Source organism: Pyrus communis, chromosome 4 (assembly GCF_963583255.1).
Source record: "Pyrus communis chromosome 4, drPyrComm1.1, whole genome shotgun sequence".
NCBI lineage: Eukaryota > Viridiplantae > Streptophyta > Magnoliopsida > Rosales > Rosaceae > Pyrus > Pyrus communis.
The window spans coordinates 2,427,462-2,663,177 of record NC_084806.1 but is presented as its reverse complement, the minus strand read 5'-3'; the positions used below and the strand labels follow the sequence as shown (position 1 = coordinate 2,663,177).

At 37.4% G+C, this 235,716-nt stretch overlaps 32 protein-coding genes and 4 pseudogenes across 41 annotated transcripts; 18 read left to right on the top strand and 18 right to left on the bottom strand.

Moving 5' to 3' along the window:
- Window positions 1–877: 877 nt before the first annotated feature.
- LOC137731447 (AP2/ERF and B3 domain-containing transcription factor RAV1-like) lies at window positions 878–2,975 on the top strand. The gene has a single exon (XM_068470554.1). It carries the CDS (start codon window positions 976–978, stop codon window positions 2,197–2,199), a length of 1,224 nt encoding a protein of 407 aa, XP_068326655.1. The 5' UTR covers window positions 878–975; the 3' UTR covers window positions 2,200–2,975.
- Window positions 2,976–9,004: 6,029 nt separating this feature from the next.
- LOC137732145 (methionine aminopeptidase 1B, chloroplastic-like) lies at window positions 9,005–12,116 on the top strand. Its single transcript, XM_068471444.1, has 10 exons — window positions 9,005–9,199; window positions 9,303–9,378; window positions 9,580–9,820; window positions 10,300–10,461; window positions 10,540–10,581; window positions 10,940–11,011; window positions 11,210–11,289; window positions 11,431–11,528; window positions 11,616–11,663; window positions 11,899–12,116. Exons 1-10 carry the CDS (start codon window positions 9,073–9,075, stop codon window positions 12,042–12,044), a joined length of 1,092 nt encoding a protein of 363 aa, XP_068327545.1. The 5' UTR covers window positions 9,005–9,072; the 3' UTR covers window positions 12,045–12,116.
- A 1,518-nt stretch (window positions 12,117–13,634) lies between these two features.
- Window positions 13,635–15,059, top strand: LOC137730975 (allene oxide cyclase, chloroplastic-like). The gene is made up of 2 exons (XM_068470002.1): window positions 13,635–13,967; window positions 14,330–15,059. The coding sequence occupies exons 1-2, from the start codon at window positions 13,730–13,732 to the stop codon at window positions 14,851–14,853; spliced, it is 762 nt and encodes a 253-aa protein (XP_068326103.1). The 5' UTR covers window positions 13,635–13,729; the 3' UTR covers window positions 14,854–15,059.
- A 10,463-nt stretch (window positions 15,060–25,522) lies between these two features.
- On the bottom strand, window positions 25,523–27,111 carry LOC137730670 (zinc finger protein WIP6-like). Its single transcript, XM_068469638.1, has 2 exons — window positions 26,643–27,111; window positions 25,523–26,103 (listed from the first exon to the last, which is right to left on the bottom strand). Exons 1-2 carry the CDS (start codon window positions 27,057–27,059, stop codon window positions 25,645–25,647), a joined length of 876 nt encoding a protein of 291 aa, XP_068325739.1. The 5' UTR covers window positions 27,060–27,111; the 3' UTR covers window positions 25,523–25,644.
- Window positions 27,112–33,581: 6,470 nt separating this feature from the next.
- Window positions 33,582–36,010, top strand: LOC137732026 (transcription factor HHO3-like). The gene is made up of 5 exons (XM_068471311.1): window positions 33,582–34,168; window positions 34,299–34,582; window positions 34,709–34,994; window positions 35,103–35,179; window positions 35,453–36,010. The coding sequence occupies exons 1-5, from the start codon at window positions 34,033–34,035 to the stop codon at window positions 35,801–35,803; spliced, it is 1,134 nt and encodes a 377-aa protein (XP_068327412.1). The 5' UTR covers window positions 33,582–34,032; the 3' UTR covers window positions 35,804–36,010.
- Window positions 36,011–44,314: 8,304 nt separating this feature from the next.
- LOC137731923 (uncharacterized) lies at window positions 44,315–46,843 on the bottom strand. The gene is made up of 8 exons (XM_068471185.1): window positions 46,588–46,843; window positions 46,413–46,506; window positions 46,197–46,322; window positions 45,895–46,053; window positions 45,311–45,429; window positions 44,782–44,973; window positions 44,603–44,693; window positions 44,315–44,508 (listed from the first exon to the last, which is right to left on the bottom strand). Exons 1-8 carry the CDS (start codon window positions 46,743–46,745, stop codon window positions 44,416–44,418), a joined length of 1,032 nt encoding a protein of 343 aa, XP_068327286.1. The 5' UTR covers window positions 46,746–46,843; the 3' UTR covers window positions 44,315–44,415.
- Window positions 46,844–47,556: 713 nt separating this feature from the next.
- On the top strand, window positions 47,557–56,671 carry LOC137731209 (mediator of RNA polymerase II transcription subunit 25). Its single transcript, XM_068470313.1, has 15 exons — window positions 47,557–47,896; window positions 49,634–49,664; window positions 49,968–50,031; window positions 50,730–50,860; window positions 50,960–51,169; window positions 51,265–51,330; window positions 51,742–51,952; window positions 52,337–52,404; window positions 52,531–53,316; window positions 53,468–53,521; window positions 54,208–54,236; window positions 54,616–54,684; window positions 54,794–54,878; window positions 55,388–55,474; window positions 55,857–56,671. The coding sequence occupies exons 1-15, from the start codon at window positions 47,799–47,801 to the stop codon at window positions 56,352–56,354; spliced, it is 2,487 nt and encodes an 828-aa protein (XP_068326414.1). The 5' UTR covers window positions 47,557–47,798; the 3' UTR covers window positions 56,355–56,671.
- Window positions 56,672–58,362: 1,691 nt separating this feature from the next.
- On the top strand, window positions 58,363–61,737 carry LOC137732997 (lysine histidine transporter-like 6). Its single transcript, XM_068472224.1, has 8 exons — window positions 58,363–58,420; window positions 58,516–58,661; window positions 58,759–59,142; window positions 59,903–60,296; window positions 60,792–60,897; window positions 61,060–61,151; window positions 61,255–61,323; window positions 61,422–61,737. Exons 1-8 carry the CDS (start codon window positions 58,394–58,396, stop codon window positions 61,518–61,520), a joined length of 1,317 nt encoding a protein of 438 aa, XP_068328325.1. The 5' UTR covers window positions 58,363–58,393; the 3' UTR covers window positions 61,521–61,737.
- Window positions 61,738–62,061: 324 nt separating this feature from the next.
- Window positions 62,062–63,067, bottom strand: LOC137731288 (small ribosomal subunit protein eS1y-like; annotated as a pseudogene).
- A 738-nt stretch (window positions 63,068–63,805) lies between these two features.
- LOC137730928 (ATP-dependent Clp protease adapter protein CLPS1, chloroplastic-like) lies at window positions 63,806–66,344 on the top strand. Of its 2 annotated transcripts, none has more exons than XM_068469938.1 (3): window positions 63,806–64,045; window positions 65,180–65,333; window positions 65,609–66,344. In XM_068469938.1, the coding sequence occupies exons 1-3, from the start codon at window positions 63,982–63,984 to the stop codon at window positions 65,868–65,870; spliced, it is 480 nt and encodes a 159-aa protein (XP_068326039.1). In that variant the 5' UTR covers window positions 63,806–63,981; the 3' UTR covers window positions 65,871–66,344. The 2 variants fall into 2 exon arrangements, with proteins under 2 accessions (XP_068326039.1, XP_068326040.1); XM_068469939.1 differs by having other exon boundaries at window positions 63,811–64,045; window positions 65,183–65,333.
- A 134-nt stretch (window positions 66,345–66,478) lies between these two features.
- On the bottom strand, window positions 66,479–69,795 carry LOC137730927 (GDT1-like protein 4). The gene is made up of 13 exons (XM_068469937.1): window positions 69,480–69,795; window positions 69,317–69,385; window positions 68,946–69,005; window positions 68,791–68,838; window positions 68,064–68,152; window positions 67,946–67,982; window positions 67,824–67,868; window positions 67,648–67,713; window positions 67,524–67,568; window positions 67,381–67,442; window positions 67,200–67,272; window positions 66,983–67,078; window positions 66,479–66,807 (listed from the first exon to the last, which is right to left on the bottom strand). The coding sequence occupies exons 1-12, from the start codon at window positions 69,495–69,497 to the stop codon at window positions 67,007–67,009; spliced, it is 684 nt and encodes a 227-aa protein (XP_068326038.1). The 5' UTR covers window positions 69,498–69,795; the 3' UTR covers window positions 66,479–66,807; window positions 66,983–67,006.
- A 10,057-nt stretch (window positions 69,796–79,852) lies between these two features.
- Window positions 79,853–81,663, top strand: LOC137730467 (protein ASPARTIC PROTEASE IN GUARD CELL 1-like). The gene has a single exon (XM_068469458.1). It carries the CDS (start codon window positions 80,020–80,022, stop codon window positions 81,493–81,495), a length of 1,476 nt encoding a protein of 491 aa, XP_068325559.1. The 5' UTR covers window positions 79,853–80,019; the 3' UTR covers window positions 81,496–81,663.
- A 1,905-nt stretch (window positions 81,664–83,568) lies between these two features.
- LOC137731899 (uncharacterized) lies at window positions 83,569–88,046 on the top strand. Its single transcript, XM_068471149.1, has 7 exons — window positions 83,569–83,937; window positions 84,372–84,832; window positions 85,550–85,733; window positions 85,849–86,073; window positions 86,189–86,305; window positions 86,757–86,990; window positions 87,072–88,046. The coding sequence occupies exons 1-7, from the start codon at window positions 83,860–83,862 to the stop codon at window positions 87,285–87,287; spliced, it is 1,515 nt and encodes a 504-aa protein (XP_068327250.1). The 5' UTR covers window positions 83,569–83,859; the 3' UTR covers window positions 87,288–88,046.
- A 1,773-nt stretch (window positions 88,047–89,819) lies between these two features.
- On the top strand, window positions 89,820–93,766 carry LOC137731513 (transcription factor TGA2.3-like). Of its 3 annotated transcripts, none has more exons than XM_068470633.1 (10): window positions 89,820–90,184; window positions 90,345–90,448; window positions 90,520–90,821; window positions 91,277–91,339; window positions 91,432–91,491; window positions 92,070–92,147; window positions 92,235–92,292; window positions 92,508–92,779; window positions 92,870–93,115; window positions 93,197–93,766. In XM_068470633.1, the coding sequence occupies exons 1-10, from the start codon at window positions 90,120–90,122 to the stop codon at window positions 93,341–93,343; spliced, it is 1,395 nt and encodes a 464-aa protein (XP_068326734.1). In that variant the 5' UTR covers window positions 89,820–90,119; the 3' UTR covers window positions 93,344–93,766. The 3 variants fall into 3 exon arrangements, with proteins under 3 accessions (XP_068326734.1, XP_068326733.1, XP_068326735.1); XM_068470632.1 differs by having other exon boundaries at window positions 89,822–90,184; window positions 91,262–91,339; XM_068470634.1 differs by having other exon boundaries at window positions 89,825–90,184; window positions 90,287–90,448; window positions 91,262–91,339.
- Window positions 93,767–100,069: 6,303 nt separating this feature from the next.
- On the top strand, window positions 100,070–112,378 carry LOC137731287 (probable phospholipid-transporting ATPase 8; annotated as a pseudogene).
- Window positions 112,379–113,961: 1,583 nt separating this feature from the next.
- On the top strand, window positions 113,962–114,948 carry LOC137731286 (protein PLANT CADMIUM RESISTANCE 11-like). Its single transcript, XM_068470385.1, has 3 exons — window positions 113,962–114,121; window positions 114,437–114,508; window positions 114,644–114,948. The coding sequence occupies exons 1-3, from the start codon at window positions 113,962–113,964 to the stop codon at window positions 114,946–114,948; spliced, it is 537 nt and encodes a 178-aa protein (XP_068326486.1).
- Window positions 114,949–117,001: 2,053 nt separating this feature from the next.
- Window positions 117,002–117,912, top strand: LOC137731285 (eukaryotic peptide chain release factor subunit 1-1-like). The gene is made up of 2 exons (XM_068470384.1): window positions 117,002–117,083; window positions 117,311–117,912. Exons 1-2 carry the CDS (start codon window positions 117,002–117,004, stop codon window positions 117,910–117,912), a joined length of 684 nt encoding a protein of 227 aa, XP_068326485.1.
- Window positions 117,913–120,381: 2,469 nt separating this feature from the next.
- LOC137730445 (probable carboxylesterase 6) lies at window positions 120,382–121,730 on the top strand. Its single transcript, XM_068469434.1, has one exon. It carries the CDS (start codon window positions 120,415–120,417, stop codon window positions 121,588–121,590), a length of 1,176 nt encoding a protein of 391 aa, XP_068325535.1. The 5' UTR covers window positions 120,382–120,414; the 3' UTR covers window positions 121,591–121,730.
- A 4,538-nt stretch (window positions 121,731–126,268) lies between these two features.
- Window positions 126,269–131,701, bottom strand: LOC137731406 (serine/threonine-protein phosphatase 2A 65 kDa regulatory subunit A beta isoform). The gene is made up of 13 exons (XM_068470515.1): window positions 131,602–131,701; window positions 130,716–131,132; window positions 129,978–130,224; window positions 129,749–129,861; window positions 129,442–129,521; window positions 129,083–129,224; window positions 128,889–128,969; window positions 128,175–128,279; window positions 127,782–127,964; window positions 127,485–127,577; window positions 127,033–127,172; window positions 126,870–126,936; window positions 126,269–126,771 (listed from the first exon to the last, which is right to left on the bottom strand). The coding sequence occupies exons 2-13, from the start codon at window positions 131,106–131,108 to the stop codon at window positions 126,652–126,654; spliced, it is 1,764 nt and encodes a 587-aa protein (XP_068326616.1). The 5' UTR covers window positions 131,109–131,132; window positions 131,602–131,701; the 3' UTR covers window positions 126,269–126,651.
- A 1,292-nt stretch (window positions 131,702–132,993) lies between these two features.
- Window positions 132,994–136,351, bottom strand: LOC137731019 (aluminum-activated malate transporter 4-like). 3 transcript variants are annotated; one of them, XM_068470059.1, is made up of 7 exons: window positions 135,699–136,123; window positions 135,460–135,597; window positions 135,071–135,334; window positions 134,842–134,978; window positions 134,595–134,741; window positions 133,378–134,044; window positions 132,994–133,285 (listed from the first exon to the last, which is right to left on the bottom strand). In XM_068470059.1, the coding sequence occupies exons 1-6, from the start codon at window positions 136,066–136,068 to the stop codon at window positions 133,394–133,396; spliced, it is 1,707 nt and encodes a 568-aa protein (XP_068326160.1). In that variant the 5' UTR covers window positions 136,069–136,123; the 3' UTR covers window positions 132,994–133,285; window positions 133,378–133,393. The 3 variants fall into 3 exon arrangements, with proteins under 3 accessions (XP_068326160.1, XP_068326161.1, XP_068326159.1); XM_068470060.1 differs by having other exon boundaries at window positions 132,994–134,044; window positions 135,071–135,184; window positions 135,699–136,351; XM_068470058.1 differs by having other exon boundaries at window positions 132,994–134,044; window positions 135,699–136,122.
- A 3,082-nt stretch (window positions 136,352–139,433) lies between these two features.
- Window positions 139,434–143,721, top strand: LOC137731160 (KRR1 small subunit processome component homolog). The gene is made up of 12 exons (XM_068470269.1): window positions 139,434–139,744; window positions 140,177–140,253; window positions 140,410–140,520; window positions 140,890–140,958; window positions 141,720–141,776; window positions 141,900–141,938; window positions 142,039–142,143; window positions 142,266–142,348; window positions 142,478–142,559; window positions 142,989–143,132; window positions 143,244–143,315; window positions 143,443–143,721. The coding sequence occupies exons 1-12, from the start codon at window positions 139,558–139,560 to the stop codon at window positions 143,554–143,556; spliced, it is 1,140 nt and encodes a 379-aa protein (XP_068326370.1). The 5' UTR covers window positions 139,434–139,557; the 3' UTR covers window positions 143,557–143,721.
- LOC137731159 (aluminum-activated malate transporter 4-like) lies at window positions 143,643–145,941 on the bottom strand (annotated as a pseudogene).
- Window positions 145,942–147,042: 1,101 nt separating this feature from the next.
- Window positions 147,043–153,788, bottom strand: LOC137731284 (uncharacterized; annotated as a pseudogene).
- Window positions 153,789–153,831: 43 nt separating this feature from the next.
- LOC137730585 (homologous-pairing protein 2 homolog) lies at window positions 153,832–155,766 on the top strand. Its single transcript, XM_068469571.1, has 6 exons — window positions 153,832–154,102; window positions 154,214–154,239; window positions 154,550–154,817; window positions 154,924–154,994; window positions 155,100–155,288; window positions 155,374–155,766. The coding sequence occupies exons 1-6, from the start codon at window positions 154,075–154,077 to the stop codon at window positions 155,464–155,466; spliced, it is 675 nt and encodes a 224-aa protein (XP_068325672.1). The 5' UTR covers window positions 153,832–154,074; the 3' UTR covers window positions 155,467–155,766.
- On the bottom strand, window positions 155,673–157,639 carry LOC137731282 (uncharacterized). The gene is made up of 7 exons (XM_068470381.1): window positions 157,451–157,639; window positions 157,222–157,281; window positions 156,999–157,102; window positions 156,725–156,896; window positions 156,524–156,646; window positions 155,781–156,416; window positions 155,673–155,717 (listed from the first exon to the last, which is right to left on the bottom strand). Exons 1-7 carry the CDS (start codon window positions 157,637–157,639, stop codon window positions 155,673–155,675), a joined length of 1,329 nt encoding a protein of 442 aa, XP_068326482.1.
- A 10-nt stretch (window positions 157,640–157,649) lies between these two features.
- LOC137730584 (uncharacterized) lies at window positions 157,650–166,666 on the bottom strand. Of its 5 annotated transcripts, XR_011068191.1 has the most exons (15): window positions 166,206–166,666; window positions 164,442–165,655; window positions 163,943–164,339; window positions 163,691–163,753; window positions 163,074–163,146; window positions 162,546–162,702; window positions 162,165–162,456; window positions 161,971–162,085; window positions 161,661–161,828; window positions 161,448–161,518; window positions 160,937–161,345; window positions 160,518–160,575; window positions 159,935–159,985; window positions 159,812–159,846; window positions 157,650–158,904 (listed from the first exon to the last, which is right to left on the bottom strand). XR_011068191.1 is itself a non-coding variant. In XM_068469570.1 (11 exons), the coding sequence occupies exons 1-11, from the start codon at window positions 166,563–166,565 to the stop codon at window positions 161,160–161,162; spliced, it is 3,096 nt and encodes a 1,031-aa protein (XP_068325671.1). In that variant the 5' UTR covers window positions 166,566–166,666; the 3' UTR covers window positions 160,777–161,159. The 5 variants fall into 5 exon arrangements, 1 of the variants encoding a protein (XP_068325671.1); XR_011068190.1 differs by lacking the exon at window positions 157,650–158,904 and having other exon boundaries at window positions 159,689–159,846; XR_011068192.1 differs by lacking the exon at window positions 157,650–158,904 and having other exon boundaries at window positions 159,689–159,846; window positions 159,935–159,973.
- Window positions 166,667–167,278: 612 nt separating this feature from the next.
- On the bottom strand, window positions 167,279–167,850 carry LOC137732459 (heavy metal-associated isoprenylated plant protein 19-like). The gene is made up of 2 exons (XM_068471770.1): window positions 167,647–167,850; window positions 167,279–167,505 (listed from the first exon to the last, which is right to left on the bottom strand). Exons 1-2 carry the CDS (start codon window positions 167,756–167,758, stop codon window positions 167,297–167,299), a joined length of 321 nt encoding a protein of 106 aa, XP_068327871.1. The 5' UTR covers window positions 167,759–167,850; the 3' UTR covers window positions 167,279–167,296.
- A 3,016-nt stretch (window positions 167,851–170,866) lies between these two features.
- LOC137731712 (uncharacterized) lies at window positions 170,867–175,351 on the bottom strand. Its single transcript, XM_068470900.1, has 6 exons — window positions 174,858–175,351; window positions 173,431–173,516; window positions 173,194–173,316; window positions 172,218–173,057; window positions 171,895–172,111; window positions 170,867–171,755 (listed from the first exon to the last, which is right to left on the bottom strand). The coding sequence occupies exons 1-6, from the start codon at window positions 175,132–175,134 to the stop codon at window positions 171,211–171,213; spliced, it is 2,088 nt and encodes a 695-aa protein (XP_068327001.1). The 5' UTR covers window positions 175,135–175,351; the 3' UTR covers window positions 170,867–171,210.
- A 5,731-nt stretch (window positions 175,352–181,082) lies between these two features.
- On the top strand, window positions 181,083–184,224 carry LOC137732116 (dihydrolipoyllysine-residue acetyltransferase component 4 of pyruvate dehydrogenase complex, chloroplastic-like). Its single transcript, XM_068471411.1, has 6 exons — window positions 181,083–182,121; window positions 182,237–182,428; window positions 182,675–182,762; window positions 182,853–182,923; window positions 183,037–183,120; window positions 183,660–184,224. Exons 1-6 carry the CDS (start codon window positions 181,213–181,215, stop codon window positions 183,762–183,764), a joined length of 1,449 nt encoding a protein of 482 aa, XP_068327512.1. The 5' UTR covers window positions 181,083–181,212; the 3' UTR covers window positions 183,765–184,224.
- Window positions 184,225–184,362: 138 nt separating this feature from the next.
- LOC137732117 (ACD11 homolog protein-like) lies at window positions 184,363–185,694 on the bottom strand. Its single transcript, XM_068471414.1, has 4 exons — window positions 185,314–185,694; window positions 184,856–185,028; window positions 184,596–184,741; window positions 184,363–184,503 (listed from the first exon to the last, which is right to left on the bottom strand). Exons 1-4 carry the CDS (start codon window positions 185,581–185,583, stop codon window positions 184,397–184,399), a joined length of 696 nt encoding a protein of 231 aa, XP_068327515.1. The 5' UTR covers window positions 185,584–185,694; the 3' UTR covers window positions 184,363–184,396.
- A 2,633-nt stretch (window positions 185,695–188,327) lies between these two features.
- On the bottom strand, window positions 188,328–192,263 carry LOC137731281 (protein NRT1/ PTR FAMILY 3.1-like). Its single transcript, XM_068470380.1, has 4 exons — window positions 192,175–192,263; window positions 191,727–191,944; window positions 189,828–190,387; window positions 188,328–189,237 (listed from the first exon to the last, which is right to left on the bottom strand). Exons 1-4 carry the CDS (start codon window positions 192,242–192,244, stop codon window positions 188,328–188,330), a joined length of 1,758 nt encoding a protein of 585 aa, XP_068326481.1. The 5' UTR covers window positions 192,245–192,263.
- Window positions 192,264–198,557: 6,294 nt separating this feature from the next.
- Window positions 198,558–202,640, top strand: LOC137731278 (uncharacterized). The gene is made up of 4 exons (XM_068470377.1): window positions 198,558–198,830; window positions 199,096–199,308; window positions 201,929–202,012; window positions 202,536–202,640. The coding sequence occupies exons 1-4, from the start codon at window positions 198,558–198,560 to the stop codon at window positions 202,638–202,640; spliced, it is 675 nt and encodes a 224-aa protein (XP_068326478.1).
- A 569-nt stretch (window positions 202,641–203,209) lies between these two features.
- Window positions 203,210–204,424, bottom strand: LOC137731277 (ACD11 homolog protein-like). The gene is made up of 4 exons (XM_068470376.1): window positions 204,216–204,424; window positions 203,961–204,106; window positions 203,846–203,873; window positions 203,210–203,724 (listed from the first exon to the last, which is right to left on the bottom strand). Exons 1-4 carry the CDS (start codon window positions 204,422–204,424, stop codon window positions 203,667–203,669), a joined length of 441 nt encoding a protein of 146 aa, XP_068326477.1. The 3' UTR covers window positions 203,210–203,666.
- A 1,797-nt stretch (window positions 204,425–206,221) lies between these two features.
- On the bottom strand, window positions 206,222–209,319 carry LOC137732028 (protein NRT1/ PTR FAMILY 3.1-like). The gene is made up of 4 exons (XM_068471313.1): window positions 209,228–209,319; window positions 208,779–208,996; window positions 207,667–208,226; window positions 206,222–207,280 (listed from the first exon to the last, which is right to left on the bottom strand). The coding sequence occupies exons 1-4, from the start codon at window positions 209,295–209,297 to the stop codon at window positions 206,386–206,388; spliced, it is 1,743 nt and encodes a 580-aa protein (XP_068327414.1). The 5' UTR covers window positions 209,298–209,319; the 3' UTR covers window positions 206,222–206,385.
- A 6,461-nt stretch (window positions 209,320–215,780) lies between these two features.
- Window positions 215,781–220,617, bottom strand: LOC137731873 (ubiquitin receptor RAD23d-like). Its single transcript, XM_068471116.1, has 12 exons — window positions 220,427–220,617; window positions 219,770–219,931; window positions 218,799–218,855; window positions 218,292–218,371; window positions 218,132–218,179; window positions 217,782–217,959; window positions 217,403–217,555; window positions 217,265–217,327; window positions 217,045–217,092; window positions 216,865–216,974; window positions 216,676–216,748; window positions 215,781–216,116 (listed from the first exon to the last, which is right to left on the bottom strand). The coding sequence occupies exons 1-12, from the start codon at window positions 220,490–220,492 to the stop codon at window positions 216,000–216,002; spliced, it is 1,155 nt and encodes a 384-aa protein (XP_068327217.1). The 5' UTR covers window positions 220,493–220,617; the 3' UTR covers window positions 215,781–215,999.
- A 2,883-nt stretch (window positions 220,618–223,500) lies between these two features.
- On the bottom strand, window positions 223,501–224,494 carry LOC137731518 (uncharacterized). The gene has a single exon (XM_068470640.1). The coding sequence runs from the start codon at window positions 224,427–224,429 to the stop codon at window positions 223,809–223,811; it is 621 nt and encodes a 206-aa protein (XP_068326741.1). The 5' UTR covers window positions 224,430–224,494; the 3' UTR covers window positions 223,501–223,808.
- Between the last annotated feature and the right edge of the window lie 11,222 nt (window positions 224,495–235,716).

Sequence of the window (235,716 nt, the reverse complement as noted above, 5' to 3'; positions counted from 1 at the left end):
GATTTTGATTTTACAATACATTGAAATGATATAATTTTCCATTCATTTATGTATTAAATTAAGGTGATGGTAAATAGGGAAGAGGCCATGCTAGAGGGTGAAGGGTGTGCAGAGAGAAAGCATGCAGGAGAAATGTTTTTCAGGGGGGATGAACTTAAACTAAGACACCATCCGCACTCGTACAAAACCCATCAACTTGTTTCCTCGGGACCCACCTCACATACACAGCCCACAACCCACTCATACAGGAGGCAGATTCTCTGTCCTCCAATTTTCCGTGCCTTTCTGTGTCTTTTTGTTTTGTATGGTCACTGTTAAGCTAGGTTAATATTTTATATTATTTTTTTATAAAGATAATAAGACAAAAATGAATAATAATATAAAATATTAACGTGCCTTAACCGTAACCATACAAACATGACGGCACGAGAAGTGGAATGACAGAGAATCTGCCTCCTTCATACTATGAGCCAAAAAGGGATACTCTCTGAATTTTTTCCACCAAGTCCACTTATCTGTACTATTGAAATTTGATCTAATGGCTAAAGTTATTATAACTTTTCAAAGGGTTCTCTGTTTGTAACCGTTTAATCCAATTTCAACGCATGGATGGGGAAACTTGATGGAAGGGACCCGGAGAGAGGATCCCCTTCCCTATGAGCCTACCAAGCTAGCTATCTAGTATCTACCATCCCCAAGCCATGATATATTGAACAAAATAATATTCTCTATTTCTCTCTCTCACTCACACACAATGAACCTTCCTCGCTGTTTACCATCCTAATCCTTCGGGTTGACCCACCACACCCACGTCCCCACATCCCCATATTCCCCCTCCTATATATTTCTAACCTTCAAACAACAACATTTCATCAAATCCTCCCTCTCTCTCTCTAAAGCACCTTCTTATCTGTCTTTCTCTCTCTCCTCTCCTCCTTCGAACACACAACATACATAATCAACGAAACAAGAACAATGGATGGAATAAGCAGCACAGAAGAGAGCACAACCAGCGACTCCATATCCATTTCGCCACCCCATCATATTGTTACACGTGTGGAGCCACTTGCCAAGTCTGCGCCCCAAGTGGACAGCCTCTGCCGCGTCGGCAGCGGGGCCAGCAGCGTGATTCTCGACTCCGACCTCAGCAGCAGCGGCGGCACCGGTGGCGTCGAGGCCGAGTCCCGGAAGCTCCCTTCCTCCAAGTACAAAGGCGTGGTCCCACAGCCCAACGGCCGCTGGGGGGCCCAGATTTACGAGAAGCACCAGCGCGTCTGGCTGGGCACCTTCAACGAAGAGGACGAGGCCGCTAGGGCCTACGACGTTGCTGCACAGCGCTTCCGCGGCCGCGACGCTGTCACCAACTTAAAGCCCTCCTCCGCCGAACCCATTTTCTCTGACGACGAAGAAAACGACGACGTCGAGGCCGTGTTTCTGAGCTCCCACTCCAAGTCTGAAATCGTCGACATGCTGCGAAAGCACACGTACAATGACGAACTGGAACAGAGCAAGCGCAACTACTGCGCTTACGGGAAGCGGGGCCGGTCCAACGGGCCGCTGGGCCTGTTCGGGATGGACAACAGTCGCGTCCAGAAAGCGCGTGAGCAGCTATTCGAGAAAGCCGTGACCCCCAGCGATGTCGGGAAACTGAACCGCCTCGTAATCCCGAAGCAGTATGCCGAAAAGCACTTTCCGTTGCAAAGCGGAAGCACTGCAACCGTAACGGTAAGTGCATCTTCCGCTTGCAAAGGAGTGCTTTTGAATTTTGAGGATGTCGGGGGAAAAGTGTGGAGGTTTCGATACTCCTACTGGAACAGCAGTCAAAGCTACGTGTTGACCAAAGGGTGGAGCCGGTTTGTGAAGGAGAAGAATCTGAAGGCCGGGGACATTGTGAGCTTTCAGAGGTCAACCGGACCGGACAAACAACTGTACATTGATTGGAAGACCAGGATGAGTGTGAATAATAACAGTAATGGGTCGAACCCGGTTCAAGGTCAGGTTGCGCCGGTTCAGATGGTTCGGCTATTTGGGGTCAACATATTCAAAATACCTGGGAGTGTCGGGGCTGGGCCAGTGGATGCTGCAGCTGCCGCTGCTATTGGCGGCGGCTGCAATAATAATATCGGCAAAAGAATGAGAGAGATGGAGTTGTTGAAATTAGAGTTTAGCAAGAAGCCAAGGATCATCGGAGCTTTGTAGCATTTTTTTTTAATTTTTCTTTGTTTTTTTGTTAGCATTTTGTGAAGCTGCAAGAAAGGTGAATTGTATATTAGATGACAAAAAGAAAAAAGCTGAGCTGAAGAAAGCAAAGCTTTGGAAATTAGGTGCAACAAATTAATTTGAAAAAAAAAAAAAAAAAAAGAGAAAAAATTAGTTTGAATCTTCAATGGATAACTGTCAATTTTGTTGTTGTTTCTCTTGTTAGCCAAGTAAGGCAAAGTGCTAGTTGGGTGTTTTTGTGGCTTCTATCTGATTGGTGGATTGCTTCCCTAAAATATCTCTCTAATGTTTGATTTTGTCAAGAGAGCGGGTAGATAAGAGAAATTTTTCTATGCGCTCGAACGTAAAATATACAATTAGGAAAAAATTTGAAAAAAAATCTTCAAATATACAATAACATGTAGTCTTCTGCTCATTTTTAGACGCACACAAAAATTCCGCGTGGCTATGGAACATTTAGTTGGTTCAAAAAGGTGTGAGGATTATTTGGCTTCAATTGGCTAAATAAGAATCAACCATTCATTAGCTTCTTTTCACACTTTTTGTGGCACCTTAAACGATGCACTATATATGTCTCTAATAATTATTATCTTTTTCTAAAGTGAACAAGTGGAAATAAAAATAATGGGTATAACACTATAACTAGCCACACAGAGAGGATGAGAATTATGAGCCATGTGGCTAGTTAATAATTGATTATATGGAATGGATCAAACTAGTAGTGATACAAAGGATGTACTCGAGGATTGAAAAAAAAAAAAGTTAAATGAAAAAAGTTAAAAGATTTTGAGTTTTACCAATAAGAACAAAATAAAAGATAAAATGAAGAGTACCATATTTGATTTTTTAGTGTAAAAATATGATTTTTCATTAAAGTGAACTGTACTGTGAACTTTTCTTTAAAACTCTTTTAAAAAAATTACCTAGAAAAATCGAACTTCATAATCTTGAACTATTAAGTAATCGAAACTAAAATTTATCAAAAGTTTCGGTATTCGGTTTTTATGAAGGATTTGTTGGGTAAAATTGAACCTAACCGAAAATATTGTATTAAATAAATGAATTAACATTAATTGTTGGACCTTCGTTGAGATACAATCTCAACCCTCCGTTTAAAATCAACTCTCTCTCTCTTAGGTCTGCACGATTTTTTTTCCTTCTCGCCCCAGGCACCACAAATTAGCCACCACCACCAAGATTCCTCCTAACACCCCCTTATCGCCGCCACCAGCACTGCATTTCAGGCCTCAGCCACCAACAGTTATTCCTTTCTCCCATCTTAGTATTCAAAAATCTCTTTACAATTCTCATCAAACAACCTACTTGCAGATTGAGTCTCTCTCCAAACAAGCCACCACCACAGCCCCACGACCTCCATCTCCATCTCCATCTCCATCTCCATCTCTCTCTCTCTCTCGCACCATGACCTCCAAGCCACCACAACACTATGATCTGCTCTTCGACATAGACCATGCCACCGATATGTCCCTTACCTTCAACGGCCATCGGTATCAGTATCGGTTTTGAAAACTTAGGTTTGGTAGTCGGCACATGTGTTTCGTTTGCTACAATATAGCCTAAAGGTTGCGAGCTGTAACATAGAGGATATTAAGCTTTGTTACTTGCAAGTTTACTCTCAACACTGCCTTACTAGCATATGAAGCAACTAATCTCTCCATAAGAATCTAAGATTAGAAAATAATTGTGGTCGGATACGTACAAAAACTGGAGATCTTGTACTTCACTTGATCATTCAGCGCTGCATGTGAAGAGACAAAATTGTCGATATTTTCGTCTAAATATCTTGAAAATGAAAGATCGATATGGAAGGGGGGTTTTTTAATGCAAACTTCATCCTATATTGACGAAATATAAAAGGATCAATGAATATCGATGAGATACCTCTTTACTACATAAATTTTGTCATAATTTATTGCAAATTTTGAACTTTTGAATTTTTTTTGAGAAAATTTTCACTAATTTTGACTAAATCTAAATGAGTTGATATACCCAACTTCATTGCAAATTTCCATAAAGGCAACTAATATCAATATCAAAACATCTATTGATATTTCCATTAGTTTACATATTGATATTTTAGATACTGATTAAATTTCTCGTTCCATAATAAGTTCTTGCAATTACATAAATAATGATTAGGTGATATCTCTATAATCTGAACGCCTTATCCAGGCACACCGTACGGCATCATCATCGATCGTCCGTCATGGCAATAAGAAAATATCAATTAGTGGTGCAATCATTATTAAAAAAATGGAAACTAATGAAAGAGGTTTGAAAACTTTGAGTTTTAATTAAAATGATATAAATATGTTGTAAGTGAATAATACTATAAGTGATTTTTTATAATAAAAATATCATTTTCGTTAAAAATGAACAGTACTGACAGTGTTTCGTTAAAACTCTCTATATTATTAAACGTAAAGAAATATTGCATGCACACTTTGAAAGTTAATAGTTATATTACTATACATAGTCAATATATGCATACTCATGAGTATGGGGAGAAATTTTTTAGTCAAGAAGACAATATAGTTATAATATCACATGCGCACCTTGAAAGTTAATAATTATATTACTATACATAGTTATAATAAACAGCGGATAACATTATTGATATGTTTCAATTTTAAGGTGTATTAATTCAATAAATTAGATCTACGTATTATAATTTAAATAGAAAGATAATATCACGTAATAGTATGATTCGTTTTGTAGAATCACATAAGATTATGTTGTCTTCATAATTAATATTTGACGAGTTCAAATGCCAAAGCATTTGTATTTTAGATAGTAATAAGAGAGAATGTTGACTTAAATCTCCATATAACCAATTATTTTAATTCCGCACTTAGATTTTAAGCAATAACTTTACTTCCCTGCTTGCATAGTTACATGTCTTGGACTTTTAGTTAATCCTTTCTGTGGTCCGTCGTAACTTCCATAAAGATGTGATTATGCGAAGGAATATACAATACGATGATTTATATTATCACGATTGAGATCCTTTTGGATTAATTAATTAGTTTTGTTAACTTGGAAAATTCCTCAGAAGAACAGTACGCTTGCTTAAAGAACATTCAATCCAGAAAAGTCTTTAATCCATAAAAATGTAGGTTATCTAGAGAAGACTTTTGGTCCATGAAAATCAATTTACTTCTAATAATATCTGTGATTTTTCCCTTTTTTTTTTTTTTTTTTTTGTGGAAAACATAATATCGATGATAGATCTGAGGATCATCATGGAAGGTTTGGACTCGTATTTGAAAATTCTATTATTGCTCTCCTTCCACAGATGTAAACAGCAACAGCCTGACAAGTCTTCTTTATCGAGTTACAGAGGTGTTTTTTGGAGGAGGCAGATTGGCTGCCCTTCTGTTTGAGTGCTATTCTCGTATCTTCTTATTTGTGCGGTCACGGTTAAGTTACGTCAACATTGTATATTTCTATTATTTTTTATCTTATTATCTCTATAAAAAAAAATCAATATAAAATGTAGATATGACTTAATCGTGACTGCACAAAATAGAAAGAGATGAAAAGAGCACCCAAACAGGAGGGCAGACAATCTTTCTCTGTTTTTCCACGCCATTGAGAAGAAACTCATCCAATGAAATCATGCCAAAGGAAGCCTAAGCGAAATCTCCCCACACTTCCTCTCAAACTACTCCACATTCCACAATCGTAAGGATAATAAAAAAAGGTGAATTTTAATAAAAGTTCTCGATACTGTTTACTTTAATAAAAAATTATATTTTTACATTGAAAAATCAATCATGGTACTATTCACTTTACCTTTTATTATGTCATTATCGTTAAAACTCAAAGTTTTCAAACAATTTTCATTAGTTTTCTTAAAAAAAAAAATGTTCCACTCATTCATTATCTGACAAGCAAAGAACACATCTAACATAAAAAATTGAATATAGGACTGAAGTCTATCTTTAATAGCCATTTGTGACGTTTGATAGCTAACCACAAAATAAAAGTCGGATTTGGATCATCTCCGAGGTAATTCGTCGGCATCCTCCTGATCAGTGTCAGTGGACCATTGAATTTTTATCCAACGGTTACAATTATTATAACTTTTAAAGGACCCCTTATTTGTAGCTATTAGATAAAAATTCAACGGTCCACTAACATTGGTCAGAAGGATTCCGACCAGTTGCATCGGGGAGGATCCAAATCCATAAAAGTCGTCGTAGGAATATTCTAACCATACTAAACAATCTTATGCCAAGAAACAATAGGCTTGGAAACCCGAAATTAATGGTCCAATGTCACAATGTGGCCACATTTTTTATTTTATTTTTGATAATTATGGGTGCAATTCAATATTTTATGATAATATTCTCATTCTAGAAAACGTATCAAATGGTATGCTCCATCACTTTCTAAAAGAAGAGTGATATTTTCATAGTCCAATTTAAACCACGCAGTTTCTCAATCATCTTTAAGACCATGAGACTCAGAGACTACGACTACGAAACTAAGGGGACGAAGGATTCTTACACACACTTGCTTGTATCCGTTAATAGACTATGAATACATGATTCATGTATTGTGTAAGTGTCATATGGGCAATTGTGCGTTTCTACGTACCTATCAAAATTAGGCTCAAAGCGTGTTTAATGTGATCCCAACATAAGATGATAATGAATTCTCACATTCTTAACTTAAATTTTAATACAGCCAATTACTTTAACGCTTTGTTTTGTTTATAAGTAATAACATTACTTCCTAGCATGCATAGACTTGGACACTTAGTTAATATGTACTTTCTGTGGTTCCTCGTAACTTCGATGAAGATGTGATCATGTGAAGAAATATACAATGCCATGATTGATATTATCACGATTGAGATCCTTCTGGATTAATTGATTGGTTTTGTTTATATTAGAATTAATAGCCCAACGTCCAAATCTGCCCACTTTTTTTTTTTTTTTTTTTTTTGATTTTATGGGTGGAATTCAATTTTTGATCATCATATTTTCCTTCTAGAAGACGTAGTAAACGGTATGTTCCATCAATGTCGAAAAGAAGAAGTCCTAGTTTGGTAATGAGGTGATTTTGAAAAAAGTGGTTATCAAAAAAAGTTGGGAGCTTTTTTATGTTTGGTAAACATTCAGCTTCAGTTTTTTTTTTTCACAGTTTTAGGTGAAAAAAAACCAAAAACACAAAGCTGCAAAACCCAGCTTTGAAAAATCAATTTTTTTTCACATTTGTTTTACATAAAAGTTTATCAAACACTATAATACTGTTTTTTTTTTTTTTTTTTTTGTCAAAAACACTTTTTCAAAAAAGTTTACCAAACACTCTGTTGCTTATTCTCACAACACAACAAAAGCAGTTTTTTTCTTCAAAGCATAACAATACCAAACCAGCCCTAAGAGTAATATTTTCATAGTCCAATTTAACCTATGCAGCTTCTACATCATCTTTAGACAGTGAGCCCGAGAGACTATGCACTATGACACTGAGACTACAAGACCGAGTCTGAGGGGACGAAATATTCTTACACACGATTGCCTGTATGTGATATTTTCTCACAAAAATAGGTGCGTTAATAGATTATGAATAGGAAATTCATGTATTGTGTACGTGTCACATGAGCCACGTGATTTGCAGATAGTTCGATTTTCTCAGAATTAATCAATCTATAATGTGCGTTGTACTACTGATATAGGGATCTTGACAAATTCCTCTCCTTTAATACAAGTTATTTTCAAAGTCTCGGTAAAAACGGCTTAACATGAGTAATCTTTGTCAGCATATATTGGCATGACATGCAGATATTAGACGTCTTCCAGATGATTTTTGTGGAGATAATAATTTGAGGTTGTGGGCACGGCCCGTGCGTTTTTTTGACTACGTACAGTTGGTGTCGGCACTCCTTATCCAAAATCCAAAATTTTCTTCTGGCATGTCGGTCCTAAAATTCTTGGTTTTTGGCTGTGTTTCCTTTAAATTTCTCCTCATGTCAATCAACTTTATATGCCAGTCGCCGTTGCCTGGTCTATCCTTCCATATGAACGCGTTTTCTTGCTAGTACATAGATTGGTGAATCGGATCGAACTGAAACAAAACAAAAAAAGAGAAATTTGATTTAACAAAAAACAATACGTAGAATCGACTTTGAAAATTGAACAAAAAAAATGTATTTCACACTAAATGAAGACCACACACTAATATAAAAGATTATAAAGAATATATATATATAGAAAGAGCAGTGTTTGAAATATCGAAATAGGTGAAAATATTGATATCAATATTGATTGATTTTGACGGAAAATATAAAAATTTGCAATGGAATGGGTATATCAATTCGTTCATATGTAGTTGAATTTAAAGAAAAATTTCTCAAGAATAATTCAAAGTTCGAAATCTTCAATGAGTTCCCGGCAAAATTTCTATAATGAATCGGAAAATATCATCAATATTTATGCATAAGAAACACACATAAAGTAAAAGTTGAAATAATCTCAATACTTATGTTTCTAATAAACAAGAAAAATCCAAAAATCAAAATAATTTCGACTTTTATGTAGTGATCTTTGCATTTGCAGCATCAAATTTAAGTTGGACCCCAATTTCACGAAGGCCCAAAAAGCAGTGTTTGGGTGATCTGCAAAAGGAGATCCATAAAGAAAAGCCCAAATTTCAATCAACTTGTTGTAACAACGCCAGCATGGTCAAGGCCCAATAATACTGAAAAAGCCCATTCCTCGTACAAATTTTCAAACCAACCCGAAACGCCCCTAATTCCATTATCCACTCTCCCCCTTTTCCCTCTTCCTCTCTCTGCAGGGGCAAGAGTTACAGAGAGAGAAAATGGCAGTCGCCGGCGGTCTGCAACTCTCAGCTCCCTCTCATGGCGGCCAAGGCCACGTCTTACTAAGTTCAACGAAGTCAACTCTCTTCGCCGGGGCCCCACTCAGCTTCTCATTCTCCACCTCTGGTCTGGTCTCTCTTCTTTTCCTCTGTGAATGTTCCTCGTAATCTTTTGGTTTAGCTACGTTTTTTTTATATGTCCTTATATGTTCTGCGTGTTCCGGAAAAAGAATCGTTTTCTCGGAAAAACCTCGTTGTGTTTGCTCGGAAGCTGTCGGGGTTGGAGGAGGCCATGAGAATCAAAAGGTACGCGCTGCTGCTGTTTGTTCCAACCATGTCTTGCAATATGTTCGAACCTCGGATTCATCAAATTAAACTTTATTTTCTTTCTATTTGGTGTTACAATTTCGGAATTTGGAAAATAATTAGACATATATTTGGTATAGAAAGATATATGAAAATTCCTTTCAATTCACTCAGTTAAGTTGATAATCTAGTAATATGTAGAGAGCGTGAGAGTCGGCAGCTTGCGCCAAAGATCGGAAGAAGGCCGCCATTGAGGCGTGGAAGGGTATCACCGCAACTTCCTGTTCCCGATCACATTCCAAGGCCTCCTTATGTTGGTTCATCTATGTTGCCAGAAATTGCCAGTGAACATCAAGTTCCTGGTTCTGAAGGCATTGCTGATATGCGAGCTGCGTGTGAGCTTGCTGCTCGCGTCTTAGAGTCTGCGGGAAAGTTGGTTAGGGTAAAGCTTGTCACCTTCTACTAGTTGCTGTTAAATTGTGTTTGTTGCTCTCTTTCTGCATAGGATGTTTGAAGCTCATATTATTTGCCTACTAGGTTTGTATATGTATGTTTTGTATTCGCAAAATATATTTGACAGATTGAGAGTTCCACAGATTTTAAGTTTTAATTGACTTCCAAAGTTACTAAGTCCACAACCTTGCATGTCTATGTTTTAGATTTTGGTTTTTAGCAAAGTTATACTGTATTAGTTATCATGTTTCTACTATCTGAATTTGGGTTTGCAGTTTCATTTTCGTTTTGGAAATTTGAAGTTTCGGCCTTTTTTTTCTTATGAAAAATAGCACGTAAATGTGTACTTTCATTCTTTAATGTCTTGTCTTACTCCTTTGGTACAACTTACGTTTGTTGCCATTGCCGTTTTAATATTATGTATTCAGAGTTTTTGGTATTCTCTAACATCTTTTTACTTCATTCCAGCCGTCAATAACAACTAATGAAATTGACAAAGCAGTGCACCAGATGATTATTGATGCTGGTGCCTATCCCTCACCACTTGGATATGGAGGATTTCCAAAGAGTGTATGCACATCTGTTAACGAATGCATGTGCCATGGAATTCCTGATTCTCGACAGTTACAGGTTTGGAAGGTTACATTGCACATTGCTCCTTGCATAAATGTGTTCATGTGATACCTCACTAACAGTAATCTATTGCAGAGTGGAGACATTATCAACATAGATGTGACGGTCTACCTAAATGTATGCTCCTGGTTTTATTACTTTCGTCTTATAATCTCATTTGTTTCCTTTCCCTAACGACATCGGCACCTGGAAATGTTTTATGTCATTCATTTAACTTTGCTTTTATTACAACTTCCTGATTATTTATCTTTTTCGAGTTCTCTATTTACAAATACTAGTTGCCTACCAGCTATCTGTAGTTTAATGTGTGAATTCCGTAAAATGGTTGGTATCGAAGCTTCATTTCCTTTATTAGATAATGAATGGTATGCTGCAATTGGTGGGGTATTTTCATTCATCGAGTGTTTGTTCCATTTCCTAATATTCAATAATGAATGGTCTGATTCATTATATTTCATGCTGTCTTTCATGACAGGGATATCATGGAGACACATCAAAGACCTTTCTTTGTGGGGATGTCAGTGAACGAATCCAACGACTAGTGAAGGTAAACTTTTTCTGCTTGATAGTGTTGCATTCTAATAGTTATTCAGGATTGTTTTGAACATGTAAGAAGCATATTTTTATTATTCACCTCCGTCTGAGGTTCGTTTCTGTTTTGGAATATACTATATATATTCCGTATTAAGCTTTGATTCTGTTCCAGATCTCCAATTCTTGCATTATCAATCTATCTTGGTGGCAGGTAACCGAAGAGTGCTTGGAAAAAGGCATAGCAGTTTGTAAGGACGGTGCTAGCTTCAAGAAAATTGGAAAGAGAATTAGGTTAGCTCCGCCTCGCCTCCTTGTGATATATTTGATAAGAACTTATTCTAGAAATCGTTTAGATGTTTAAGTGTCAATTATAAACCAAAAAGAATTGCGTATTCTCTTGTTCCCAAAAGATTTTATTTGGTTCATTTTCAGTGAGCATGCTGAAAAATATGGTTATGGTGTGGTGGAGCGCTTTGTCGGGCATGGTGTAGGGACTGTATTTCACTCTGAACCATTGATATTACATCACCGTAAGTGACTACTCGATTTTAAACCTTCACTACTCTCTTTACCTCAGAGACATGAATTGCTTATAACTGTTATGTATTTTTTGCCAGGTAATGACCAGTCTGGTTCCATGGTTGAAGGTCAAACATTTACCATTGGTGAGTGCAGTACTTTCCATACTCAGAAATCAATATACCTGCAACTTTATCTTCTTCAAGTTTATAAATTTGATGGGGAAACACACACAAATTTTGCTGAAACGATGCGGTTTATATAGGATAGGATGATGCCGGTGTCTCGTGCCCATAAAAATTTAGATCCTAAGCTTGAGCATGGGACAGTAGAATTCTGATCTATGATCCTTGTCACAAATTTATTTCTCTTTTGGTGCAGAACCCATCCTTACAATGGGAAGCCTCGAGTGCAAAACATGGCCGGACAATTGGACGACTCTGACCGCCGACGGTAGCCCGGCTGCTCAGTTTGAACATACCATTCTGATTACTAGAACCGGTGCTGAAATTTTGACAACATGTTAACATGGTATCATTCCTGTTCTTTCTCAAATGCTTAATAATTAATATATATCAGAAGGAGAAAGCAGCTTTCATCCGTTCTTTTTTTTTTTTTATGTTAAAATTGTATATAATTATAAGAAAATGAAAATATTATGACAGCTTGGAAAGTCTCATAAAAATAGTTAGCATAATTTATTCTGCGTTTACAAGCCTCGTGGTAGTCATGAAATAAAAAGCAATTTTTCAAGACAACTCTTCAAGTAGCATTATTCTATGAGTTGAGATTTTATATTTCTGTGTTCGGAATCTAAGAATCAAAGACTCGAATTGTTAAAGAGAGAGATCTAAACCCTTTATTTATGTGAGGTAAACACAAAATTGAGTAGTCTGGATCTTTAGATCTGTCGGCTCTGGACAAATCCGGAGAGGAACTTTATTCTTATTCTATTAAGTGTGAGACATATAAGAAGCTCTTGAGTTTTTGACCCACTTTCTGAATAATTCCATTTTTTTAAAGCACGAAGCAACTTACAGATAAGATTCTTCACGGATTTTTAAATCATAAATAATAAAATGTAACCAAGAAATCACATCATTCGAAAAATAAGCCAACTGTACATAAAAATGACGTAAATTTGTAATAATGTCTCAATTATTTGTTTTTTGTGTAAATACGATGAAATGCGATAAATGAAACGGAAAATGATCATATCCGGATCTCTTTCACTAAATCCATTAAAGTTATCAATCCGGACTTTTGAAATTTGATCCAACAGTTAAAATTATTATAACTTTTAAATGACTCTGTTTTTAGCCGTTAGATTAAATTTTAAACATCCGGAATGATAAATTTGATGGAAGAGATTTAGAATCCCTTTCCAACGTTCTCATGAATTCTAATTGATTTGGTAAATGTCGCTTTTTCTCCTTTACCATATTATTCAATGCAGGGAAAAGTTAGTGGTCCGGCTGGTGGATAGAAAACAGAAACATTGTACCGGAATACGGAAACACCGCCCAAAAATTACCAACCCTTGTCAACACGTGTTTTCAGGACAAAAGAATTTTCCCATCCGAGGTCAGGCGGCCGGTCAAACCCTGGAAAGTCTTATGTTTGACCAGCCGGAAATGCAAAATATGCAACTGGTTATGGAACCGTAAAATGCAAAGTTTAGAAATGGTTTTGCTTACACTACATTAATTGTCATCATAAACGAAGGCAAATATCTGTATGACTAGGGTATCTTCAAATAACAAAATCATAAAATAAAAAAAATACAATATCCCTAAACGCTATTCTTCATAACTTTTATGGTAAAAAATGTTCTTTCAATGTTAGCAGTAACTAGAATAGTTCATGCTAATGTCACAAGCAAGTAAACTAACGATACACCTTAGTAATACCACAAGCAAGTACTTTTTTTTCCGCCAAAAAAAAAAAAATCTGTATCTCCGACAAAAAAATGCATGTGGGAAACGCTTCTGTAAAATAACCTGCCGGCCACTTTGCACCGTCGTCCGCTTTTCACACAAAAAGGACGCCCACGTGTTCAACGCCATATATAAATTTATACAAATAAAGCCTTCATATTATATATATTCCCCCCACCATCTCCCTATTTATCTCCCACTACCACTACTTTCCCAATTACTTTCCGATCCACCTTCCTCCTTCTGAGACTGAGATTTCATCTCCTCTGTCATCCATGGCGTCCGCAAGTTCTCTCAGAGCGATCTCGTCCCTCCATTTCTCCAACTCCATCAGGTCTCCTCCTTCATCTTCTCGAGCTCAGAGACTGTTGGGCTTCAATCTCTCTCACTCCTTCCCAACCCTTAAATCTTCATCAACCAATCAAGTCCTCTCAACCTCCAGCAACTTCACCACCTCAGCTTTCTTCTGCAAGAACAAGAAGGAACCAGCTGATTCTGATTCTCCACGACCCAGTAAGCTCTTTTTCTATCAGCCGTTTTCTGATCATGCCCTTTTTACATAATTTGTCATGTGTTTATGTGTAATTAGCTTTGGTCAACTCTAATTTAGTCACCGTTTGAGACTGCTTTTTGGTTAAAAGCGTTTTATGACAACCAGAAGCGATTCGGGCTGGCTTGTTCGGAGTTTTTGTGGAAAAAATCATACGTGCTTTTTGGTTAAATGCTTCCTCGGAAAGCATTTTCAAATCTTTTTATAAGAAATACTTGGATTTTTAATAAAAAAAATTCAACCGGTTCATAATAAAAGCACTTCTAGCAGAAGTGATTTTCAAACAGGTTACAGAAAAACTTGACAGTGTTTTTCATTTTTTCAGCAAAAGTTCAAGAACTGCATGTGTACGAGATCAACGAGAGAGACAGAGGCAGCCCAGCATACCTAAGACTGAGCCAGAAACAAGTCAACTCCCTCGGCGATCTCGTCCCCTTCAGCAACAAGATCTACTCCGGGGACTTGGAAAAACGTCTTGGGATCACAGCAGGCCTGTGCGTTTTGATCCAAAACTTCCCCGAGAAAAAAGGAGACAGGTACGAGGCAATATACAGCTTCTACTTCGGAGACTACGGCCACATTTCAGTTCAGGGAGCTTATCTGACCTACGAAGACACGTATCTGGCCGTGACCGGTGGATCCGGAATCTTCGAGGGAGTGTACGGACAGGTCAAGCTGAAGCAGATAGTGTTTCCCTTCAAGCTGTTTTACACGTTTTACCTCAAGGGGATCAAGGACTTGCCGGTTGAGCTTACCGGTAAGCCTGTCGCTCCGACGCCGAGCGTTGAGCCTTCGGCGGCTGCCAAGGCCACCGAGCCCAGTGCCACCGTCAAAAACTTTACCAACTGATCAATCATGGTGGTAGTGGAATCTTCCAGAAAGGAAGCAGAGGAAGAGTTAGTGGTGGTGGACTTTATGGTGTATCTCACGTTTTCTTACCACTTACCAAACTTTTTGTACCTTTTTTTAACCCTACGGATTGTGTTTATGATTTGTGATTTTATATTAGTTTAAAGCACATTCTGATTATGTATTCAAATAATAATCTTCAGATACTTTTTTTTTTTTTTTTTTTAAGTACATCGTTATTTTTATATTAGGATAATGAGGAGTTCGGCTAAGTCACATAATGGGTAACTTAATTTGGTATTGAATGCGCTGTCAAAGAGATTCGAATTTAAAACCTTTTATTTTCAAATGAAAAAGAATATCATCAGATTGTAGTACCGAGTGAACATTGACACCCTTATTTATGTCCTTTTAATTATCTTCAATTGCTAAAATTCGAACGTAAAATTTTACAATTTTTTCTAGTCTCGCAAAATAAGTGAGAAAACGAGAATCATCAAGGGATTTGGGAACAAAGAGTTGAACAAATTGATCATCCACAAATCCTCCCATAACTGAGCCAAGTAAGGCTAAGGATCAGGTCCTGGGTTGGCCCAGTGGGCCTGAATCCTAGCCCAATCCATCTTCTCTTCTTTTTTTCATCTAAAAGGTGAAAAACTATTGAGTTTAATAAATGTTGCAATTGTAGTATGCACAAATAGGAATTGTTCTATCCAAGGATTAGAATGAATGCTAATCAACACAATTTTGACGTAAAAATCCTAAAATCTGACTAACACACACTAAAACAATGATATGGGGATTTTTGGAAAAATTTTAAGAAACTAAAGTAAATTGTGAATGAAAATTGGGTGAAATGCTAGCTAGAGGATGCTTCTCCACACATAAACCATATGCATACAAATCAATTTCTAGTTATTATTCCTATAAACCATGAATGAAAAGGCCCCAAATTAATCTTGAACAACACTAATTAACTCTCAGATTTTCCTAATTTCATTGAATTGGACTCAGCGACGCAATTAAATTATTATTATCAAGTTTCCTATATGAACAACATGATAGAGATTCATATCAAAGATCATTAAGTTCTATGAAAATCATAAGCATTGACAAGACATTCATAACTATGAAAAACATGATACTCCTACCAGGAATTTACTTAACGCAATCATGACTAGTGACTTTTACTACTTGTGAATATAAGTTCATAACGATTAGGCGAAATTCTCTTGTACTCTAGCATCAAATCCCTGAATGCATACTAAGTAGGCCTCCTTAATAAACATACAAGAATAAGTTCTCTACAAAACAAATAAGTAAATCGCACTCATGCTTTACGAAACAATAACTGGAGGAAATCAATTCATATAAAACAAGTCCATGGCTTCGAATTCACCTATAACTAAAACGAAACTTAGCCACTCATGTTCATTGTATTTGAAAAGCAATATAAAATAAACATTGAAACTAAGAAATGATAGAAAGAACTCTGGAATTCTCCAAGGCTTGATTGTAATTTGCGGCACAAGATTTGGGTGTATCTCTGCACGGCACAAGCTCTTCTTTTCCTAATTGTAGGTCACAACACACTTGATTTCTTCTTTAAATGCTCCTAAAACCTGCGGCCCCACTGAATGTTGCGGCACAATACAATTTACAAGGCAAGGGTGCGGTTGAAACCAAGGAGGAAAAGGATTGATGTGTTTAGATGGATTAGGACTCCTAAATTCATATGGGAAAGATTTAGAATAGGATAAGGACTCATTTTGCAGCTGGAGATAGGTTTAGATAATATTGGATTAAATAGGATAATGTTTGGATAATATGGGATAAGATAAGATAAGATTGGATAAGATATGATAAGATTGGATAAGATTGGATAAGATTGGATAAGGTTAGATAAGGTTGGATAAGATAATGTTTTTCCTTGTCTTCCAAGCTTCAATTTTGATTTCTCCAAATCTTTAGCACATGTTTAACACATGTTAAACACTTTTTAAATCTCAAAAAAGTCCATCCTACTTGTTCTCCACGCATGCTGTCCATTCCAAATCCAAAACTGCTCCAAATTGCTCATTTTGGCCATTTATTGTCATCTTCACCAATTGATTCTACAATAATATGAAAATAAACTAAATCACTATAATAAATAGAAATTAACTAAGTAAATGCAAAGAAATAAGATAACAAAGTCGCATAAATATGCTCCTATCAAATTCCCCCACACTTAGCTTTTGTTAGTCCCCGAGCAAAATAAAGAAAACAAAACAAAATATAAACCTTCCAACAATTGCCTCAGGGATTTTCAATGGAACATGAAATGTTAAAAATCACTACTCACATAGATTTTAATCATCCTTTCTCTTGAGTATACACTTAACTGCAATCACCATTCACTAGCTCGTATTTAATCAATTAAAACAATATTTGAAAGTAGTAAATGCCTTAGAGAATTCACTCAATTCCTCATCGGATATACTCTCCATTTTCACACAGATTTTCTGACTACACTTCCTATACTAAGTATATGTGAGAAGATTGATGTAAAGATGTAGACTAGCACTCACATATGTTATAACAAAGAAGGCACTTTCTGGAATTATTAATACAAACATTTATATGATCTCATGAATGGAATGCCACTACTTAGAAACGAGAACCAGGGATTCCATATGCTCGTACCAATTTCAAACTCCACATTTTGAATAACATAACAACCAAGATAAAAGTCTAAGGGTTGTAATGAGGCTAAGGTATTGGCTAACAAAGAAAGGTTAAGGATAAACAAAGGTTCTTAAAGTGATAGTAAGCAAAGTAATGAAATCAACACTTAGAATTCAACTTTTGATTGCAGCATCCAACTTGAAACACAAATGGGAGATTGTGCAACTTTAGGGTCAAATTCACATTTTTGGACCATTATTCAGCAACCAACACTTATGAACTTATTCTCACTTCTTTTCAACCTCTTTGTTTTTTCTTTTCTCAACTTTTTTTTTCCCCTATTTCTTTGAAACATACTCACTACTTCATTGGATTCAAAAGAACAAATCCTGCCCCCACACTTGTTTTTTTGCAATTCGTAGATCAAAAGGAATTCCTAATATGGCATGATTCACTATTCTTTAAGAACAAGGGTATGGGTATTCCTATGCTAGGCTAGGTAGGGATAATGTAGTTAACAAAAAAAATAGGCTAAATAAGGCTCAAAGGGGTTAAACCTACAATACATATGCAAGGGATAAGGCTTTTTGGCTCTGGTGGTAACTAAACAACTTCATCTTGTTATTTGTTATGCAATCAATTTTATGCTTTGAATGAAACAGACATGAGTTCTAGTATTTGGAACTAAAATGATGAAAAAAGCATTCTAAGTAGCAACCAAGCAAAGAAATAATGAGATCATGCAACGATAGAAAACAACAATATCACAGATTAATAACTCTCCAAACAAAGAATAGGCTCAAGTCTCACAGGGTTGTAGCGTTATTTTAAGTTTCTTCCTTCAAGCATGTTACAAAAAATGATTTTTTCTTTGTGATTACATGTGAATTCATAAATGACAACTGCAACTAAGTATTAACCAAAGAGCATATCAAACTTCCACCCATGTTTGTAACTTTCTTTAATAATCATGCAATTAAAAACTAAATCTTCATCATTGTGTTGGAATGTACCCTAAGACACAAACAATCAACAAAAAACGACTATTTCTGGTATTTTTTCAAACTTTTTCGAATTTTTTTTCTTTCTTTTTGTTTTATGACACGAAAACATTTTTAAAACAGTGAATAACAACATTAGTAGTGATAGGTGGTGAATTTCGAAAATACGTCATGAAAATCATCTATTTACTCCCCCACACTTAAACTAAACATTGCCCTCAATGTTTCAAAACTAAATTGAAACAAGAAAGCAATAAAAAAAAACAAATAGCAAACAAGACAATCATGGCAAAGTAAAAGCAATAAAGAGAAGGGTAAAAGAGAGCAAATCTGATTGAAGGAGTCGGAGAGTTCGTCGTTTTTCTATTGGAACACATGGGTTGCCTCCCAAGAAGCGCTTGCTTTAACGTCTTCCGGCCGGACGATACCTTCAATTAAGCTTCACTAGGGCCAACGGCATGGAGGGGTATGTCCTCCACGACATGCTCCTCAAAACACTCCTAGTAAGGCTTCAAAGGGTATCCATTCCCTTTGAATTTATATCCTGTCTTCAAACTTTGAATTTGGAATGCACCATAGGGAAAAACATTAGTAACAACAAAAGGACCAATCCATTTAGAATGCAACTTACCTGGAAACAAACAAAGGCGAGAGTTGAAAAGTAACACTTTCTGCCCCACAGAAAACGTTTTACTTCGAATCATTTTGTCATGGACAACCTTCGTTTTCTCCTTGTAAATGTGAGCGTTCTCATAACCTCATTCCGAATTTCCTCAAGCTCGTTCAATTGTAACTTCCTATGGATTCCAGTGGCATCAATGTTCATGTTGAAAGTCTTGACTGTCCAATGTGCAAGATGCTCTAACTCAACTAGAAGATGACATGGTTTCCCATAAATGAGCCGAAAATGAGACATTCCAATTGGTGTTTTGTAGGCAGTACGATATGCCCACAATGCATCATTCAAACGTAAGCTTCAATCCTTTCGAGTTGGTCCAACCGTTTTCTTCAAGATTTGCTTGATTTCCCAATTGGAGACTTCGACTTGCCCACTTGTTTGAGGATGATAAGGTGTCGAAACCTTATGTGTGATATTATACTTCTTGAGCAGCGCCTCTATGGTCCAATTACAAAAGTGAGAACCCCTGTCACTTATAATTACTCGCGGCATTCCAAACCTTGCAAATATGTTAATTTTAACAAAATCTGCAACCACTTTGGAATCATTAGTACGGGTAACTCTTGCTTCCACCCATTTCGACACATAATCCACAACCAGTAGAATATAATTGAAACCATGTGAAGAAGGAAAATGACCCATGAAATCAATACCCCAAACATAAAAAATCTCAACAGAAAAGATAGGCGTTTGTGGCATTTGATCTTTTGCACCTATATTGCCCGTTCTTTGACAACGATTACAAGTCATACAAAAAGTTCTAGCATCCTTAAAGATAGTAGGCCAATAAAATCCACATTCTAAAACCTTAAGTGTTGTGCGTTGTGTACCTAAGTGACATCCACATGCATAAGTGTGACATAAAGTTAAGATTGAATTAAACTCAGAATCATGCACACATCTACGAATAATTTGATCAAGATTGCTAAGTTTCATTTTAGCTAAAGGTGAATTCGAAGTCATGGACATATGTTTTATATGAATTGATTTCCTCCAGTTATTGTTTCGTACAATAATTTAATTTCGTCAATCCCCTTCTATGTATTAAATGACATTTTTTAAATAAAATAAAATAAAAATTAATTAACTAATTCCTCATTTCCTTATTATTAGTATTTAAAAACAAAATTCTCTTTCTATTAAAAATGTCTCAATAAAAATTCTTCAATACATATTTTTTTCACGTATAGATATATAAAAAATATACTTAAAACTTATGGTACATTTGAAAACAAAAGTATCAACTTTTGGTACGTTTAGATTTTAAATATACCGAGAAACCAAATGTACCAAAAATTCAAATGTACCCATTATTATGTAACTAGTTTGGTACGTTTAGATTTCAAATCTACAGAGAAACCAAATGTACCAAAATTTCAAATGTACCATAAATCCAAATGTGTCCATTGTCAGCTAACCCTTTTGGTACGTTTAGATTCCAAATGTACCAAAAGACCAAATGAACAAAAAATCCCAAATGTACCACAAAACCACATGTCTGTATCAGATAACCCTTTTGGTACATTTACATTTCAAATGTACCGAGAAATACAAAAGATCAAATCCACTATAAAACTAAATGTGTCCATATTATAGGTAACTAGACGTAGCTATATAATCAAACAAATCTTTATTATGTGTTAGATTTTCTAAATAATAAAATCTGACAATTTTTTTTATAAATATTCTACTATATTCACACAAAAAAAAAAGAAAAGAAAAAAGTTAAAATTATAACAAACAAACAAAAAATGCATAGAGATGGATAATAAATGTATAAATATAGGGATAATAGGAAAAGAGAAAACAAAAAAAAACAAAATGCCCAAGAGAAGTCGTGAACAACTAAAATTCTAAACAAAATTGAACTTATGTGAAAAAGCTGAAATTAATAACCAAAATTTTAGGAAAATGTTTGATCAAATTTTCAAAATGAGTATATGTTTAGTCTAAAAAATTAAAAAACGAGGCGCCTATATCAAAACGCCCCTTTAAGAAATCGCATTTTGTGTTCATTTTCTTGATGGGACAATCACATGTTTCTCACATGGTGGGATATTTTAGTCCATATAAGGTGGGTTAGTCTCAACTCTTCTCCGCTCAATGTGCTATTAATCCGTGCTCATGTGATTTCTCTGTACATAAAATAACTAAAAGTGGGGCTTATCCTTGAATTGCAACATTTATTAAACTACGGTGATCATGATGAACTGTCAATTTGTTTATTACTTAAGATTGATGATTAAGAAATTATAGCCATAGATGAGATATTTATTTACAGTAAAAATTTGTGATCACAAATAGGTGAATAGGAAGGTGCACATAATGTCTACCTACTTATTATTTTTGAGTAATGCAAATGTTATACTTGCCACATATATGTACGATCATTTGTACCATCTCTAATAAAGGTAGCGCTCACAAAACATATGTGAGTTATGCCAACAATCTCTTCAAATGATGGTACAAATTGTGGTAAGAGTAGCATTTTTCATTGGTTATGCTAAAGATACCAAATTTTTAGAGTATCTTTTGTAGACCACATGATGTGGTGGTTGATAGTTGGAGTCATTCTTTAAATCATCACAAATGAAACCAACTAGCCACATCATGTGGTCTGCAAACAATGGTAAATTTGTTCTCCTTAGCATTACTCTTTCCTTAGTTACTAGGACCATTGAAACTACACGCCGATGATACCTTGTCAGAGGGGGCGTTGGGGTGTGCAAAAGGTGCTGAAGCAAAATTAGGGGCCCCAAAATTTTTTTATCCTCCTATATATTACATATGGATAGAAAATTTCTAATAACAAAAATTGACTGAAAAAAAAAATCATCATTTATTTATATTACAATTGATTAAGTGGAGCTTATACTAAATATATTAATTTTCCACTTTTCTTTAGCAATAAAAGAACTTGTGTATTACTTTCTTCCACTTTTCTTTAGCAATTAAAAACTAACTTGTTTATTACTTGCTTTTACAAATAGAAGTGTATTTCCATACCTCTTTTTCAATCATGCACCATTTTTTCATGGATGAGCCATAAATTATAATTTCATGGCAACTGGAAATTATTCAATTCATAAGAGTGACATGCAAATTGTGACATCCCACATCGTCCAGGGGTGTGATCCTTATATGCATATTCCCATCTCTACCTAGCACGAGGCCTTTTGGGAGCTCACTGGCTTCGGGTTCCGTAGGAACTTCGAAGTTAAGCGAGAAGGGGGCTAGAGCAATCCCATGATGGGTGACCCACTGGGAAGTTGCTCGTGAGTTCCCAAAAACAAAACCGTGAGGGAATGGTAAGCCCAAAGCGGACAATATCGTGCTACGACGGTGGAGCGGGCCCAGGAAGTGATCCGCCCCGGGCTGGGATGTGACAATTAAACGGTTTTGTTTTTGGGAACTCACGAGCAACTTCCCAGTGGGTCATCCATCATGGGATTGCTCTAGCCCCCTTCTCGCTTAACTTCGAAGTTTCTACGGAACCCGAAGCCAGTGAGCTCCCAAAAGGCCTCGTGCTAGGTAGGGATGGGAATATGCATTTAAGGATCACTCCCCTGGGTGATGTGGGATGTCACAAACCACCCCCCTTAGGGGCCCGACGTCCTCGTCGGCATACACGCGACCAAGGTTAGGCTCTGATACCAATTGTCACATCCCCGCTCGGGGCGGATCACTTCCCGGACCCGCTCCACCACCGTAGCATGATATTGTCCGCTTTGGGCTTACCATTCCCTCACGGTTTTGTTTTTGGGAACTCACGAGCAACTTCCCAGTGGGTTACCCATCATGGGATTGCTCTAGCCCTTTTCTCGCTTAGCTTCGAAGTTCCTACGGAACCCGAAGCCAGTGAGCTCCCAAAAGGTCTCGTGCTAGGTAGAGATGAGAATATATATTTAAGGATCACTCCCTCGGGTGATGTGGGATGTCACACAAATCAATTAAGTTTGAATAATGAATATATTGTCTGAAAAAATTATTATTTTTAAATAAGGAAGACTTTTTATTAAATTCTCACATAACCTCTAAAATATCAGAGACGACCCTATAGCTTGTAAACTATTGATCTTTTGAGTACATTCGACCAGTGACTTGCAATGAGTCTGTACAAATCACATGGATCTAGTACATTGGGTTTAATGTCCAGTCGCCTTGGCAGATATAATTCAAGTATTCAACTAACAAAAATCAATGAAATTTTAACCTGAAATGGTTTTTATTGCTCAGCATCCGGACGCTCCTATGCTTCTTCTTATTCATGTTTGCATGCGCATCTAATTACATCTGATATATCACAAGCTAGCAAGCTCAGTTCCTCAGCCTGTAATACACACACAGATATATATATATATATATATCAACTATCACTTTTTGTACTTGGCCATATGAGAATCCCCATTATTTGCTCGAAAGTACTCAACCAAACCAGTCTTTTTTTGCTTGCCCAGAAAATCTTTTTGAACCAGAACCTGCTGTTTAATTATTACATAAAACAACTGTAACCAGCTGGGAAAATGAACTTTTTTCTTTCCATTGAACAATGCTTGGCTACTCAAAGATAAATAGGAACTCATATTCAAAACTCATCGTGTTCAAATTAAAGAGCATTGTGCTTATGATCGATCAGAAACGCTTCATATTATGAACCACATTGTAAATATCATCTTTGCAAAAAATAAATAAAAACTAAGGTTATTTAATCTATTCTAGCAAACACATAGAATGTTTGGAATGTTTTTATCAATTTCGTTTAGATGATTTTATACAGCTCGATGACTAAATGATCTTAATTTTAATTGATTTTTTTGTAGAAGCGATCTTTGAGTAGAAATCCTACTCATCTGTTGAATAGCAGAAGTTTACTTTTAACTTTCAGGCAAGGTAATATCCAGTATTAATTTACATTTTATATACATAACAATACATGTACATCAATATATAACCACTAGAAAATTGCCTGAACTGCTGTACAAGTCGTTCGAGTCTTTTAGCTAATAGCAGTATTATGAATATGATGGGAGGCTGCGTTTTCGAAGATCGATATTTGCAGACACAAAACAGACATAAAAAGGTTTAAGAAGAAGTAAATAGAGTAATGCTAGACTAAATTTTGTAACCTAATTCTATGGAAGTTGATAATTAGATTATTACTTAATTGTTGATAAACGTGCTCATTTTCTATTGGTGACACCTCATTTTGTTTGCTAATTTAATCTACAAATTTAATCTCTCAGCATTACTCAATTAAATATTACGTGCAAGCAATATTAAAAGCAACGAGCAACCGATTGGCTCACACATGGAAAGAAACTGACTGAGATTTTAAGTTTAAATTACTGTATCAATTGCCTTGGATCTAAAACTCATATCTTATTAACATACATTACAAAAGATGTTAATGAAGATCCAGACCAAGTCCCTTAATTTACGTAGAAGAAAATTCAAGAACCAATGGTCAACTGGTCCTTATGTTTTTAACTTTTGTAACCCTAGCATCATGCATACAAGCTGCACACGGACACAAATTATAATTAATTAGCGATCATAACCTGATTAAATTAACAGTCGCGTGATCCACATGCGGGCTTTGAGTTGCATGGCAGCCGCGCATATATATATATATATATATATATATATTACAGTGTATATATATATATATATATATATTAAATATAAAGACGAAAAAGGAGAGGAAAAAAAATTAAGAAAGCATGAAAAGACAAAAGAAAAAAGGGTGATAATTATGAGAGAGTGGTAAGAAAGGAGGGAAAAGGTCCCATTTTATGCATGCAGAAAATTTGATAGATAGGGTTAAAGGGCAACGCTCACAGCCACAGGAGTCTGAAAATGTTTCGTAGTATCTGTTTGTAGTTGTTCTGAAAAGGAAAAAGGAGAACCCTTGAGTGAAACCCCAAATACTGCAATTTTTTCAGTGGTCCCAAAAACTTACCCCTCACTGACAACATATCGACGGACTCATTGATCGTTCGATCCAAAGTGTTGGCGTATTTTTTTAGTATTTCTTTTTTCACTAGATGTCTCTCCAAATGTAAAAGCTATGAACAGTAGAATCTGTGACTCCACTGCACTGCACTGCCCTCCTCTCTGTGTTCTGTAGTCACTGAATTTACTTGACCACCTTCGCTCTCCCTCTCTCTCTCTCTCAACAAGTATTTTATTTTTTCAAAAAATAATTAAAAGGTGCGTACTTTAATTAAAGGATTGAACTGGCACTTCCAACATTAAATGCATAGAACCTTGGCTTTTCACTGTATTGTTTGTTGTCTTCATCTTCTCACTCCCTCACTCTCTCACAAACAAGCTAGAGACGGTCACAGTCCCATCACTCACTATTAACTAAAACCCTAATTACTTAATTATACTTAGCTAGCTAACTAATTCAAAAGTTAAACACCAAGTAAGTGTATTAATTAACTAATTAATAACCAAATCATCGTCATTGTTATCGTCCTCCTCGTCATCCACGTGATCTTCTTCTTCAGGCTCAGTACACAGCTCCACACCATAAGGTGCATGTCCATCACCAAACGCACTAACGTGGTCTTTGAGCGATCTCTTGTGCTTGAAATCTGACCCACAAATGCAAAACCAGAGCTTCCCGCAGTTCTTCTCGTGAGTCCTCCAATCGCCTCTCACTGCAAACGGCTTCCCGCACTTGCGGCACCCGAACGGCTTTGTCCCGTGCTTTCTCTTGTAATGTGTCTGCAGTGTCCGGAAGTCCTTGAGCGGCCTTGACCTCGGGTGTTCTATGTTGTTCTTGCACCCCTCTGCGCAGCAATAGCATGGAAGTCTCAGCACTGATGATGCTGGTTTTGTCCCTCTCAAAGACTCTGGTCCCTTCCTGTATTGTGATCCATGACCCCACATATGCATCTACATACAAATAATTAGAGGGTAAACACAAATTAAACAAAAAACATATATTAGGGTGAAAATGTTTGATTGATGATTCCACTTTTTTTTTTTTTTTTTTTTTTTTTTTTTTTTTTGTGATTTTGAAATGCAAGATGACAATTTGTGAGCGGAAATATATAAACGGCAACAAAATTTCGGGAAAGAAAAAAAAAGTGAAATAAACAAATTGTAACACAAGTATTTGATTTAAAAAAAAAAAATCTGTAAATCAGGTCAATATAGCTATATGATTCCACTCATAATTCGTGATTTTTGGAGTGCTTGATGATGACATTTATGGGTGGAAATGAAGCAAAAAAATTTTGAAAAAAAAGGGAGATCTAATCAAATTATAGTGCAAGTGTTTGACAAAATTGTGTTCCAAGAACGCAGAAAATCCTGAGGAATGCAGTAGAGAAACCAAAATACTGAAAATATATAAGAGGCAGTATAAGTATTGAACTACTAGTAGTGGCATAGATTTGTGTGTTATTAATTATGATGATGATGAGTACTACCTGCATGTTGTTGTATCTGTTGAATGTTTTGCTGCAGACAGGGCAAGAGAACTGGGTGGGGCCTACGAGGATTTGTGCAGGGGAGGGAATCCAGTACTGGCCTTCCACAGGACCACCAATGTGGTTGTGGTTAGGGTTGCTGAAGGATGATGAGCTCGGTCTACCGCCTCCACCACTCGGTGGTCCAATGTTAAGAGCCACTGTGACAGTGCCGTCCTCAGGATCAGGATTAGGGTTTGGATAATCATGATAAAAAGTTCGATGGTGATCAGGTTGAGTTGAGGAAGAAGACTGGTTGTTGTAGATGAGGTGGTACTGTTTGGGGACATCCTGTCCAGGAGGGCCAAGAGAAAGAAAAATGGAGTCCTCATCCTGAAAATCTTCGTCTATAGTAGTAGTAGTGAAGGGAGTTTGCATGGTGGTGGTGATTTTGTTTATTTGTTTATATGAGAGAGAGAAAGAAAGAGGGGTGAGATTTTGGGCTTTTGGTGGAGAAGGGAAGTGGGGGCTAGAAAGAGGCAATAAATAAAGAAACCATGTTTATTATGTATATACACTGCCAGAAAATCCAGCTCTGCCGACGAATTTTGAGCCAACAAAATTATTTTGTCGGCAAAATAGCTTTCACCGGACAAATTTTTTGCTTGCTCGGCTAAAAGCGCGCCAAGGCTAAAGTTTTGGCGCGGACTTTTTCCGACGATTTAATGTTATAGTCGATGAAATATTTTGTCAGCAAAGAAGTTCTTAGCCGACAAACTTGTTTTCATTGGTTATGAATTTGATGGGGATTTTCCCCTTCATAAAATTTACTTTTTTTTGGTCGCACATTATTTTAAAATTTAATACTTGATACTAAATCTATTTAAAAGTACTTTTTATCGGCTAGCACTTTTCAAATTCCTAAACCTAAACGATGGAATTCACTACTTCAGGCTCAGGATAATATCAATTTCAAATTAATCAAATTAGTGACATTGCGAGAGGAAGTTAGAGAGAAAAAGGTTAAATTTTTGTATGTAGCTGTAACATTTATCACTGACGTGATGTAGTTTTCCACGTACTATTGGATGAGTGACATAAATTATATGTCAACTTTCAAAGTATTACAATTTGAGTCCAAGTGTAGCATTACGCAACGGTGTTACTCGTACATTGAAAAATTGCTAGAGAGAGAGGAGAGTTTGCAAGTTGCACGTGGACTGCACTGGGTTGGATTGGAAAGCAGCAGGTAGGAAATAATATGAGATGAGATGTTTGGGTTTTGGCGTATTTGGGAATGGAGGAGACAAAAACCGGCAAAGGAGGAGAGCAGTGGTAGTTGCAAAGAACACAAAAACAATACCATTCCATACTTTTTCCCCCCATCACTTTTCTCCAAAACCCTAATGGTCGATTCCCGATACCTTAGCTTGGCTCTGTAATTTTCTTGTGCCTTTCTCTCTCCCTCTCTCTCCATTTATTTATGCATTATTCATCTTCTGCCCTTATGTAATCTCTCTCTTTCTCTCTCAGTCCAAAAGTAGAGAGCGTTAAAAAGATAAATATATGGAAATGCACACATATATTGGCATACAGTATGCAGACATGTAGAATTGTAGACTGTGAAGGCGTGAGTTTATCTCCCCAACTTTTGTTATTAAAAGAGATGATGATAGTGATAGTGATGGTGCCAAATAATACGAATATTATTAATTTTGGTGGAAAATGGAAAGGGATACATAAAGTAAAATTTGGAAAATGAAATGCACAAAATCTGTCATGGGTGGTATTGTTTTTCTTTAAGGGCAAGTCACCTGCACTGTAAGAAAGTAAAAAGAGCTCACTTCACACCCTACCCAGCTTCTTAAAGGTAACATTGCATTCAACTATAGTACTACTGGTTACTATGTTTATATACTTTTTTCAATTAGAATCTCAGACAATATCCATGCACAAGTGCCATCGTGGTACATATATGTGCAAAATCTCAATGTTCAACAGAAAGTGAAGATATATGATACAATTCTTTTGTCTTGGCATCTCCAAACTCAGTGTGTCAACAGTTTGTTTCTCATTCCAACATGCTAGCTACTTTAAAAAAAGCTATGTTCACTTTTGCCAAGACCCCATTTATTTTCAGTCCAAATTATTTAAGGCACACGGATTTAATAAGCATTTCGTTCTTAGTTTGTAGTGTTTTATTTTTGTGCTGTAGGATTTTATTTTTATTTATAAAAAAACATGTGGAAAGAATGAGGAATAAAATGGTGTACGACATGAAAATAAAAATAAAAAACTAAAAAACAATTTTAAGTTATTTTCAATTTCAGCATATATATATTTATATAGTTTCTACATTTGTCCCTTTCTTTCCCACCATCTCCCATTATTCTTTCCCATCACTCTATTTTCTCATATACTTTCCTTTTATCTCGTAGAACAAAAATTCAAAACTAAAAACACAGTAATTACGAACTGACCTTATATGTTAATGTAACATAGACGTATCAATTTTTTATACAAACAATGAAGGGGCCAACCAGAGCAATATTGGTGCAGCGGCAGTAACATAGTTTGATTGGATACCGCCCAAAACAGGAAGTTTAGATGGATAGTAATTCAAACCATCCCATCAATCTTCAGACATGATAGAAATTGACAAGAAAAGGGATAAAAACACAGAACGGATAGTAAAAAACAAATATCGTCGTGCTACTTCCCGAAGCTCCATGATCGATCCTTCCCGTTCACATAACCCCACGGCAAAGGACTGGCAAAAAAGGACCGGTAAAAGAAGTACTAGGTTTCCCTATAGCTCACCTTTAATTTCTTATCAGGATTAAGAAACCCACTAGCACTGGATCCATGATCCTGAGATGACTAATCAATTGACAAAAGTAATGTGCTCGAAAACATGCATGCATGCATGGCTAGGCAAGCACAGAGAGAGAGAGAAGCGTAACTTGCTAAGCGTAGGAATCCAAGCTAAATATATAGATCACTTTTATTATATGCATGGTGCTACTTTTCAACATGAACTTTGTTTTGGTGATTAATTGATGGCTCATCAGATACTTCTCTGAGACAAAGGTAAGTGCCTGCATGTGGGTTCGATTCGAATTACAGAAACTTCCTGTACCACCTTTAATCTTTGCCGTTTTGCCTTGTGATTTAACAAGATTAGTACAAAATAGATTTTGACTACCTATTAAGCCTATAATATGCTATTGCAAGTACATTCTTATAGATACCCATTTTCCTTTCAATAATACAAATGGAATCGTAGTTTTAAATACACCACTTCAGGTTCAGAGTTAAATGCTCTTAACCATTTTAGTTATAAGTCTCTTACAATTTCTTAGTTTAGAAAGATAGTTATTATGGTGAATTAGCACCATAATATATCATTCGATTGCCTATTAAGATGAACCAAATATTCAAATAAATATAAGGCAAAACAACATTTTCCTCCAATTAATATATAAGTCATGAATGATCTATATATCCTAATTCAGGGGAGAGATTCTCTCATGTAAACAGTAATGTTAGAGGCATCATTGTCTCTAGTCCATGTAGTATTAAATCTTATAGTAGTGGATGCAGTCCCTAGGAACGATGGTTGTTGAATGACATATGCCAAGGAGTTAAAAAGACAAAGTTGTTGGTCACGCATCGCATTGCTTTGCAAAATATGTGTATGCGAGACTAGGAACGCAGGAAAGACAAAGTATAAATTTCCAAAACCTTCGTCTTGTCCGAAAAAGGAAACTGGGAAAAGCCAACAGTGCCTATCTCATCAGACTTCATAGCCGCCCCCATTGATTTGTCACAGGTCCCAGCTGATTGATGAGCTCCCACCCTCCCCTCTTTCTCTCCCTCCCTCTATTAGTAACTACTGTTCAAGTCCAGTCCAAGCTCCATCCTTTCAGTAGTCAAGATTTGATTTTTGACTCACCGCGCACGTGGATCTCTATGCGTTACTATGTATGTTTAAATTTGAAATTTCTGATTAGTAAATTCTTATTTTGAGTGTGTGAAAACATATAAGAGCATCTCCAAAGCACTACCCACATGAGTAAAACGTGACTTCAAGGGACTAGGCAAACGCCTAGGCAAAACTACCTAGGGGAGTTTCATGAGTCAAAATAGATTAAGAATTGTCTTATCTATTTTGCGTTTTCTTTTTAAGAGGTAGACATTTTAGGCAAATGAACTGGGCAAAATGTCACAGCAGCCAACAAGGTTCAATTATACCTCAAACAATTGTTTACTCCCTTGGAGATGCTCTTAATACAAGCGATATAGGGCAGTGGAAATTGAATACGAGATGGATACATTTAATGACATGAGCTACAAGTCAGTTGCAAGTTTATATCAAACTTAATTTCAATGTTTTTAACTTTATAATAAAACTTTCACAACTAAGGTCATTTCAAAAGCTAAGACCCAAGTTATTGATTTAAACCAATAGACAAACTTGACCTTTAACCCAAACTCAAATTTGAATCAATGTTTATAAATTTGGAGATGTTTACGACACATGTTATGTTAATTTTGGGTTGATGAGATTCTTTTGTATTTGGGCAGCCCTTTTTTGGGGTTCCACTTGTAAACGTGTTACCCACAATAAAAGCTTAAGCCCGATGTTTTCCAACAAAGTGATGGAAATAAAAAGTAGTCACCTTTTTATCTTTTGCTGATTTTATTTAAGATTTTATGCATCACTTCTTGCAACTTTAATGTTATGGCAAGTTTAGTTAAAGATTGGATATTGCATTATATTAGTTCTTGACTTCATGTGTTAATTAAAAAATGGGAATTGAATTTATTTGAGTTACTAACATTGCCTGCGTGAAATATGACATACCAATTAAACAAAGTGAGGGTTCTCTAGAAAAATCCGTAATCCCATACCTGAAATACTAGGAAATATAGATCATACCCATTACTTCTTTTCCTTCCTTAGTTTAGGGTTCCTCCTGTTTTAGGTAAGTAAACATTTTAAGAATCAAAGTTTAGAGAGAAAATTACTCACTCAAGTGTCTATGTCAGGACTAGAGAACCGTGTCAATTGGGCTAAGCCGCTAAGCAATTTTTATTCAAGGTTTTTCATTTTTCGTTATTTTGACAAAAAAAATTTGACGAAGTTGAGGAGCAGTAATATTCGATTTTAGTTTCTGATAACCATAGTAGTAATCCTGCCTAATTCGTCTCTAAACAATTATAAAAAATTAAAACAAAGTGACAAAAAGTACACCTCAAGCAGTAACGAAGGAACTATTGCTACATTTATTTATTCATTGGTCCAAGTGTATTGGGCCTATTTGTGAGGAGCTATTTTTATCCCAGCCCAAGCAATATTAAGCCGTCTGTAGAATCTGAACGCAGCCCTGGAATCCCCGCCGCCCATCCAGAATCTCGATCCGTCTGAACAGAATCCGAACGTGTCAAAATCCCATTGGTCCCACAACTAGCACGCCCTGACAGAAGCGCGTGAAGGCAGTATCGATGAAACCTAGCGTAAACAGAGGGCGGTGTGGATGAGGATGGGAAGCAGTTGGCCCTCAGAGGACGTGAAAGGCCACAACCATTGACGCCTAATCACACGCGTCGTGGGAACGCTTGTGAAAGCACGCTCTCCCTCTCCCTCACGTCACGAATTTGAAGATTCCCTTTGGTATCGCAAAAGCCCGGGGTATATTCGGAAGAGCGAGAAAATATACTCCCAATTACAAAATGGGACTTACCTGTTGAAAAATCAGCAGCAGTTACTGCTGATGACCAATCACAGCTGAACAAATATTCAAGTTGTTGATCTTTAAATCATAATTTGAACACATATTCAACTGTGATTGATCAACGCTAATTTTTTTAGCAGCCAAACTTTATACCCAAATAAATATGTAGAATATTCATCAATTACCGAGCGGATAAAGCAGTACAATGCCAATAGTCCAAAAATAAAATTAGATATAGACAAAATTAAAATAAATTGCTTGAATCTTCTTTTGTTCTTATCTAAAAAGGATATTGACGAATATACTTCTACAGTAAATTGTTAATGCAGCCACAACAAGGACATCGAGGAATATTACGTTCGAATTTGATGGTTTGTATGTGTGAATTGGAAACTCAACACTCAAAACTCAAATTTAATTTTATTGTTGGAATGACGTAAGTTCCTCAGTAGTCTCAAATTCTTTGTCATTTAAGTTTTGAACTTTATAGTTTATTGGAGAGGAAAATATTATACTTTCTCGACATTTTGGTATGAACTTTGGTCGTAGTGAGATGATCCCTAAACCAATTCATCGTCACAAGCGTGTAAGTTGATAACAATATTTTTTCAGATCAAACTGCGAGTGTTGGTCTCGCTAGACAAATAGTCATGTATTTCTTAATTTGAAAACTTAAATGAGACAAAATAAAAAAGGCTTGATTGGATTAATAGTTTTTGTAGTAATAAAGTAGTAAGAAGATAGCCCATGTAGAGTGCTAAAGTCTGTTAGGATTTATGTTCAAAATTAAATATTTTGTAACTATTCATTAGTTATTAGCACATGTGCCTCACATGTGAGGCTAAAAAGATAACGTTAGCCTCACATATAAACTTCACTTGCTAACAATTAACGGAGAGTTCTGTTTTAGCTTTATATTTATGACTCACGAGCTAACAATTAATAGAGTAGACGGAAATTTTCAATTTTGAACTTAAATCTTAACTCTCTTCAAGGGCTTAAATTCTAATTTTTTAACTATATGAGCTATCTTCCAACTATCTTATCACCACCGGCAACAATAATCTTTTAGGCCCGTGTGAGAGGTGGAGACATCATCGCCTACCTATAGGATAAAGAAAAGAGAATCAGAACACATATACCATGGAATATTCAACCCCCGACTTTCCTTCCAAACAAAACTATTTAGGAAATAAAAATCCCCGAAACCACAGATTCTTGTTTGTACGCGACGCCACGACCTCGACCGCTCTCTTTCTTTCTCTGAAAACCCTTAAAAATTCAATCTTTTTTCTTCTTTTTTTGGGTTTTTAATTCTAATTTTATCTCTCCAGAAAGAAACTCGATTTTGTTGTTTTCTTTTAAATAAATTATTTGTTTTTGTTGGGTTTTGGTGTGCAAGGATTATTCCGTTTTCTGATTCTGCTTAGGTACCATATGCGTCTTTGAGAAGAAGCTTTCAACTCGCCCCATTCTCCTCGTTCGTTTCTATCTATGCTCTGGACACCCACAGCACACCCACCTGCTCCCTTATAATCCCACCCATCCTACATTCTCACCCCCCATTTCTGATTCCACCCAAAAACCAAGATAAGGACAGAGGATCTGGAAAACCCAGAACCCCAAAAGATAAAAGGAAAAAGAAATAGGAAAAAGCCAAAAGCTTTCCAGCTATGGAGTGCACAAAGGAAATGCAGGCTTCTGCAAAGTTGGGTTTCCGTGAGTATGTCAAGGCTTTGGAGGAGGAGAGGCATAAGATTCAAGTTTTTCAGAGGGAGCTCCCTCTCTGCTTGGAGCTTGTCACCCAAGGTACTACGGAGAACACAGACCCTTTTCAAATTTCAGCTTAATTTTTGTGTTCTGAGTGGGAAATTTCGTTTTTTTTGCTTGAATTGTTCTGGTTTTTGTTTTCTGAATTGGGGTTTTTTTGTTGTTGTAGCTATTGAGAGGTGCAAGCAGCAGATTTCAGATACAACCGCAGATTACCTGCATGGACAATCTGAGTGTTCTGAGCAGACTTCAAGTGAGGGGCATGTTTTTGAGGAATTCATTCCATTAAAACGGATTTCATCTTCAGATAGTGATGAGGATGAAGTTCGAGAGTCTCAGGAGGCTAAGGACAATGAGAAGGATGATAAGATTGCCGGAGATGATAGGAAAAAACCAGACTGGCTTAGATCTGTACAGCTTTGGAATACAACCCCAGATGCACCACTCAAAGAGGTATAAAAAAAGACTCCACCTTCATCAATTTTAGTAAATTTTGTGACTGCCCTTTTGTTTGGTTGCTTATAAAATTTGAGGTGAAGAAGTGGAAAGTATTGATTTCTGGGTGTTGGGTACTTGCAGGAATTGCCTAGAAAGGCTTTAGTGATGGAGGTGAAGAGAAATGGGGGTGCTTTTCAGCCTTTCCAAAGGGAAAAAAGCATTGGAAAGACAAATGGACCGGTGGCTAAAGAACCTTATTCGGCTCCGGCTACTAGTTCCACCACGGACACCGCGAGTGGAGGCAGTGGTGGGAGCAACAAGAAAGAAGAGAAAGATGGACAGGGTCAGAGGAAACAAAGGCGAAACTGGTCCCCGGAGTTGCACCGTCGGTTCTTGCATGCTCTTCAACAGCTTGGTGGTTCACATGGTATGCAGTTGAGATTAATTTAGTGGGATATGTTATTTTATATGATTGGATTGGGATGTATTGGATGTGTGTTTAATGCGTTATGTGATTGGTTTTTTTTTCTTGCAGCTGCTACACCAAAACAAATTAGAGAGTTAATGAAGGTTGATGGGCTTACTAATGATGAAGTCAAAAGCCATTTGCAGGTTTGTATATGTGATCATCCATCTGTTTTTAATCATAATTTGGTTGATGTGAATAAAATTTTATACATACATGACAGAAATTGGAAGCCATTTTGCATGCTATTAGTGATGAATATTAATTAGGTGCCTTTCTATGTGCAAGCAGGCGTGGATGTCCTTAAAAAATAGTGACATAAGAAGCATGCATTGTCTTGAAGAATCATTAACAAATTGTGAATTTTCATTTAGCCGATTCGTCAGAGTCTAATTTCGATCATCTATTGTTGTTTGCAGAAATATCGTTTACATACTCGAAGACCAACTCCAACAATGCACGGCAACAGTAACAGCAGCGCGCCAGCACCGCAATTTGTGGTTGTGGGAGGCATTTGGGTGCCACCCCAGGAGTACGCAGCAATGGCAGCAACCACTGCTTCCGGGGAGGCAGCCAATGGAATATATGCACCTTTGGCTTCAACTCCTCCTGCTGTCACACAGGTCTCACCACCAATCCAAAGACCACGGCCAAAGCAACCCAAACCCTTTCATTCAGACGAAGGGGTCAGCCACAGCGAAGGCCGCGGTCACTCCAATTCGACTGCTACGTCATCCTCCACTCACACCCCTGCTTCCCCTGTGGTTTAGATTTTGTTAGAATGTGAGAATGGTGTAAAATTTTTGTAACCAGCCTTGTAGAGTCGTTTCTGATTTACCACACCAATTATTCTGACTTTTTTTTTTACCCTTTTGTTTTTCCCTCCTGTTGTTTAACTTGTTTCATGAAGTTTGAAGATGTAGAGGTGTTGGACGTGGGTCAGTGACAGTGAAAGTTCTTGAAGTTGAATAAATCTATATATACAGAAGTTGGAAGCAAACCAAGTAAAAAAATTCAGAGGCTCGATCACGCCAATCACAACATAATGTTATATTGTTTGTTATATGTGTATGTAGATTGCCGACCCCACTTACTGGGAAAAAGATTTTGTTGTTGTTGTTATTGTATATGCGCATGCAAATATGTGGAGCCTGGCTTTTGAATGGTAGGTTTCTTAGCTGACAGTGAATATGGAAGTCTAACGAATACGTACGACTTTGGCCGGTTTGAGTTATCTGGATGCGAGGACAATATATACACACACACACATGTATTGGTGACATACATAGTTTATTTTGACATGATTTAAAAACTCTTGGGCATCATTTTCTTTACCGGCAAATTTTGTTTACATGGGCTCTTAAAAATTGATGCCACAGTTAGATTTCATCACGTAATAATAATGCATTTTGCAAGCCAAACAGATCATTAACGTGATAATTACTTCATCATATAAGTGACTAGTATTCCTCATCTGAATTTGTCCAACTGGCCAGACACTAAACAAGGTTTGGTGAAAAGGATTGGTCTATTCATAGGTATATACTTGAGGAAGGAGTTATAGCTTTATTGACAACTTTACTTCAAAGAGGAAGCGGAATAATATTCTTCTTTACTTCAAAGTCTTCCAAAAAAATATAAAAATGGGTACCAAATATTAATTTGACCCATGAGAAATCTTAATACCCAATAAAATAAGCAAATTCAAAGATGTGGTTGCGTGGAGACTAAACCTCATGCGAGTATTCCTTGTTCTTTCGCACCAAAGAAGAAAGATAATGAAAAAATATAATAGTTTGATGGATGGAATTTCATATCCGTATTCCACATGGTACATTTTGTTTTCGATTTCTATCACTGGTAAATCATACGATGGTGGTTAGAGAAGGCTGAAATATCTCTATCAGTCTTTTTGACCCGTCGAAAGGGTAGATTGTCGTGGCGAAACCACCCGCTAGTTTTTTTATTTTTTTATTTTTAAAGTAGTTTGGTGGATGTACATCAAAAACATGTGTGTACATATGTATAGTGTTTTCCAATAAATCCACCACGTATCAAGTTGAGTTTATGGATTAGGGTTTGGGTAACTTTTTTGGACGGAAAAATTATTGTGAAATACTGGCATATCAACACGTCGTGTATATATATATATACACACACTGATCATTTGAAGCGAAATTGTAACGTGTGTTTTAAGAAGATTTTTTGTTTTTGGGCAAATACTTAAGAAGATGAACAATAATGCAAATCTCTAAAATCAAGCCCTTAGTATTTGTCCTGTACTTTGTACAGGTTTGTAGAGATCACCAAACCTTTAAACAAAACTACAAATTGAGCGTGATAATCATGACACGAAAATCAACTTTGACCGGTCATTATTCGGCACTAAATACCAATTTAGAATAGCTTAATGACAAAATAATTACTCACGATGTTCACATCCACGATATATGAGACATAAGACTTTCAAAATCATGATTGTTTTTTTTATATAAAAGTGAGATCAGTTGGTGATGAAACCACGACAGTCCACCGTTGACTTTCAACATCTTGAGCAACCTCTAAGATTTTATGTATAGAAAACAAAGAGAGATTATCGTAAACAAGATTGGAATTATTAAATGCCTGCATGGCAAATTGGCATTGGCGGTGATTATTTTCTAATTAATACGGGGTGGCTTTAGGAATGCATGTACCACTAGGTCAACACAAAAAACCCGACAAGTTGTGGTTGGAGCTAATTTTTTTAACATATCACAGTGCCATTCGTTTTTTTTTTTTTTTGGCCTCTGAGATTTGTATGATCAATAGAAATGGTTCATAGATTGAAAATAAATAGAAATGGTCCTAGAGATTGTCCACCATCCATGATTTTGGTCATTCAGTTAAAAACGATTTTGGGCAATTTTCAAAGTTTTGTAACTCAATCGTTTCTTAACTAAATTCGATCCATAATATATCAAAATGAAGATATGAAAACGTAGAATAAGATTATACCTATTTAGAAATCCAATGGTTGCTGAATATGGCCGGAAAATAGCCTAAAAGGTAACTGGTCTGCAGGAAAATTGGAAAACTCGCCAGAAACTGGGTAAACTTTAAACATTCATAACTTCTTCAATACTCAACCAAATTGAGTGATTAAAAAACGAAATTAATACTTCTTGACGAGAAGAAGAGAATGGTATCTTTTAGGAAGGCTAACTCGTCATGGTTTGGTTGGACAACGGCTCGAAAGTGGCTAACTATTTTCGAGTTAGCCACTTTCGAGCAGTTTTCCGGCCAATATACGGTGATTTAGCAGTAAAGAAAGATAACATTCTCTTTGTCTCGTCGAGAAGTATGATTTTCATTTTTGAATCACTCGATTTCGGTGAGTATTGAAGAAGTTATGAACGTTTAAAGTTTACCCAGTTTCCGGCGAGTTTTCCAGTTTTCCCGTGGACCAGTCACATTTCAGACTATTTTCCGGCCATCTCCAGTAATCATTGTGCTTCCAAATAGGTATAATCTTGTTCTACACTTTCTTATTTTCATTTTGATATATTATAGGTCGAATTTGGTTAAGAATCGATTGAATTACGAAGCTTTGAAAATTTCCCAAAGAGTTTTTAACAGAAGGACCAAAATCATGGATGGTGGACAATCTAAGGGACAATTTCTATTGATTGCCAATCTCAAGGACCATTTCTATTGATCATGCAAATCTCAGGGACCATTTGTTATAATAACCCTTTTTTTTTGTATATAAGAAAACAAAATAAATATGTAACACCACTATGGTTGTCCACTTCCGGATATTCCATCGTATTCCGGACAATTAGGCACAATAATTTTAACTTAATTAGTTTTAAATATTTATAGAATATGATATGTGCTAGTATATTCCCCACTTTCTTAACTTATCCTTCTGGAGAAGGGCCAATCAGGAGGGTATTCTGATCCTCATAATCTTGCCTTGTCGAAGATTCCATCACATGAATTAGGAAATAGATTAGATCGGATTAGATTAGGTTAGATTAGGTTAGGTTAGATTAGATTAAGAGGCTAGTTGGTTCATGCGGGGCCTTGTATATTTTTAATAACATAACTAGCATAACAATAATTCATAGCTCACAGTTGGGAAGTATATGCAGTTTGATGCGGGACAGAATATTATAATGAAGGCGACATCTGTGTAAATGTCTGGGGTTTCTGATCAGAATTTATGAAGCTTCAACATGATCTGCATTATTTTTTTCTTTTTTGCTCAAGGTTGCATATTATTTTTGGATTCAAAGTAGTTCCACAAGATGGGCATGGAATATATATGCTTGGAAGTGGAAGGTGAAGTTGTGATAAGTCAAAGGAAAAGTTCAGAGAGAGTAGAGATTTTTTAATGTTTCGGAAACACAAAATGGGACATCACATGTTAATATAATAAGTGGAAAACTTCTTTTTATCAAGCGTATCTCCAGTTGTATACCTACATTCGATGTACCACTCTGTGTTCTAGACACACACTTGAGAAAGAGTTAGATTCAAGAGAAGTGTCCCTTGAGGGGAATCTAAGGCCAAGTGCCTCTTGCTGTATATTAAATTAAATGGTAAGAGTCAAGGAATCAAGGCTAAAGTCATTTTTTGGTTCATTTGATGATATATGTAATGAGGACATTGAGCATATTCTGCTTACCTTATAAAATATGATCCGTAACCCTACTTTTGTCCATTCCCATGGCGTGCATGAATCATGCAGAAAACTCTCTTTCTCTCTCTCTCTCTCTCTCTCTCTATCTCTCTCTCTCTCTCTCTCTCTCTCTCTCACAGTTGGACGGTGGATGCTGGAGAGTGAGAGATCAAATATTAATCCTACATTATCAATGCAAACTTTGTTTTTTTCTTTCGAAGTTGTCCTGCTTGAATAGATTGGTGAATTCCATCTTCCAAACACATATTTCAAATGGAAACAGAAAGAATTGTTATATGCTAGGCGTCCAAATTTGATATAGTCGCATGAATATTACATGGCATGCATGCATACATTTTCCATTTGATATCGACTCCAGTAAACTACGTTATTATTCAACTCCCCATCTCTCTAATGTGAAAAACTTTACGACACGAATATCCTGTTACTTTGATGTGCCTCTTGCCAATATTATGGAGTCATATGTAAATTTTGCAGTGTACATATGCTATGTAAATTGTCCTCTCTCAATAGGTAAGTATACACATACATTTCCCATTTTGATATCGACTCCGTAAAGTATTATCCAGCTCGACACAATATGCTGCTAGTTTGATGTGCATTTTGCCAATATTATAGTCATATGTAAGTTTTGCAGTGTACATATGCCATGTAAATTATCCTCTCAATATGTAGGTATACGCATCAGTCTTTTGTTTCTGCACTAGATTTCAATTATATATTTTTATATAAAAGGTATAATAATAACTTATGTTTCTGGTAAGTCTGTCCCTTGTGTTAAGCCCATTTTTCTATTAGCTGCCGCAGCCCCACAAACCCACCATGGCTTTTTAATTTTGCAATGTTCAGACATTCTTATTTTGCTTTTTCGACTCTCATTCTTATCATACAATAATGCACAATGATTTAACCACCAAATTTTTATGTTATCATCAAAAGATCATCTTTGCAAAAGATGAACTAAATCTGAGATCGGTTGTTTAACATTCATTCAATAAACAAACGAATGTTGTTTTTCTCTTAAACACTTAAATCTTAACAATGCTAATTGAACTGTTAAACATTTTATAGCAGAATTGATCTTTAAAAGGTGGCCAAAAAATTAAACAACTCTAATCATCAAACAACATTGCAGAATGAAAATGAAAACCGAAAAGATAAAACAAGAAAAATTGAGTGTGAAGGTTACTGACACTCCTCTTAAATAGTGGAGTGCAAGCAACCATAACACTCAAATTTTACCATTGCACACTTTCAACTAGGTTGCATACTGTTGCTAACCCTCCTCAATTGGTTGGATATCATCTCTCTTGGTTGCATACGGTGCAATATATCATCAGTTTACCATTGCACACCTTCAACTAAAATGAATGGTTGCCTAATTCTCTATAAATATCCAACTTTTGCCGTCAGTTTGTATAATTAGAAATTGTTCACAAAACAGTTCTTTTACTCTCTCTTTCTCTCCATCTCAATCATAATTTCTTTCTAAGTAGTTCTAAGAGAATACTTCAAATTTTGCTATTTGTAGATTCCAAACTTTCTTGTATCCTAAAAGTAGTTTGCCAAGAATTCTTTAGCAAACTCATTTGAGTGGAGACAAATAATATCTTCAAAAAAAGACACAAATTGTACCTCTAAGTCATATTTCATATTATTATTTTCCATATTTCTACAATTACTGCAACAGTTTTCGTATATAGAATTTGAACAGCTTAATTTGTCCTTTATTTGTTTAATTATAACATTAAGTTGACCCAAATAATATTCCGATCGAAGTGAATCTTACAAATGAGGTGGCTGTCGAACCGTGTCGATCGGGGCACAAGTCCACATTGATGTGCTGGCTCGTTGGCTGATGTGGTTGCCAGCAACACCATGAAGGAATCAGAGACCTCTTTGGACTTTGGATTATCGGGAGGTATAAAATGCTTTAATCATATTATACAGTATGTACACTAGGGTTGGTGCCACCCCATCCCATGCATTACATGAAGTTCTTTGACAAATGCTTGGGGCTTCGCCCATGCGCGTGGGTGTGACTCGTAATGAGAGTCGAACTTATAATGCATCAACGGTTGATACTCACTCACACGTATAGACGACTGTATGTTAACGTTTTTCAATTTATTTATATGATGCAGATATTATATGTGAACTTGTAGGTCTTGTAAAAATGTGGATCTAACTTAAGTAGTAGCTACGATTGGAATCATCGACTTGCCGCGATTGAGATGTTCATATATATATTGTAGTCCCCTTGTGGACACAAACAAGACCAAATGCATTTACGAAAACTTAATTATATATACAACAAATACAGCAAGCAACTACTAATAAGCCTAAAAGCTTAAATATAATTGGCCCTTCGATCGATCAATGCCTGATTAATTTGCATGATAATACGAGATGGGTTTAATTAGGGATCCCTTGTCCTTGTTGACGAACCAATGTTGCCACTTTTACTTTATATATATACATATACATGTGTGTGTGTGTGTGTGTGTGTATACACATATATGTATAGCTTAAGTCAATTTCATAGAACGACTCAGTCTCTCCCGATCAAGGACGCCAACTCGTCCAAATGCATTCAGTCTCTCCCGATCAAGGACGCCAACTCGTCCAAATGCACTCAGTCTCTCGTGATGAAGGACGCCAACTCGTCCAAATGCATTCTCTGTGTATTATTTCTTGATAATTTTTTGGCTCAAAAGATCGAATATTGCAGTTGCTGTCTTAGTTCCTTGGGGTTTTCAAAGCTTTAAAAAAAAATGGGGAAACAAAGATGAAAAAGAAAAGTGAAAAGCGACCAAACAAAACCGGCCAATCTATTTGGTAATTAAATTAATTAGGTGAATAAACAAGAGCAAACTACAAATAGAAAACAAACAGATTAGGTTTGCATACACTAATCTGTGTTGATATGTCGATTAGGTAGATGACCACCTGCTTATTGGCGGATCACCATAGTTTGAACATTTATAGGAAATTTAGTCCAAATAAACTATTATTTATATAAGTGTAAAATTCATGGAAACTGGGTCTGAGTAATGGAATTTGACAAAGAGGTTTCAAGCGCGTCACACGGCGGCATCTACGGTGTGTAATTTACTACTGAAATTCAACAATTTATGTCATTTTCATCAAAGAAGACGGCGGCTCGAGCTCGTGACTTCTTTTGGAGGTGGCAATGGGTTATGATCGGGTTTACTTATTTTTATGTTTGGGTTGTGTTTAGAGCAATTTCACCCATTGTCAAAAAGGGCAAGGGCTTTGAATTGCCTTTTAATCTCAAAAAGGGCCTCCAGCGACCCAAAAATCAGAGGGCAAGTGGTAGGCCGAGCTAAAGTCCAACTCAATGTCCATGCAAGATATGCCCGACCTTCCGCCTACTGGCATGGTTGACATCAACCACAATTTATTTTTTTTGTGCAAAGCCACTTGGTGCAGTCCAAGCCGTTTGATCTCCAACATTCAGGAGATCAAACAATCTAAAACTTTTAATTTGAAAAATTTAAATGAAAAGGAAAAAATAACTAAAAAATTTTTAAAAATTAAAAAAAAAAAAATTATATATGAAAAATACAAAAAAAATTAACCTGTCTGCTAAATATTTAAGTTTTTAATTTGAAAAATTAAAATGAAAAAGTAAAAAATAACTAAAAAAGTTTTAAAATTAATATATATATATATGAAAAATACAAAAAAAAGAAAGGGAAATTTAATAAAAAAAAAACTTATAGTATTGTTTACTTTAATGAAAAACCACATTTTTACACTAAAAAGTCAATCATGGTATTATTTACTTTACCCTTTATTTTGTCTTTATCGTTAAAACTCAAGGTTTTCAAACATTTTTAATTAGTTTTCCTAAAAAATAAGCCGTCTGCTAAATATTAAATAACTTAATCATGCGTTAAAAATTTTAAAAAAAATATATTTGCCAATGGTAACCATCCTGACAATAGTAAAACTAGTGGGGTTGCACAAAAGAAATGACTATTTATAGTGAATAGTACCTTTAAAATTGGGCTGCCCTTGCCCAACGGGTGAAATTGCTCTCATGTCACAAACTTACCGACACAAAATAATATAAGAATGCAATAATCACCAACTCATATTACTTATCAAAACATGAAAAAAAAAAAAAAAGTATAATTTTTTAATTGTGTATATGAGATCCTGTATTCGTGTGAATTTTGCGTTGTGTAACATATAGTATCCGTTTGGCACACTTTTCAATAAATTTTCTCCGGTGCATATCAAATGTACACATTTAAGTTACAAATCTGAATAAAAGTTGTTGAATCCCATTAGATTAAGTAATTTAACGACTTTTATTCAGATGTGTAACTTAAATTTATACTTGTAATGTGAACCAAAGAAACCCTCCTTTCAATATTGAAAAAAACATTTACTAAGCAGAATAGCTAATTGGCAAGCATGTCTGTCATTTTATTAAGTGGCATCGCTCTACTACTAGCTAAGTGGGCCTTACAAATATTTGTGCCTCCAATGTCCCAATAACTATTCCGCAATGGAATTTTGCTCACGTGAGCCAGCTTCTCATATGTAACTCAGAGGGAACCGATGGTACCAATAAAATAAACTGACATTTACAAATTACGAGTTTGATGAGATGTGTACATATTTTCAGTGAGCTACAGTGTCTGTATATCCGCAGAAAACATATTACGGAAGATTTGGAGGTAGCGGGATTTCTAGCGGTACACCAGGAGTAGGCTGCAGTACCTGTGCATCTGGTAATTCCTTGGACAAAAGATCCTGCATTTAACAACCACAACTTCAATTGTGATAATATTGCAGAAAGAAATCTAAAACTTCACCATAGAAAAAACCGTGAGAAGAAGAAAACAACCTTGAATGATTCGATTGTTCCTTCAGCCGAAACTAAACTCGCAAGAAGCCCTTTGGCATCCAAGTCCCCATTTGTCATCGGGACAATGAACCTACAAAATGTAAAACAAAGACGTTGATATGTGTCTGCTAAAACCACCTTTATGTATATGTTAGTATTAAGGTATAAAGAATCTGTACTTGGCATTCAGCAGCTTTGCAAGTCGAACTGCATCTTCTTGTCCAGAGACCAAGGTAAATTTAGGCAGAAGCTGCTTTATGACCGGTGTGATAATAATATCAGCTCTTTCCTTCTCGAGTGAACTTGTATTGTATACACAATGGGGTTCATAGTAAAGTGTAGATTTCCCTTCTGGATAAATGACAAGATATCTGGTCCACATATTATAACATCTCGTTAATATCCGTTTAACCAAAGACTAAAGAACATATTACAAGGAACTGTTTCATAAAAGGAAAATCTACAAGCCAAGCCATCCAATACAGTCAACAATTTAAGTTCAGTCATTAAGCAGTTTGTTTACACTTGTAATTGTAATTAGTAAAGATGGTTAGGGACTTCATTGTAATTAGCATATTCTTTCTCTGTTGTAATTATTAATTCAATCAATCAAGAAGAATTTTCCATTAACTTCATTCCTTTTTATTTCATTCCTTGCCAATGGAATTCACTGGTGTTACAATCGCAATAAGAAAAATGAAACCTTACCCATTTTCGGGGCGCTGCCAAGGAGGACCTAGAACTGGCCCTGCTGTGGCCTGAACTTTGACTGTAGAACCATTTCCTGCTTCAATAATGGAGCTCTGGCCAGGCTCTAGATATGTGACCTAAACAAAATTCGTGTTAATCTCAAATCGAAACACAGAATGCGACTTCATCTACGGCTTTGGGATCATCTTGCATGCCAGCATTGCAAGTTTCAGGAACAATTGAGCCAAGTTGAAGCGATGACAGTAAGGTTCAGTAACTTCAGTTGTTGCGAAAGGTATAATTTTGGAATGGAATTTGTGTAGTAATGTCCACCATCTTAGTAGCACATGTATTAACCAAAAATTAAGAGGGAACAGATGCACAATAAACCCAACACCACAGCCGGATTATATACCCCAATTATAAAAACTACACTAGTTTTTAAGAAACAAGGCATTGCTTAAAGTGCATTGTTGTTTCTTTGGTGGTGACTGTAAAGATTGTTCACGCGTCACATGAATAAACAGCGTATATTAAAAAGAAAAACAAAATTAACATTCAACAAGCTGCAGCCTAAAACAAAACAGTAGTTTCAAACTCACATTGCTGAAAAGGGAATCCAACAAGGCCTTAGCATTTGGTGTAGCTATTACTCTAAGATTCGGGTACTTTTTGGAGAGCGGCTTTAATGTCTTCAAATGGCAGTGATCATCAAGACTTTGTGTAATAAGCAAGCAATCAACTTCTGGAATATCACTTAACTGCACTAAAGTTGCAAACCCAATCAAAACAGGCCTATCAACTTCACAACATTCTACAAAATAATGGCAACATATGCGTAATTAAAAAGGAAAATCGAAGGCAAATTCGCTTCAAAAAATTGAATTCGAAACTAAAGGAGTACCTGGAAATTCTTCAAAAACTTCTTGGCAGCATCATAAAGCCAGGGGATTCCAAAATCCAAATTACCCACCAAGATTGGATCCACCAGTATTTTCACCCCACCCACATCCCACAACCAACTATTCCCCTAAAAGTAAACATTTATTTACATACGTAAATAAAAATTCCCAAAAGTAATCAAATTTAAGAAGTACCAATAAGAAAATTGAAAACCCACCTCCAAATAAGTGAGCTTGAACCCATCGGTGCCAGAGAAACTTGATTGAATTGCGTTTTCCTCAGAAACCACAGCAGAAACAACCCTACCAGTCCTGAAAATATGTAAATTAATTGACAATTCATTTCTCAAATTCACCTAGAAACCCTATATAGAGAGAGAGGAGAAAGAGAACCTGGAATTCGAAAGCTTCAATTGTTTCGAGCTTGCGCGAATAGGGGTGAGAGGAGAGAGAAAGGGATAGGGAGCGAAAGGGGATAGGGTTGTTCTGGTTGTGCATGGTCTACTGCGGCAGGAGCAGAGAAGAGAGCTGCCCTGAGCGGCGGCTGCCATGGTGTTCCCGCGAATTTGGAGAGATATTGAAGTGCAAAGTTGATTACTTTATTATTAATCAAATTCAAATGGATTTTATGCTGCCACTTGCCACGGGTTCACCCACATGAACAAGAAATTTGATTAATAATTACTATTTTTTTTTTCTAATTTCGGGAATAAATGCATTTTTTTGTATTATGATTCTAATTTTGGGTCTTTGCATTACCCAAAAGAACGAAACCAAAATTACTTCTTTTTTTAGACCAGTAGTAGTTGCATTGGCCGAAGCGAATATATTTTTTAGTTTAAATATTCATATCGTAATCTAAATTAGTTTAAAATAGAATATCAAATTTTAGTTTTTTATCAAATTAAAATTCGGATCCTCTCATACTCTTGAGATTTTCTCATCATAGCTAAAACTTACTTTCTTTTCCTGATACTTTCCCGGTATAGTAGAAAATTCTCTTTGTCATTCTTGAGATTTTTTCGATATTATTCTTCTGAGCACAATGCTTGATTTTTCTACTCTTATTATTGATTCAAAATAAAAGGAAATAAAAGAAAGATCAAGCAAAAATGACACAACCAACCCAAATAAGTGTGTTGCAATCCATGATTATATCAAAATCTAAATTAACAATTTTCACTCAGTCATTTGCTTTTGTTTTAGAAATTAAAAAGAAAGCAACAAGAAAAAAAAAAAAAAATGGACAGAAATTCAAAATCTTAAAGGTAGGGTGCAAATCGGTCAATTCAAAATAGTTCAGGGGTTACCCTATTAATATTGACTGTTTATTGAGGTTTTACCACCGTTCCAACTAGAAAAACTAAAAAAAGGCGGTGGGCTCCGCCTTTAATTTTGCGCCACCGGAAGAACCCCCAAACCAGTAGCGGCAGCAGCAGTAGCAGCGGGGTATTGACTCGCATTTAAAATACTCGTCTTCGTCACCCAGAACGCTGCGTTTCGTGCACTTACCACCGTTTCCAAGCTTTGGACTTTCACACATTTTCCGCCGCACAGCCAGCAAAAGCAGTTGAAATTTCTCTACGGTTCTTTCGAGCCGTACGATGGCGGAGAAGCAGCTGATCGTGACCGTTGAAGGCACCGCCGCCATGGGGCCCTACTGGGCAACCGTCGTCTCCGATTACCTTGATAAGATCATCAGGTAGGGAGTTTCTTGGCTGAATTTATTCTTTTGTTGTTTATTTTTTAGATTTTTTTTTGTGATTTTAGGGTTTTGGTGTTTGTTATTGGACGAGAATTTTATGAAGCTCGTATATGTGATTAATTAGCTTGTTTGGGCTGCGTTTGGTGGCTCGGAATCGAAATTTGATTGCAATTTCACTTTTCACTTTGAAATTGGTTATGTGGAGTAGTTGTTTGTTAACTGGAAAAACTATACTGTTTTGGTTCAATTTTGAATCTTTCGTCAGCTACGAAAGAATCTGATAAAACTAGTTTAGCGAGTTATAAAAATGTCCGATTTTTCTGTACCCTCGAACCGTGAAATCGTAGGCAGCCTTGCTGTATTTCTACTATGTACAAAGTTTTATTTCATATAATCCTGATGGAAACAGGATTTTGATTGATTTGTAAATAATTAGTTAGTTCTCATCAGTTTTGTTAGAAGCTATCCGCGGTGATGAGCTCCATGCGTTGATTTGTTGCTTGTTGGCATGTGATGGAAAGTAAGTCCTATAATTGGTCAGATAGATATATTCCATGTATCAAGATTAACTTCCTTCCAAATTATGCACACAATACAAGCGATTTTAATGAGGTAACTTTTAGTTATTATCCCGTGTTTGCTATGAACTTATTACAGAGCCTTCTGCTTTAGGAACAAATACAGTACTTATAGGCTAAATCTGTCATATTTACGTTTTGGGTTTGACATTGAATAATTGGTTTTCCTCCGGTATTCAAGCAAAGGAGAGAGTGGATAACTCCTTAGACATCTTGAAGCAGGGTATCATGCTCCAGCTTATTGGAGTGAGCATTCTCTATACTACGATGTCTGAAGTGTATTTTTACACATTATTATTAATTATTTAAATTCTTAATATTATTTTTGTTATTGTAATACTATAATCAGTAACGTATAGGTTACGTGGTCGATGGTGGATGGTTAGTTTTTACTTTACAGAGTTTCGTGCAGACGTGTCAATAACTAGAGAAAAATGTACATACGTGCTTGTCAATGAGACTATTAGATATGCCCGAGGTGGTCAATGTGATCTTTAAAAGAGGATCCCCAATTCCATCACAGAGAAAACCCTAATGGCTGAGAAACAACTGATCATCGCTGTTGAAGGGACTGCAGCCATGGGTCCCTTCTGGGAACTCATTTTTAAAGATTATTTAGAGAAGATCGTAAGGTCCGCGGTTAAGTTCTTAGTAATTTTTCTATCTTTCTTCCTTTGTGCTGTGTCGTAGCTTCTGTTCTTTCTCCCTCCTTGTCTATGACCAACTTTGATTTCACACGTTACTTTTTGGTTTCTACTTATGATGTAGGTTACAAGGTAAGTTCTCATGAATTTGTCCTGTTGAATCATATATTTCTCCTGGGGTTTAATTAATTTTATTAGGAGTGCCCATTTATAGAACAATTCCCTAAAGTATAGTATAAAAGTTGAGGTTTATCATGATTTCCCATTTACAGTTTCATTTCATTGCACATGAAAACTTTATACAGCTGTCCTTGAGAATTCTAAAAGTTAATAAGTGCCTAGGTATAACAACTTCAGTGAAGGTTCATACTTGGAATTTAACAATCTTCGTCAAATACATTCCTGTACATAGAACCAAATATGAAGTTTGTCATTGATTTTTCATTAACATGCATGGGATTTTATGCACTGCTCTATAAATAAGTCACTTCTGATTTATCTTTTTCCTGTAGGAGTTTCTGTGGAAACGAGCCAAGTGGGCAGGTTTGTCCCTTTTCCATTACTTTAGGTTTATCATTATCTATCAGAAGTAATTTGTCCGAACTGTTAATTGTTCATTACATATTTAAACATGTTTTCGTGTACATGGTTGTGCCTTCTTTGACTAGATGTTAATAGCATGCATGTAATAATTTGAGTACCATTTTTGTACGCTACATCAACTATTTATCAAACCACAGACAACCATTCTTACATTTCACTGGCAACAGCATTATTAGTTCCCTCTGTAAGACTTCTAGCTTGGTAGTCTTTTTCTTATTATGTAATTTGGCTTTTGAGATGCAGAAGCTCTCGACTTCTACTGTTGAGCTCTCCCTGGTCACATTCAATACTCATGGATCTTATTGTGGTATGTAATTTTGTTCTTCTTATTCCTAGTTTTCCAATGTATGACTTGTGTTGTTAATTTATTATTGCAGTACGAGGTTGACTATAAATTCTTCAGGAATTTTACTTTATGTAGGGTAAGACTTGCTAGTCCTCCATCCTCCTACTAACAGGATTCAATCTTACACTAAGTCAAATAGTTCTTTGTAAACAGGGTTCAATCTTATACTAAGTCAAATAATTGTTTGAAAGTTAAGCTGGATGTTGTTCAAGGTTTGCAAATTATTTCTTGGTGATTTTAACATGCTTTGTGGATTTATTCCCTTTGAAGTGGTGGATTTTTACTAGCTTTAAGTTAAATTCTAAAATTAGTAGACTTTATTGTAACGTAGTGGCTCTTTGTACATAACACCACCTGGAAGTCTGAAAAACTTGTTTGAGTTCAGTCCCTTGTCTACTTTTGTGAACTTTATGTGGAAATACAGTGAGCTACATTAAGTTATACGTTTCCAGTTCCCCTCAGTAGGACAACTTATGGTTGGAAATGGAAGTTTTTTTTTTTTTCCCCCGGTAAACTACCACTTAACTAGTATCACACCTTGTTTCTTATGAACCCAATTCACCAAGATGATATGCGGGCATTTCATGTCGTTACTGTAACTGGCATTTGCTCAATATATATATGAATATTTTGAAATAATTGTACAACCTTTCATCAAGGTTGCCTGGTACAACGGAGTGGCTGGACAAGGGATGTGGATCTCTTCTTACATTGGCTTTCAGCTATACCCTTTTCTGGGGGTGGGTTTAGTGATGCTGCAATTGCGGAAGGGCTTTCGGAAGCTCTAATGGTATGCTGTTCAAAGCCGTCCAAGTACTTTTGAGTTCAAATGCATTTCTTAGTCACATTTTAAACTTAACATTTACAATTCTTCTGATGTAAAACACAGATGTTCCCTACAGTTCAAAATGGAAGCCAAAATCAACAAAATGTGGATTTTCAGAAGCATTGTGTTCTTATTGCTGCGAGTAACCCTCACCCTCTGCCCACACCAGTGTATCGGCCACAAATTCAAAATTTGGAGCAAAATGAAAATATTGATGCACAAACTGAAAATCGTCTTTATGATGCTGAGGCTGTTGCTAAATCATTTCCACAGGTAGTTTTTTTGTTTATTCCTAGTTTAACGGTGTCTGTTCCTTTCCTCATGAGGGTTGAAAGTCATCAGTAATGAGCCCTTACTTTTTCATCCAGAGCTCTGTTTCTCTGTCAGTCATTTGTCCAAAACAGCTACCTAAGCTCAGAGCAATATACAATGCAGTATGTTCCATCTCTTATCTCTTATCCTTATATGTTTTATATATATATATATATATATATGTATGTATGTATGTATGTATATATTAAGCTTTTGACTTTTTGTATATCTTGCTAAATCAACATTAAAGTAACTTCCTTTATTTTTCTTGGTGCTTTGTTGAGCTTTAACCCTTTATGTTGTTGAATTCTAAAATCAACCACTTAGACTATCATGAACAAAAAATATAGTTTTTTTTTTTCTGGTATTCATATGCATGGAACCACTGTCTAATTATATTAATAAAGCTGCAAAGAATGTTCGACAATACAAAAGGGAGGCGACGGTATTGTTGCCAGACTGAATATTTTATTTCCTATGGCTTAAGATCACTAGAAGAAGTTGGTGTGATAGTGACCACTTTGCCAATGCAGGGAAAGCGCAACCCTAGAGCGGCAGATCCACCAATTGATAATGCGAAAAATCCCCACTTTATTGTTTTAATCTCAGAGAATTTTATGGAGGCCCGTGCTACTTTAAGTCGTCCGGGAATTACAACTTTGCCCTCAAATCAGAGTCCTGTAAAAATGGACATAGCTCCTGTTGCTTCAGTTACTGGGCCGCCTCCAACTTCTATGCCCTCAGGTTTGCAGTCAATATGCTGTCCCTTTTTCCAATGCAAAATATTTGGTTCATTTTTTGCTTCTGTTAATGAAAGTACTTAATGATTTGGTTTCACTTATCTATTTGACTTTTTTTTGTTGAAATTATCAATGTTTCAGTATCAATAAGGTGTAGTCGCAATTTCTATTTTATCTTTTATAAGAGTAATTGTCTCTGTCATACCTCTCAAATGAACATAGTAAGATTAAATGAATTACAAATCTTAGTATAATAGGCTGTCTTGTTTGAATTAATCACTTAAGTTTGTTATGGCTAGGCTGTTCATATTTTTTCATGGTTAATTCTTGCTTATCCTGCTTGTTTGCAGACTTATCCTTTCTTTTTCTTTCCTCTTTTTCAAATTAGTGAATGGACCTGTTATGAATCGGCAACCAATTTCTGTTGGAAATGTGCCTCCTGCTACTGTAAAAGTTGTAAGATTTCTTATGCACTCTTGAACTTTTATGCTTTGTGCAAAGGAAAAAGATGTTTTTTTTGGTCTGGTATACTGCTTTAAATTGCACACGTATAGTCATAAAGTTTTGATATGATTTGTTTAGGAGCCAAGTACCATAAGTTCCATGGGACCTTCTTTTGCACACATTCCATCTGTCCGTCCTCCTTCCCAAGGAGTCCCAAGCTTGCAGACTTCGTCACCATCTTCTGCTTCGCAAGAGATGGCCACAAATAATGATAATGTGCCAGATTTGAAACCTGTAGTGAGTGGTGTGACACATCCCTCGCGTCCTGTGGGTAGCATCCTCAATAACATCTCTCAAGCACGTGTGATGAACGCAGCAGCCTTAACTGGAGGAACTTCTATGGGACTCCCAACTATGGGTCAAAATCCTATGGCCATGCATGTATCAAACATGATATCTAGTGGAATGGCATCTTCAGTTGGTGCTGCTCAAAATGTATTTTCATCTTCAGGGTCCGGCAATCTTACACAGGTTGCGCAGAACCCAGGTCTTAATTCATTCACTTCAGGTACCTCTAATGTCTCTGGCAACAATAACCTTGGGATGTCACAACCAATGAGTAACCTCCAAGGTGGTGTTAGTATGGGTCAAGCTGTTCCTGGTATGAGCCAAGGAAATCTCTCGGGACCGCAAATGGTTCAAAGTGGAATTGGCATGAACCCAAACATGATGAGTGCCCTTGGTTCAACAGGTGCCTCTTCTGGAACTGGTACAATGATTCCTACTCCAGGAATGGCTCAACAGGTGCAATCTGGGATGCAGTCACTTGGTGCAAACAATAATTCAGCATCTAATGTGCCGTTTTCACAACAGACATCAAGTGCTCTGGCATCTGCACAATCCAAATATGTGAAAGTCTGGGAGGTAGGTCTTTTAAAAAAATACGGTTGGATTTTCAAACTTCTGGTGGTAACTTTTTTAAGCCAGAATGTCAGGAAAGTTTTAAAGATGGTTGGCTCTGTTTTACTGTGGTATTCCGCAATAACTTATACTTGAATGATGAAAATACATGCAGGGAAATTTATCTGGGCAGAGACAAGGGCAGCCTGTGTTTATCACTAGATTGGAGGTTCGTTCTCAGTTACCTCGTTGGATGACATGGAAACTGTGGTTTATTTTGTGATACTCTTACGTCTGGTTTCTTGCATTGCACAAAATTATTATTTTTGAGAGAAAAGTGGAGCATGTGTGTGACTCTGGCACATGAGGATTTTCAGTATGTTTCCGTATAAATTGGTTGTGAAACCGTCTGACCATCATTTCTTTGATTTCCACAAACTACTCTTCACCCAAAACACCACTGATAAACTATCACAAGAGAAGGGAAATTCCAAATTGCCATTGAATCAAGCCAATGTGCTGTCATGGATAACCATAGTTATTTATGTTGAACTTAAATTTTTCTGAAAAAAGTTCTCTATGTTTCCTTGTGATTGTGCTTCAGAGTGATTTGAATTCAAAAGTATTATGCATTTGGTTTCAGTTTTAATACATTTGTCGGAGGAGGAGAGAGAACAAAAATTGCCGAAAACACTGAACAATCGATAAATAGTTATTTCAAGTGTGCCATCAATGACATCTATTTTTATAGACAATTTGATAACCATAAGGGTCTGAGCGTCCTGAATTAAACCACAGCATGAGGCATGTTTAGGGCCTAACCACATGGGATTATTTATATTTCTCTTAGTTATCTTTTACAATTTTAGCAGTTAATTGTTTGTTAACTCCACAATTGCTTTCTAATTTTGTCAGGGTTACAGGAGTGCTTCAGCTTCTGAGACGTAAGTCGGGAGTGTACTCTTTCTTCTTTTTGTTTCAAATAGATGTTAATGGAATGTAATCAATGGTTTAAAGTTTCTATTTTAACTTTAATTCTTTTATGTAGAAAAAGAGGTCTATGACTATTAATATTTCTACCTTATCAAAGCAGACGTCTTTTTCTTTGGTTAAAATAAAAATTTAGTTACCTTCATTCTTAGAATCCTAATGGCTTGACGTGCTGTAAGAATTTTGGCGTGATGTTGAATGTATTTTGATCAGAACTCTTTAGTTGGGCTTAATTGGTTGGTGCTTTAGTGCACAATAAAATCTTAATCTCATGACTATGGTAAAATGTGTCATTGGCGTATATTTATTGACGTGCATTGTTTCACTCCTCAGGCTTGCAGCAAACTGGCCACCAACAATGCAAATAGTGAGGCTCATATCTCAGGACCACATGAATAACAAGTAATTACAATTTAGTGAAAACATTCTCTCCTTTATTTTTCTGTGTAATATTTTCCTCCTGACGTTATATTCCTCAGTTTTCTTGACCTCATCAATATTTATAATTCAGGCAATATGTTGGAAAGGCAGACTTTTTAGTTTTTCGGGCAATGAATCAGCATGGGTTTCTTGGGCAATTGCAAGAGAAGAAACTTGTAAGCTGTCTACTCTCTTTATCTCACCTTACCACTCTTTCCCTCGAGATTCAAAAATTGTCCTCATTGCTAATTTGCTATCCAATTTCTTGCCACTTCCACTTTATCCCTCAAAAGTCCTTACCCACTTGCCTAATCATCGTCTTCTCTTATATATATTAATCTAAGCATCTTGGATTACCACTTGATTATCTGTAAATTCTAATCTGGCAGAGTACTTCCTTAGATTCTGTGTGACATTCTGATATGAACTTAGTTAAGTATCTGTTTAAACTCAATAACCTCTAAATGCTGTGATAACTAAATTTATGCATTTAATTGGCTCTCTTGGCTTGAAGTGGGGTAATTCTTGATTGTGGTATCATCCATTTGAGACTTCAGCATCAAAAGCTAGTTCTTCTATTTTATTTGACCACCTGCAATAGTTTTCCTTTGAATGTAATCATGAAACCAAGGACTATTCTTATATGTTTTTTTCTTCTCAAAAAGCTGATTTCCCACTTTTTCAGTGTGCAGTGATCCAATTGCCCTCTCAGACACTACTGCTCTCTGTTTCAGACAAAGCATGCCGCTTGATTGGAATGCTGTTTCCAGGGGTGAGCTTGTTATTACTTAGACCATTCTTATTACCGCAGATTGTAATTCAGTGATATTAGTTTTTGCCAATATAAAGTATTCATAGCCACCAACTCTGAGCTCGTAAATCCACAACAAATATGTGAGGTACCTTCAGTACTAAAAGAAACCAGCAAAATGGACCTTGTGTTTTGCGAAAATTTTGTGGGGATCGTCAAGGACCTTTCTAGCCTGTATAAGGTGCTTTTAGTTCTGAAGGTTCCCTGCATATCCTGCAACTTCTGTTTTAACTTCTTTCTGAAATGGAGGCCTGTGGTGGTACTCCAAAATGAGTTTGTGGCTCGGCATTGTAACCTTCTTACAACCTGGTTTTTGTTAAAGCTAAATCTACCATCGGTTCAGGATATGGTTGTGTTTAAGCCACAAGTAGGCGGTCAGCAACAGCAGCAGCAAATGCAACAGCTACAACAGCAACAAATTCAAGTAGGTGGTCAGCAACAACACATGCAAGTTCCCGGTCAGCAACAGCAGCAACAAATGCAAGTACCCGGTCAGCAACAACAGCAACAAATGCAAGTACCCGGTCAGCAACAGCAGCAACAAATGCAAGTACCCGGTCAGCAACAACAGCATCCTCAGATTCAACAACAACATCCACAGATTCAACAGCAGCACCCTCAGATTCAACAACAGCAGCAACTCTCGCAGCAGCAGCTCTCACAACTTCAATCACAACAGCAACTGCCGCAGCTTCAGCAATTGCAGCAACAGCATCAACAACAACAGTTGGTTGGGACAGGGATGACTCAAGCTTATGTTCAAGGCCGGTCGCAATTAGTCTCACAGGGACAGGTTTCGTCACAAGGGCCTAATATGCCTGGAGGGGGCTTTATGGGTTAAATAAGAGCTTCAACTTGTTATAAACACTCGGGGACTCGCATATAAATAACTTTACTATCAGCCAGTGTAATCCCTAATGATCGGACTTTTATTTATCAGTTTCAGAGGCCTATCTTTTTAGATGAAAATTATGAAACTGTGGCTAGTTACTTGACCTGCGTTGGATAGAAATTTGTGATGCTTTTGCATGTTCTTCATGCCGATGTCGTACGGCGGACTATTAGTAACTCTACTGATGTTAAAGGGATTATGCCTGATGAGTGATCCCTGCATTTGGGTTCTTCTTCTAATGGATGCCTTACTGTTAAATATGCTTATGAATTAAGTGCTGGTTTTGTTCAAGATGAGGATTCTGCTTGGAGTTTCATCTAGTCTTTGAGTACCCCTCGAGCGTTTAAGATTTTTGTTTCGCTTTTTACTTAGAAAACGAGCCTAACTAACGCGCAGCAGGTCTGGAGGTAGTCAATCTGTGGACTCATATTTCCCTGTGTCACTACTATAACGAGTCTTTGCAACATCTGTTATATACTCCCCTCGTTTGTTTGCTATCTGGAGGACGTTATGGGTTTAATGGGTGTCTAACTCGCAGTTTTTAATGGGTTTTACAAATTTCTACAAAAATCCTACGAGTGTCGTATGATATAAACATGATGTTGATTTAGCGTAAGATTAATTAAACAAGATATAATACTTGTTAAGCTTTAATTTTGTGGTAAGAAGTGGGTAGCAGTCAATCACCATTGGCTTTTGGGGATGCAAATAGCAAAGCCATTGGGGACACTCGAAAGAAGAAAGAAAAAAGAGTCGCACCAACGACTCCCATACACGAAGAGCATTCCTTCACTTGCCCTTTAATCATGAACCCCTCAAACTATTCCCTCTTTATAATCCCAATGCATTCAATTTAAGGTGGCTCCATTCACCACCAACTAAGCTCTTTAATCATTGGTTCAATACTTGGGATAAGATATAAATAATTGCACATAAGAACTTTTTGTGTAAAGAAAAATTGACATGGGAGCTTAATGAAATGATGCCTGTCAAAATGGGGTCCTTGGATTCCTTTGTATATAGCATCAAAGTGGGTGGAGTATATCATCAAATCACAGTCCAAGTTATCTTGAGTAATTTTGGAGAAAAAATTGTTTGTGCCCATTTTAAGAAACATATATTTCATATATAAGCTCACGCATTACTAATCTTTAGAGTCATCTGACATATAATGTTGTATTAGGTCTCATGATCTGATATCATACTGGTCTCATCAATATAAGAAACTAACTTAATAAGAAAGTCCAATCGAGACCTCTCTCCAACCACATAATCTAAATTATCTATTAACAAAACTCTCTTTGTCAACTAAAAGAGATTGAAAAGACCAAATTAGCTCTACCAACAAAATAAAGAAAAATAACCAACATAAAAGTTACTGACAATACAGTAAAATTAAATGCAAAATAAGTTTACTATTTATTTTTTTTCAAATATTCATAACCAGATAATCATATTAGTTGCTCTCATTTTTTCTTCCATGTTTTTCTCCTAAACAAAATAAACTCCTAAGCAATCGCTAAAGATATAAAAAGCCTCTTCAGCAACAAAAAATATTTTGATGATCGTGACCAAAAAGTTTTAGCCACCATAAATGTGTATAATTGCTAGTATGACAAATGTGAATTCTCGTAAAACCTTGTTTGCAATATTAGCTTGCGTGACTTTAGATAATTTTAAGTGGAGGGTTTAAAACTTTAACATCTTAAGCCAAGTACATGCAAGGGGTTTGTTATATCAACTTAATTTATTAAATTATTTGTTTTCCTGTATGATTCGCGTTTGCTCAACTGGATAAAGCACAAGTCCCTGTGTAAAAAAAAAGCTAAAAATAAATACATGAGTGGGGCTGAGGAATGTACATATCCTACATTTCTGCCTATATTCCGGGCCAGGAAACCACTATATACATACAACATGATGACGATCAATCAACTCCCACATTGAAAGTGTTTCCCTGTCTTCATCGCAAAAGAAGAGAAAAAAAAATGGTTAAAACTTCCCCTCCTCCAGAGGTGAGCATCACCACTCTTTATTCACACGACGTTTTCCAAATTCCACTCTGATTTTTCTGTTTGTTTGTTCATGTCCATGGTTGAAACTATGGCAGGAAGTTGTTTCAGACGACAAATGGAAGGAGGAGCCGGTGGACAACGCCCGCCGTGCAAAATGGTGGTACTCCACCTTTCACACAGTCACCGCCATGATCGGTGCCGGTGTACTCAGCCTGCCTTATGCCATGGCCTACTTAGGATGGTACAAAACACCCCAACTCATGATAATAATATATATACCAGTTGTACTTGTATTAATATACTAATAAACCCTACTTTTTTCTACCTTTAATTTTCAGGGGTCCAGGGACAATGGTGCTGGTAATATCATGGTGCATGACCTTGAACACAATGTGGCAGATGATTCAGCTCCATGAATGTGTTCCGGGAACTCGGTTTGACCGATATATCGACCTTGGCCGACACGCCTTCGGACCAAAGTTCGGGCCATGGATTGTGCTTCCGCAACAAATGATTGTGCAGGTTGGTTGTGACATAGTGTACATGGTCACCGGAGGAAAGTGTCTAAAGAAGTTTGTGGAGATGGCATGTGCCAATTGCACACCAGTCAAGCAATCGTACTGGATTGTCATCTTTGGTTCCCTTCATTTCTTTCTTTCCCAGCTCCCCAATTTCAACTCTGTTGCTGGTGTTTCTCTAGCAGCAGCTATCATGTCGCTAAGGTAGTAATTTTAATTTTCACCAAGTTTTCACTTTCCATGAGAAGGAAATTCTGATTTAGAAGACTTGCTTTAGGCCAAACAAAATCTGTTAAAAGCCACAAAAAAGAAAAGAAAAAAGAAAAAAAGGGGAGTGCAGAAATTAATTCCTTTTTAACTTCACACACAAACTCTAGTTAAGGAGAAATTTTTCTTTGTGACGGAAACTTGAGGTACACTACGTGTTATTATATAAGTGGTAGAAAGTTTAATTTTTAAAATTTTTTAACACACATATTCCACTATTTGTATAATAACACGTGGTGCACCATCCCGTATAAAATCACATTGAAAAATTTCTCCGAGTCAAGTGTGGTCTAGTTTTGTTCAACAGCATCAATTAGAGAAATGTGCATAAATTAGAGAAGTACGTACCATTTTTTTAATACATACTACTGTTGGGTGGGAGTGGGTTAAGCCTAAGTTAGCCATACTGATTTGGTTTGAATTTGTTTCCGTGAAAATCAAGCTTAAGACCTTTCATTCCCAAATAAAGAGGAACACCACTAAACTGTAATATACTAAGTGAGATTAAAAGTAAAACTAGAAGGTTACTAAATAAATAATACACTGGTACGTTGCACAATATTTTATGTTATCGTTTTAGTGTCTTCTAATAGTAGGACAACCCTACGGAAGATTTACTCGTAAACCTAACAAGAGAACTTTAGAAGGCAAATAATATATAATTTTTCCTAAACTTGAATTTGTTGTTAATTTGCAGTTATTCAACTATAGCGTGGGCAGGTTGCTTAAGCAAAGGTCGGGTTGAAAACGTGAGCTATGCATACAAGAAAACAAGCCCTGCAGATTACATGTTTAGGGTTTTCAATGCATTAGGTCAAATCTCGTTTGCATTTGCTGGGCATGCAGTGGTGCTTGAAATCCAGGCCACAATTCCATCGACGCCCGAGAAGCCGTCGAGAATTCCCATGTGGAAAGGTGCTCTAGGAGCCTACTTTATCAACGCAATTTGCTATTTCCCGGTGGCCCTCATCGGGTACTGGGCTTTGGGTCAAGATGTCGATGATAACGTGCTCATAGATCTTAAAAAACCTGCATGGCTCATTGCTGCTGCTAACCTAATGGTTGTCGTCCATGTCATTGGCAGCTACCAGGTATAAATCTGCACTCAGTAACAAAAGCACTCCTGACAACTAGAAGTGGTTCCTAACAACTTAAAAAACTTTTGATTACGTTAGGCAGATTTAAAAGCTTTTTTGAGTGTTTTTCTAGAAAGTACTTCCAAATATATCTTATAAAAGTTTTGGAAACAACTTGGAATCATATATTTTTTTTTTAAATTTATAGCAAAAGCACTTCTAATATAAATGCTAAAGATTAGAAGTGTTTTCTATCGTAAAAACACACTTTAAACATTATTTTGAAAATAAATAATTGGAACTGATCCGACCATTAGTGACTTTGACTTTAACAGTTGATAGGAGATGGCTTCCAAAACTTTTCAGAATAAAAATATTATTTTCATTAAAAGTGAACAATACCATGAATGTTTCGTTAAAACTCCCTTTAATCTATGCTTTGATTCTTTGAATGTTTCTCATTAATATTAGAACCACACTAAATTAAGGATGTGACTAAAAAGTGTGCAGGTTTATGCTATGCCTGTTTTTGACATGCTTGAGAGGATGATGGTGAAAAAGGTGAACTTCCCACCTGGAATTGCACTTAGACTAATCACGAGATCAGCTTATGTTGGTGAGATTCCCATTTCCCATACGTCTCCGTATCTCTGTCATTTCTGCTTGATTAAAACCTAATTAAGTTCCTAATCACTATATATATATTTAATAAAAAATTCATCGCATTTTCTCACTGATTTTCCCGAGAAACAAACTATATATATATTTAATGTTGCAGCATTTACATTATTTGTTGGAGTCACCTTCCCTTTCTTTGGAGACCTTCTTGGTTTCTTTGGTGGATTTGGTTTTGCCCCCACTTCATACTTTGTAAGCCCATCTCACTCTATTTGATTTCTTAATTTGTTCTTGCACAAATTACAGATCTGCATCATCAGAAAGAAATTAACTAAGTGAGCATTTTTTTCAACAGCTTCCGTGTATAATGTGGCTGAGAATTAAGAAACCAAAGAGATACAGCATTCAATGGCTCGTCAACTGGGTAAGCCAAAGATATCTAATATTCCTTATTGTCGATATCGCAAATTGATACATCATGCTACAAAAAAGTTTATTTATTAGGACTCTGTGTGTTTACAGGTTTGCATATTCATCGGAGTGTTCATCATGTTGGCTTCCACAGTTGGAGGTTTTCGTAATATCATTGCTGATGCATCAACATATCGTTTTTACACGTAATTAACGATATATAAGCGGATTATTATGCCACTAATCAGACGAAAATTATGTATCATCCAAGTTGCGGAGTAACAGGACTAATGCTCTGTCATCCTCTTCCTTCAAGAATTAATCAAGCATGCAGTCTTTTAATTAGAGTGGATCATATTTAACGCCAAGCTACGTACGAAGCAACTCGTGCATCATTTTCATTTGTTTCTACTTTTTAATGTTAGGTTCTGGCTGTGCATTTGCTTTACCATAAGCAATTTCAAGTCAATATACTCTTTTGGATTAGTGTTATCTAATATATTGTCATGAAAAATTCATATCCATATACCGCATAAATGGCGGGAAAAGAAAAAGTAGTTCTTTGCCTCAGAGAAAATTCACAAAACATAATTCGAGCAACTCTAAAGTAGAAGAAAATAAAAAAAATGCTTGGCAACAATTAACCTCCGATGATATCTATAAACTTGGGCATAGCTGCATTGGCTAGACTAGTTATGCTCTAGAGCTCCAATCCTCCTCCCCGCAGTTTGGATTAGTTTAAAGCAAAACATCACGGTCCTACGTTTTTTTCCAGGGCAGTTTCTTCTTGATCAGGCCTCTCAACCTGGACACCAAGGTCTTCATAACCATGAATATACATCAGCTTGTCAAGATCAAACTTGGGTGCTTTCAACATCTTGACTTTATGGATAAACACATTTTGTAAAGGAAAGATGCTCAGCGTTTCCTTCTCAATATCTCTACCTATACTTTCAGCCATCAACCTTTTGACAAAGTCATTCAGATCACTTGTTGTCGCCCACGCGACCATGATCTCCCTCATCTTGCAGCGGATCCGCCTAATCTGGCTGGTGCGTAGCAGGTCCTCTTAACCTATTTAGTAAATTAGAAGAAAGAAAGAAAAAAAGATCCCGAACAATTATAAGTTTCATACTGAAACACTTTAATCGTGCTAAAAGTTGTATGCAGATTAAGTAAGGTAATTTAGTTTTTTCTTCTAAACTATTGAACTTGAAGTGTAATGTTATCAAGCGCTTACCGACCCAATTTTGACGTCGCTTCGAGAAGCCAATGCAGAACATCCTTAAAGTATAATTGTCTGTCGTCTTCACATCTACGTGAGCTTCCATCAAAGTCTGCCATTTCCTTACCAAGGGCCTCAGCTTGTCCGGCGTGAAATTCATCGCCCAAAAGTTTGTGAGACCTCCAAAAGTCGATGTTTGAGTGCTCCGGAGGCAATCTTGGTGCCCTGAGTACGGGAGACCAGAGTTTTACCCATGTTGTTGTTATAGAACCACAGACGAGGGGCATTGATGTCGTACCAATCTTTCTTCATATTTCGTAAACGGATCGGCAGCTTTCTTCTTTCCTCCTTTCTTTAAGGAAATCCTCTTCTTTTTTTTTCCTGACGGCCATGGTTGAATAACTGGAATTTGAATACCTAATCGAGAAGAGTTCAAAGGGTGAGACCTGCAGACACAGATGAAGTGAGAGACGAATATGGCTGTGAGAGCAAAACCTTTATTAGGACAGTTATGACTTTTTGCTCTATGCATTTTCACCTAGTGTCAAAATTGCGAAAATTCTAATATGTTCCCTTGTACATGCAACTAATAATAAATTGAGGGTTGAATGTACCATCAAAGATTCACTAGTCAAAGTTACAATGAATTTTAGGGCTTGATATTTTTTTAGTTAAATTAGACTTTAATATCTTAAAATAAGTCAGTGTAAAACTTTTTGTCAACTTTTAGAATTTCATAAAATAAATAAAATCTTAACAAGTCGACGGAATGCTCACATTAACTTATTTTTATAAGTACTAGCATATGGGCACACATAAAGCGTGTGAGAAATTTTTTTATTGTTGTTTTTGAAATAGAACGAGAGAGGAAGATAGTGATAGAGAATGTGGGAGTTGAAAGTTTATTTATTTATTTATTTATTTTATAATTAGAGGTATGTTAGAATTACATGTAGGTGATGTTTTGAAATAAAAAATAAAAAATTTTGTTGTATGAAATTACATTTCTGCATCATATTTCTTATTCATGTTCTGTTTTAATTAGAGGATTAAATTGGTAATTTCATCAGATTTTGGTTGATAATGAATATTTTATTAATTAGTAAATATAAAGTATAAATTGACTGAAAATAAAAATTCAAGACCCAAAGTACATTAACTATAAATTGCATTAATGAAACTGAATTATATATTTATATAACATAATTGTTCATAAAACAATAAAATTAAATTACTTGGTAGGGTCAAGACGACGCCAGTCTTATGGATTGCGAAAACCAGCAGTCCCACCAAACACCGCACAGGAGTCCAGCAGTTGTTCGATCATTTTCTTGTTATTTCGGTTGTTCAAACCAAAACAGAAAATTCCAGTAACTGAATAAATAAAATCGCACTACGCATTGCAGCAGCAGCAGAAGCAGCACAAGAAAAAAGAAAGATCGATTGATGGAGACTGCGATTTGCGGGAGAATCCCTCTCTCCCCCAACCACGTCTTCAACCCCAAACCAGGTTCTCTCCATTTTTCTCATTTCTTTCCCTCTGTTCGGATTTTGGGTTTCCCTCAAAATCTTTGATTTCTTCAGCAGTTGTAGGGTTACGAGTAGATTTTCTTAGCTCCTCTAACTCAAGGCTTGAATTTTTTTTTTTTTTAAATTTAGGATTTTTGTTTTTTTTATTTTTTATTGAAATTTATGAATTTTAAATGTATAATACGCCTAGAAAATTGATTATCTCTAATGGGTTTCTCTTTTCTGTTTAAAATGGAAGTGTTCAGTACCGCTTTTACAGAACATGAACTGCTAAGGAAAAACCCCATATTGTTATATAGCTGTATGTAGTTCCTTGTTAAGTTCTGTCGATGCTGCCAAAGGATTATATACTTGCTTGAATCGTATGTGTAAGCGTGCATTTGTATTCTTTGATGATTTGAAAGTTTTGATTACAATAAACTTCTCCGAAAATTGAAAGCTTTTTCGGTTGGTACTATGTTCATGTCAAATTTTCCAGTATCTTGGAAGAGGTAGGTAGGGCAGATTGGGGAGTGTAATGCAAGTTAGTTCGTTGTGTACTTGTGAATAAACTTTGGCGGGCTTCGTATGTGCTCTGTTTTGGGAGTGGTGGAGTTTCCATTTTTGCTAATGTAAGATCGAGCAATGGGAGCGGCACTAAAGATCCATCATGTTGATTTCCTTAAAAGGGTTACAAGGATTTGTGCAGTCCTAAAGATCCAGCATCTCTAGGGTCTGATTTCAGTGTAATTTGTATTACGACTTTGTTTCAGTTTATTTTTTTAATATACTATAACTCACGATTCCCCTTGTGCCAGGGCTAAAAGTGCCTTTGCCACAATTTAGCTGCATTTCATCTTTCCGAGCAATCGGAGAGCCAATACTAAAGATTTGGGTTTCAAAATCCATAGATTCTGTAGACATATATCTGCAGGCTTGTAAATACACATGTTGTGGAGGTTCTAGTATATGCTGTCTTCTTAATTCGTGACTCCGTTGCTAAATGTTTTTTTTTTTTTTTCAATCAAAGATTGGTTAGTAAGAATAGTGCTTACTGTAGTGTTTCTTTATCCTTAAACATATATATGCCCGAGTGATTCCAAATGGTGAAGCTTTTTTTATAAAACGTATTTAGCAGGAGACAGACACCCTCTTTGTAAAGGAACATGCACCAATCTTAGCATTCCTGTGGCTGTATCAGCAGCAGTACCTGGTAAAGGAGGAGGGTTATTGGAAAGGCCAGTTAGAGAGAAAACAACTCCTGCCCGTGATTCTGAGTTTGATTTGAGGTATGGAAATACAGTTATATTTGTACACCATACGAGTGCTTTGTTTAACATTTTACAGCTGCAAAATGGGTTTGCATCACTCCTATCAAATGCCTTACCCGTGCGTATCCTGTTGCACCAAACTTGATCATTAAGACAAACTATTAAAACTTATGATCCTTCCATTTTCACCTGGTTCCGGTTCAATTTGGTACTAGTGCTTTTTCTTTGAGTTCATGGTTTCTCCTTTGTAAAATTAGAAGAGAGTTAATGTTAGACTGTCCAAAATTGTTCAGGAAATCAAGGAAGACAGCTCCTCCATATCGTGTAATACTGCACAACGACAACTTCAACAAACGGGAATATGTTGTGCAAGTACTGATGAAGGTTATCCCGGGGATGACCCTTGACAATGCTGTTAATATTATGCAAGAAGCACACCACAATGGCTTGTCGGTAGTGATCATATGTGCTCAGGCTGATGCTGAAGAACACTGCACGCAACTGAGACACAATGGACTTCTGAGTTCAATTGAACCTGCAGGTGACGGATGTTAACAACTTGCATGGTGGAAATCCAATTGCTGTGAAGAATAACCCTGAGCATCAGATGCACATAATCCCAATGCCCCGATTGATATGAAATCTCGGTCATCCTGTGATCAAATTAAGACAAGAGGGTGGTAGTTTAATGAAAAGGCTTACTTTTAGTGTTTGAGATTGCACTGTGTTCCTTCTGAGTGGCAGTGGCCTGCTGAACTCTCTGTCTTAGCTTATATAGATGGTGCTTTTCTAATTTGCCCATTTACATTTAATCAACTTAGGGTTCGCTTGGACTTGCTTATGGGAAGATCAAAAGCGCTTTTAGACAACCAAAAGTGATGTCTTTCAGCGACATTTGTCCTTGATTATCCGCTGCTACTATTGTTGGACTAATAGCTCCCTTTTATTGGCATTAGTCCTGCATTAAAATTTGATACCAAATTTTCTTTTCGTGTTGATTCGACTTGTTATCTGTTCAGATTGATCAGTTCCATCATCTTGAGTACTCCTGTTCGATTGCGATTCATCGAAATGAGTTAAAACCAGGAGTCTTATGTTGTCTCAAACCCGAAAGCAACGATTACACTCTGTAGCTCAACTTAATCCTTGCTTTGGGTCGACGGTGAACAAACAAAGTAATACCCTAATTCCAATTGATAAGATAAATGACCTTTGTTACAGTAAGGTTACAACATAATCCGAGAGATCAACGTAAACTTCGATTTTATAAGAATGGAATGCAACAACAGAGTAGAGCAGAACTGTTCTCATCAGTGATTCCAAAGTTGCCAGAGTGCAATATTGGTATTGATCTTGTAGACAATCCAACTCTTTGAATCAGTTCTTTTTCTGATACGCTTGTCGTTTTGATAAACAATGAAGCTGAAATGCTTGTAAATTACTCGCACGGTGTAGATGTAAGTTCTTTAGTCAACAAATCATCCTTCAATCCCTGAAACGCACATTAGGACACAGAAGAGTCGTCATCAAAAACATATTCTAGAACAGTTATCGCATTCTTCTCTTTGTGAAATTTTTACAACGAGCATGCATTTTCCGGTCACTCACACCTCTAAAATGTATACTTTGCTATGAATATATGGTGTAAATGTAGTCAGCATACTTACTAATCATTAATCAGACTATAGGTATCAAGCCTCCACTGTCGAAAGGAAGGATTGGATTCCGAAAACAATGAAAAGAACTCCACCCGATAAACCAACCTGAACAAAACAGTTATAACTTACAACTTTGATGCCACATATTTGCCTACAGCCAACAGGCATGATATAAAAAAACAAGAACTATAATATGTTAAAGCACAAAGGCAGGGCATATAATTACTATTTTCTCAGATATCTGAGATGCCAAGCTCTTTCCACCAAGGACAGCGGCAGTCGTACACAACGCTTGTCCCCTGAGAAAAAGATGGCAAGCACAATCAGTAAATAGTGCAGAAATAACAATAAATGGAATAACTGCAAGATTTCAGAAGCCGTTCAGTTTATAAAGGATGGAAACTTACAAGATTCCACCAAGAACCACACCTAATGGGTTCTCATCTGCAGCCAGACCGATGGTAGCTAGCTGAAAGAATAGCAGGTCAAAACCAAACCGTCTTGAAGCAATAATGAATAAAATTACATATTCAACGGGAAAAATTCTCACCTGGCTCTTGTCACCCCATTCACCGAAAAAAGTAATGGAAAAGGCCTGCAGCATGAGCATGATAGATGCGGTTAAGTTATAGTCATGCAAAAATTTGAATTTCATAATCCACAGATGATAAAACCTTCAAAAAGATTGGTGAGAAGAACTGCAAGAGAAATGAACGTCTCTGCTTCTTGTCATCATCATCCTGAAAAGTAATCAACGTTCATAACTTAAAAACAAAAACTAGCACGATGTATCTCATAAAGGTGTAGCTCAAAATTGCACATAGTAGAGAGAGAGAGTGTCTGGGGGCACCTTACTACGTTTGCTGCCACCTGCGTTAGCCTTTAGATCAGCATCCTAATGGCACCAAAAGGGTGAAGTCAGAAAGGATTTGAATTGAATGCAAGCTATGAATAAAAATATGAGAAACCAACCAACTCTGCTTCAACTTCTGCAAGCTCATCTTCACCCCTGCAGGGCAACCATAATTAAATTCCACCACAAAAAGAAAACAGTAAAATAAATACAAAAAAATAATAATAATTCCATTACCCATCTTCTTTAAAAGCATCCCATAAGGACCATAGTCCAAAACCAAAGAACAACACCGTCGTTATGTGATGGGACCATTTCCTTGAGAGCTGTAATTCAAGATCAGTGTTCAGTATATTCATATTAGAACAGAAAACAAATAGAAATATGGCTATTCTTGGTTATATCAGTCAGGCAACTTTAGGTAGATGCCCTCAACTACATGCTGAGAGATTCGTCAATGTATTATTCACCCATGTTGACTGAATATAATGTTCCAGTTAATTCTGGCACCACTAGTGTTGATGACAGAAGCATATGACAACACGAATTTTTCAGTCTTCTAGAGTTTTAAACAACAGGTTACGCTTATGATGAACAAATTTTTTGTTTATAGCTTGTATCCATATTACTAAGCCCAAACAATCAATACAAACTGCAATCGTCCTTGGAATTGCAGGCCGAATGAAATGGGATCTCATACTAAAGTTCAATACCAGTAGATTCTTACCATTTCAAGTAAACTTCAGTCACCTATAAGTCTATAACCTTAAAATAGAATTTACTGTAGATCAAAGTCGGTCTTAAATCCTTTTTCCTTAAAATGTTTCCACTCTAATGATCACCACTAAGAGATGCTCTAAGTGGGACAATCATTAACCATCATATCACGAAAGTAAATTCCCTTGGATCTTAAAACAAATCCCCTGGATGAGCAATTCCATGGTGGCAGAATCAGAGTGCTTACCAGATTTGGAGCAGCCAAGCCGACGAGAACAGAAAGAATAGTCATCACCTAAAATTCAACAAAAATTTGAGATACATGTGAGGCCTCAAAAAATAAACATCCCAGATCACAGACATAACTGACTAAACGTTCATAAAGTGGGAGAAAATGCTTACAATCAGAGCTCCTAGGCAACCTGCCAAAACAAGTCTTCTAGGATGGCGCATCGCAAGAATCTTAAAGCAAAAAAATCACACCATTAGATTACCATGCACAAAATAGTATAAGATGGAAGAATATTAATTCGGGATGTGGTTCTCGCCCTTATGGAATTCGCTTCGTACCCCATTAAATGCTCAACAGGTACCGAAAGCATTCAAATTTTACTCTGTCCTCTCAAAATTCATACATAAACTAAACAATTCAGCAAAAACTCGATTTTCTCAGTAGTATTGAATTCATAAACTTTTCAACATGCCCAAATTCTTTTCCACAATTCAAAAACAAGCAAAAGGTAAAAAGAAACAAAATTGCAATCGCCACTAACCGCAGCAGCGAAGAAGGTCTTGTCGCCGATCTCCGAGAGCACAGTCATGGCAAGTGACTTGGTGAAACCCTAATCAACGGAAGCAGCAACTCAATTAAGCTAAAACAAATCGAAATTAAGACAAACCCGAACGCGGTTCGATTAATCAGAGAGAATGAATTACCTGCACGACTGTACTCATTTTTTCACTGAGTAGCGTACAACAAGAACTGAATGCTTTTTCGCAGAGAAGTGAGTCAGAGTTTGGGAATCGCTCTGACTCGCTCTGCCAATTTGGTGAGTGAGCGAGCGAGTTGGTTCGGCGATTTGTGACTGACTCGGCTGGGTCGTTGGAGTTTCTGAACCCGGTATAAGTAGTAGGACTGCAGGAGTAGCAGAGTACAACAGCAGCAAAAGCGTGTGGGGAAATTTAAAGCGTGCGGTTTAATGTATTAAAAGAGGCTGCGAATCACCATGGATGCTTTTTTATTGGACCACGGAAAAGGACTGTTGGGAGAGGATTGGATGCTCCGGCAGCTCTATCGGACGAGAAATCTCTATTAATTAACGAAATTCTTTTTCTCAACTAAAAAATGATAAAAAATACAACTTAATCTTTTATCGCATATAAAAAATAATGAATAATAATGTAATTTCACATGTCCAAATTTTACTGTTTTTTATTGAAGCATATCTCTAATTTTAAAATTTTAAAATAAAAAATAAAATAACCAAAAACAAAAATCTTCCACTCTCTCCGCGTTCTATCTCTCCCCCTCTCTTTCTCATTTTCTAAAAAAATATGTTCATACACACAAAGTATATAGGCAAATGCTAGTTTTTTATTGTGACGGGAACATAAGTGGTACACCACTTGTTTTTATGTAAGTTGTGGGAAATTTTATTTTTTAAGTTATTAACTTTTTAACACACATATTCCACCATTTGTATAGTGACACGTGATGTATCACCTCGTGTGCCAATCACATTGAAAAATCTCTCCTATCAAACAATCCGAGCGTTGGAGAAATTTTTTGTTCCCCACTAATAAGCATCTAACACCTATCCTTCTACTTCTTAAGTGACACAAAAATACCCATTTTACCCTTATATTCATAGGAAAACTAATGAAAAATGACTTAAAAACTTTAAGTTTTACCGATAAGAACAAAATAAAGGGTAAACTGAATAGTGCCATGATTGATTTTTTAGTGTAAAAATGTGATTTTTCGTTAAAGTGAACAGTATTGGAAGCTTTTCGTTAAAGTTTCCTATATTCATTTCACAAAATTATTAAATAATTAAAAAAAAATTGAAGTTGTGGGGTGAGCTCCAACGCTTTGCTGCAAATCGAAAATACCCATTTCTCCATCGCCCATCCCCATCCCCATGTAATACCCCATATTTAAAAAAAAAGATTATATATATATATATGTGTGTGTGTGTGTGTGTGTGTGAGGGGTAATTATTTTTACGTAATGATTTTATTAGATTTATTTTATGCAAGGACCTACTTTCAATATGTAAAATATTTCAATGTAAAATCATTTTTGCTACAAATCATTTTATGCAAAAACTAGCTATTTCATGTTCATATGTAATTAGAGATATTTTTAGTTTGAATTGGAGAAGAGAGATTTAAATGAGTTTGGTTTGATTTTCCTCACAAAGGGCCGAGAGTTTGATGTTAGACTAAGTGAGTAATTTTGTCTTGATATTTTTCTCTCAAAGATAAGGTGGAGAGTTTGTAACATTAGGAGTTAATGATTTGGTGATTACTCACCACTCTAAATGTGAAGGTGAAGTCTACTTAAGGGTGAGTTGGCAAGTTTGTATTCATTAGGAATCTAGGAGTTAAATGTTTGGTGATAATTCATCCCTCCAAATTTTGAAGAGGTGGGATTCATATCCCGTTGACTTTGAACGTGGCTTTTGAGCTTTTGTCCACTTTGCATGATTTTCACCACTCTAAACAGAGGAAGATGACAACTTATTGTGGTTAGAACATTTCACGTGGCCTTTGATGCAAGGAACATCTTGCATATTATTCATTAGTTTATGATTAGCTTCACATTTGTTGTTTTTCTATTGGACCACATATCATGGCTGATAATTGGTGAGAATTCATCCCCCAAATTGTTTGGACGTGGCCTTTGGGTGCAAGGAACACCTTGCATGATATTCATTAATTCATGATTAATCTAACATTTGTTGTTTTTCCATTAGAACACATTTCATTGCTATTGATTAGGACAACAATTGTTGTTTTGTGATTGGAACACATTTCATGGTAATGATTAGCACAACACTTACTTTCTTTCCATTAGCACACCTGTGGAGATTCTTTGGAGAAGAAGATGTCATGCAATCTACATAAAGGAAGGAGAAAATAAACAACGAAAGGACATAGAGGAAAACAGGAAGAAGAAAAGAGAGAGGAAGAAGAAAAAAAACGAAAGAAAAAGAACAACTCCAACAAAAAGTCATTCTCCCTTTCATATTACCTTCCTATTTTTCTTTTACATGTTCTTAGGGCTTAAAGCCATCTTTCATTGTATTTGTAACTCTACCACATATAGTGAAATAAAATGAAAGCAAACCCTAGTGGATGTAGTTGATTTGGCGAACCACTTAAATCTTGTGTTGTTTACATTTTGAGATCATTGTTATGAGAGCACTCCCACTAAACCATCAAAAATATCCATTTACTTCCCTTGAGAATGTTGTAAAATAAGGGGGGAACAAATTCCAGAAAATGCATGAGACATTACTCAACAAATCTTTCCACCAATACCGTCATTTTCATCTATCAACATAAAGATATCCAAAAACTAGAAATTCATCCAGCCTATTTAACAGACCAAAACACTATCATCCATAGATTATATCATAATACTTTCTTCATGAGAGTTGTTCTTCTGTCTCTCTACCATGATATATCCAAATTTCAGGAAAATCCAACGGTGCGATCGTCTGATATGTTTGAAATACCAACTCATTCTCTAATTCCGCAGAAAACTGGACAGCCATGTTTTGAGCACCAAAACCCTATTCTTTAGAGTTCCGATCAAAACACTTCCTTCACAAAAGTTATTCCTTACCATCTCATCTATAACATATCCAAAAATCACGACAATCCAATCTATTTGCTGACTTGTACCCCAGTTCGAACAAATGATGTTCGGTTGAGCTAGCCTTCTCTGCCAACCTCTTTGCATGGTCAACATCTCTAGTTTCTTTCTCTCCCTTCATGGAAGTTTTTCGGCAATCCGACCCCTACTACATATGTAGAATTTCAGCTATATTAAAGAAGAGGAAAGGCAAGTGGTGAAGAGAACAAGAGGGAGGAAATGGTAACATATTGCTTATCATTTACATTAAAGATTATTATTTTGTCAATATTATGATTATATTACTCTTGTTACTAATCAATTTGATTTATGTTGAAGCTTACAGGCTTGTTAAAGAAAATGTGAGTATTGATATCTATGTGAACATGACATATACATATGCATTGCAAAGCAAGAAAAAAGAGTTGTGTTGAGTCTTGTAAAGTGTTTGAGTTGTGAGGATATTCAAGGGTTGAAGTTTTCCTTGAATATAAAATAATGAACCTTGTATATGTCAGGTGTAGGGTGCAGGGTGCAGGGCTTGAGTATACAAATTGGTTGATTATAAAAACAATGAAATCTTATATATGTCGGACGTCAGGAGAAAGGGTTTGAATATACAATTGGGCGTCGGGGGAAGTGCCTATTTAATAAAGTGGAAATTGAGAGTTTAATTACAAAAAAAAATTGGGTTTAAGGGATGAACGGGAGTTAATTCATATTCTTACGTACTCGGAGCCAAATGGTATAAGCATGGTATGGGACATGCAGGCTTGCATGCCTTAGGCATGTGTTAGCGAGATTAGAAGGGAATGAATACATTCATGCATCTCTTTTGCATATATTTCATGCATTTGAAAGAATTGTTACAATTTAATTATTATTTTGTTAGTAGTTTTTGTTGTGAATTAATTTGTGCACTATAATTATTCTGTTGCGTATTTTAAAATTTTGTATGTAAGATTTTGTTGATGTATGGTGTAATCATTATAATTGAATTGTAATTTTTCCACCATACCTTAGTTGTAGAATTTATTTCTATAGCTAAGATATGGCTCACACCCTAACTCGTGAATAGTCTTTATTCATCGGTCTGGGCGTGACACTTCATCCCTCCACGGCTCCAGCAGTCTACCCATCCTGCCCTTCCGAATCATCTTTCTCCATATCTCTTTCTTTCTCTCTTTCTTCCCCTTTTCATTTCTTCTCTTTCCTGCTCCAGAGTAAGAACAAAAAAGATGTTGGCAAACTCCGGTTGATAAATCGAGATTGACGACAGCAAATCTGAGTTGGAGTCGCCGTCGGCAATTTCTGGGTTCCATGTAGAGGTAAGAGCGGAAGAGAAAGGGGAAAGGAAAGAAAGAGAAAGTCAAACAGAGAGAAGGATGATGATCCCAGAAAAATCACCTACTGGTGATGGAAGTGAGTTTGGGTGGTTCGGCGTCATCATGCTCGGGAGCCTCTGATGTCATTTTGAGTTTATTTTAAAAAAATTGTCAATTTTTAAATTTAAAAGAATAAAATATACATATGTCAAATGTTCGTTAGTGGAATTCCAGGTCAACATATGTGACAGGTACCTGGAAAAAGTTCTCGAAGCATTGACCATGTGCGAGTTGAATTCGCTCTCTCATTTTGGTTTTTTCTTTCGGTAAATTACGGTTTCATAATATGTTTTTCAATTTTCTTAAAATTTCATAAAACGACTCACGATTTTCTATGCAATTGCACGAGTTTGTTCTTCTTCTTCTTCTTCTGTCGTCGAAGCCTCATTGGTATGAAATCGTGAGTCATTGTATGAGAATTTTAAAGGTGGTGCTATTTGTTAACATTAGGCCCTTTTAGGCCCAGCCAATGGCATAAGCCCAAGGAAAGACTAAAGAGCCTAAGGTCGAAGGGGTTCAAAGAGGGTTGACCTGAACACTCAAGTTAACCGAGACAAAAGAAATATCTCCCAACCTCGTGGAACACGTGAACGAACTGACGACTTTATTGCACAAGTTTCATGGGGCAGAACTACTCAAGTGCTATTCAAACCATAGAACGACTTGCAATCCATAACAAAGGCCTAGGATAGGACGTAAAGGCAGTCGGAACAGTGCTCGAGAATGAGGGGTAGAGTAACCAAAGTCTAAGTGAGATACTATGCTCGCCTGAACCTAAAAGGCACATCATCTTGACTACTAACACTAACAAGAGCATGGCTAAATAGGTGGAAATGTGTCAGTAAGCTAGTGCAAGTTGTTGGCACACTAAATGTCAGTTTGAGAGCCCACAAAAGAGAGAATAGAGTGAATGTATGAACCGAGTGCTCTTTAGCCTTGAAATCAATATATTGATGAACAACATAGTGGATGTAGCCTTTTTTAAGGGGTGAACAACTTACATCTTTGAGTCCCTTTAATACCAGCATGTTTCTTAAGCCCGTCTAAAGTGAATTTAATTAAGTTTCTTAACCTTACAATTTTGATGTTAACATTATCCACACATCCATTTTACTCATCGCATCCCTCTTAATTTCTGGTCATCAAATCAAATAAATTGAAGAAGATCAATGAACAAAAATTAATAAAGATGTGCAGGAGGTAACAAAATGGTGAGTGGATAGCACTCCTCATTTGAAATTGGACGAAAATCTGAGGGAGCGAAATATAATTTACCATTTTTTCCTTTTCTTGTTTTTTGATCTATGGAATTTTTGAAACCCATTCTAAAATGGCTGAAAGCATCGCGAAAAAATAATTGTATTTAATTATGTCGATATAAAAACAAAAGTGTTTGCGAACTTAAATTTAACCTTTGTTAGAACAATACTTAAGTTTGAAATATTACCAGCATTGTACGCTGGTACATTCCATTTGTGGGCTCCAGATCAATATAATAAATCAAGGGTGGTGCAATCATCCAGGGTTGTATAAATTAGAATCGTTGGGAAGTGAAGCAGCCAACAAGATAAGTACAATTAGATCAGCGCCTTCGAGCTTGACGTTTCTGTATCATAAGAACCAGACTTCGCTGCTGAAAAGCAGCTGGTGGTGAAAGCAAAACAACAAGTGCTGTTGTAACCTAACCACAAATTAACGGTTTTGAATTTTAATTATTCAGATATGCGTACGAACAAATGACTATTCAACAACATTTGTTATTCCTTTATCAGCAGCGAAACATGATTTATATAAGAGAAATTTTATTTAGACCTATTTATCCTTTTTTTATACCTAATTTATAGTTTTTAATCTTGAAAATCCGAATCTACCCAACAATTTTCTTTCTAAACCCATAATGAAAAAGAACAAAAAAAAAAAAAATATAAAATTCCAACACTAGAAAGCATGGGCCATGCCATTACTCCAAACCCTAACCACGCCCAATTTCTACCCCTCCCCAACCCCCAACCGCCATCTTCTTATCACCCACAATGAAACCCCCAAAGATCTCAACCATCAATGCCCCTTTCCCGACCTTTTACCGGCCACACAATAGCTCTCTCTTCCATGCAGTCCTTCTAACATGTCTGAATTATGCTAAAATTGTCGACGTGTCGAATCTAATTGTGTTAGACCATATGTTAATAATACCATTAATTTTTCCAAATAAAAAATAAAAAATATTGACATGTTTCTTTTGGGTTTTTTAATCGTGGGTTGTTGGAAATAATGTTCTAATTTCCAAATGGTTGTGGGTGGTAAGGGAGGTGGCGGTGGGGAGTTGGAGAGGTTAGAAACTGGGTGGTTGAGGCTTGAAGAGATAGGATGGCTGAAGTTGCCTATTGCTAAATTATTATTATTTTCTTTTTGTGATTGTTAAGTATAAAAAGAGAATTATTGGGCACATTTAAAATTTTAAAATAAAAAATAATACAGTAGGTGTAGAAAAATGATAAATAGGTCTAAATAAAATTTACCTTATATAATAATAACAATACAAGATTTATAGCAATAATATAATTCCATAACGCATCAAAGACGAGATTGTCTCTATCATTCTCAATCTCACGAAAGAATCAAAGATGTTTGGCTAGAAATGCTTCATGAGTCATTACATTAAATAATTCAGGGGCTTGTAGGCCCCACATGTCAATTTGGTATTTTCAATATAATCCTTATCTGCTATTCTCGCTCAATTGTCCTATATTAATTTTAAAATAATATATTCATTTATCAAGTTATTCTTTTGCAAAATAACTTGAAAAGGACCTGTAAAATAAAAATGGGTGAAATAACAGCAGCCGGCCTTCGGCCACTCCATCTATCTCCCCTTTCGTCGTCCAAACACTCATCACTGCTTCATAAGACCCAATCTCTCCTCCAACCCCTTCTCTCTCATTTCCCATCTTTCTAAAACATGGAAATACATAACCTACTCATTGAATTCCATAACATCCTTGAAATCCAAAGGAAAACTCAAACGCCCAAACGCAATTGAGTTTAGATCAAGGTGATTCGGTAATTTATTAAAACGACCATAATAAAATAGTTCGTGCAACGTTAATTTATTCGATTGTAGATTTTTGGTTTACATGGTTATGTTGAAATTATATCATTTGTGAGAGATGAGCGAGGCTATGCAGGAAACTAGAAGTTAAGTGGAGGTGAGGCGGTTTTTTATGCTGGGTGAAAAAGAAAAGTGAACGAGAAAACAAGACAATAAATTGGGCTTAGGAGCACCCAAAAAAGAAGGGCTCGGCCGAATACTTACATTGGCACTTCATTCACTTGCGGGCTTTGACTGCAAACCCAAATAAGATGAGATGTCCACTAAGAAAAGAAGTAGAGAAACACAAAGGATATGAACCATATAATATTATATCATACAATGTGCATTTACACATGTAATGTGTGTCTTTTGTGTATATTAAGAGAATAAAAGCCGCTTAATACTATGATCTAATGACATTTATTTTTATTTGTAAGTAAGAGGGTTTAGGTTCGATTCTTGCCAAAAGCGAATTTGAACCACATTATTACTAGCTTATTGTGAGGCTTGGCCCACCCCTCTTCCCTTAATGTAGATAATACCGTTCGTTCAAAAAAAAAAAAAAAAGATTTACATATATAACTATTTAGTAATTTGGTTTCTTTTAGTTTCATAAATTTATATGTTACTTAAAACTCACAACATCAAACTAGTTGATTTTTCAATCTTTGAACATGGGTTACGTTTGTTCATAGTTTTTTTTAATTTTTTTTAATGAGATGTTGGAGGAAATTAAGAATGAATGATGCTTTGACTCCTTAAATTTTTGTATAGGTAATGCTAGCAGAACTCGTCCAAAAAGCGAGTTCAGAAAGCCTCTCCTTGTTAACTAGACATGTGTTGTTGAGAGTTCCAACATGAAACTGAAAGTACTCCAAATCTCCCTCTCTCACACCAACATCAAATAAAAAAACATTTCTCTCACAAAACCATGAGATGACTCATGGTGTCGGAAAAGTAAAACGAAGATCATGACAGATGAACTTTGGTGGCCAACGATGACCCTTTGGCGAACGAACAGGATGACAGCATTTTTAGAGAAGATGACTGCGACATAGGAAGATAGACTCTGACGGACGAAGCCGAAAACCACTATTGCCGAATAAGACGACAGAGATGGTTTAGCAAAGAAAGAAGGGAAGATCAACTGAGAAACAAAATTTGGATTAAGAGGTTTGGCCAATCGCAAACTCAGAGGTTAATGATGGACTATGAAGACGGTTCACTCAGGTTCCCAAAGAAATAAATGGGTGTTATTTGAAATTTTTTTGGTTTTTTTTGTCACTTTGTTGGGTTTTTTTTATTAATATATTTAAATAATAAAAAATATACACCACGGATCAAAGCAGAGGATGAGCATGACTAATTTATGAATATTGTTATTGTGGAAATACAATTCTCTATATATATATATATATATTAACTTATTTTTGTTTGCTTTTTACTACTATATTTATCAAATTAAAGTTGGTTATATGAAACTTAAGAAGAAGGAAATAGAAAAGATGGGGCACGTACTGAGAAAACCATCTCAAACGCTTGTTGCATTAAAGTTTTCTCCTACACCATACAAGAAGTCCCGCATAAAAAAGGAAAAAAAAAATTGCTCGGACCAAATGGTTAAATTTTTTTTCATGTGGTCTAATATTTTAGTAGACAAAATATTGAGTTTCCATCTATGAAGCTGAATTCGGAACTTTCTCCTATCCTAAATTATTGTTACAGTTTTGAACTCTCATCATCTCCTTAATAATAGTAATTAAAAAAAAAAAAAAAATCAAAATCACTATATCCCACATCAAAAAATAACCATGGTCACGGGATGCATGAGAATATGATACTTTGGTTGTTATGTAATTAGATTATGGGTCCTGCTTCATTAATGGTAATCATGTACATGAATTCAAGCTCTTCCTTTTGATTTAGATAATGACATGAAAACAAAATTTGTAAACAAAATTTTATAAACTAAATGATATAAAAGTTGATAATAAGATTATGACTTAACTGTTGATAAACGTGCTTATTCTATCTATGACACATCATTTAATTTACAGATTTTATCTACAAATTTAATTTTTCTTGCATTACCCTTTGGATTTTGACCTACACACTATTCCCCTGCAGGTCCCTCTCAATTTGCTTTTGGGCAAACCCTCCGCAAACCAATCCTTTTAAATTAGTTTAGTCCTCAATTTGGTACAAGAAAAAAGTAAGATAAGGAAAGCATTATATTTCCACAATCACGCTTATCCCCATAATCTCAATATAAACACCCATCTAATCCTTTGAGTGCCCTTTAAACATATAACGTTGATGGTTAGGATCTCTTTACATTTTTAGCAAATCACAAATAATACTACATATGCACAAAATATAATAAAACCCAAACTAAACTCTTTAGCAAAAAGGAAAAGGAAAAAGCAAAAGTAACATAATAAAAGTCACAAAACTAGTTAATGTTTAACTAGGTCTGATATCATTTTATTATAATTTGTTTAATTTAAATGTTAATAAACACAAGTGTGCATGAGAGAAAATGAGTATGCAAAGAACCAATGGAAAATTTTGATGAGGATGAACTACTCGAGTATAGAGTAAATGTGTGAGTGCATTTCTGAATGATGAATCTAATTGATCGTAGACATAATTACTAGCGTACAATCATAACTATGTACCTAATATCTGATAAATTTAGATTACACACAGTCATGTCTAGTTATGATAATGTACTTGTCTACTTGTTTTAGCTCAAATCGAATCAAATCGCACCATTTAACGGTTGATTGATAACTAGCCGCACTCTTACTAGAATGGTGCCAATGTACATACAATTGGTGCCAATATATACACTACTATTCTTCTAATAGCTTACATGCAAAGATAGTGAAACCCTAGAAAACGAAAGAGAAAACACCAAAATTAACATTTATATAATACATGACAAAAACCAACTAACGTTAACCACACTCTGATACATGAAACTCAATCTATAAACTCTCCTCCTCCTCTCTCCACCCCATAAACCTGCCTTTGTTTTCTTCCAATGTCCTTTACGTGAATCCGTGTAATTTATCCACCTTTTCTCCCCTCTTAAATAACAGCATTGGATTCCCACTCTCTCCCCAAAACACCTCAATGCTCGGAATGGGTTTCCTCTCCTACATTCTCTTTGCCTTCTTCTCATTTTGCTGTAATTCCCAAGTTGCCCATTCCCGGAGCTCGCCGTCGAGCTCCAAAACGACAGTGCTCGACGTCGCAGCTTCCATTCAGACGACGCTAAGAGCTCTGTCGTCGGAGGGTACAGCTGCAAGTAGAACCGCACAGGCATTGTCCCAGCAAGACCGGAGCTCGCTTTCCGTACCATTACACTCTCGAATTTCACTTCACGCGCCTTCTCACAGCGACTACAGGTCCCTCACTTTGGCTCGACTGGAGCGCGACTCGGCCCGGGTCAGATCTCTCACCACGAGGTTGGATCTGGCCGTTAGAGGTGTTGCCACGTCGGACCTTAAACCCGTAGTAACCGGGAACGAGTTCCAGCTCGAAGCGAAGGGTTTTGAGGGCCCCATCATTTCCGGGACGAGTCAGGGTAGCGGCGAGTACTTCTCCCGAGTCGGAATCGGAAAACCGCCCAGTCAGGCCTACGTGGTGCTCGACACGGGGAGTGACGTCAGCTGGGTGCAGTGCGCACCATGCGCCGATTGCTACCAGCAAGCCGACCCCATTTTCGAGCCGGCTTCCTCGACTTCCTTCTCGCCTCTCTCGTGCGAATCCCAACAGTGCAAGTCTCTTGACGTGTTTGACTGTCGGAACGAAACGTGTCTCTACGAGGTGGCGTACGGCGACGGCTCGTACACTGTCGGTGACTTCGTGACGGAGACAATCAGCTTTGGCGGGGTGTCGGCGAAGGAGATTGCCATCGGCTGCGGCCACACCAACGAGGGCTTGTTCGTCGGCGCGGCTGGACTTCTCGGACTCGGAGGCGGTTCACTCTCGTTTCCTTCCCAGCTCAATGGCACGTCATTTTCGTACTGCCTCGTGGACCGCGACTCCGACTCTGCGTCGACTCTCGATTTCAACTCGCCGCTCAGTCCCAACGCCGTTACGGCTCCGTTACGCCGCAACCCTCAGCTCGACACGTTTCACTATGTTGGTCTGACCGGACTCAGCGTCGGTGGCGAGTTACTCCCGATTCCCGAGTCAACGTTCCAGATAGACGAGAGCGGAAACGGCGGAATCATCATCGACTCTGGCACGGCAGTGACTCGGCTGCAGACGGACACATACAGCGTGCTCCGCGACGCGTTCATGAAGGGCACCAAGGATTTGCCGTTTACGAAGGGGGCAGCGTTATTCGACGCGTGCTACGACTTGTCGTCGAGGAGGACCGTGGAGGTGCCAACAGTGTCCTTTCACTTCGCGGACGGAAAAGTGTTACCGTTACCGGCTAAAAATTTCCTGATACCGGTTGACTCGGACGGGACGTTTTGCTTTGCATTCGCGCCCACGCCGTCGGCGCTGTCAATCATTGGGAATGTCCAACAGCAAGGGACACGTGTCGGCTTCGACCTCGTGAATTCCGTTGTCGGGTTCTCCCGCAACCAATGTTAGGAAGGAAATCAGAGGTTTATGCTTTGACCATGTTCAGTTGCATCTTTTTCTCTTGTCTTTAATTTATTTTTTCTTCAAGGATCCGCGAGGTTGTTTTTTTTTTTTTTAAATTCTTTTTTGTTTGTTTGTGATGATATAAAATATTGTTAGGTTGTGGTAAATCAAACAGTGAAGATTAATGTTAAAAAAGTTTCAGAAAATGGTTTGGGCAGCTGGGCTTGGACCTTGACATAAAAGAAATTAGGGAAATGGGCCAAGCCATGTATAAGTCCAAGGCCCAAAACAATGCTAGGTCAATGATGCCCGTCAAGTTTTTATTATTGACTAGTGTTTTTATTTGGATTTTAGGATAAGCTCGTAACGTCGTTGCCATTGAATTGAAGCGTTCAAAGTTGTGAATTGCATATAAAATTTGAAATAAATATGAAATGTGGAATCCATGTATCCTTCAATAGTCATATATTTGTTAATTTTAAATTTGAAAAAAGTTTGTCATTTGGTGGTTACGGGGTCCTTTTCCTCAAATTTTGCATTGAGCCGGCTTTTAAGAAGACGAACAAGGTTGATGTGGAAAACAATAACTAAACCAAAATACAGGAGGGGAAACTGGCTCACTATTTATTTCGTTTGTAGTTATCATAAAAATTGAAATAGAAAATACTTGACTCTCGACATTGAATGACACGTTCTTCATCGTATACAAAATTAATTAACAGTTTGATAAATGTGTATAATTTTTTATTTGTGATTTAATTGAGTTAGTTGTGCAAACATGCTAAACTATAATGTTCTAAAACGCGGTCTAGGTGGCCACTTAGGCGCTGGACGGTGGTTCGCCGCCGCGATTAAACCAAAATCGTCCAAGAAATTAGAAATGATATTAGGCAGAACCTAGACGGGCGCTGGGCGGGCTAGGCGGTTTTGATGGTAAGTCGATTACAACATAGTTCTTCTGCTATGGTAATGAGGTTGGACGATTGGGCGACCGTCCTAAAGGGTTTCGATCTGCAATTGCAGAGAAAACAAAGTGAGATGATTTGGCCGGGATGAGAGCGATAATCTACAATTGCAAGGTAAAGAAGAAAGAAGAGGGACGACTTGGCTGTGGGGGGGAGGGGGGGGAGAGAGAGGTAGAGGTATCTGCAATTGCAGAGAAATGGGGCAGCTGTGCTTTAGATAATTAGAGTTAGGGTTTGGTAAAAAAGAAAGAAGAGGGACGGCTTGGCTGGGGGGTGGGGGAAAGAGAGAGAGGTAGAGGTATCTGCATAGAAATGGGGCGGCCATGCTTTAGATAATTAGAGTTACGGTTTTTTTGGTTAGGAATGGGCTGAATGGCATTTCTTTAAAACAAGGCCGAATTTATTAATGAAAAAACAAAGGCCTGGGCTGACTAAATGTTACAAAATCAACGTAACAAGTTCTAAAATTTACACATATACTTAAATCCGCCTTGGTCGTCTAGATGCCCGCCTAGGACTAGCGCCTAGCGTTTTTTAGAATCTTACTAAACTTAATTTGCCACTAAAAAAGAATGACTCCTTACATAAAAAATAAAGTCACAAAGTATTCAATTGAAACAATTGTTCGACGTAAACTCTAACATTTCGTGCATTGTTAAGGGATAAGATTGAATAAACTAATGGTTGGTCAAATTTAAGCCAGTTGTTAGGAAGGCAACTAAAAACAGAAACCCTAAAAAGGGTTGAGATCTCTTGCCAATTATGATTTGCATAAGCTATTTGGCTAGTGGCGCAACCAAAACTTGCAGTTCCCCACTTATTTCTTCCATATTGTGGATAATATATTCTCAAAGAGGATATCAGAATTCATTGTTTGCCACTATCCCACCAATGAATCACGGGAAAGTTTTTAATGTATCGGAACAATTAAATTTGTTTTTTTGTTTCTCAAATATCAAACCACTTATTATGATATTTGATGTACTGGACCATGTTTTACCCACTCACTAATCTCTTATGAACCACGTGTGAAAGCTTCTAGATAGGATGTGGATGTTACAAAAAACACCCCAAAGACACAAAATTGCAAATCAGAACGCTGGCTTCTTTCTCTTGGTCAAACCTCAACCCAAAAGCCAAAGATTCAGTCTTTTCTACTGATTTAGCCGTTGAGTTTCAGTTTCTTCCCCTCCATTTCCCTGCGTTTTCCCCAATTTTTCATTTCTTTAATATTATATTATTCCTCCTTTGATTTAATTAAACAATTACCAAACCCTAAAAATGATTAAACCTCTCCAATGACCTCGCTCTACTTCTTCGCCTTGTTCCTCACGCTCTCTCTGTGAACAAAAACCCTCAAAATTCTCTTTCTTTCCAGCAATGCGCGTTGTTTTGTTCTCTCAACATGAACAACATCTCTCACAGCTCCTCCTCATCAGCCTCCTCCTCCGTCAATTCCGCCTCCATCACCACCGCTGATCCGGTAAGTGCATCACTCGCTTGAAGCTTTTAAGTTTTGAAGTTTTCGATCACTTTGAATTCATTAGGCCCTGCAAAGACTAAACCTTTTTGATCAATTTTTCGGTTTGCTTGGACAATTTCTGTACAATTTTCGTGTGTAAACTGCAATTGTTTAGCTTTTTGAAGCTTAATTAAGTTAAATTCAGTTCCGTCGATTACGTTATGCTCGAAAAGTTATGAACTTTTTTATTGGTTTGATTGAATTCGGTGGCTTGGCTCGAATTGATGTCGAAAGCTTCTGAATTTGATTTCTGTTGTTTGATTGTAGAATACAATGTTATGCCTGAAAAGTTAATTAACTTTTTGTTTGGTTTGATTGAATTCGATGGCTTAGCTCGAATTGATGTCAAAAGCTTCTGAATTTGATTGCTGTTGTTTTATTTCTTTTGGTTATAGAATGCAATCTCGAGTCGGAGGAGCATGGATGGTAGTCAAGCCCTGGCTGCTGAGCCATCGCGTCGATGGCGTGACATTTTCTGGTTGGGAGTGTTTCTAATTCATTTGGTTTTGGTGGGATGTGCACTTACAGTTCTGGGAATCAATAGGTTTAAGAAAACAGATAGGCTAAACATAGATAGGTACACCCAGAGGTTTTTGGAAAATCAAAGGGGGTTGACGGAGAACTATTGGCTGCTTTATGCTCTTGCTGGTGGAGTTGGGACACTTCTTGGTTGGACATGGTTGTTCTTCCTCCGTTCTCAAGCAAATCACATGATGAAGTTTGCGGTTCACATCTTGACTACTTATCTTGCTGTGATTAGTGTTCTATTGTTTTGGATGGAACAGTTTTTCTGGGGCGTTGCATTTGCAATTGGTGCTGCATTGCAGTTCATGTATGTTCTTTCAATTGTGGACAGGTATGACTTCGAAATTTCATTTTTAGTTTGTATCCTACAATTCTAAATAATTGTCCAGGATTAAGTAAACTTAATAGTTTATTATAATTTTGTTTGAACTTATATGTGGCCTATAGATCTTACATGTTGGTTCTTCTGTTAGACCGTTATAGTGGGATTTTGGCTAAAAAATTAAAAATAAACAATTGAAAAGGATTTCTTTTGAACTAATAAGTGAATAAAGTGGAAAAAGATGCAATATCTAGGTTTATGTTCACAAACTGGAACCTGCATACTAAATTTTCTTTTGGGCTGCTATTCCTTTAGCTGCATATTGTGAAACTCTGTTGGCTGAACTGAAAATTTGTATTCTTCATATATGGATGTAATTATACACATTTTGGTATTTATACTGTGAGGCTGGCTTGCCTATGTTTTAGAATTAGGGCACGTGATCGGGGTTATTCTGCTGTGAAAATTATATCTTATACATTGCGAGTGGTCCCAAGTAGTCGAGTGTTGAAGAAGTTTTACCCAGTTGTATATGCTGTTTTTAGGTTGCAGAGGTTCAACCTTTGGCTTTCCTATTACTTGATTGTCAAGATAGGCCACTGGACCATTCTTGAGCTGCAAGAGGAACAATTCTTTGCACTTAGAGAATGTCTTAATGTATATTAAATTAGGAATGGAATGATCATATCCCTTTGCAGTCTTTCTGACTCTATTGTTAATAAATAGACTTCCCTTTACCATGCTGGTGCTACAAGCCGCTGTCAAGATGGTATGGAGTCTACGAGAAGTTATGAGAGTAGCATATGCTTTCATGCTTATTATGCTTGTTTGGATGGTATTATGGTCGTTTGGGGCAGCTGGTGTTGTAGCTTCAAGCATTGGTGATGGTGGACGCTGGTGGCTTCTTGTGGTGAGCTGGCAAGTTTTGCTCTTCTTTCATCTATTGTTATTGGGATATGAATGCAATATAACAATTACAATGCCTCAGCTAATGACATTAATAATGCTGTCACATATGTACTTAGGTTCTCTCTATAAGCTTATTTTGGACGGGGGCAGTACTCTGTAATACTGTGCATGTTATAGTGTCTGGGATGGTGTTTCTTGTTCTTATCCATGGTGGTAGGGAGGCACCATCAATGCCTCCAAACTCACTGATGAAGTCTCTTCGGTATGCAGTCACAACTTCTTTTGGCAGTATCTGCTATGGTTCACTTTTCACAGCTTTCATTCGGACACTGCGGTGGAAGGTACACATTCATGTGTTTGCTTTTCTGAACGATGATTTTTCCTAATATTTCTGTTTTAAGTTTGAGAGTGAGTATCTTAGTATCTTAGTTCTTACAATTCCGATACATATTTCAGATCAGGGGAGTTCGGTCCAAGATAGGCAACAATGAGTGTCTACTTTGCTGTGTTGATTTTCTCTTTAATCTAGTGGAGACACTTGTCCGTTTCTTTAACAAGTATGCCTATGTCCAGGTAGCTTTCCGTTGACAAACGCTGTCATTTCAATTTTCAATTGAGATTGAATCAACATATTTTTGTCCAAAAAGAACTGGTGCACTGCAAGTAATGTTGCATAGAAACCTCACAACCTTTGTATGTAATTGGAAAAAGTCAACAGCAATTACCAATCCTTGCATTTTTTTAAAAGTAACACCAAAATTGTTACCCTTAATACCAACAACAGTAATATTTATTTTAGTGAAAAACAAAGGCAGGCTGCTGATTATATTTTAAGTTAACATGTTGATTTTCCCTGCACGTTGTGCTCTACTTGTATCTAATCACAACATTTTTTTTTGCCTAAAACTGATCATCCTCGTTTTCAAGTTGTGCTATCTCATCCCCAAGTGACCTTCACTTAGTTCTTGCCATTTTCTTTAAGTTGTGTAGTAGTAGTTATTTCTGAGCGACCTTTTGCCTACAGATAGCTGTTTCTGGCAAAGGCTTCAATCATTCAGCGAGGGATGCCTGGGAGTTATTTCAGTCTACTGGAGTGGAGGCTCTTGTTGCCTATGATTGTTCAGGTGCTGTTTTATTGATGGGAACTGTTTTGGGTGGGCTTATTACAGGAACATCCGCGGGGATCTGGACATGGATTAAGTATAGGGACAGAGTGGTTATGGTGGGGTCCACTGCAATGTTGATGGGAATGGTCTTGGTAAGTTTCTTGAATCAGGATCTTTAATTTTGTTCATATTCTTGAGAGTATAATACCTTAGCAAGGATCATGTATTTGCAGGTGGGGATAGCAATGGTGGTAGTGGAAAGTGCCGTTACATCTATTTATATCTGTTACGCAGAAGACCCCTTGTTGATTCACAGGTGGGATGCTGAGTTCTTCAACCAGATGTCAGAGATGCTACACCAGCGTCTTCAACATAGGAGCTCACGAGCGAGGGAAGTGTTAACCCACCATCGCTTTGATAACCACACACAAGAAACACTCCCTGCCTGAAAAGTTACCAGCGGTATAAAATGTACACTGTTATAGGATCTTTGTCACTCACAGAAGAGGGAAAATGTGATAGGTAGAAACATGTTTTTGAAGTTATTGGTTAGGCATAGCTATGTCCATATACCTTCACGGAATTGGATTCGAGTTGAGGAGTGAAGAATGAGACAGGCAAGCAACTTCGTTGTTCTCTCGAGCATTCAATTATTAATCAATATCATATCCAGGTGGAGGTGCTTTGCCAAGGTTTTTTCCGGTGATGCATTCGTTACTTCCACTCCATTAGCCGGATATAGCCATGGAGGTATCACTTGTTTTTGTTGTCCATAACTTTATTTTTTTGTTTCGGGGCCTCGATTATGTAACTTGTGAATTATCAATTCATGGAAAGAGTACACTTTGATTTGTGTCTGTTATATGTAGTCAAAGATTGCATGCCTTTATCAAATATATATCTCTGTGTCTGAAAAATCAAAACATCCAAGTCCAATTTTGGAAACCAGTTGCGGGCTTACGGCAACATTTTTCTATATTTAGCTCAAGGAAAAAGGAGTCACAAAGGGAGAGACTTTGTGTTCGTCATCAATGCAACATTACAAAAGCAGTAAACTCCAGAAGCTCAGAAATTGCAGGAAGCATCATTTCAGGAAATAAGCTAGAGAGGGAAAAGCTTCTTTTCCTTCTAATGAGGCTGTACTGAAGACCTTCTCCTACTGGTGGCCCGCAATGTGGAGGGAATTACCTACACTAAAACGCCAAACGTGTGATTGCAGTGGTGTCAAATTTGAAATATCTACTTCCATATGATTTCTGAGGAAGTGTTTGAAAGTGATTTTCTGACGAGTTTATAGTACTCGCTAAATAAACATTTACGACCATAAGTATTTTATGTAAGAAGCGAGAACCAAAAGGTCACGTGAGGGGCACACACATTGCATCACCAACAAGTACTGTAGAAGGGGGTGGGGGGATTGAGCATCAAGAGGTAACACAGAAAAGACCAAAAACCAGCAGCAGAGGTGTGAAAGTGACACGCCATCAAAGTGTACGATTGCCGTATGAAACGCGTCATATTCTTTCGGCTTTGGCACGCACAATAAATGTATTGCAAATCCAAATACACAATATTTATTTATTTACCCCCACCCCCCAATATATTGACAACAACAGATGCAGGACAGGGTTCTGCGGTGGTTTTTGTTCTGGTGGCTCTGCCACAAACACAGAGGCCTAAGCGCGGCTGAAACTGGAACTGCCTTGCCATTACCAAGAGGTTCCTTTCAAGCAACGCCTTATTTATTAAAATCCCATTAAATCCAAATATTAAAATGCAGGAGGGAAATGCCAAATCTACAAAATATATTTTACTTTTATTGCTTTTTGGCCTCATCTGCAAAATAATCTGATTTACACATCCCATCATTTTTCGCGCGCTCACACGCTTCCCCATGATTCGTATATTGCAGCTGCAGGACTTGGAGTCCTACAAGTAAAATAATAATTCTATAGTCTACGGAGATCGATGGATTACATAGTGAGAGAGAGAGAGAGAGAGAGAGAGAGAAGAGAGCGAAGCTTGTCTTACACAAATGAATGATATTGAGTTGGTATTTCAAGTGAATCTCGTATTGTCGTGCGTTTTAATACAATTTTACATAGTAAGTGAGTGGTTAACTTGATACAGTAATTTGAGTTTTGTTGAAGTTTTTTTGCAAGAAAAAAAAGTGCGCGTCATTGTAAAAAGATGTCGACATTATTCTTCTTTTCTTCTACCTATAATGGGAAATGCCTTGCCTACGTTTTAGTACCGCTGTGACAACTAATACCTATGATACAATGACATATATGTTAACTTCTTAACTTGACATTTTATTATTCGTTAAGAATTTCAAAATGACATGACGGAGTTGTACAAAAATCAGTCTCATGCAATCGGATGACAAGATTCATGCTCACAATGCGTAATTGGGGAGAAATTTTTAGGAGTGCCGGGAACACCATGACACATGGTGTTCCCTCACTCATAAAAATTTGATTTTATTTATTTATTTATTCAAATTTTTATGAATGAGGGAACTATGTGTCCATGGTGTTCCCTGCACTCCTAAAAATTTCTCGTAATTGGGCTGATTTACCGGCACATATCAATTTCATGAAAGTTGTTTTAGAGAAAGAAGAGAGCATCAATGCAAAGAACTGTCAGCACTACTAGTCTATACATTTGAATAAAGGAACTGGGAAGAGACCCTAGAGCTAAAGAATCAACAAAATAGGGTCTTATTTTTGTCTTGGGCTGAATGGACAAGTTGTCCGACGCTCCTCCTTAATTTTTAGATCATTTTCTCGATTGGGTTTTTCAAAAACAATGAATTTTGCTTTGATTGACAGCAAAAGCAGAGCAGAGAATCGGAGATTGTAGGGCTTGTAGCGGAGTGAAAAGGCCAAGACTGGAGAGAGTGACAGAAACGCTCCAAAGCGAGAGACTCGGGATATGTAAGGAGCTCTCTCTCTCTCTTGCTCTCTCTGTGGCTCTGGCGTATTGGGAAGCTAAAATCCCAAGTCAGAAAGCAATAATAAAAAGCCTGCTGTTTTAAAATTTATTAAGAAGGAAGTCCTGATACGCTATCCTCCTCTTAAAGCACATCAAGATTTTCTTCACTTCACTCACCCTTCTGCGATCTCTCTCTCTCTCTCTCTCTCTCTCTCTCTCTCTCTCCACCCCCCTTCTTCTTCTCCAACTGTAAAAAGTCGTATGAGATCATCTTGTTTTACCTTTTCTTTGTTCTAATAAAGTGATAACAGGCAGAAGGAATCACGACCCAATCAGAAAAAAAGATGCAGAGCTTCAAAGCAGCTTCAACCAACCCAGAGTTCTACTCCCACTCGTCCTTCTATTTCAGGTTTCTCTCTCTCCTCTGCTTACTGTTTTTGTTTTAATGGCATATGAGAACTGGGTTGTGGGTAAAAAACATAAAAGTCTTCAAATTTATGGAAGTATGCAGATTTTCAGCAGTAAAAATAACCCAGTTGCTCTGTTTTTTCCGCGGTGTGAAAAAACAGGGGAGACGACAGTGACCGGAACCAAACGCGTTTTGCGGATCTTGGAGAGCTTGAACAGTCCGCTACCGCCTTCCCTCACGATGATGCTGTTGTTTTATGCCCAAGTATCCTCTCTCCCCCTCTCTCCTCCTTTCTCCCTCTCCCTCTCTCTCTCTAATATGTGGGTTTTAATCAGGCGCAGGCTCCATGTTCAGCTTAAAAGCAAACAATGTTAGTGTTGTACCTGATGGCCTGCACTACGGTGCGTTGAACGTTGGGGGATGTTTGGACATAGGCTCCACCATAACCGGAACAGGAGGAGGAGGGGGAGGGTGTGTGGACACAGGACAGCAGCAACCATACATGTACCAGCAGCAGAAAGGAACGACGTCGTCTGGAAATGGACACTTTGAGAATTGGGGTGATAATTCAGCCATGGCTGACAACAGCCAGCAGACTGACACTTCAACGGATGTTGACACCGATGACAAAAACCAAGTATCTCCTTCTCTCTCCCTCTCCCTCTCCCTCTCTCTCTCTCTCTCTCTCTCTCTGGTCTTTGTTTCATAAGCATATATCTGCTACTATACTTTTTCATGGGAATCTTTCTATAGGCTAATGGAATTGAGAATCTTTTGACATTTGGAATTTTGGACTACCATCCATGTTGTCTCGACTATCGAGCTGTGTGCTCGCCCGCTTCCACCTTAGTTCGAATCTCCCTCTCGTATATTAGAGCAGTTTGGATTATCGCTTTGTCGGTTAAAAAAGAGCTTCCAAAAGGCTTTCAATTCAATTAGTACCTTAAATTATGTAACAAGGACCATCTCTAAATTGATTTGCTTTGAATCTGCCTAATTTTGCCCCGTAAACTTCATTTAGCTTTCTAATTTTTTTAGTTCAATGTGGATTAATGTGAGATTATGATATTGTTTTAGCTTCATGGAGTGCAGCATGGAGCACTAGTGGTAGTGGATTCCATGGAGCAGGCAAAGGAAAGAACTGGTGATCAAAAGGTTAGAATATTTGGATTAATAACCAAAGTTATTTCATTAAAAAGTAATTTTCTATCTTAAATGCTAATCCGATTAAGCTAACTTATCTGCAGACGCTACGTAGGCTGGCCCAGAACAGAGAAGCTGCAAGGAAGAGTCGACTAAGGAAGAAAGTATGCATCTTTACTTTCCATTAGCACATATTTGAGTGTCCTTTTCTTTAAAATTTCATCGTCTCTAACTCTGATAGTCCGTGACATCTTAACAAGAATAATGTATAGTCACGTGAAAAAGTTAAAACGCATGGGATCACGTTATTCGTTTGACGTGCCACAGTGGCATACCGGGTGTAGGTCAGGAACCTAGTGTATCAATCTATTAGCTCTGTATGTTGAGACATAAAATCTTGGTGTAGACTTGCCCTGAAGATTCACTGCCAGGCCTATAAAATTTAGGTTTGCCTTAAATGCTTCTCAGCCTTCTCATTCTGTTTGATAGCAAAGGCTTATTTTCTTAACCTACCTCCCCTTTTTCACTTCTCATTTGGTTGGTTTTACGCTTTTAACCATATACTTTCTGCTCCCTTCCTTTAATTTTCTTACCTTTGGTACCCTCCCAGTTATTTGATGTTCTCCCAACAATTTAATGAGCCTCTGCAACCTTGAACTGATGAATGAAAAGGTTGCATTGTCTTAAGTTGATGAATGAAACATACTTGGATCATTTATAGGTTTTGGTTTTGGATACATAGGCATATGTCCAGCAGCTGGAAAATAGTCGACTTAGGCTTTCGCAGCTGGAGCAAGAGCTTCAGCGAGCCCGCCAGCAGGTGAACAACTTTGTAGTTTTCATCAGTAATATGTGCGTGTGTGTGTGGGTATAATTATTCATCCCTTTTGTTGGTGTTTCAACGCAGGGTATATTTATTGCAAATGGACTTCCAGGGGATTATGGTCATTCAGTGGCAGGAAATGGTATATGTTATGTCAGTTAGATCCATAAAACTTGTAATTAGTAATGGTAATCAAGGAAATTGATTCGTAAAATGCAGTGAAGGTTTTACAATTTCTTGTGTCTTGAATTCAATGAGCAATCGTTTGTAATTTGGAGTAACTTGTACATGTACGGTATGATATTGGATGTGCATGCCCTGATCCAGTGGTTTCTGATAACTGATTGTACATGTCAGGGGCCTTAACATTTGACTTGGAGTATGCACACTGGCTTGAGGAACATCAGCGGCTAATACACGATATGCGATCAGCTGTGAATTGCCATATGGGAGATAATGAATTGCGGATTCTCGTTGATAGTGTAATGACACATTATGATGAGATATTCAGGTTGAAGAGCATCGCTGCCAAGACTGATGTGTTTCACATGCTCTCTGGCATGTGGCAGACGCCCACTGAAAGGTGTTTTATGTGGTTGGGTGGATTCCGCTCCTCTGAACTTCTCAAGGTAATCTTCTATAGATTTCGTTTTCTAAGTTGTGTATACACCTTCACTGTTGGCCTATCTGTAATCGTGTTTTTATCGTTGGATATTCAGATACTTGGGAACCACCTCGAGCCTTTAACAGATCAACAGTTAATGGGAATATGCAATCTGCAGCAATCCTCCCAACAGGCTGAAGATGCCTTGTCACAAGGAATGGAAGCTCTACAACAATCTCTTGTGGAGACACTTTCCTCGGCAAATCATTGCCCCACGGGTTCTGGTAATGTAGCCGACTACATGGGCCAAATGGCAATTGCTATGGGAAAGCTGGCCACACTTGAGAATTTCCTTTACCAGGTAACGGTGCACGCTTATGATATCTTATGCACATACTTTGGATATATACAAAACTAACTCGCACACTTTCTTACTTGTTAGGCCGACCTTTTGAGACAGCAGACTCTGCAACAATTGCATAGGATTCTGACCACTCGCCAAGCAGCTCGTGCCCTTCTTGTCATCAGTGACTACTTCTCTCGTCTCCGAGCACTCAGTTCTTTGTGGCAAGCGCGTCCTAGGGACTAATGTTTGTCACTCCCAGCTCGACCGCCCTGCTCTAGGAATTACGAAAAATTAAATCAGCTATTTCCTCACTATTAGTAAACCAGCTCCAGTGCTGAGACCATGAAGATGGTTGAACGATCAAAAAAAGTAAATCAGGCACTCGAGACCCCGTTTCCCCCCTTGCATATGATGCTTTTCCAAATGTCGACTATTAGGAAGGGTTCGGATGGTAGTTGTCTAACATGTAATTAAGTAAAAGAATGTCTTCTTTGGCATGGGTGAGTGGATGTATACTAATTTAACATTATGCTTACACTAATCGCATCAGATTGTCAGTGGGGACTGACGACTGAGCATTTTTGGAGATGTTGACGAACTGGCAAGTTGTTCCCTTGGCTTTTACGCCGGTCTCGCCTAATATTTAAAGGGTAATGATTTGCATTATCTCGTTCTCTCCTCTGACATTTTTTTCTTGTTATAATTTATCCGATTCAAAAGCTAGAAAAACTAAGAGAATTGCATGAGAAGAAAAAGCGAGTATGAAGATTACTATTCTGTTTAGAACGGCATAGATACTTGAGCATCCAGGTGTTATCCTGCAATTCGAACTTGATACAACTGAATAATGTGGCATTCCTTGTGTTTTGTCATTTGACACAACTAAAATAATAAGTTGGGTCACAATTGCTAGTACTTGGCATGAAATATAACACTTCGAAAATGGAATAATTAAATCTTCCCTAATTTCCTTATGGCACATGATGCTTGCAGTGTTTTTACTGCAAAATGTTTGCCCTTAGGTAATCTGTTCTGTTTTGAAAGGGGCCGTGACATTATTTGAGGTTGGCATAGTTGTACTCATGAGTGCTTTTTCAAGTTCTCCACTCGCTTGTAAGTTTTTCTCCTGTCGTTCATCCTTCTTGTCGGACACCAGCCAAAAATTAGTCATTGACGAATTAAAATTGAATAAAATCTTTTTTTTTCTTTCTGGGAAAAGGCTAAACTAATTAAGAAAGGATTAGGGTGCTTACTGGGCCTGCAATCTCTTCTGGATTTTACAGCTTGTGGTATAAAAACTCCAGTCCCAGTCACATTGCTATTTTCCCATGACTTCGCAAGAGAAGCTGGCACTGCATAATTAGTACTGTTCTTATTTCCCAACCAACTTATATATCCAAGTGATGATGACATACTGTGACCTGCAGGACGTTTGGTGACATTACTGTGAAATGAGTTATATTTCGTGCTTTTCGCGTCCGGAAAATCTTCATTGTCTGCAGTCAAGGCCAAAATCTGCCTTATAATATCGGCTAAAAAGATATCATCATCGTCGACAGAATCACTTTCATCCTCGAATGCAAGATTAGCGTTTGTGTGAATTTCCATGTCGAGTTATTGATAAAGAGTTCTGAAATCAAAAGTGCTTTTTTGTTTTCGGATTCCTGATCAGGAAATGGTGAGTTGGGTTGCTGAAGGGAAGAGTTTGGGATTTAAATAATTAGTTTGAGAGAGATCGAAGAACACAAAATACTTTGTTTGCGGTCAAAAATGGATATAGATGCAGAAATGCTGATTTGCATATTATCTTTCTGCAAATGAATCCAAGTTCAAGAATATGTCATGCACCTACGTTAAGAACATGTCTATTCGTTATGCTTATTAAATTCGTCTGCACTGTTCATGAGTAGATAATGAGGATGACTAATGACAATTAACTATCTTTAATTAGCAAGTTTAGGGGCTTGAATTGGTGTAGAAGTTTTCTTTTAATTAATTACTTAATTAATTATTCTAATTCAAATTTCACCTTTCATAGTTTAGATTAATTTAAAGCAGACCATCACTTGTATTTTAAAAATAAATCTTCATAAAATTTACGTATCAAAAGATATCCATATAATATTAAACGTAAACGAAGGTAAAGGTCAATTATGAGTATCGGTTTGCTATGGTATGTGCGCACAATTGGATGGTCAATTTTTGTTCAAGTTTAGCAACATTTTGCCACAAATTGGACAGAAGCGCAAAGGGACAAAAATTGGTAGCTTGATTAGATACACACGAGCCCTAATTCGAAATCTACTCCCCTCCCAAGGGTTTTCTCTTGATTATGGGCATGGTTTGTTGAGGTTTGTGGTTGGTTTATTAGTTGTTGGTGGGTCGGAGCCGTTCATCTTAAGGGTGTTGTTTTTCTTGATTGATTCACGGCGGCGCCACCCTTACGTGGCCAGGTTCATATGGCAGCTTCGCTTTGCTTGGTTTATAGGAGTAGCGGATCTTGCAGTTGTTGTATCACTTAGGTAGAGAGGACTTGGCCAACGGTGGACACCGTTATCGGATTAATGTATGTTTCGTATGTACAGCGTCTAACGGGTAATGTCTTGCCTAGCGAGTGATGTGGCCTCGCTTGTCAATGATGATTTTTGTGGCCTCGCTTGACGACGATGACATTATATGTGTGACTAAGATGTGAGGATTCTTACTATTTGAATTTGTATGAGATCCATATCAGGAATGGAGACCTATCGTAATTGCACATGGCACAGTTCGTGTGTTCCATTTTTACCTTTAGAATTTGTTCGTCCTAACACCTAAGCATGTGACTCTTTTTGTCAACCGAACGAGGACTCACTAGGGTCGACTGCACCAAGGTGACTCCTGAACCGCCATTATTGCTTCAAGAAACTTGAAATTTAAGTTTAGAATTTATTTATTACATATGTAACGTTAGTGATTTAGATAAATAGTTGAATTTTAATTAACCATCAAATGCATTTTATATTTCATCATTATAAAAAGACAAGAGTTTACAGCTAGTCACATACTCAAACTGACCAAATTTTTAACCAGTAATTTTGTAGCATTAGTATAACACTTGTATCTGAATTGAGTATGTTATGGAACATTGCCAATTAGTTTTTAGGGTATACCTGGTAGAGTTGCTCACATTCTAACGTTGAAGAGTAATATTATCAAAACTGCTAATAACAACGTTGGCAAAAATATAAAAGCATCTCCAATGGGAACCCTAAATGGAGTTCCTACAACAATATAGTCCTTACATCTAGAGACAAAAGACTACCAATGGGTCATAATAGAAGTCTTCAAAGTATCTCAATATATGAACTCGACGGATACCTTAAAGAAATCCTCAAATGTGAAGACTGTACGTATAGACTCAAAGAGTAGTCCCACTGTTGATTTCAAGTGGGAAACAACCCCACCCACATGAGAATGCCTTATCTTTTCAAAAATTTTCTCTTTTTGAGAATGCTATACAATAGCTTATCTTTTTAGTTTTTTAGTTTTTTGTTTTTTTGTAGTTTTTCTCTTCCAAACATAGATATAACTTTTTAGTTTTTATCAACGACCACAATACTCCAACGGAATATTTCATCAAAGTTATCTAGAAGCTAGAAGACAAAGGTGATGACTATGCACGGTTCTAACTTTATAAAAGGACTTAAGAAAGCAGAATCACAGTTAGCCACGTGTGCGGGCAAAGATTGTGTTTAGTGCGGGCAAAGATGGGGCGCACGAAAATTTGGCGCATAAGATGAGGCAAGCGCAACGCATGAAAAACGAGACGTGTTTCGTGCACGCAAAATGAGGTGAGATCAACGCACGAAAATTTCGCATGTAAAACGAGGTGGCCTAACGCATTCAAAACAATGTGATCCCAGGTGCATAGGTCAACCATTGTTGCTCGCATGAAGCATTGGTGTCAGAGGTGAAGCGCATATAAGTCATTATCAATATAGGGTAGGGTTTAGTTTTAATCTCACAGGTCAACCATTGTTTCCCGTACGAACCAATTATGAGATCAACGCACGGAAAATAAGACTTGCTTTGTGCACACCAAGCGAGGTGAGATCAACGCACGAAAATACTTGGCACACAAAACAAGGTAGCCTAACGTATGCAAAACAATGCGATCCCAAGTGCATAGGTCAACCATTGTTGCTCGCACGAAGCATTGGTGTTAGAGGTGGAGCATATATAAGTCGCTATCAATATAGGGTAGAGTTTATTTTTAATCTCACAGGTCAACCATTGTTTCCCGTACAAACCAATTGTGTTGGGGGTAGGGCATTTATAGGGGTAATGAGGTAAGATTTAGTTTTAATCCGTCAAGTAAGCCATAGTTTGTCGTACGAACCATAGGTGTCGGGGTAGAGCATTTATAGGGGATAGGTTTAGTTTTAATCCCATGGCTCAACCGTTGTTACCTGCATGAAGCATTGGTGTCGAGGGTGGGTATTTATAGGTCGTTATTAATAGGGAGTAGGGTTTAGTTTTAATCTCAAGGGTCAACCATGGTTGGCGGGATGAAGTATGATTGCCGGGGTTGGGGCATTTATAAGCTGCTATCAACCATGATAGAATTCACACTAAAGTCGTAACTTTTAATTCAGTAACCCCTTCTTTAAAAAAAAACATTTCTCCGCCACGTTGCTGTGTGGGAAAAGAATTCAAGTGTGCTGGGCACTAAAACATGTTGTGAACTCAGGGTGTTATTATTCACACACCCCTAAACAATTGAACTCAAGGTGTTACTATTCACACGCCGATAAACCCCAGACCTCATGGGCCTCCACTACTTTTGCTGCGCCTTAGGCCTTCCCAAGGGCATGAGTTTGGGTTGCGTCTCCCTGCGCCTAAACCAGTAATTTTATTTTATTTTTTTAAGTTTTGCTTTTCCCATACCACAACACCAAACTATCATCTTCATGTTCTACAAAATGTGTTTTCGATGAAAATTTTCTTATAATCCATGTCAAAAAATCTGAAAACAAGATATAAATCTTAATCTAAAGGAATTTCAATCTAAGTAAAGTAATGTAGGAAGAAAAAAATATTCAATGGAAAAAGAAAAAAGGAGAAAAAAAATAGAAAATGATACGATCGGTACTTTTGTACCGATCATATCGGCCATCAGTTGCTAATAATTTAGCGACTTTATTTTAAAAAAGTCGCTATCTTCATACCGATCCACCCATTTTCAATTTTTTTTTCTTTTTCAGTTTTTTTTTTTGCTTTTTTAATTTTTTTTTATTTCTCTAACCATAATAACAAACTATAATTTTCAAGTTCTTCAAAATATATTTTCCGTACAAAACCTATTATAATTCATATTTAAACACTTGAAATCAACGATTTAAAACTTAAATTTAAAGATATTTTTGTAATTTTCCACTTTAAGAATCAATAAAAAATAGTTTTGAGACCTAATAAGCGGTATGATCATGTCCAAAGATCTTGCAATATTTTCCTTAACTCCAAGACAAAATATTTGCTAAAGCTAAAAATTTCAATTTTTTCCTTAATAGTTTTCCAATCGATTTTGAGAACTTTTACAACATTCGTTGTAAGCCAAAGTTAGAGTTATCAACTCGCACCACATATTTCCTACAATTAATTTAGGACATTCCAACGGAATATTTCCTCAAAGTTATTTAGCAGCTACAAGACAAAGGTGATGCCTATGCACGGTTCTAACTTTCTAACTTTTGTTTGACCAAGGGAAGAAGGGACTCAAGAAAGCAGAATCATAGTTAGCCACGTGTGCGGGCAAAGATTGTGACTGATCTTCATGTAACCTTACGTTGCCTTCATTCCCTACAGGCTCAGACCACATTGAAAACAAACCCAGTAATGACATCAATTTATATCGTATTGGTACACCGTTATTCTAGTTTATCCGAATTAAACGGAATCTTCTTCGAATTCCTTCTACCAAATTCACAAAGACCACAAATACCGTCATGTTTCGTTACAGTTCTATTTCAATTTTTAACATAGTTATATATTTTACAATTTACTAATGAATTTTAAATTTGAGACATAATTAATTTGTATCAAATTGTAGGAGTTGATTCCGTGGTTCGAGTCCCATTTTATCTACTTCTTTCTCTCTCTCTCTCTCTGTCCCATTGCTTATTAAAGTGGCAAAGCTAACAACTACTGCTCATACAAAGTTCACTTATTTTTTTTTTCTCACTCACTCTCTCTCTCTCTCTCTCTCTCTCTCTCTCTCTCTCCACTCCCTTTCGGAGGAGGATTCTCTACCCTCCTATTCACATCCCCTTCCATCTCCTCTTCTCATACATTACTTTTTGTCTTATTATCTCTATAAAAAAAAATCAATATAAGATATTGACGTGGCTTAACAGTGACCGTTCAAATAAGAGAGCATGGAAGGGTAGAGAGATTAGGATGGTAGAGAATCCTCCTCCCTCTCTTTCTCTCTCTAGATTTTGAGCTGGAAACCAAACAAGCAGCTGCAAGCAGGAGATCTCCGCAGAGCCTGCAATGGAAGTAAGGAATTCTCTGAAACACAACTTCTACGGTTTCCTGAAATTCCACCCACCTGGTTTGCTTAGCCGTGTACAAAGTTTGCCATCTTTGCTCCAATTTATATCAACCTTTTTCTTGTTTTATTTTCACTTTTATTATATATATATATATATATATATATATAAAGGCAAAATTCAATATATATTTTAAAAAAAGCAATAATATTTGAAATAAATAAACTTTTAAAAAACAAAAATTAATAGTAAAACAGTGAAAAAAGCCAATTGCCACACTCAAGAGGCTAGCTTTATGAAACAAATAATCAGTGAGATAAATATGGAGCTTACAGATGCAAACTTTGTGCACCCACTTTGTTGCTCTGGGTAAGCAAGGCACTCAATCAATGTTCTCATGTGTTGCTCAAGTTTTGATCTTTGAGCTCCTCCTCCAATGGGGTTTTGTCAATTTCGGGTAGATTTGTGTTAATTGTCTTGACACTTTGTTGGCGTAGAAATTGGTGCAAAATTTCGCTTTCATAGGTGATATCTGGAGGCACTTGAGTTGAGATACAAGGCAAATTATGTTTTGACTACCAAGTACACGGAGGCAAACTTCATTCCAAAGTCATTGTTTGAGCAGTTTAGGAGGTTTGCAAATATATACTTTCTCGTTGTAGCTTGTGTTTTGTAACTTCATTCAGTCCGTTGGCCCCCTTTAGAGCTGTTAGTGTAGCTCTGCTGTTGATAGTGGTGATCGGAGCTACTATGGCTAAGGAAGCCGTTGAAGATTGGAGGCGAAGAAAGCAGATAACCATTTTTGTGGTATTGGTATTATTAGTTATTTGAAGTTGTATAGTCATATTTGAATTAGGGCTCGTTTAGGAATTGCTTTTAAATGACTGAAAGCGCTTTTACAGATTTGTAGACATCGAAATTTCGGTGAAATAAATATTGACCAATAATTAAAATTTCAACGCTCACGTGTCACATAAATTTTACATGTAGCGTGTGACTCAACGAAAAATCGAAATAAATTGGAAAAGTCATCAAATAGAACACGTGTCATTACCTGGCAGAAATGATTTATTTCATCTGATTATTTAAATCCAAAAATCAAGTTTTGGAATTCTATAAATAGGAAGCCAAGGCATTCATTTTGAAGAGAGGAAGAAAAGAAAGGAGGGAAGAAAGGAAAAAAGAGGAGAAAGAAAGGAAGAAAGAAAGAAAGAAGGGAATTTACATCACACCAAAACCTTGAAGCCTTGAAACTCTAAAGCTCTCAAGCAAATCCCGAAGGATCAAGAAAACACTCTTCGTTCTTCGTCAAATCCTCCTTCAAGGCCAAGCCCCAACGGCCCTTGAAGAACTTCCATTGACTCAAGATCAAGCCCCGACGGCCCCTTGAAGAAAGTGTTCATCATCCGTTCGTCCTAAGATCAAGCCCCAACGGCCCCTTGGATCAACAACCTCAACAAATCCACACATCCAATTGTTCTTCAAGATTAAGCCCAAAAGCCCTTGAAGATCCGCTCATCCATCAACCTTCAAGATCAAGCCCAAAAGCCCTTGAAGAAATCCATACACCCAGTCTTCAAGATCAAGCCCAACGCCCCTTGAAGATCCATTCATCAACTGTTCATCCCTAGATCAAGCCCCGACGACCCTTTGGATCAACAACTCATCCACAAACCTACACCCTACGAAGATAGAATCAGAGGATCAAATTACAAAGAGATTGTAACCCCAAAATCATTAAACATAAAAATATATTTTGTACACGTATTCTTGTTTCTTGTTTCAGGAATTTTCCGTGTTTACAAATTTGGCACGCCCAGTGGGACAATCTCTACCTCTCATCTCTATCTCCGTTCAAGAAGATATTCAAGCACAGTCCATGGCTTCAAACAAAGAACAAGTCATGACTATCGGCACTACCTCCATTGAAAGACAGCTAGTTCAGATGAAGGAAACAATTGCAAGGCTGATAAAGACTGCAGAGGAGAAAAACTTGCAAACCGCCGGACTCATCAACCGTCTGGAGGCACATCATGGCGTCAAAGTGAAACCAAGCTCTCTTCCAACTAAGAAGACCGAAGAAGGCTTCAACCCAAATGCCTACGAACTCATGTCAGAGGCTAGGCATGACTTTGCTTCCTCTTCAAATCTTGGAAAGAAGGTTTCAAACACCGTCAACGACAAAGATCGTGACCTCACCAAAACTCAAAAGAAGTTGAAGGAGCATGGTTACGGAGTTGACAACAACCAAAGCACACCTCCAAAATCAATGGCATCAAGCAAGGGACAAGCCGTTCTTGCAACCACCAAGGGAAGAAGCATAAGCACTTCCGCCACAAATGTAGCATCCATTGGTGCCACAACCACTCCTCAACATGCTGCTGCAAAGTTGGTACTGCTAAGTAAGAAAGAGCAGCATCAAAGGCGCGAGTCGGTCATCCACCTGACCTTGCTGGGGGCACCAAAGCATGCTATTGAGGCACACAAGATGACACCCCAAAATGGCCAATGGGGTTCTTCATCAGCACTATGGATGTCTGAAGGAAAGTCATGTCTATTGGTTGCACAAGTCATGACCATCGGCGTCACCTCTGTTGAAGAACAATTGGCTCAAATGAGCGAAGCAATTGCAAAGCTTACACGGACTGTGGAAGAGAAGGATTTGCAGATCGCCGCACTCATCAACCAACTAGATGCGCTGCCCGACGTGAAAGTCGACCCAAATATTGGCCTATTAAAGAAAGAAGACGACGAAGAAGAGGAGCCATCAGCGGAGAAAGTTGAAGAGAAGCCGAAGCTAGACCAAGCAACGGCATCCATGGGATATCTCTCTATCCAGCAGCTACAGGAGATGATCGCAAGCACTATCAAGACACAGTACGAAGGAAGCTCGCATGACTCCGTACTGTACTCAAAGCCTTACTCCAAAAAGATTGATGCTTTGAAGATGCCAAGGGGTTATCAGCCCCCAAAATTCATGCAGTTCGATGGAAAAGGCAACCCGAAGCAACATGTCGCCCATTTCGTTGAAACTTGCAACAATGCTGGGACAGAGGGAGACTACCTCGTCAAACAGTTCGTGCTTTCGCTGAAAAGTAACGCTTTTGACTGGTACATTGACCTCGAACCCGAGTCTATCAACAGTTGGGACCAGCTAGAAAGGGAATTCCTCAACCGTTTCTACAGCACTCGTCGTACTGTAAGCATGCTAGAGCTGACCAGTACGAAACAGTGGAGAGATGAACCTGTCGTCGACTACATAAATAGATGGCGTTCATTAAGCCTGGATTGCAAAGATCGGCTTTCTGAAACCTCCGCCATTGAGATGTGCGTTCAAGGCATGCAGTGGGGACTACACTACATCCTTCAAGGCATCAAACCACGAACATTTGAGGAGTTAGCCACCCGCGCCCATGATATGGAGTTAAGCATCACCCGTCATGGGAAGAAAGAACAGATCGCCGACTACAAGAATGACAAAGTTTTGGGGTCAAAGGTGGATAACGCTACGTGGAAACCCACCAAGGAAGCAATGACGGTCAACACAACTCCAGTCAAAATCCATACACGAAGCAAGGCGATTCAAACCGAAGCTTTTCGTGATCAAGAGATACGTAGACGCACTTTGAAGGAGCTTGAGGAGAAGACTTATCCATTCCCCGACTCTGACGTGGTTGCCATGTTGAAAGACTTGCTTGACAAAAAGGTGATCGACCTACCTGAGTGCAAACGGCCAGAAGATATGAACCGTACTGACAGTCCAAGGTACTGTAAATTCCACCGCTTCATTAGTCATCCGACGGAAAAGTGCTTTGTGCTAAAAGATCTCATCATGAAGTTGGCTCAGAAAGGGATCATCGAGCTAGATCTTAATGATGTGGTGAAGTCAAACTATACCACCGTCACTTCTGGCTCTTTGAACTCAAAATCTTCACCTCAACCGCTGGGGGCATGCTCCAAAACCATGTCAGTCAAGTCAAGTGAAGTTGAAGGATGGACTTATGTCACTCCAAAGAAAATGCACAAGAAACATAGGTCTCCTCCACAAGTTCACCAATCGGAAAGGGGGCAAAGCAGCTACCGTCAACCTTCAAAGCTACATGAAAGTGTTGAGGATGATGAAGTTATGACACAAAGATCGTCCGTTGCCATCACGATGCGCGATTTCTTCCCCAAAGACTTCTTCAATCACTCAGTCAAGACTCCTTGCTATAAAGATTGCAAGGAATGCCTCTTTAAGATCGTTTGACAAATTCAAACACGCTACTGGTCTGCACGAGCATAAAAGGTGACACCAAAAGCTCCTTGCCTGCATGAGCTGAAACTGCAAACGGCACCAAAAGCTCCTTATCTGCATGAGCTGAAACTGCAAACGGCACCAAAAGCTCCTCGTCTGCATGAGCTGAAACTGCAAACGACACCACAAACTCCTCGTTCGCACGAGCCTAAAAGGCGACAATCAAAAGCTCCTCGTTCGCACGAGCCTAAAAGGTGACAACAAACGCTCCTGGTCTGCACGAGCATAAAAGGCGACACCAAAAGCTCCTTGCCTGCATGAGCTGAAACTGCAAACGGCACCAAAAGCTCCTTGCCTGCATGAGCTGAAACTGCAAACGGCACCAAAAGCTCCTCGTCTGCATGAGCTGAAACTGCAAACGGCACCACAAGCTCCTCGTTCGCACGAGCCTAAAAGGCGACAATCAAAAGCTCCTCGTTCGCACGAGCCTAAAAGGTAACAACAAACGCTCCTCGTTCGCACGAGCCTAAAAGGCGACAACCAAAGCTCCTTGTCCGCACGAGCATAAAAGGCGACAACAAACGCTCCTTGCCTGCATGAGCTGAAAATGCAAACGGCACCAAGATGCTCCTTGCTTACATGAGCTAAAACTGCAAATGGCACCAAAAGCTCACTGTCCGCACGAGCGTAAAAGGTGACAACAAAATGCTCTTGGCCCGCAAGAGCATAAATTGTGTATGGCAAAATCATCACAAAAATCATCACCAAAATCATCATCAAAACCATCACTCATTTGAACTACGTTATGACTTGATCTCTTCGTTAGAAGAGTACGTAGGCAACTTGAAACTTCAAAACTTCAAGTACAGTCACATCAAAATAAATAAATAAATGTTTCATTAAAAAAAGTCAATTTTATTACAAAAGAAAACAAAAAAAAAATATACATATGTTACTATGTATTAGAAAAATATATATATATTGTCCACTTCAAAAAAAAAAAAAAAAAAAAAAAAAAAAAGGAAATATATACAATATATATACAAATCCAGGCCCTCATCAAAGTCCAAAGGCAGATTCTCTCTCTCTCTCTCTCTCGGTCTCTGCTCGTAAAAGAGCCCCAAAGATTCGCTCTTTCTCTTTTCAAGTCCTCGTTCTTTTTCCTTTTCTGAAAATCGAGGTCTCTTTTTCTTCTCTTTTCACAAAAACACCGTCTCTCTCTTGCTAGCAGATAAGCAGCAGCTATGCAGAGTGGTGGAATGGGGATGGAGATGGAATGGTTGTTCTGAAAATGGCCTAGCAAGGCATCCCCAACAGCAATGCCACAACTCTCAGCAGCCAACAGCAAAAGCAGCAGCCGCGGAAGCAGAAGCTAGATGAGCAGCAGCAGGGGAAGCACACCATTTTCCATGATTTTCTGGGCATGAAGCCTGGAGATTCCCCTGTGGTTTTAGCCCTAAAATCCTCCACCGATTGTAGGCTCTCTGAGCCTTCTCCCTCCGCCTCCTAATTTCGATCCTTTAATGGGCGGTGCCGTCGCTGGGATGCAGCCTAATCAGCAGCAAGTGCAGCTCGTCGACGACCCGTTTTTAGCTAGGGGGAGTCGTCCATCACCACCGTCGATTTCCCAGATAAAGAATTCCAGGATCGAAATCGATGACTTTCCGGGAAGCCCTGATGGGTTCGAGTTAGTTTCTCGATTCTGTTATGACAACGGCAGAATCAAACTCACGGTTTCAAACGTGTGCCTACTCCACTGCTCTGCAATCTTCCTTGGCATGACCGAAAAGCTTTCGCCCCGCAATTTGTTGCAGAAAACAAGTCATTTTCTTGAGGGACTTTTCGAGTGGTCGTTCAAAGACGTACTAGTCTGCCTCAAAAGCTGCCTCTCGTTCTTCGACCACGCAGACTCGTCCGGTCTTTTAGACAAACTCATTACTGCACTGCTTGCAAAGATCGCTCAGAATTCTGACGTGAGCAACCTCATTGACACGTCGCCTTCGTCTTCGTCTTCACCGGAAACTGCATCTGGGTTCAGACTCTCTTCCACCCCGGAATCCATTAGGCTGAGCTCGTCCAGCAGAGCGTGGTGGTTCGATGACGTGGCCCTTCTGTCACCAAATATCATTGAGAAACTCCTCCAGATTTTAGGTGCTTACGGACCTGAAAACAATAGCTTGATCCTCACCTTCAGCTCCCGAAAGCCGTCCCTTTACCCATATTTTTCTTCACCTCCGCCGGCTCTGCTGTTGCGGCATCGTCCGATTCATCATCATCATCACTTGCGAGACCCGGGGAGTTGGGTGTCTTGAGAAATTCTTTTCGATTTTATCCTTGTTGTCTTTGCCGCAAAGGCCTCGCTCAGCGCCGGAGTTAAGAAGTCGTCCGCAGTGTAGAAGAAGCTGCTGAGGAGCTGGAACGTGTCTGAGGCCATCTTGTCGCTCAAGAACTCGCTGAATCTTGACTCGACGAGTGACTCAGCTACGGCGTCATTGGATGGGCATTCTACAACGTTGATTCAAGAGGTGTCTGAACAAGAGCCTTAAGGTCACTAAGTCTGGTGCGAAGAAAAGGGAATATCTGGTCGGAGGGAGGAACTTCCCGATAAAGTAGCAGCACATCGCCTCTTTCTTCAACCTCAATAGTATGGACTTTGCTGCTTGCCTTGCACGGCGACGCTTCATCAAGACCCTGCCACGCGCACTCTCCTTTTTCCTCATCCTTCACTCCGGCCACCGTGGTCAAAATCGGCGAAGAACTTCATTGACCGCTGTCAAACGACTAGCCGATCGTGAAGCTCGACGCCTTACACTCTAGCTCAAGCTCTGGCTGCTTCTGCACTTCCGCCATGGTCTAAACCACCCTGTGAATTTCCAATCAAATCCAAGAGCTATGCTCCCCTTTTTCTGCAACAAAAGAACATGAAGTCAGTAAGAGAGGTTAAGAGAAAGTGGCGGAAGACATGGCCTCTATCTCCATCCATGCAGCTCCTCGCCTGCAAGTCCCTCAGCTTTACTTTGGCCACCATGATCGAAGTCGGCAAAGAACTTCAGCACCGCACCTCAGCTGCAACTCCGTCTCTTGCCTTACGCTGCTCTAAGCTCTTCTGCATTCCTCCCTGCACCATGTGGGGAATATATATATAAAAAAAATTATTATTAAAAAAAAAAGGATCTATCTTGGTGGATCAACACCACCGAAAGCAAAGAAAAAAATAAAATAAAAAAAAAAGGGATCTATCTTGGTGGATCAGCACCACCGAAAGCAAAGAAAAGAAAAAAAAATAATAAAAAAAAGGGATCTTGGTGCACCGGCACCATGTGAAAAAAAAAAAATATATATATATATATATATATGCGCTCTACTTAGCACATTATGCTAAATAAAATAAAGTTTATTTATTGATATCTCGAATAAATTATAGATAAGTGCGTACAAAAAAAAAAAATGGAGCTTTCACAAAGGATGTTCACGTGAAGTCCCATTACTTGGCAAAACGCTCGGAGCGGAAGGCATCGGAGCAGGAGGCATCGGAGCTAGAGCATTCCAGGCCTCAATACTGGGTGGAACGCTAGATGACCCAGGAAAAATGTGCCTCTGGAGATAAGCCGCAAGCTTTTGACGGTCACTTTGAATTCGACCTTCAGATTCTTGCAGCTCATCAAGCTTCCTCTTCATGCCCGACGAATAGTTATTTGCAAGCACGTGCAAACTTCTATTCTCGTACTTAAGCTGTTTGATCTCCTGCTTAAGATTTTCCACCTCTGCCATCAATGATTCCACCTGACGGGACCGAGCAAGCAAGCATTGGCCCATGTTGGACACAGAGCTCGCACACTGAACACTAAGAGCGAGGGACTCTTGAACGGCCAACTCATCGGATCGTCCTGACAGCAGCCTACTATCTTTTGGAGTGAGGAGGTTCCTAGCTACTATTGTAGCTGTTGTGGCGTCCTGCATCACGGACTCTTCACCTGTAAGAGGACCGTTAGAAGATAAGAAAGAAGGGCGCCATACGTTACCTTGACGCGGCGCGCCCGTATCACTGCTGAGACTCAAGTCTAAGCTAAGGTTCGATGGGTTTGCCATTTTTCAAAAGTGTTCAAAGAGAAGGGGTGGATGGAGTTAAATTTCAAAGGGCCGGAGACGATTTTCACAAATGGGCAGTCTTCAAAGTGTGCATGTTGGAGGTGATCAATACCTCTATTAAAAGGAAAGGCGACACGACCACCGATTCAAAAAACCGGATTTTCCTGCGTGAAGTTCGGCGACGCTTTCGCGGCTTTTCAGATAACGCGTTCAACTTTGTCAAAAGATCTCTGACAAAGTTGAAAACACGTGAAGGTTATCATCCCAACTACGCGCCTTTGCCAACAAGCGTGGTGACAGAGCCGCACCCGTGGCAACTTTGTCAAAAGTGGCGCTCGTTCAGAAATCGAAGAGGCGTCGTTTAGAAATCGAAGAGGCGTCGTTCAGAAATCAAAGAGGCGTCGTTCAGATATCGAAGAGACGTTTGTCGACAAGGGTAAAAGAACAGTACCACCACTTGCTATTGAGAAATCCCTATATATGTCGACCTTCATCTTTTATGGCAAGGCAGACCTGCAAAAAAAAAAAAAAATGCCCAATTCTTCCTCACCTATGAGGGTGCACTCCCAGCAAAGCCTCTTGAAATATTCAATTTTTTCTTCTTCCCCAAAGAAGATACCAGATGCCTGGAGTACAGATGAGGCAGGAGGAGATGGTAGATCGAAGCATGTGGAGACAAGCACAACAAATACATGTGCTGATTCATTCGCCGCTTCTTCCAAAGCAAAGGTATCTCATATCATCAAGGGCGAAAGCAAAGGTATCTCATATCATGCTTTTTCCCTGTCTTTTCCTTTGCCCTTGTTCTCACCTGCCAGGATAAGGACAGAGAAAGCAATATGCCGGAACCTCCACTCAAACTTGCGCTGCCACCAAGAAGTGATGGTCCATTCAAATGCAAGGTTTGCATTCAACTCTTGCATCAGAGGACAAATACTACAAGAGAAGATGCCAAACCTGCATAAGGAAATACCACTTCTGCAAATGGAGCAAGTAAGGCAAGTGAAAATGATACATCGAAGCATGTGGAGACAAGCACAACAAATATATGTGCTGATTCATTCGCTGCTTCTTTGAAAGCAAAGGTATCTCATATCATGCTTTTTCCCTGTCTTTTCCTTTGTCCTTGTTCTTACTCGCATGGCAAAGTGAAAGAAGCAATCAACCGGCACTTGGAGTCAGTCTTCCGATCTGGAACCGACTGCCTGGAATCTATTCCCTGGTTGCTTACCTATCATTGCTCTCGAGTAGTCATCTTCAACGGTTGATACACTTCCAGAGAAGGGACCACTTCTGCAAAGGGGAGCAAGTAAGGCAAGTGAAAATGATACATTGAGGCATGTGGAGACAAGCAACAACTGCATATGCTGAGCTATCCTCTAACCCTCTTCAATACGAATTGGAGAGATTGAACAAAGAAACAGATAAAATGGGTAAGCTCAGACCTTCGGGGGAGACCAAAAGAATCCTGCTGCCCAGTTCAAGAGTAGCACAAAGGAAAATCAACGATTGGAGGAAACCAGAAAATCTTCCAGTCGAACTCAAGATCAAGCCTCGATGGCCCTTGAAGAAATTTCCAGCCCAATTCAAGATCAAGCCCCGACGGTCCTTGGGTTGACATCTACATTAAGGGACTTCAAACGCATCTTCTACACGTGACAAGCACATATCTACGACGCGCCTTGAAGTGGGGGCATTTGTAGACATCGAAATTTCGGTGAAATAAATATTGACCAATAATTAAAATTTCAACGCTCACGTGTCACATAAATTTTACATGTAGCGTGTGACTCAACGAAAGATCGAAATAAATTGGAAAAGTCATCAAATAGGACACGTGTCATTACCTGGCAGAAATGATTTATTTCATCTGATTATTTAAATCCAAAAATCAAGTTTTGGAATTCTATAAATAGGAAGCCAAGGCATTCATTTTGAAGAGATGAAGAAAATAAAGGAGGGAAGAAAGGAAAAAAGAGGAGAAAGAAAGGAAGAAAGAAAGAAAGAAGGGAATTTACATCACACCAAAACCTTGAAGCCTTGAAACTCTAAAGCTCTCAAGCAAATCCCGAAGGATCAAGAAAACACTCTTCGTTCTTCGTCAAATCCTCCTTCAAGGCCAAGCCCCAACGACCCTTGAAGAACTTCCACTGACTCAAGATCAAGCCCCGACGGCCCCTTGAAGAAAGTGTTCATCATCCGTTCGTCCTAAGATCAAGCCCCAACGGCCCTTTGGATCAACAACCTCAACAAATCCACACATCCAATCGTTCTTCAAGATTAAGCCCAAAAGCCCTTGAAGATCCGCTCATCCATCAACCTTCAAGATCAAGCCCAAAAGCCCTTGAAGAAATCCATACACCCAGTCTTCAAGATCAAGCCCAACGCCCCTTGAAGATCCATTCATCAACTGTTCATCCCTAGATCAAGCCCCGACGGCCCTTTGGATCAACAGCTCATCCACAAAACTACACCCTACGAAGATAGAATCAGAGGATCAAATTACAAAGAGATTGTAACCCCAAAATCATTAAACATAAAAATATATTTTGTACACGTATTCTTGTTTCTTGTTTCAGGAATTTTCCGTGTTTACAAGATTATCTGTAAAGAATATAGAGTGTAGTTGCATTTGAATTCTGCTATATGCAGGGAAGGTTTAGAATATGTAGTCATTTTGGTTGTTGTAGGATCAATGCTATTAGGAAGTAGCTCGAAATTAATATTTTGGTTGTTTTTTATATTTGTTTCTCCTAATTGAATTGGTTATAAATTCGAAACTGTTTCAAGATATTGAGGCAAACAGTCGAAGGGTTAGAGTTTATGGTGGAATTGTACATTCTAGAAGACCAGATGGAAGAAACTCCGGGATGGAGATGCTGTGAAGGTGCACAAGGATGAGTACTTTCCTGCGGATCTGCTTTTGCTTTCGTCAAGCTATGAGGATGGGATTTGCTATGTTGACACTATGAACCTTGATGGAGAAACTAACTTAAAATTGAAGCATGCATTGGAGGTGACATCCCATCTTTAAGATGAAGATTCCTTGGAAAAATTTAAAGCGGTGATCAAGTGTGAGGACCCAAATGAAAATCTGTATTCATTTGTTGGGACATTGTTCTATGATGGAAAGCTTTACTCGCTTTCCTTACAACAGATGCTCTTAAGAGATTCTAAGATGAAAGATACTGAATATGTCTATGGTGTCGTCGTCTTTACTGGACACGACACAAAAGTGATGCAGAATGCAACAGATCCTCCTTCAAAGGGAAGTAAAATCGAGAGGAAAATGGATAAGATAATCTACATTCTTTTCAGTTCTCTGGTCGTGATAGCCTTTACTGGATCTCTCTTTTTTGGAATCAACACTAGACGGGATATAAGTGGTGCAAATATAAGAAGGTGGTATCCTGGTCCAGATCATTCAACCGTGTTTTATGACCCCAAAAGACCAGCACTTGCAGCTTTTTTCCATTTCTTGACAGCGCTTATGTTGTATGGATATTTAGTACCAATATCTTTGGAGAGGGCGCTGGCAAACAGAAAGGACGGAGTCAATGGACTGCCTGAAACTGGTGATGTATTAGCTCATGCTAGTTATAATGTTGACTCTGGAAAGTCAATAACGGGTTTCAACTTTAGAGACGAACGCATCATGAATGGGCAGTGGGTCAATGAACCTCATTCGGATATCATACAGAAATTCCTTCAGGTTTTAGCAATTTGTCATACGGCCATTCCAGTTGTGGATAAAGCATCAGGAGAAATAACCTACGAATCTGAGTCACCGGGTTTTAGCAATCTGTCATACAGCCTTTCCTTCGAGTTTTTCCTTGCTTTTTTCTTTTTCTGTGATGTAATTTCTGAAACCTTGATTTTTTTAAGGCTTCTCTTGCAAGCATAAGGAAGCAAATTGGAGAAGGTATTTTGCAAATTAATGAAGCTAAGGAAAGTTCGAACCAAGCCAAATCGTTTGGCTTGATAATTGATGGGAAGTCCTTGGAATTTTGTCTCAAGAAGGATGTCGAAAAATCGTTCTTGGAGCTTCCAATTACTTGTGCTTCTGTTATATGCTGCCGCTCTACGCCCAAACAGAAAGCTCTTGTAAGTATCTCGATCATGCTCATGAGCATATCCATTCAAATAATCTAAAGGCTTTTCATAAGGCCAGTTGCTGACATCAAGTAATCTGATAGAACTACGTAAAATAACACTTTCTGTTGGTGACGGTGCAAATGACGTTGGCATGCTTCAAGAAGCTGATATTGGAGTTGGCATTAGTGGTGTTGAAGGGATGCAGGTAACTTTATTTTCTTTTTGTGATGATTTTACTATTACGGGGTTTTTACGAATTTAAAGATACAAATTCAGAATTATCGCCCTTCTGAAAGTGAGATTTTTCAATTTATGGGCTGTTGAGATTTTTTTTTCTCTTCTTATATATAATATATACAAGATATATATATATATATATATATAATGTGAACCTTATTTCTAGTCGGGTCTACCAATGCAAAAAAAACTGAACCGAAAAAACCGAAAGAACATCGAACCGTTCGGTTTAGTTTTGGTTTTGGCAAAAAATCGAACCAAATGAAACCGAACCCACCCCTAGGCATGTTTAAGAAATACTATGCCATAACTTTACGTGGAACTCACAAAGTCTCAACCACTCTTATCTTTATCTTTAATCTCTAATCTCTAATATTAGGAAGCTATAAATCAATTTTGGTGTACCAATCTTCACTAAAAATTAGTTGGACGGCAATGCCCCTAAAACAAAAAATATCTACACCTAACTAAAAATAATAGAAACAAAATAGTAGGGATACTTTTGTCACAAAAAATTGGGAAAAAAAAACCATAATTAATCCAATTTATTGAAAAAGCTAAAAAAAAAAAAATTAAAAAGAAGAATTTTAGTTAAAAGAAAAAAAAAATTAAAAAAAAATTATTGGGAAAGCTAAAAATAGAAAAAATAAAATGAGAGGAGAGGAGAATCTAAACTACTTATAAAGAGGCACCCAAAAGGCACGAACTGGTTTCATTGCAATTCTCTTTTTTTATCGGTCTCTTCACATGACATATCACACTATAGTTAAAGAGGTAAGTAATAAAAAAGGAAGCATCGCAGCCTAACGATCCATGCCTGGTTCAATAATCGGAGGCTTCACTCCTCCTCGGTTCCACTTCTCGACGTTGGCTTGCCACCCTTCAAAATCAGCCATGCAGGGTTGGTTCAATTCATTAGAACATGATTCACAGTAAGATAGAGCAATCTTCTTTAACGGAGCAGTGCAGTAATTAAAGTGGGTTGATTACCTATGGAGGGATCGATTCCACGATTGTGGAGTTCTCTGTACTCCTGGCAGAGAGAACACACAGCAGCAGCCATGAAGCAAAAAATCAGAGCATGGCTCTTCTGGTAGTGAAAAGTGTCCTCGCAGTATTAGCTACCAGAGTGTTGCCACCCGCAACCCATTAAGTATTTGCCAGAATATACTATAAAATATGTTGCATTAATAATTATTATTTGTTAAGTTAATTACATGTAGTCCACCTATCAACAATCTCCGCAATCCGCCCAAAGGTTATGCATGAAAGAATAAAAAGTTCAGACCATCAAACCGTATCTTGCAATTTGGGCAACTCCTGTGGGCATTCTTGACCTTTAGTGGCCCATACATTTATTGCTTTTATAAGTTCGGCTTCGGCCCGAATTGTAAAAATAACTAAAAGAAGAAGAAAAAAAATACTGGAACCAGAGTCGTCCACAATTTTCAGGGGTCCCTTCAAGCTTGAGTAATTCACACCAAAAATATAAAACACACCCGTTGGCTGCTAAGTGTAATCCGTTCATACGAAGAGGGATGTACGTTGAATAAGACAATATGTCTGTTGATGAAAACTGATATATACACACATACACACACACACACACACACATACATACATACATATATATACATGCATCGCTCGATTTTGAAGAGTACCATATGGGCATGGCTAAGTTAGAAAGAGAGTCAATGCGACCGCCATCCCCATCAGCGCCGCCTCTAACAACCACTGGCATTCCGGTTAATCTAATTAGCAGCAGTACTTCTGCTTCCCCAATGGCTTGGTCCACGGGGCTCTGCAATTGTTGTGGTGATGTTAGCAGTTGTAAGTGCATCTTATACATTATTTTTAATTATTTCAATCATAACTTATGCCAGATAATTGTATTAAGGGTAAACCTATTTTATCATTTTATTTCTCTTTACTTGTATTAAGGGTAAACCTATTTACTGCAAAAGTAAGATTTTTGAACTTTTGGGGTTTTATGATAAGGAAAACCTACCTATATATAGAGTTTTTTTTTCCTATATTAATCCTAATATTCTATTCAATAATTCTATCAATTTTTTAATACTCAGTTATACATGGCACAAGTTTTGTTTATACTTTTAGACAATCAAATATTTCGTAATTCTCTAGGTTGCTTGACGTGTTGGTGTCCATGTGTAACATTTGGACGCATTGCAGAAATTGTGGATAGGGGATCAACTCGTAAGTTTGTTAAGTATATTTTGTATTTTTACCATGACGATCTCTCTTAATTTTGTTACTACTACTACGAACTTGCTTACGCAAAAGAATTAATGAAATGAGCATATATTTATGCGCACGAACGCACGCATGCAGCTTGTGGAGTGAGTGGAACTCTTTACAGTTTGATGATGTGCTTGATGGGTTGCTCGTGTTTGTACTCGTGCTTCTATAGAACCAAATTGAGAGGACAATATTTCTTGGAGGAGAAGCCCTGCACGGATTGCTGCGTCCATTTTTGCTGCGAGGCATGTGCTTTGTGCCAAGAGTATAGACATCTTCAGAACCAGGGCTTTGACATGTCCATCGGCTGGCACGGCAACGTTGAAAGGCAGAGACGACTGGCTCCAACATCAATGCCACTGCATCCACAACTTTATGCAGCAGGCATGACGCGCTAGCTAATTTCATGTACTCCTTGCTGTGAGTTTGAGGTAGACTGAGTACGAGGAAGAACAATTGGAAATGCTTGTTCTAGAGTTGGAAAATAATTCCATGTACTCCTTGCTGTCGCAAATAGTAGTCTATTATATTTGAATGACTTTTTGTTATTATTAATTGTCTCGGCTCCTCTCTTATTATCTCTTATTAATTAAAAGAAGATTTGATAAATCAGTTACTTATTCTAATCGGATTTAGTTCAGATTTAGTCCTGATTTGGTTATTTTATTACGCGCCGGTGAAGTTTAGTTTGTGTTCATTGCTCTACAATTTTCTTCTTCTCTTTTCTGTTCTTCCACCAAATTTGGAGAGATTTCCATCGTAGCATCATCATCATTCATATGGTATTCATTGTCTCTCTTTTTTTGTCGCTGGATATGTGTGTCGTTTTTTATGTTTGAAGTTGTATATATGTGATAAGTACGAACAGGGATTCAAGGGTACAGCACTGAGCAGTGTATATATGCGTGCCCTCATTTTGGTGATCATTAAGTGGGATGGAGGTGTAAGAAGTAATTTGGAAATCAACAAGTTACTAGGATGATAGATATAACAAATATAATTACAATAAATTAATCAAACAATTAAAGGGAAATAAACTTATCTTCCAAAGCAAAGGAAGAAGAAGCCATGATGCTAGGGTTTCAAGGAGGAACTTCTATACTCTGGCAACTGAGAGTCCTTGTGCACAGAAAAAGGGTTTTGCATTAGAACAGGATCATTATTGTGAGTGCAAGGACCTCCTAATATATAGATGTTCATCCCCTTAATCCGGCCTATTAGCTGATTAAAGGGATATTCCAAATCAATTAGGATTTCATTATAGTCCTATATATGGTAACAAATTATTTTTCAACTAAGTAATGTTTTCATGATTAATTGCACTAAATAAGGACTCCTAAACCTAAACAAATAAGGCTCCACAATTTTCTAAACCATTAACTCGGATTGACCAAGTTACCTGTATGTTAAGAAACAATGAGCACATGTTGTTTGACACTCATAATTTATAGGAGGTGTTATCATATGACCTCATTCCGGTCACCAATTCATTAACTTTGATTTTTCTTTTTTATGTTTTTTAATCAGAACAAACCCTCGTTAATCTACCTACTCTAGTCAGATTTAGTCTTCATTATTTGATTGCTTTCCAGTTTAGTTTAGTGTGAACCTTATTTATTTGACCTAAATTCTTTTCTTCCATCTCGCCCTTCTATTCAAACTTATTTTTCTTTTTTCTATCAACTCGCTTGGTTTGGGAGAGGATCCATTGTCTTTAATCCGGGCACCGTCATCAGGTACTTGTTCGTTGCATCTTCAATACAAATACTCGTATTTTCAAATTCTATTTTGTTTTAGTTTTCCTGTTTGGATAGGATCATCATGGATCGATCGATCAATAAGTCCGTGCTCGTTAGGGGATAGGGAGGTCACGGGCGAGTGCTGTTGTCTCTTGTGGTTGGAAGCCCTCCTCAATTAGTTAATCAGCGTTGGGTTTATGATATTTTAAATATTTACGAATGCGTTTTGATATCTGACCTTGCAGGCTAGTTTTTAAATAGACCTGCAGCTTGGGCTGGTTGTGGCTGGACCTTGATCTGAATTTAGAGCTGTGGTTTCCTGCGGATAACGTAAGAATTGAAGCCGAGTATTGTCTTTTCTTTTCTGATGTGGGAATTTTCAATTTTCATTCATATTATTCTTGGTGGAATCGTTTTGCATTCTTTAGTTGTGATTATGAACTCGTGTCATTATAACTTTTAGTCACGATTCTGGAGTTGCTGTGAATAGTCGATGAATATTTGTTATCGCGTCTTGCAGGCCATCGTTACTAATTGTTGTTTAAGTTGTTGGATTGCTGAATAACTACTGATCAGGATGAAAAAGCTTCAAAATGATCTTGCGACTTCGAAGAGCAATATCGAGAGATGGAGGATCAGAAAACTGATCAAGGAATTTGAACCCGCATATGGTTTTGGCTTGATTTCTATCATCATTCCTCCCACGAAAACAATGTCCAGTGTTACTGAGTGGCTGGCGAACCATAAAATTCGAATGCTTTCAGACCTTGAAAGTGGTTCTGAATTGTTTAAAGGTATACGTATGGCTAGGTTGGATGCATATACGTAAGCTCAGGAAGTCCTCGAGCGTTGCAAGCAGGTTCCTCGCAACGGGCTTGTTCTGCACACAGGAATAGTTATAACTTGTACTAAAAGTTGTGAAATTGAAAGTTTAAAAAGGGTAAGAATTCTTTTGAGCCTTTCATGCCCATTGACAAAAAGGGCTTTTGTTTCGTTGTTGACGTTAGCTTTCATATTCAAGTTCTTAATGACCCCGATGACAAATATGGTTTCATTATCATGGATGATGAGTGGACACTTTTTGGGAAGCTAAAGGGTAACAGAAGCCATGTGATTCGTAAAATTAGTGTTGAAGGTAGTGGGTACTACCATGTTAAGAAGGCAGAAAAACTTGCCAAAGAGTTTTTTAAGGGCCCACAAGTTAAAGGAGTAGTGTTGAATGATTTATCAGACTTAAGGTTGAGACGTTGGCTACGCAAGAAAAAGCTGATGGAAGTGGAGATTGATCATGCAAATGAGGAGGGTTTGGAGCAGGCTATTAAGTTGTCTGAACTTAAATTTTGTAGGGAGAAGAAATTGTTAGACAAATATCTTAAGGAGATTGTTGATGGACCTGAAAAGGGTACATATGGTGCAGAAGACACAATAACAGCGTTGGAGGAGCGTGCTGCTGAGACACTCATTGTATGTGATAGTTTGGACATCATTAGGTATGTGTTCAAAGACATCAATACTGATGACACTGTTGTAAAGTATTCAAAAGAGGGGGAGTTGTTCTGCCGAGTTTATGGGGGCATTGGAGCAATTATTCGAGGCCCCGACCCGCTTTGGTTGAACCTGTAAGCTTTTAACCTTGCTAAAAGATTGAGAACCAGCGCTTTGACATGTCCAAAAGCTGGCCCGGATGACCTGCGCAATCATTTTTTGGTTAAGTTGGTGTTGCGATCTCCCAGTAGTAGTGTTTTTATCTGGCTAGCTCCAATTAAGTTGGTGTTACTTTGAACTTTACCTCTATTATTAATTTTACATTTTCTAAGTTGAAGTCAAATTTGACTTTTACATTTTGCTCTAAAGTCAAATTTGACTTCGACATGAACATGCCTGTTTATACATAGTATATTTTTATTGTGATGATAATGATTCATGCCTTGAAGTTTTAAGACCATAATGTTGATTGCGTCTCGTTACTTCAATTAATTTGGAACATTTATCTTTTTTATTTTTTGGATTAGAATTTGTTAAATTTCCTCCGTCGTGTGGACTTGAATATTAAAAAGCAATTTGTATTTTTTTTTAGTACATCGATATTTTTACACTAGGAGAAGAGAGAGTTCGGTTAAGTCACACAATGAGTAGCGGCGGGTAGCCTAATTTGGTATCGAATTCGTCATCCACAACATTCAAACCTAAGATTATTAAAAAGCAATTTGTATTTTGAATGTACTATTATGATTATTTTGATAGGCATTAATTTTTTAATTACTCTATATCTTTAATTTTAAATATTTTGTAATGGGGCGAGGCCGGAATATGGTTCCTGTGGTGGGGGAGACCCCAATTTAAAATTATGGAACTTTAACGAAAAGCTTCTGGTACTATTCATTTTAACGAAAAATCACATTTTTACACTAAAAAGTCAATCCCGATACTATTCACTTTACCCTTTATTTTGTCCTTACCGTTAAAACTCAAAGTTTTCAAGCCTTTTTCTTTAGTTTTCCTTTAAAATTACAGGTATAAATGCGGGACATTGATCTAATTTGTAATTAAGGGACCAAAGTGAGTAGTTTGTTCAAGAACCTCTGCAATCTATCAGCTAATTGGTGGGACTGCGTGTATTTAAATTTACTTATTTCTGGTGGAAATGCTTGCCGTGAGTATCATTGAAAGCATCCAGTTGCTCTGTGTTGTTAATGTTAATGGGGAAGAAGAAGCACTGCTTAGAACCTGTATAATATGCAGTAAAAATAGTTAGTTTCTTTACAAATTTATGACTTGAAACCATATTAATCCATATCCATTTCAAAGTGAGTGGCTAACCCCAAAAAAATCAAGTGAACTTTGTCCAACACATAGATATAGGGTGCATGAATGTCAATCAATTATGTAACACTGTCAAGTCAAAAGCCATCTTTGCCAAACCCATAGATAAAGCGTGCATGAATGTCAATCAACTATGTAACACTGTCAAGTCAAATGAATTTATATGTGTCCTCTACTAATAATCGAGAGAAGCACATTCCATGGACGTCCTGAAAAAGAGGGGGAGGGCCAGAGGGGCTTCTGCAAGCAGCTTCTGGTTGTGGATGATCTGCTTTTGCTTTGGTGGATGCATTATATATAATGTCCTAAACAGTTCCCTTGATGAATAGATTGTATTGGGAGACAATAACAAAAGTTAGTGCTTTTGACTCCCACTATAGTCCCCAGTGTTTAATAAGCAGTGTCTATGAAAATGTCAACAATGTCATGCACACATTCTAAAAGCAAAGCTGTTTCGAAGATCATGCATCTGTATAATATATAGATAAGATATTGATTTTTATACTCATTTTTATCTTACATGCCATTTCGCTTATTAGTATCTATTTTTTCATTTACTCTATTCAAGGAGCGAAAAAAAAATTAAGATGGAAAGGAGGAGTACGATAAAATTACTTCCATAAAAATGGTGTGCAACTTTATGATTGATGGTATGTACAAGCATGATTCCTCTAATTGCGTTTTAACTTTAATCCTATGTTAGTAATAGTAACTAATATGTAGTGATTAATGGGTAGGTCACATTCCACGAACACTTGAGCACTATTGGGAAGGGTACATTAAAATAAAATGTGCTTAATTAATTAATCAACAATTATATATGCTACCCAACAAAATCGAGACCTCTCTACATTTGTAGTCTAGAGCCGACGAACTAAGAAATTCGGACCACTCATTTTAAATCTTTCAACACCCATTAGCCTATCTCACACAGACCAAGAGTTCACATCTCAGTCCCTCTCTTAAACAGCTCGAATTTCTTAATTTGTCTGCTCCAGATTGCGAGATTCAAAGACGATCTGAATTCTACCCACTCCCATCCCAGGGCCCTATGTTACAGTAGATTCCCGTTTAGACACGTGGAACTGGTCCCAATTCCCCACTTGGGATGACAAGATAGATTAATCGATCTCCCTTCTGAATACCTAAATTTAGCTTTGGCCTTCACTTTCATATTCTATTTAAGGAACTGCATAGTCACAAACTTTTGTACTGAACCCTAAAATTTATTCCCAAGTTTTCACTTCTCACTAGGCACCTACCTCTCCACGTACGTTTTTCATATATATTCACGTTCTTCATATGAGAGCAAGGAGATCACCAATGGCTGCTATCACCTTAGACACAACTTTCAAGCCAACAACCAATGAAGTACTCGACTCCCCTCATGACCAACAATATGAGACTGTGATCGAGGAAATTGAAGGGCTTATAAAAGTGTACAAGGATGGACACGTGGAGAGACCTCAGATCGTGCCATGTGTCACAGGCGCAATAGCTCCGGAGCTTGGCGTGACATCGAAGGACGTGGTCATCGACAAGTTCACAAACATCTGGTCACGTTTCTACGTGCCCAAATGCCAAGAAAATAACAAGATGAAGCTCCCTTTGCTAGTATACTTTCATGGAGGTGGGTTTTGTGTTGGCTCAGCCGCTTGGAGTTGTTACCATGATTTTTTAGCAAAGCTAGCCTCCAAACTCGGTTGCTTAATCATGTCGGTAAATTACCGATTGGTCCCTGAACACCCTCTCCCAGCTGCATATGAAGATGGATTCAACTCCATCATGTGGCTGAAACAACAAGCTCTAAGTCAACGTGGAGCTAATAATAATAATACATGGTGGTCAACGCAATGTGACTTTTCCAGAATCTTCCTGGTGGGTGATAGTGCGGGTGCCAATATAGCCCATAATGTGGCCACAAGACTTTACACGCGAGCAGGTTCGGTGTTTGAATCACCTTCTACTGATCAGTATCGCTTGCATCAGTCAAATTCTGACCGTCCATGTGACGAAGAGATTATAAGCTCAACTAAGCCTTTGATTGTTAAAGGTACAATTTTGCTGCAACCCTTTTTTGGGGGAGAGGCTAGGACAAGTTCTGAGAAATACAATAAGCAGCCTCGGTCTGTGCTGAGCGTGGCAGCCTCTGATGCTTATTGGCGATTGGCGCTGCCACATGGCGCTAATCGTGACCATCCATTTTGCAATCCTATGAAGAGTAGTAGTGGTGGTGGTGGTACTCTAAAGGCTGGTTGGCCAACTATGGTTTGCATTTCAGAGATGGATATACTGAAAGATAGGAACTTGGAGTTTTGTGAAGCATTGAGAAAAAGAGGAGATGGTAAGATGAAGGTGGAATACGTGGTGTATAAAGGCGTTGGGCATGCATTTCAGGTGCTGGATAAGTCTGAGCTCTCGAAAACTCGATCGCATGAGATGATAAATCATATTAAGGCCTTTGTTAATTGTAATTGATTAGTTCCCTTGTGAGCTGTGACTATATATGATTAGCAAACCCTAGCTTGTATAGCCATGTAAAATGCATATATTTATAATCAAAAGAATAGTAGTTGTGTATGTATAAAAGTTGAAAAATGAAAATTAAATCAGGTATGTTTCATGATCTTTTCTTTCTTCTGGCTCTTGTCCATGTCATGATGTCACTGTGTGTATGAGAGAGATGTAAACTATGAAGTAAGATTTATTTTAGGGTAAAGTTAGGAACACTTAATTTATGAAGTAATTTTTCGTTGACGTGACGTTATTTTACTCAAATTCTAACACGTGATTTTGTTTAATATAGCCTGAAAATGGGACATATCCACATCGTTCATCTTTTTTATAACACGTGAAATGATGCATAACTTATCTTATGTTCTAGGTACTTATAGAAGTTTGTCCATCGCCAAATTTGAATCCCAATGGAAAATGGAATCATCGACTTTCATTAGGCCTTTTAGCACCCAAAAAAAAAACATGAAACTTTTCAGGAAAATGGAAAGAAAAAATAAAAAACAACCCGGAAACTTATCATTCTATCAAACCACAACAACCGTAAAACTGATTATTCAATATTCATAAAAAGGTACCCGTAATATAATCACTCAACCATATGATGATTAAATCTGTTTCCGCTTTGGATGAAGCATGGACATTAACAATGGCGCCCATCACCAGATTAATGTCATAGGACTTTCTCTCAATCTTCTTGATATGCATATTCTTTTAAATCCTTAATTATTATTTTGTACCAGTTGATCGAGGAAATAACAAATCACTGAGTAGAGCAAGAGAGAGTTTAAGGACTATATGCATCGTGTGGTTGTTGTGGCGGTGGTGTGAAAAAGTATTCATGAGATCGGTTTGAGATTTTTTTTAATTGGTTTCTCTAACATTAGTGGAGCAAGAACGGAGGCAGCTAAGGCCTCCTGGGGGCAGATGGCCCTACTGAAGTTTTGTGTAGTGGAAAAAAACCATGATGCTTACAAGATTTGAATTTATCGTATTTAAGTACTTTAATTGATTAGTTGAAATTTTCAAATAATATGTATAATAAGCTATCATCGTGAAAACATTTCCACAAGTTGGCTTAATGACATTTGAAAAAAAAAAAAAAAAAACAACTAGCAGTACTTGTTAGTTAGAAAATTTATAAGGGAAAACTAATGAAAAGGGTTAGAAAACTTTGAGTTTTAACGATAAGGACAAAATAAAGGGTAAGGTAAATAATACCAGGTTTGACTTTTTAGTGTAAAAATGTGGTTTTTCATTAAAGTGAACAGTACCACGGGCTTTTTGTTAAAACTCCCAATTTATAATCCCTCATAATTTTTGTCATTTTTTTTGCTTGTTACAAATGAGGAGGTCGAAGGGAAAGGAACATGAAGCTGAAGGCAATTCGAAGTCTGGGCTTATAATATTAATTGTTGGAAAACACGTACAGTATGATTCTCATAATATTTGAGTATGAACTGTCTATTATAATTATTTTAGATCATAGAAATATGTCTATTCAATTGGTACACATTCTTAATAACGTGAGTTTATGATGGCCATCAAAACAAATTCATACACACATATATCCTCCTCTTAGTCACAGGCCCACACCTAGTATATTATTTGGTGAAGCCAAACATACATCTCCTGGCCCCTCGTGAAGGTTCGTGGTTGAGGTTTCTTCACGGGGCAGCAAATGACGACCTCCGCTTATTAAACTTAGTTGTGTATTCTTGCTCAAATGAGTGTTCCAGATGAATTTACTGTCGATTTCTTTGCTGCAAAAGCAAATGTTAATGATGAGTTGAATAATGCTGAAAACTGAAAAGGAATAAACGCAGATAATAGTGCACTATGTCACACTATGCAGCTCCAACCTGCGTAAATTTTAATTAACTGGATATAGTAGATCCATTATCAAATTCTTTAATCTTAAGATTACCAAAACTACAATATTTCATGTGGTAAGAGTATTATCCCAAACCAAGATATACTGGAAATGGCGATTTTACAGACCATCGTGTGTAATTAAAGGTCCGTTTAATTTTTAAAAAAAATGAAAAGAAAAATGAAATAGTTATCAAATGACCCTTAATATATATATGTAGGAGTTTATGAACTACCTGAGTTTGAGACGGCATACCTTTTTTTTTCTTCTGCAACTTCCAGGTCGTGAAGATCATGCATGGAATGCATTATTATCTAACGCTACTGAGCTAGACTTGATTGTTTGAAATAATGCTAATTCTGGTTAAATGTGACATCCTTCTATGCCTCTATTTATAGGCCATGTCATATGCATAACTCACCAGACCAAACTAATAGCAATGCAGTAAAGCCAAGATTTCTAATACTATTTGGTGGTTGGAGAGGCACCAGGTGCGAACCATCGGTCGTAGGTTTACAGTGAGTGCCTCAACCCCCACGGTAAAGTCTGTCTTACCGCACGTCCCTCGTCTATATTTAGAGTAGTGCTATCCGCCCAATTTTACTTTTTATACACATTTCTTAATTGTGGGATGTTGAATCGAATTAATTGAAGAAGATCAATAATCAAAATTAACAATTGTTTATGTGAAGTAAAAATGAGTGTAAACTTCTAAATAATGTATGTGAATTTAGGTTTACTGAATTGAATTAAATGTCTCAAACGTTTCTTTTTTGATAATATTTTACAAAGATGATTTATAAAATGCAATTTGAAAAATAAACAGTTTAGATTATTGAAGTTCGATATAGAGTAGGACCCACAACTAGTTTTTATTTAATACTAATAATAATTGGATTTATAGCTGCATCATGGGGAGAACTTGGAGCGGAGAATATGACAACACGACTCGAATCCAACATCCGCCGACAATACCCCTCGAACAGTCGAATACAATTCGTTCCACATTCTGTTTAGAGATGACAATTCTAACCGTTAAATCCGTTAACCGTGGATAATCGCCTGAATAGATTGGATTTGGATATGAAAATTCGGGTATGGTTAGGATATGAAAATTCGGGTATGGTTAGGATATGAGGAAAAACCGTTAACTTTATTCAGTTATAGTTTTGGATATGGTTATAGAGGTACCCAATCCATATCCGTACCCGAATCCGATCCAAATATTATATATATATATATATATATATATTTATTTATATATTTATATATTTATATTTGATATATATATATATATTATTTTTTATTCAATTATGCCTTTTGAAGTCTTGGAATCATGCCCACAACGTATTCAATTATTCTTATCCTTATAGTACTAATTCATTATGCATGCATCAAACCCTATACTATCTTTATTATGCACCAAACATCATACATGGGGCATACCAACAACCTCATCAATTCAATACTCTTATTGTTATACTCAACCAAATTAATTCATTGAATCATTTTATATATCAATTATCAAATGTTCCAAGTTTATCAGATTCATCTCTCTTCAAGAGTCTCACTATCAAGAAATTTGTGCATGTTGTAAGCTCAATAGGTAATCTTTCATTATTTTTCATGTTATTTGATTCATGCAAATTATCAATTAGCGTCAGTTTTTCAGTTTATTACATATGTTATGAGCCTATGGAATTATGCAAAATTAAATCAATAATTGTCTTCTTGTTTGTTGTCATATATTTAGTTTACATGTTTTATCTTCCCTTTGTATTTGTTTTTGTCCTCTTTTTCTTTTTTATTCGACCAATTTATCATATTGGCTTATCATGAACAACTTCAAATATATATTGTTATGTTTTTTGTAATTGGATGTGGCTATTTAATAGCAAAATTAGTATCTACTAAAATTTATATTGCGTCAATTGGATGAATATAATTTTTTTTTTTTTTTTACGAAAATGGATATAACCGATAACCGATTGAAAATCCATTACCCGGTGGATATGGTTATGGATAATCCCCGATGGTTATTTTGCGGTTATGGGTATGGTTAATTTTCATGGTTATGAGGATGAATATAGTATTTCCGTCCCCAAACCAAACCGTTGCCATCTCTATTTCTGCTGAAACCCACCAAACTAAATGTTCACGTGGGTTGGCAGCTTAATTACTCTTTGAAAGATGCATCAACGTCGGCAACTTCAACCTCCTCCAATCAAACATGAATCAGTCCATTTATTCGTCTGGGTCCTGTTCGTTTTGTAATTTTCGCATCAGTAGAGGAGAGAGCTTCTCCCCTCTAACTTTAGGGTATATCGACGTTGGAGATTCTACCATACAATTGGAGTTAATCGTCAAGAGTTGCAACCAATTCCCTCTCAATGACATCGACCGAGGGATCGATGTTTGCTACATGTTTAAAAGTGAACCACTCGTTCAATAAAAACTTGATCACGTGATGAATTAATGACAAAACAAGGGAAAATTTTTCAATATACCCGAAACATAAACAAGTACACCACCTGTAATAATATAAGGAACTTAAAAAACTCCTCTCTACTTATATCATAACATGTAGTGTATCCACTCGTATTCCAGACACGTCGTGGACCGGGTCCTCTCCACAATTTCAACCAAGATTTAGCCTCATAATAGGTGGTATATTGAAACTCAAATCGAACATAATTTTAATTCCCAAATTTAATTTGCTTATCAATCAGAAGCTCCATATTAAGTGATGAATAAAGGAGATCTCTAGTGTTCTTGCAACCAACAAAATATTAAATATTAAAAAAAATATATGGATAATATTCACCAACAAATAAAGAGGTTCTTCAATTCTAAGACAATATTTTCCTACTGACGACGACCCATCATAACAAAACAAGAAACAAATATTGCAGAACAGAACACAAAATCTCAATGCTAACATTACACATTCTTCCCATATACCACAGGATAACGTAAAATCGCAGAAAGCCGAAAACAGTCCCGCATGTTAGACACAAATTACTAGCACAGACTTACTCTCAGACGCTCCCGGCAACGAAGGAACATATTAACTACGTACTCTGATATGCAGAAATGATGCCTTCATCTTCAACATGAGCAATGAACACCTAGAGTGAAAGTAATCCTGGCTACTAGCTTGACATCATGATATGATCAATTGCCTGAAGTGCCTGGTTAGCGAAAAATCGAACGTCAACATCTGGGTCCTCGCTGAGCTCAACCAAAGAGGGACGAATTGTTTTCTCCACCACCTGTTAACATCAAAGAAAATTTAAGCCCAGGGAAGAAAGACGACAAAGAAAGTGAAACATTAAATAATAAATTACACCAGACTCGAGTAGGTACTTACAGACTGATCAACTATGGAGATAAGGGACTGCAGCACCTTTGCAACATTGAATTTGATGTTCGGTACTCTGAAGAAATAACAAAGCATTTAGGCAAGTGAATGGAATAACTCCACTAGCATCATATCTTTCCTATTTGGGACACAGTTCATGGTGTGTATATACCTGTCCTTTGCCGCATTGACAACCACTGGCAGCAGTTTTGAACATGTGATATCTGAACCCATAACCGGGGCAAGGAGACAGATTGCACGCAGAATTGTCATTCGATACAAATAGTGTGGATTGTTTATCATCTCAAGGACCTGCCCAAATGACATAAATTCCTTAAAGAATAAAATAATGATGAAAGCTACAAAGTCGACAATGTGGTCCGCAACTTCAGTGATTTTTAACTAGTACATTCAAACATCCACAAGAAATCAAGAATAATGTGATGAGAAAAGTAGTTGTAGGCAATTCTTCCTACATAAAACCATTCTAAGCCCATAATTCTAATTGCCAGGAAGATATAAGCCGTAAAATCAAGACAAAAGAATGACTGTTTTTTAAACATATCTGGAATCTCCCATGGCAGAACTTGTGGCAACTGAATTAGTCAAAGCCATCAAACCAACCTGTGGAACAATATGTTGCATTGCCCATTCTGGACCAAACTCTTCTGCTAGACGCTTTAAATTGTTAGCAGCAGCATCACGAATTGAGTAGACCTGCAACAGATTCCAGGTATGATAAGCACACATCACTAATGACTAGACACCCCGTCTTTCTTTCTTTGTGAGGAAAGGAGAGGGGGGAAAGAGAGAGAGAGAGAGAGAGAGAGAGAGACGGGAAGACAAAAAAAAGTTAAAACATTTCTTCCCTACAGGCTTATCATGAAGTGCCTTTTAATCAAAATTAAGGAATACATTAACCTTGTCCTGTAACCACTGCATGCAAAGGGCACCAAGTTTATCATCAAAGAACCCTACGCCCAGCTGACTAGCCAATAAAGGTATGTACTCTATTATTGCAAGTCGAACCCTCCAATGTCTATCCTCCGCAAGCTCAACTATGGCTGGTAATAAGGATTGAGATAGCAAATCGATCCCAATAACCTGTAATAATGACAAGCTTCAGCCTTCGCTTGAAAAGGTCTAAGTTCTAGCCATTGATCTTTTGATAGGGAAAGACCAAAGAGTCCTAAATACTAAGGTCTAAAAATTGTGTTTAAAATCATGTATAGAATGATAGAAAGCAGAAATGGGGCGAAATTGAGAACATAATGCAAAAGGCACTGACATTTACTTTCTCAGTTTTAAACTGACCTGATTCACTTGATCCAGCTTGCTAATGATATTAAGGCGCACATCTGGAAATTCATCCTTCAGGAGTGAAAGAAAAATGGGAAGGAGCTGCTCAATTGTAGCATCCTGCATTAACCCTAAGAATGAGATGTATGCAAGTAATGTAATTAAAAGATCACAGACAGCACATCATAAGACTGACACCATTTGCGGGATAGAAACTACAGTACAACCATCCAGCTATCTCATCTATGTTATGGGGCAATTTGCAGGCCAAATCTATGAGTCACATAACAAAAACCAAGACAAATGGTTTACATGCAAGCACAAGCATCCCACATTGGCATGCAGACTTCAGAGTCAATTTGCAATTCTTATCACAAGAAAAGTCAATTTACAACAATGTAAATTAGCAGAATTTTTACTGCAATCCTAAAACCTTCTGGGCACAAAATACGTGATCGAGTGAGCACATTAATTTTTTTTTTTTTTTCCAAATTCCCAGATGTATGGAATATCCAACAGATATTCAGCTCCACAAGCCCTCCAACCACAAATATTCATTTAATGTAGCAGTCATCTATACCTCATATCAGCAACTTTATTGATTTGTCAAATTATTTTTAAATTTATAAATAAATAAAACTCAATTCCCTATTCCTCCAAAATTCCATGACAAATTATGATCTTCCCTAGATAAAAATAACTGCACTAACCACTATACGACATTCTCACCTTTCCTAATACAAGGGCCATGCCCATTATAACTGAAGCCAAAGCAGACCGGACGTGTTGGGAAGAATCTGATGACAGCTCCTGCAAAGGTCATTGAGAAGCATTGAAACAGCAAAACAACAGTACAAAAGAATAAGTTGAAGTTAACAAAACACCACCAAGAAAGGGAAAACTTTGCACTAAAGCATGCATACCTTCACACAGGGAAGAATATGCTGAATTGCAAGTTCTGGACTTAAAATCCGGCAAAACTTGGTAACTTTGCCAGCAGCTGCTATGCGTACTTCAGCCTCATTATCTCGAAGCAATCGCACATATGCCGGAACCAGGTCCGTCCTTAAAGTACAACCACCATAAATAAAATATTTCAAAAGATATAAAACTATAATCACACCAGTGTACATATGAGGGTATGGCTTAGCAAAACAAAATCTGCCTGACAAATTGTGCAGTCAAACAGAATTTTATTTAAAAATAACTAGTTCAGAGAAAAGAAAAAGCCAATTCCTACTATCTTCCTTTTAGCATATGGCTGTAGTATGACAATAAATACCTCGTATGCTCAGGCCCCACAGCTTCACAAAGCTCATATAGTTGATTTGCAACCATGTAACGCACACGCCAAGACTTATCCTATTCAGAAGAATAAAAAGATGTCAATGTGCAAAAAACTGTTAGTGACAGTCCAAAATGTCATGTCCAACAGCTTCCATACATCCAGTCAGCCTTCATGTAAAACTGGAATGAATATAACCTTGAAAACAATGCTTGTGGATGTAAGAAAGCAAATGATAAACAATACCGCACACAAATATTAAGAAACCAAATGTAGAATTCAACATTACAAATAATACGTTTACCTGAGAGAAGTTAACAATAACGGGGAGGATATGTGCAACACAATCTTGGGGCTCCAACAACTTGCCCAGAGCAGCACAGCCCTCAACGGCCAAGAGTCGAACAGAATCTTGATCTAAAATGAAACTACTCATAAGAATTTTCACTTAAACAGAATCTTCATCTAAATGAAACTAATAATGATAAGTTTATATCCGAAAATTTGAGAATGTGAAGACAACATTCAATTACCATCTTGAGTAAGATCCTCAAATATAGACATGACATCAGCTTTCAGATGAGCAGGTTCAACAGTTGCTGCAAATTTTCCCAGGTTTGTAGCAGCAGACCTCCTAACCATAGGCATGTCATCTTGACACAACTGACTGTAAATTGATCGCAGTTCTGTCTTCAATGTATCTGGTGCACTAGGGTAGGCAATATGAAAAAGCCCACATGCAGAGACTCGAGCTGTAAACCATTCACCAGCTGCCAACCTCTGAGGAGAAACTGAATATAATGAGTACTCGAACAAAAGATTCGCTGAGAGTGAAAGGATGGAAGACTCGAGCACATTGTAACACATAGACATCCGCATGACCATGATGAACTGATGTTGTGATATAAAGGCCAGTGCTGATACTTTTAAGATTATAAATGTAAAATTCCTTCACAGAACATGCAAAATCAAATGACCCAAATCTATTCAACACCTTTCATATGTGATCCTTGAACTATATAGCAAATATATTTAGTAAAAGATCCATATAAGTGCGAAAGACTGATAATTTAATTATTTAGAAGTATCAACATGGCAGAGATGTAAAGATACACAAGGACTGCCCAGCGATAATTTGAATGCTAGCTCGGCAGTGAGGCAAATGGAAATAAAGCTTAGGACTAGAATAAAGTCATCATTCAGTCCCATCCAATCCTAAAACAAAATAAGTATTAAAAATTTTGAACACAGAAGAAAATGAGTTATGTAACCTTCACAAGAGGAATAAACCAGTTAACCAAATCACCCTCCCTCATCTGAGATCCAATCCTACATAAGGACTCCACAGCCTTGTCCCTCACGCAGGTTTCCTCAACAGTGCAAAGGGTCTCCAGGGGCGGGAGCAACACATGTGCATGCTCCACACCCCCAACATATGGAATGAAGACCCCCAACTCCTCCGCCATTGCAAGAAGCACCTCATCATCATCGTCATTGTTTTCACTCAGAAAAGGGATTAACTCCTTACGGGTTCGCTCTTCCCCAAGCGCACGTGCAATTGTAGATAGCCTGCGGATTGAGTTCAACCGCAGCTGGATATCGTCATTTTTAAGCTCGTCTATGAGAACGGCTATTGGGTATAGCGGTTCATCAACCACAGACATTGTAATTCAAGCCCTTTCCAGAACCTTCAAACACCAAAACAAGCTATCATAAGCAAATTTGCAGAAATAATAACATTAAGCCCATTATATTTTCATTTCGGTTAATAATTATAACTTCGATTCCAACGATTTACGAGCTACTAATGGAGCGCAATTAGGAAAAACGTCAGATCAGCACTGTGAGATCTAAATCAAACCCTAAAATTCAAATCAATAATTCGAAAAATGCTCAAAAGAAAATGAAGATAACGACGATGAAATCTTGGATTCTGAAACCTACTCATTGGTTCAGCTGAATTACTCTAAATTCCAGGAAAAGAAAACAAAAAATTGGAATTTAGAATTTGATTTCTCCTTTTTCTCACTTAGTTTTCTCAGCAATCAAACAGATGCCAAAAAGCAAGTTAGAGAAATTGATGAAGAAAAAAAATTCAGAAAATTTTGAATTTACAAAGACGAAATCGATGAAACTTAGATGCGGCAACGGTCTTACCGATTTCAGTGCCCTTCCCGCCGGCTGCCTCTGATTCGACAATCTGTTAGAGCGGAGAGGCGGAGAGAGAGAGAGAGAGAGAGAGAGAGGAGACGACCACGAGAGTATCGTTATATGGTTCATTTTTGTTTCTTAGGCCCTTCATTACAGAAAGCATTAGTGGGCCATAAAGTAGAAGAACGTAAACTAGCCCATCTTTATTGGGCTTCACATGCCTTGGCCCAATCATGTGAAATTTTCCATAGCACATTTTTCTTTATGAGTGGACGATTGAGATTTAGTTTAACACGTCAAAAAAATGTGCAGATAGGCAAAGCTCTCATGCTTACTGCCTGTTTGAGACCCATTTGATAAGAAGTGCTTTTGCTAGAAGTGATTTTGTTAAAAAAGAATCTCACATTGATGAGAGCATGAATCTTGCATGAGCTTATAAAAGTAAAATGCCAACTCTTTATATTGCCAATTAGTTTTAGGGGTTTTTAAACTTTAATCCTTCAAGAAGATTGAAATTTAAAATAAATCTGGTGTTAGATTACATATTGATTATAATCCCTTGATATGTCCTTAATTGCAAATAATTTATGTGCATTTTATTTAATGTCTCCCATTAAATATTTAAATTTATTAACATACAAATTTTAATTTATTTTTTTACCAAAAAAGAGTTTTTTTTATTTATTAATTTTATTTAACATTCTTCAAACTTACTCAATTAATGTACTTAAATATTAGTACCGAAATGTATTATATTGAACTAATGTATTTAAATGTTAATACCTAAATATATGTACTGAAATACATGCACCGAAATGTATTATATTGAATTAATGTACCTAAATGTGTGTGCCGAAATATATGCGTCGAAATGTTAGTACCGAAATATATTATATTGAATTAATGTACCTAAATTTTTGTATCGAAATGTGTGTATTTAAATGTATGCACCAAAATGTATTATAATGAATTTAATGTACCCAAAATAAGAAGACAAATTACATCGAAATATATTGTATTATAAAAATTAGTCTATCTAAATGTTTACAACAGAATATATTACGATAAATGAAATAAAAATGAAAATTATAATGAAATAAAATTAATACATTAAAAATTAGGAAGAAAAAGAGAAATAATTAAAAAAATAAAAATAATAAATAATAAATAAGGTTATTAATGTATCAAGGGACTAAAATTAGATTTTGATCTTACTCATGGTTTTAATCTAAAAATCATCTTTCCCAAGAATTAAAATAAAGTTTTGTATTAGTTTTTATAGTTATCCTCAGCTTCCTTAAATATATAACGGGCGTAACAACAAAAAATTTCATTGGTAACGGTACGTACTAAAGATTCGAAAAATCGAGAAAATGTGCCAGAGAGAACAAACACATGAACTGGTAACAATTTATAACAAACGAGATCCAACCTTGGCCAAATATAAACAAATGATACACTGGTGCATCTGTTGGGATACGATTTTACGCATTTGCAGTTTCCTGCTTCACCGGAGTTTTCTCTTCCAATTTACTTTCTTCTCCATCATTTGGTCTCATACGATTTTCTGTGATCAACCGGACTTTTCTCAAAACGGGGATTTCCCAGTTGGGTTCGTATCAAAATGTATGGAAGAGTTCAACACACAGAAAACCTCACACTGCCTTTCTACACCAGTTTTCAATACAATCTGTAAAGGTAATCAGTTACCCACACAGAAATCAATTTGTGAGTAGTGATTACCTCCAAATCCTTGGATCAAAATAAAAATTATGTACCAACCTTAGAAAACCACTCTCTAGTTCTTCAACCGCAAACTCTGAAATAGTTTGGTCCAGAACCCGACAACCTCCTCCTTGGCTTCAGCAGGATCCTTAAAATTTGCCTTCTCACTCAGCTCTTTGAATTCATCCACCAGATTTTGAAGCCGAGCCACAAACTCAATCAGAAGCGATGCAAATGTTGCCAAAGATAAGGAGCTGGCGCTCTCGTAAACTTTTGATTCTTCAGGTTCCTGTTGCACAGCGTGTGCGTTGAATGAGAGGCGTGGCCATGATATTGGTTGTTTTAAAAGACTTTCTGTAGATATCCATTGTTGATTGGAAGGATCAGCAGTCGTGCTTGGATTCTGAGAATCCCAATATTCACTGAGAGAATCGATCACCACCTGTTTATTTTCGTTGTCTTTATCGACAAAATGCACATGATCTTCGTATTCCTTGGGACGTACTGCAGGTCCCCAGCTCTCTGAATTGACAAGAAGGTATGAATATTTGTCTATTTTCATCTGCAACTCTTCTGCTGCTTCATGCACATCGAAAAGTATGTCTTTGGGACTTAATTTTTCCATCTTTTCTACTTTGCTTCCTAGCTCACGTAATATTTTAGCACATTCGACACCAACTCTCTGGAGCTCCACGGCAAAAACCTGTCTCTTTTCGGCTGGTGCCTACAGAAACACATTCACAAAACCTGATGATGAAACTGAAAACTAAATTCATAATAAACCAATCAGGAAATTAAAAACACAGGATTAAGAAGAAATCTGTGTTCTTAATCAACAACAGGGTTTGACATGTTGCATGGTTCGGAAAATTTCTTATCTTCGACAGCAGGGAAATGGGATGCAAGGGTATTCTTCTAAGCAAAGCCAAAACAAAAACTGTCAAATCCCTTCTTCAAGTTATTTTCAGGTAACAGTGAAAATTTCTCATCAGCACTTCTGCATGCTGCTGATGCTAGATATCTTGGAGATTGAACATAAGCCTAAATTAATAGTACAAAATGTGTTTCAAGTAAAACCGAACTACGGGGTTAGAATTTAAGGTACAATACTCATAAGCTCATTTTTATCTTCAACCAACAGCATGAACTGCGAGATCCTTCTCCTAGGCTCTATAAATGGATATTCTGAATTTAATGCTGCTACCTACTGTTCCTTTTTCTTCTGCTATGTACATTCTGCAAAGTCACAGAGAAGAGGAAAAATATATATTTACCTGGATTTCTGAAAGTATGCATCCGTGCATCGCCATGACCATGAATGCACAATGCCTCAGTGAACCGCCAACTTTGACATAGTGTACCCAGGGATAATTGAATGACTTATATGGGCCATGGGGTGGCTCCCATACAGCAAAGCCTAACTGCAAAAACAATATCAATTTGATTTAGTTGAATTAAAAGTTCCTGCGTTTCTCAGTTCAAATTCAGAGGACAAGAAGTGGAATTGTTATATCAGCACACCAGAGTTTCCTCTTCGCTTGAAGATTGTACAGCTGATCTATAGCCACTATACAACGGGTCATCAGAAGCTTGGTATGTGAGAATTTTTGAAGGAATTCTCTCGTATTCAACACATTGCAGATACTGATTAACAACACCTATAACAGAACAAAAGATCAACCATCAAAATCAATGCTGCAATTCAATGTGAACAAAGATGGACACAACATTATGTCGTAAACGAACCAACCTTCCAAAGAAGAAGCAACACCCCTGAAATTTTTTACCACCAGCTTATGGAGATCTTCCCCTGACCAGATAGGGTATATAAATATATTTACAAGCAAACAAGTGGCGGCACCGACTGCAATAAGCAGCAATCGATAAATTGCTGTCTGAAAGAATAATGATGTTCCAGACACCAAGACGATACAATATGTCAACAAGAATACCCGAAATCCGTATTCATATGGCTTCATTGACGGATAAAGCTTGGCATAACTAGCACAAAATCCTAATTACCACAAAACCCAACATTCAAAATTCAGGAGATAAATGATGTATCATAAACAAAGTATCAAACTTTCTCAACTGATACAGATTAATGATCAAATTATCAAGGGTTTTGAACTAGATTACCTGCTATAAACACACTAATTACAATTATAACTTCCTGCAGATCTCCTGTCAATACAGATAACTCTGCAATCCCAAGAGAAAGCCCGCCCGCTGATAACGTCCCCAAAGCACGATTAAAACCCTTGTTCAAGGTTGCACCTTTAGCATCAAAACGACATTCTCCACATTAATCACACAAACTAGAACAGAACTCCACCAAAACGCAAAAACAAAAGAAGGGGTGATCTTTGAAGTAATACCTACGCTGAATTCAAAGACGACGACGACAGTGAGAATTGCCCAGATAGAATACTGGCTGACATCTTTGAGCGGCACTTTGAAAAATATTAGCAGCGACACGAGCGCCAACGACAACCCCATCTTGATAGCAAAGATGGCTTTTCGAGGATCCGAATGACCCATTTGATATAACTTGATGAAAGTGCCCTGGAAATTGTTGCAGAAGTTGTTGAACCCATCGGAGATTCTTCGGAAGCAGCCGCATTTGACGTGCTCGTCGCCTGTCTCGCAGCTGTTGAAGCCCAAGTCGGAGTACCCTTTTCGCGACAGCAGCCGTTCCTTGCTTCTCTCGGCGAAGCTGTGGCGGAAGGACCCGATTTTGGCCGCCATTTTTCGTCGGAGAAGAAGGATTTGAAAAGTCGAGAAAAAAAAAGCTCAGAATTTCAGATAAGGAAGAAGAAATGGCGAGCGGAACAGCGTACAAGAGACATTAGGCAAAACCATGACAGGGGATGTAAATGTAATGATCATTATGCATATAAAGGCATTGGGATTTATACAGGGTACGGCGTCGTTTGCTGGTTTGGACAGTTGAATAGTTTGAGCTTGGAAGGTGGTTGAGTTGAATGGACGGTGGCATGACGTGCAGAGAGACGTGGAGAAACAAGAAAATCATGGAAAACGGATTAAACTGTGGACTGGTAGAGGAGACGAGGTTTTTTGTTATTCATCAGCTCAATCAACAAACAATAGAAAGAAAACAAAAATGTTTAAAGACCACTTTGTCCCTTAGTTTGTTCTGAATAATATTTCTTTTTAAATAAATCATATATTTAAACTTGCAATTTACGAAAATCAAATCTAATACTTTCATCACTAGATTATAGTACGTTTGAATAAATGAAAAAGTTTATGATCTTAATTTTTATTGTCTTTTACTATAAATAGAAGAAAAATATTCAAGACAAAAAATGAGATGGACTATATGAATAACAAAATCACGAAAGTGAATTGTTATTGGATTTTTGTTTTTAGTTTTTTATTCCGAGTCTCATCTCCTCACCTTTTCTTTTTGTTCCATCACGCTTCATTACTCATTTCTCCCGCATATTTTACCTAGTTTTTGTATTTTAAATTGAATTACTAAAAATAGAATGGTTATGAAAGGCGACCTAATTTTTGTATTTCAAATTGGATCAATTTGGTGGTTCTGTCTATTTTGTTAACAATGTTAGTCCCTTTTGCTTAATTAACAAGAGAATATTGTGTTTAGAAGGTTCAATTACTACATTGGGCACCCAGTAGGAAGCACCACAATAAGGGAAATTAATACCTAAAAGTTTTTTGAATGAAATGTTAATCGACTTTTTTTAATATAACAACTAAATTCTAGAGTTAAACCACACAATGAGTTAGTTATAATAATTTTGTATCAATTCTTCATCTATAAAAAAAATCGAACTTAATACTTTGTCACTTGCAAATTTAGTTTAACTTTACAACCTTATAACAAAATTATTAACATAGGAAAAAAAGCTAATCGAAAATGAGAGCCATACACAGGGGTGAGAAAGGTATTTTAACTCAAGAAGGAAGTAAGGCATTATTGGTCCAGGACTCCAGGTTGATGCTTATCTCCACGTGTTGCGACCCAGTGGGCCTAAACCATTGACATTTTATTTTTGGGGCTGGCGCGACCATGAGGAGACTTCACGTGGGAAGAATATTCTCTTCCATTCAAAATTTTCTTCATTTTTTTGAAGTTATATTTGAATGATCACGATCAAACAACATCAGCATTTTGTATTAATTTTTTAGAGAAAGAGAGAGACAAAGAGAAAAGTGAGAGATAAGGGAAGAGAAGAAAAAAATATTGGAAATAATCTATTAATTGTTCTAAGAGTTTATCTTGTATGTGATATTATTGACACTGTTCTATATTTTGATGTTAGATTGAAAACGAAAGATTTGAACAAAAAATAAAAATAAAAACCCTTGATACAAGTTCAATTTTTTGAGCCAATAGTAGGAATAGTCCAATTTATTATAGTAATGCCAATTCCTTAATTTTAATTATTTAATTATCAATATTTATCTCTTCAATGATAAGATTTATTATAACAATCAAATTTCTTTCTAATTATCTTTTTGATTATTTCTTTCTATTTATTTTTTTGTTATTTCGTGTTCTTACTCCTACTTTAAACCCCATTTATAGATTTTATTTTTATTTTTTATAATCAACTTATATCACATGTTAATTATATTATCCACCTACATGACAAATTTTTTTTTATAATCAACATGTCACATATTAATGTGTCTTGCTTGTTGGTATATTATGTCACATCCCGGCCCGGGGCGGATCACTTCCCCGGCCCGCTCCACCACCGTAGCACGATATTGTATATTATGTCACATCCCGGCCCGGGGCGGATCACTTCCCCGGCCCGCTCCACCACCGTAGCACGATATTGTCCGCTTTGGGCTTACCATTCCCTCACGGTTTTGTTTTTGGGAACTCACGAGCAACTTCCCAGTGGGTCACCCATCATGGGATTGCTCTAGCCTTCTTCTCGCTTAACTTCGGAGTTCCTACGAAACCTGAAGCCAGTGAGCTCCCAAAAGGCCTCGTGCTAGGTAGGGATGTGAATATACATTTAAGGATCGCTCCCGATGTGGGATGTCACATATTATGTTTTTTTTCTACCTTTTAGTTAGGTTTTATATCTCATGTATATGTATAATATACATTCATATATTTATTACTTGAGTTAGGGTAGAATGTTTGCAGATAGATTTATTGGTAGAATGTTTGCAAATAGATTTATGTTAGTATATTAGTTTTTTGTTATAAGATATTAATTAATTTATTTGGAATTGGAAAATGCATAATATTAGAATATTTTAATTGATTTTTAATATATTTAGAAAATACAAAATGAGTCTAAAAGATATAAAAAGATATAACTAGATAAATAGACTCACTTCTAAAAATACATTATGTTTTTGAACCTCGATCTAAAAGTCCCAACAAAAAAATTACTAAGAAACATAGGTAAAAACAAGTGATATACAATGCATAAATTTGTGGATAAATGTTGAATATGACATTGACTGATAGTTTAAGTTGAGTATATTTTGTTGATCAAAAAATAAATTTAGTATAATTTCATAAGACGTAAAAATAACACAACACGACACATTCTTTTATAGATACAACACGAACAAAAACACTTGTTGTAAAGTATAATAATTAGTCTTCTTTTCAAAAGGGGATAATTGGTGGCAACGGTTATTCACTATTTTTGGGCCCGGAAAGGTTAGAGAGAATGAAATATAGTTTGTATACACATACTTCTTTATTTTGATACTTCTATCAAATAAATATTTAATTGTTTCCGTTATTGAGTCGAATATAAAACCTCTTACTTACAAATAAATAAAAATACTGCTAAATTGTGATGGAATAAAGAACATGTACCTGTACCCAAAAGAATTAGGAGTGCAAAGCATTAATAATAATTTTTGTTTTAATTGAAGAATACTAATAAAAATTAGCAATTTCCATATTTCTTCTAGAAAAAAATATTTTACAGACAAATATATTGTAGCTCAAATAATTAAGATATTAAAAAAACTTGTAAACAAAATATCCATGGCGCTTTTATTTTTCTTTTGTTTTGGTTTCCCAGCAAAACAACGCCCATTTTTTCCCTCGCTACTTGAATAGCTAGATAAACGGGCCGACCCAAACCCATGGATTTTTGAATCTTTCAACACTCCTCTCTCTCTCTCTCTCTCTCTCTCTCTCTCTCTCTCTCCCTCTCCCTGTACGTCTAGGGTTTCAAACGCCGAAGCAAAAACAACAGAGCGACGATGGAGACCAGCGAAAACGCTGGCGTTCAGGAGCCGCAGAGGCGCAAGGACAAGCACCGTAAACCGAAGCCTTGGGACGACGACCCTAACATTGACCGCTGGACGATTGAGAAGTTCGACCCTTCTTGGAACGAAGGCGGCATGCTCGAAGTCACCTCCTTCTCTACGCTGTTCCCTCAATACAGAGGTGCCTCCTCTCTTCTTCTTCTTCTTGTTGTTACTCTTTATTTTTTATCTGTTTGGCTGCCGAGAAAGTGTGGGAAAAGAAAAGAAAAGAAAATTTCAAAAGTTTTAGTCATGAAATAAGTGTTTGAGATTTTGGGTAAAGTAAAAACTATTGGGTTAGAATCTGTTTTATTGACCTAATTCTCTTTATGCTGTTTTGTGCCGGTAAGCATTTTATGATGCTAAATTTGGTTACTATTGTTGTTTGGCTGCTAAGAAAATGTATTTGAAATTTGTGTGAAAAGTGAATTTGGGAACTCAGGTGAGGCAAAAGGATAAAACCTAGTTTGAAATATGGCTGTTGCACAGTCGGGATCTTGTTTTTCAGTGAGCATTATAGGAAATTATGCTATTGTATTTTCTCACTCACGAGACTTTGCACTCTGTTGTGCAGAAAAGTACTTGCAAGAATGCTGGCCAGTGGTGAAATCTGCTTTGAAAGAGTATGGCATTACGTGCGAACTGAATCTGGTATGTTGCACTAACTTTTGTTTGTGCAAACTCTTGTATTTGTTAATTTGGTTGGTTGACCTTCATGAAATTTATTCGTGACCGATGGGTGGCTTATGAAAAATTCTGTTTGATTTGGTTTATGTAGCTTAACTGTTGCTTTCGTAATGTGGGTAGGTTGAGGGTTCCATGACAGTCTCAACAACCAGGAAGACTAAAGACCCATATATTGTTGTCAAAGCTAGGGATCTGATCAAACTTTTGTCAAGAAGTGTTCCTGCTCCTCAGGTACAAATGTCAGGTTCTTGTTATTATCTTCTTATGTTTGAATCGGCTTTCCTATGGCTTCAAACAGTTTGAAGTAGTTTTTAAGGTATTTCTGTTTGTTCTTTCGATCTAATTCCTTTTCTCTTTCGATGCTATAATATTCTTTTTCAGAATCAATAGAAATGATATACTTTTAGTTTTACGTCAGATTATTTGAATCCTAGTGAAGAGCTCAGGATCAATTTTATAAACCTGTAATATATAATTATATGATACTATTTCTCATTACTTACAAACCCCACTATATATAGTCTCATTCATGGAATTGAGTTTTGGGTTGGGCAATTTTTTTGTGAATTTTCTGATTCAAGTGCTCAACCTTTGTTTCAGGCAATAAAAATACTGAATGATGAAATGCAATGTGACATCATCAAGATTAGCAGCTTCGTGAGAAGTAAGGTGTGTTGCTTCAAATTTCTTTCTTTTACTTTTAGTAGTGGATTGTCAGTTTTCTTATGAACAGATCCAAGCTATTAACTTCCCATCAATTTTTTTTTTCTTCTTTTCAGAAGCCTTCTATGTAGTTTTGATGCAGGACCTTTTTGTGTCAGCACTAAGATGATATGAGCATTTGTTTGATGCTTTAGGTTTGAGTTTCTTAGGTTTAGTGAAACAGGAATACAAGGATAAGTTTACTGGTTTATAAACAATTGATCCGCAAGAGGAATGTTATTTTACTAAAATTCACATTTGAAGGGTAAAATTATTTTAGGTTTATTTTTAAACTACCTCTAGTACAATATATTAGGACTTAATTTTGCCTATTGTGCTAAGAACAAGTGGTTGGTAACTCTCATTCTGCAAAAGCAGCGTATTTTGATAATTTTAAATTGCTGAGTACTGTGGCGTTGACAATCCAAATATTTTCGAGTGATTGTTGAATCAATTTCCCCTTTCCTTTGGTCTTAGAACTGGGTACAAGATAGGTGGTACCGTGGTAGCCCTCCTCAAACTCCTACCTAGCCTTTGGGTTCAACTGCCTACTCCGTGTGAGTTGGACCCAAGAGCTACCCTTAGCAATGGAGGAACGGTAGGGATTGGCTAGAAGAAATAAGTACTGACTGTTGACATTTGTAATAATACCAACTGTTGAACTGTTTCAGTTGGACGATTTCCAAGAATAATTTACATTAAGCATTCCAATCTCTTATTGAGTGCAGGAACGATTTGTAAAACGGCGGGACCGCCTGATTGGCCCCAATTCGTCTACTTTGAAGGTGCATGGAGTAAACCAGATATCATGTTTTATAATTCAAGTATATGTGATTTCACATTTCATTAGGTATATCCTTATATCTTATTCTGTTTCTCTAATCTTTCACAATATACTTTGAACACAGGCACTTGAAATACTTACAGGCTGTTATATTCTGGTCCAAGTAAGTGTGCTATTCCTTGTGATTGTGATTGCTATATTGTACATTTTTATTTGAAGTGAAACTATGGCAAAAGAATTTTAATTCGCTTGTAAATGAATAGGGAAACACCGTTTCTGTAATGGGTTCATTTAAAGCATTGAAGCAAGTCAGGAGGATTGTGGAAGACTGCATGACGAATGCAATGCATCCCATATTTCATATCAAGGTGATTGTAGTTGTACTATGTGATTTCATCAAGATTGTCTCTCACCTTACAAAGTTAGACCTGAAGGTCTGTGAATGAATCCTCTGTGCTTAACTTTTTATCTCTTCCTTCCTGGTAAGCAGACTCTCATGGTGAGGAAAGAACTTGAAAAGGATCCGGCGCTAGCAAATGAGAACTGGGATAGATTTCTTCCAAAGTTCAAGAAGTATGACTTCTACTTCTTTTTTCTTTAACTCTCTGCATGCTGACAACTGTTATTACCTGCCTATGTTTTGTAGGTGTCTTGGGCGCTATTATTTCAGTTTTGAACTATTCTCTCTCTTTCTCTCCCCAGGAAAAATATTAATCAAAACAAGGTCAAGAGTAAAGAGAAGAGACCATATACACCATTCCCGCCTCCTCAGCAACCTAGCAAGGTGAGTAATTTGCTACCAGACTCTTGTATGGTCCATCTTCCTGCAAGGATTCCTTGTGAATGAGGCATAATAAGGTTGCTGTTCTCCTGAATACGCATAACAAAAGTAGCTACTTTTGGTAGCTGTTATGTCTATAGATAAAGTACCTTCTCTACCTAAAATTATTAAAATGTCAGTGATCTCTGTCGTAGTTAATTGTAGATGCTTAACTTTTAGATGTTACTGAACACGTTTGCCTTCTTTCTTCCCCACTTTTTTTATACCATTTTAGTTCTTGATTGATGTCTGATTCTATCCGTTTAAATATCCCTTGTTTTTAGTTCCCAATGTTCTTCCTTTTCCAAGTAAAAATAAATTTTTGGAAGTTATTTTATATCAACTTGCATTTTAGTTGTCATATAAATTTTCATTTTTCTGTTGCTTTCTCAGATTGACATACAATTGGAAACTGGGGAATACTTTTTGAACGACAAAGTGAAATCAGCAAAGAAGTGGCAAGAGAAGCAGGAGAAACAGTCTGAAAAAACTGCGGAAAATAAGCGAAAAAGAGAAGCTGCTTTCATTCCTCCAAAGGTAGTACATAGATGTTTTCTGTTTTGTTTGGTGTTAGGGTGCTTTGATTCTTTAAGTTACTTATACATCTTCCTACGAGCTGTTGTTAATTTTCCGTTTTTCCTGATTCAGGAGCCTGTAGTTCAGGATACCAAATCTGATGATGGTAGCAAAGATCTGGCTGCCGTGGCCACATCTCTGAAGGTAAACTATAATGATAGAAATAAGGCATGCTAGAAGCTTACATTTTGATCGCTCTCTAGTCTCTAGAAACATGGTTGTCTTGTTGGTTTCGTTTTACCTTACCTCCTTTTTGCTGGTTGTTTTGCAGAAAAAGGCAAAAGAGTATGGAATACAAAAAATGGCTGAGAACGTAAATCCAGAAGCATATCTTGCGGAGTCTGGAGAACCATCGAAAAAGAAATCCAAGCGCAAGCATTCTTAGATATAATTTTGAGTTGTGATTTGTGATAGATAGGCTCATAGATGAGTGTTGGACATGTATCATCTGATCAAACTCTGGATGGTTTGAAATGTAAGGAATTGTTGTCCACACCCTCTCATGACATTATTAAGTCGATAATCGACTCATTTTTTCGTCCGTGCGCCATCAACAGTGTAACGAGCAATCGAAACGTCCCCTTTTTAAATTTCTTCTCAGGTTTAGAGTTCAAACGGAACTAATTCCCACAAGATTTCCAGTAGCTTGAAATTTTCGTGGGTGTTACAGACTAGCAGAGCAATTTCGGCACATCTTTTAGTGGAGGGATTCGAACGCTGGACCTATCATAATCTTAACCTACACCTCACCCTCCCTGCAATTGCTTTTGTTAGCAAATCCTGTTTCATTCGTTACGCTTTTATACCCGAATTTCTTTGCAGGCAGTGTATCCGGAACAAACGCCTGAAAGTCTGCTTTCTCGCCGAGCTCTTGGAATGTGTCAACCACATTTTGAAGCCGGGCAACAAACTCAATCAGTAGCGAAGCAAATGTAGCCAGGGACAAGACGCTCGCGCTTTCATATGTTCCACAGTTACATTCCTTGATAATGCCACTGCCGCCACCGAATGAAAGGGGCAAGGGCCAAGATGCTTGGTCCCCAAGCATGTCCTCTGATGAAGCATTTTGTGGTTCGTTAGGCCGTCTTCCGATTTCCCAACTCTCTGAATTGACCAGAAGATATGATCTCTGGTCTATCTTCTTCTGCAGTTCCTCTGCTGCCTGATGCACGTCTTTGAGCATGTCTCCAGGGGCTAATGTTTCCATCTTCTCCACTTTCTTGGCGAGTTCCAGCAAAACTTTGGCAGCTTCAGCTCCAACCCGCTGGAGTTCATCACGAGAAACCTGCCTTTTTTCTGCTGGTGCCTACATGTAGTACAAAATTATTAACCAACAGTGTCTGTGGGAAGGAAACTGTACAAGTAATACGTCCGAATCACAATTTGTAATGTAATCGATTTCTTTCTTGTCACGCACGGTTACCTGTATTTCGGAAAGAATGCATCCATGTAGAGTAGAGCCATGACCATAAACGCACAATGCCTCAATGCACCACTTAATTTCACAAAATTTGTCCAAGGATAATTGAACATTCGGTAACGCCCATGAGGTGGTTCCCAGACTGCAAATCCCAACTGCACTCATAAAAAAACAAGTCAAATGGAAATCAAAACTCCCAAGAACTTCCGGGTTGTATGAGTGCTTCTTCTTGGAGTAAATCATACCAGAGTTTCTTCTTGGCTTGTAGATTCGACCACGGATCGATAGCCCTTGTACAGTGGATCATCTGCAGCTTGGTATGTAAGAATTCGTGAGGAGATCCTCTCATATTCGACACATTTTAGGTACCCGTTAACGCAGCCTAAGCAATAAAGTCGAGCAGATTAATAGAGCAGAAAGCTGACTAGAAAGTAAAGAAAAAATTCGCACATTGTAATTGTACCTTCTAATGAAGTAGCAACTCCCTTGAAATTCTTCACTACCAAGTTATGCAGATCCTCTCCCGACCATATCGGATATATGCATATGTTAACAGCTAAACAAACAGCAGCTCCCACTGCAATAAGAACCAGTCGAGTCACAACTGCCACATTGTACTCCCTTGTTCTGTTCCCAGCAACCATTAGGATGCAGTATGTCAACACGAAAACTCGAAACCCGTACTCGTAGGGCTTCATTGTTGGGCACAGCTTCAAGTAAGACGCAAAAAATCCTAAAGGGTGTCGAGAAGAAGCAGAGTTAGAAAAAAGGTTGAATTTAACTATGATTTTAATTTGCAATTAGTACTTATACGAACCAATGATAAATATGCTTATGACAATCACAACTTCCTCCAGTTTTGCAGCCAGCAATGATAACTCGGAAAAGCAGAATGCAAGCATTCCGGCAAACAAGGTTCCGAAACCGCGGTTAAATCCTTTGATGAAAGTCCCACCTGCATGAAAACGGAAAACTGAAAACTGAAACAATGGTTATCGAACAGACCTAAATTGATACTTTACGTTCTGAAATCAAACAAAGCGTACCGATGCTGAATTCGAACATCACAATTACAGTGAGGATAGCCCAGATTGAGTACTGACTAACGTCGTGATATGATTTTTTCCAAAATATTAGCAAAGAAACTGTGGACAAAGCCAGTCCCATTTTTATTGCAAAGATGATTTTCCTGGGATCAGAACGGCCCATTTGCCATGCTTTTGTAGCAAAATGTAGTAAATCTTTCCAAGAATTCATCATCTTTTTACCCATCGAATTGAAACGCATGCATCTGCTTTCTGCATTTTCGTACTCAGCTTCTTTGAAGCTGCCCAGAAGTGGCTTTTCCATGCTGTTCGCAGACGAATTAGCCCAAGTGAGTCTCTCTTCCTTTTAACCTGCTGCGGCACTTCTCTCAGTAATAGAGAAGAATGCACGTCTTTGGACTTACCCAAAAAGCAATATGCATCTCTTTCTGGTTGAAAATAGATCCGTACTTAATTGCAGTCCTCTGGTCACTTTCACGTGCATACGCATGGAAGAGAGAAAAAGTTAAAAATGTTAAGAAAAATTAGAGTACATAACTCTAATACAAGTGTTGGAGAGACAAAATAAGTAAACAAATTAGAGTACATAACGGATCTTTTGCTTTAAACTTCGACTCCTCATATGGTAGTTCATGTGCTTTACCATACTGGCATCCTACACAAACTGTATATGTTCTTACATCAAGCTGAGATAGCCCTTTAAGCATTGACTTCTTCATCATTACATTTAGCTTGTGATCGCTAACATGACCCAATCTCATGTGCCATAGATTTGATGTTCGTTCTTCCTTGTCTTGTCTACATATGCAGTTTCTGCTAACATTACATAGACTGTCTGTAGTCGTTGTCCCTCCAGGTATACGTATCTCGTTTTACATTTTAGCTATAGTAAAACGAGATACATGTCCCCTTTTTTTATAGCAAAATAAAAATGAAGTCGTAGTGCTAATTGTATTACTATTTTCATACTCTTTAATACAATTTATGTTGGGTATTGTTATTCAAACTTTTTTTTACCTCTCACACACCCTTGTTGATTTTTATCTATTGATATTTTTCAATTCTTCCGATTCGAAGGCCGGAAATTAAGATTGAGAGATAAAAATGAGTTTATAAATAGCACCACCCTTTATTTTATCTGGGTCACTTTAACATATGAGCCTCCAATAAAAAGAAAATACAAATGAAACATAAATACTGGTGTAGAAGGAAGAAAAAAACGTGCGCAAAAGCCCTTTTTAATAATTATTGGTCCTGTGGCTTTACCCAATGGGGGGAAACTTCACGCCCTTGTCTTTGTGTTGTTGTCTTTGGGAAGAATAAAGGAAGCTTCATGTTCATATTGCAGTACAATGTTTTGTCTTTGATACAGTTATTACAATCAGATATTTACTTGCTGTTAAAGCTACAGTTCCTCGTCAAGATTCAGACAAACAAGGTAAGCAACTTAGCCAACAACTGGTACAAATCTAAGATAATTTACGATACCAATCTTGCTGCTCTCAACATCTTGAAGATTGTCACCTATTGATGAAGCTAAAGCTGCTGTACAACCTGGACAACAGAAGGAATCTGTACAACCTGCACAACAGAAGGAATACAGAAGGAATAATCCCATGGCAGTGGTCCACTAATAATCCCACTAGCTGCTGAAGCATCTGTACAACCTGGACAATCACATGGCAACAACCTGGACAAGCACATGGCAGCTGCGACCTTTATTGTTGTTTTTCTTTCATGCGTGTATATGTAAACTATATATAAACCATGCTGCCATTGCAGCATTGGGCAGTGAAATATAAATCATTAAAAGACAATATTCTTCATGGTATCCAGAGCCTTTTGTCTAACGACAAAACCTCCTGCATCTGTTTCCTCCTTCCTCTAACCCATCAAGCTCGCAACTGTATTTTTTTTTCTGCCTTCTCTTCTTCTCAAATTTTCTTCCGCTTCCATGGCTGCTTCTTCTTCTCTTCTTACCAGCTCCCTTCCTAATATTTCCTATCTGGTTTCCATCAAACTTGATCGAACCAATTATATGTTGTGGCTTGCCCAGTTTAATCCCTTACTTAAAAGTAATGATCTTGTTGCCTATGTTGATGGTACAAAAACATGTCCACCCAAGTTTCTTGAGAATACTACTGCTCTCAACTCCGAGTACGTAACTTGGCAGCGACAGGACCAACAATTGTTGAGTTGGATTAACTCAACTTTGACACCCAATGTGCTTTCCATCGTCGCCACCTGTGACACATCCCGAGCTGCTTGGGATACTCTGAAAACACGTTTTGCTTCTCAATCTCGCACCCGTGTTCTTCAACTTAAGCACCAGATGCAGTCCACTAAAAGAGGTAACATGTCCATCACAGACTATGTTGATAAATTAACAAACTTTGCTGATCAATTGGCTCTTGCGGGAAAACCTATTGATGACGATGATCTTATGGAGCTGATTTTGAATGGTGTTGGTCCTGCTTTCGAAAGTATAGTTACTTCGATTCAAGCAAGAGAAAATCCTATGAGTCTTGACGATATGGTTGCTTTGCTCTTAAGCGCTGAAAGCCGTATGGACGACTATAGCCCTACTTTCAGTCCTGATCACACCACTACAGCTCTCTTTGCCCCTTCTGGCTCCACTCCCAATCCTGGTCGTGGAACCACACTTCACCGAGGAAATGGTCGTACATCCTCATTCCGTCGTGGTGGTTTTCAAGGTCGTGGCTTTTTTCAAGGTCGCGGTGCTAGTAATCCTTTTGTTGGCCGTCGTGGTGGTTCAAACAGTGGTTTGTTTCATGGTGGATCCGGTCGTGGCTCGTTTCAGAATCGAGGACTTCTTCCTACACCCAATGCTGGTCTTCGTCGCTCTTCCTATCTTCCCCACCATGTTGCGGATGCTCCCTCTTCTTCTAATATTTGTAACTATTGTGGTGATCATCGTCATTCTACCGCAAATTGTTTCAAGTCGCCTTTTTCCGAAGGCCGCTATCCACAATCTCATGCTATGATGGCTGCCTCTCCTGTGGTTAATGCACGATCCCCTACATGGTATACCGACAGTGGCGCATCGTCACACATCACCAATGATCTAGCTAATTTGAGCCTCTCCACAGAATATATTGGCCAAGACCAAGTCGCGGTTGGTAATGGTGCAGGTTTGTCTATAAAGCATATTGGTTCCGGTTTCGTGTCTCAATTTCCTTTAAATTCTGTGTTGCATTGTCCTTCTGCTTCTGCTAATCTACTGAGCGTTCATCGCTTTTGTTGTGATAATCATTGCTACTTCATTTTCACTCCTACTGATTTCTTTGTGAAGGATCTATCCACGGGGAAGACGCTTTTCCACGGCAAGAGTGAGAATGGATTGTATCCGTTTCGTGTGGGTTTGTCGAAATTTCCTTTCAAGAACGTGGCATTATTTGGACAACGAACCTCTTCATTTATGTGGCATCAGCGTTTCGGTCATCCATCTCCTGCAATTTTAAAAAAAATTATGTCCTCTATTCCTATTAAGGATTCTAAGTTCCCTAGTTTTTGCCCTACTTGCCCATTGGGCAAAAGCACTAAACTACCATTTGCTTTGTCTCCATCAGTTTCAGTTTGTCCTCTTCAATTGATTCATTGTGATGTTTGGACTTCACCAATTGTCTCTGTTAAGGGTTCCAAGTATTTTATAATATTTCTTGATGATTACTCTCGTTATACTTGGATATTTCCTATGAGATTTAAACATGAAGCTTTTTCTCATTTTCAAAAATTTAAATTGCTTGTTGAAAATCTTCTATCTATCCATACTGTTTATAAGATAAAATCTTTCCAAACTGATGGCGGGGGTGAATTTATGAGTAAGGAATTTCAACAATTTTTAATTAATAATGGTATTGAGCACCGGATAACATGCCCTCATACTCCTGAACAAAATGGTGCTGCTGAACGGAAACAACGCCATATTGTTGACATGGGTCTTACTTTACTTGCCACTGCTAAAATGTCTTCTTCTTTTTGGGTGGATGCTTTCAACACCTCAGTTTATTTAATTAACCGTCTTCCAGCACGCCAATTGAATTATATTTCGCCTTATGAAAAATTGTATAGTCGCAAGCCCTCTTATTTATGTCTTCGTGTTTTCGGTTGTGCTTGCTTTCCCTATTTACGCCCTTATAATAAAAATAAATTGGAATTTCGTTCAAAAAAATGTGTTTTCATTGGTTACTCACTTCATCATCAGGGCTATCGCTGTTATGATATGTCAAATGGACGAGTTTATTTGTCACGTCATGTGGTTTTTGATGAGGAAACTTTTCCATTCGACAACCCTACACAATTCTCCTCAGTCTTGCCGTCAGAAGCTTACTCTCCCGTGGTTATCACTCATTCTCCCTTACCACCTCTCCCTCAGGTACCTTCATCATCTCATATTTCTATTCCTCATACTCTAACATCCTCTTCTAGTGCAGCACCTCTCTTCCCCTTGCAACCTTCCTCAAGTTCACCATTGTCTACACCTTCACTTTCCTCGCCACCTCATTCTCAACCTGCTCCTGATAGCTCTGACAGTTTGATTTCCATTAATGAGGCTCCTCCACCTTCCTCCGCTTCTGCTCACCATCCCATGCTCACTCGGTCTAAATCTGGCATTCGAAAACCAAACCCCAAATATGCTTTATTGACATCATTACAAGCTCCTGATTCTGAACCAACCTCGTTTCGCGAGGCAAATCAATTATCTCATTGGCGTGATGCAATGACATTGGAGTTTAAGGCCTTGAAAGATGCTGGTACATGGGAGTTGGTACCTTCTTCAACTGCTACTCATGTTCTTCCTTGCAAGTGGGTCTATCGCACAAAGCGGAAATCTGACGGTACAGTGGAGCGATATAAAGCTCGTCTTGTTGCCAATGGATTTCATCAAACGATGGGTGTTGATTACACGGAGACGTTTAGTCCGGTGGTTAAGCATGTCACCATTCGACTGGTTCTTGCCCTTGCAGTTTCTTATAATTGGCCTATACGCCAACTTGATGTCCAAAATGCGTTTTTGCACGGGAATCTCTCTGAAGAAGTTTTCATGAAACAACCACGTGGTTTTGAAGACCCCGAGTATCCTCATCATGTTTGTCGTTTACGCAAGTCCTTATATGGCTTGAAACAAGCCCCAAGAGCATGGTTTCATCGCTTTTCTGAATATCTTCTTGATTTGGGTTTTGTGGCATCACAAGCAGATCATTCTCTCTTCATTTTTAATGATCATGGCGTATATTTGATTCTTCTAATCTATGTTGACGACATCCTTATCACAGGCAATCAATGCTCTCATGTTGACTCCCTTATCCATGCACTTGGTCAGAGTTTTTCTACGAAAGATTTGGGACCCCTCCATTTTTTCTTGGGTCTTGAAGCAACTCGTGGAGCTGATGGGTTACATCTAAAGCAGACAAAATATGTTCTCGATTTGTTGCAGCGTGTAGATATGTTGGACGCCAAGCCTTGTGCTACTCCAGCTCAATCTAGCTCTCCACTTCATTCTCTTGATGGTGTTCCCTTGCCTAATCCTACCAGCTACCGCAGTGTGGTCGGCGCTCTGCAATACTTAACCATCACCAGACCTGACATCACGTATGCAGTAAATCAGGTATGTCAGCATATGCACCAGCCCACCTCAGTTCATTGGATTGCAGTAAAACGCATCCTTCGTTACTTAAAAGGCACACCTGAGGACGGGCTTCAGTTTAGTCGCGGTGGTACTGATTTGGTCGGATTTTCTGACTCGGACTATGCCGGGGATCCAGACACTAGACGCTCCACTGGTGGTTTTTGCATATATTTTGGTCCAAATTTAATATCTTGGAGCTCCAAAAAGCAACGCACAGTTGCTCGTTCAAGTACCGAATCCGAATATCGGCAGTTGGCCATCACGGCAACTGAACTTGTTTGGATCCAACAACTGCTGCAGGAGCTTTGCATCCGTATTTCGACTCCTTTAATTTGGTGTGATAACACAAGCTCCATTGCATTGGCATCTAATCCCGTGTTCCATGCTCGAACAAAACATGTTGCTGTGGATTATCATTTTGTGCGTGAGCTTGTAGTGGCAAAGTCATTAAATGTCTATCATGTGTCTACTACTTTTCAGACTGCAGACATATTCACCAAGGGCTTATCTGCTGATCGTTTTCATTTCTTAAAGTCCAAGCTCGTTCGTCGTCCGCTCATGAGCTTGCGGGGGGATGATGAAGCTAAAGCTGCTGTACAACCTGGACAACAGAAGGAATCTGTACAACCTGCACAACAGAAGGAATACAGAAGGAATAATCCCATGGCAGTGGTCCACTAATAATCCCACTAGCTGCTGAAGCATCTGTACAACCTGGACAATCACATGGCAACAACCTGGACAAGCACATGGCAGCTGCGACCTTTATTGTTGTTTTTCTTTCATGCGTGTATATGTAAACTATATATAAACCATGCTGCCATTGCAGCATTGGGCAGTGAAATATAAATCATTAAAAGACAATATTCTTCACCTATTAACCAGGGCTGGAAGACGGCGTAAGAACAGATATCCCAAATGAATGCATAAGCCAGCCTCTCCGATCCTAGGTAACCGATCAAGAACTCCCATCTTTCTGAAATGCTCCCAAAGTTTCCGTCCATTCGGCCAAAAAGTGCCCACAATGCAGATATCAGACATATTGCTCCGCCAGCAAGTCCAACGATGGGAGCACCATTGGTCATCACAGACCCGAGCTGTGAGCCCTTGCTTGGAGTGTAGTCTGACTCAGCCTCATTCAGCCGGGTAGCCATGTAAGGTATTAGAAAAGCTGTTCATATCACATGCACAACAACATTGATCAAATTGATGGAAAACGTAACTGGTCTCCGAAAACATGCCCATTACAAAGCATATATAAAATCATAGACCGATAACAACTAGCTCTTGACCTAGTGATATCTGTTTCTCAATCGCGAAAGAGGTCCTGCATTTGAATCCGCCCTCCCAATTATCAAAATTCATAGATTAATGCTCACATATCGACAACAATAAGTTTTGGACAAAAGCATATTAATAGTGAGAAACATCTGAAAACCCCATAAGGCGTCGAGAAACCACTTGTATCTGTCCCTCTTTCGATCCGTGAACAGCAGAGGAGCAAAACATGAATGTCCACCCAATCACAAAGTTGAATAATCCTTCAGACATCTAAAAAACAAATTGTCCAATGTCCATGTCAGAAAAGATGCTTAAATAGTAAAACTTGGTAGTAAAAACCAAATTCACTTGATATGACAAATTCTGACCGGGTGCAGAACCGGGGCATCAATCAAACCAACACCAACTACTCTTCCAACAAGTTAATTGCAGATATCATAAAAAAAAAAATTAATTAAAGTTTACCACTACTAGATATGACTAATATGAGCTGGGATTCCACCGTACTGGTATCTCGAGCCAATCATGCACTGTCACCTGTTTTTATGTTCCGCACTCTAGTGCCTTGTTAACTTGTGATATCGCCACCGTGACGGGGCAACATGGAAATTGAACTCAGAAAATGAATACCAGATTGATTCAGCATACCGGAGTAGATAAAAGGCAAAATGAAGAAGGAATTCAGAGAGAAACAAGAGAGTTCACTGTATCTGAACTAATTGCCCACACTGGGTCTCCCTGAACTCCCAACAAGGCAACATCTTTGAGCAGCTAATTATAATTATTTATATATATATATAAATGTATGTATGTATGTACGTGTGTGTGTGCGTATTACTACATATATATAAGAATTACTCAAAGTACATTAATTTACGCAGAGGAGCGTAAGGAAGGAGAAAAGGCCACAAAATGTAGACTCCCTCAGCAAGCCATACGGCAATCTGAAGCAGCCGTTCTGAGCCGTCGTTCTCCTGCTGGACGGGGGTGGTGTATTTCGGGCGACCCGCGCGGCACATGTGCGGCTTCAATTTGGAGTTCCTTTCGTGGGTTGCGGACGGTTGTGAAGGCCGCGTTTGGGAGTCCAATGCCCCAGACAACGGCTTTTGCGTGCAAAATTGGGTCTTGGGTCGAGAGCTGAGGGAGGGTTTGTTTGAAAAACCGGCGATGCGGTTTTTGCAGCAGAGCAGAGGCGGAGATGTCGCGCTGACGGTGGCCATCGTTTCTGAGAAACGAAAAGTCGCTGCGTGGCCTGCCTCTCAGCGCCAAATTAACGATTTTGTTTGCTTTACGTAAAATTCGAGTATGAAACAGGGATAAAGTTGTCCATTAGAAAACCACTTTTAAATTGGAGATACGGCGTCGTATACAGAAAGGGCGCACATTATTGTCGTTTTCATTTCAAACCGAGAGCCAAAAGTTTTCGAGTCTCTGAGAAGCTTCTTCTTCCCGCCATTTTCCGTACAGTTTCCGATTCTCCGGACGGAGCCGTGGAGTTTCCGATCAATGGCTCCCAAATCCGAAAACCCAGAAGGTAATCCTAGTTCTAGCATTCTCCTGTAATTTACTCGATTTGATTTTCGATCTGCGTTTTACTGAATCGCTAAACCTCTTTGTTGCCTTTGGTTTTGTGGAAACGTTACAGCAATCGTCCTCAACTACTTGAACGAGGTAAAAATAATCTTTCGTTTCTCCTATTGCAATCTAATTTTACTGTAAAGTCGAATAAATTGGTAATGTGTGAATTTCCCTTCCGATTTTTGGCCTGTTTGGTAGGTGAGAAAATCGAATTGTGATTAATTTTCTCTTTTCAGTAGCTGCTGCTGCTGCTGTTGTTGTTGTTTTCCTCTTTTTGATTCGCTGTAATTCTACTAATTAGCGTATAATTGAAGGAATTATTAAGCCTAAAACAAACAGATTATTGCTAAGTAGAGTTTGTGCTCGTCCTAATGCTGACGGTAATTTGCACATCTTTGTCCAGCAAAATAGGCCGCTGAATTCTCAAAATGTGGCGGATGCGTTGCAGAAGTTCAACCTCAAGAAGGCGGCCATACAAAAGGCGCTGGACACTCTTGCGGATAATGGCAAGATTTCGTTCAAGGAGTATGGCAAGCAGAAGATCTACCTGGCTCGGCAGGACCAGTTCGCCATTCCAAACAGCGAGGAGCTTACCCGAATGAAGCAAGAGAATGAGAAACTGCAGGAACAGCTGGGCGAACAAAAGAGAGCAATTAGCGAGGTTGAGGGAGGTACCCGTTTACTGTTCCTTACTACATGTCATGGTTTCGAGAATTGCCTCTGGTATTCGACATTTTAATTCTCGGTTTGAAATTTCGCGATGCACTTTCGTTGCAGAAATAAAAACTTTGCAGTCACATTTGACTCTGGAGCAAATAAGGGAGAAGGAAGCAAAACTGAGAAAGGAGGTAAGTTAATTCGATAGGTTTGTGCTTGATTAGGTCAAAGTATGTGACTGGGAAAAAAAGGGTACGGAACATGGATGAAGTCCGGTGTTTTGAATTCTGTATTAGGTCAATGAAATGGAGGACCGACTGGAAAAATTGCGCGGAGGAGTTACGTTGGTCAAGCCAGAAGACCGCAAGGCGGTTGAGCAAATGGTCTCTGAGAAAGCCAGTCAGTGGAGAAAGCGTCGAAGGATGTTCAGAGATCTGTGGGATGCTATTACTGAGAACTCACCGAAAGATGTTAAGGAATTTAAGGTATGCTTACATTGGGATGTTTCGTCTTACGCGCTTATGGATTATGCTATGGTGTGGTTGTGAATAGGCTGTTGTGCCACTGCAGGAGGAGCTCGGGATCGAATATGATGAAGATGTTGGTGTGAGCTTGCAGTCATTTAGTGATCTGCGCAGTAACAAGAGGCCTAGACTCCGCTGAGTTTTCCAGATGATGTCGGGCATTAGTCAAATGTTCCGAAATTAGTTTCAAACGTATGTATATTCTGCACGCTCCGGAGATTAAAACTTAGGCTTATGTATCCGTTGATTAGTTTATAGCTCCATGGCATTTCGACACAATTTATGTATGTGTATTCTGCATACCCTGGAAATTCTACTACGAGGCCTCGGTGTATCAAACAAATTTCAATAGATAGAACTGGAAGTACTCACAATCGAAAAATAATCAACCTGAAAACCAAAAAAGAGATAAAGAAACAATCAAAATTGCAATCAAACTCAGAAGCCACGCACCCGTCTAGTCCGCAGAGAGAATGGTCCCTTCTCTACGTTTAATCGTGGCGGGCTTTGCCTTCCAGACCCTCCAGCGATGTGTGCTGCAGGATATTCAAGCCTCGACTCCGCCTTCAAGCCGGATTGAAACCTCGAAGGAATTTGCTTATGAGACGAGGGCATTGTATTTGGTTCGCTGTCGCTTTCACTCTCATCAAAAACTGTATCCGTCCCAAAAAGATTGGCCTGCCCTACGGCATCTGAGGACATTGGAATCACCTCATCACCATCTGAATCTAAACTCAAAGAAGTTGTTGACCTCTTTAATTCACCTTGATTTTGCTCACTCGGCGATTCTGATTCAGTTTTAAAGGACTCATATTTGTCAGATAGCTTTCCTCGTTTACTTCCCGGACTATTTTGATCATCGGGATCTTGAGATTCAGACCTAGAGAGTCGCACTGCTGCTTTTGCAGCATCTGCTGCATAAGCTGCAGACTCGAAGGCTGCTTGCGCAGCATCAGCTACATCCTTGTATTTCCTTGGCTTAATCGAACCAGAGAACCTATCATCTCTTCCGGTCTCTTGTGCAGAAGCCTGCACATTATCCGCTGGTCCTGTGCCACTTGAACTGGCCTTGTTCGCATCCGATTTATCCTGCATTATTGATCACGCACAGCAAACCTCAGATACCATGAATAATTTTCAAAGTAACCTCAGTTCTAATCCTCTCGTAATTCTCGTAGTTCTTCGAAATTCCATACCTCAATGGAAACAGAAGACGTCTCTTCCAGCGTCAGAACAATGTTATTCTCTGCAGCTATTTCTTTGAGCACCTTCATTCTGACCTCCAAAACTGGCATCCTAGTTGACAGTTTTTGCATCATCTTCAAAAACCGAAAAACACACAAATCATTAACATGCCGAAATTAATTGGAAAACTTCAGTCTGTTCCGGATCATTACCGTGAGGTTGACTCCACAATTGTTGCGCACTTGGATGGCACGAGCAGCAAATTCCTTGCCAAAACGAGCAGTGAGAACCGCGCGAATCTCTTGAAGCTCCGGAAAATCCCCGCATCTTGAAGCCGCATAGAGCAAACTCGATGTTGCCTCCTTCAGTTCATCAGGACATTCCCTAAGTGAACAAAGACACCGCAAAAGTCATTAAATTAGATTGATGCCAGCTAAACAAAAGTACTTAAGTTAGATTAATACTAATTAGTCTAAAAAACCAAACCTTTCTTGTTCAATGAGATGAACCCTTTCGATCACGAGGTTGCAAAAACCCTCGATCATGACAAACACGTCCAACATATTCTGCTCCTTAATCACATGCTCCACCTGCCAACAACAAAACAAAACAAAGTCTCTCAGCCTCGAATTCCAGTAGAAAAATAAGAGCCGTGGAAAAATTTGATCGTTAAGCTATAAGGATTGTTTGGGATGCTTTTGTAGGAAACGCTTATATGCGCTTTTGCTATAATTGCTTTTATTATAAGCATGTAAGCGTCCTTTGTTATCTGAAAGCATTTTAAAACACATAAAAAATATTATTAAAAATCCAAGGTGCTTTTCGAGAAAGTAGTTTTACGAGCATTCTTAAATTTTTGGTAATTAGATTAGTAGCGGTTTGGACACTCCTTTTTAGTCATATGAACTCCGAATTGAACGTTTTAAAACGGAACTTACGCGAAGAAGAGCTCGATCTTGGTGACCCTGCTGGAGGAGCTGGACGACGTCGGATCGAGCCTGAGAGCACTTGACCTGGCGCTGTTTTTTGAGAACGGCGAGGCGGGAGAGAGCGAGGTTCAAAACTGGTTTGAACTTGGCGGAGGTCTTGTGACTCCTTCCAAGCAAAGCATCGAGCTTTCTTCCCATTCTTCACCTTCTTCTCTCTCTCTCTCTGACTCTGGATAATTCCAATGGATGAGGTAGAAAGAGCAAGGCAACAAACGAGTCCTGGATCGTTTGCTGCTTTAAGGGGTGACGACGATGGGGAAAAACTCGGTGACGGTACGACTTTTATATGACTAGTTCGGACTTTGGAGGAGGAGGAGGTGTTGCCGACGTGGTATTTTGTTTTGTTTATTAGGGTTTATATTAGGCTTAGGGGCTAAGTTTCCACAATCATGCACAGGTGGAGGAAACGTGGCTTTTGATAAAACGCGGCTTGTTATGAGCTGGACTATTTCTGCCAAGAGGAGCAAAAAGCATCCACTTGTTCTTACGATCTTCGGACACGTAAGTCAAAACGACTCAGCCGGCCGAGGTATACTATCTATTTGAACCATCATTTGTAACATTTCTCTAACAGAGATGCAACCCACATAAGTTAACGGACCCTATTAGAGAGATGGTAGCAATATTCATTTGTATCAACTATTTGATAAAGGTAAAACCCACCAATACATATGAATCTCATCTCTACTAAGAAGATGATACAAATAGATTGTAAGAATAACATTTTTGTTCAGTTTGTGTTTGTTTCTTGAGTAATGCTATATTTATCACATATTTGTACAATCTCTCTAACAAAGTTGGGAGCCGCCAATATACACAAGTCCCGCATCTACTAGAGAAATGGTACAAACTGATACTTCCAGTCGACATTTGGAGAATGGGGTGTCCCAATCGAAATTTCCAACCAACCAACCAGATAGAAACAACATTTCCCCATCTAGGAATAGGGGTGGTCGTGAGCACTCTTCAGTGTGGACTAGGTGACTTATTTGGAGAATTGGGTGTGGAGTCGAAGATTCTTGAAGACGAAGCTTCTCATATGACCCAAAAATTGGAAGAAAGCAAGAGAACTGGTCCCCCAACCCCCCAAAGAACCCGGTGGCTAGTCTACAAGTGTAAACTTATCAAAATCACTAACCCACGCAATTGACATTCACCACCACCGCTGGAAAATAAAAAAGGGGGCTTAGGTAACATGTTACCATCGATTTACAAAAGTATTGAAGGATCTCGAAAACAAGCTGTAGAAATTTAAATGCAAACCGATAAGTCTCACATAACTTTCGTCGGCATCTAACATTTGAGAACGAATCCATCTTTGCAAGAGACCATCAACCCCGATTGCCATACCACACGCGTTAACATAAGTAATACAAAATGTCTGGAACCGAAAGATTACAACTCTTGCATCGTCAATGTAAATTACGTAGCACACCAAAGAAAGTTGATCCCGGTTATAGTTCAGTAGGATGAAAATAAACAATAAAACTAGAGGAAAAACATGCAGAATACATACGACTATAACACTTTCATCTCAAATTACAAATCAACCCGGCTGAATGAGTAGCTAGCATAGCATCTCGAGTTAACTAAAAGAGTATATCTGTCATTAGATCAGCATAACTTGTATACCAATAACTTGCTGGCGGTGAACATCAAACGAAAAACCAAGAGCAGAACCCCAACTAATTACATGAAAAAAGCTACAAAACAATAATAGAAGCAATCCCAAGGCAATACATTTCTTTCTTTTAAGGCTTTCTATCACTATATTCTATTGAAACTGATTATAAACAAAACAGCTTATTTGACGTATCAACTCCTTTCAAGATCATCAATAATGAACAACAACGAAAGAATTGTCAAGTCGTAAGAAAATGGTAAAGAGAAACTAAAGTCAGGCGCACAAGGGTACAAGTAATAATTTTTGAGTAGCCGACAAATAACAAGAATCAACCTCTGAAGGTGCAGACCGACAATGTGGCTTAACCTTGTTTGATTTCATGTCATTGTATTCATTCCAGGTGTGTTCGAAAGTGTAGTTCAACGTCGTGAAATCAAATAAGGTTAAGCAACATCCATAAGTACATCAGTTTCAAGGGAGACCAATTATGCTAGTTAATGTTTTAATTTTTCAATAGGAATTAAATTGTGTTTTCTTTAGGTTCCTAAAGTCTAACAAAACTGTTTAGCCAGTATCCACGTTATAGCCATATTTCTAAAGTATTTTCCATAGGAATACAAGTAAAATTTTGCTTCACAAAAACTGCACACCAAAATAAATAAAAACTATGATTTGAATATACGTACAGATGCCGCAGGAGCAGGAGCATGGGGGCCATACCCTAAAAACATAAACAACAATGTCAAGACCATAGATCGTAATGAAATACATTGCACACAAGAAGCAAATTCATAACCTAAATTACTTACTCTGAATTTGTTCTAGATCAAACAGCAGCCTCATGCCTCCTGTGCAAGTGCCTCCAGAACGACCATGAATCAGATGCAATGCAATCTCATTAGGATATGCATATATTTAAAGGGTAGAACAAACAAAAATAAGTAATATATATAATGCTCTCGAGCACAAACAAAGACGGACAGGAAAACAGATGTCTGAATACAATTTCATGCATTTAGTATGATGTCAAATAAAACAAACATGACATGGTAAAACACGTCAACTGAACCCTGTTTTAGAAGAACCAATGCACATTTCAGAGTGCATGTACATGCATTAAGACATTCAGATAACAAATACAGTAGTAATTAAGAAACCATCCTCACAATTTCAAACGCAGAACAAATAGCAGACACCGAAAAGAAAAGAAGAGAAAGAAGCTACAAGAAGTCGTCAAATGAATCTAGAGCAGTGACACTAAGACTCAAATTAAATAGATTTCCAAGTCAACCCAGTAGCTTCATCTAGGAACAGAAAAACAAAGCATGCAACATAAAGACATCTATTTCCAAGTCCCTCACAATATTCTCCTAATAAGCAAAACCAAGGTACCTTCTCCTGGGTTCCTTTTAAGCATCTAAGCACTGGAGGGTTGCTGGTATCACATATCCTGAATGAAAAGTTAAATTAGAATCTCCAGAACCCAAATAATTAAGATACAGTGGGTGTAAAGTTACAGCTGACATAAAGGACATGAAAATGAAGGATGTTTAACAAACCTACCAATCATAAACTAAAGAATGAACTTCAATACAAGCAACCAAGAAAATAAATACATAGAAGTACAAAGTAAGAAAAAAACTCTTGAAGATAAATATATCTTCTGTTGTACCACAGATTGAATTGCAGAAACCAAGTTCAGAATACACATAAAATCATGATGGAAAATTATAACGGAAGTAATTAATTTTCACATTTGCCAACCATAAATGATTACAGGGGGAAAAGACATCTTTGGCTAGTTGTCTTACGATAGAAACAGTACAAGTGAAAGAACCCCCGCCAGTGATGAGTACTCCTGACCAAAACATCACCCCTTCTGACTTCAACCATGCCAAAACTGTGCCAAAAGCTCTCAGGCCATCACAGAGAAGAGAGACAATGCCCAATTATTAGAAACTGTATGAATTAGATCAAAATGTACAAATATCTAGCGCAACAGGAATTCTGGAGTCAGAAAATCAGCAACAGGGTTCACTTGCCAGTGATGAAAGGATGGTTCAAAGCTTGTGATACTGTCAACCTCTTATCCGGATCCAATACAAACATTTTATCTAAAAGATCTTTAAAGTCAGCTAGCATCTTTGCATTCTCACCAGAACCCGTAATAAGTGATCCAATATCTTTTGACTTTATATTAAAAATCACCCGATTGATTGCCTGCACAAGCAGAATTTAAACCTCGTAAACTTGACAGGAAACCACAAAACTCTGATACTTGACAAGAAATAGACAGAAATAAACCAGACCACAGATGCTTACCTTCTTTGTAACAGGATCATCTTCTGTAGCATGGAAGTTCAGATCCTGATCAAAATGTTGATGTGTAAAAGCTCCCTATAAGTACAAAAACCAAGACAAGAAAAACTTTAGCAAAATGAATACCTTATTGATATAGAACGGGCAAAACAGTTGGGATATATTAGAAAATATTAATACATAAACAGAAATTTTGGTGAATGTCAAACCCAATACTTGCCTTCCGAAGCATCTTCTTTGGGAAAGGGCCTTTCAGTTCCATGTGTAGACGTAGCATATCATTGTTTGTAGCACCGGGAAAAAGAACTTTTCCCGTATAAAGTTCGTACAAACAGCAACCAACTGACCAGATATCCAGTGGATGATCATAAGGCAAGCCAAGAACTGCAACCAAGACATATCAAATACCAGATCAATATTTCAGGTGGAACATATTAATCAAGCAATATATTTAAAATACTAATTAATGCCTCCCATGACTTGAATCAACTAACATTAGCTTAATTAAAAAGAAAAGAAAACTTACTTATTTCAGGAGCACGATAAAAGCGGCTGACGAGGTATGGTGTAACCTCATTCTTTCCAGCGAACATGGCATTACCAAAATCACACAACTTCAACACATTATTTGACTCATTTACCTGAAGCATAAATTATTAATGAGAAACATAAATGGTTTGAGATAAAATCCAATCATCAAAAAGAGTAGTAGACACCTACCAGCATGTTATCTGGCTTTATATCACAATGAAGGACACCGCAGTTCTTTAAATGCTTCAGTGCAATAAAAAGCTGCTTAGCATATTCTCTGACGCCAGTTAGGTTAAGACCAATATTGCGCCCAAACTTCTTTAAGACCTCACGAAGATTCATATGAAGGGATTCAAACACTAAACAAAGATGATTTCGATACTTGAAATTCGACAGAAAACGAACACAGTGGCGCTTATTATCTGGATCGTGACCTGCTAATTTCTTCAATATGGTCAACTCAGTCATTCCAGCCTTTAACCTATTCACATAAAAGAAGCAATAAAATGGGTAAAAGAGTGATAGAAAACCAAAGCCAATAGCAATGCAAGTGGTCTCATAATCACTTACATGGTGTCATTGCTCCGTATCATCTTAATTGCCACTTCTTCAGGTTCACCATTACCAACTGTAAGGTTCTTTGCACGGACTACTGTCGAAAAGACACCCTTCCCATGAGCAGCAGTGATTTCATATCGAGCATCAAGTAATTCTCCAAACCGGTAGCCTTCACAGGATCATCGTAATAAATTAGAAAAGTAAAAAGACAGTAGGAAGAAAATAAAACATATCTTGGATGAAATATCAACCTAGGTAATCAAGTAACGCAGCATTGTATTTTGTATAACTTCAAAATGCAACCGAGAACTGTAAACAAGGAGGAATAGGGTAGAAACTAATTCGGGCAACAAGAGAGAACATGAGTGGCTATATGGAGATGCGAGATTTTATTAAAGCACCGCATGAAGAAGGGAGGGAGGCATGGTAATGCAACTGTTAATTGAAAGGGACCATTAAAAGCCTATCACAGGTGGAGAAAATTCCCAGCAAGAAATAGCAATAATTTGAAAGACATATAAGAACTGGTCATATACTTACTGTAGTACCCTTCTGCATCATCCCAGTTATCATGAAGACCACTCCTTTCAATCCGTACACGATCTCCTTTTCCCTGCACACAAAATAGAGCATAAGATTTAAGTCTAGCCGTACACTATATGACTGATAATCATTCTAGTGTTCCCACACACCAAAACTACCAAAACGTTGATGTAATTTGAGTATGAAACATACAAGAAAAAGAAAAAAAAAAATTAAGGCACTCCAGAGTCCAGATAATCTTTCAAATGAGACAATGAAAAAAAGTCATTCAGATATTGCCCGTGTAAAACTATGAAATTAAAGAAACTGCCATGAATACAAAGTCACAACAAAAATGACAAAATCAATCACAAATAGATAAACATGTAAACTAAAGCGCAGAGTAACAAGCAACATGAAAAAAGGCCAATGCTTTCTCATTGTTGTCCATGCATAACAAAAACATGAGCACATTAAAGCAAACTAATACCAGCTCAACTACATGAACGTTATTCAGGATACAAGATTAGACTTATATTTAATGAACCTTTTATCAATTTCTAATCCACACCATAATTGCAAGAATAAAGTTGCACTGCATGGGAAACTAACATATGCATGACATTGAAACTCACCAATTTTTGAACTCCAACTGGGGTCTCACCAAAAATATCATCAACGGCAACAGTTCCTTCACTCTGCACAAGTTGAAAATAAAAATAAAATTTACATAAATCAGTTAAATTCTAAACCCTGCAAGCCAGGTTTGGTCGTAAAATGTCAAAACTTTGGGTTTCGACAACAAATGAATCTACGTTTAATAATTAAAAAAAAGATATTATCATAAAAAGTCTGGATAATATGAATTTCAGAAAGAGTGGACTGACCTCTGGAGTACCCTCTCCAAGCCCCGTGGCACCAGAAGGCATTCTAGAAGTATCAGCACCATTCTGCTGAGGTAAAACAGAAAATGCAGCAACAGACACATCCCCATCACTCCTTCCATCATCAGTTTCTAGACCAGGTTTGACAGAAGCTGCTGATTGCTCCAGATGATCTGCAGGACCTTTATCCGCTGATTGCTCCAGAGGCTGAGGCTCAAAATGCTTCTGCAATTGTGACTCAGTTTGTTCTTGTAGACGCAACTCTTTTGTTTGCTGTGACTGCTGACTTTTATATTTTTCTAAGATGGCTTGTTTTATTCTCCGAGACTCTTCCTTGATTCTATCCACATCATCCTCTTCCTGGCCAGCAACTTGAATGCTTTCGTCTTCATCTTCATCTCTACAAAAAAGGGAATATATACATCAAATGGTAAAAAAAATGGGAAGGGGAGCGGCAAGGAGGGGGGCGGGGCAGGGGTTGGTGTTTAAAACAAGCAACTACCTTTCTAACATGTCTTCATCCCCTTCGACAGAATAATTCTTTGGACTCTGTACCTTTGCTGGATCAGTTTTACTTCTTCTGTCCTGGTCGTATTCTTTTCCATCGCGCCTTGATCGAGCAGATTTATGCCTATCTCGGTTTCCATAGCCATCCTCATGATGTTCATATTTCTCCCTCTCCATATCTCGACCCCTATCCCTGTCTCTATCATCTTGCCTCTCCCATTTTCGGTCTATATCTCTGTCCCTATCTCGGCCCCTGTCCATGTTTCTGTCCCTATCATCCTTGACCCTGTCCCTGCTCCTATTACTATCATCCCTATTCCTATCCCTATTCTCAATGTCCCTGCTCCTATGTCGCTCTTCCCTTCTCCTTTCCATATAAACCACTCTTTCCCTGCTATGCTCTCGTCCTATTCCCCTTTTCCCATCCCTACTCCTTTCTCTTTCTTTCTCCCTTCTCCGTTCGCTGTCCCTGATTCTTTCTTGATCTTTCTCCCTTCTCTGCTCCTGATCCACCTCCCTCCCCCTACTTCTCTCTCTTTCTCGACTATGGCCTAATCCGGAGTATCTGCCATAACTAATATTGTGTTCCCTTTCATCATCCCTCCTCAGATCGACACTGTCAATACCCGGAGCCAATCTTTCATCATCAGAGCCGTGCACAGCCTTGCTTTTCTCAACATACGCAGAGGTGTCCCGTTCATGATAACGTCTCCTCTTCGAAAGAGGCTCTTCTTCTATTATACTGCGGGAACGAGATCTCTCCCTCAAACGATCATATGACCTTGATCTGCCCCTACCATGTAGCTCGTCACCGCGCCTATCACAAGATGGTGAACGCACCAAGGTATTGTACTTGTCCCCACTACTTCCAGAGGATAACTTTTTCCAATCAGCTGATTTACTTCCATCTTCATACAGTTTTTCATCATCATAGTAATTCTTTCTCTTATCACTTCCTCTAGAAGGAGACCCAGACTCCCTGTGTCGCCTCTTCTCCTCTCTGTGAGATTGGTAGTCCAAATCCCCATTTGCATGATCCTTTACACTACCACTGGAAACTAATTCATCTTGAGGCTCAACAATAGAATCTCTAGGCAAACCAGCCTCATTCCGAGACTTGCCACCAACACAACCGCGGGCATCATCATCATCATCATCATCATGCAGGTGTCCCACGGTCTTTGTATTTTTATTTATGTCATTGTCTCTCTGCCAAAAAGCACCAAGAAAAAAAAGTTAAGTGCATGAATTGCAGTAATTAACACTTATCTGAGGAAAACAAAATAAAAAAGTTCGTTAATAACTTAATATGAATTGTAACCAACTCTTACAAATTAAAGTAAGCCGTCAGCCTTCATTGATTGAAACGCCTAGGAAACTTCATTTGGAATTGATTCATGTTCGACTAGTGCAAGAGCGGGTTCTTACATATGTATGAAACAATGGCTATGACTCAGCCGCTTGAACAAGCTCTCACCAAACAAATTTCATCACAGTTGAAAAAGAACTATAAAAATCATTTGGCCACTGAAACAACGGTTAAAATACCAAAATTTCCGAGATTTTCAACTAACAGAATTTTGGAAATGAAAAGAAAAGAAACCCCATTTAAATTTGAACCCCGATCAATTATAAATTTCATGAAAACAAGCAAGCAGCAGGGAAATTATCCAATTTTCCAAAACAAAAAAAAACTTTCAGCAACCAAAGGCACAATCAATGAGAAATCAGAAGAGAATGGGGGGAAATCAGAACACACCAGATTCCGCTTATTAGAATGATCGCCAACTCCAGAAGCCTCAATTTCACCAGACTCCGCATTGGAAACGCCATCATCTCGACCACCGACACCCTCCTCGTCGAGAATTTCGCCTTCCTCCACGTCTTCAACCGGCATAGAACCATTGACACCGGAATCATATAACTCAACAGGCCGCGGTGAAGGAGCTTCGACATCGTCAACGACGGCCTTGGTCTCCTCTTCGCGCTTTTTGCTGCCGTGACGGTGACGATGGTGGTGGCGGTGCCTGTGGCGCTTGGACGACTTCTCGACGGCCTCTTCGTCATCGGAAGAGGCACCACGGTGCTTGCGATGCGAGTCCTGGGCGTCGCTGGTCATCGGGAAATCTAGGGTTAGGGGTTGAGTTTTTTGTCGTTTTCGAATTTTGGGGGTTTTGCGAGAGTCGGAATTACGTGGGCGAGCGAGAGATTTGGTTTTTATTTATGAGATTTTTTTAACGAAATTACAAATACTTTTGAGATTTGAGATTTTAAATGTGGCATATATTGGGCCGATATTTGAGATTTGCGTTTGATGGTCTTCTATTGCTTTTTTATCCATTTATTGGGCCGATATTTTAGATTTTTGGGCCTATGTTAAGCAGCCCAAATACATTTTTCCTTTATTTACCCAAAAAAAAAATTTTCCCGTTTTGCATTGTGTACTGCTAGGAAGATTAAATTTATAGACAAAATTTAAAACTAAAGGATATAGAAATTGATGATTAGTTTATTACTTAAGATTTGATAAATGTGTTCATTTCTATTGGTGACACATTATTTAGTTTGCAAATTTTGTATCCAAATTTAGTCTCCCTATCATTGCCCTTTTGCATTTGCATAAATTTTTCAGTTTGCCTAGATACTATGCGATAAATCAAGTTCTATCATAAGGCTTTTTCCAATGTTTGACAAAAAAAAATTTCAACCAATTGTATTATAATACTTTGTGTATTGTTTTCAACACAATGAACAATTTCCCTCACAAGAGGTTTTATTGTAGCATTGACATTCTAATGTACATATACCAACAAGTAATGAAAAAAAGGACATTTGAATTGTTGCTAATTACTAGTAGCAATATAATTGATGTGGTCTAATGGTAGTAATCATAGCCCTTTGCTCCATTTGTTCATCGCTGTCATCTAACTCTTGGATTTCTAGAATTTCAACTCTGCGGTTCATCTTTTTCCTCAACTTTATGGCAACATCTGCCGGAACAAACCTCCCACACACACTCACCCTGCATTGCTGCTTCTCAACCAAATGTGTCTCTATTTCTTCAACACCAAATCAAAAAATCGGATTATTAGTTTTCAAACATATTAGAACGTTTAAACGTATATTTTTTTTTTAACAAGACGATGTTTGAAACTACTCTAATTTAAGGACGTTCATGCCTACTTCTACGGATATCTTACCTTTCATATTTAGGAGGATCCTTCTTACTTTTCTGCAGCATGCATTGCAGTCAATATTGAGCCTCATCACCAAGCAACAATACTGCAATTCATGCACAAAATAAAGGCGCATAGCCTCGTCAGAATCTCCGATTTTTTTTGGAAAATTGAAATTTTAAACTGTTTAGAAAGAGAAACACAAGAACTTGCCTTTCCTACCATGAAGTTGGAATTGTCAGAACCTGAGATAAAATTTTGTTGTTTTGATTATTTGGGGGAGAAAAAGTTGATGGAAAAAAAAGTGCTTGTGGAATATTTGAAAAATGTGGATTGTGAGCCAACTGATATTCTCTACTTTTGGGATCTGATTATGTTCCAAGTTAAGAAAGAGGCATTTTTGTTCCTTAAACTTCACCCTAAAGCTTTGCCTGTTTCCTGACATTATGGCAAGGTCAAGCATCTCACTTTTCTTCAACTCAAAGGTTTATGTTACAGAAAATCGAGTCCCAAAACACCGTGGAATCAAACAACGGACTTAATTATGTACATATCACCGGTTAATCTGCGAGAAAAAACTAAAATACATGTCGAATTTTGTTCAAGGAATGAGGAACATTTGTGTTGGACTTATTTGGCTTGGAATATTCAATCAACTTGAGGAAGTACGAAGCATCCTTCGAATCAATGAAATTTTTTTCAGAGGGTTTTTGTTTACTGCAGCGACTAGCCGAGTGGATGGAACTTTGGCTGCACCGGGATATCTGCATACGAGCGTCACCCTCTTCTCCGACACATTCACCACAACAGATTCTATCTCTGCTAATGAAAGAAATTAGTGTCATGGTTTAAGAGATTGTAATTTGGATTATGGGAATTAATCAAAGACCCCAAGTTGCAAAAGTAGATGAAATAATCAGAAACGTCCATGGAAGCACATGCAGTTGCAGAGGTGGTCCAATTAGGTTGCCCTAAAACATGACTAGCAGACAACATATACAACTGGTATGGATTATGCTAATAGCATAAACAACTGGCCAAAAGGACATTCTGTCACTCGGAATTAAAGTTACCCACTCGCTACTGCAGCTAAAGTTCATAGCTTTCATGTTTCACAACAAGTGGGGGTTGGTGTACGTCCATATGTTTCTGTGGCATAAACATTCAACTCCGTATATACTACCTTACTTGTAGTTGTATTTTTCGCAATCTTACCAAAATTGGTAAAGTTATATCAAGTTGCACAGTTTATGCAACGAATATTTTACTTGCAAGACGTTCATTTTGTTGCGTAAACAGTGCAGGTAAAAATCCTGAAGGCGCTTTATTTTATTACCAACAAAGTAAAAGAAAATTAAACAAATTCATATTCCAATTTGCCATGACTGTTCCAAATCATCTTAATGAAAGAGGATGAGGAAACTTACCACCCATTTTTGACATCATCTCAGAAAGTCTCTTTTGGCAATCGCTACAACTTATGTCAGCTGAGAGAACGACTTCCTGCAACTGTTTTCAACCATAAATACGCAAATAAATAATCAAAACAAGACCAAAATGTAAGTGAATAAATCAATGAGATAGAGAGGGAGAGAGAGGGAACAAACCAGAGGCATGGACAAGGATTCAGCAGAGGCAAGACTGGTTCCGGGAGAAAGCGATCGAGACTTCATGACGAGTATTCCGAATCCTGCAGGGAGCTCCTGGTTAAGCCATGATGAAGGTCAGCACCACCGCAGGCCATGATCTCACTACTTAAACACAGCAATTAGATATTCGTTGTCGAAACTAGAAGGTGAAAAGGAGAAAATGATCGAGCAGCGGCTCCCCTGCACGGCTGAATACCGACTGACAGAGCCTTGCTACTTTTCTGAGGCAATCGAGTTCTTCATACCAGTTGGTAGAATTAGAAAGAAAGGGAAACGCAGATAAATTAAAACTTGTTAAAGCAGCAACAGCAACAACACAAAAGTACCTTTTTATCTACTTCACTTTTGCCCCCACAAGAGCACTAGTTTTTCCTTCTCCATACTTATACGACATCATTCCTACACAGGACATTGATGTCGTAGGGCAATACTGATTGCGATACAGCTGTATTTTAGAGCCGTTTATGTATTAAACTATGCAGGTTAGTCGTCGTTTTGGTGGGCTCTGCCTAAGCCTATCGCTCTGTTCTTTCATAGGATCCCTTCACATCCATTGCATACAATCAAGCTTCAAAACTTCTGGAAAGAAAGTAAAAAAAGGTTGATTGGATAGGGATCTGCAACGGTACATGGAACCTAGGATCCCTACATCTGTATGATTGTATATAGCTGTTTGTGTATAATTGTATATAGCTGTTGCGTTTAAGCGCGACCAAGTCAAATAAAGCAACTCAACCAACAGAGTCAAAAGTAAGAGATGGAATTTGATCAATCACAATGACAAACGGCCAACGGTACTGACAAAAGGAAAGACAACATATTCCCTTTTTTTTTCCCTCAATTCACAACGCATGACTTGAAATTGTTATGTTTTTTTTTAAAATTGTTTTTATTGTGTTTTAAAAATAATCAGCTGCAAAATAAATTAGTTGGACATTTGATAAATTGTAATTTTTTTTTAAGTATTGTGGGTATGAAAGAAGTGTTTGTTAAATTTATAAAAGTTATATAATTACAAAAACATAGTAATGAGGGTGTCGATGGCAACAGTGGTAGCACGAGAGAGTGGCGGTGGCAGCAGCCACAATGGTGCTTGTGGTAGCAATGGTGGTAGTGCCAATAGTGGTTGAGGTGGTTGGGTGCAATGGTGAAAGGGACGGTTGTGGCATCAACAGTAGTGGCAATTGTAGTTGTGGGGATACAAATGGGCGCACACCAACCTTTCGTGTTACAAATTTTCTACTCCGACACAATGTCATGTGTAATACTATTCCTTCCGAACACAACAATGGTGTCCAAGAGGATGCAGAGAAGTCTCCCTCATTAAAAAACAAAGTATAAACTACAAAATGGGGGAAAACGATCCTCTCTAGATCGCTTCCACCAAATCCTTCCCATCAACTATTCTTGACTCTTGGAATTTGATTCAACGGCTAAAACAAGAGCTCACTTTAAAAGTTATAATCACTTTAACCGTTAGATCAAATTTCATGAGTCCAAATTAATTGATGGATAGGATTTAGTGAAAAGGATCCGGAAATGATCCCTTTCCCAAAATGGGTTCCAAGAGGAACCACCTCAAACATTTATGCAAGTGATGGGTCAAAATTTTATTAAACCAAAAATACGTTATACAAAATGCGAGCAGGTGAAAAGCTCTTAAAAAAAAAAAAAAAAAAAAAAGGTTATCCTACACCTCTACCCTGCGCCCAAAATTTCTGCTGACATTTTTTTGCAGGGGCATATGGCCCCGTCAGGCTATTTGCTGCATTTGAACAGATAGTTAAATACGTACACGGAGAGAGAGACTCGGATGCAATGGCTTCTCAAACGAAACATTGACATTCTACCGACTCAGCTAAGAGGGGCCTATAAAAAGCGGCATCAAAAAGATGCACCGCGATATAATATATACTTTGTGGATGAAGAAAGAAAAAACCTACATCACTAAACTTGTTAGCGGAGGCGCAACTGAGGAACTGAAAAGTGAATCCCCTAAATATTTGCAGTTCTCACGGTCAACTTTCAGAGAAGACGAAATCTTAAAACTTTCGCAAGCACCGGACCCCACAAGGCGACGGGCGCTTTTACCATCAGAAACAATGCAGTGGAGCTTCTGGACAGAGCTTCCGTTACCACGTCTTCTCTTCCTTGAGGACTTCCACTTCAGCTGGGCAAGTAGACCATCCTTCAAAAGATCTGGAACCTTGCCCGGTTCTTTAACCTTTTCATCTTTATCACTTTCATCGAGCGAAACAGAATTATTACATCCGGTTTCTTCTTTCTTCAAGGGTTCGCTGTCACACACTGCAGATTGCGTTGGCCCGCAATCTGAACTCTTTCCGACAACTTGCTTTGTTTCTAAATTACATGATATTGAGCTCACAAGTTCTGGCCTGTCCTTAATCTGAGCCCATCCTATTCCTAACCACTCTTGAGAATGTCTTAATTCACCATGACCAACAATCAACACCCGCTTTTCTCCTGCACGCAGAGCTAGTAAATTCAGATATTGAAGCAAATAAACAGCAACACAAACGAGAAAAGGAAAACTATTATCAGTTGGATTCTCTTAAACTTCGTTGTTGCTATTAGATTTCAAAAACGAGAAAAATGGACAAACCTGGGAAATACACATGCAGTCTTTCATCAGGTTCCTTCTGAACTACAATCCCTTCCCACCATCCATCGTTCCACCAGACATCCACAACAGTCCCAACATCAACAGCCCATGAAACTCTGACTTTGCTAGATGGTGGAGATGGCCGAACAATTGGCCTACCGAAAGTACGAAGACCAAATTGATCAGAAGCTGCAAGCCTAGATGCCAAAATCCATTCCTACAACATGGAAACCACAAAGTTCAAGTAATCTATAGGTTAAAAACAGGTGTGCACAAAAAATAATGAACAAAAAAAAAAAGATACAGATGACAGCAAAGCATACCTCAAGTTTTTTAGCTTCATCTGCTGCATCCTGAATATCTTGATATTGCACCTTCACTTTATCTCTGTACCTTTTGATAATCAAAGCTTTGAACCAACACCCTCTAATGCCACTGTCCTGTGAGAGGACTTCAACCTGGGAACCAACTACTAAATGCTGTTGCGGGTTTTTCTTCACCTCTTTATGAGGTAAAACAGAAGAACCTCCTCTTCCAAGGCAGAAGGATTTGCTTTTACTTCTGCAATCAGTCTCATGTTGACTTAGATTCTCCGCATTATCACATACAGCATCCGGAGACTCTTTCCAGTCACGGAATTCCAAGCGCTTGTCATCATTTTGTGAAGAACGATGCCTCTTTTTAGGTCTGATACCATTGGCACCATCATTTTCTTCCGCTTCCAACCCTTCATCTGGCTGTTGAGAACTTCCATGAGCCTTCGAAGGAGCAAGTGTGTGCATGTATCTAAGTATCTCCTGTTTCCAATAACCTTGAACTTGAGTAATGTCAAAAGGCTGGACATCATCATTTTCAAATTGCTTCTGGCATACGAAGGGTTTCAAAAGAGTTTGTGTTGCCTCTCTCTTGAATTTCTCAAAATGCTGGGGGCTGAGTACAGTAGCTAATCCATCTATGCATTCAATACTGAGATCTTGAAGACAAAGAGAAAAGAAAATCTCCCTGTCATTAAAATTGTGAGGCAAAACTATACCAACCTCATCAACTTTGTGAAACCACCGTACCACAACCATCTTGTTGCCCCTAGAATCCTCGTACATATCTTCTAAGTATGCAACAAGACGTTTATCTTCCTCTGCTAAAACAAATACAAAATCATGAACCTGAAAGCATTTGGAAAGAGGGGAACAGAACAATGAGTAAAACGAAAATATTTTCAAACAGGAAACACATTACTGACGGTAAGATGTCCATGAAACAAGAAGTAAATGAAAAATAAAAAAAACCAATAGAACTTACCGAAACTACAACTCCATTCCGGCTAAATGATTGATAATGCCTCCGTTTTTTCCTGCATGTCCAATGAGAGCCTAACCACAGAAATTCAGTGGTATGCTTGCCTAACTTCCGCAATACAGTATCCTAAGAGAAAGATAAAGAATGAATATAAGCGATGACTGAAATGAAAATGTATGAAGCATAAAACAGGCAGGGGTAAGTACATAAAGTGTCACCAGTCAACATAATCCTTCTTACCTTAAAGATTTCAGTCCCCAACTTGTAAGCATCTTTACCATCTGACACGCTTCCACCCAAATCAGGTGATTTGAGAAATGCTGTATCTGACAGAATCACAAAACAAACAAATTAACATATGACATTTACCATGGGACAACTGTACAAATTATATGATAATTCAGACAGACAAGAAAACCAAAAGAAAAAAAGCAAACGACTATTAACAGAAATAATTGTGTACATGAAACAAGCAGATAGAATGGACAAGTATCCATAGCAGACAGGTGGATTAAACATAGAGACAAAAAAAATATGAAGATATAAACCATCAAAGATAGCAAAAGATCATTAGGGAACAAAAAATATTGTAGATTCGGCCATGAAGAGTCTTGACCTAGAGTTTTTTAGGGCATAAGGATCTGATGCTCTCGACCAGCTCCTTACAATTTAATTAAAAATCCTGCAGCCCAAATCATAGTCAGTTCATAAAAACAAGAAGACCAACAATACCATGAAGAACAGAACATGGTCAAGGTTGAAAGAACAGAGTAAGACACCAATGTTCAAAACAAGAACACACGCATAAAACCGGCCAGGCCACCTATAAGATCCTTCATTAGTGAATAACAAAAATCCCTATGCAGCTTGATAACAAGTGCTGCAAAGAACAAGACAAAAGTCTCTAAGGTGTTCCAAGTTTTAAACACAGCAGAGAGGAAAGGAGGATCCCAAAAGGAAAAAGAATGACGAGACAAAAGTACGAGAAGGTTCTCTTCATGCCGAAGGGATCAACAAGAATTATACCGAGTTAGAGAAAAGAACTACAATCCAACTTGAAGAACAAGAGCTCTAGCAATTACGAGAGAAAGGAATGAAGACAAATGCAAAACCTCTCAATACAAAGGTTTAAACTTTATCAAAAGGAAAAGCTTTGTATAGGCCTGTCGTTGAAGCCGAGATTATTCCAAAATCCTCGTCTCATTAGTAGTGAAAGCTTTGTATAGGCTGGTAGGTGAACCTTAGAACAGTCCGCCCTATCAACCAGAGAAACTTCGGTTTCAACAAAACTTCGATTGCGATAAACGTTGCAAAACCGGTGAGGAAGATAAAATACACTGAGCAAAAATAAACACATCACAAGAAACACAAAGCCCGCAAGAGAACGGTTTTTTAAATTGGGAAAGAACCCTACTTAATGAATAAATCGACAACAGAAGTACAGGAAACCCAGAAAATCTATGCCCACCTCCAACAAAACCATCGAAAACCAACCAGATCTTAAACAAAGGCACACGAACCCATTGAATAAAAATACCAAAAAGATTTCAATTTTCCCAACAAGGAAAACTGAAAACCTCCAAATCTCCGAAAACAAACAAGAACAAAAAAGAAAGAGAGAGGTAACGAAATTCATTGAGAATTTGAACGAATGGTATGAAATTTACCTGCAACGACGGAATCGAGCCAATCAATGACCTCTCTGCGAGACTTGAGCTTAACAAGCGAAGACATGGAGAACAACGAACGGATTCGGTGCGCATAGTGATAGGACATGTGCCGCAAGCTCTTCTCTTTGCCCACCACCGCCAGATCTGAGCTGCCGTCGCTCCGTTTCAGATAGTAATGGACCTCCCTCCGCCCTTTGTCGCTCGACACAAACACCTCATTCCATCTCAGGAAACGAAACGGTGCCTCTGCCGCTGCCGCCACCAATACCCCCATCCGCTCAAAGCTCGACAATTTAAACCCCTAATTGATTGAAAAGGACGGAGCTCTGGCTCTGAATTGATTATTGCACACAAAACCCTAACCGAGGAGGACGAGCAAGATATCCAATTCCAAACCCACGAACCAGAGGCGCTCTCTCTCTCTCTCTCTCTGTTTCTCTCTCTATAAGTAGAATGGAAGAAGGGTTTGAAGAACAAATGTGAAATTTATTATTCAAGAGGGGAGGGGAAGCTAGGGTTTCGAGATTGCGGTATTTTGGATTGGGATGGACGGCTGAGATTTCGTCCACGAGCATGACCCGCAGGAAAGTTGCAGGATGCTGCGAGCCTGCGAGGATATCTAAGGGTGTTACGGAATTCCGTAAATACCCCCGGAAAAGTTTGGAAACTGCTTTGTGCTGTTATCGATCACATGTTGGAATTGGACATTTGACAACAGGACAAGGAACAAGTTGAGGAGAGGGAGAGAGAGTGTGGCGCCCGCAATTCGCGGTGTGGAAAAGCAAGACTCGCTCAGTTTGGTTGCCAGCTGTCGACGGGATGAAAATCGAACGTGATATGTATTTCTATTTATTGATCGAGTAAATTATAATAATTCTCCTTTAACTTTAATCAAATTAGAGCAATAATCCCTCAACTTATCAAAATGTGTAATTATGATCATTTTAGTCAACTTCATTATAATTTTGTTAAAATAAGTTATGTTGAAATGACCATTACTATAATTAGATCCTCAACTCATCAAAACACGTAGTTATGGTCTTATTCGTCAATTTGGTCAGAATTTTGTCAAAAATGAGTTATGTTGGAATGACCATTGCTACAATTGGATTAAGGTTGAGAGACAATTGCTCCAATTGGAATAAAGTTGAGAGACCATTTCTCTTATTGGAACAAAGTTTAGGAACCATAACTGCACATTTTGATGAGTTAAGGAACCAATAGTAATGAATTTTTAGTTGATTGACCATTACTCCAATTGAATTAAAATTAATGAACTATTACTATAATTTACTTTTATTGATTAGCAAGTAATGACACACTTATCAAATTGTTAGATTTAATCTTTGAAATTTCGCTAATTAATTGAGTTTTGATATGATTAAACCAGAGATTATTAAGTTGAATAAAATAATCATACTCTATTAGCTATATCGAATTCAAAGTATACACTCTTACTACATTTATGTATACGCATCGAAATATCTAAGGCGAAAAATCGAACTTTATATTTATTTTTTATTTGTAATGACACACTTACAAGTTATTAGGTTTAATCTTTTTAATTTCACTTATCAATTGAGTTTTGATCTAAGTAAACATTTTTCTTTTTTTTTCTATTTCTTTATTTAAAAAGAAGAACAATATGCGGAGAACAAAGATTATCCATATCTTTCAAGCTCGAAAGATGCTAGTTAAAAATTACACCTTATTTATGATCATGATCAAATAAATCCACAACTTATAAAATTTTGAACTTAAAATATCTTTTTTAAATAATAAAAATAAAAAATAAAAAAAAATTGTTCGCACTTTATTCTGAACCACTTGTCGTGGGTCATATAAAAAATTATTAAGTTGAATGAAATAATCGTACTCTGTTAACTACATCAAATTCAAATTCAAAGTATACACAATTATGTGAACGCGTTAAATCTATAGCCCATAATGCAGTTGCGAAGCACTCTATCGTGCACCCTCTTTAAAGAAAATAATATAAAGTCAACAAATCAAATAAATATTAAAAAATTCAGATAAGGTCGAGCATAAAAGCAAATGGGCGAGGTAGGGCCATCGGAAATGGCTCCAAAATACAGCTAAGCCGGCCCTTAAAAATTTGGTCTGCATCCATAAGGCGGGAGAAGTATGCGGGATATTTTACTTTCTATTCAAGCAAGAGCGAATCTCAGCCGTTGCCTCCTTAAGATGCAAACCTTCTATTCTCATGATTAGATTGGTAGGGCCATGAATTGGCGCCAAATTCCGCGGAATATATGGAGGGCCAAGAGAAAAGTTAAAAAATGATCTCCAACTAAAAAGGTTAATTGTGGGGGTGGGCATGGTCCGGTTCAACTCAGTTTCACCTTTAAAATGGAATCGGAATTAGAAAATTTTAACGGTTCAGTTTGGTGTGATTTCACTTAAATTTATTATTAAAACTGTACGATTCGGTTCATGCTGGTTTACGGTTCTAACCAAAATTATATATATATTTTTTTCTAATTTTCTACTTCTAATATCAAACACATAATTCAACCACAAATTCAAGTAAATTTGAGTTTTCACAACTAGATCTACAAGATTTGTGACCAGAAGATAGAAAGTGTGCATATAAATATAAATCAAAATATAGAAAGGCTCATATCAAGACCAAAATGTAGATCTTAAACTAAAACTAAAACGTACATAATGCATAATATACTGTAAAATAATGAAGAAAAATAATGTAGGGGGTGAAAAGTGATAAAACAACAAAGGAGAGGGAGAGAAATGAAGAAAAATATTGGGCTTATACACATGGTTTTTCTGGAAAAATATCTTATTTATATAAAAATAATAATAAAACAATAATTTATATTAAAAGTGGTTCTGCCCTGTTCCTCCATTTCTTAATATTTCCAAATCAAAATCAGAACCGTTTGAAACGGTTCGGTTCGATTTTTGTTTCGGTTTTGACTTTTTTGGTCAACTCTGTTTTTCTTATCACGGTTCGATTTGGTTTTCCGATTTGGTGGTTTTTATACCCAACCCTAGTTCATCCGTTTAGAATATAGTCTTACAAGATTAAGACTCTTCAAAAATTCTATATCACCTGATATTTTGTTATGATATTTATACGAAAATTGACTTTACTGTGAGATGATAAATAATTTATAAAAAAATATTAATTTTGAGAGAATCTTCTTTTAAGTAAAAAATATCGAGCCTGACCTACAACCCGGCCCCACTCATAAACATGTCTGTTACTCGGTCGTGCTTCTTTATTTTATTTTATTTCTTTATTTATTTTAGCGCATGATTGAGTGTTACATTTTCTTGGAAAATACAATGGAAAACTTTCCACAATGAAATGATAATAATGTTTATTAATAACAGTGATGGGGTTAACCAGCTCTACGTCACGATGATTTGGGACGGGGTTGAATTATTTTGGTGGGGATTATGAAGATCCGTAAATTTTATTTGTTTATTATAGTTAATTTTTGCCATGTTTGTGTTTAATTTTAAATAAAATAATTTAAAATAATTTATGGCCGCACGATATACAATGAATAGACACAATTCACGAATCCTGAAATTATTGTAAAAAGGAATCCGGCGAGAATTCGGATTCATCTATTAGTGCACCTCATGAGAATATCTTGTCATCTCGTGTTGGTATTCGTTAGGATCTCCCAAATACGGGCCCACTTCTAGAAGCTGTTATGGGCTTCATATGAACCCGCATGGCCCAATATTGAAGGCACGTAAAGTTGGGTCGTATTAAAGCTTCAAGTTTCAAGATCGTGGGCTTTGTAAAATAAAACCCGCACTCAATTCGAGTTCCCATCAATCCCTGCCTGTCTTCGGTTCAAAGTTATTAAAAACCAGCAATCTTTGGCCCAAAGTCGGTTTACTGTTGATATTCTTCACATTTTCATAATTTTTCGTAAAAGCGTGGAATGTACCTCCACTCTGTGCTAAATGGAAATATTTTTACCCACTAACTTCAAATAAAGATGATATTCATCACTTCATTTATTATCATGGGATAAATTTAAATTTTAAGAACTGTGTAGTGGACAAATACAAAATTTAAAATTAAATTTATCTAATGGTGATAAACATGGTAATGAGCGTTACAATCAATTGAGACAGCTAAGCAAAAATGCACCCATGCTAAACAGAGAAGTACTGGTTAAAACCGGATGTGCTCCTTCACTTGCATTCGAGTTCAAGTACTCATAAATTGGAGTAGTTATTTGTTAAAAAACAAAAGGGTTAAAATGTGATAATTAAAACTATTAAGAAGAGAAGTTTAGACCAAATCATACTCTTTAGTGGTCAAAATGTGTAAATATAAATAAATGCTAAGGAGATTCTCTCAAAGTATGACTCTTCGCCACTTCATCTTTTTTGACATAATGTTTCATAATATTGGCACAGGGATTATGCTGAAAACATGAGGTGGCAGATTATTTATTTTTGAGAGAACCTCTGTAACATTTCTCGTATATATCAACAACAATTTATGTCCACGAATGACTATTTAAACATGCACGTATTACTAACGCTGTGGTATAGTATTATTCATGTTTAATTATAATTGTTTGGTATCAACTTCGCTTCACCCCAATGACAAAACCTATACGTAATGGTTCACCATTGATTTAACTCATAAACCATCTCCAATATTATTGTATAAATAAAACATGAACATAATTATGTAGCTAGGATTTTAGGATGCATTTGTTACATCGAACTATCTTTGACTAGACTAGTTGCAGGGACTAAGCTGGACTGGCTTAGACTAGACTAAACTTGACTAACTTAGTAAAGCATTTGATGCAGTATCAGACTAAAAAATTAGATAAAATAACAAATTATATTATTATATTATTTAATATATATCTAATAATATTTTATTATTCATTCAACTTTTTTTTCCCCAAAAATTCGAACACACACTTCTACCTCTCTCTAGAGAGTTCTTTACTTTTGTTCCTCTTTGGTTCCATCCCCAATACTTCCTTTCATCCCATCTTTTTCCTGCAAAAAGCTTCAAAACCAAGTTTCCTGCAAAATCATCCCCAAAGCTACCTTCTCTCTCCCTCTATGTCTCTTAATCTCTCTTCGTCCCCAACTCTCTCCCCTTTTCTATCCGTTTATTTTCGGAATTTTATGGAGAAAAGGGAACCTTTATGGGAATTTTCAAAAATAAGGCAGAATTTTTCTATTGAGATTGTTTGCCTTTTATTTTTTATTTTTTATTTTTTTGGGGGATTTTGGTGGTTGGATTTTGAGATTTAGGTTGCGAATGGGTTTGGGTTTTAGATCAGGGCATGGGAGGGCAAATGGAGTTGCCCAGAAGCATGCTTGTAGACTTGTAGCTTTCATACAACATGCAGACAGTTTTGAAAATGGGACTAGCAATCCCATAGTTTTTTAGGGGTTTCGCTAAGACCAGCTAATCCCATGGTTAGTCAAGGCGAGTGAAGGTTAGTGCCATTAAAGTTAGTCCCAACGGGTACCAAACACGGGACTGGACTAACCTTTAGTCCAGTCCAATCAAGTGAGAGTTAGCGAGGGCAAAAAACGCCCCTAAGTGTGGAAATTGATTGAAATAATCATTTTACAAATACTAGTGGCATAGCAGCCGACTATCAATAACATATCGATCAAATGTTGATCGTATATATCTTATACATTATACTAATTATTGACAATGTGTTCATCAAACATAGAAAACATCAAATGTTGACTACATATCAATAAAAAAAACCGTAAAGATCAATCAATCATAGACAACATATAAATCAAATATTAACCAAATACCAACCAAATATCAAACAAACCCTAAAAATTTCAACAATTGAAATTTATAAATTGATATTTCAGCCATTTTCCAAACAGAAATGAATAAAGTAAAATCCTAAATAAGAAGAAATTTTTAGTTGTAACATGAACGTAAGTGGTAATAAGGGAGAAATTTTTAAATGTGACGGGAATACGAGTGGTATACCATGTGTTTTTATGTAAGTGGTGAAAAATTTTATTTTTTAAGTTATTAAATTTTTGACACACAAATCTTACAATCTGTATAATGACACATGATGTATTACTTCGTGTGCCGATAACATTGAAAAATGACTCGTAACAAGGAGGAGTGGGAGTGGCCAAGTGGCAGACGAATGGCGATGTAAACAATTTAAATCTCCCCAGTTTGATGCGGGTAGTTCAAAGCCTCCAGCCAACTCTCCCTCGTCTTCTCCGCCCCCCTCTGTTTCTATCAACTTTTTCATCTCTCCCCACTCCATTCCATTTCTCTCCCAATTCAACTCACTCTCTCTCGCCTTTCTCCCAGTCCATTCCAATGGCGTCGTCTCCTTTCCTCTCCAAGACCCCCATTTCCTTCTCCTCCTCCATCTCCACCTCCCTCCCATGGCGCCCCTCCCCCTTCTCCTCATCCTCCTCCACCGCATTTCGCTCTAATCCCCGCCGCCGCACCCTCACCGTCCAATCCAAGATCAGGGAGATCTTCATGCCCGCCCTCAGCTCCACCATGACCGAGGGCAAGATCGTCTCCTGGGTCAAATCCGAGGGCGACGTCCTCTCCAAAGGCGAGAGCGTCGTTGTCGTCGAGTCTGACAAAGCCGACATGGACGTCGAGACCTTCTACGACGGCATTCTCGCCGCAATCGTCGTTGGGGAAGGCGAGACCGCCCCCGTCGGCGCCGCCATCGGGCTTCTCGCTGAGACCGAAGAGGAAGTCGCCGAGGCCAGGGAAAAAGCCAAATCCTCCTCGTCTGCTTCCGCCGCTTCTTCCTCCCCAGCTGAAGCTGCTGTTACGCCCACTCCTCCTCCTGCTACTGCCACTCCCGCCCCTGCCATTGCCCAGCCTGCTCCATCTGCAACTGCTACTTACACTCCCAAAAAGGGCGTGGCCACTCCTTTCGCGAAAAAGCTAGCCAAGCAGCACAAGGTCGACATTGCCTCCGTGGTGGGCACCGGCCCATTTGGCCGAATTACCCCTGCTGACGTGGAGGCGGCTGCCGGAATTGTCATGCCCACGAAACCCGTCGCCGCCGAGCCCACTTCGGTGGCCGCTGCTCCACCCAAGCCTTCTGCTGCACCCCCGCCACTGCTTCCCGGGTCAACCGTGGTGCCATTTACCACGATGCAGGCCGCCGTCTCGAAGAACATGGTGGAAAGCCTCTCCGTGCCGACTTTCCGGGTCGGGTACCCGATTAACAGCGATGCCATCGACGCCCTCTATGAAAAGGTACATTGTGGATACTGCTTGATTAATTAAAATGTTCGTTCGGAATTTCAATTGGGTTTGATTGGTGTTTGCATTTCTGGGATTTTGATTTGAATTCATTGAAATTGTTTAACAGGTGAAACCAAAGGGTGTGACAATGACTGCATTGTTGGCCAAGGCTGTTGCTATGGCACTTGCTCAGCACCCAGTTGTGAATGCGAGCTGCAAAGACGGAAAGAGCTTTTTGTATAACAGCAGCATAAACATTGCTGTTGCTGTGGCAATCAATGGAGGACTCATGACCCCTGTTCTTCAGGATGCCGACAAGGTCTTACTTTCAAAGAATATGTAATTACTAAGTAATGCAGTGTTAGATTTCAGAAGCGGTCAGTGGACCATTACTAACCAACACCAATACTGTCCCCAACTAAACCACTTGTTTAGTTCGTGTGGGGTTTTATCGAAAGGCCTTGGTGCAATTAGCAGAGGAACCTTTATCTTCGACATTTAGTAATTCTGTTTTTAGTTGTTTGGGTTCTGATTAGTGATCGGTGATTTGTATTTGTTTGCACAGTTGGATTTGTATTTGCTGTCCCAGAAATGGAAGGAGTTAGTGGAGAAGGCCCGTTCCAAGCAACTTCAGCCCCATGAGTACAGTACAGGTCTTTGTTTACAAACTCTCTGTCAGTCCATGTTCTCTTATCTGCTTGCTTTCGGTTTATACTCATTAAGTTGTCTTGGACTCTGTGTAGGAACTTTCACCTTGTCCAATTTGGGCATGTTTGGAGTGGACAAGTTTGATGCTATTCTTCCACCAGGCCAGGTGAGTTTTAACCCTTAAAGACGAGAATTTTTCGCTTTCATGAATCAACAACAGGATTGTTCTGTTTTTTATGATTTTTTAGCTGCTTGCTGAAGTTTTGAATTGATAATCAGGGGGCTATCATGGCTGTTGGAGCTTCACAGCCAACTGTTGTGGCCGATGCAGATGGATTCTTCAGTGTAAAAAGTAAAATGCTCGTGAGTATCTTCGCGATTTCTCCATAATGTATACTAGTTTGTTAATGTCGTTGCTCGTATATGCTGGAAAACTTTACAAGGATATAAATTAAATTTCACACTTATACAATGAATGAATATGTTAAACAAACTTATACACAATGCAAAAGAGCATATGAAATGTTCCTTAAGGAACCTTTTTTAGTTTTTTTTTTTTTTACTTGTTATCAGTTCTTTATGCATGTCGATTCATATTGTCGGAGGAGGAAGGAAACAACTTTGTGTATCAGCCTCTGTGTGGAAGGAAAGAAACAACTTTACGTGTATCAACTTTCTGCAGTTGGTCTATTTCCAGAAACATCAATATGTTATATAATTGATTGGATTTAACATCTAGGTTCCACTGCAATGTGAATCTTTTTCTTTTTGTGCTTTTATCAATTTGTTACTGGAACACAATTGCAGCGTACCTGAAAATGGGGAAATTATAGCTCCTCTTGTGGCTAGAAACTTGTAGAAAAGGTAACTTAATTGTGTTGGAATGTGGCTGTTTTCTACAGGTGAACGTAACAGCTGATCACCGGATTGTTTATGGTGCTGATTTGGCTGCCTTCCTTAAGACATTTGCCAAGATTGTTGAGAACCCAGAGAGCCTCACATTGTAGTTGGTGTTTCAGGACTCCCAAGGATTGAATGTTTTTGACCAAAAGCCTCTATTTTTCGTCAGTGACAAAGCGCAGGTGTGTCTTTTGAACGGCGTGCCCAATTAAGGAACATGCTCTCGCATAATTTTAAGCATTTTCTGCATGTGTTGCACTTCATTTTGTTTTGAACTTTGAAGAAGGAAATTGTTATTAGCACTCCAAAAATCTCATTCTACACTCCAAAACTTTCTATAATAGGAAAGAAAAATACACTAGTGAGGAGTGTAGAATGGGATTTTTGGAGTGCCAATAACATTTCCCTTTAAGAATTTGCATTGCTTTGCCAATCACGGTTGAGAAAATTTTGAAACAGGGAAATAGTAGGGATTGCTTGGGTGGAAAGTAAAAACCCACGGCTGTGTTATTATATTCAACATCTCTAGCAGTAAATTGATGTAACTAATAAATTTCTGGTATTGCAGTCTAAATAATAGCCTCCTATAAACATAATTCTCTTGTAGCACGGTAAATAACGTTTATGTACAGACCGATTTTAGTGAAGAAGTAACCGTAACGAACTACCACTGCACAGGTCTTTCTGTAAGACCTTTGCTGTTAACGGAGACATCTACTGTGATAGATGAAGACTCAAGTCACCAGTCCAAGGAGATGTTCCTAGAAAGGTATAGCCTGTCGATGTACTCGATAACCGGACGTGAGGCTTGGATGTACCTTTTCATCTTCTTCTCTGCTGACTGATCTGTAATGAAATTGATTGCATTTTAGAAATAAATAGCATGCAAAACTGAAAGGGATCAGTGTTTCTGGACGGAGAAAAGCTTTTAGACTTACGGGTCTCTTCGAGATTCACCAGAAGTTGATCCCTTGACGGAAGAGCATACATTCCGGCGGCAACCGCTGTCCTGATTGTCCAACTGTGGTATGGCGCACAAACATTGGCATAAGCTGTGGAAGCTGCTTCCCTTAAAGAGTAATCACTGGAAGGCAAAAGGAAGAAGAAATGTCGAAAACGAGAACTAAAAATCTGTAGAATGATACATAGCTGCAGTTTGCAAACATATGAAATTAGACATAAAGGGGTTTGAACATACTCGGTAGACAAGAATTGTTCGAACAGAGCTCTGACGAGGTCGAGACCCTGCCGGACACGGCGCAGATTACGGGAATGGCTTCCCGGGGATTTTACCGTGTCATTAGCAACATCAAAATCCAGAAGACTTTCTAATGTGTCGTAAGTCTTTGACGCCTCCACAAGATCTTCAACCTGAATAGACGATGAACAACAAACAAAATAATACATTTCATAAAAATTAACAATCAAAATCCCAAAAAAAAAAAAAAAAAAAATCAAATAAATACAAGAAAAACTACAATGCATGGACACGGACCCGGGAACCAGGTACATCCAATTAACTAAAGAATTCTTGTATGACGGAGATAAGAAACAACATGGAGATATGTGAGATACCACCATGTCCTTGCATCGGAGAAGAAAAATAAAGAAAATGAGAATTAGGGTTTGAGTTTGGGGTGGGAAGGAAGAAAGAACCTTGGAGACGTACTCCATCTCGGCGAACTTGAAAGCGAGGCCAAGGCAGCTGAAGAGGATGGAGACGAGAGTGGAAGCCTGGCAGAAGGTATCCAAACGCAGCGTTTGCTGTTGTTTTTGTTGGGAGTTATGGGAATGGGATTGGAGGAACTTGCCCAACTCCTCAAACGCCTCAACGATTGCCGTCAGAGGAGGCATCGACGTCGACTCTGCCATTTCCATACCGTCCATGGCTCTTCTTCCGCCGCAGTGCTTTGCCGTCAAAATCATCCACAAACAAACACCCTCCTCCGATCCTCCGACTCTCCCGTCAAACTAAAATAATTAATTTCTTTTATTCTACGACAAACGAGATAAAACCTTGCTTTGTTAAACAATTGTTTCTTCGTAATTTTGTTTGCTTTTGTTGTTGGTTGTGTTATTTGTGTTTGAAAACGAACGTAAGGCTGTGGGGTTTGAAGCTTCGCTAGGGATGCGGCCTGCCCTACCTTAAGGTAGAAGCAACCACTTTTGTAAATAATAATAATTTGTTAAAAAAAAATCACTTTTGCATGTCAAAGGTCAAAGTCCAAATAGTGAAAAGTCGTCACGTAGTACTATATCATAGTAGTATTTTTCTCTATTTATAAAGTGAGATAGCTTAGCTCGATTCTCATTAAAATCAAATTTGAATTACATTATTGATAGTTTATTGTAAGACCAAGACCATTCTTTCTCTCCTTTACGTAGATACTATTGTTGGTCAAGAAAAAAGAAAGAAAAAAAGGTTAATCTCAATTTACTATTCTCAAATTTCGTGGTTTTCATCATTTAGTACATGAAGTTTTTTTCGTCCTAGAGTCATACTTGGGACAGTCTTATATATCTGTTAGTCTGACCGTTAACTGATGACATAACGCTCACGTGGACAATGATTGGGTGCCATGTGTCAATAAAGATCCCACGTGGATATTAAAAATAAAAAATAAATAAACATTAAACATTAACAAATTTAAAAAATTACAAAATTTCCAAAAAAAAGAAAAAAGTGTCTTCTTCCTCAACCCCCGACCCTCCCTCCTCGACCTCCACCTATATGTGCAAATCCAAAATGTCAGCGCCGCCCATTCAGTCTTCACCCCTCGCCGCACCCCACGCACCCAGCAATCCGCTCAATTCACCCACCCAACTTCCGCCGCCTCCTCCTCCTTCGAACAGCCTTCCACCTCCACCCCCTCCTGGCGCTGCAAACTCCGCGAAAAAGACGCCGTCATTTTCCAGCACAAGTTCCGCGTCAAGCTCTCCGCCGCCGAACTCAAAACCCGCCTCTCCACCCTCTGCCGCAGCCACCACACCTCCATCATCAAGCTCCTCGGCGCGTCCATCTCAACCGACCATACATTCCTCGTCTACGAATTCGTCCACAGCGCCAGCCTGCGGAACCCCAACAACCCGAATTTCACGGTCCTGTCCACGTGGACCTCCCTTTCCACTCCTACACCCGCAAAACCCAAATCAAAAGACGTCAACTTTGCAAGAAAATCAGCACCAAACAATAAACAGACTTACAACCAAACAATTTTACAATTGAAATCCACTTTAAATTCTAAGTTTTACATACAATTACAACAGCAAGAAGAACAAACCCAATTAAAATTTCAGTGTTAAATTTGAAAAATGGGTAGTGAACTTCTGGTTGCGATTAGCGAGAGGCTGAAGGGTCGAGGAAGCAGGGCGGGAGTGAAGGCCGCCGTGGGCAATTGGTGAATTGACGGTGAAGCCGCCTTCTACTCCTCTGTCGTCGTCCTTGGAGTCCAAAAAGTCCAACGCATCTCCGACATCGGAGTCCGACGTCCAAAGCTCCTCCTCCTCTTCGTCTGCTTCCACTTCCTCTTCTTCCACCTCTGCTTCTGGTTTTGCTTCGGGAGCTGCTCTCCCTCTCTGCGGGTTGCAGAGGGAAATTGAGGTGCAGATGGTTTTTTTTTTTTTCGTATTTTTTTTTAATATTGAATTGGGCCCATATTGATATGTAACACTCAGTTATTGTCCACGTAAGCACTACATCATCAATTAACAGAAAACTTAACGTAAAACTTAACGGATGTATAAAATTGTTCCAAACTTAAAATATGACTCTGAAATTAAAAAAACTTTATGTATTAAATATTAAAAATTACGAAACTTCAAAGTAGGAAGCTTAGATTAACCCCAAAAAAAAAAAAAAAAAAGAGAAAAGCCAATCTCTTCTTCCTATTGTTTATGCCTTCCAGACGGTGATTGCACTAGGGCCTTGATGGTTGCTTTAAATCTTCAAGCCAGGTCCAATTTTAAAACGGGCTTGGTTCAAGGCCCTTTTAAGATCAACCAAAATTGAATCCAGCCCATATGTTACTTCCCACGTTTTTAATTGTTGGTTAAACTAAATTGAAGATACATTGACCACAAAGAACTAAATGAAAATACAGTAAAATAATTTAATTCGAAAAAGTAAATCAGCAATGCAAAAGTAAATCAATTTGTTTATCAAATGATGTGTCAATGCTTTATTTGTTAATTAAAAAATAATGTTGTCTTAGTATTTGGTAAACAGGATTTAATATTTTTAATAGAACTGATAAATATATGTGATTTCACTTTCACCTATTTTATGATATATGGTGAAGATGGCAACAGGCTATAACATCCTCATTATAATGATTTTTTAAAGTTTTTGTGTTTTATATATATATATATATATATATATATATATTATATAGTTGATATTTTTTTATTAGAAAATTTTAGAGGTCTTGGTTGAGGTTTGACTGTATGTTTCCCTTGTTTGTATTTTTATTTTAATAAAATTAAGGGGTGATGGGTGAACATTTTCACCACATCTTTTGGGGAACAAAAAAGAACCAAAAAAAAAAAAAAAAAAAAAAAAGGGTAAGAAGCAAATTGGTCAAATTCATCTTCGTCCAAGATTTTTATGTAAAGATCATACAAACTGGATGTAATAAATATGACTCATGACTACCTGCCTCCGCACTAATTAATTAATTAACAGATGCTAATTGAGCCAATTGTGCCTTGGCAAGCTCCACTTCATTTTCTCCAGATTCAGCACCTTCTTTCTTTACGATCTGAATCGGCTTGAACGTATACATTTTTGCACAAAATATGTAGTAAATAAAATTAACAACTTGTAATGCCGTGATTAACCAATAGAAGTTCTCCAACTTCCCTTTGTTCAAATTATTATCCGGCAGCCAGTTCGATCCATTAGGGCCAGCACTAAATTTGTGCACCAGTGAAACCAAAATGGTGCTCACGTAGTTCCCGACAGAGATAGAGGTCGAAAACAGCGCAGCAGCGGTGCTTCTCATGCTCTCCGGCGACTGGTCATAGAAAAACTCGAGGTGCCCGATTGACATGAATGCTTCAGCTATCCCATGAAGGGCATACTGAGGAACTAACCAAAACACTGAAATGGGGATCATATCATTAGGATGATCGACCAACCCGTGTGCGAAAGCCGCCTCTTTTCGTTTTATTTCGACAAATCCGCCGACCAATGTGGCGAATATCGAAATGAAAAACCCTATTCCCATTCTCTGGAGGTATGTTATTCCCCGCTCCAGCCCGGTGAACTTTCTAGCCACCGGAATGAAGAGGCGGTCGTACAATGCGAGGGTGGAGAGCATGGTGACTATGTTAAAGACTGACATGGAGGCTGCAGGGATTTCAAAGGATTTTGTGAGGTGCCTGTCCATGGTTTTGGCTTGTTGGATTACGAATGTGCCTTGTTGGGCATAGGCTGTGGTGAGGAGTATTCCTGTTCCCCATATAGGTCCCATTCTGATCACGGATTTCAGTTCTTCGATGCGATGAACGGTGTTGATCCTCCATAAGTTTGGTGACTTGAGATTGTCCTTCTCCATCGCGATCGCTGCCTTGTCAAGAAATCTGCATTATTTGATCACCATACGTAAACAGTCTAGATATCAAGATAAGAAGCCTTATGATACAAATAATCAATTTAATTAACTGTTCCGATTCACAGTCTTATGCAATTATCGTAATATGAATTGTATTAATCTAAACTGTCTGTATCAGTTAACTAATGATTTAGATTCACACACATGTGAAGCTAAGTTGAGCCACGGTGTGGAAATTTCAAAGGTGACTTAGGAGGTGGGGATGAATCTGAGTCTCTGCTAATGGAGTAGAAGACGCGAGACTTCTGTTACGTAGCATAAGAACAGCAATGACAGAAACACAAGTATGCGGTGCTGCTGCTCAAGGAAGATCAAAGGATTGTGGTCCCTACATAGAAAACATATATGAATTATGCATGGTCAAAATGATCTAGTCCTTATCTGCAACATGATTCCACCTAATAACAACCATGATAATTTGGTGATGATGGTGGCAGTCCTATCATCCCTTCTCGGTAAAAGAAGGGGGACAAGCCAATTTCGCCAAGTAATTAAAAAAGCAGGTAAAAAGTACCACAACACTTTGAGAGAGAGAGAGAGAGAGAGAGAGAGAGTTACTTCAAATGCTTGGTGTGAAGAAGCTTTCCACCAATAGAAATAGGACCGTCAAGTTCATCGTTCTGATACAACATTCTAGGATCAGATACCATAGACAGCTTTCTCTTCTTGTAGGCAGCCACCGACACTTGTATCAACCGGGTGAACGGACTCCCGGCCGGATCCAATTTCCGGTAAAGCGGGTACCCGATCACAAACGCAATAACTGAGAGAAACATGACTATAGTTGTAATTCCAAGTCCCCAACCCCATCCAATGTTGTCTTGAACATACACAAGCACCGTGACAGCCACTAATGTTGATACACCCATCACAAAATAGTACCAGTTGAAGTAGTTCCAAGTCTTGGTGGTTTGTTTTTCGTCATTCTCGTCAAACTGATCCGCCCCGAATGCCACGACGCAGGGTCGGATTCCGCCCGACCCGAGTGCTCCTAGTAAGAGGGAGACATACAGAATTGCTAGCTGCCCTCCGTCGGCTTCTTCGCAAACTTGGTCGTGGGTGCATGGAGGAGGTCTCAGTTGTGGAAGTACTGCTGATACTGTTAAGCAAATCATTCCCTGGTTCATTGATTGCGACAATGAGTTAAAAAACGGAGAAATTAGATTCTCATCCTTTTTTTTTACTATTTCATTTATTAAAATCCTATTCTTTTTTAATTTTTGATCAAGGTTCTTGGCATTAATAGCATCATTAATTATTTCAATAATAAAATATTTTTTTATTTCTAAATATATTCATTAAAAATGTTACAATTAGTATATTTATATTTATGACTAAAATTTTTATCGTATATTTTTAGTTTTAGTTTGTACCCATTTTTAATTTGTAATTCTTTTTTAATTTGTACCAATTTTTTTTTCAGTTTTAATTTGTACCCATATAATAAATTCTTTTTGTGCCCATATTTTTTAAAGTTTATTTGTATTTGTACCCATATATATTTTTTATTTGTACTTTTTATTTTTGCTAAATGTACCCATGCTAATTATATGTACCTATTCATGTAAAACTTTTTATTTTGTTATATGTAGAATGTACGATTTTTTTTATATAAAATCTATTCAATTTTTTTTAATCCATTTTTAAACTTTTATGGGTACATTCTTTTTTCTTTGATTTTAAAATGTAACCATGTGAAGTTTAATCGAAGAAATTTACTAATGTTATTAAGCCTAATATCTTCTTCTTCTTTTTTTTTGGTGATTTTGAAGAATGTACCCATGCTTTGATACAATAATTTTTTTGGTTAATTTTGATGAATGTACCCATGTTTATATATATAAACACACACAATAGTATATTTATATTTTAATATTTTTAATCCCACAAATTATGGTTTTTTTTATTTAAAATATCATTTATATAAACAGCTAAATTTTCTAATTTTTAATTTAAAATATATAGTAACGTACATAGAAATAAATTATCACATTGATTTCAGAGGCCTCGATCAAAAATTAAAAACCAACAAGGTTTCAATCAAAGAATATTCATAGCTAATGACCTCATCCAAAGTCTCCCGTTAAAAAATTCAACTCAATCATATTGGATATACTTTTTAGTAATTTTAACTATTTAACTTTGTGACAAATTATAGATCTTTGTTCTTTTTTTTATACTTGAGTCACGAAAAAGACTCCATAGTGTTGATAAGAACTTTTGAGAAATTACTTCAAGCACATGCACGAGTAATCAATGAATTATAAGTCTTTATGGTGTTTGATAACTATGAAATAAAACTTAAATATTATCTTAACCAACTAAATTACATGAGTAAATACGATATTAATTAATCAACTGAGTTACTCGTAATGCATGATGTATAGCTATATATATATATATATATAGAGAGAGAGAGAGAGAGAGAGAGAGAGAGAGAGAGAGAGAGAGAATTACAATCTGGTATATAATGGAAGAAATAGTGATAGTCCAGAAGCGGCCAATGTAGGCATCAGAAATAAAGGCGCCAAACAAGGGGGTCAAGCTTGCAGTGCCAGCAATACTGGTAAGGGTGTTGGCTGCTTTTGTTAACGGCATATGAAGCTGCGTTGTCAAGTAGCTTATCATGTTTGCATGGAATCCCACCACAGCCAACTTCTCACAAACCTCATTAGCTACACACGCACAAATCCAACAATAACAATCCACTGATTAATAGCATAGTTAATTAAAATCGAAATAAATAAAGAGAGAGAGAATAAGAAGTTGACAACGGCAAGATAATTTACGCTAAATTCATCTAAATATAGAAAAATATTCAAACTACGGTGCAAAGAAAAGAGCACACTGCTGTAAACTAAACTCCAACGGAAATTTGAAAACAGTAAATATTATTAGCTCTTACCAAAGATGAAGGGCATTGTGACCAAGCCTCCCTTCTTCCTTGCAGCATGGCTGCTGCCTTGCTCCTCCATCTTCTAGTTTTGGTCTTTCTCCTATACTGCTTTAAAGTGACCAACGAAGCTCCATTATTTATAGGCAATGATATGAAGGAAAGGATAGAGTTAGCAATTAGCAGAGTAACTTGTCTGAGTTACGCTTACGCCTACTACTCTTTCATGTATACGTGGCCACAAATGTGTTCCATAATATTGATGGTATTATTTTAATTATTGTATATTTATTTTTCTTTCTTCGTTCTTTTTGTTTTGTTTTGCAAGTGTGGGTGGGGTAGGCAAATTGTGGCCTATAAAAAAAATGAGGAAAACTAATAAAAATGGTTTGAAAACTTTGAGTTTTAACGATAAAGACAAAATAAAGGGTAAAGTGAAAATTACCATGATTGACTTTTTAGTGTAAAAATATGGTTTTTCGTTAAAGTGAACAGTATCAGGAGATTTTCGTTAAAGTTCCCGGTCAAAAAAATATGGAGTGCAGCAGAGATTTTGATTTTTGACAACTTTTGAAACTAAGAGAAGAGAAGGTAGCATGTATATGGACAGACGAGTATTCCAATTTACAGTTTTCATAACTTGTCTCTTGTAATGCCGAGGGAATGGCGCACGGCTTTAATTTCCTCACGATTATTGGCAAGCTGAAAGGCTTGTACCAAAAAACTAAAACAATAGTCGACGATAGCTAGCCATACATGCATTTGAAAGCTTCACTTCTATATTTGTTTTTCTATTATTACAAGTTAGATTAGAGGGGTAGAAGAGATGAGTTTGAATCCGGCACACAAGGTTAAAAGATAAAAGTTATCAATCGAGTTAATCCACCACTTAAATGCCTTATTTCTTATTCTTTTACCCTATATCGACTGTTGACTGTTTTCAAAAGTAGGGATTCACATTCTGAGCTTTTTAAGGTTTTTTATATTTCTTCTTATGGTTTTCCCCAGTTATAGCTGCGCTTAAAGTACCTAAACCCTAATTGTGTCGATATATGTGCATGTGTCAATTCTTGGCTACTTCCCTAGTTAGGCGACTTCCCTAGTTAAGGTACCTGAAAATTCTTTTTTATCTCATCTTATTAGAATCCGGTTACTCGTCGGATTCTCTTTATGAGAATCGTAAGAATTTATAAATCGTGTTTATTCATTGTACATTGTAGGGTTATAAATTATTTTAAATATTTTTATTTAAAATTAAACACAAACAATACCTAACAAAAATTAATCGCACGATGCACAATGATCGAATCCTCAAAATCCTCACCAAAAAAATCCTAAAAGGATCTGCTGGATCTGATTAAGTGTGTTATATATTATTGCAGGTCCTGGCGGCGTTCACTGTTTATAAATATATAGAATGATTTGTTGCATTATTTCTTTTGTTCGGTTACCTTCCCTCTCTTCCTCCACTTAAAGAATTTTGTGCTATAGTCTAAAGTTATTTTAGACGAGACACTTAATGTAATAGTCTAGTAGTATTTTTATTCTCTTGTAAGTGAGAGATCTTAAGTGTAAATCTTGTTGACGATGATTAATTAATAATCAATTTCAACTCTTAGTGTAAATATATTGTTGTATAAGAAAGTTATTCTCGACAAAACATGTATAGGGTAACGCTATATTAGTATATATGAATATATGATGTAATTAATATAAATATGCATTTTTGGTGTTATATAATCAAGAACAATGCTTGGCTATTCAAAGATGAGTAGGAACTCCTACTTAAAACTCTTCGTGTTCGAATCACAGAGCTTTGTAGTTATGATCAGAACCGTTCATATTGTAAATCACACTGTAAAGATCATTTATGTAAAAAATGAATTAAAATAAATTCATTTTGTTAATCTATTTTAGTGAATACGTAGACTGTTCGTGATGCTTTTATCAATTTCGTTAATTTGTTTTTATATAGTTCGATGACTAAACAATCTTAGTTTTAATTGATTTTTTACATAGGGGATCTTTATAGAATGATTTATAATATGAACAGTTTTGATTATAAAAATGGAGTTCTATAAATCGATAATGAATAATTTTAAGTAGGAACTCCTACAGACAAGTATTGTTCTATGATCAATTTGTTTACTATGCACTTAAATATCAATCAAGCATTCCTTTCGCTTTTCGGCCAATTTGGGAACTGACATTAATTTTTAGAATTTAGATATCTTGGCCATGGTGCAAATCAAAATGGTCATGAATCATGATCTTTTGTAAAACAAATTAAGTGAAAAATGCTTTAGGTTAACCAATGAAATCATTTTTGTAACTAAATATGCCTGCAATATATAACATGAAGTTATGAACACAGGTCTACAAATAAAGATAAAAGTATATATAACTAAAATTTCTGCACTCGTTTTTTGGGAGCAAGAAGCTTTTTCTAAGCAAAGATGAGTTCAAAATATATGACCATTTGTCAAGCAATTATTGAACAACTTCAACTTCAATCGCATCATGATTCACATGGATCGCTTAATAATCATCCAAATTAGGCTTCTACGTTGCAGATTCTTGCCATCCTCATCAATATCTTGAACATCATTATTAACTAACTATTGATGTTCATTTTATATAATATTAGTTCACGGGGGACCTGCACGCATTTTAATTTCCATATATAGATCAAATAAGTTAAGTCAATAAGTCAATTGTTCACACTGTGACACTGGGTGATTCGATTTACCAAATGCAGCCAAGCGTTCCACGATGGGGCAGGAGAGGAACAAACAAATATTGAAACAGAAAACTATAAAGAAAACCGTAGCTAAATGATAGAGGGCGTGCAATGCATAGTGCGCTTGACGTGAGCCATGACGCTAGCAAGAGATGGTGAACTGGTGAAAACTGATAAAGTCACCAAAACCAATCATTTATAACAAATAGAATGCTTTTTATTTAGGTAGGGTGTGTTAACTCAGTCGTTTATACCTGTATGAGTAATTTTTTTTACAGTTAATCTAAACATAACTACATTCAATCAATGGTCGAAAATATCGCTAGCGTGAAATACATAACATGGAGACGGTAATCACTAATCAGTAGAAATAATTAATCTTAAGATAAATCATATGTAGATGAACTTGTTCATCTACATATGCATGGGTAGCATTGTAAGTAACAAAGAGGGTGGTCGATCACCCATTACCCAACCACGTGTCCTACTATACCTTTCCAAGTGTAATTCCATGAAATGACTCAGATCAACGTGACCGTACGCGACTCTTTCTAAATCACTCGGATTTTGATTGTGATTCAAAGAGACCAGTGGGGTGGGCTAGAAGGGGTCCTGGAAACCAGTGTGGCCCTTGCTCTGATAAAACTCTGTGGCTCAGCGGTTTTGCTTTGTTGGATTCATGAGGTTTTGGGTTGGGATGATTTTTGTTCTTAGGGTTAGGATGATTTCGATGTTTTTCTTTTCTTTAATACGAAGTTAAGTAACATTATCAGTCTGTCATAATAATTTCTTATATCGAATTTTCATTCACAAGAGTGAAAATTAATATTTGTCACCTATAAGGAAAAAGACATTTTGCATTGTAGTTAATGTGATTGTTTAGTCTACAACAATTTTCTCTAGGTCCTCAATTCCACCGATGTGAATAGCGAGTTGTGTTATAGTCTATAAGAATAAGACATTTTGCATTGTAGTTAATGTGATTGTTATGTGATGAATATATATATATTCAGTGCATCACCTAACAAAACATGATTGCCTAAAGAGGGTTAAGAAAGGGGTGTGATATCCACATACCATATTTTACTTCTCACATACCTTTTTAATTTTCGGCCGTCGGATGAGATGAATTGAAGAAGATCAACGTACAGAAACTATCAAGAGGTGTGTGAGAAGTAAAATGGGGTGTGTGGATAGCACACCCCGTTAAGAAAAGGTGATATAGGGTTAGTTTGAAAAGTGTTTTTAAATGATTGAAAGTACTTTTAGAGAATATGATCAGTAAAAATGCAAGAGCTTGTTCGGAAGTGTTTTTAAAATGACTCAAAATGCTTTTGGGTTGCAAAAGCACTTTAAGTGTTTTTTTTTTTGGAAGAAGCACCAAATATGTGCTTCTTACTTTAAGTTCTTTTTTTTTTTTTTTTAAATTTTTTTTATTAAAGGATCCACTTGTATTTTTACTAATTATTGGTTTCAAAAACATTTTAACCAAAAACTTTTTCGGTCATTTTAAATGCACTTCTGAACCAACCCTAAGTTAATTCTGGAAAAATATTTCAAGTGCTTTCGATCATTTTAAAAGCACTTCTTAAAGAATCCTAAGTTAATTATGGAAAAGCATGTCAAGTGCTTTTAAACCCTAAAAATATTTTTTCTACAAGCATATTCAGTCATTTATAAATATTTTTCAAACGAGTTCATAGTCAAAGATGTGAAAGTATAATTATTGCAACTTGCAAGGGTGGTGGATGCATATGATGTTGACGGCTAAGGAGCTTTCAATCTTTTAATACTAGTATATGGGCACACACAAAATGTGTAAGAAAATGTTTTATTTTTGTTTTTGAAATAGAAGGAGAGAGGAAGAAAGTGATAGAGAATGTGGGAGTGAGAAGTTTTTTTTGTTTTCGAGATAATGTTAGGATTACATGTAGGTGAGATTTTGAAAAAAAAACAAAAAACAAAATTTGGTTATGTGAAATTACATTTCTGCCCCATATTTTTTATTCATGTTCTGTTTTAATTAGAGGATTAAATTGGTAACTTAGAATTTTGGTTGACAATGAGTGTTTTATTAATTAGTAGAAATAGTATTGCAATCATACACATGGATAGGTGGTATGATTTTCACCCGAAAAGAATTTGGGAAAAAGTAAAAAGATAACCACACTAAAGTTTAATTGTTTCCTATCTTCAAAAACCTGATGAAGTTTGTTATCTGTAAACCCTTGTGATGCAAAAGTGTGAATGTTACGGATGTAGATTACATCGTTTGGTTATAACAATGTGTTAGTCTATTTACATTCAAATATAAACTTTACCAAAATAAAATAAAAAAAGAGAAGAAAACTGAGCAAAAAGAGGTAGGTTTGTTATGGACGGTATATGTTGTTGAACTCTCATCACCAATCCACCTAAAGATAGAGATACGTACGATGATCCGAATTTAGAAGTGCTCGAGTGAATCAGGTCCCCCAATGTCTGTCTGTAGACTCCAAAGCCAAAACTGTAAAACCTATACCTATCCACTCTCTTATTTTCCATTGACGACGCTGCTCTAGGAGAAGGCTAAAACACCACAACTCCATCGAGAGAGGAATTTTTTTGGCTCTGGACTATTTCTTTCTATACACCAATCAAGAAAAAGAGTCAATGAGTCAAAGAAACACATGGTATGTTCACTTCTCATGTTGCGGGAGAGGACGTGAGAAAGGATAATGTAGGGTGTTGTTATTTACAAACTTATCTTTATCTTTAACATAACCTGTTAATTTCTGTTCTTTAATTATCTTCAATTTATTCAATCCAATGGTTAAAAAAAAGTGTGTGGAAGATAAAAGAGAGTGCATGGATAGCATCATCCTAATTTATTTATATTACGTATAAAGGATATAATCTCTCTCTTTTTTTTTAGTTTTTATTTTTTATTTTTATTTTTTTTGTCAAGTATAGAGGACAGACTCAAGCAATATTTAAAACTATTTATAGTATACTAAATGTTGGACTAACTTTGATCAGGCAGTAAATTATTTATAGAATCAAGCAATATTTTCTAGTTTCTTTCATTTCAGTTTCAGGCACTTGCCGGTTGCTATATTTAAAACTATTTATAGTATACTAAGATCATCTCCAACCCTTGGGTTAAAAGTCAAATTTTTTAGCTCAGAAACAGTTTTTTCTGCTCCAACCCTTCTTGCCTAAAAATTTAGCCTGAGATTATTAAAGAATGAATTTAGGCTAATTTTTTCCTTAAATTAGCTTTAAAAAAAATTATAGATATATATATATATATATATATATATGTATATGTAGACTATCGTAAATTAATTTTATTAACATTTTAATTTAAAAATATTTAATTTCAAAAATATTGAAAAATCACTAAATTTTCCACAACCTTTCAACCAAACTTTCAAGTTTCACCAACCGTTCGACTTTGATCAATCATCCTCTATATAAACACAGGTCCAATATCAGTTGATCACACAATCTTTCAACCTCCAATCATCCTCTATATTCACCAATCTTTCAACTTTCAAAGTGTTTTTGTTTCCTAAAAATCCTCAATATCTCATCAATGGGTGATAGAATAAGGCATAACAGGGCAATGTAGATGACACAATATCAAGCAAGGCTTGACATTGGGGATGCATAAATGATCAACGCCGAAGCTGAAATTGCAAACTCGCTTATGCAATATGAGCACCATGCTGAATCTAGCCATCGTGGTTCTGTCACAGGGCGTTCATTTGTGCAGCGTGATAGAGAAAAGTGTCATGACCGAATGATGAAAGATTATTTCATCGAGCGTCCGAGATTTCTTGCTCTTGATTTCCGGAGGCGGTTTCGGATGAGGAGAGAGCTTTTTGAAAACATCTTGAACGCATTTGTCAATCATGACCACTACTTTGCAAGGAAGATAGATCATGTAAGCTGACAAAGTCTATCACCTCATCAGAAGCTCACATCTGCATTTCGGTAATGGGTGCTCTGCAGACTCAACTGACGAGTATTGTCGAATTGCGGAAAGTACTGTTATTGAGAACCTAAAGCGCTTTTGTCAGACAATTCAAGCCATATATGGAGCCACATACCTCTGCAAGCCAAAATGTGAAGACTTGAAGAGGCTATTACGTGAGGCAGACAAAATAGGCTTCCATGGCATGATAAGAAGTCTCGATTGTATGCATTAGGAGTGGAAGAATTGTCCTACTGGTTGGGCTGGTCGATTCAAGAGCCATCATAACAAGCCAACCATCGTGCTCAAGGTTGTGGCATCTTACGACACATGTATTTGGCATGCATTCTTCGGCGCTCCTAGATCAAACAACGATATCAACGTTCTTTGGTCTTCTCATCTATTCGAAAATATTGTCAATGGATGGGCATCAGAATTTCGGTACAAGGTAAATGGTAATAAGTATGAGCTAGGTTACTACCTAACTGATGGTGTTAGATCTTTTTTTTTTTTTTTACCATTAGATTTGATTATATTCGATCTCAGCCGTTAGATTCAATAATATGTAAATATAAAAACAAAAAATAAATTAATTTGAATCTAGGTAATCCAACGGCCTGTGATCGCGACCGTTAGATGGAAGTAGCCGTTGAGGCGTTTGGGGAACGTGGCCGACAAGCCCACGTGGGCGGGACCCTCACTATCTGAGACATTGCGCATCTCGCGCGTTGGGCACTTGGGTGGGCAGTGTTTGGCGCACAAACGCCACTTTTCACTAGGTTCGGTGGGGCCTACGCTGAATTCTAGGCTAAATTTTGGGTGGAATCTGGCCTGGGTTTAACATTTAGCCCAAATATTTCCCTTGGATTGGGTTAGGTTTAGGGGGAAATTTGGCAAATAGCTCAGGGTTGGAGGAAGCCTAAATGTTGGACTAACTTCGATCAGGCAGTAAATTTTTTAATGTTGTGGAGAGTATTCATCATGCATCGAAAGAAAAAAAAAAGGATTCTCTATGTGCTTATAAGTAATCGAGTTACTCTTTATATTACTAATATATTGCTAATTAATTTTGTGGTGGAAGACTTTTTTCGAATGCACAAAAACACAATGATGTATATTGTGCTTCATTCGAAGTTGAGTTACGTCCAAATAAATTATCTTTTCCACATGCAACGATAATGCGAGTTATGTTGAGAAGGAATCTCACATTAATAGAAGAAGGGACCTTAGGCCATCTTCAGCCGACCTGGCCAAATGATCATAGGGCTAAAAATAGCTAAGAATGACACGAAAACTGTCTCAAACCGAGGGTTAAGCCAAAAGGCTTGTGGGCCTTATCGGGTCCAAACCTCCAAATCAGGCCAGCGAGCTGGCCACTTCTAGCTAGACCTCCAATGCCAGAATGTCAAGCTTGACATTTTGCCAGCCCTCCACCTTAGCCTATTTGAATGCCAACGATGCTAACGCCAGCTAGTAACGGCTAGCTAATGTCATGTTGTCATCAGGTTATCGTTGGTATTTGGGTTTTTTTTATTGGGACGAATTTAAAAAAAAATTCTAATTTTTTCCCCTATAAATACCTACACCATTCCTACAACATTGAAAGCTGAAGAAGATAAGAAATGTCACGTAGATAAAAATCTTATCTAAAATTTGCACAACCAATTACATCTCGACACGTGGCACTCGAAATCTTATCCGAAAAATTATTAAGATTACATAAAGATAAGAAATCTGGAGATGTACTTACTTTAGCGACACGTGTTACTCGAAATCCTATTCGAAAAATTATTAAGATTACATAAAGATAAAAAATTTGGAGTTACTTACGTTAGCAACACGTGTCACTCGAAATCCTATTCAAAAAATGATTGAAGCTCAAAATATGTCCGAAAACCTTATTTTAATATAGTAGTTTAATTTAATTAAAATAATAAATTATGTTTGGCTTATGGCCCCCTCGGTTGGAGATGATTTTTTGTCAAAGGGCTATGTTTGGTCTATGGCCCTTTGGCCCCCTCGGTTGGAAATGGTATAAAAAATGACCTAGCACAATTCATTAAAATATAATTTATTGCAGGGCTAAAGGGAGCCCTTTGGCCCTCGTTCGGTTGGAGATGGCCTTACAAAACCTTTTAAGTAGTTGGGCTACTTCCTATATTGCCAAATAGTATTATACTGTAACCTTAACTTTTCCAATGGTATTAGAGCATTGCCCCAATGTGAAGCCAAACGGGCACACTTGCTTCATGCCATTCCTTGCAAGGCTTATAAGTAGTTAAACTACTTTTCATATTGACAATTAGTTTTACGATGAATTTTTAATTTTCTCTCAGTTACATGATTAAGTTGCCATCGTTCATGATAATTCAAACCCAATATTTAAGTCATGCCCTTCCTTTGCGATTTACGGTGGGATGCATTTATTATTATTATACAATACAGTGAGTCATCGTTGAATATTCAGCACCTTGATATCGACTTCGAATATGCAAGATTGGATTTGATTCCAGACACGTATACCAAAATACAAAAAGAGCACTCCACCTCTTTCTATTATTTGCTGTACAGCTGCTACTTAAACGACGAACCAAACATAAAAAAATGGAAGAACAAACGACATACCACCTCCCCCCGCGCGTTTTCTGTGTTTGCTTAATTGACAGATCGAAGAACGAAAAGAAGTAGGTCAACTATCTTTTTAGGGAGAAAGTAGCCCAAGTAGGCAACTCCTAGTCTTAGAAAGATTATATATAATGTGTATATAATTAACTCGCATGCTAATCAGGATTGACTGGGAGTGCGCCTGAAAAATCTTATATACCGACAAGTAGCAAAATTTGAAAAGGATGTTCATCTGTGAAGCGCTTATACAAAAGCACGAGATTTTTAATTTTGATCTAACTAGTTGATTTCACGATTAGTTCAAACTCCTACCAAAGTTTATCTCCTTCGCAAGAGGAGTAAAACCTACCGACTTTTTTACATTGAGAAGGAGCAGAACTTGAGTGACGGTCCTCGCACGAGATTTTTTTAGCTGCTTGCTGAAGTTTTGAATTGATAATCAGGGGGCTATCATGGCTGTTGGAGCTTCTAAGCCAACTGTTGTGGCCGACGCAGATGGATTCTTCAGTGTAAAAAGTAAAATGCTGGTGAGTATCTTCGTGTTTTCTCCATAATGTATACTAGTTTGTTAATGTCGTTTCTCGTATATGCTGGAAAACTTTACAAGGATATAAATTAAAGTTCACACTTATACAAGGAATGAATATGTTAAACGAACTTATACACAATGCAAAAGACTATACGGAATTTTCCTCAAGGAACCTTTTTCTTAGTACTTGTTATCAGTTCTTTATGCATGTCAATTCATCTTGTCGGAGGAGGAAGGAAACAAATTTATGTGTATGAACCTCTGTGTGAAAGGAAAGAAACAACTTTATGTGTGTCAACTCTCCGCAGTTGATCTATTTCCAAAAACATCAATATGGTACATTATTGATTGGATTTAACGTCTATGTTTCTCTGCAATGTGAATATTTTTGTGCTTTATCAATTTGTTACTGGAACACAATTGCAGCGTACCTGAATATGTGGAAATTATAGCTCCTCTTCTAGCTAGAAACTTGTAGAAAAGTTAACTTAATTGTGTTGGAATGTGGCTGTTTTCTACAGGTGAACGTAACAGCTGATCACCGGATTGTTTATGGTGCTGATTTGGCTGCCTTTCCCGAGACATTTGCCAAGATTGTTGAGAACCCAGAGAGCCTCACATTGTAGTCGGTGTTTCAGGACTCCCAAGGATTGAATGTTTTTGACCCAAAGCCTCTATTTTTCGTCAGTGACAAAGCACAGGTGTGTCTTTCGAAGGGGTTCCCAATTAAGGAACACGCTCTCGCATAATTTTTAGCATTTTCTGCTTGTGTTGTACTTCATTTTGTTTTGAACTTTTAAGTATTCGCATTTCTTTGTCAATCACTGTTGAGAAAATTTTGAAACAGGGAAACAGTAGGGTATTGCTTGGGAAGGAAGTAAAAACCCATGGCTGTGTAATAATATTCACCATCTCTAGCAGTAAATTGATGTAACTAATAAATTTCTGGTATTGCAGTCTAAATAATAGCCTCCTATAAACAAATAATTCTCTTGTAGCACGGTAAATAACGTTGATGTACAGACCGATTTTAGTGAAGTAATCGTAATGAACTAGCGCTGCACAGGTCTTTCTGTAAGACCTTTGCTGTTAACGGAGACATCTACTGTGATGGATGAAGACTCAAGTCACCAGTCCAAGGAGATGTTCCTAGTGTTGGTATTCACAAGAGTTTGCTAACTGAATACCAAAATATGTGGGTGATAAGTTTACAAACTCTATCACACCTCTCACTTTCACTCTCAATAAAATTGGACAAAGAAATAGAGAAAGGAGGGAAGCAACAAGCTTTGGTAAAACACTTGGACTTTGATATATGAAAGAAGTAGCAAGCTTGGTGATAACAAACACTTTGAAATATTAGAAGAGTTTACAACTCTTAAAGCTTACAAGCTGAAAATGAGAATGGAAATGGGATTTGGATGGGATGATTTAAGCTTAGCAAGATGGCCTATTTATACAAAACAGAAATTAATAGACAATGCAACAACACTTGCAATGAATGATGGTGTTCCACATCTTTACACCCTTTCAAACACATGCAGCAACTTTGGATAGTTGGCACACACATGTCTTGCATCATTCCAGGTTGTAATCACAACCTTTCGGCTTGCACACAGCAGCTCACATCTCTGCTGTCTTTCAACACACTTTCAGCTAGCACATGGAGGAAACTTTAGTCTTTGTAGTTGTAGCATGAGTGGATACAACCTGTAAAGAAACTAACAGCCATTAGCAACCTTTTACAGCCTGTTTTGAGTTGAATTTCCAACACCTAGAAAGGTATAGCCTGTCGATGCACTCGATAACCGGAAGCGAGGCTTGGATGTACCTTTTCATCTTCTTCTCTGCTGACTGATCTGTAATGAAATCGATTGCATTTTATAAATAGCATGCAAACTGAAGGAGATCAGTGTTTCTGGACGGAGAAAAGCTTTTAGACGTACGGGTCTCTTCGAGATTCACCAGAAGTTGATCCCTCGACGGAAGAGCATACATTCCGGCAGCAACTGCTGTCCTGATTGTCCAACTGTGGTTTGGCGCACAAACATTGTCATAAGCTGTCGAAGCTGCTTCCCTCAAAGGGTAGTCACTGAAAGGCAAAAGAAAGAAGAAATGTCTAAAACCAAAAATCTGTAGAACGACACACAACTGCAGTTTGCAAAACATATGAAATTACACATAAAGAGGTTTGAACGTACTCGGTTGACAAGAATTGTTCGAACAGAGCTCTGACGAGATCGAGACCCTGCCGGACACAGCGCAGATTACGGGAATGGCTTCCCGGGGATTTTACCGTGTCATTAGCAACATCAAAATCCAGAAGACTTTCTAATGTGTCGTAAGTCTTTGACGCCTCCACAAGATCTGCAACCTGAATATACGATGAACAACGAACAAAATAATACATTTCATAAGAAATTAACAATCAAAATCCCAAAAATAAAAAATTCAAAAATCAAATAAATACAAAAAAAACTAACACGGACACGGTGTACGTCCAATTAACAAAAATAATTCTTGTATGACTACAAGGGAATACGATACGATACAGAGATACAAAATAACATGGAAATACGTGGAGATACCACCTTGTCCATGCATCGTAGAAGAAAAATAAAGAAAATGAGAATTAGGGTTTGAGTTTGGGGTGGGAAGGAAGAAAGGAACCTTGGAGACGTACTCCATCTCGGCGAACTTGAAAGCGAGGCCAAGGCAGCTGAAGAGGATGGAGACGAGAATGAAAGCCTGGCAGAAGGTATCCAAACGCAGCGTTTGCTGTTGTTTTTGTTGGGAGTTATGGGAATGGGATTGGAGGAACTTGCCCAACTCCTCAAACGCCTCAAAGATTGCCGTCAGAGGAGGCATCGACGTCCACTCCGCCATTTCCATACCCTCCATGGCTCTTCTTCCGCAGCCGTGCTTTGCCGTCAAAATCATCCACAGACAAAAACCCTCCTCCGATCCTCCCGTCACACCAAAATAATTAATGTCTTTAATTCTACGACAAACGAGATAAAACCTTGTTTTGTTAAACAATTGTTTCTCTTTTAATTTTGTTTGCTTTTGTTGTTGGTTGTGCAATTTGTGTTCGAAATGGAACGTAAGGCTGTGGGGTCTGAAGCTTCGCGTGGGATACGGCCTGCCCTACCTTAAGGTAGAAGCAACCACTTTTGTAAATAATCATAAATATTATTAAAAAATATATAATTTTAACGAAAAGCCTACGGTACTGTTCACTTTAACGAAAAACCACATTTTTACACTAAAAAGTCAATCCGGGTACTATTCACTTTACCTTTTATTTTATCTTTATCATTAAAACTCAAAATCTTCAAACCCTTTTCATTAGTTTTCCTTAAAAAAAACCACTTTTGCATGTCAAAGGTCAAAGTCCAAATGGAGAAAAGTCGTTACGTAGTATTACGGTATAGTGATATTCCTTATTATTAATAAGAGGTTTTAAGTTCGATTCTCGCCAAAGACAAATTGAAATTACATTATTGTCAACTCATTTTGAGGCTAAGTCCAGTAAAAAAAAAAAAAAAGAGTCAATCTCTTCTTTATCTTTCTTATTGTTTATGCGTCTAGACGGTGATTGAATTAGGGCCTAGGTGGTTGTTTTAAATCTTCAAGCCAGGTCTAATTTTAAAACGGGCTGGGTTCAAGGCCCTTTTAAGATCAACCAAAATTGAATCCACAGCCCATATGTTACTTCCTACGTGTTTTTTGTTGTTTAAACTAAATTGAAGATACATTGACCAAAAATAACTAATTGAAAATACAGTAAACTAATTAATTCTAGAAAAGAAAATCAGCAATGCAAAAAGTAAATTTATGCAGCAAATTTGTTTATCAAATGATGTATCAATGCTTTATTTTTTTAATAGAATTGACCAATATACATTATTTCACTTTCGTCCATTTTATGATATACGGCGAAGATGGCAACATGCCATATAACATCCTCATTATAATAATTTTTTAAATTTTTATGTGACAGTTGTACCATGTGCACGTGTTATATGTATAAATATGTAGTCGATATTGTGTGATGAGAAAATTTTAGAGGTCTTGATATAGTCGATATTGTGTGATGAGAAAATTTTAGGGGACAAAAAAGAACAAAAAAAGGGAAAAAGAAAACAAGAGTAAGAATTGGTGAAATTTGTCTGCTTCCAAGATTTTAATATACATAATATAAAGATCATACAAACTGGATGTTTCATTTATAATTTTATTAATCCAAAGTAGGTATTCTTCTCATTTCTATACACTAAAAATAAAATGCGAGCATCTAGTTACTAGTTATATTAACTATGACAAATGACTACCTGCCTCCGCACTAATTATTTAATTAACAGATACTAATTAAGCCAATTGCGCCTTATTGGCAAGCTCCACTTGATTTTCTCCAGATTCAGCACCTTCTTTATTTACGACCTGAATCGACTTAAACGTATACGTTTTGGCACAAATTATGTAGTAAATAAGATTAACAACTTGTAATATCGTGATTAACCAATAGAAGTTCTCCAACTTCCCTTTGTTCAAATTATTATCCGGCAGCCAGTTCGATCCATTAGGGCCAGCACTAAATTTGTGCACCAGTGACACCAAAATGGTGCTCACGTAGTTCCCGACAGAGATAGAGGTCGAAAACAGCGCAGCAGCGGTGCTTCTCATGCTCTCCGGCGACTGGTCATAGAAAAACTCGAGGTGCCCGATTGACATGAATGCTTCAGCTATCCCATGAAGGGCATACTGAGGAACTAACCAAAACACTGAAATGGGGATTATATCATGAGGATGATCGACCAACCCGTGTGCAAAAGCCGCCTCTTTTCGCTTTATTTCGACAAATCCGCCGACCAATGTAGCGAATATCGAAATGAAAAACCCTATTCCCATTCTCTGGAGGTATGTTATTCCCCGCTCTAGCCCGGTGAACTTTCTAGCCACCGGAATGAAGAGGCGGTCGTACAATGCGAGGGTGGAGAGCATGGTGACTATAGTAAAGACTGACATGGAGGCTGCAGGGATTTCAAAGGACTTTGTGAGGTGCCTGTCCATGGTTTTGGCTTGTTGGAGTACGAATGTGCCTTGTTGGGCATAGGCTGTGGTGAGGAGTATTCCTGTTCCCCATATAGGTCCCATTCTGATCACGGATTTCAGTTCTTCGATGCGATGAACGGTGTTGATCCTCCATAAGTTTGGGGACTTGAGATTGTCCTCCTCCGTCGCTATCGCTGCCTTGTCAAGAAATCTGCATTATTTGATCACCATACGTAATGTTATGGTTTAGGGTAATGTTATATTGCCAAACAGTCTAGATATCAAGATAAGTGGCCTTATATCATACAAATAATCAATTTAATTAACTGTTTAGATTCAGTCTTATGCAATTATCGTAATATGAATTCTATTAAATCTAAACTGTCTATCAGTTAACTAATGGTTTATATTAACACACATGTGAAGCTAAGTTGAGCCACGGTGTGGAAATTTCAAAGGTGACTTAGGAGGTGGGGATGATGGTGGTAGCATCCCTTCTCGGTAAAAGAAGGGGACAAGCCAATTTCGCCAAGTAATTAAAAAAGCAGGTAAAAAGTACCACAGCACTTTGAGAGAGAGAGAGAGAGAGAGAGTTACTTCAAATGCTTGGTGTGAAGAAGCTTTCCACCAATAGAAATAGGACCGTCAAGTTCATCGTTCTGGTACAACATTCTAGGATCAGACACCATAGACAGCTTTCTCTTCTTGTAGGCAGCCACCGACACTTGTATCAACCGGGTAAACGGACTCCCGGCCGGAGCCAAGTGCCGGTAAAGCGGGTACCCGATCACAAACGCAATAACTGAGAGAAACATGGCTATTGTTGGAATTCCAAGTCCCCAGCCCCATCCAATGTTATCTTGAATATACACAAGCACCGTGACAGACACTAATATCGATACCCCCATCACAAAATAGTACCAGTTGAAGTAGTTCCACGTCTTGGTGGTTTGTTTTTCGTCATTCTCGTCGAACTGATCTGCCCCGAATGCCACGACGCAGGGTCGGATTCCGCCCGACCCGAGTGCTCCTAGTAAGAGGGAGACATACAGAATTGCTAGCTGCCCTCCGTCGGCTTCTTCGCAAACTTGGTCGTGGGTGCATGGGGGAGGTCTCAGTTGTGGAAGTACTGCTGATACTGTTAAGCAAATCATTCCCTGGTTCATTGATTAATTGTACAAATCGTTAATAGGAATTAGTATTTAATTAATAAATAAATAAAATTGACAAGGTAATTTATCAATATTCTAAGAGCCTGATTGTAACAATGAGTTAAAAAATTCAACTCAATCATATTGGATATACTTTTTAGTAATTTTAACTATTTAACTTTGTGACAAATTCTAGATCTTTGTTCATTTTCTTATACTCTTTTTTTTTTTTTTTTTTTTTTTTTTTTTTGAGAGAATTCTTTTTCTTATACTCGAGTCACGAAAAAGACTCCATGGTGTTGATAAGAACTTTTGTGAAAGTACTTCAAGCACATGCATGAGTAATCAATGAATTATAAGCCCTTATGGTGTTTGATAACTAAGAAATAAAACTTAAATATTATCTTAACCAACTAAATTGCACAAGTAAATACAATATTAATTAATCAATTGAGTTACAAACTCGTAATACTCGTAGTGCTTGATATATAGCTATAGCCATATATATATATATATATATATGTAGAGAGAGAGAGAGAGAGAGAGAGAGAGAATTACAATCTGGTATATAATGGAAGAAATAGTGATAGTCCAGAAGCGGCCAATGTAGGCATCAGAAATAAAGGCGCCAAGCAAGGGGGTCAAGCTTGCAGTGCCACCAATACTGGTAAGGGTGTTGGCTGCTTTTGTTAACGGCATATGAAGCTGCGTTGTCAAGTAGCTTATCATGTTTGCATGGAATCCCACCACAGCCAACTTCTCACAAACCTCATTAGCTACACACGCACAAAATCCAACAATAACAATCCACTGATTAATAACATAGTTAATTAAAATCAAACTAAATAAAGAGAGAAAGAATAAGAAGTTGACAACGGCAAGATAATCTACACTAAATTCATCTAAATATATAAAAATATTCAAATTACAGTGCAAAGAAAAGAGCACACTATCGTAAACTAAACTCCAACGGAAATTTGAAAACGGTAAATATTATTAGCTCTTACCAAAGATGAAGGGCATTGTGACCAAGCCTCCCTTCTTCCTTGCAGCATGGCTGCTGCCTTGCTCCTCCATCTTCTAGTTTTGGTCTTTCTCCTATACTGCTTTAAAGTGACCAACGAAGCTCCATTATTTATAGGCAATGATATGAAGGAAAGGATAGAGTTAGCACTTAGCAGAGTAACTTGTTTGAGTTACGCTTACGCCTATTACTCTTTCATGTATACGTGGCCACAAATGTGTTCCATAATATTGATGGTATTATTGCTAATTATTGTATATTTATTTTTATTTCTTTGTTCTTTTTGTTTTGTTTTGCGAGTATGGGTGGGGTAGGCAAATTGTGGCCTATAAAAAATGGTAAAAAAAAAAATGGAATGCAGCAGAGATTTTGATTTTTGACAATTTTTTAAACCAAGACAAGAGAAGGTAGCATGTATATGGACAGACGAGTATACCAATTTACAGTTTTCATAACTTGTCTCTTGTAATGCCGAGGGACTGGCGCATGGCTTTAATTTCCTCACGATTATTGGCAAGCTGAAAGGCTTGTACCAAAAAAACTAAACAATAGTCGACTATAGCTAGCCATACGTGCATTTGAAAGCTTCACTTCTATATTTGTTTTTCTATTATTACAAGTTAGATTAGAGGAGGAGAAGAGATGAGTTTGAATCCGACACACAAAGTTAAAAGATAAAAGTTATCAATAGAGTTGATCCACCACTAAAGAATTTTTTGCATTATTTCTTTTGTTCGGTTACCTTCCCTCTGTTCCTCCACTTAAAGAATTTTTTGCTATAGTCTAAAGTTATTATAGACGAGTCATTTAATGCAACGGTCTAATAGTATTTTTATTCTTTTGTAAGTGAGAAATCTTAAGTTTAAATCTCGTTGATGATGATGAATTAATAATCAGTCACCTTTCAGACTATTTTCTGGCCATCTCCGGCAATCATTGGGCTTCCAAATAAGAATAATATTGTTCTACACTTTCTTATATTCATTTTGATATATTATGGGTCGAATTTGGTTAAGAACCGATTGAGTTACGAAACTTTGAAAATTGCCCAAAGAGTTTTTAACAGAATGACCAAAATCATGGATGGTAGACAATCTCATGGACCATTTCTATTGATTTTTAATCTCATGGACCATATATCAATCAAGCATTCCTTTCGCTTTTCGGACAATTTGGGAACTAACATTAATTTTTAGAATTTAGATATCTTGGCTATGGTGCAAATCAAAATGGTCATGAATCATGGTCTTTTGTAAAACAAATTAAGTGAAAATGCTTTAGGTTAACCAATGAAATCATATTTGTTAACTAAATATGCCTGCAATATATAACATGAAGTTATGAACACAGGTCTACAAATAAAGATAAAAGTATATATAACTAAAATTTCTGCACTCACTTTTTGCGAGCGAGAAGTTTTTTCTAAGTAAAGATGAGTTCAAAATATATGACCATTTGTCAAGCAATTACTGAACAACTTCAAATTCAATCGCATCATGATTCACATGATCATCCAAATTAGGCTTTTACGTTGCAGATTCTTGCCATCCTCATCAATATCTTGAACGTCATTATTAACTAACTATTGATGTTCGTTTTATATAATATTAGTTCACGGAGGACCTGCACGCATTTTAATTTCCATGTATAGATCAAATAAGTTAAGCCAATAAGTCAATTGTTCACACTGTGACACTGGGGGATTCGATTTACCAAATGCAGCCAAGCATTCCACGATGGGGCAGGAGAGGAACAAACAAATATTGAAACACAAAACTACAAAGAAAACCGTAGCTAAATGATAGAGGGCGTGCAATGCATAGTGCGCTTGACGTGAGGCATGACGCTAGCAAGAGGTTGTGAACTGGTGAAAACTGAAAAAGTCACCAAAACCAATCATTTACAACAAATAGAATGCTTGAAAATATCACTAGCGTGAAAGACATATCATGGAGATGGTAATCACTAATCAGTGGAAATAATTAATCTTAAGATAAATCATATTTAGATAAACTTGTTCATCTACATATGCATGGGTAATGGGTATTAATTGGCCCTTCAAATATTCCGGCAGTATTGTAAGTAACAGAGAGGGTGGTCGATCACCCATTACCCAACCACGTGTCCTACTAGACCTTTCCAAGTGTAATTCCATGAAATGACTCAGATCAACGTGACTGTACACGATTCTTTCTAAATCACTCGGATTTTGATTGTGATTCAAAGAGATCAGTGGGGTGGGCTAGAAGGGGTCCTGGAAACCAGTGTGGTCCTTACTCTGATAAAACTCTGGCTCACGGGTTTTGCTGAGTTGGATTCATGAGGTTTTGGGTTGGGATGATTTTTGTTCTTGGGGTTTAGGATGATTTCGATGTTTTTCTTTTCTTTAATACAAATTTAAGCAACATTATCAGTCTGTCATAATAGTTTCTTATATCGAATTTTCATTCACAAGAGTTATAATTAATATTTCTTATCGGTAAGGAAAAAGACATTTTGCATTGTAGTTAATGTGATTGTTCAGTCTACAACAATTTTCTCTAGGTTCTCAATTCCACCTATGTGAATAGTGAGTTGTGTTTTAGTCTATTAGAGTAAGACATTTTGCATTGTAGTTAATGAACATGACATGGCTGCTGAATTTTCAGCAGCCAATCCTGCTTACAGCCAATCCTGGATGGACATGTATCTAAGTTTTGATTTTTTAATTAAAACTTGGACACGTGTCCATCCGGGATTGGATGTAAGCAGGAATGGCCACTGAAATGTTCAGCAGCCAAGTTAATTCCAGTTAAGAAAATGTGAACATAGGGTTAGTTTGGAAAGTGCTTCGAAATGATTGAAAATACTTTTAGAAAATATGATTAGTAAAATTGTAAGGACTTTTTTGGAAGTATTTTTAAAATGACTCAAAACGCTTTTGAGGAATTGCTTTTGGGTTGCAAAAACACTTTAAGTGTTTTTTTTTTATTTTAAGAAGCACCAAATATGTGTTTCTTACTTTTAAGTCTTTTTTTTTTTTTTTTTTTTTTAGGATCCACTTGGATTTTTACTAACTATTTGTTTCAAAAACATTATGACTAAAAACGCTTTCGGTCATTTTAAATGCACTTCCGAACGAACCCTAAGTCAATTCTGAAAAAGTATTTCAAGTGCTTTCGATCATTTTAAAAACACTTCCGAACGAACCCTAAGTTAATTCTGAAAATTAGACCCCAAAAATATTTTTTCTAAAAGCATATTCAGTCATTTAAAAATATTTTTCAAACGAGCTCATAGCCTAAGATGTGAAAGTATAATTATTGCAAAAACATATTCATTCATTTAAAAATACTTTTCAAATGAGCTCATAATCTAAGATGTGAAATTATAATTATTGCAACTTGCAAGGGTGGTGGATGCAGATGACGTTGACGGGTAAGGAGCTTTCAATCTTTTAATATGGTATTGCAATCATACACATGGATAGGTGGTATGATTTTCACCCGAAAAGAATTTGGGAACAAGAAAAAAGATAACCATAATAAAGTTTAATTGTTTCCTATCTACAAAAACCTAATGAAGTTTGTTAATTGTAAACCCTTGTGATGCAAAAGTGTGAATGTTACGTATGTAGATTAGATCGTTTGGTTATAACAATGTGTTAGTCTATTTACATTCAAATATAAACTTTACCTAAATAAAATAATAAAAAAAGAGAATAAAACTGAGGAAAAAGATGTAGGTTTGTTATGGACGGTATATGTTGTCGAACTCTCGTCACCAATCCACTGAAAGATAGAGATTACGTACAATTATCTGAATTTACAAGTGCTCGAGTGAATCAGGTCCTCCGATGTTTGTCTATAGACTCCAAAGCCAAAATTGTAAAACCTATATATATCCACTCTCTTATTCTTCATCGACGACGACGCTCTAGGAGAAGACTAAAACTCCACAACTCCATCGAGGGAGGAATTTGTTTGGCTCCGGACTACTTCTTTCTATACGCCTATCAAGAAAAGAGTCAATGAGTCAAAGAACCACACAGTATGTTCACTTCTCATGTTGCGGGAGAGGACGTGAGAAAAAATAATGTAGGGTATTGTTATTCATACACTCATTTTTATCTTTAATATAATCTATTAATTAATGTTCTTTAATTATTTTCAATTCATTCGATCAGACGGCTGAAGAAGCGTGTGTGGAAAGTAAAAGAAAAGTATGTGGATAGCTTCATCTTAATTTATTTATCTACGTATAGAGGACATAACCTTTGTTTCTTGTCAAGTATAGAGGCAGAATCAAGCAATCCCTAGAGATTTTCTTGTTTCCTTCATTTCGGGCACTTGCCGGTTGCTATATCTAAAAATATTTATAGATACTAAATGTTGGACTAACTTAAATCAGGCAGTAAATTATTTAATGTTGTTGAGAATATTAATCCTACATTGAGAAAAAAGAAAGGTTTTGTATGTGCTTATAAGTAATTGGGTTACTTAGTTTTGTGGTGAAATATCAACTTTCTTTGAATGCACAAAAACACATCAATGTATATTGTGCTTCATTCGAAGTTGAGTTACGTCCAAATAAATTATTGTTTCCACGTACAAAGATAATGCAACTTATGTTGAGAATGAATCTCATATTAATAGAATGAAGGACCTTCTAAGTAGTTGAGCTATTCTCTTATTGCCAAATAGTATTATACTGTAACCTCAACTTTTCCAATGATATCAGAGCATTGCCCCAGCCAAACAACAACACTGCTTCACGTTATCCCTTGCAAGGCTTATAAGTAGTTAGACTACTTTTCATGTTGGCAATTAGTTTTACGAACCCTCAACTTTCTCCCAATTACATGATTAAGTTGCCATCGTTCATGATAATTCAAACCCAATATATAAGTCATGCCCTTCCTTTCCGATTTACGGTGGGATGCATTATATTATACAATACAGTGAGTCATCGTTGAATATTCAGCACCTTGATATCGACTTCGAATATGCAAGATTGGATTTGATTCCAGACACGTATTACCAAAATACAAAAAGAGCACTCCACCTCTTTCTATTATTTGCTGTACAGCTGCTACTTAAACGACGAACCAAACATAAAAAAATGGAAGAACAAACGACATACCACCTCCCCCCGCGAGTTTTCTGTGTTTGCTTCATTGACAGATCGAAGAACAAAAAGAAGTAGGTCAAACATCTTTTTAGAGAGAAAGTAGCCAAGTAGGCAACTCCTAGTCTTCGAAAGATCATATATAATGTGTATATAATTAACTCGTATGCTAAGCAGGATTGATTGGGAGTGCGCCTGAAAAATCTTATATATCTACAAGTAGCAAAATTTGAAAAGGATGTTCATCTGTAAAGCGCTTAATTATACAAAAGCACGAGATTTTGAATTTTGATCTAACTAGTTGATTTCACGATTAGTTCAAACTCCTACCAAAGTTTATCTCCTTCACAAGAGGAGTAAAACCTACCGACTTTTTTACATTGAGAAGGAGCAGAACTTGAGTGACGGTCCTCGGCGTCATTCCTAAAACACCTCTCACAAAAATATATTCTCGGTTTTCTTCGACTGTATGGTAAATCCTTGTGAAGGTAAAGGCTATATAGGCACTGCCGACCATCACATTTTCTCGTCGATTATTATTACTACTATTTTTGTGTGGCTTTGTGGTCTTTGCTTATCTTTGTATTCATTATGGCTAATTTGGAAGATATTGCGACGGCGACTGCAAATAAGATTCAAAACCATGCGTTCACACTGAATACTGCGACGGCGACCGTAAATTACTTGTCCTGCATCCATTATTTATGTGCCATAGAATGTGTGGCCTTCCAGATGTTTTGTGACGATATTGGACCAAGACGGACCTCGACGGAAATTTATCTTGTTTTTCTTTCAGGATCAACGCCATAGATGCCATGTCATGGTCCATTTTTAATCGGCTATTTAGCAACCATTTTTACGGGGAGAAATACGTTGTGCGGTAAAAAAACAAAAAATTAAAAGTAAAAACGCCTTACCATGTGACTAGTCAAGCCACTCTTACAACGTTTGATCCCACAAAACTACAATTCAAAATACCGGATCCCACTCTTTGTGAGCAAGGACGAATCCACCTTGGCACCCCTCAACCTCAGAAGTTCTTTATGGAAGAGATGGGTGTTACCAATTGAAAATTTGAGATGCTAATTGCCCTTAAAATCTGCCCTCCAACTGCTGGACGAATTGCTATGAGCATGTGTCAAAAAGCTCACTCAATACGTGTTGACATCTGTCAACGTGCTCACTCGAAAGCTGTTGGCATTTGTCGACAAGCGTGCAATAAGACTTTGACAAATGACTCAAGCCTATCAAGGCTCGATGAAATGCCATTTGCATGCTATTACGTCCAAAAACATTTGTGCTCTGGGCGCTTTATTCTTACTGACCCTCCCCCTAATATTTCATGTATCCGCCACTGCTTGTGAGAGTGCCTAACCAATCACATGATCAGACTATCCTACTAAAAAATTTCTTGTCTTGCGTAGATGGGAAAAAAGAAGAGACGAAGAGAGCAGATTTGCGAAGAAGTTATATTCTTGTGCATTACAGACAGACAACCCAAATGATCCAAACTCCAAACTACGAAGGGTGAAATGTGAAGGGGAAAAAAAAGCAATAGATCTAGAAATGGAGGCCAGATGAGGGGTTCTTCAAATCTTTTTCATTTTTCAGATGACGGGTTGGACCGGACCGGTGATCTTCCATAGATTTTAGTCCTCAAATTCATGCATGTGGTCTAAGAGGTAGTTGGCGGCCAATTCTTCGTTCTTGTTGCAGGCAAAGAACACCTGCAATACAATTGCTCGAGCGAACCCCATTGCTTCAAGCTGGGCGAGAAAAGAAATTGTCAATGAGAACGAAAATTGTCTTCTTCTCAAAGAAGAGTAGGAAACAAATCATAAATTGTTAAATGAATATGACAACTCTTAAAACCGGAGAAATCATGAGTTCCTAACATCATTCAAAAGAGTGGATACAGTAGCCACAAGAAGAAAATTAAAACTTTTGAAACCATCAAGCCGATCAGGTAATGAATGTAGAAATGTTTCCAACAAAGCGCCACATGTTTCTAGGAAGATAGAACAAGACTGAAACACTTTCAAACCCTTGAGGTTAACGATTGGACATTCATCAAGTTCTGTAAGATCCCTACTTTCCTCGGTACGTGTATTTGCTTAAATGAAAATCAGCAACACACTTTACAATTGATGAATTTCAGTTAAGTTTGTTCAAATAGAGGTGACTACAAGGCTGTATGTTCTGTTTTCATTTTAGATATGTTCTATTGAAACACGTTCCAACTTGTTATTTAACATAATTATAGCTACATTCCTATGCACTGCATCTATTTAATTAATAGAGTAACAAAGAAAAGAAAGAACTTACACGTTCTATAGCTTCACGCTCCTCACGAGTGATAGTTATTGCCTGTGGCACTGCTGCATCCCCCAGTACATTCCTGAAACAAATTGAGCAATGTGCACCATAAACGTGCGTAAATGTTAACAGACATGTAACCAACAAGACGCCTCTAAAGACTAAAATACTACATAGAAGCTAAGATAAGCTCCTTACCCTTCTCCACCTTCAGCAGGTTCGTTAATCAGGCGAAGGAAGTCAGCCTGATGCGCGCCAATTAGCCTCACTAGATTAGGGTTTTGTTTCCCCAACTCTTGAAGCATAGGCTGTGACCAGAATAATATAATGAGTGCCAAAAGAAGATGGTAAATACATCACATTTGGGTGGGAAAGAACCTGCAATATTTGTGGATTAGCCTGCACCATAGATCGCAAGGCTTGGAACTGAAACAAAAATCACCAAGTACAAAGTTATAAAACAGGTTTTTTAATAAAAAAAATTTAGAAAGGAAACCACAATGTTTAAGCATGGCTGCGTGCACAGATGTGCACACACGCACAAGCAACATATAGATAGAGAGAAAGAGAGAGAGAGAGAGAGAGAGAGAGAGATGACCTGTTGGTTGTCACGAAGAAAATCAAGATTGCCTGCACCACCAGCACCCATGTTTGGAAGGCCCTGCTTCAACAAAATTCAAGTTACCTAAAGAAAATTCCCTACCATAATTTGTTAAGAGTTCTGCATAATAAGTACCTGTGGAAACAGGTTTAAAGGATCGGCATTAGGTCTGCTTGGAGGAGCGGATGCTGGTTGTGCTGACTGTGGAGGTTGTGCTGGAGGGTTTGCGACTTGCTCACTCACAGGAATAGGGACTGCAGGTGGAGCTTCAGGTTGCTCAGGGATACCCTTCAAGAAATACGAAATTGACATCAAAAGGAAAAGACATCAATAATCCAAGAGCAGGGATAACTGCTGTTCTTTGGTTCTGAAAATCACTACTATCAACATTTTTTATCAATAATACTACTCAACCTTGTTACCCTTGTTGAAAGCTTAGGACATAATTTGGAAGGTATATAACTAAAAGAGGTAGAACAACTTGTAAATTTGTCATTACAACATCTTCACTTACAGAATAAAGATAGTCAATAGCTCTTGCTGGGTTGTTGAATGCAGCACGGAGAGCACGTACAACAGTATCCCTGTCCCACGTCCCTCCACCCATATCTAGAATTTGCTGAATTGTTCCCTCCAAGTTAGTTCCAGCTACCAGATCAGATGCTGCTTGGCCGTAAGAATCAGTTTGTGAACTGCTTCAACAATTACACTGAATTACTTTTAGACAAGAAAAGAATATGCAAAGCCAATGAGGAAGGGGTGGGGGAGAAGCAAACAGAGGTAAAACTAAATACATGAATATGAAACACATGAGGCTCCAAATTTCGAACAGAAAGCATCACCAGAAGGAATAATAATACTCACTCCGTGGTAGGCGAAGCGACAGGAGCAGGTGTGGTAACAGATGCAGGCCTGAGAAATTAAGATGATAACAAACAGAACATGTATAAAGAAAGATGAACAACATGCTGTTGCTACACCTAAAACTTATAAAAAATAATGGCATGAAAGATCTCTGACTCACAGTGCTGAGGCTGCTGCAGGGGCCGGAGTTGCCGTTAATGTCGCAGTTGGAGCACCAGTATGTGCACTTGGCTGTGGTGCCTGCACAGATTTTAAAACAAGCATCAGGTATATCTTCTCCCGAAGAGTAGAACGAGGGAGAGAAAATTTACAATAGAGCATAGTTTCACACATAAAATTTGAGGCTTTCAACTTTTTAATATCAAATACCAGCATCCAAGTTAACCATGTCTTATGTATAAACATTACAACAATTGCATGTAAGCACTCAACACGAAAAGTACCCTAATTTGTCAGCCACTATAACATCTTCTAAAGAAAATCCTTATAAATTTTGTCACACTAACAGGAGATTCCTATCTCAAGAAACAAATTTAAGCATCAGAATTTAAAAATTTAGCCTGCAAGCATTCGGAAACAATTATATGTTGCCACACCATTCTCAGCCAGTCTGGGACTCTGGGTTACTGAACCAAGGTAAACAATGACAAGAGGATGAAACTCTTACCTCAGTTGTCGCCGCTGTTGATGCACCTGAACCTTCACCGCCAGTTGGGCTCTTACTCTAGCATTTTTAAGTAATATAAAGTCAACAACCATTAAACGTTGAGCATAATAACAACTTGTGTCCGTTCAACATTTTCTTTTTTTTTTTTTTTTTTTTTGTCAGAAGCTTGTCACATTCTAAACAGACAAAGAAAAAAAGATCAAGCAACATTATAGAGACTAAGGTCTGAGCTGGTGGGAGAAGGAATTTCAACTAGACAAGTAGTTAGCAAAAGAACCAGGGAATTCCGATGACATCACCAACTTCAAGGAACCAAATTTTACACTAAATTATTACTAGAGTTGCGCATAAATTATACGTGAAAGAAACACGGCAATCAAAAGACAAGAATACGACATCATCTCAAAACAGAAATTTCAAAACTAATTAGTGCCATAAAACATAATACCTCTCCATGAATGCTTCTTTACCAAGACATCAGCTATAATACAAGGATAAGTGCTGCCATTGCGTTATTTATTTTTACTTTCCAAGCTCACTGTCACTACTAACAGAATAATTCAAGTGAATACGGTTTCAACCGGGCCAGTTTGAATTCCTATTTGTAACACCCATATGCTTGGTTTGATCCCTATTTCCTGAAGCTAAAACTATGTTTTGTCACAATCCAAAAGTACACATTATATATAGTACACACTGTCCGCAAACCCGCATGCTGCCTACACGTTTCAGGAAAATTTTATTTGAAGGAAATGTAGCACTTTAAATTACGGGTAATGCTAAGGAGACTAAATTTGGAGACAGTTTTGAAAACTAAAAGGACATGAAAGTTGATGATTTGTTGATTACTTAACGTTGATAAACGGGCTTATTCCTATTGGTGACACAGCATTTAGTTTGCAAATTTAATCTCCTAATTTAGTCTCCCGAGCATTACTCTTAAATTACTGAATAGAAAATGAAACCATTACCTTAGTCAACATTATCACAACAAAGCTATTTTCCGCAACTTTATTTGCGTCCAACGTTGTGTCATCTTTAAGCACTTTTCCTTGATGAATTAGCATCTGTTGTGAAGCAGGGTAAACATCTGAACCCTTACAAGCTTCTATATGTTTCTTCACGTCAGCAACCTAGAGAGAATATCAGTTAGTCATGATTATCGTATCTTCGATCAAGTAGTCAGCGATTACCGCGTAGCAGAAAGCAAAGTAAAATTATAATTTACAACACCAACAAACTACATTTCCTACAACTAGAAATCTCAATGCTAATCCAAAATCTCCCATACCGCAAAATTCATAAATTTCAAGAAAAACAACGATAAGAAATTGGTAAACAAAAAACAAAGATTAAATTAATAATGGAAACGTAAATTCACAAATTCCAATTCCACGATAAACTAATCAAAAACCTAACTCCAATTAATCTCTTAATCAGAAAAATAATCTCTTAATGCTTACACGCTAATCCCTTACCAATTAACGAAACAAATGGATATTCGACACAAAAACTCTAGAAAGCACTCCGATTACGATCACAATTGCGCATTATTTCATGCAAATTATGAAATTAACACGAAATTAAAAATTGAGAAACAAAATTTAATCAGAAGGATTGAGGCTAACCGTGTCCTCGGGCTTCACTTCGAGGTCGAAGTGCGTTCCCTTGAGAGTCTTGACGAAGATCTTCATCTTCTTCTCGACAGAATCGCCGCCGCCCGTACAGCCTCGGTGGCTGTGATCCGTAATGGGTTTCAGAGAAAGAAGCCGAATGCGCAAGTAAAGTGAAGTAGGAGCAGAAAAGAGTCGACAAAAATCCCAAATTTTCTGGTTTATATATGGCGGACACTGGTGCTAATGCATACGCACTAAAGGCAGACTGTGAAACGCGTGCAGTTAAATGTACGTTGGATTTCAGGTGAGAAGGTGGCGATGGGCGCGTAGATTTAGAAATTATAAAGAGGCGCGTTGCCTATTTTGGGTGACTGGTGAATATGGCCAGCTAGATTTTCTGTGTCTGATATCACCGTTTGATCCTCGCAGGGTATTTTTGTCATTTGCAAAACCAGTGCCTTAATCTGATGTTTTAGTACCTTAATCACGTTCCTCCTTGAATAAATTTGGTAATCACATAATAGCAAGTGTTAAAAGGCCTCACGACCAGTTGTGTTTACCTTGAGCTGATAAAATCATGTCATGTAGAGAAAAAAATTAAGAAAAAAAGGACGAGCAGGATAGGAGGAGAGCGTGTCGCATGTGTAGCCGTGATTCTAGTGCAGTCATTGCCATGTATGGCCAAATATAATGAGTCCAAACCGTGATGACAGGTTTCGCAGAAACCGAATTTCTTCCAGTATAACAGAGGCTAGGCATGCATACACCCCTTCTATTTGTTTTCCACTTTAATTATTTTTATTCTTCAATAGTTTGCTTATTTCAATTGTTCAATGTTGAAATAATATCATCATTAAAGAAAGTTGAAATTCTACTATAAAATTAATTGACAATACGAAAAGTAACTCAACTTACTTATAAGTTCAGGGCCTCACGCAAGTTCCTTCCTTTTCCCTATGTGGGATTCACTCTCAAGTCTCAACAAGCTCCCTCACATGTGATCAATTTTTCAAACCTAACACGAGCACGTAAGACAACCTGCTTTAATACCGTGAAAAAAAATTGAGGTTTCACCATAAGACTAATAAGCAATATTGAGAGTAACTCTAACTTATACACTCTTGTAAGGTCCCTCCTCTCTCTCATGTGAGATTCACTCTAATAATTGTTATAATATTGTTTAATGAAAATAAAAATTCATATTTGGAACATATTTTAACATTAGTAAGAGAACCGCAACATCAAAATTAAACGATTTACAATAGGAAATTTTAACGAAACACTATCGGTATTGTTCATTTTAACGAAAAATGATATTTTTACTCTAAAAAGTAGTTATTATTTTTCTTAAAACACGGTGTAAATGTTTTATTTGCAATATATATATATATATATATAATATAAGTAAATTAAAGATTACTCAAGGTTTTTTTTTTTAAATATTTTTTGGCAGAAAGATTAATTAATCACTCATATCAAATAAACGATCGATTCAACAGAAAACTTTTAATTGTTATTTAAACTGCCGATTGTTTGAGTTTTAATGGATAGTATACAATTTTTAGTACTTTTTTTTTATCATAAATAATAGTTAACCTTTAGAAAATATCGATTCGGAATATGCCACGTGTATAGGAAAAATTCAATACAATTCATGCACCAACTTTCATGACATTGTATAATGTATTTGGGCCTCTTTAAGTTGGGCCACTTAATTGACCAAAAATGAAGTTGAGCCCACTGCTGGAATCATGCTACATCATCCCATTGAATCCTCCATACAAGGCCGCCTTAGAAATCCCATCGTTTCATCGATAAACATCAACAAATTAAACATATAAACAATTTATTATCCTCCAAATCTATTCAAAATGAGGTTTGTTGTGGCATATGTTTTAATACATATTGTGATTGTGTAAATCCTAAGTAAAAATAGATTAGGAATCATTTAGAATCTAAGGGCATGTTTGGTATCCTATTTGAAATTTTTTATCATTTCTCAAAATATTTCTTGAAAACAATTTTCTGTAAGATTCAAAAACTTGATTGGTTTGCAATTTTAAATGTTATGACTTAAATTAGACAAAGAGATTTAAAAAGAGGGGATCGTAGGAGAGGGAGAAAGAGGAGAGAGGAGGAAGGAAAGTAAGAAATGATTAAAGGGAAGAGAAAGAAGAGAGCGAGAGAATGAAAAGAACGGATTGGAAGAGAGATGAAAAAGGTAAAAAAAAAAAAAAAGGAGAGAAAGAAGAAGAGAGAGAGAGAGAGAGAGATTTGGAGCAAGAGGGGATGAGGGAGAAAATAAATGAGTGAGTTTAAGTTTTAAAATTATAAAAACTCATTTTTTATGTTTTTAGAGAATAGATTATATTTTGGAGTTAGTCTTGAGTTCAGTTTTTGAAAATAGTCCTACCAAACAAGTAGAGTACCAAATAGGTCCTAAAAGACTTTTCCTAATAGATTTTGTATTACTTGGAAAACAAGTTTATTTTCTCTTTATTACTATAAATAAAGACACAATAACTAAGGAATTAACACATAATTCCTTAAGTTCATTATCCACTCTCTTTCTCCCGTACCCCTTAGTTAAATATAGGCCACAACAAGGTTTATATATTATTTTTATATAATAATTCAATGGTTTCAAACTCATCATTTACAAAATTAGAATTTAAAATTTATTACTTATAATTGAAATAAATATAATTAAACCATATACTAAATAGTTCAAAATAAATAATTGTAACATCCCAAACAAATTATCTTGCGGATGATTTAGGAATAATAAAAAAGTTATACGTGTTAATCAGGTTTTAGGTTTGAACCCCTCACCAGGTCTCAAGTTTGAACCCCTTGTATTGTTGTCTTACGTAAAATTAAAAAAAAAAAAAAAATGTTAGATCAAATTTTTGAATCAAATTTTATAAATCAAATGATATAAATATTAATAATTAAACTATTACTTTAAGTATTAGTATTTTAACGACAAAAATTTAAATTGTAAAAATTAAAAAATCATGTCCTCATTTCCAATTACGTAAAAGATCAAATTTGGACGAGACAAATCTGGGGATTGGTCAAGCATCTGAATGAGATAATGGTAATTTCACATATATTCCCAATAATCTTGATTTAATTAAAATTAACCAAATTAATTTTGCTTAATCCTTTAACAAGAACAGATTCCCAACCATTTCCATTTTCATTTTTTCTTTTGGCGCCAACGAATTTCTTTGTGAGTCTGTCATCTTCCATATCAGCCTAAACTCCACTGTAACTGTCCTACATATTTCTTTTCACGATTCCCTTTTAAAAAAATTTAAAACCAACAAAAAAAAATTTACAGATCGGTCCGGCGTTATATTCCGACCAAGCGGCACCGTTTCGTTTCGAGCTACTGCGCCGGCAGTGTTTCGAAACGCCACGAAAACTCGCCGTAATCAGCCGAGTCAAAATACACGTCGTTGTTTCCGAACAGCCCGTCAAACGCATCGTATTCAGATCCGCTATCGTGAAAGTTTAGTTTATCTTGACTTCCTAAAAACAACGAGTCGTAACTCGGAACGGGGTCGTCGAACCGCCAAAGATCGTCGGCACCGGACAAGTCGGACGAAACTCGTACCAACTCGTTTTCTCCGCCTTTCGCCGCCTCGTCGCTGAAGTTCTCCGACGGAGGCAGGCCCAGCTCGTCGTCCGAAGCTTCTAGCAGGTATCCAAGGTCGGGATTTGACTCGCCGGACTCTGACGTCAGGTCAACCACCGGCACCGAAGCTGGATCGGTCTCCGATGCTTGCTCCGTATCCGATGCCGGACGCGGCGACGACTGACAAGAATTTGTTGCGGCAGCTATCTCTTCCTCGAAGCTCTTCATGACGGAGTCGAGGTCCTGAATCGTGGGATCGGCGTCCGAGTCGTCGAGAAAACCCAGAAGGTCTTCCCTGAGCCGCTTCACCTCGGCCGAGTCGTCCGAGTTGTCTCGGACCCGCTTCTTGTTATTTGAGGTGTAGTCCTCCATGTGTGAAATAATACCTATCGCAAGAGAGAGGAGAGTTTTTCAGATGAAGCGTGGGGATGTGGTGGTGGTGGCAAAGCGAGGAGAGAAGGATTATATAGGGGGACAATGTAGAGAGAGAAAGTAGAGAGAGATAGGGAGAGTGTGTCTGGTGATGTGACGCAGGGCGCGTGGGATGGAATACCTAGTCCATCACGGACGCCTTGCCTTTCTTTTTCACATTTTCCTCCCTTTTTTATTTATTTGCTTTTTTATATGGTGGTTCCCCTGTTTCCAGATTTGTTTCTATTAACTCGATTGAATTCCGGGTTGGAGTCCGGTCAGTTATGGGTCCTACCGGTACTGGTCATTCCCGGCGTCATTAGGTTCATATTTTCCGTCTGTTTGGCTCGGCTCAGCGTAGGATTGTGGTTTTATTGGTTCCGGTGCGTTTGTTTTAAGATAGTGCTATTCATTAATTTTTAAACAATTTAATCTAATTATAAAAAATTTAAAAAATAAGAAGAAAAGTAAAAATAGATGTATGTATAACAACGCTCTTATTTTATTGTTCTATGCTAATGTTATAACAGTAGTGTAAACGTGTAAGGACAAAACGTTATAACGGTAGTGTAAGAAATGTTATAACAGTAGTATAAACGTGTGAGGAGAAAACGTTATAACGGTAGTGTAAGACCAATATAACAATAGTGTCATACGAGTTGTTTTGGTTTGTTTGACAACAGGTGAGTGAAAGAGAAATGAAAACTAATGAAAATGATTTGAAAATTTTGAGTTTTAATAAAAAAAGACAAAAAGGTGTTGTAAGTAAAAAGTATCAGGAGTGACTTTTTAGAGTAAAAATATCATTTTCGTTAAAAATAAACAGTACTATGAGTGTTTGGTTAAAATTTCCTGAAAGAGAATGAAAATATGGGCAAGTGCGAGGGTGCTTTGGGAAAAGTGGTTTGGGCGTTTTAGAATGGAATCGATGGGATTGGATTGGGGGTTAGATTAAGGTGGATTTAGATTTGGAATTGACCCGGGCCGGCGGGTGGGAAGAGACTTGACTTTATGGAAAAAGGGAACGGGGTGGTGTGTAGGAGAAAGTTGTAGGTAATTGATTGGGAATTCCAGTAAGCGCTTTATTGGGTGGTTGATTGCGTGGGTGATGATGTTGATGGGCACCAAAACCAAATGAATTAGCGGAAGTGCCGTGGTGTAGTACAGTAGTAGTACACCAAGGAACACTACCATATTGCCTTTTTTACCAAAAATTATTATTCGTATTTTAAAATTCTCTTTATACGCACTTTATATTTGTATTTTCTTAATTATAAAAAGTTCAAATCGAATGCTTAACATGTAAAATTCTTGATTCAGCCACCAAAATCGCACGTAATTCCTTTCCGCATGAATCAAGTTTTACCAAATTTTTCTATAATTCAACAATTGTAATTCATTTATGAAAAAATTAAGATAATAAACGGATTACAATTCATTCCGGAATTCACTGTCCGGAATTCAAGGATTAAGCAATTTGGACAACTCAAATTGAATTCAACTGTTCTTATTAACTCTATTCGTTGATCCACTTGACACAAATCAAATGCTCTGATTTCTCTTTTACACAAACCAAATTCTTAAATTTTCAGGTTTTCAAGCTCCGAACCTTAGATCTAGAGCAGATCTGAATTCATAATAAACAATGAATGTGACCAAGTTATGTGCCGCACTAAGAAAAACAACAAAGTCAACATATCTTAAGGCGTCCGGAAAGATTTGAGAATCCACTGATCCTAATGGTCATATGGATCATGCGGGGGGAAAAAATATTGTTTCATATAAAATTCAATATTTGAAAATTTATTTCCGTAGAATCCATCTTCTCGACGGAAGAGTCAACATATGTACCGAATAATTAACACCACTCATTATTTAATGTAGCATGATTCAATTGGCCTATTAGGGACATCTAAGGAAAAAGTCCCAAGTTGCAATTTCTGGAATCAAACAACCGCGTCAACGAAGACATTCTTCATCCTTCGGGTTGTTTGGTATGAAAATTCAAAAAGTAGCCGCCGGGTGGGAGGACAGCCTCATCCATATTTTCCTCTCCCTACTCTTTCAAATCGTCCGTTGGAGTTCGGACAAGGATTTTCTCTCTTCTTTTTTTCCTTCCTCATTTTTACTATCTGGTTTGAACGTTCACAATTTCATTTTTGTAAAGAGAGAAAGAAGAGGGAAAAAAATTGTGAGAGGAGGGAAAGGAAAAAAAAAAAAAAAAAAAAAATCCACATTAATCCCTTTCTCGATCTCATGCTTCTTGCTTTGGGCCCCCTTATAGTTTCCACGTGATATTATGTTATCATTTGTTACATATTTCTAACACTGTCACATTAATAGTAGCAATTTTAAACACGACTCAACAATTGCACGATATTAAGGCTCTAATAATTAATAAAACACTCATTATCAACCAAAATCCTATGAAATTACCAATTTAACCCTCTAATTAAAGCAAAACATGAATAAAAAATATGTGGCAGAAATGTAATTTCACACAACCAAATTTTATTTTATTTTTTATTTTTTTTCAAAATCTCATATACATATAATCCTAACATATATCTAATTATAAAAATAAAAAAAATAAAAAATAAAAAATAAAAAACTTCCCACTCCCACATTCTCTATCACTCTCTTCCTCTCTCCTTCTATTTCAAAAACAAAAATAAAAAAATTTCTTACACACTTTGTGTGTGCTCATATGCTAGTACCTAATTATAACGTTAATTATACCAACACTATTCAACAAGTATTACTTTGATAAAGTATACTTCTTGTTTACAAGACGAATACTATGAGTTGCGTATTGACTACTATTACATGGAACCATAAGTTAATACGACCAGTATACGAATATAAATAGATAAATTCAGTTACATTTGGCATATACAACGCAAGTCAAGGCTAAAACAGCATTCCAACTCCATTTTAAAAGAGTTTTGCCGGTATTTAAGCGATACTCCACTTCTCATATTAGAAGGAAAATGTATAATTTTCTGTATCTTTACTTATTCGATTACACATGAAGTGGCCTTCAACATCGGACACATGGAAAATTTTCAATTTGCATAATAAAAACAAGGGTAACGTTGGGGAGACTAAATTTTGCAAACTAAATGATATGTAAGTTGAAAATTGTATTATAAGCGTTAATAAACGTGTTCATTCTTATTTATGACAAATAATTTAATTTAAAATTTAATTTATAAATTTAATCTTCGTAGCATTACTTAAAAAACGACAATGGATGCAGTGTGAAGGTGGCTGCGTGACACGTCCGAGTCTAAACGTACGTACGTATGACAGCCGCTCCATTAATATATTACTGTTTCTTTGTTTTTTTGTTTGTCAACTTGCCGCTGTGACATCTGCCTCCACGTTTCCACGTGGCCCTAATTTCCATTATTTTATTTAATGATCTTTTGTCAATAATAGTAGAAGATGGGGAGATGGAGAAGGAGTGAAGCGTCGGGCAAACGGGGACCCGCGTGTTGCGATGGTGGGTTTTCAAAGCAATCACATGATGCGGGGGCAGAAAGTCTAATCTGCCCCCAAACTCCGTTTATTTAGGTCGCGTTTTTCACGTGTTTTTCACGATTCACGGGATGACAAGTTTGCCGTTTGGAGTTGGGTGCGTGTGTGGATCGTGCTGACGAGGACTCATAAGATACGGCAATTCCTAGTGCGCAAGTCCAAGTTTGTTTCCTCCAGTTCTACGCCGGTCATGATAAATCGTTACACTTTTAATTACACCGATGTCTTTAAGTTAAAACAAGATAAATCATTATAAATATTTATTTAGGTATTTAACAAGTGTTTAATAATTTATTATAAAAATAAAATGAAATAAAAAATCATCTATTTCTTTTTTGAATAGAGCCGCAATCTTGGTGGATTCAAACACTCGTCTAACCGGCTGTATAAAGCGGAAATTTTTGGAACAATGCTTTCAATCCACGAAGAGAAACATGTGAAGGGTGTGGAGATGGCTTTGCGGTCTGTGGCCATACCACGGCTTTTGGTTGAGGACTTGGCTTCTCTACCCTCCCACTTCTCATACATTTACATTCCCTCTTATTTGTGCGGTCACAGTTAAGTCACGTCAACATTGTATATTACTATTGCTTTTTATCTTATTATCTCTATAAAAAATCAATATAAAATGTTGACATAGTTTAACCATAACCGGACAAAATAAGAATAGATGAGAATGTATAAGAAGTTGAAGGGCAGAGAAACCGGGTCCTTTGGTTGATACCTTCTCGTCAGGTGGCAGCACGCCCTCGCAGTATCAGATCTTGTCATCTCCCTTATTTTCTTTCTGTATTTTATTAAAACTGGGTCAATACAATTAACTCAATTATTTTATTTGTTCAAATTAATTAATCTTAATGATCAATTTTAGTCGTGGCTTGCAACATTGGAGAGCCTACTTTTCCTCCTTTCTCTTTGTTTGAATGTATTCGAGGCTTCCAGCATCTTCTTTCTTATAAAATTCCATTTGCACAAGTCTAATGTAATATTAAAATTATTTTAATCAAATTAGTTGAAGAATATTCAATTGGTTTTTTGAAAAATAGTTGTTCAACATTATCTTAAATAACTACACGTGTAAAGACAGTGATCAATCATCAAAATACATGGCCTGCCGCCTGTCTAAGACCTGATTTGGTACTGAGGTGATTCTGAAAAAAGTTGCTATAAAAAAAAGCTGGGAGCTGTTTTTGTGTTTGGTAAACACTCAGCTTCAGCTTTTTTCACAGTTTTGGATGAAAAAAAGCCAAAAACAAGAAGCTGCAAAACCTAGCTTTGAAAAACCGGCTTTTTTTCACATCTGTTTTACATAAAAGTTTACCAAACACTCTAATACTGCTTTTTTTTTTTTTTTCAAAAGCACTTTTACAAAAAAGTTTACCAAACACTCTGCTGCTTATTCTCACAGCTGCTTATTCTCACAGCACAGCAGAAGCAGCTTTTTTTCAAAGCACAACAATACCAAACCAGCCCTAAGTATGTCATGCATGATAAAAATATTGATGCATCGTCCCATGCATTGCGCAACAAGTAACAACTTATATGTATAAAAATTAAGTAAACAACAAAATGTGAGAGATTAGAGCATCTTCAAAAAAGATGTCAAATTTTAAATATAAAATTTAGATTTAATATGTGACGTTGTGATATCTTTTAAAGTTTTACTTTCCATTTAATTTGTCAAATTTAACTATTATTTTATTACTTTAAACTATTATAATTAATGTTTAAAAAAAATAATAAAATTAATCAAATGCATTTAATAATCAGTTAAAATTTTTTTTGAAGCTGCTGTCAACTTTGGCAGCAAGAATGAAGGTTGCGAATCAATGTCATGCCACATTAGATTTGAATTTTCAATTAGAAAGTATTGTTACTGTTTATATTTTATTTTTATTATTATTGTAATGTTGATTTGGATATTTGGATATATTCTTTAAAAATGCTTTTAAACAGCTAACAATAAGTCAATATAGACCAATAGGCAATAGTAGAAAGAAAATGGATAGGCCGGCGTGTGTATTTAGAATAATTTTTTCGTGTATCTAGAACACAATCACACTGCGTTATTGTTTTTGTTCATATTATAATATCTACGCTGTCATTTATTCTTATTATGACACATGAAATAGTATAACAGATACATGGCGTTTTTGATACCTATAACATTTTTTCCATGTATTGGAGTACTTTGCTTTCGCAAACGACATCAGATTCGGCTGACCGACCATACTGCTTGCGTTGGTCCATTAAATCCGTTCTTAAACCGCCATATTCTGCCCATTAGTATTTGGGAATACAGGATGATAAAAGCAAAAGAACAAAATGATGCTGTTTGCTGGCCTGTCGTTTTTAAACACTGTATGCTTTGGTAGTTTTGCAAAAACCAATACGCTAGATTTAGAGATTTACAAGGAACAAGTGGCTGCCTAAAACCAAGCTATACCAGAAGAGGTATTGTCAGTTTCTCTCCTTTCTTTGAAACTTGTAAGGAATTGTTAACTTCTATATTGCACTTTAATTTAAGTCGTTTACTTCCTAAACGTTTATAATGAGTTAATTTTTTTCCTTAATTCTAATTTCAGCCTATTACTCTATGAATTTTTATGGTTGGCAAATTTTCCTCCTAAACTTTAATTCCCCCACACCCTAAACCATAAAATTCAATCAAAAAATGTGCAGAGTGATCTAGCGGAAGAGAAGAAGAAGAAAAAAAACAATATGTTATCCACATAAGGTATAAAATTACTTTTTTGCAATTATCTCTACTAATCTCTACTAATTAATAAAATACTCATTGTCAACCAAAATCATCAGTTTAACCCTCTAATTAAAATAGAACATGAATAAGAAATATGAGGTAGAAAAGTAATTTCACACAACCAAATTTTGCTATTTTTTCTTTTCAAAACCTCATCTACATGTAATCCTAATATATCTCTAATTAAATAAATAAATAATAATAATAATAATAATAAATAAATAATAACTATCTATACATAAGTTTTTATCCGGGGGCAGTTATTTAGACACATAAAATCAACACATTCGCTAATACATGTAAATTTCATGCACAAATGTGAATTACATGGAAGTCTGTCAGTTAACTAGCGTGTTAATTTCTCGTGCACAGAATTGTTGTTCGTTTAATTAGGGGGACAATCTTTGTGGGTTTCTTGCTTTTTCCAACCTGCATAATGCTATCAGGGTGTTAGTCACATTTTCTGCATGACTAATTACTTCGGCTTTCAAGAAATTTGGAATCCTATCTAGCACAAAAATGTAACGTGGCGGCCCATTCCTTACGTCTATAATGTTCTTCCCCTCTGCAGAATTTATGAATCACGAAAATTCCTTGAAAGCAATTCATATCAGCATAATCTCCTTTTTCTTTCTTTATTTTATTTTATTTTATTATTTTCTGAGAAGTGGGCAAGGTACAAATTCCTACTTATCTTTCCAACTTTATTTCCATATTAATAGTTTAGGTTGCTTGACTCTAATCTTCCTAATTTTCTTCCTAGAGAAATGCTAACAGAACTCTCCTAAGTAAGATTATTCATGAATTCTTTGTTACCTCACAGTTTAACGCTCATTCATGTGCCAACACTATAAAGGATTGTGAACAAAATATGAGGTGGCAAAATAGGTACCCATTTAGACATACTTACCATCATCACCACTACCAATCTTATCCCTATATTATGATGATATCAAATTAAACGGGTCTTAACGAGTACGCGTTAACAACTCAATAAGTTAATTTACCACCTTTAGCAAAAAGTTCATAAAATATTTCAATTTAAAATAGTTTCCTTAGCATTTCGCTTTTTCTTTTCTTTTGCTAAGAAAATTGATCTAAGCTTCCTACTTGCTAGTCCTAGAAGAAACGATTGCCTGAGGTCCCTACCTAACATGTTCTTTCTGTTCACCAAGCCAACACCCAAAAATTATGTTACAACTACTTTTATTACGACCTTTTTTTCTCGATGCAATTAGGCCCTACCATTGTGCTTTGCATAAAACTTAGTTTTCCTTCTCCTTTTGGCAATTCGAACTTCATTGAATAGATGACATGTAATAATTCTAAACTAGGTTTTTCACAACAAGAATGTCCTTATTTAAGAAAAAACAAGGACATTTTATGAGTTATTTTTTATGGAACAAAGCTTAGCTGCTTAAAAATAAGCAGAAATTTTTTCTCTCACCCAATAACAACTTGACAAGTGTACAAGTTGTTGGTTCAAGTTTTAATTTTTCAATTTTTTTTTACACCTGTCAAGTTGTTGTTGGATGAGAGAAGGAGCTCCTGCTTGTTTTTAAGCAGCCAAATTTTGTTCTTTTTTATGTGAGACTCAATGATCGACAACTAATTTATTTTATTATTTATTTCAAAGGGTTATACATACCAAAATCCATTAAACTACTAAATGTTGGGGGTTTTGTTATCCGTATTTCGTTTTAACTTTACATAACGGACCTCTTTTTCATCACAGTTTTTAGATTATTGAACTGTTATGCATATGGATGTTATTTTTCAATTATGAATCACGAATGAGTAGCTAAAATATGTATGGTTTCAATCTTTGAAATGCATTACAAGGTAATCCTAGAAATAACAAGTGCATCGTAATAAGAATTTGAGTATAAGGATAAACACATTACTTTGACCAATTAACTAAACTAATATTTACGACAATTTAGACTCAGATTGTTTCTCATATATACGTGCGTATATATTAAACAGCTTTGATTCAAGAGTCTTTTCTCTCATGTCCACACCACCATTTACCCCCCTTTACATGCTAGTCACGGTTGACTTCTCATGTCGATTTTGACACTGTAACAAAACTTAACAGCCATCTCCAAGTTTTCAAAGCTGTCGGAAAGTCGAAAAAAATTCTTAATTTGCATCGTCGTTCTCATCAATTTGTTCAACAACCCTCATAAACATTACCAAAAAAAAAAAAGAGGAGATGGAAAGGGAGATAAAATAAGAGGGGGAAAAAAATCTTCCTCCCCTTATCTCCCCCCTCCTCACTACCCCACCTACTCTTGGTTCGTGAAAACGTGTAGAAAATTAGAAATATTGGTTGAGGTCTGCATCAAGCTCTCAGCATCCCACTAGGAAAATAAATGGGAAACCTAAAAAAGCAGATCGCCCAACCCATTTAATCGATAATATAATGCAAACACGAACCACTCTCTACAAAGAAAAGACAGAAATTAGCTCGTGTAAGATAAGCATGCCTTGGGCATAAAGTCCCTACCCACGTGACATGCTGATGGACGGGCACAAAAAAGTTAAGACTTGCACTGCTGAAGGCATTGTCGTTGTCAGGTACCTAAATCCGCAAGTTTAGCTGTACTTGTAGGGTGTGTGCACGTAATATTCTAATTATCTCATTGCTTAATTATTTAGATCACTTCCTAATCGTGCTTAATTATTTAGATCACTTCCTAATCTTGCTTTTGTTTTAGGCTTTTTGGATTTGGTTTAAGCTATACCAACAAAGGGATATTGCTTAAGGTTATATTAATTTGGTAGATTAAGAGAAGCCGTATCTTACATGCTACATAGTTTTAGTAATATTTCCAATTGATGGAGGAGTCGTCGTCGTCGTCCTTTAAATGGGTGTATGCTTAGTTGACATTACATTTCATTGACATGACAATACATCAACAAAGTGTTTCCAATACATGGTTTAATTTTGTCCATGATGCTTTACATGGTCCAAAATCTTGTTCCATTAATTTTGTATAAAACGTGCACGAATTGGAGAATGTATTCAACATGATTGTCCAACTACGACGTGATATCATAATACTCGTATATAACGCACATGCCTGTTTATTAATATTAGGCATTTTAACCAAAATAATTCATAAATTTGTCCAAAATCAATCATTTTGGTAATTCCATGAAATATCTCTGATAAATAAAGATCAAAATAATAAAAATGCCCTTAATTTAATATTATATTTTTTAAAATTAAAAGAAAAGGTATACCTACTATGCAACTGTGTCAAACTGGCAAATGAACGGATCAATATTTTAGAAGATTTGTAGGTGTCTGAGAGAACAATGGATGCACGATCCAACTTTTACGTTAGATGTGGAGATTTTGTGGACATCCTAATTGCTAATTTGCTAAAGTTTGTTTTTGTGGTAGCGTCTAAAGAAGCTTTTGTTGTAGTTGACTGGCGCCCTAATCTTTTTGCCTAGAAATAAACTGTGCGAGTCGGAGAATATATTTTGGCTTTGGACTACTTGACGTGGGGAATGAGAACGGCAGGCTAGATCCTTTCCTTCATTTGTGTCTAATTATATTAATACTCCCTAATTGTATTTGTTTGTTGGGAAAAGTTTTAGGGTCCCTTTAGTAATACTTCGCCAAAATGCACTTTTGCTTTGTAGTGCAGCGCTTTGAGCAGAAGCATATCGATATTTTCAAGGAAAATGTCGGTGATTATTATTAGTTTGGAGTTGATGTGTTTTTTTTTTTTCAAAACTATTTTTACTGCGTTGTAAAAAATAAACAGCTATGAAAACGAGCATTTTAGATTGTCAATATGCAAATTTTACTAATGGGTATTGTTTACCTGTCTCCAATGAAAAAAAAAAGGCTTTTCTGAGAAGCATGTGTAAAGCTGTTTCTATTTTCTAATGTTCTACCGTTTTAGACCCAAATTAAAATAAAAAAAAAACAAACAAACAAATAATTTTATTGCATTTACCAAACACAATTAAAGCTCCAACGTTTTTAAGAAACTGCTTTTATAAAAACTTAAGCAACCTCATATCAGCCTTAAAGAGTGTCAAAAACGTTTTTAGTATTCCTAACGTGTTTTTAATTTACTAATTAGTGAGTAAAAGGATTGATCAGTGTGTCGTGTGTTCCAATGTGGATTGGTCTTTGATTGAATAAAGACGTGTGAGTAGGAAAGTTGGCCAATGCCACTGGCGAGCCGGTTTTATAGTCCGCCCGGTGTTTGGAAACTGGTGGTTGTCTGTGCTGGATTGAACTACCATAGCCCGATGATATCTAGAAATTTTTAGTTTTTACAGAAATATAGATGATACATCACGTGTTTTTATGTAAGTGATGAAAAATTTTAATTTTTAAGCTTTTAACCTTTTTACACACATATCCACTATTTATATAAAGACGCGTAGTATACCGTCTCGTGTGACGGTCACACTTCTCAAGGATATGGTGTATGGTAGTGCCCATTTTGGGCCAGCTGGCAAAATGTAAAAGAACGGAAATACCTATTGCGTCAAGGAATTAACTTCCCCGCTGAACATTTCAACAGGAATTCCTGCTTACACCTAATTCCGGATGGACACGTGTCCAAGTTTTGATTGTCCACCCGAAATTAGGTGTAAGCAGGACCTCCTGCTGAAATTTCAACAGCGAAGTCTTATTCTTGCATTAATGTTAGCCCACACAATAAATTATTATTATTTCTATTTATAAACTGCTGTTAGGTCACGCAATTTATGCCTGGTTCTATGCAAATGCTATTCAATTGGGGTTTTTGGCAAAAATATTCACACCCAATATTTCTCAAATGAGTGAGAACCATTATGCCCAGAAACTTCCGAATGGGTGAGGATCATTACACCTAGAAACTCCTAACCGTACTTTCTCCATTAAATTTATTGATAATAAATGAAAGTGAACGAAAAACATACAAAAAGGAC

Excerpts from the sequence above, each read along its gene's own strand:
- LOC137731447 (XM_068470554.1), top strand. The coding sequence starts at position 976 with ATGGATGGAATAAGCAGCACAGAAGAGAGCACAACCAGCGACTCCATA.
- LOC137732145 (XM_068471444.1), top strand. The coding sequence starts at position 9,073 with ATGGCAGTCGCCGGCGGTCTGCAACTCTCAGCTCCCTCTCATGGCGGC. Across the intron at positions 9,821-10,299 it reads CTGCGGGAAAGTTGGTTAGG|CCGTCAATAACAACTAATGA; the intron begins GTAAAGCTTGTC and ends ACTTCATTCCAG. Across the intron at positions 11,529-11,615 it reads ACCATTGATATTACATCACC|GTAATGACCAGTCTGGTTCC; the intron begins GTAAGTGACTAC and ends ATTTTTTGCCAG.
- LOC137730975 (XM_068470002.1), top strand. The coding sequence starts at position 13,730 with ATGGCGTCCGCAAGTTCTCTCAGAGCGATCTCGTCCCTCCATTTCTCC. Across the intron at positions 13,968-14,329 it reads TTCTGATTCTCCACGACCCA|CAAAAGTTCAAGAACTGCAT; the intron begins GTAAGCTCTTTT and ends TCATTTTTTCAG.
- LOC137730670 (XM_068469638.1), bottom strand. The coding sequence starts at position 27,059 with ATGCAAACTCCCTTCACTACTACTACTATAGACGAAGATTTTCAGGAT. Across the intron at positions 26,104-26,642 it reads ACAGATACAACAACATGCAG|ATGCATATGTGGGGTCATGG; the intron begins GTAGTACTCATC and ends ATTTGTATGTAG.
- LOC137732026 (XM_068471311.1), top strand. The coding sequence starts at position 34,033 with ATGGAGTGCACAAAGGAAATGCAGGCTTCTGCAAAGTTGGGTTTCCGT. Across the intron at positions 34,169-34,298 it reads CTTGGAGCTTGTCACCCAAG|CTATTGAGAGGTGCAAGCAG; the intron begins GTACTACGGAGA and ends TTGTTGTTGTAG. Across the intron at positions 34,995-35,102 it reads ACAGCTTGGTGGTTCACATG|CTGCTACACCAAAACAAATT; the intron begins GTATGCAGTTGA and ends TTTTTCTTGCAG.
- LOC137731923 (XM_068471185.1), bottom strand. The coding sequence starts at position 46,745 with ATGGCAGCCGCCGCTCAGGGCAGCTCTCTTCTCTGCTCCTGCCGCAGT. Across the intron at positions 45,430-45,894 it reads TGGATTCCCTTTTCAGCAAT|GTCACATATCTAGAGCCTGG; the intron begins GTGAGTTTGAAA and ends AATTTTGTTTAG. Across the intron at positions 44,509-44,602 it reads GAACAATCGAATCATTCAAG|GATCTTTTGTCCAAGGAATT; the intron begins GTTGTTTTCTTC and ends TGTTAAATGCAG.
- LOC137731209 (XM_068470313.1), top strand. The coding sequence starts at position 47,799 with ATGGCGGAGAAGCAGCTGATCGTGACCGTTGAAGGCACCGCCGCCATG. Across the intron at positions 49,665-49,967 it reads GAAACGAGCCAAGTGGGCAG|AAGCTCTCGACTTCTACTGT; the intron begins GTTTGTCCCTTT and ends TTTGAGATGCAG. Across the intron at positions 52,405-52,530 it reads CTCCTGCTACTGTAAAAGTT|GAGCCAAGTACCATAAGTTC; the intron begins GTAAGATTTCTT and ends TGATTTGTTTAG.
- LOC137732997 (XM_068472224.1), top strand. The coding sequence starts at position 58,394 with ATGGTTAAAACTTCCCCTCCTCCAGAG. Across the intron at positions 60,898-61,059 it reads CACGAGATCAGCTTATGTTG|CATTTACATTATTTGTTGGA; the intron begins GTGAGATTCCCA and ends TTAATGTTGCAG. Across the intron at positions 61,324-61,421 it reads TTCAATGGCTCGTCAACTGG|GTTTGCATATTCATCGGAGT; the intron begins GTAAGCCAAAGA and ends GTGTGTTTACAG.
- LOC137730928 (XM_068469938.1), top strand. The coding sequence starts at position 63,982 with ATGGAGACTGCGATTTGCGGGAGAATCCCTCTCTCCCCCAACCACGTC. Across the intron at positions 64,046-65,179 it reads CGTCTTCAACCCCAAACCAG|CAGGAGACAGACACCCTCTT; the intron begins GTTCTCTCCATT and ends AAACGTATTTAG. Across the intron at positions 65,334-65,608 it reads GATTCTGAGTTTGATTTGAG|GAAATCAAGGAAGACAGCTC; the intron begins GTATGGAAATAC and ends AAAATTGTTCAG.
- LOC137730927 (XM_068469937.1), bottom strand. Across the intron at positions 67,569-67,647 it reads TCTCACCAATCTTTTTGAAG|GCCTTTTCCATTACTTTTTT; the intron begins GTTTTATCATCT and ends CTCATGCTGCAG. Across the intron at positions 67,443-67,523 it reads AATGGGGTGACAAGAGCCAG|CTAGCTACCATCGGTCTGGC; the intron begins GTGAGAATTTTT and ends CTATTCTTTCAG.
- LOC137730467 (XM_068469458.1), top strand. The coding sequence starts at position 80,020 with ATGCTCGGAATGGGTTTCCTCTCCTACATTCTCTTTGCCTTCTTCTCA.
- LOC137731899 (XM_068471149.1), top strand. The coding sequence starts at position 83,860 with ATGAACAACATCTCTCACAGCTCCTCCTCATCAGCCTCCTCCTCCGTC. Across the intron at positions 84,833-85,549 it reads GTTCTTTCAATTGTGGACAG|ACTTCCCTTTACCATGCTGG; the intron begins GTATGACTTCGA and ends GTTAATAAATAG. Across the intron at positions 85,734-85,848 it reads GACGCTGGTGGCTTCTTGTG|GTTCTCTCTATAAGCTTATT; the intron begins GTGAGCTGGCAA and ends ATATGTACTTAG.
- LOC137731513 (XM_068470632.1), top strand. The coding sequence starts at position 90,120 with ATGCAGAGCTTCAAAGCAGCTTCAACCAACCCAGAGTTCTACTCCCAC. Across the intron at positions 91,340-91,431 it reads AAAGAACTGGTGATCAAAAG|ACGCTACGTAGGCTGGCCCA; the intron begins GTTAGAATATTT and ends ACTTATCTGCAG. Across the intron at positions 92,148-92,234 it reads TTCAGCGAGCCCGCCAGCAG|GGTATATTTATTGCAAATGG; the intron begins GTGAACAACTTT and ends GTTTCAACGCAG.
- LOC137731286 (XM_068470385.1), top strand. The coding sequence starts at position 113,962 with ATGGCTAAGTTAGAAAGAGAGTCAATGCGACCGCCATCCCCATCAGCG. Across the intron at positions 114,122-114,436 it reads TTGTGGTGATGTTAGCAGTT|GTTGCTTGACGTGTTGGTGT; the intron begins GTAAGTGCATCT and ends GTAATTCTCTAG. Across the intron at positions 114,509-114,643 it reads TGTGGATAGGGGATCAACTC|CTTGTGGAGTGAGTGGAACT; the intron begins GTAAGTTTGTTA and ends GCACGCATGCAG.
- LOC137731285 (XM_068470384.1), top strand. The coding sequence starts at position 117,002 with ATGTCCAGTGTTACTGAGTGGCTGGCGAACCATAAAATTCGAATGCTT. Across the intron at positions 117,084-117,310 it reads TGGTTCTGAATTGTTTAAAG|TTCTTAATGACCCCGATGAC; the intron begins GTATACGTATGG and ends TTCATATTCAAG.
- LOC137730445 (XM_068469434.1), top strand. The coding sequence starts at position 120,415 with ATGAGAGCAAGGAGATCACCAATGGCTGCTATCACCTTAGACACAACT.
- LOC137731406 (XM_068470515.1), bottom strand. The coding sequence starts at position 131,108 with ATGTCTGTGGTTGATGAACCGCTATACCCAATAGCCGTTCTCATAGAC. Across the intron at positions 129,225-129,441 it reads GTGGGGCCTGAGCATACGAG|GACGGACCTGGTTCCGGCAT; the intron begins GTATTTATTGTC and ends TTGTACTTTAAG. Across the intron at positions 128,280-128,888 it reads TGGCCCTTGTATTAGGAAAG|GATGCTACAATTGAGCAGCT; the intron begins GTGAGAATGTCG and ends GGGTTAATGCAG.
- LOC137731019 (XM_068470059.1), bottom strand. The coding sequence starts at position 136,068 with ATGGCGGCCAAAATCGGGTCCTTCCGCCACAGCTTCGCCGAGAGAAGC. Across the intron at positions 134,979-135,070 it reads TGTTGCTTCTTCTTTGGAAG|GTGTTGTTAATCAGTATCTG; the intron begins GTTGGTTCGTTT and ends GTTCTGTTATAG. Across the intron at positions 134,045-134,594 it reads GCATACTTTCAGAAATCCAG|GCACCAGCCGAAAAGAGACA; the intron begins GTAAATATATAT and ends GTGTTTCTGTAG.
- LOC137731160 (XM_068470269.1), top strand. The coding sequence starts at position 139,558 with ATGGAGACCAGCGAAAACGCTGGCGTTCAGGAGCCGCAGAGGCGCAAG. Across the intron at positions 142,349-142,477 it reads TTTCTTCCAAAGTTCAAGAA|GAAAAATATTAATCAAAACA; the intron begins GTATGACTTCTA and ends TTCTCTCCCCAG. Across the intron at positions 142,560-142,988 it reads CTCCTCAGCAACCTAGCAAG|ATTGACATACAATTGGAAAC; the intron begins GTGAGTAATTTG and ends TTGCTTTCTCAG.
- LOC137730585 (XM_068469571.1), top strand. The coding sequence starts at position 154,075 with ATGGCTCCCAAATCCGAAAACCCAGAAG. Across the intron at positions 154,818-154,923 it reads AATTAGCGAGGTTGAGGGAG|AAATAAAAACTTTGCAGTCA; the intron begins GTACCCGTTTAC and ends CTTTCGTTGCAG. Across the intron at positions 155,289-155,373 it reads AAGATGTTAAGGAATTTAAG|GAGGAGCTCGGGATCGAATA; the intron begins GTATGCTTACAT and ends GTGCCACTGCAG.
- LOC137731282 (XM_068470381.1), bottom strand. The coding sequence starts at position 157,639 with ATGGGAAGAAAGCTCGATGCTTTGCTTGGAAGGAGTCACAAGACCTCC. Across the intron at positions 156,417-156,523 it reads CGTCTTCTGTTTCCATTGAG|GATAAATCGGATGCGAACAA; the intron begins GTATGGAATTTC and ends TCAATAATGCAG. Across the intron at positions 155,718-155,780 it reads TCTCTCTGCGGACTAGACGG|GTTGATTATTTTTCGATTGT; the intron begins GTGCGTGGCTTC and ends TTTGGTTTTCAG.
- LOC137730584 (XM_068469570.1), bottom strand. The coding sequence starts at position 166,565 with ATGACCAGCGACGCCCAGGACTCGCATCGCAAGCACCGTGGTGCCTCT. Across the intron at positions 165,656-166,205 it reads ATTCTAATAAGCGGAATCTG|AGAGACAATGACATAAATAA; the intron begins GTGTGTTCTGAT and ends GCTTTTTGGCAG. Across the intron at positions 162,457-162,545 it reads ATACGGAGCAATGACACCAT|GTTAAAGGCTGGAATGACTG; the intron begins GTAAGTGATTAT and ends TTATGTGAATAG.
- LOC137732459 (XM_068471770.1), bottom strand. The coding sequence starts at position 167,758 with ATGCGCCTTTATTTTGTGCATGAATTGCAGTATTGTTGCTTGGTGATG. Across the intron at positions 167,506-167,646 it reads GATCCTCCTAAATATGAAAG|AAATAGAGACACATTTGGTT; the intron begins GTAAGATATCCG and ends TTGGTGTTGAAG.
- LOC137731712 (XM_068470900.1), bottom strand. The coding sequence starts at position 175,134 with ATGGGGGTATTGGTGGCGGCAGCGGCAGAGGCACCGTTTCGTTTCCTG. Across the intron at positions 173,317-173,430 it reads TGGGGACTGAAATCTTTAAG|GATACTGTATTGCGGAAGTT; the intron begins GTAAGAAGGATT and ends TCTTTCTCTTAG. Across the intron at positions 173,058-173,193 it reads GGAATGGAGTTGTAGTTTCG|GTTCATGATTTTGTATTTGT; the intron begins GTAAGTTCTATT and ends AAATGCTTTCAG.
- LOC137732116 (XM_068471411.1), top strand. The coding sequence starts at position 181,213 with ATGGCGTCGTCTCCTTTCCTCTCCAAGACCCCCATTTCCTTCTCCTCC. Across the intron at positions 182,122-182,236 it reads TCGACGCCCTCTATGAAAAG|GTGAAACCAAAGGGTGTGAC; the intron begins GTACATTGTGGA and ends ATTGTTTAACAG. Across the intron at positions 183,121-183,659 it reads GTGTAAAAAGTAAAATGCTC|GTGAACGTAACAGCTGATCA; the intron begins GTGAGTATCTTC and ends TGTTTTCTACAG.
- LOC137732117 (XM_068471414.1), bottom strand. The coding sequence starts at position 185,583 with ATGATTTTGACGGCAAAGCACTGCGGCGGAAGAAGAGCCATGGACGGT. Across the intron at positions 185,029-185,313 it reads AGATGGAGTACGTCTCCAAG|GTTGAAGATCTTGTGGAGGC; the intron begins GTTCTTTCTTCC and ends TCGTCTATTCAG. Across the intron at positions 184,504-184,595 it reads GGTGAATCTCGAAGAGACCC|ATCAGTCAGCAGAGAAGAAG; the intron begins GTAAGTCTAAAA and ends ATTTCATTACAG.
- LOC137731281 (XM_068470380.1), bottom strand. The coding sequence starts at position 192,244 with ATGGAGGAGCAAGGCAGCAGCCATGCTGCAAGGAAGAAGGGAGGCTTG. Across the intron at positions 191,945-192,174 it reads CACAATGCCCTTCATCTTTG|CTAATGAGGTTTGTGAGAAG; the intron begins GTAAGAGCTAAT and ends GTGCGTGTGTAG. Across the intron at positions 189,238-189,827 it reads CTTCACACCAAGCATTTGAA|ATTTCTTGACAAGGCAGCGA; the intron begins GTAACTCTCTCT and ends CAAATAATGCAG.
- LOC137731278 (XM_068470377.1), top strand. The coding sequence starts at position 198,558 with ATGATCAACGCCGAAGCTGAAATTGCAAACTCGCTTATGCAATATGAG. Across the intron at positions 198,831-199,095 it reads TTGCAAGGAAGATAGATCAT|GAGTGGAAGAATTGTCCTAC; the intron begins GTAAGCTGACAA and ends TGTATGCATTAG. Across the intron at positions 202,013-202,535 it reads GTGTAAAAAGTAAAATGCTG|GTGAACGTAACAGCTGATCA; the intron begins GTGAGTATCTTC and ends TGTTTTCTACAG.
- LOC137731277 (XM_068470376.1), bottom strand. The coding sequence starts at position 204,424 with ATGTATTATTTTGTTCGTTGTTCATCGTATATTCAGGTTGCAGATCTT. Across the intron at positions 204,107-204,215 it reads GAACAATTCTTGTCAACCGA|TGACTACCCTTTGAGGGAAG; the intron begins GTACGTTCAAAC and ends TTTGCCTTTCAG. Across the intron at positions 203,874-203,960 it reads GGTGAATCTCGAAGAGACCC|ATCAGTCAGCAGAGAAGAAG; the intron begins GTACGTCTAAAA and ends ATTTCATTACAG.
- LOC137732028 (XM_068471313.1), bottom strand. The coding sequence starts at position 209,297 with ATGGAGGAGCAAGGCAGCAGCCATGCTGCAAGGAAGAAGGGAGGCTTG. Across the intron at positions 208,997-209,227 it reads CACAATGCCCTTCATCTTTG|CTAATGAGGTTTGTGAGAAG; the intron begins GTAAGAGCTAAT and ends GTGCGTGTGTAG. Across the intron at positions 208,227-208,778 it reads CTTCCATTATATACCAGATT|GGAATGATTTGCTTAACAGT; the intron begins GTAATTCTCTCT and ends TCAATGAACCAG.
- LOC137731873 (XM_068471116.1), bottom strand. The coding sequence starts at position 220,492 with ATGAAGATCTTCGTCAAGACTCTCAAGGGAACGCACTTCGACCTCGAA. Across the intron at positions 218,856-219,769 it reads TTGTGATAATGTTGACTAAG|AGTAAGAGCCCAACTGGCGG; the intron begins GTAATGGTTTCA and ends TAAAAATGCTAG. Across the intron at positions 216,975-217,044 it reads CTAATCCACAAATATTGCAG|CCTATGCTTCAAGAGTTGGG; the intron begins GTTCTTTCCCAC and ends TTCTGGTCACAG.
- LOC137731518 (XM_068470640.1), bottom strand. The coding sequence starts at position 224,429 with ATGGAGGACTACACCTCAAATAACAAGAAGCGGGTCCGAGACAACTCG.